Source organism: Pongo pygmaeus, chromosome 13 (genome assembly GCF_028885625.2).
Source record: "Pongo pygmaeus isolate AG05252 chromosome 13, NHGRI_mPonPyg2-v2.0_pri, whole genome shotgun sequence".
Taxonomy (NCBI): domain Eukaryota; kingdom Metazoa; phylum Chordata; class Mammalia; order Primates; family Hominidae; genus Pongo; species Pongo pygmaeus.
In genome coordinates this window covers 123,434,435-123,719,548 of record NC_072386.2, presented here as the reverse complement: position 1 = coordinate 123,719,548, position 285,114 = coordinate 123,434,435, and the positions used below count along the sequence as shown (strand labels likewise).

At 47.2% G+C, this 285,114-nt stretch overlaps 4 protein-coding genes, 1 long non-coding RNA gene and 1 other non-coding gene across 25 annotated transcripts; 2 read left to right on the top strand and 4 right to left on the bottom strand.

Annotated features, from left to right (window-relative positions):
• Positions 1-4,711: 4,711 nt before the first annotated feature.
• On the bottom strand, positions 4,712-17,777 carry GFI1B (growth factor independent 1B transcriptional repressor). 2 transcript variants are annotated; one of them, XM_054500017.1, is made up of 7 exons: positions 17,443-17,777; positions 9,572-9,691; positions 8,950-9,087; positions 7,902-8,173; positions 7,172-7,309; positions 6,463-6,628; positions 4,712-5,526 (listed from the first exon to the last, which is right to left on the bottom strand). In XM_054500017.1, the coding sequence occupies exons 2-7, from the start codon at positions 9,669-9,671 to the stop codon at positions 5,348-5,350; spliced, it is 993 nt and encodes a 330-aa protein (XP_054355992.1). In that variant the 5' UTR covers positions 9,672-9,691; positions 17,443-17,777; the 3' UTR covers positions 4,712-5,347. The 2 variants fall into 2 exon arrangements, with proteins under 2 accessions (XP_054355992.1, XP_054355993.1); XM_054500018.1 differs by lacking the exons at positions 7,172-7,309; positions 17,443-17,777 and adding an exon at positions 16,466-16,990.
• Positions 17,778-32,467: 14,690 nt separating this feature from the next.
• LOC129044779 (U7 small nuclear RNA) lies at positions 32,468-32,529 on the bottom strand. The gene has a single exon (XR_008504776.1). It is a non-coding gene; the product is annotated as a U7 small nuclear RNA (small nuclear RNA).
• Positions 32,530-44,276: 11,747 nt separating this feature from the next.
• On the bottom strand, positions 44,277-57,977 carry LOC129043398 (uncharacterized). The gene is made up of 3 exons (XR_010123381.1): positions 56,273-57,977; positions 45,790-45,887; positions 44,277-45,023 (listed from the first exon to the last, which is right to left on the bottom strand). It is a non-coding gene; the product is annotated as an uncharacterized LOC129043398 (long non-coding RNA).
• A 202-nt stretch (positions 57,978-58,179) lies between these two features.
• On the top strand, positions 58,180-112,365 carry TSC1 (TSC complex subunit 1). 12 transcript variants are annotated; one of them, XM_063650008.1, is made up of 24 exons: positions 58,189-58,322; positions 68,423-68,485; positions 72,933-73,008; positions 74,557-74,742; positions 76,193-76,296; positions 77,752-77,904; positions 79,957-80,101; positions 81,492-81,646; positions 82,029-82,102; positions 91,017-91,192; positions 91,896-92,011; positions 92,351-92,462; positions 92,772-92,893; positions 96,082-96,151; positions 96,850-96,954; positions 97,566-98,124; positions 99,254-99,297; positions 99,892-100,058; positions 100,916-101,098; positions 102,002-102,112; positions 102,864-102,986; positions 106,089-106,276; positions 106,354-106,515; positions 106,950-112,365. In XM_063650008.1, exons 4-24 carry the CDS (start codon positions 74,637-74,639, stop codon positions 107,467-107,469), a joined length of 3,495 nt encoding a protein of 1,164 aa, XP_063506078.1. In that variant the 5' UTR covers positions 58,189-58,322; positions 68,423-68,485; positions 72,933-73,008; positions 74,557-74,636; the 3' UTR covers positions 107,470-112,365. The 12 variants fall into 12 exon arrangements, with proteins under 12 accessions (XP_054355974.1, XP_063506078.1, XP_054355976.1 ...); XM_063650011.1 differs by lacking the exon at positions 58,189-58,322 and adding an exon at positions 58,751-58,970 and having other exon boundaries at positions 72,929-73,008; XM_054499996.2 differs by lacking the exons at positions 58,189-58,322; positions 72,933-73,008 and adding exons at positions 58,751-58,970; positions 59,799-60,037.
• Positions 112,366-113,694: 1,329 nt separating this feature from the next.
• SPACA9 (sperm acrosome associated 9) lies at positions 113,695-126,857 on the bottom strand. 4 transcript variants are annotated; one of them, XM_054500014.2, is made up of 5 exons: positions 126,734-126,849; positions 119,597-119,777; positions 116,148-116,350; positions 115,281-115,428; positions 113,695-113,763 (listed from the first exon to the last, which is right to left on the bottom strand). In XM_054500014.2, exons 2-5 carry the CDS (start codon positions 119,738-119,740, stop codon positions 113,752-113,754), a joined length of 507 nt encoding a protein of 168 aa, XP_054355989.1. In that variant the 5' UTR covers positions 119,741-119,777; positions 126,734-126,849; the 3' UTR covers positions 113,695-113,751. The 4 variants fall into 4 exon arrangements, with proteins under 4 accessions (XP_054355989.1, XP_054355988.1, XP_054355985.1 ...); XM_054500013.2 differs by lacking the exon at positions 126,734-126,849 and adding an exon at positions 126,156-126,330; XM_054500010.2 differs by having other exon boundaries at positions 113,695-115,428; positions 126,734-126,857.
• AK8 (adenylate kinase 8) lies at positions 126,119-282,653 on the top strand. Of its 5 annotated transcripts, XM_054500006.2 has the most exons (14): positions 126,898-126,998; positions 127,327-127,423; positions 129,955-130,039; positions 138,216-138,265; positions 141,367-141,480; positions 150,340-150,408; positions 176,341-176,422; positions 176,969-177,040; positions 177,994-178,194; positions 181,694-181,825; positions 189,980-190,069; positions 211,551-211,692; positions 280,087-280,167; positions 281,700-282,047. In XM_054500006.2, the coding sequence occupies exons 3-14, from the start codon at positions 129,958-129,960 to the stop codon at positions 281,935-281,937; spliced, it is 1,353 nt and encodes a 450-aa protein (XP_054355981.1). In that variant the 5' UTR covers positions 126,898-126,998; positions 127,327-127,423; positions 129,955-129,957; the 3' UTR covers positions 281,938-282,047. The 5 variants fall into 5 exon arrangements, with proteins under 5 accessions (XP_054355980.1, XP_054355979.1, XP_054355982.1 ...); XM_054500005.1 differs by lacking the exons at positions 126,898-126,998; positions 127,327-127,423 and adding an exon at positions 126,119-126,214; XM_054500004.1 differs by lacking the exon at positions 127,327-127,423 and having other exon boundaries at positions 126,854-126,998; positions 281,700-282,653.
• Positions 282,654-285,114: the final 2,461 nt, after the last annotated feature.

The following is a 285,114-nucleotide window of genomic DNA, read 5'->3' as shown; positions in this document are numbered from 1 at the left end:
GGAACGGCCTTCACCCACACCACACTGAGTGGGAGCCCCCACAGGGCAGGGATTGCAGAGAGGGGTTTGAAGTCAGGGGACTGGGGTCAGCCCTGAAGGCTAGGTCATGGTGAGCAGCTGGGGCTGGGGCTCAGTTCTCTAGGCAATGGGGTGGGGGATGTCTGATCTCCAGGGAATCTTCAGGACAGGTCCTGATCTTCTGGATCATACAAAACCCTGTTTACTTCCACTTCCTTATAGCCCAAGTGCCCGGTCCCTGCCTCCTTACCTTGGTCTGTCCACCCCTGCTTCCAGGCCAGCTCACTCCAGTCATGGGCAGATAGAGACAGGCTGGGGCCAACACACGTGTGCGAGTGCACACACACACAAATCTCCAGGCTCACCCTGGGAGATGCATTTCCATCCTTATCAGTGATTTCCATGGCGGGCTCACTGGGCACCTCTCAGTCTGTCCCTTGGGAGGCCCTGGCCCTGAGCCTGGTTGCCCTGTGGGATGTGGCCTGCTTGGAAGAGGGGCTTCTCCTGCATCCAGAGGGAATGCGGGATGCAGAGCCTACAGTGTAGCCTGAAGCTGTCACCACGAACAGGACATTTTATCTGAAAATTAATTCAGATGTTGCATTCCACTCCCTAATGTGGCTGGTTAGTTTTGATATTAAAATATTGGTTTTGTTAATTACCATGGAGTAAACTGATATTCTGGGTCATGTCACCAGCAGCATCCTGAGGTCTCACGAGTCCCCATTCAATCCTTGGAAGCAGGGGTTCAGTGCCACAGTCTAAGGAACCCTTCCACCCCACCCAGCCACCCACCCCACCAACACCATTTGCACTGTATTCTATGCACATGGAGCACCCTGGAGTCATGCAACCCAGAGGCCCTGCTGGGAAGGCCACTAGACTGGGGCTGGAAAACCTGGGTTCTGTCGTACTTTGCTGTTAATGGCAATGTGACCTTGGGCTAGCACCTCTTCTCTCTGGGCCTCTGTTTCCTTGTGTGGCACATGGAAGCCATGGACAGTCGCCACAGGGCTGGACAGTGCCTTCCAGGTCACATTGCAACTCCGGTGGCAGGAATTGCAGGCCAGGTAGTCAGCTGCAGGGTCCGACGGAAAGTGGAGAATTGGTGGGGGAGCTTGAACTTCCCTGAAATCACAGACTGCAGGTGGGTGGTGCCCCATAGCACCTCCTGGGCCACCTCCCCGCACCAGTGTCATGGGCATAGCCTCTGCATCCAGAAGGAGACGGAACATCCAGGGAACTCTGCTCCCACTGGGGCCCATCCAAGTCTTCTCCAGGGCTGCCTTCTCCTGGGGGCTCCCAGCTCTGCACATGAGGCCATCCTGCAGCAGCTTCTCAGGCATGAGGAAGGGTCAGCAGCACCGCCCTCTGGCTCAGAGCAACCCCCAAGCCCCAATCCACTGCCTCAGCAGGGCCAGGAAGCCCAAGCCGAGCCTTTCCAGCCAGTGCAGAATCTTCCCCTGGAAGCAGGTGTCACAGGCTTCCCCACTATCTGCCCTCTTTCTCTGCTGTATGCAAATGGGGTTCCAGCCCCCACTGCTCTGAGGCTGCTCTGGCCTCCTGCTGGCGCCACCCCACACACCCACTCACTGGAGGAGCCCGACAACCTTAATCTCGATCTCGCCAAACCTCAGTCAACGAAGAAGGAACATTGTCTGGCTTCCCCTCACAGCTCAGCTCCTCCACCTTGCCCCGCCCTGCTGCAGAAGTGGCTGAAATCCTGATACTGGTTTGGTTTTGTTTAGCAAACAGGGAGTATGCAAAGCAGCTCCCAATCCGTGTGTGTGCATGTGTGCATGTGTGTGTAAGAGATGAGTCAGGAGCCCATTCCAGGCCTGGCCCCAGAAGTGGCAAGGCCCTTCCCCTCTCTGGGCTTCTCTGTCCTCCTGGACAGGAGAAGAGATGGGAACAGGTGATTTCTAAGGCTTTGCTGTCTCTGGTGCTCTGGCCACCAGGGTCCCTCTTCTCCTGATTTCAGGAGCTGGATTTCAAGACAGGACACCCACAGGGAGCTTGCCGAGGAGGCTAGACCACCCTCCCATGCAAATCCCGAGCCCCGAGCCCACCCCGCACACCTGACAGGTTTGCTTAGAGGAATTCTGGCTAAAGGAAACAGGAAGAGCCTCTGGCAGGAAATGGATGTCAGGGTTCTGCCTAGCCAAATGCAGAGCCTGGGGGTGGGTAAGAGTCCCATTCCTCTTGGGGGCCCAAGCCCCTTGCACACCAGAGAAGAGACCTGGAAGAAACACTTCTGGGTCTCAGTGGGAGGGAGAGTACACAGGCTCCAGAAAGATAGCCTCAACTCGGAATCAGTTTCTGATCCCAGCCCTGCCTTAGCCTGCTGTGTGACTTTCGGCAAGGAGGCCAACCTCTCCCTCTCCCTCTCTGGTTCCCAAATTAACCTTAGGAAAACACTGAACACCCAAATCCTCCCTTTGGAGATGGACATATGCGTATCACACGTTATAGGCTCTAAGAAGCAGTTGCAATAGTCTGAACGTTAACCCAGAGTTCCTCCCAGTTATTTGAGCAATTTGATCTCTAGTCCGTCTAAAGCAAACGAACCCCTGGAGGCTTGTGGCGCATGCCTGGGGAGCACCAGAACGGGTCTGAGGCATATCCAGCCGGCTCTGTGGGCCTCTCTGCAACCACGAACATGAGTCTGAGGACTTGTCATTCACTCCCCTGACGATCCATGTGAACAGCTTCTAGTTTGATCTAGGTTTGAGCTGCCCACAATGGATGGGAATTGGGCGTTTGCATATGGGACATTTGCCATTTCAGGACAGGTAGAGCCTCGTAAGTTGGCATGCAATCAAATACACGTTAAACAAGTCGGTTCATGAATCCAAGGCTAAATCACACTATACACAGAAACCATCGGATGATAGCAGCATTTCTTTGGAAAGAATCCTTCTTTCTCTAGGAAAGAGGGTCTCTCTGTGGGTCCCAGCTCTGGTCTACTCTTGGCATCCCTGTCTCCCTGGGGGTATTCTAGCTTTCTGTGCTCTGCTAGAGGAAGGCACCTGAGCACACCTGGAAAGGGTAAGCCCTAGTATCTATGTTTTTTTGTTTGTTTGTTTGTTTGTTTCCGAGATGGAGTCTTGCTCTGTTGCCCAGAGCTGGAGTGCAATGACACCATCTCGGCTCACTGCAACTTCCACCTCCCAGGTTCAAGCAATTCTCCTGCCTCCGCTTCCCAAGTAGCTGGGATTACAGGCACGTGCCACCACGCCCAGCTAATTTTTGTATTTTTAGTAGAGACAGGGTTTCACCATGTTGGCCAGGCTGGTCTCGAACTCCTGACCTCAAGTGATCTGCCCGCCTCGGCCTCCCAAAGTGCTGGGATCACAGGCGTGAGCGCCTGGCCCATATCTATGTTTTTTTTTTTTATGGCTGACCTCTGGGCCTCAGCTGCCCCGTCTGTAAAATGGGAGAATGGCATTCCATTGCAGAAGGTTGTGTGGGTTAGAGACAACGTGTGGAAACCCTTGGCTTAGCTCAGTACCTGCAAGTTCATTCAGAGGTGTCCGTGGCTGTGGGCCAGGCACAGGATTGGTGTGGGATTGGGGATGGGGTGCGGCTGGAGCTCAGACAGAAGACCTCCTGAAGTTATCCACACATAACTGCATGCCACATTCAGTGGCTCCTAAGCTGTAAGCAAAGAGACTGAGTTGCTCTGTATCAGAGGAGAGAGAAGACCTTCTGGCTGGATGACCGAGGGAGGCTTCATGGAGGAGATGGCTAAGTGGGCCTTGTAGGATGGACAGGACTTCAAAAAGAAATGTTCACAACTCGGCAGCACTTACTACATGCTGGGCTGGCCCTGCATGCCGCTTTGTAAGAATGGTCTCAGCGAATCGACGGAAGGGACTGCTGTGTTTACCATTTTACAGAGGAGGAAGCTGAGCCCCAGAGAGGTTCAAGAACTCACCTGAAGTCACACAAGTGCAGCACCAGGCTTGGCTTCATCACACCTGCAAAGTCCCTTTTACCCTATAGCATCACACTCATAGGTTCCAGGATTAGGATGTGGATATCATCTTTGGGGCCATTATTCAGCCAATCACGGTGATTACGTTCAGGATCTTGAGATGGGATGATTTATACCTGAGCTCAGTGTAATCAGAAGGGCTTTATAAGAGAGGCAAGAAGATCAAAGGCAGAAGACAGAGATGGAGGCAGAAGCAGAGGTCCGAGTGATGTGCTTTGAAGGCAGAGGAAGGGGCCAAGATCAGAGGTACAGACAGCCTTGGGAAGGTGAAAGAGACAGGAGAACAGACTCTCCTGGGAGCCTCCTGTAGGAATGCAGTCCTGCTAACACCTTGATGTTAGCCCCATGAGACTCATTTGGAGTTTCTGGCCTCTAGAATTTAAGAGAATAAATGTGTGTTGTTTTAAGCCACTAAGTTTGTGGTCATTTTTCACAGCAGCCACAGGAAACGGATACCGCCCCAGCTGCACTAGCATTGCCTACCCCTGTGGTCTTGTTGCACCGGCCCCTTCTGCTTGCTCCCGCCTCGTCAGCGGGTCTGTGCACGTGGGGCTGAGTACACGTCTCCACAACTTGCCTATGAGCACCTCCACGGCTTTCTCTGCTCCTCAAGCCTCCCGCCATCACTCCCCAAAGCCTCGTGCAGTACCGTGGACCTCATAGGCACTTAATAAATGCTGGTCATATGGCAGCAAATCTGTATCTTTAATTTTATTGACAGCAGTTGAGAGAACAGGCTTTTGACAGCAATAACTGCCAGTTTCTCCAGCCTCATGGCCTGGTTGTAGAGCTGGAATCCCCAGTGGCCAGCTGAGTGCTGGTCGGAGTCAGAGTCAGCCAGCACATCTGGCCGAAGCAGAGGGGGTGCCAGGCTTCTGACTGGGGTGGGAGGCAGCTCCGACTCTGCCTGTTATAGCCAGAAAGAGGCCCGCTAAAATCCAAGGTGACCAGGTCCTAGCTCCGTGGGCAGCAGGCAGGTGGAGGTTCTGTCTGTGGGTCCCAGCTCTGGTCTACTCTTGGCATCCCTGTCTCCCTGGGGGTATTCTAGCTTTCTGTGCTCTGCTAGCGGAAGGCACCTGACCACACCTGGAAACAACTTGTGCTGAGAAAGACCCAGCCAGGCTCCCACACTTGGCAGCAGGAGAAATGTTGATCCAGACAGGGAAAGTGACTTGCCCAAGGTCACACAGCAATTTCATGAGTCTCAAAACAAGCTGGAAGACTCCTGTCCAGTCCCACCTCCACGAGACTGGAGATTTGGGCATGTGAGGCTGGCCTCCAGGTGACAGGACCGCAGGGCAGGCTGGCCAGGAGCTGGGAGCCGGCGCAGCCTCACTTGAGATTGTGCTGGCTCTCGCGGTGCCGCCGCAGGTCCACCTTGCGCTGGAAGCCTTTGGTGCACAGCTCACAGCTGAAGGGCTTGAAGCCTGTGTGCTTGCGGCTGTGGGTGATGAGGTTGGAGCTCTGGCTGAAGGCCTTTCCACACACCTGGCACTTGTGCGGCTTCTCACCTGCAGGGAGGGCAGCGCAGCACAGCAAGGGCGGGGTCAGGGCCTCCTCACCAGGCCTGCTGCTCCCCTGCCCCGCCCCCGGGTTCATTTTCCAATACCCTCCTATGTGTTCTGTCATGGCCAACTCACATTCACTTTAGAAAATAATTAGAAAAGAGAGAGAAGCAAAGATACAACTTGGACCCTCCTCCCACCCCTGCTGGATTATAGGGTGGTTAGGGGCAGCTGCCGAGTCATCGTGTTTATCAATACATCTCCAACCCTGGTATACCTGGCACAAAAGAGGCACTCAGCTAATAGCAAGGAGGGAATGAATGAGCAAGTGAATGAATGAGTGAATGAATGAATAAGCAAATGAATGAGTGAACAAATGAATGAGCAAATGAGTGAGCAAATGTGTGAATAAATGAGCAAATGAGTGAATGAGTGAACAAATGAATCAGCAAATGAATGAATGAGTGAACAAATGAATGAGCAAATGAGTGAACAAATGAATGAACAAATGAATGAATGAGTGAACAAATGAATGAGCAAATAAATGAATGAGTGAACAAATGAATGAGCAAATGAATGAATGAGTGAACAAATGAATGAGCAAATGAGTGAGTGAATGTGTGAATAAATGAGCAAATGAATGAACAAATGAATGAGCAAGTGAGTGAGTGAATGAGTGAACAAATGAATGAGCAATTCCCCTGCTAGTCTCATGTCTGCCATGAGATCACCAGTGTTGAGATTTTGCTGTTTCCTCCCTGTATTTTTTCCACGCATTAAGTGCACTTAAGTAGCACAGGTGCCCAGCCCTCCGTCAGCGGTGGCCTTTGACTTTGTAACTAGACCCCATCCCTAGCCTCATGCTGGAGGCCTCTGATGCATCTCTCAGGGAAAGGTGGGGGTGCTCTGCCCAGGGGACACAGGCAGGTGAGACTCACTCACCCGTGTGGATGTAGGTGTGCTTCTTCATGTCCGACTTCTGGTGGAAACGCTTGCCGCAGAACTGGCAGGGGTAGGGCCGCGTGTCTGAGTGGATGAGCAGGTGGGTGGACAGCGTGGACGAGCGCTTGAAGGCCTTGCCGCACGTGCGGCACTCGAAGCTGCGCTCCTGCCGGAGGAAATGAGGCCCCGGGGGGTCAGGCGCAGGCTCAGGACTGGACCCGGCCGGGATCCCCTGCGGAAGAGGACACTCCATTGGGGCGGCCTGGAGGAGCAGGACCCGGGGACCCCTCATCTCTGCCTCTGAGGTGAAACTGGGGCTTGGACCCTCATTGGCCTCCTGTGGGATTTTTCCTTGTAATCTTCACGGTATCCCGCTCAAAATAAACCTCAATAAATGTTCGTTGATTGACTGATGGATTGACTGATCTCAGAGGTTTTTTAGGGGTTCACATTTCGTGACCATTAACCCAGAGTGAGTTCCTTGAGGCAGGGATGGTTGTGGTCTGCACAGTGGTTTAGTTGAGAGTCTGAAGTCTGTTAAGGGCAGGTGTTGGAGACCCAGACCCAGGGAGGTGGGGTCTAAGGGACCCCTCCCAATCTGTGTCACCCCCAGGGGGAGGGGGAGGGACCCAGCCACAGCCCCCAGGCTCCCTGGGGAAGCACAGAGAAGGAGTAGGGCTGGGAGTCCTGTGCTGGGCCAGGTGCCCACCTGGGAGTGGACGTGCGTGTGCTGCTCCAGGCTCACAGCGTGGCCGAAGGTTTTGCCGCAGATGTCACAGGCGAAGGGCCGGGTCCCACTATGGGATCGTCGCACATGCACTTCGAGCCCGTGAGGGGTGGAGAAGACCTGGGAGCAGGGGCAGCATGTGAGGCCACTGGGGGCTGCAGAGTGGGGACAGGCTTTGGGTCCCGTGGTCTCTTCCATGCCCAGCTCTGGCCAAGACTGAGTACACAGAGGAAGGGGCACTGGATTGCCAGTTCTGCTGCTTGCTTGCTGTGTGTCCCAGGGAGGTCCGTTTGCCTCTCTGTGGCTCAGTCTCCCTTCTACAAAGTTGGGCGTGAGAGAGGGGATCTGGAGCCCCCTCCTTGCCTCATCTAGAGGCTGAATAGCCCAGTGGTTAAGAGCTGGGAGTTGGCCAAAGCTGGGTTTGAATGCTGGTTCTGATATCTACTTGCTGTCTGATCCTGGAAAAGTGACTTAACCTCTCTGAACCTTAACCTTTCATCTGCCTCCTGGCACTCATGACTGTCGATTGCTTAGCACAGGGCCAGGCACGTGGTCAGAGCTCAATGAATGGTGATGAGGATGAACGTTTTGAATTCTGAATCCCACCAGAGCCCCAACATTCACAGCACAGGGAACGCCCAGAGCTGCCAGTGCGTTGAGAGGGAGTGCAGAGAGGAGGGCCCAGGTGCCCACCACACCCCCCGCTGCCCACCTTGTTGCACTTCACGCAGTGGTACGCATCCATGCCCGGCGAGTAGCGGAGGCTGAAGTCCAAGGCGGGCTCAGTGCTGGGTACCAGAGGACTGCCGTACAGGCTGACAGAGTGCTCCAGGAAGGCTGACTGCATGGTGGAGGGGGCCTGCCGATAGCTGTGGCCATAAGTTGAGGCCAAGGTGTCCCAGGAGAAGCTGGGCTTGTAGAATGGGGGTGAGTCGGACAGTGGAGAGTCCCCATCCTGGGGTCGGGACAGCACAATGGGGCCCTCTGTGGAGATAGGGACACATGCCTGGTTACTCATTTATACACAGGGGGCTGTGCACGGTGGGTGGCTTGTGCCTGCAATTCCAGCACTTTGGGAGACCGAGGCAGGTGGATCACTTGAGGTCAGGAGTTCGAGACCGGCCGGACCAACATGGTGAAACTCTATCTCTACCAAAAAATACAAAAATTAGCCAGGCGTGGTGGCTCATGCCTATAATCCCAGCTACTAGGGAGGCTGAGGCAGGAGAATCGCTTGAACCCGGGAGGCGGAGGTTGCAGTGAGCTGAGATTGTGCCACTGCACTCCTGCCTGGGCAACAGAGTGAGACCCTGTCTCAAAAAATAAAACGAAACAAAATAAACACAGGGCTCCCACTTCCCACCACCCTCCACCACCCACCACCACCTTTATCACCTCACGTGGAGGGTTTCAGGGTGTCAACCCAAATACTTACTGCTGGGGATGTCTGTGTCCTCACTGTGGCTCCTCAGCTTTTCCAGCCCAGAAACACCCCCTGCCTCACTCCAGGGTGCCCACCTCACTCCCTGCATGGACCGGCCCAGCTGCTGCTTCTGGCCTCTTCCCCCACCTAGCCCACATCCAGGAATCAGCTCCCTGTCTGGGAGGCCCAAGCAGAAGCCACAGAGGCCGGGCTGCATCCAGTGACTTCGTGGGTCCTTCCTGACTCCAGGGCCCCAAGGGGCCCTGCTGCAAGAGTCCCTTTATCCTTCCTCCCCTTGGCACTCCTTGGGGAATGACAGCGGGTCGCAGCTGGGTACCTGGTGCCGGGGCCATCCTGGACGAGTTCTGGTCCTGCTCTAGCTCCGGCTCTCGTTTGAGGTTGGTCCAGTCCAGGCACTGGTTTGGGAATAGGGTGCTGAGGACAGGGCCGTTGCTTGGAACCTGGTCTCTGGGGACTGTGGGGAGATAGGACCATCAGCATCAACAGCCACAGTTTCTGGGAAGCCCAGAGGGAGCAAGGAGGAGGAGGCCCAGAGAGACAGCTACTAGCGGCTGCTTCTGGCGGCTCACACTCCGGGGCTCTGCCCAGAGCAGGGGGCGGCGAGAAGAGGCCGTTAGGAGACCCTGGGGAAGACTTTGGACCAGTCCGTTTTTCTGAGCAACCCAACTCCAGCCCTAGATTGGGCCTCCAGTGGGGCCCCACATGCCAGTAACTGAGTGCCGGCTCCAACCCGACACTCTCGTCTCCCCAACAGGGCAGAAGGGATGAGGGTATCACTCATTCATCTACTCCTTTCATCTGGAACCCACAGTTACTGCACTCCTGCTTCCAGACTTGGAAGAAGAGGCTGCTGCAGGAGGGAAGCTGCTGCACCCTCATCACTCAGAGCAGAGAGCCCCCTGTGGGTGCAGCAGGCGCCAGCCCGGGCTCTGACTCACCCGGGGTAAGGGCAGGAGGCCAGAGCGGTTCATCCTCCTGCACACGGGGCTGGTGGTAGGTGTGAGCCTTCTTGCTCTTCACCAGGAAGGAGCGTGGCATTTTCAGTGTGCACCCCACACCTGCAAGGGGGAGGGATGGGAGCGGTTAGGAAGGACAAGAGAACAATACCCCTCCGTATCTCACAACCTCCTCCTGAGATCAAAGACCAGCTATATTGGAGGCCACCGGAACAGTGGCCCCCAAAGTTCATGTCCAACCAGAACCTGTGAATGTGACCTTATTAGCAATAGTGTGTTTTTGCAGATGTAATCAAGTTATGATGAGGTCATTCTGGGTTAGGATGGGCCCCCAATCCAAGATGACTAGTGTCCTTATAAGAAGATGGAAATTTGGACCCAGAGACACAGACACCCACGGAGAACGCCATGTGACGACAACAGAGCAGAGAGTGATGCTCCTATCAGCCAGAGAATGCCAGGCAGTGCTGACAGCCGCCAGAACTCGGAAAGGGGCTTGAAACCCTCTCCCCTGGAGTCTGCAGAAAGAACCCACTTTGCGGACATCTCGATTTTGGATTTCTAGATCCCAGAACCATGAAAGAACAAATTTCTGTTGCTTTTAAGCCACCTGTTTGTGCTATTTTGTTACGGCAGCTACAAATCCTAACTTCCCTCACTGCTCCTTCACCAGGAAATGACTGCATCGCCCCCTAGAAAACACTCAGACAAGCCCACTCCTGTTGGCATGATCTGGGCTGCAATGGAGTAGAAAAGGAAAGGCAGGGGATGGGGTCTCCCTCTGCGACACACGGTGGACCCCAATTCTAGAAAGCTATATTTGGGTACCAGTGAGATTCACCTTCAGAGGCCATAGAAACAGGTGGTCTGAGCTTAGGTTTTGGAATCAGCGGTTCATGGGTTAGAATCTCAACTCACTTGCTGTGCAATTTGGGATAGACACTTAATCTCTCTGGGCCTATTTCCTTTGCTGTAAGGGGGGATGTCCAGGCTTGCAGCGCTGACAGGTGCATCACAGGTGCTCAGTGTCTATCACAGGGGGCTCTGGCAGAGAAGCTGCAGCAAACGAGGGGACATTGCCAATCCACGTGCTCCTGCAAGCCACTGCTGCCAGAGCACAGCTGCGCCTTGTCCACAGCCCTGGCCCAGAGTCTGTTCCCTAGAGAGACAGGGGCTTTCTCTCTCTGAGGAGTGGGGTGGGGGGACTCAAGACCTGAGAGGACCCCCCACTCCACTGCACCTGGAGGCCTAAGGTTTCGTGGACACAGGAGAAGAGGAGAACATCCCCCAGCTTCCGTGGGCAGCCCAGCATCACTACTGACCCCACCAGTCAGGGAGTGGGGGAAGAAACCAAGGACCACATCAGTCAAGGGACCATCCCAGGCAGTCAGGGAGTGACAGGGCTGGACCAACCTGACCACCCCAGGATTCCTGGCTTCCCCTGCAGAGCCCTCTGAAGCTGAGAGCCCCGCCTGGCCCCCAGAATGGTTCACATCCCTGCACTCAGCCTGTGAGGCTCCCCCGGGGACTCTGGAGAGCATCTTCTGGTGGTCCTCTATCCTTTCTGCTCCCAAGCTGCACTCAGGCCAACACCAGGCCCATGCCTGAGGCATCGGAGGAGTCCCACCCCCCCACCCCTTGGGCCAGTCGCCATGCAAGGCTGCAAGGGTGATAGGGTCCAAAGAAGGCGGGAAAGGGATCACAGCTGCTTCAGAACAGCAGTGACGGCCTGGGTGATAAGGCCTTGGCCCAGGAGCAGGGTGGGAGGTGGGAGATTAGAGAATGCAGCTTGGAAAAGGGCCAGGGACTCACCCCTCCCCCAAGGGGATGAACCACAGCCAGGCAGAAGAGGGTCCCGACTGTGCCCAGGCCTGCTTCCTCCTGGCCCAGAGCCTGGGGGCATCAAGAGTTTGGACTGGGGGCTCTGCACAGGGGGCCAAGCTCAGGCCCAGCCCTTGCCTGCTGTAAGGCTCATCACTGAGCCTCAGTGCTCATATCTGCTAAATGGGGATCCCAATCCAACCCCATGGGATGGTGGGGAGCGAGAAAGGACCTTTATCCATCAGGAGCGAGCGTGGGAGGTGCTCAGCATGTGCTCCCCCACATCCCAGCACCCAGCCCACTGCAGGTGCATTCAAAGGACGGGGTGAGCCCTGTGCCAAGGGCTGCAGCAACCCCCCAGAAGCCAGGGCCATGCTCAAGGCCCTGTACTCTCTGAGCTCTAAAATTAGGAGAAAGGACCTTGAAGGCCTCTGGGGTCCCTTCCCGTGGTCAGATTCTCGGCTCTCTGAACACAGGCTCGAGCCGGGGGCAGCCCACGGCCTTATCTCCCAGGGACACGTCTTCCTCCTCTTGCCTCCTCCCCCTCCCTCACCAGGGCTCCCCACACCCCCCTTCCTTCCCGCTTCTAACTCTTCTTTGCTTCAAGAAAGCCCACTGGGAGGCCAGACCCTAGTGGGAGAGGAGGGGACCCAGTGAGCAGGAGGAGGGCTGGGGGTGCGGGGTTCCCCTTGCACTTTGTTTTGAGGGGGCCTGTGCGTGTCATGGTTTCCCTATCAAAATATCAAAAGATGATCCTTTTTTACGCGTAATATTTATGAGGAAATCAACTAGAACCAAAGGTACTCGCCGAGGCTTCTGCAATAGAAGAGGCGCCGGCCAACCCTTCTGGCAGGGGACTGCTTAGCCTGCCTTGTTTATTACACCTTTAATCCTGATGCTTAATCCAGATGCTGAGTCCCGCTGCTGTCCCATTTTATAAAGGAGGAGCTGAGGCCTGGAGGGCTCAGGACCCTGGGGCAGAGTGAGCAGGGAAGGACTGGGGTCTGTCTGGCCCCAGGCCTCCGTGCTCTTGACTTTCAGCCCAGGAGGTGGGCAGTTACTCGGTGCAGACTGGGTACCAAGTGCTGGGCAGTGCCCGGCATGGATTTCTCTCTGCAGAGGGAGTGGAACCGATGTGCTAAGGATGAAAACAGCAGTTTGAAGCTCCCTCGTGTGCCTGTGTCAAGCAGTGTCTTCCCAGGTTGCAGGTGGGAAAACTGAGGAGTAGAGAGGAAAGTGACTCAGACCCAGGGCTCCTGGCCTGTTAGGATTTTACTCTCAAGCCACTGTGCCACCCAGCACTGTCAGAGGTCCTCACAGCACCCGGTGAACACTGCCTGCAGCACAGAGGGAAATGTGGGGTGCTGGGGCAAGAGGCGAGAAAAATCAGGCTGGGTGCAGTGGCTCACACCTGTAATCCCAACACTTTGGGAGGCCAAGGCAGGCGGATCACGAGGTCAGGATTTTGAGACCAGCCTGGCCAACACAGTGAAACCTCGTCTTTACTAAAAATACAAAAATTAGCCGGGCGCGGTGGCGTCCGCCTATAGTCCCAGCTACTCAGGAGGCTGAGGCAGGAGAATCGCTTGAACCCGGGAGGCAGAGGTTGCAGTGAGCCGAGATCGTACCACCACTGCACTTCAGCCTGGGTGACAGAGCCAGACTCCATCTCAAAAAAAAAAAAAAAGAAGGGAGAAAAATCAAACCTTCTGACCCTCAAGTCTTTTCCAGGCTCCTAAAAGACCCACATGGCTCCTGAAGAGTCTTGGTGGGGCCAGGCCAGGGACAGACTTCCCTTCAGGAAGCATTGGTCTTCCCCTGGACTCAGGGCCTAAGGAGACCTCAGGTCAACTGACTCTAACCCCGGGCCCCACAACAAAGACACTTTCTAGAGCTCATGAACCCTGGTCAAGCACTTTTCACTTAGGCGCAGGGCAAGGTGGGGCTGGCTTCTGGGGTTCTCCAGCTTCAGGAAGGTGATTCTTGTGCTTATTTCAGTGATCTCCCCTGAACCCCACACCCCCTTTCTTGCCTCCCCCCAGTGTGCTCTCCCCTGAGCTTGGCAAGTGACAGTGACACAGCCGACGCCACGGCCAAGCCCTCCGGCTCACAGAGGGGCCAAGTGCACCCGGCGAACTTCCTTTTGGCCCCTGTTAGGAGACTTTTTTTTTTTTAAAGAAAAAACAGGAACCAATCACCTATACTGTAGTTAATTAACAACCACTTGGTTTTGATTCACACGAACTCCGTTCTGAGAAAGAGCTAAGAGCAGAGATTATGAAAGAAGCTCAGGATTTCTTCATAAAACAGAGGACTTGATGGTATCGGACCTCCGGAAAGAGGCCCACTGTTAACATCACTCCATAACCCCCGATCCTGATAGAGTCTCCCCGACCCTGAGTCAGAATCTCAGTCAGTCCTTCTTGAAGACAGGCGACCCTGCACCCTGGCAGGAGCCAGCACCCTAACTTCCAGTTGGACTTGGGTCAACAGGCCTTTGATGTCCCTGTAATGAGGCCCCTTTGTTGCCCAAGGAGTCGAGTCTGATTTGGGGTCCTGGAGCTTGTGACCGCATCAGCCACCAACCTGGGGCTTGGTTTTCCTATCTCTTAAAAGGGACGGTTGGGCTAAGAGATTTCTAAACTTCCCTTTTGCTCTAAAATCCCATGTAGAATTTGTTGACCTTCAGTGAGAGATTGAACCACCTTGACTAAAAGACTTATCACTCGGGTTCCCCTTTTGGGAGGGTTGGGTAAGACTCAGCTGGTTCTCAGGGTCAGCTACAGAGAACCCTTTTGACTTCCTTTATGTTTAAAGACTCAAGGGAGGCCGGGCGCGGTGGCTCACGCCTGTAATCCCAGCACTTTGGGAGGCCAAGGCAGGCGGATCACCTGAAGTCAGGAGTTCAAGACAAGCCTGGCCAACATTGGGAAACTCCGTCTCTACTAAAAATACAAAACTTAGCTGGGTGTGGTGGTGGGCACCTGTAATCCCAGCGACTCGGGAGGCTGAGGCAGGAGAATCACTCGAACCCTGAAGGTGGAGGTTTCGGTGAGCCCAGATGGCGCCACTGCACTCCAGCCTGGGTGACAAAGCGATACTCCGTTCAAAAAAAAAAAAGATTCAAGGAGAAAACAAGACTTGTCCGTGGAGGAGTCGGGGGAAAATGAGCCCAGGTCAGGCTCAGGGGCCCCAGCAGAAAGTAATCATCATCATCATCATCACCATCATTATTATTATTATTTTGAGACGGGGTCTCACTCTGTCACCTGGGCTGGAGTGCAGTGGTTTGATCTTGGCCCACTGTAATCTCCACCTCCCAGGCCCAAGCGATCCTCTCATCTCAGCTTCTCGAGTAGCTGGGACTATAGGCATGCACCACCACACTTGGCTAATTTTTGTATTTTTTGTAGAGGCGGGGTTTTGCCATGTTGCCCAGGCTGGTCTAAATCATTATTTTTATTTGAAATTTAGAAGGAGTTCTCAAATGTCTCCTCCAAAGCTCAGAGAATGCAATGTCAAAAGTGAGTGAATCTACTTCTGGGTGTAGACCCAAAATCATTGGAAGGGGAGACTCAAAGAGATATTTGCATACTCATGTTTACAGCAGCACTATTCACAATAGACAAAATGTGGAAGCAACCCAGGTGTTCACGGCAGATGAATGTCCAAACAACGTGTGGTCTATGGCCAGACTTAGTGGCTCACGCCTGTAATCCCAGCACTTTGGGAGGCCGAGGTGGGCAGATCACCTGAGGTCAGGAGTTCCAAGACCAGCCTGGCCAAAATGGCGAAACCCCGCCTCTACTAAAAATACAAAAATCAGCCAGGCATGGTGGTGGGTGCCTGTAATCCCAGCTATCCAGGAGGCTGAGGCAGGAGAATCGCTTGAACCCGGGAGGCAGAGGTTGCAGTGAGTCAAGATCGCACCATGGCACTCCAGCCTTGTGACAGAGACTCTGTATCAAACAAACAAAATGTGGTCTAGACATATGATTGAACATTATTTGGCCTTAAAAAGGAAGGAAATGCTGGCACATGCTACAACATGGATGAACCTGAAGGATTTATGCTAAGTGAAATAAGCCAGTCACAAAAGGACAAATACTGTGTGATTCCTTATATGAGTCCCTAAAATAGGCAATTTCATAGAGACAGAAATAGATAGAGGTTGCCAGAGGTGAGGGGAAGGGAATGGAAGTTACTGTGGAATAGGTATGAAGTTTCAGCTTTACGAGATGAAACAGTTCTGTGGATGGATGGTGGTGACGGTTGCACAGCAATGTGGATGTACTTAATACTATTGAATGGTACACTTGAAAATGGCTAAAATGGTAAATTTTATGTTATATGTATTTTATCAAAATAAAAAGACAAGTGAGTGAATGAAACTCTTTCTGCATATCTCTATATTGTAGACTAAAGCAGCTCCCATTGGCTTGAATTCCTGGCAAGGAACACACGAAAAGCCTCCCTCTAGACTAAGAGTGGGTGGTGTTTGCTGTTGTTTCAACCAAGGGTCTGGATATTGTGGCACAGACAGTGAAGAATCCCATTTGATCAGGCTGTTTTCCCTGGGTGATCTGGAGCCATCTGGTCCCAGAGCCTTTGAAAATCCTCGTACTGTCCAATAAGATTCCCACCCACCCTAGCCTGCCCTCCTGAAAACTTTGGGGCAACGGTCTACACTGGTTTTGAGTGATTCCAGTAATCAAACCTAAACCAGGTATAGCTCTCCAATGTTCCCCAAGAACTCTCTTCAGGAAGACCAAAATCTGACAGAAAGAGCAAGGGGAATTACGAATTTTCTTGTCCAAACAATTCCTTCTGCAATACTTCTGAGGACAAGAAACTTGACACTTTGCTAGACTTGGAAGAAATATTCTACCTGTTGCCTACTAAGAAATATGCAGGCGCATCCAGGTGGTCAGGTGCAGCTCAGCTAGCTTCTAATATCTACCAGACTCATGCCCACAGATCGTAATTGAATTTGCTCCCTAAGAACTCATGAAAGCTCTGGACTTTCTCCCCAGAAAAATGTACACTGGCACATACCCACGGCAATTCTGCCGACCTCCTCTTCACAAGTCCTATTTTGGAGTGAACATGTCTCCCCAGATGCCTTAATACTTAAACTTGTTTTTTTTCTCCAAAAATAGGTGGAAAGGGCTAACAACAGTCACAGGGAAAGGAGAGCTGAAACAGTACCTCTCTATGGTCGGTCCTATTGTTCCTGGAGCCTGGGCAGTGTGTGGGAGAGAGCAGCCCTGTCATCTCCCCTTAATAGGCTCTGGAGGGGAGAGCGCCTGACTCTCAAAGTGTCCCGGGAATTGGCTGGGTGCAGTGGCTAATGCCTGTAATCCCAACACTTTGGGAGGCCGAGGCAGGTGGATCATTTGAGGTCAAGAGTTCGAGACCAGCCTGGCCAACATGGTGAAACCCGTCTTCACTAAAAATACAAAAATTAGCCGGGCGTGGTAACGCTCACCTGTAATCTCAGCTACTTGGGAGGCTGAGGCAGGAGAATCGCTTGAATTCGGGAGGCAGAGGTTTCAGTGAGATCGCACCACTGTGCTCCAGCCTGGGCGACAGAGTGAGACTCTGTCTCAAAAAAAAAAAAAAAAAAAGTGTCCCAGGAACTTTAGTCAAGTCCCCGAAGTCTGGGACTGTCTCCGAGGGGGAAGACAACTCAGGCACTTGGAAGTGTGTCTCCCTGAGCACTGCCCAGGTCCCCGGGACAGCTGGGTTGTGGGTATGACTTTGTGCCCGAAGGTGACGTCTGTCAGCCTAAAATCAAATTTTGAAAAGTGGTTCTGCGCAGCCGGCAAAGGCGCAATTCCTAGCACAGTGGCTCAGACGAGGCTACGTCCTCACCCTGTTTCTCCCTTGGCTCCTTGCCTTCCAGAGCTTTTCCAGCCCACCTCACCCTTCCTAGGACCGCAGGAGGAGCCAGGGAGCCTGCTGTGACGCCACCTGTGGCGCACAGACACATTTCAAAACAAAAGCGCAGAAATGCATCCTCCAGCACTCACCTGCCCGGAGCTGTCCCTCGCTTGGGTTCTGCCGGAGCTTCCCGAGGTGGGAACTGCAAAGCCTCTCTCGGGACTGGCCTCCACTCTGTCAACTGTGTGACTCTTTGCACAAATAGATACTTCTCCTTTTTTCTCTGTCTCTCTGTGTGTTTTTCCTCTTCTGTTCCCCTCCCTGATTTTCAATCTGATTATTTGTGTCAAAATCTGGCGGTGAAGAAGCAGCCAATGAAGAGAGCGCGGGAGCTCAGCCGTATTTGCTTATCAAAACTTTCCAGGACGCAAGACTTCGAATTCTCATTTCTAACCCTCGACACTTGGAGCGGCACGCTTTCTCTCTGCAGAGAAATTCAGAATTTCGCTGGAAATTTTGAATAACATCTGCACAAAAAGAAAGTGATGGCTAAATTATTAAATTTTAAAAATTAAAGTTGAAAAAAGCGCTAACTTATAAAACTCGATTTTGCATAGAGAAGTCATGGCTCTTTGGTTTTTTTCCTCTTTCTTGTCTCTTGCCTTTTTTCTTCCTTCCCTCCTTCCCTCCTTTTTTCTTCCTTCTCTTCCTCCTTTCTTTCTTCCTCCCTCCCTCCTTCCTTCCCTTCCTTATTTTCCTTCTTCCTCCCTCCTTCCTTCCCTCCCTCCCTCCCTCCCTCTCCTCCTCTCCTCTGTCTCTCTTCCCTCCTTTCCCCCCTCCTTTTTTCCCCTTTTTTCCCTGCCTCCCTTCTCTCTCCCTCCTCCCATCCCTCCCTCCCCAAGTTCAGCACCCTGAGGCTTGTGAGAGCCAGGCTTGTGCAAAGCCCCTAGTTCCCGCGCCGGCCACATGCATAGAGGCCCCTCTTGTCCTTGCACAGGTCACATTTCAGAAGAAACATCAAATTTGTATTTCCCCCAGATATGACCTTTGAGCGGGTAGAGGCACCCTGGAGGTGTGGCAGTGAGTTCGGAGGCCAGGAGACGCTCGGCCTGCTGAAGCTGCCATACAGATTGAAGGCCAAGTGCCAGAGCCCGCGTGTGCTGCCCTCTGGTGGCAGAGAAAGCGATGGGGAGGCCAGTGGGGGCCTCTGGGGTGTCCCATTAACTGCGGGGGAAGTGAGGGCGGGAAAGCTTGGCTGAGCAGGCTGGGGCATTTCTTCCCATTTGGCAGGGCGTCCCATACCCTGGCTCCCCACCTTCTCCCTCCTCCTCTGGCTCCTGCCTCCTCCCGCTTGCAAGATGACTGATTTATTTCAGGAGGTTTTGCATAAGATGAGAACACCACAAACAGAGCACTGTTAGGCTGCTTTGCCTGCTCTTCAAGCCCGGGTGCTGGAGAGATTATGTTTCCCTCATAAAGAAAACAAGTCTGGTGACAGGAAGCCCCGAGTTAAACTGCAAGTCCAAGGTTCAAAATGAAGAAAAAGGGGTGTTTCAGGCGAGGTCTTTCTGCTGGGCCAGCCCTGGAGCACCAGCCAGGAGGACACAACCCTGTGGTCACCAGGCCTCAGTAATGCTGGGGTGTCAGTCCCAGCCCCAGGCCACAGACAGCAGACCACTGCTCCCAGCCCTGTGGCCTCTCTTGGTGGAAAGAAACATCTTTTTAAAAAATTATTATTGGCCGGGCACAGTGGTTCACGCATGTAATCCCAGCACTTCGAGAGGCCGAGGCAGGCAAGGATCACTTGAGGTCGGGAGTTCAAGACCAGCCTGACCAACATGAAGAAACCCCATCTCTACAAAAAATACAAAATTAGCTGGGCGTGGTGGCACATGCCTGTAATCTCAGCTACTCAAGAGGCTGAGGCAGGATAATTGCTTGAACCCAGAAGGCAGAGGTTGCGGTGAGTCCAGATCGCACCATTGCACTTCAGCCTGGGCAACAAGAGCAAAATTCTGTCTCAAAAAATAATAATAATTATTATTATTATTATTTTCTTAGAGACAGGAGTTGGCTTTGTAGCCCAGACTGGAGTGCAGTGTTGCAATCATAGCTCACTGCAGCCTCGACCTCCCTGGCTCAAGAGATCCTCCCGCTTCAGCCTCTTGAGTAGCTGGGACTACAGGCACACCACAATGCCTGGTTAATTTTTAAATTTTTTTTAGAGTTGGAGTCTTGCTATGCTGTCCAGGCTGGTCTAAATCACTATTTTTATTTGAAATTTAGAAGTTCTCAAATGTCTCCTCTAAAGTTCAGAGAATGCAATGTCAAAAGTGAGTGAATCTACTTCTGGGTATAGACCCAAAATCACTGGAAGCAGACTCGAAGAGATATTTGCACACTTACATTTATAGTGGTACTATTCACAATAGGCTGGTCTTGAACTCCTGGCCTCAAGCGATCCTCCTGCCTCAGCCTCCCAAAGTGCTGGGATTACAGGCACGAGCTGCCACGCCCAGCCAGGGACACATCTTGAGTATTCTGTGGATGTTGTACATTGCCAACAATCAGCTAGAACTGTTTGTCATTATGCAGAAAACTTAAAACATTCTCTCCAAGTCAACAAGTCCCCAGTTTCCTCATGTTCTCACTTCCCTATACGCACATACCCACATCTTGTTACTGTAAACCAGCGTGTCATTTTCCGTGAAACATGATTTTATGGAAGTGCTTCCTAAATTCGTTTGCAGCCTTTATTGACATCTTTAATGGTTCCATATGTTTCATGGTTTATCTCACCAAACGCTTCCTCCACTTGTTTAGGGTGTTTTCTAATAGGAAGCTGCTGCATCAGGCACTTGCAGTTCAACTGCTGTTCTAAGATTGTAATCCCACTTTAGGGTCCCTACCTTCCCCCGTGAGTAACTGACGCAGGGACAGCCTTCCCAGACCCAGACCAGGGACCCAGCCTGCAGATGAATCCACCCAGGCTCCCCTTGATGGGAGAGCAGTGGCCAGGCAGCCAGTCCCCTGGCATAGCAGTTGAAGCCAGGAGTCCCCAGCCAGCCTCACCCAGGCCCATACAGCCCTGGACCTCCCATGCTCTGTGTCCCCTCCAGAGCTGCCTGAAAAGCTACCAGCACTTCCCTTAGTGAGCAGCCCTGGAGTCAACACCTTCATTTAGTCTCTCCCAAGAGCTAAATCGCTTCCGCGTTCCTGTGCCCATTCATCCGTGTATTCATTCATTTAACAGTCACCATTGGGTACCTTTCGTGTATCAGCTCTTTCCTTCCCTCCCTTATCTAACAGGTGTGTATCGAGTGCCCACAGAAAGGCACCACATGCTGGGGTTTCAAACAACAGCCGGATTTTACATGTTCCTTCCTGGTCTAGAGGGTAGGAAAGAGCAACCTGAAATTTACAATTTGGGGTGACAAGCGCTGTGATATAAACATAGTATACAAAAGAAGCCTGGGGCATTTGGAAATGGACCCAGGCTTGGGGGGTTGGTGAAGGAAGTGATATCTAAGTTGATGCCTAGGCTAAGTTAGTTGGGAGAAGGAAGGTAGGGAAAAGTGTCTCAAAGAGGAACAGCATGTGCTAGGAGCTGGAGGTCCCCTGAAGGGACCTGACAGCAGCCAAGTTCATTAGGGAAGAAACGCAGAGACTGAAGGAATGGGAGGGAAGGTTAGGACATTCGAAAGCTGAGCCTAGAGAGAGAAAAAGAACAAAGATCAGGAAGATTCTTCCCTGGTTTAAAAACCTTCGATAATTTCCCTTTACCTTTAGGACAAAAATCTCAGCTTCAGAGATCGGTACTCCATGTTTCTCACAATGTCGGCACCCTTTCAAATAACAGCACTTTTCCAGATGCGAGTTGCAGAAAGTTTCAAAAAGATGGGGTCTTGCTCTGTAGCCCAGGCTGGTCTTGAACTCCTGGTCTCAAGCAATCCTCCCAAGCTCCTGAGTAGCTGGGATTACAGGTGCATGCCACCGTGCCCAGCTCAGAAACCCAATTTAAACTCATTTAATAACAACAATGAAACAATTAATTCATGTCACAGAAAATTTTCAGATTCTGACATGGTTGGATCCAGATGCTCAAATGATACTGTCTGGAATCTCACTCATTCAGGTCATTGGCACTTCTCGTGCCCTCTGCCTGGATGGCCTAACTCTCTGATTTCCCCAAGGCTGTCTCCTTCTTGTCATCCAGGTCTTAGCGGAAATATTACTTCTGCAGAAAGACCTCCTTGACCTTCAACTAAAGTAGGACCTCCCCACCCCAGTCACTTTCTATTCCTTCACCCACCCCTTTCTTCTTAGCATTCACACTTATCTGAAAATATCTTGCTTATCTTCCTTTTTTTTTTTTTTTTTTGAGATGGATTCTGGCTCTGTCGCCTAGGCTGGAGGGCAGTGGCGCAATCTCGGCTCACTGCAATCTCCTTCGCCCAGGTTCAAGCGATTCTCCTGCCTCAGCCTCCCGAGTAGCTGGGATTACAGGTGCCCGCCACCACGCCTGGCTAATTTTTTTGTGTTTTTAGTAGAGATAGAGTTTCACCATGTTGGCCAGGCTAGTCTCAAGCTCCTAACCTCAGGTGATACTTGCCTGCCTCAGCCTCCCAAAGTGCTGGGATTACAGGCATGAGCCACCGCGCCCGGCCATCTTTCTATCTTTTAATTCATTTATTTATTGCTCTGACTTCCCACAAGGAATGTCCATGCCAGAAGAGCAGGAACTGTTTTTCCAGGCACACATCTCAGGACTTAGACTCTCCAGGGCTTAGAACAGTGTGTGGGAGACACTAATGATATCTTCACAGAGTGAATGAATGAATGAATGAATGAATGAATGAATGACTCTCTCTCCATCTCTCGGCTTTGCTTCCCTCTGTGTTGGCCTCATCCTCACGCCGTGATCTCTACCCACTTTATCCGGCTCTTATCTCTGAGCCTAGGAACCCCAGTGGAAAGAGAGATTCCTCTTCAATTGTTTCAGAAAGATTGCTAGGGTTGACTCTGATTGGTCCAGCCTGGTCACAAGCACATCCCAGCAGCAATCACTGTGGCCGGGGGAGGGATATGGGCCTCTCATTGGCCGGGGCTGGCAGACTTTCCTGCCAAAACCACGAGGACTTAAGTGTAGAGGAAGAGGTGGGTTTGAGAGGGAACAACAGCTGTCATTAAACAGAATAAGGCCAGAGAGGCGTTTGGGGCCATGGCTTCTACCTTCTACCTTCTAACTGTCCTCTCATTATCACCTGGATATGCTGTGTCCTTTCTTGCCTCACCTGTTCCCCTTGTCTGGAATGGTTCTTTCTCTTCAGCCCCCTCCTTCACAGCCCAATCCAGCTCTCAACGCCTCCAGGAAGCCCTCCCAGACGCCCCACAATCCAGGGAGTCACCTGCTGTCTACAGGATTTGGCCCACCCGTGACAACCCTTGGATTCCTGTCTTGCTCGGTTACTCATGGGGCCTCCCTTGCTTTTCGGTGAGACTGATGGCTCCTTAAGAGCAGGAACGTCATGGGGTCCTCTGTCTGTGGACAACGGGCTTGGGCCGGGCCTCAGCACACACGCTGGCCTGCAGGGACCATATCAGGGCTGAATACGTGGGAACCACCACTGCTGAGGCCGGGCCACGGGCCCTCTATAAGGACAGCTCCGGCAGGTGCAGGGGGGCTGGGGAAGCTCTGTGCGGGGGTCGTGGGAGCTTGGGGGTGAATGTTCTGTGCTGGGTGACACCGGGGCTACGACACTCCCAGGCATCAGCTGTGTGGACTTGGGCAGCTTCTGGCCTTGGCCCAGAACAGCCACAGAACGTGACGGTCATGAGCTGAACCCAACAGTCCTGGGAATGGGACAATGGACCCGGTGGTCCCCGCCCTCCAGGGGCTCCCAGAGAGTCGGCTGGGCATTGGGGCCCGTCTGCTCTATGTACATCTTGGTGCCAGAAAAGTGCCTACTGGCTCCGTCCCGCTGCGAGTGCACTGAAGGGTGGACAGCAGTGGGCAGCAGGCCAAGCAGGAAACGTCCACCTGGTCATCGACGGCTACGGACCTCTTTCCAGGTCCAGGCTCCTTGCCGGGGGCTGCAGGCAGTCGAGGTGAGGGAGCCCAGCTTGCAAACCCTACCTGTCATCGGGGCTGGCACTGCCCTCCGACTCCCCACCCTACGACCCAGGCGCTCCGCTCCACACGGGAAGCAATTCACCGTCGCACCACACGGTGGCACTCCTGCCTACCTTTCCTCGGACAAAAACCAGCCTGAAAAAAGTGAAAATAATTATCTGTGTACAGATACGTGCTGTTTAAATTACAAGAGTAATATATGATCAGAGTTGAAATAAGAAAAAGAAGAATATGTACCTCTGTCCCATCCCCAGTAACTATTTTTTCATTGAGACAGAGTCTCTGTCGCCCAGGCTGGAGTGCAGTGGCTCCATCAGGGCTCACTGCAACCTCGGCCTCCTGGGCTCAAGTGATCCTCCTGCCTCAGCCTCCCGAGCAGCTAGGACTATAAGCACATGCCACCACACCCAGCTAATTTTTGTTTGTTTGTTTTTGAGAAGGAGTCTAGCTCTGTTGCCCATGCTGGAGTGCAGTGGTGCAATCTCGGCTCACTGCAATCTCCACCTCCCAGGTTCAAGTGATTCTCCTGCCTCAGCCTCCCAAGTAGCTGGGATTACAGGTGCCCGCCACCACACCCAGCTAATTTCTGTATTTTTAGTAGAGATGGGGTTTCACTATGTTGGTCAGGCTGGTCTTGAATTCCTTACCTCAAGTGATCTGTCTGCCTTTGCTTCCAAATGTGCTGGGATTACAGGCATGAGCCACTACTCCTGGTCACCTGGCTAATTATTTTTTTAAAATTTTGTAGAGACAGGGTCTTGCTCTGTTGTCCAGGTTGGTCTCAAACTCCTAAGTCCGAGAGATCTGCCCACCTCGGCCTCCCAAAGTGCTGGGATTACAGGCGTGAGCCACCACACCCAACCCAAATTTTTTTTTTTTTTTAGACAGAGTCTTGCTTTGTCACCCAGGCTGGAGTACAGTGGCATGATCTCAGCTCACTGCAACCTCTGCCTCCCTGGTTCAAGTGATTCTTCTGCCTTAGCCTCCCTAGTAGCTGGGATTACAGGCACGTGCCACCATACCCAGCTAATTTTTATATTTTTAGTGGAGACAGGGTTTTGCCATGTTGGCCAGGCTGGTCTCGAACTCCTGACCTCAAGGAATCTGCCCGCCTCAGCCTCCCAAAGTGCTGTGATTACAGACGTGAGCCACCATGCCCGGCCAGTAGTAACATTTTTGAAGTCTATTTTTCTTGTTTCTTTCTCTCTCTCTCCTTCTGTCTCTTTTGCCCTCTTTTCCTCCCCACTTCCCTTTTCCTGTCTCTCTTTCCCACTTGTATGTGTTTATAATGTTTTCAATTCAAATTAACCCACATTGACCCTTTGCTTTTGAGTAACCACACAGGCAGATGACAACTCCCCCAGCTTGGAAGTTGAAGTCCCTTCAACCCTCCTGTCTTAGGGAACCTCAGATGGGGAAGAGCAGTATTCAGGTGGGAGGCCATGGGGTGAGGTTTGGGGTGCATCCACTCCTCGAGGTGGCTGGTGTGCCTCAGAGAAGCATGGAAGGAGTGTTGGGGGGACACAGGGAACTTGGATGGGAGTCAGGGACTCTGGGTGCAGGCGAAATACAGGAGAGCGTTCAGGCCACAGGCCTGCCTGACGCCCCCCAGAAACCCTGGCAGGGGTGTCAAACCCATGCGCCCCACTTCTAGGTTTAGGAAATAACAAGAAGATTGAGAAGTCCATCTGGTCCGGGCACAGTGGCTCACACCCATAACCCCAGCGCTTTGGGGGCTGACGTGGGAGGATTGCTTGAGCCCAGGAGTTCAAGACTGGCCTGGGCAAAATAGTGAGTTATTATTTCTCAGCAGAAATATTCAACAGCTGACTATAAAACTCTGCCATTTCTCTCTCTTTAACTGGATGGTTAAGAGCAGTCTTAGTTGCGGCAGGGTTAGGGTTAGGTGATGTTGGCTTGATTCTTATCGGGTGAGTGGTGCTAATTTACATGGCAGTTTGATTATTAATGAAACACCTGACATTTGGTTACCGCCCCATAAACTCTTGATGACTTCCGCATTGGTGTTCTCCCTAGAGACTCACAGAAATCCCATTCTGAGGCTGCAGAGATGAAGGATTAGCGAATGAAAGTTTGTTGAAGCTTACCCTGGGCCAGATAGGGTGGAGGGGCTTTATACGCCTCATCTCTTAGTCTTTTGGAGCATTTTGCCGCAGGAAATTACTGAGCATATGATGGAAAACCAAGAACCAACCCCCAGCAGGGCTGGCACCACGGTCAGCCACATAAGTAGGGGCAATCTGCCTGATCCACTAGGGCACAGACACACCCCCCGGCCAACTTTTTCTGATGAGCACCACACTGCACGTCACACATCAGGAAGCGTGGCCATGGATGCATGCAACTCTGTGCTCTTCCCAACAAGCTCTCTCTCTGTGTGCGTGCGTGTGTGTGTGTGTGTGTGTGTGTGTGTGTTCATTAGCCAGCCTTAGGAGGGTACAAATCTCCCAGTGGGTCTTCACCTCTCCAGTCAAGCCCCTTCAAGTAGCACCCCCAGCAGGTGCTGGCCTGGTGTCTGGGCAGGTTCAGCAAACAGAGGAGCTTGCTGTGGCTACTGATGGGGAGAGGCCCTGTCTCCTGTCTGGGTCAGGGAGGCTTGGACCCAGGGCATAGCTTCAGTCTCCAGACCCAGGAAGCAACACCTCAAAGGAACATATAAGGAAATGAAGAGCACTGTGGGAAGACTTCAGAGAATGTGCACCCCTTTGTAGAAGACTTGGAAATAAAAAACCCATTTGGGAAAGATCCCTCTCTTCTCCCATCGATGGGGTTCCGTCTCAACACTGATCAGCACTAAGAATGTGCTGGAAGGCGGGAGGCCGAGGTGGGGGAATCAACACCAGGGAGCCCTCCAGCAGCCAGGATTTGCATGCAATTTACATCTATTTTGCATGTACCGGCTGCCTTCGGAGATTTTAAGTGTTTCATGAAAATTCCCCTGAAGGATGAACATTGTTCTCTTCTGCTGCTTTTTAGCAACCCATGAGAGTCGGGGTGATGAAAAGAGGTTCCTTTCACCAAGGATGATGGAGATGCTGGGGAGAGTGGGCTTGTCAAAGTGGTCCATTAACACATTTCTGCAAGATGAATGGTTTGCAGTTTTAAAGGGGCACTTGTAATAAGCTCATTTGGAAAACAGGAAAGAGTCCTTTACAAATCATCTCACCCAGTTCCAGCAATCCCACGCATGGGTATAGACCCAAACACACTGAAAGGCACGCGGAGAGATCTTTGCACACCCGTGTTCACAGTAGTGTTATTTACATCAGCCAAAAGGTAGAGGCAACCCAAGTGTCCGTGACAGATGAATGCATACACGGAATGTGCTTTGTCCATACCACGGAGTATTGTTATTCAGCCTTAGAAAGGAATGAGGCTGTGACACAGGCAACAACCTGGATGAACCCTGAGGACGTTATGCTAAGTGAAATAAGCCAGTCACAAAAAGACAAATACCTAGAGTAGTCAAACTAATAGGGACAGGCCGGGCACAGTGGCTCACGCCTGTAATCCCAACACTTTGGGAGGCTGAGGCAGGCGCATCACCTGAGGTCTGGAGTTCAAGAGCTGCCTGGCCAACATGGCGAAACCCAGTCTCTACTAAAAATACACAAAAATTAGCCAGGCCTGGTGGTGCGCGCCTGTAGTCCCAGCTACTCAGGAGGCTGAGGCATGAGAAGCGCTTGAACCCGGGAGGCAGAGGTTGCAGTGAGCCGAGATTGTGCCACTGCCCTCCAGCCTGGGAGAAAGAGTGAGACTCTGTCTCAAAAAATAAAATAAAATAAATCATAGAGACAGGAAGTGGAATGGTGGTTGCCGGGGGTTGGGGGACAGGCGATTGGGGAGTTTGTATTTAACGGGAACAGAGTTTTGGTTTTGCGAGATGAAAAACTCCTGGAGATGGATGGTGGTGGTGGTGGTTGTGGAATGATATGAACGTACTTAAGCCGATGCCACTGAACTATATGCTTAAAAATAATTAGAATGATAAATCATATGTTCTGTGTACTTTATAATAATTAATTGATAAAAACCGCAAAACCTCCATGCCTCTGAGGCCTTCATTTTCACAGATGGGAAAAGCAGAGGTACAGGGGGGTGAAGTAAGATCTAGAACTGAGGGAATGTTCCTACCTTGCGATTAGGATCTCAGACTTTTCTTACCGAATATTCTAATTATATTTTGACCTTCAAATATTTTTTAACGTTTATATTATATAAAATTTCAAACAAAAAAGTGAATTAATCTTATCTAATGAACACCCCAATATCTACTACCTATATTCAACAATAGTTAGCATCTGCCAAATATGCTTTCTGTCCCCCATGCATATGTAAGTGTATACAATTATATTTTACTTTAATAAAACATTAAAAATACATATATTGCAGCCCGGGCATGGTGGCTCCCACCTGTAATCCCAGCACTTTGGGAGGCTGAAGTGGGAGGATTGCTCGAGCCCAGGAGTTCCAGACCAGCCTAGGCAATGTAGTGAGGCCTCGTCTCTACTAAAAAAAAAAAATTTTTTTAATTAGCCAGGTGTGGTGGCATGCATCTGTAGTCCCAGCTACTCAGGATGCTGAGGCAGAAGGATCATTTGATCCTGGGAGATAGAGGCTGTGGTGAGCTATGATCACCAGTGCACTCCAGCCCGGGTGACAACGCAAGATGCTGTCTCAAATTAAAAAAAAAAAAAATGGCCAGGCACCGTAGCTCACGCCTGTAATCCCAGCACTTTGGGAGGCCAAGGCAGGTGGATCATTTGAGATCAGGAGTTCAAGACCAACCTGGCCAACATGCTGAAACCCCATCTCTACTAAAAATATAAAAAATTAGCCAGGCATGGTGGCGCATGCCTGTAATCCCAGCTACTCAGGAGGCTGAGGCAGGAGAATCGCTTGAACCCGGAGGCAGAGGTTACAGTGAGCCGAGATTGCGCCACTGCACTCTAGCCTGGATAACAGGGCAAGAGTCCATCTTAGAAAAAAAGAAAAAAGAAAAATATGTATATATACACACACACTCACATATGTATATATGTGTATATATAAAATAATAGATATTATGACATTTCACCCATACTGGAGCATATATCTCCTAAACATAAGGATATTGCTTTCATACATAATCACACAACTACAATGTCATTATCGTACCTAAGAAAATTATCAATAGTTCCCAAATGTTGTCGAATATCCAGTCTATATGGACATTTTTGCAGTTTCCCCCAGTTTTCTTCGATAGTTGCTCTTTTAGAATCAGGATCCAGCCAAGTTGCAAGCATTGCATGAGTGTATTATGTCTTTAGCTTCCTTTATGATGGAACAGGACCCCCTGCCCCTTTCTTTTCATAATGATTTTTCCCCCTAAAAGAGCCCAGGCCAGTCCAGTAGAAGGTTCAGCATTTGGGGTTTTCTCATTGTTTCGTCATGGTGCCATTAAACCTCTTCCTTCACCTGCTGTGTCTTAGTCCATTTTCTGCTGCTATAACAGAATGCCACAGACTGGGTAACTTATAAAGAAAAGAGATTTATTTGGCTTACAGTTCTGGAGGCTGGGAAGATTGAGGGGCCACATCTGGTGAGGGCTTTTGTGCTGCGTTATCCCATGGAGAAAGGCAGAAGGGCAGGCAAGCACCGAAGACAGAGAGAGTACAGGTGGCGGCTGAACTTCCCTCCCCAAAGAACTAATTCTCTCTGTGGTAACAGCATTAATCTACTGATGAGGGCATGACCAAATCACCTGTCAAAGGCCCTGGCTCTTAATTCCTTCCCAATGGCAATTAAATTACAACATGAGTTTTGGAGAGGACATTCAAACCCTAGCACCCTGTGTCTTGGAACCCATATTCCCACGGCAATACTTATTCCTGAATAAACATTATTTTCAAGACCTCATTGTGTCTTGGAAGTCAGGGCCTAGGCTTGATTGGATTCAGATGAGATGTTTTAGGCACGGATACTTCACAGGTGATGCTGTGGGCTTCACTGCATCCGGAGGTGTCTAACAGTAGGTCGGCCCATCTTAGTGATGCTGAGTTTGGTTAAAGTAGAGACACCCAGTTCTCTCCATCATAACTGAATTAAGAAGCAATCTGTGGGTTAGGACTTTGTTGCCAAGCAAACATCCTGTTCTCCACAGCCTCCCCTACTGGTTTCAGCATCCATTGCGGCTCCTTGGTATAATCAATTATGTCACTGGTAGCTTCAAAACTATTATTCTTCCAATTCTATCATTCCTTCTACGTTTATTATCTGTAAAGAAGAGCTTTCTCTCATTAGCTGGAGATGAACCACAGTTCTAAAAAATGAGAGTGTAAGTGATTTGTCTTCTCTCCTTAATTGCTGATGTTCATAGAAAGGTGATGTAATTGGGTTTTTTTCTTCTTTTTTCTTGTTCTTGTTCTTTTCTTTTTGAGACAGGATCTCACTTTGTTGCCCAGGCTGAAGTGCCGTGGTGTGATCATGGCTCACTGTAGTCTCAACTCCTGGGGCTCAAGTGATTCTCCCACTTGAGAATCACTCAGGTGAGAGAGTGAGTTTCTCCCACAGTGGAACCTATAGTTCCACTGAGGAGCTGGAACTATAGGTACGTGCCACCACACCTGGCCAATTTTTTTATTTCTTGTAGAGATGGGGGTCTCACTATGTTTCCCAGGCTGGTCTCAAACTCCTGACCACCAGTGATTCTCCTGCCTTGACCTCTCAAAGTGCTGAGAAAGCAGGCGTGGGCCACTGTGCCTGGCCTATTTTTCTTGTCTGTTCTGTTTTCCCCCTTAAACTTCAGCATCGCTATGAACTCATGGATTTTTAAAATAATTTAATTTAATTTTAAGTTCTGGGATACATGTGCAGGACATGCAGTTTTGTTACACAGGTAAACATGTGCCAGAACTCATGGATTTTTATTTATTCAACATTTTACATTAAATTGCAGAAATTGTATTTTATGGCTCCTGTGGATACTATAACAATTACATGTTGGGTGGCTTAAAACAACAGAAATTTATTGCCTGTCAATTCTGGAGGCTGGAAGTCGGAAATCAAGGTGTTGGCAGGATTGGTTCCTTCTGGAGTCTCCGAGGGATGACCTGACCCAAGCCTCTCTCCCGGTGCCTGCTGGCTGCGGGCAATCTTTGGCATTCCTTGGCCTGGAGCTGCGCCACTCCAATCTCTGCCTCTGCCTTCATGGGGCCTCCCACACCATGTCTATGTCTTTCCTGCTTCTGTCTTATGTAAGGACACAGGACATTGGATTAGAACCCAGCCGGCTAATCCAAGATGGTCTCATTTTGAGATCATTAATTACATTTGCACAGACCTTTCTCCCAAATACGGTCACATTCACAGGTACTGAGGGTTAGGATTTGGACCTATCTTTTTGGGGGGCCACTATTCAACCCACTACAGTTTCCTCAAATTTTGTCACGGACAGCACATCCAGGCTGGTTTCTGTATGGGTCTGATATCTCCGCATCAATCTTTGAGTATGTCCTTGCTTTCTAACGCAAGAAGAAGGTGACCCAGTTGTACTTCCCCTGATGCATTTCTGGAAGCAGCCATTTCTTTCAGCCTAGTTCTATTTAGTGAGGGCTGGGATCTAAAGCCATGGCCAGGAGCTCTTGTTACTGGGCACCTGCCTCTAAGCTGTTTCAGTGTTCAGAACTAGGAAATTGATGCTTTTTAATTTATTTTTGTAATTATGACTTTGTCAATCTAAACAACAAACAGAGAGAAAGACTCTCTAGAAGAAAATAATGTTTATTCAGGTATAGGCATTGCAACGGGAATATGGGGGCCATAGTAAATTATTAATATGTACATATTCTGGGAGGTAAAGGAAGGCAAAAGTTTTTAAAGGAAAAATGAAGACCAGCCTGGCCAACATGGCGAAACCCCACCTCTACTAAAAATACAAAGATTAGCCGGGCATGGTGTCAAGTGCCTGTAATCCCAGCTACACGGAAGGCTGAGGCAGGAGACTCGCTTGAAACCAGGAGGCAGAAGTTGCAATGAGCCGAGATCGCGCCACTGCACTCCAGCCTGGGACTCCATCAAAAAAAAAAAAAGGAAGAAGAATTGTTTTGAGATAATCATCCTTGGCTACAAGGATCAGTAACAAGGATAGCACAGTTCAAGACTGGACAGGCAGTTGCTGGGCAGATGTCCTCACAGAAGTATTTTTGTGTGTGTAGAATTGTGACAGCCTTTGTGCAAGGTTGTGGTTTTTGCAAAATCTTTTGTGATAGTGATTGTGACCAGGCATTGATGCATGAGAACCCGCCCGTCATGGCCTTCCCTGGCTCTTTTTGTCAGGGTTTTTAATACAAGCGGCTCCATTTTGATTCAGACAATTTTCACAAGTTCCTATTGATATTCTCAGTTTGAATTTAGCATTATTGGGTTTTGTCTGTATACAGTGAACAGGTCCAAGAGCAGTTTTGTTATATGCATAGATTGCGTAGTAGTGAAGTCTGGTATTTTAGTGTATCCATCACCAGGTAGTGTATATTGTACCCATTAAGTAATTTCTCAGCATTATAGATTTTTATTTTATTTATTTACTTATTTATTTAGAGACGGAGTTTTGCTTTTGTTGCCCAGGCTGGAGTGCAATGGCGTGGTCTCGGCTCACTGCAACCTCCACCTCCCAGGTTCAAGCAATTTTCCTGCCTCAGCCTCCCAAGTAGCTGAGATTACAGGCATGCATCACTATGCCCAGCTAAATTTGTATTTTTAGTAGAGATGGGGTTTCACCATGTTGGCCAGGCTGGTCTTGAACTCCTTACCTCAGGTGATCTTCCCACCTTGGCCTCCCAAAGTGCTGGGATTACAGGTGTGAGCCACCTTGCCCAGCCTGCGTTATAGGTTTTTAAAAATACTTGATTTTATATTTGTGTCTCTTTTCTCTTACATTGGAAATCTTGGTCCTTGACAAAATTCGCATTTTTATCTCTGCATCTTACTGCGCCATAGTTTTTCCAATCGGTCCCCTATTTTTTTTCTTTTTTAAATTTTTGAGAGGCTTTTGGGCAAAAACCAGAAAGCCTGCTAGACAAATTCTAAAAGAACTGTAACACTAATCAGTCCCCTATTAATTGACATTTGGGTTGTCTCCAATATTCAACTTTTGCAGATAATGCCATAAGAAATATTTTTTTGGCCGGGTGCAGTGGCTCACACCTGTAATCCTAGCACTTTGGGAGGCTGAGGTGGCTGGATCACCTGAGATCAGGAGTTCAAGATCATGCCACTGCACTCCAGCCTGGATGACAGCAAGACTCCATCTTAAGGGAAAATAATAATAATAATAATAATAATAATAATAATAATAATAATAATTTTTTTTTTGAGACCGAATCTGTCTCTGTCACCCAGACTGGAATGCATCTGGCGTGATCTTAGCTCACTGCAACCTCTGCCTCCCAGGTTCAAGAGATTATTCTGCCTCCACCTCCTGGGTAGCTGGGACTACAGGTGCGTGCCACAACACGCCGCTAATTTTTGTATTTTTAGTAGAGATGGGGTTTCACCATGTTGGCCAGGCTGGTCTTGAACTCCTGACCTCGTGATCTGCCTGCCTCAGCCTCCCAAAGTGCTGGGATTACAGGCGTGAGCCACCACGCCCAATCAATAATATTTTTTTTGAAACGAAAGTTCTCATATATGTAATACTGAACCCAGCCTACTAGTGTACAACGTGTAAACAAAGAGAAAAAATAGATTCTTTTTTTTTTTTTTTTTTTGAGATGGAGTCTCACTCTGTTACCCAGGCTGGAGCGCAGTGGCGCCATATCAGTTCATTGCAACCTCTGTCTCCTGGGTTCAAGAGATTCTCCTGCCTCAGCCTCCCAAGTAGCTGGGACTACAGGCTGGTGCCACCATGCCTGGCTATTTTTTTTTTTTTTTTTGTATTTTTAGTAGAGATGGGTTTTCACCACATTGGCTAGGCTGGCCTCAAACTCCAGACCTCAAGTGATCCACCCGCCTTGGCCTCCCAAAGTAGTGGGATTACAGGCGTGAGCCATTGTGCCTTGTCAAAAATGTATTCCTAATAAAACATGTCTAACTGTCCAGATATGGTGACATTTTCAGCTTGATATGGTGATGATGGTGACCTTGATACAACATAACATGTGTGTCATCTCATGTGTAATTCCTTATAGACCCAGCTTGGTTCTTCTTCAATATCTCCTTTTGGAGTTGTACCTAATTTGATTACCAGTTTTCCTCTGATTCCACTGGGAAATGGGATGATTTTGCTTTTGTTTCTTGGCCAGGAATCACTTAATCCTCAAAGTCTTGTGAGAAGACATGGCGAGAAGCAGAGTCAAACACACACCACGATAGCAGAGAAGGGAAGAGAGACAGAAGAAAGAATCTTTTATGGGCTGGGAGAGGAGGCTCACACTTGTAATCCCGCACTCTGGAAGACTGAGGTGAGCGGATCACCTGAGGTCAGGAGTTTGAGACCAGCCTGGCTGACATGGTGAAACCCTGTCTCTACCAAAAACACAAAAAATTAGCCAGGCATGGTGGCTCACATCTGTGGCCCCAGCTACTTGGGAGGCTTAGCCACGAGAACTGCTTGAACTCGGGAGGTGGAGGTTGCAGTAACCTGAGATGTACCACTGTACTCCAGCTTGTGTGACAGAGTGAGATTCTGTCTCAAGAAAAAAAAAACCAATTCTGTATGCACACGTGTGTGTGTAGGGTTGTGTGTGTGTGTGTGTGTTTGTGTGTGTGTAGAGTATAGGTGTGTAGGGAAGATGCATAGCAAAGAAAGAATGTACACATTATGGCCTTAGATATGGCCAAATTCCTGTCTAGAGAGGGTGTGTTGTTCTGTCCTCCCACTCCCAGAAGTATAGATTTGTTCCCACAGCCTTGCCAGCAAGGTGGGTTGTCAAATTTGGGGAATTTCGGCTGGGTGCAGTGGCTCACACCTGTAATCCCAGCACTTTGGGAGGCTGAGGAAGGCAGATCACGAGGTCAGGAGATCGAGACCATTCTGGCTAACATGGTGAAACCCCGTCTCTATTAAAAATACAAAAAATTGGCCAGGTGTGGTGGCGGGCACCTGTAGGAGGCTGAGGAAGGAGAATGGCGTGAACCCGGGAGGCAGAGCTTGCAGTAAGCCGAGATTGAACCACTGCACTCCAGCCTGGGCGACAGAGTGAGACTCCGTCTCAAAAAAAAAAAAAAAAAAAAAAGGGAGAGGTATTTTGCCAATCCGATAGGACAGGAAGAAGGGCATCCCGGGGTAGTTTTAATTTGTGTTTCCTTTATGTTGAGTGAGGCTGTTTTTTCATACGTCTTAGGATCACTTACATTTTTCTGAAAACTTTCCATTCATGCCTTTTGTCTGCTTTTTTTTTTGTCAAATAATTGACTTTTCACAATTAAGATTGTGATATAATAGTTCTCTATATATTAGAGAGGCCGTTTGTGATATAAGTTGCAAAAGTTTTCTCTCCGTCTATCTTCTGACTTTGCTTTGCTTGCTTTCTTCTTACCATGCAAAAGGTTTTTGGTTTGTTTTGTTTTGCTTTGGTTTTTTGAGGTCGCCTAACTTATTGGTCTTCTATTGTTTCTGACTGTTCAGCCATTTTTAGAAAGGTTTTCTTCACTCCTGATTACACAGAATTCACCCATGTTTTCTTCTAGCACTTGTATGATTTCACTTTTGACACTTAAAGTTTATTCTGGTGTAGGGTGTGGAGAGGGATCTAACTTTATCTTTTTCCAAATGGTCACTGCATATGCTTCAGGGGAGGCGCAGCTAAAATAAAACCTCTAGTTGTGAATGCCGCTGCTTGGGGGAGTGAGAAATGGTCTCACGGTGACCATGAAACTCTTTAACATCCAACACGCTGCGGAGTGTGGCCCTGCACAATTTATTGCTGGGGGTGTGTAGAGACATGATCAGGGATTTGAGAGAGGAGATGGCCTACCCAAGAAGACAAAACACCCAGAATTTTAAATTTTAATTGAGCCAGGCTCGGTGGCTCATGCTTGTAACTCCAACGTTTTGGGAGGCTGAGGTGGGAGGATCTCTTGAGACTAGGGCTTCGAAACCAGCCTGGGAAACATAGTTAGGCCCAACCTCTAAAACAAATAAAAATAAAAAAAGTATCCAGGTGTAGTGGTACATGCCCATATTCCCAGCTCTTTGGGAGGCTGAGTTGGGAGGACCACTTGAGCCCAGGAGCTCGAGGCTGTAGTGAGCTATGATTGCACCACTGCACTCCAACCAGGGACAGAGCAAGATCCTGTCTCAATAAAGAAATAAATGAAATAAAATTGGCAGGCATCAATGTCAAGATGAAGCCTTTGACAACATTCAACAGACAGCTCTTTCCTTCTTTCCTGAACTCACAAACTTCCAGGGGTTCTGCGTTGCTTACAGATATAGCCCAGGCTGCTTATTTAGCCCAGGGTCCTTCATACATGACTTTTCTTGCCTCCTGTTCCCTACACCTGATCATTTATGAAGCAAGCAAGCCTTCTGTGGTCTTGCTTCCCTGCTTCAGCTCGAGCTGGGTCCTACTGTCGCAAAGCCCATCTGCTCCATCACTGTTGATCAAATTCTTGATGAAACCAGAAGCAAAGTTCAAGTCTCACCCTCACCAGTAAGTTGCCCTCATCACTCTGACTTTGACATCTTTCTCCTGCAGCACTTTGTAGGGTGGTTCTGGGCTGGACCCGGCCTTGAGCAGAGTAGGATCGGTCCTTCCCACGTCATCTGCTGGGTCCATGCTCCTTGACAGCAGGTATAGGGGACTGAATTATCTCCTCATCCCAATTCATGTCTACCTGGAACCCCAGAATGTGACTTTATTTGGAAAGGGAGTCTTTGAAGATGTAGTTCGGTTCAGCTGAATTCACACTGGGTTGAGGTGGGCTTTAAATCCAATGCCTGGGGTCCTCATAAGAAGAGGAGCAAACACAGAGGGACACAGAGGAGAAGCCTGCATGAAGATGGAGGCAGAGACTGGGCTGATGCAGCCACAGCCAAGGAACACCAAGTATGGCCGGTGACCACCAGAAACTCGGAAAGAGCCAGGGAACAGCTGCTCCTTCGGAACCTTCAGAGGGAATCAACCCTGCTGACTGATACCTTGGGTTTGGGACTTTTGGCCTCGAGAATTGTGAGAGAATAATCTTCTGTTGTTTTAAGCCACCCAGTTTGCAGTAACTTTTTATGGCAGCCCTGGGAAATGAATATAGCAGGCATCAGCAATAACAATATTTACCCAGTGCTCACACTGCGTGAGCACTCTGCTAGGTATTCACACGTGTCTCTCACTGGACTGTCCGTATTAATCTGTTCTCACGCTGCTGTGAAGAAATCCTGAAACTGGGTAATTTATCAAGGAAAGCAGTTTAATTGACTCACAGTTCCTCAGGGCTGGAAGGGCCTCAGGAAACTTACAATCATGGCAGGAGGGGAAGCAAACATGTCCTTCAAGTGGCGGCAGGAAGGAGAAGTGCCGAGCAAAGTGGGGAAAAGCCCCTTATAAAACCATCAGGTCTCGTGAGAACTCACTCGCTATCCCGAGAACAGCATGGGAGAACCACCTCCATGATTCAATTACCTCCCCCAGTTTCCCTCCCATGACACATGGGGATTATGGGAACTACCGTTCAAGATGAGATTTGGGTGGGGACACAGCCAAACCATGTCACTGTCCTGGGAACTTTCTGAGCTGGGAATTTAAGGTATTGGTGTCATCTCCATTTTACAGATGGAGAAACTGAGGCTTGGAGACTCACCCAGGACCACACAGCTTGTTTGCAGAGCCAGGATCCCAATAGGCCAGCCCTCTCTGTCCTCACCAGAGGGCCCGGCTCACACACTGCACACACTCAGCTGCCATGGCCAGTTCTCCTGGTCTCTCATTTACCCTCTGAATGCCAGCACTTCCCAAATCTTGGCCTCTGCCTTCAAGTCTAAACTCCAAATCCATGTCCACTGGGCCTGTCTCTCTGGCATCTCAATTGAGCTGGTTCCAAAGTGACATCAGCCCACGTTCTCCAGCCCAGTTCCTACCTCATGTCTCAGGGAATAGCACCACCCACACCCCAGCCAAAATCCCGAGTTCACCTTCTGATATAGTTTGGATGTATGTCCCTGCCTAAATCTCATGTTGACATGTAATCTCTAATATTGGAGGTGGGGTCTGGCAGGAGGTGATTAGATCATGGGGGCAGATTTTTCATGGATGGTTTAGTACCATCCTCTTGGTACTGTCCTCTTGATAGTGAATGACTTCTCATGAAAGCTGGTCATTTAAAAGTGTGTGGCACCTCTTCGCTGTCTCTTTCTTGCTCATGCTTTCTCTATGTGACGTGTCTGCTTTCCATTTGCCTTCCGCCATGATTGGAAGCTTCTTGAAGCCTTCTTAGAAGTAGATGCCACTATGGTTCCTGTACAACCTGCAGAACTGTGAGCCAATTAAACCTCTTTTCTTTATAAATTACCCAGTCTCAGATATTTCTTTGTAGCAACACAAGAACGGCCTAACACATCGTCTTTCTCCTCTATCTCCCGTCTTGCCACCTTAATCCAGGCTGTCATCACCATTCCCCTGGAGTACTGCATCCTGTTTCTAAATGGCCCCTCCCTGCCTCCTGGCCTGGCCCCATTCTCCACACCCCAGCAGATGTCGACCCAATTAAAATCCTTCAAGACTCCTCACTGAGCTCAGGATCAAGGTCAAACACCTTCACATGACCTCTCGTGATCTGCCCCTGCTGTGTCTCCAGTGGTTATGACTCAGACGTTCATTATCTGGTGACTGGGGCAAGTCTCTCTGACTCAGTTTCCTTACCTGTAAAATTACACCTACTGCATAGGATTATTCTGAAGGTAAATATATGCACACAAAACCATAGGAAACTGCTCGGTACTCAATACACATTGCCTGTTGGCTGACATTAGTATTTCTTGCTTCTCTTTCCCCAGCATGCTTGGTTACAGCCATGCTAGTTGCTTCTCAGCTGCTCCTGGCTTTCTCATTCTTGTTATTATTACACATGTTCCTGCTTTCTAACTTTCTTTCTCTTTTCCTGGCTAATTGCCACTTATTCTTCATATCTGAACTGAAATGCTACCACCGACAAAAATGGTCTGGGTGTCTGCTACTAAAGTGTCTTTTACTTATGCTATGACAACATGTTCTGGGTTGTATTATAATTGTGCTTACATTTCTCTATCTCCCATCCTGGTCTTCATAAGGTTCTTGAGTCTGGGGACTCTCTCTTGTTCACTACTGGGTTCCCCCATGCCCAGCAAAGAAATGCAGAGGAGATGCTAGTATGTCATTGTTGAATGAATGAGTGCTTCTCTGCATAGACACATAAACGACTACATACTCTTCACTTAATACATGCAGAGTGCTTAGAACAATATGGTCTCATAGCAACTCCTCATAGCTGCTACATTGTTACTGTGATGACTAGGACGGCAGATGTATGAACAGAAGAGTACTATGGGACCAGAGAAGGATCTGCTATTTTGTCTGAAGGTGTCAGCGCAGCCGTTAGAGAAAGGTGTTTTCCACGCCATGCACGTTTGTGTGCTAAGCATTGGAAGCAAATCACCCCCAAAGATGCCTGAATCCTGAAATTTACAACCTGTGTGGTCCCCTCTCATTGGGAGTGAGCAGTAACTTCCTTAGGCACTCACTGAGACTACCTAGTGACTTCCTTCTAAAGAATAGGATAGAAAACGTGATGGGATAGCACATTTGCAGGCTTAGGTTATGACAAACTCTGTCTTCCATCTTATTTGCACTCTCTTTTTTGTTCTCTCTGATGGAAGCCAGCTGCCATATTGTGAGCTGTCCTATGGAAAAGCCCACATGACAAGGAACTGAATCTTGTCGACAACTGTGTGTGAGCTTGGGAGTGCATCCTTCCCCTGTCAAGCCTTGGGATGACTGTAGCCCCAGCTGACATCTAGACTGTAGTCTTGTGAGGGGCCCTGAGCCACAGCACCCAGCTAAACTACACCCATATCCCTGATCCACAGAAAGTGTGAGATAATAGGTGGTGTTGTTCCAATTCTACGTTTCTAATAACTCTACATTTCAGAATTAATTGCTCCACAGCAATAGACAACTAATGCATTCTTTGGTCAAAATTCTTCCCAAAAAGGGAAGGCCTGAAATATATGTATTATTTTGAATGAATCCAGCAACAGGTGGTACATTTTAAAGGGTACACTTGGAGAAGTCAGACTGCTGTACTTTGGCAGGGAAGGATGGAAGAGCATCCATGGGTTCCTGGAATCTCTGTCTGGGACTGGCACCTTTAGGATATTTCCTGGGATTTTTTGAGCAGCCTGTCACTTTTGCCAACATTCATATCCTATGCTGACACACGATTTTTAAATTTTCTGGTTTACCTGCTAAGCAAGGCTTTTTAGAAGATGATTCATGGAAATGACAGTTCTCTAATCTACATCAATGCTTTTCTTTGCCAAAAAAAAAATAATAATAAAAGGAGGTGGGGGAAAAGGGTATGATAGTAGCTTTTCTTTGGAAGCAGAAAGTTTTACCTTAGAATGGTTTAAAAAGCAACAAGAAAATCATAGTTTAAGAGGCCAAGAAACTTGCTTTCCTAGACACTCAGTATAATGGCTAATTTTATGTCTCAATTTGTCTGGGCCATAGTGGCCACATGTGTGGTCAAATGTGTTTTTGGATGAGATGAGCATTTAAATAAGTGGACTTTGAGTAAAGCAGATTGCCTTCCACTATGTGGGTGGGCCTCATCCAATCAATTCGAGGCTTGAGTAGATCAAAAGACTGACCTCCCACAAGCAAGAGGGAATTCTGCCAACAGACAGCCTTTGGATTTGGACTGCAACAGTGGTTCTTCTCTGTTCCTGGCAACCCAACCTGCAGATTTTGGACACGCCAGACTCAAAAATCATGTGCATCAATTCCTTAAACGCACACACACACACACACACATCGTGTTGGTTCTGCTTCTCTGGAGAACTCTTACTAATACACTCAGGATGATTTCAAATCAATCAACCAATCAGTTTATGTTAAGAATTTAAATTACCTTCAGAAAAAAAGGAACAAAGGTAAGAATTACCATAAATTTCTCCTCAGAAATTTTGTCAATTAAGAGACAATGGAATGACTTATTTAAAACGCTGAAAGAGGCTGGGCACAGTAGCTAATGCCTGTAATCCCAATCCTTTGGGAGACCAAGGCGGGAGGATCACTTAAGGCCAGGACTTCGAGACCAGCCTGGGAAACATAGGAGAATTCATCTCTAATAAAAATGTTTTAAAAAGTAGCTGGTCATGATGACATGCACCCATAGTCCCAGCTACTTGAGAGGCTGAGATGGGAGGACTGCTTGAACCCAGGACTTTGAGGTTGCAGTGAGCTACTAACACACCACTGCCCTCCATCCCGGGTGACAGAGTAAGACCCTGTCTCAAAAAAAAAGAAAAAACGCTGAAAGAAAGAAACTGTCAACCTAGAATTCTATACCCAGCAAAAATATCTTTCAAAAATGAAGGTAAAATACTCTTTCAGACAAAGGTCAAGAGAATTTATTGCATGCTCATTTTATAAAAAATGTTAAAGGAAGTTCTTTAAGTAGAAGGAAAATAATACCAGATGCAAACTTGGATCTACACAAATAAATGAAGAATGCTAGCAATGGTAAATATGTGGGCAAATATAAAATATTTTTTCTCGGTTTTTTGTTTCTTTAAAAAATATTTGGCTGGGTGCAGTGGCTGATGCCTATAATCTCAGCAATTTGGGAGGCCAAGGTGGGTGGATCACGAGGTCAAGAGATCGAGACCATCCTGGCCAACATAGTGAAACTCCGTCTCTACTAAAAATAAAAAAATTAGCTGGGCATGGTGGCATGCACCTGTAGTCCCAGCTAGTCGGGAGGCTGAGTCAGAAGAATCACTTGAACCTGGGAGGAGGAGGTTGCAGTAAGTCGAGATTGCGCCACTGTACTCCAGCCTGGGCAACAGAGCGAGACTCCATCTCAAAAAAAAAAAAAATTGACCAGATGTGGTTGCTCACACCTGTAATCCTAGCACTTTGCAAGGCCAAGGCAGGAGGATTGCTTGAGCCCAGGCGTTTGAGACCACCCTGGACAACATAGCAAAACACTGTTTCTCTTCTTTTTTTTTTTTTTTTTTTTTTTTTTTTTGAGACAGAGTCTTACTCTGTTATCCAGGCTGGAGTGCAGTGGCATGATCTCAGCCGACTGAAACTTCTGCCTCCTGGGTTCAAGTGATTCTCTTGCCTCAGCCTCCTGAGTAGCTGGGATTACAGTCATGCACTACCACATGTGGCTAATTTTTGTATTTTTAGTAGAGATGGGGTTTTACCATTTTGGTCAGGCTGGTCTCCAACTCCTGACCTCAAGCAATCCACGCACCTCAGCCTCCCAAAGTGCTGGGATTACAGGAGTGAGCCACTGCACCCCGCCGGTAAAACCTTGTTTCTACAAAAAATGCAAATATTATCTGGGTGTGGTGGTGCACGTGCCTGTAGTCCCAGCTACCTGGGAGGCTGAGGCAGGAGGATCGCTTGAGCCCTGGGAGGTGGAGGTTGCAGTGGGCTGAGATCACACCACTGCATTCTAGCCTTGGTGACAGACCAATACACACACAAAAAATTGACTCTTTAAAGCAAAAATAATAACAATATTTTTATAATATAGACCCCTAGCTAGGGTTTTATAACCTATGTAGAAGTAAAATTTATGACAACAATAGCACAAAAAACAGGTGGCACTTCTATAAGTGTATAGTTTATTTTATTTTATTTATTTATTTATTTTTGAGACGGAGTCTCACTCTGTCGCCCAGGCTGGAGTTAGGGTGGCATGATCTTGGCTCACTGCAGCCTCCGCCTCCCGGGTTCAAGTGTCAGCCTCCCAAGTAGCTGAGACTACAGGTGTGTGCCACCATACCCGGCTAATTTTTTGTATTTTTAGTAGAGACAGGGTTTCACCACGTTGGCCAGGATGGTCTCAATCTCCTGACCTCATGATCTGCCTGCCTCAGCCTCCCAAAGTGCTGGGATTACAGGCATGAGCCACCGTGCCCGGCCTATTTTATTTTTGAGATGGGATCTCGTTCCGTCACCCAGGCTGGAGTACAGTGGTGCCATGTCAGCTCACTGCAACCTCCGCCTCCCGGGCTCAAGCAATCCTCCTGCCTCAGCCTCCCAAGTACCTGGGACTACAGGTACTTGCCACCATGCCCAGCTAATTTTTGTATTTTCAGTAGAGACACTGTTTTCCATGTTGCCCAGGCTGGTCTCGAACTCCTGGACTCAAGTGATCCGCCTGCCTTGGCCTCCCAAAGTGCTGGGATTACAGGCATGGAGCCACCACGCCTGGTCAGAAGTATATTGTTATAAAGCTCTTAAATTATATCTGAAATGGCATAGTAGCCACTGAATATAGATGGTGATAAGTTAAAGATTCATATTTTAAATCCTAGAACAATCACTAAAAGCATAAAATGAAGAGGTACAGCAAAGAAGCCAATAGTGGTGGTAAAATGGAATTCTAAAAAATGCTAAATTAATCCAAAAGGAGGCTGAAAAAGACAAAAGAAAGGAACAAAGAACAGATGGAAAAATAGAAAGCAAATATCAAGAAGGTAAACTTAAGCCCAACTACACTGATAATTACATTAAATGTAAATGGTCTATACATTCCAATTAAAAGAACCATAAATGCATAAAACAAATGCAAAAATCCTTAATAAAACACGAATCCACAAGTATTTTTAAAAATACATCATGATCAAGTTGTGCTTGTCCTAGGAGTGCAAGGATAAATGACCATCCAAAAAATGTATCTGTGTACTTCACCACATGGATAGGCTAAAATAAAATAAAATAGTCAGAAATAAAATTTCTGACTATTCAATGAATGCAGAAAAAGCATTGGATAAAGCCCACATCTATTCTTTAATTTGGTAAAAGTCATAGACAAAAGTCTTAGAGCAAACATTATACCTACTGTAGAAAATTTATATGCATTTCCTTGAAGATTGGGAATAATGAACAGATGCCTAATATCACCACTACTGGTTGACATAGTACTGGAGGTCCCAGCCAACACTATAAAAAGGGAAAGACAAATGAGGAGAGTTCTAATTTAAAAAGAAGAGACAGGCCGAGTGTGATGACTCATGACTGTAATCCCAGTACTTTGGGAGGCCAAGGCGGGAATTTCACTTGAGTCCAGGAGTTCAAGACCAGCCTGGGCAGCATAGGGAGACCTCACCTCTATAAAATATTTGAAAATTAACCAGGCATGTCTATAGTCTCAGCTACCCAGGTTGAGGTGGGAGGATCACTTGAGCCTGGGAATTCGAGGCTGCAGTGAGCCATGATCATGCCACTATACTCCAGCCTGGACAACAGAGCAAGAGTTCATCTCAGAAAAAAAAAAAAAAAAAAAGAGATAAAACTGTTTTATTTTCAGGTGATGTGATAATATACCTAGAAAACGCAACATAAATAAAAATAAAATGACAAACTAGTAAAATTAGAGAGTTCAACTAGGTGCAAGATATAAGATCAACCTACAAAAATCAATAGAATTTCTCTACTTCAATAACAACCAAGTTGAAAATTAAAAAAAAACACAAAATTATATTAAAAACTATAAAATACCTAACAATAAATCAATAATACACTACAGGTCAGGCATCGTGGCTCATGCCTGTAATCTCAGCACTTTGGGAGGCTGAGGTGGGAGATTTGCTTGAGTCCAGGAGTTCAAGACCAGCCTGGGCAACATGGTGAAAGCCCACCTCTACAAAAAATTTTAAAAATTATCCCAGTGTGGTGGTGTGTGCCTGTAGTCCCAGCTACTAGGGAGGCTGAGGCAGGAGGATGTCTTGAACCTAGGTGTTCCAGGTTGCAGTGAGCTATGATCAGGCCACTGTACTCTAGTCTGGACTGGAGTGAGACACTGTCTCAAAAATAAATAATAAAATAATACTAAAGTCAACTTTTGGGAAGGACATTTTAAAACTCAGATAAATGTCCCACACAGAGGAGGAGCTGGACAGCAGAGAGAGCCTTCAGCTATGATATGAATCTGAAACCTGTGAGGAGAGGGGGACTGCGTGTGACTAAGGGTTGGAAGCAGCATTGCTAAACAAAATCTCAAAAACCCAAAGTGCAAGTCAAAAAGAAAAAGAAGTGAATTTGATAATCAAAATTAATGACTCTTTTCCAATGAGCTACAATATAGATAGTTAATAGGGAGACAATAGACTGGGAGAAGAGTCTTAGACTGCTTTGCAGTTCCAAGAGAGGTTTGATCAGGTCGATGAAGAGTTCTCGGACCAATGTCCTCCACTGTCAAGAGTCCCACACTCCTCAGAGCTATCCTGCATTAGGGCCCCTGCTGTGCCCAGTCACGGGCTGGGAGTCGCTCACGAGATGTGTGGCTTCATTGCAAATGGGGTGTAGATCCAGAGCGGCGGCAGCTGGGCCTTCAACAATTAGCAGAAAAGCTGAGTGGCACATTTTTCATGGCCTCTGCAGAGACCTAAAAGTGAAATGTAAAACATAAATATATTTTTTAATGTAACTATATAAGTATATGAAACATACAAATGGCCAGGCATAGTGGCTCACACCTGTAACCCCAGCACTTTGGGAGGTCAAGGCAAGGGGATCGCTTAAGCCCAGAAGTTCAAGACCAGCCTGGGCAACAAAGTGAGACCCTATCTCTAATAAAATAAAATAAAATAATTAGCTGGGTGTGATGCCACACTCCTGTGGTCCCAACTACATGGGAGGCTAAGGCAGGAGGATGGTCTGAGCCCGGGAGGTCAAGGCTGCAGTGAGCCATGTTTGCACCACTGCACTCAATCCTGGGTGACAGAGTAAGACCCTGTCTCAAAAACAAACACACAAACAACAACAACAAAAAATCCCATACAAACAGAGAAAGCTTAAGCATTTCTTCTGTGTGTGATTAAGGGTTGGAAAAGGCATTGTTAAACAAAATCTCAAAAACCCAAAGTGTAAGTCAAAAAGAAAAAGAAGTGAAATTGATAACACCCAAGTTAATGACCTTTTCCAATGGGGCATAATATAGATAGTTAATAGGTAGATAACAGATTCGGAGAAGACGCTTGAAATATCTATAACCAGTCGGGCGTGGTGGCTCACGTCTGTAATCCCAGCACTTTGGGAGGCTGAGGCAGGCAGATTACCTGAGGTCAGGAGTTCGAGACCAGCCTGGCCAACATGGTGACACCCATCTCTACTTAAAATACAAAAAATTAGCCAGGCGTGGTGGTACGCACCTGTAATCCCAGCTACTCGGGAGGCTGAGGCAGGAGAGTCGCTTGAACCCAGGAGGTGGAGGTTGCAGTGAGCGGAGATCGTGCCATTGCACTCCAGCCTGGGGGAGAAGAGCAAGACTTCATCTCAAAAAAAAAAAAAAAAAAAAAGTCTAAAAAACCAAACACCACATGTTCTCACTTATAAGTGGGAGCTGAACAATGAGAATACATGGACACAGGGAGGGGAACAACACACACTGGGGCCTGCTGGGGGGCAGGGAGAGGGAGAGCATCAGGAAAAGCTAATGCATGCTGGGCTTAATACCTAGATGATGGGTTGATAGGTGCAGCAAGCCACCATGGCACACGTTTACCTACGGAACAAACCTGCACATCCTGCACAGGTATCCTAGAACTAAAAAAAAAAAAGAGTAAGTCTATAGTCTGAGCAACATGGCAAGATCCATCTCTACAAAAAAAAAAAAAAACAAAAAAAATCCAGGCAAGGTGGCATAAGCCTGTGATCCTGTTACTCGGGGGGTTAGAGGAGAGAATCCCTTGAGCCCAGGAGGTAGAGGCTGCAGTAAGCCGTGTTCAAGTCACTGTACTCCAGCCTGGGCAACAGAGCAAGACCTGTCTGAAAAAGAAAAAAAAAGGTAAGTCCACACACCCTATGACCCATCAGTTTTACTCCCAGTTGTGTATCCCAAATAAATTCTGAGCTGGATCCATAAGGGAACAGTATAATGTACCATGTATGGGGTGTAGTGTATAGTGTATAGTGTGTAGTATATAGCGTATAGTGTGTAGTGTATAGTGTGCAGTGTGTAGTGCGTAATGTACAGTGTGTAGTGTATAGTGTATAGTGCGTATAGTGTGCAGTGTGTAGTGCATAGTGTATAGTGTATAGTGTAGTGTGTAGTGTGTACTGTATAGTGTGTAGTGTATAGTGTATAGTGTGTAGTGTATAGTGTGTAGTGCGTAGTGTATAGTGTGTAGTGTAGTGTGTAGTGTATAGTGTGTAGTGTGTAGTGTATAGTGCATAGTGTATACTGTAGTGTGTATAGTTTATAGTGTATAGTGAGCAGTGCTTAGTGTATAGTGTAGTGTATAGTGTATAGTGTGTAGTGCATAGTGTATAGTGTATAGTGTGTAGTGTATAGTGTATAGTGTAGTGTATAGTGAATAGTGTATAGTGTGTAGTGCATAGTGTATAGTGTGTAGTGTGTAGTGTATAGTGTATAGTGTAGTGTATAGTGAATAGTGTATAGTGTGTAGTGCATAGTGTATAGTGTGTAGTGTGTAGTGTATAGTGTATAGTGCGTAGTGTACTGTAGTGTGTAGTGTATAGTCTATAGTGTGTAGTGTATAGTGCATAGTGTATAGTGTAGTGTGTATAGTTTATAGTGTATAGTGAGTAGTGTGTAGTGTATAGTGCATAGTGTGTAGTGTATAGTGCATAGTGTGTAGTGTGCAGAGTGTAGTGTATAGTGTGTAGTGTGTAGTGTGTAGTGTATAGTGTATAGTGTGTATAGTGCACAGTGCATAGTGTATAGTGTATATAGTGTGTAGTGTATAGCGTGTAGTGTATAGTGTGTAGTGTATAGTGTAGTCTGTAGTGTATAGTGTATACTGTGTAGTGTCTAGTGCATAGTGCGTAGTGTATAGTGTATAGTGTGTAGTGTGTATAGTGTGTAGTGTATAGTGTATAGTGTATAGTGTGTAGTGTGTAGTGCATAGTATATAGTGCGTAGTGTATAGTGTGTAGTGTATAGTGTATAGTGTGTAGTGTATAGTGTGTAGTGTATAGTGTGTACTGTATAGAGTATAGTGCGTAGTGTATAGTGTGTAGTGTATAGTGTATAGTGCATAGTGTATAGTGTATAGTGTGTAGTGTGTAGTGTATAGTGTATAGTGTATAGTGCATAGTGTGTAGTGTATAGTGCATAGTGTGTAGTGTGTAGTGTATAGTGTGTAGTGTGTAGTGTATAGTGTATAGTGTGTACTGTATAGTGCATAGTGTGTAGTGTACAGTGTATATAGTGTGTAGTGTATAGTGTGTAGTGTATAGTGTAGTCTGTAGTGTATAGTGTATAGTGTGTAGTGTATAGTGCATAGTGCGTAGTGTATAGTGTGTAGTGTATAGTGTGTAGTGTATAGTGTGCAGTGTATAGTGTATAGTGTATAGTCTGTAGTGTATAGTGCATAGTGTATAGTGCATACTGTATAGTGTATAGTGTGTAGTGTATAGTGTGTAGTGTATAGTGTGTACTGTATAGAGTATAGTGCGTAGTGTATAGTGTGTAGTGTATAGTGTATAGTGTATAGTGCATAGTGTATAGTGTATAGTGTGTAGTGTGTAGTGTATATAGTGTGTAGTGTGTAGTGTATAGTGTGTAGTGTATAGTGCATAGTGTAGTGTGTACAGTTTATAGTGTATAGAAGAGTAGTGCGTAGTGTATAATGCGTAGTGTACAGTGTAGTGTATAGTGTATAGTGTGTAGTGTATAGTGTGTAGTGTATAGTGTATAGTGTGTAGTGTATAGTGTAGTGTGTAGTGTATAGTGTATAGTGTGTAGTGTATAGTGCATAGTGCGTAGTGTATAGTCTAGTGTGTAGTGTATAGTGTGTAGTGTATAGTGCATAGTGCATAGTGTATAGTGTGTAGTGTGTAGTGTATAGTGTATAGTGTATAGTGTGTAGTGTGCAGTGCGTAGTGAATAGTGTATAGCGTATAGTGTATAGTGTGTAGTGTGTAGTGTATAGTGTGTAGTGTGTAGTGTATAGTGTATAGTGCGTAGTGTATAGTGTATAGTGTATAGTGTGCCGTGTGTAGTGTGTAGTGTATAGTGTGTAGTGCGTAGTGTGTAGTGTGTAGTGTGTAGTGTGTAGTGTCTAGTGTGTAGTGTAGTGTGTAGTGTGTAGTGCATAGTGTGTAGTGTGTAGTGTATAGTGTGTACTGTGTAGTGTATAGTGTGTAGTGTATAGTGTGTAGTGTGTAGTGCATAGTGTATAGTGCGTAGTGTATAGTGTATAGTGCGTAGTGTGTAGTGCATAGTGTATAGTGTATAGTGTGTAGTGTGTAGTGTGTAGTGTAGTGTGTATAGTGTGTAGTGTATAGTGTAGTGTGTAGTGTATAGTGTATAGTGTGTATAGTGTAGTGTAGTGTATAGTGTGTAGTGTAGTGTATAGTGTGTAATGTATAGTGTGTAGTGTGTAGTGTATAGTGTGTAGTGTGTAGTGTGTAGTGTATAGTGAGTAGCGTATAGTGCATAGTGCGTAGTGTATAGTGTATATAGTGTGTAGTGTATAGTGTGTAGTGTATAGTGTGTAGTGTATAGTGTAGTGTGTAGTGTATAGTGTATAGTGCGTAGTGCATAGTGCATAGTGTATAGTGTGTAGTGTGTAGTGTATAGTGCATAGTGTGTAGTGCGTAGTGTATAGTGTGTAGTGTACAGTGTGTAGTGTATAGTGTATAGTGCGTAGTGTATAGTGTGTAGTGTATAGTGTATAGTGCGTATAGTGCGTAGTGTATAGTGTATAGTGCATAGCGTGTAGTGTATAGTGTGTAGTGTGTAGTTTGTAGTGCGTAGTGTGTAATGTGTAGTGTATAGTGTGTAGTGTATAGTGTGTAGTGCATAGTGTGTAGTGTGTAGTGTATAGTGTGTAGTGTATAGTGCGTAGTGTATAGTGTATAGTGTGTAGTGTGTAGTGCATAGCGTACAGTGCATAGTGTATAGTATAGTGCGTAGTGCGTAGTGTATAGTGTATAGTGTGTAGTGTATAGTGTAGTGTGTAGTGTATAGTGTGTAGTGTATAGTGTGTAGTGTATAGTGTATAGTGTGTAGTGTATAGTGTAGTGTAGTGTATAGTGTGTAGTGTGTAGTGTACAGTGCATAGTGTATAGTGTGTAGTGTGTAGTGTATAGTGTGTAGTGTGTAGTGTATAGTTATAGTGCATAGTGTATAGTGTAGTGTGTATAGTTTACAGTGTATAGTGAGTAGTGCATAGTGTATAGTGCGTATAGTGTGTAGTGTATAGTGTATAGTGTATAGTGAGTAGTGTATAGTGCATAGTGTATAGTGTAGTGTATAGTGTGTAGTGTATAGTGTGTAGTGTATAGTGTGTAGTGCGTAGTGTATAGTGTGTAGTGTATAGTGTATAGTGCATAGTGTATAGTGTGTAGTGTGTAGTGTATAGTGCATAGTGTATGGTGTATAGTGTATAGTATAGTGTATAGTGTATAGTATGTAGTGTATAGCGTATAATGTGTAGTGTATAGTGCATAGTGTATAGTGTAGTGTGTAGTGTATAGTGTATAGTGTGTAGTGTATAGTGCATAGTGCATAGTGCATAGTGTGTAGTGTATACTGTATAGTGCATAGTGTATAGTGCGTAGTGTGTAGTGCATAGTGTATAGTGCGTAGTGTAGTGTATAGTGTGTAGTGTATAGTGTATAGTGTGTAGTTTATAGTGTATAGTGTGTAGTGTATAGTGTATAGTGCGTAGCGCGTAGTGTGTAGTGTATAGTGCGTAGTGTATAGTGTATAGTGTATAGTGCGTAGTGTATAGTGTGTAGTGTATAGTGTATAGTGCGTATAGTGTGTAGTGTGTAGTGTATAGTGTGTAGTGTATAGTGTATAGTGTGTAGTGTGTAGTGTATAGTGTGTAGTGTATAGTGTATAGTGCATAGTGTGTAGTGCATAGTGTATAGTGTGTAGTGTATATTGCATAGTGTGTAGTGTATAGTGCATAGTGTATAGTGTGTAGTGTATAGTGTGGTGTGTAGTGTATAGTGTGTAGTGTATAGTGTGTAGTGTGTAGTGCGTAGTGTATAGTGTGTAGTGTATAGTGTGTAGTGTATAGTGTAGTGTAGTGTGTAGTGCGTAGTGTATAGTGCATACTGCGTAGTGTGTAGTGCATAGTGTGTAGTGTGTAGTGCATAGTGTATAGTGTGTAGTGTATAGTGTGTAGTGTGTAGTGCATAGTGTATAGTGTGTAGTGTATAGTGTGTAGTGCGTAGTGTACAGTGTGTAGTGTGTAGTGCATAGTGTGTAGTGTATAGTGTGTAGTGCATAGTGTATAGTGTATAGTGTGTAGTGCGTAGTGTATAGTGTATAGTGTGTAGTGTGTAGTGCATAGTGTATAGTGTGTAGTGTGTAGTGTATAGTGTATAGTGTGTAGTGCATAGTGTATAGTGTGTATTGTGTTGTGTGTAGTGTATAGTGTATAGTGCGTAGTGTATAGTGTATAGTGTGTAGTGTGTAGTGTGTAGTGTGTAGTGCATAGTGCATAGTGTATAGTGTAGTGTGTATAGTTTATAGTGTATAGTGAGTAGTGCGTAGTGCGTAGTGCATAGTGTATAACGTATAGTGTATAGTGATGTTTATCACAATGTTACTTCTGGTGCTACTGCCGGTGTCGATCCCTGAGAGAGTGGAAAGCAGATTAGACTAGGTTCACATCACGGAATAATTCTCAGCAGCTAGATGGAGCTTCATAATGATGCTGAATGGGGGAAAAAGTAAGAAACAGATTGCCACCTATAACATAATTCCACTTACATAAATTAAAAATACACACACACACACATTTTGCAAGGATACATATATACAGACAAAAGAATACACATGATATACATGACAATGGTTGCTTATGTGCAAGGAGGAAACTGGATGTGAGGAATGAAGATAAAAGGGAACAAACAGGGCCGGGCGCAGTGGCTCATGCCTGTAATTCCAGCACTCTGGGAGGCCGAGGCAGGTGGATCACTTGAGGTCAGGAGGTCGAGACCAGCCTGGCCAACATGGTGAAACTCATCTCTACTAAAAAGACAAAAACTAGCCAGGTGTGGTGGCTCGTGCCTGTAATCCCAGCTACTTGGGAGGCTGAGGCAGGAGAATAGCTTGAACCTGGAGGCAGAGGTTGCAGTGAGCTGAGATGGTGCCATTGCACTCCAGCCTGGGTGACAAGGCAAGACTCCATCTCAAGAAAAAAATAATAATTAAAAATTAAGAAAAGGGAACAAACAAATGCAAGTATAAAAATTAGAGAGGGCCCCTTCACAAACCATGGATAATAATGTGAATAACTCAGCCCTTGGTACCTGTTATGGGCTAAATTCATTCTCTCAAACATTGACATGTTGACTTCCTAACTTGCATTTTCTCAGAATGTGACTATGCGTAAGGTCGCTGCAGATGTAATTAGTTAACATGAGGTCATGCTGGAATAGGATGGGCTCCCAACTCAATGTTACTGGGGTAGTTATAATAAGGGGAAATTTTGGACACAGAGACAAGCTCACAGGGAGAATGTTGTGTGAACGTGAAGGCAGAGAACAGTGAGATGCACCTCAAGCCAAGGAACGAAGCAGGAGGATGGGTTGAGCCTCAGGATGGCCAGCCAAACTCCAGAAGCTGGGGGAGAGGCAGGGACCAGATCTCCCTCCAATCCTGCTGACGCCTTGATCTTGGACTTCTAGCCTCTAGAACTGTGAGACAATAAGTTTTGCTCCATTTGTTGGAATAACAGCAAACCAAGATGGCGGCCAGCCCTGTGGAGCCTTGAGCTACCATGGACACCGAGCCATGCGGCAAGAGTAGCTCTTGGCCCCTGACACTGCCCCTACTTAACCTTAGTCTTAGCCTAAGTCTTGAAAGATTTATTCTCAGCTTTTTCCTTTTTTTTTTTTTTTTTTTGAGACAGGGTCTCACTCTGTTGCCCAGGCTGGAGTGCAGTGGCAGGATCATGGCTCACTGCAGCTTCCAACTCCTGGGCTCAAGCGATCCTCCTGCCTCAGCCTCCCAAGTTGCTGGAACTACAGGTGCGCACCACTATGCCTGGCTAATTTTTAAAATTTTTTGTAGAGATGGGTATCTCATTATGATGCTCAGGCTGGTCTTGAACTCCTGGTTTCCACGGGGCCACTTGCCTCGGCCTCTCAAAGTGCTGGGATTGGCCAGGTGCGGTGGCTCACGCCTGTAATCCCAACACTTTGGGAGGCTGAGGGGGGTGGATCACGAGGTCAGGAGATCAAGACCATCCTGGCCAACACGGTGAAACCCCTTCTCTACTAAAAATACAAAAAAAATTAGCCAGGCATGGTGGTAGGAGCCTGTAGTCCCAGCTACTTGGGAGGCTGAGGCAGGAGAATGGTGCGAACCCGGGAGGCAGAGCTTGCAGTGAGCCGAGATCGCGTCACTGCACTCCAGCCTGGGCGACAGAGTAAGACTCATCTCAAAAAAAAAAAAAAAAAAGTGCTGGTATTGGGATTACAGGTGTGAGCCACTGAGCCTGGCCTGTTCCTGTCTTTTGACCTTGAAGTAGAGGTTTCAAGGGCCCTCTTATCCATCTCACCTCCTGGGGACAGCAGAGTTCTTGAGAACTTGGGAGACAGGCCCATAAGCACAACCTGAGTAAGCAGGAGGTGTGGTGGAAGGAATGGAGGTATGCACTTGGTAGGGGTAGTGGTTTCAGGGCAGGGGCCTTTTTGCCATCCTGGGGGTCCCAAGAAGACTTCCTGGTGGAGATCACATTGGAGTGGAGTCTTGGAGGAAGAACAGGTGTGATGTGGGTGAAGAAGAAAGGAAAGCATTCTTGGCCATCTCCAGCCTTGACGGTGGTGTTGGTTGTCAGGAACAGAAGCGATCATCTTCTAGCTCAGGTAAAAGTGGAATTTTTGTGTGTGGTTATTTTTATTTTTTAGAGACAGGGTCTTACTCTGTCACTCAGGCTGGAGTGCAGTGGCACGATATGGCTCACTGCAGGTTCAACATTCTGGGGTCAAGTGATCCTCCTGCCTCAGCCACTCAAGTAGCTGGTACTTCAGCTGCATGCCACCGTGTCTGGCTAATTTTTATTTTTTGTAGAGATGGGGTCTTGCTATGCTGCCCAGGCTGGTCTCGAACTCCTGGCCCCAAGCAATCTTCCTGCCTCAGCCTCCCAAAGTGTGGGGATTACAGGCATGAAAAAGTGGAATTTATTGAAAAGATACAGGGGCATCTTCCAGACCTAAGCAGGCCTCCTGGGCAATGGGCTGGTCCTGCAGCTCTCCTTCCTCTCCGTTGCCACAGCGGCTCCTTGCTGGTTTGGGCATGCCGGCTTCCTCAGCAAGGCTCCTAGTAGCTCTTCCTGCTTAACCTCTGCTGTCCAGAGTGGTGCTGACGGCCATGGCTGGGTCCAACTCCATATGACCCCCCCCAGGGACCAGCACAGTCCCGTCTTATTGCATAACTCTCGGGGGCACCTGTTTGAGGTGTTTTCTAAGTGATCTGCCTCTTCTGGAGCACAGCAGTTTGAATGGTCTCCCTGCAGTTGTGTAAAGTTGCAATCCTCCACCAACACCACGTATCTCAGTCTTAGGGTCTCTCGGTTCAAATTCTCAAGAAAGGAGAATCTGGCTGGTTCAGTGTGAGGAAGGTTTTCAGCCCTGATCCAGGTCCAATCAGGGGGTTTTGTGTGTGTGTGTGTGTGTGTGTGTGTATGTATCTGTGGGTTTGGCTTGATTCACAGTGAGTAGCCCGGGCTGAAGGCAGATTCTCTAAGAAGGGGCTGTAGCAGTTGGGATCCTGGCGGGAAACAGTAACACCCTCCAAGGGATAATTAAAAAGACAGGTGTGAGCAGCTTCAGAGAAAAAAGAGGTGCTGAAGCACCTAAGGACTAGTGAGCTGTGGGGATCCGTGATCACCTCTGGGTGTGAAGAGTGAGGGGGGGAACCATTACTAACATCACGGGTGAGACAGGCCACGCAGCAGGAGCTGTGCATCACGGCCAGGCCAGGCCAGGTGGGAAGGCTCTTCCTCGCTCACCTGACCCTGCCGCACTTTGGTCAAATCCAAGAGGAGGGAGAGGACATGCTTAGCAGGTGTGGCTTAGAGGGGAGCCCAGACAGAGAGGGCAAATGGAGAATGACCAGCACAGGCTGCAGAGGCCATCTGGTGCGGAGGGAGAGGAGACGGCCTGAGCCAAGACAGGGCGGTGTGAAGCCTCTGGGTGTTCCTTGGTACTGGAGGAGACGGTGCTAGACAGCAAGGGGAAACTGATGCACTAAAGAGGCCAGGGCCACAGAGGGCCTTGGGGGCTGCCAGTAGCAGAAGCTCAGACCCCATCCTGCGGGGGTTGCCCACCAATGGCAGGGCACCTGGCCAGGAGGCTGCCGCACAGACAGCTGAAAGCTAAAGCCAAAAAGCAATTCAAGTGGATGAACTTCGGGCACAGAGTGGGAAATATTTTTGGCTGGTGGTGTCCTTCCAAAGGCCTCTGAATCCCACTACATCCAGAAGGCCTTTTGTTGATGAGGGACAGAAATCCAATGAAACTAGCATTGGCCAAAATAGTTATTGCTTCATGGAACTTGGTAGGCCAGGGCAAAGCTGGTTTCAGGGACTCTGGAAATGCAGGAGATAGCAGCATGAATTTCTCTTTCCATCTCTGTCTCTTTCACTCTTTTAACTCGACTTGTCACACACGTTGCTGTAGGACAGGGGAAGGGAGATGCCACAGCTTCCTTATCGCAGTTTAGTGACCCCAAAGGAAGGAGAAAAATTGCTTTTTTTTTTAAACACCCATCTATAAAGACCCAGAGGAGCACTCTAGTCCAGCTCAAGTCACAGGTCCACTGTAGACCAACCATTTCAGCTTGTTAAAGCAAATGAAATATGGCCTGAGAAGGACTCCGTACTTTTATATTTGAGTCCTTGTGGACGAACCGTAACCTAGCTTAATAGACATGCAAAATTGAAAACCTAACTTAGTAGTATGTACTTGTAACAACAGCTGAGTGTTGGCCAATCCCAGCGGCCATACTTCAACCACTCATAGACTGCTGAGTGTTCAAACTATGTTCAAATAGGGCAAACGCTGAGCTGCAACCAATTTCCCTGTTTCTGTACCTCACTTCTGATTCCTGTACATCACTTTAGTTTAGTTTTTTTTTTTTTTTGAGACCAAGTCTCACTTTGTTACCCAGGCTGGAGTGCAGCGGCACAATCTCAGCTCACTACAACCTCCGCCTCCCAGGTTCAAGAGATTCTCCTGCCTCAGCCTCCTGAGTAGCTTGGATTACAGGTGCCCACCACCACGCCTGGCTAATTTTTGTATTTTTAGTAGAGACAGGGTTTCATCATGTTGGCCAGGCTGGTCTCGAACTCCTGACCTCAAGCCATCTACCTGCCTTGGCCTCCCAAAGTGCTGGGATTACAGAAGTGAGCTACTGCGCCAGGCCACTTTACTTTGTCTATAAATTTGTTCTGACCCCTGGAGTCTCTCTGAATCTGCTGTGATTCTGGAGGCTGTCTGATTCATGAATTCTCTCTTTTTTTTTTTTTTTTTTTTTTGCTCGATTAAATTTAATCTAATTGAACTTGTCTTAAGTTTTCTTTTAACAAGCTCCATGATGGGCATCTCAGATTGGCCAGGCCTGGTCCACCTGCTGTGGCCTGGGGCTGGTACTGTGATTGTGAGGACCATCAGCACTGAAAGAATCGAGGAAGGGCGGTTCACCTGTTCAGAAGGCGAGGGGGAGATGTCACACAGCCAAATGCAGCAGATGTCCTCCACCACATGCATCCCGTCGGCACGCCCGCCTACGGAGGGCTCAGCCCTTTCATGCTCAGACAGGCCGGTCAGGAAGTCCCGTCACAGGGAGGCTCCAGGGTGGTGTATGGAAGGTAGTGGTCTGAATAGTGTCTGTTAAGCAAACGACAAAAATCAACCCCAGAGAAGCAGAAAACATCTAGGTGGCCCAGCCTGGTAAGTGGCGGGAGATGGTGGTAGAGCTGTCTCTGCCTGTCATCTTCAGCCTCTTCTTGCAAGCCCCTGGTGGTCCACATTGAGGTAACAATGCCCATTCTTCTTCCAGACAGTGTAGAAACAGTGACAATGTGGTTATGGCCCCCTGGAGAGCGAGCAGTTGATGAGCTCTGCTTACGGCTGCTCTCCTCCATGGCAGAACGCATTCCTGCAGGATGAGGTCATGGAGCCAAGGAAGGTCAGGGTGTGGTGGGGCTTCCTGGGTCAGAGCTCTAGAGCAGTGCTGCTCCCCCTGCCCTCCTCCTTAGGTCTCCCATCACTGGTGGTCTCAGAAATCTCTGAAGACATTTGAATCCCTGCCCTGGTGTGAATGCAAAGGGAAGAGTCTGTTCCTGTAAAGTAGTTTGCAGATTGGTGGAACTGAGAGAACCCAGACCCTTCCCCGTTTCCCTCGACCTTTCCATCTCTGGACCCCATGCAGACTATGCTTGGGTGGTGACACAGAAGAATTTAGTGTTTGGTGGACCTGTTTCTGGAAGTGATGGATGCTGACAGCTGGCACTTAACAGTTACCAAAATTAACATTAACTGGAGTAGACTCTGTGCCACTTAGAGCTTAATGACTCACTGAATTCACCCCAAATCCCCATGAACTAGCATTATTATTAGCCCTACGTTGCAGGTGGGGAGACTAAGGCTCATCCAGTTAGAACATTATGGCTGAAACCTACATTCAAACTCTGGTCTATTTGAATCTAGAACTCTCAGCTTCCCCCCAACGACTGTGTTAGAACAGAGGAATCATCAGTTCAATTTTCACCTCCCTCCTAAGCCTTCGTGGCTCTAGACGTATGGTTATAAAGGTTGTTCACTGCTCAAGGGCCCAGGAGGGTTTGGGGCTGGTGGATAGGGGCCAAAATACAGCCCAGGGGTGCCATTTTTCTAATTCTCACCAAGGCCCTATACTGACTAGCAGCGGCCCTACCCGGTGCCATCCAGGGCCTTTTCAGAATTCTGACAGCACCCACGGTGCTGGCTACTCATACACCTGGCCCTGCTTAACCATGGCTGCCTTGCACTGTAACCCAATTGGTTCCCATGACAAAACCTGTTATTCCCATAACTCACCCAACACTTTTTTGCCCCTAGGCTCTTGCTCCTTTGGTTCCCTCTGCCTGGAATGGCCTTCTCTCCCCAGCCGCCTCGCCTGGTTCTATTAGGTTGATGCAAAAGTCATCGCGGTTTTAATGGCAAAAACCGTGATGGCTTTTGCACCCTAGTATTTCACAAAACCTACATTTCCTTTAAAACCCAGCCTGATGCCTACTCCTTCAAAATGCCTTTCATATCCTACAATTCGATTTCATCTTACTCTGCCTCCTCTCACAGGGCTTTGTGTTCGTGCTGGATGGAGCCCATCATACTCAGCCTCGCAATAAAGGCCACCTACCTAGTGAGTGAGCATTTATTAGGCGCAGGACTCTGGGCTAAATGCTGTCCATACTTCATCTCCTTGATTCTTCACGTCACAGATGTCATTATGCCCATTTCACAGAGGAAGAAATTGAAGCTTGGAAGACTTAAAGCCTTGTTTCAGCAGGAAACGCAATAAGGCGTTCTGATTTTCAAGCTGTCTCCTATTAGGGCTGGTTTTCCCTAGATGTCATGACTAGGTGTGAAGTGTGAGCTACTTGAAGGCAGAAGCCAGGGGGGTCCCCCGCAATCCCGGAGGCGGGCTTCTGAAAATGTTTAGCCCAGGAAGGAGGGCTGCCCTGGCCCCCAGCTTTGCGCCCCTTCCCAGGTGAGCTGCAACTCCAAGGCTCCCAAGCAGGCCCTTCACCCACGCGGGCCCCAGCAGCTCCTTGGGAAACAGGATCGCTGCTCTGTGGCTGCCCACAGAGAGACCCTCGGGGGGCGCCAGGCAAACGAAGGGCAGAAACGACTCGGGGGACAAGGGGTAGGGCGCTCCAACCACACCCAGCCGCCACCAGCTTGTTTACGCCTCTCCGCCGTGTCCCCCACGCCCGCCAGTCACGTGACCTCCCGCCCCACCCCCTCGGGCTCTCGCGTGGCTCCTCCCGCCGCGCCGGCCCTTCTTTTTGCCTCCTTCGCGGAGTCACAAGATCTCCTAGCAGCCTGCTTTCGGATCCTTCCGCCCGGCCCCGCCCCCCTATAAAAACCCTCCTTGCTTTTTTTTCTTGTCCAACTCGCATCGTCAGTTGTGAGTGGAAGAGCCTCTTCCTTCCGGCGGGGCTGCCGAGCGCGGCCGTCTGTCCTTCCTTTCGAGAAGGAGGGGAGGTCCGGTGGTTGGGGGGAGGGACTCTTTTTCGTGGCGGAGGCCGCCGTCGGCCTTGGCCCTTTCACGACGGGGGAGGTGCTGTACGTCCAAGATGGCGGCGCCCTGTAGGCTGGAGGGACTGTGAGGTAAACAGCTGAGGGGGAGGAGACGGTAGGTGAGTATGGGGGTGTCTCCCCCTCCTTTTTATGGGGGCTTCCTGGGGCAGCCCCGGCACCATGACTCCAGTCGGGGAGGCTCGGAAGGGCTGGAGCAAGAGGTTCACTTGCTTGGTAGGGATCCCGGGGAAGGGGGGTTCGGAGAGCTCTCCCCTACCTCTTATTACACGCTATCTCCGGCTGGCCCGGCCGGGACTGGCGGGTCCCTGGGGAGGAGAGGCGAGCCGGACCGAGCACTTCGCCCCTCCTTGGCCCCCGAGGGGACGGCTGCACCCCGGGCCTCGGTCCCTCGGGCAGGGGTGAGGAGGGCCCCTTCGTCAGCCCCTCACTTGGTGGGGTGACAGGTTCACGCTAGGTGCAGAGGGCGGGGTAGAGACGCTTGGCGGGAGGGGAAGGGTCGCGAGGGTGGGGCTAGTCCCAGATCTTAAAGAGAGGGGTCGGGGTAGAGGGGCGTGGAGAATGAATGGAGGTTGCCTGTGGGGATCAAGGACTCGCCTGGACTCGGTGTCTCCGCTGAAATTTGCATGACTCGCTCTGGGTGTACTTGTGGGTGTTTAATTGATGGTGAAAGACAGTTACCTTAAAGTCGGCAAAGGGGATTCCTAAGAGACAGCTATTTGCAGAGCCCCTCCTAGGCGTTCATTCATTCATTTGAGGAACTGGAGGATGAAGAGCCTGCAGTCGGAGGGACCTTGTAGAATTAAAGCTCTTTCTTTGTGTTTCCTGTTGGAGTTTTGCTTTGTGTGTTTTGGATGTGTGGTGGGGACTTGGGAGGGGACGCGGTCCAACAGCTAACGTTAATGGAGTGCTCTCTGTGTGCCAGGCACTGTGGAAGTGCTTGGCAGTCATTATCTCCTTTGGTCCTCACGACAAAGAGAAGAGGCAGCCACTGTTAACACCTCCAATCTTCTCAAATGAAGAAACTGAGGCCCGGAGAGAACAGGGTACTTTGCCTAAGATCACACCCCAATTGTATCTGAGCCAGGACTGGAACTGCTGGGATCTGACTGACTCCAAAGATATGACTCTTAAATTTATCTGTTATTTGATCAAAGCTGGCCTGTAAGTGATTAAAATTTATCATTTAGCCAAGGTTAATGCACGTGTGTCTGTTTAATGTTGAAGTGGGGGGATGCACTTGGCTTATCCGCCTTAGCTTTTGTTTGGGATGGTAGTGTTGTGCATGTAAACTTGTTAGTCTAAATTAGGCTAAAAAGTATTTGATAGTTTAATAAAACTGATGAGTTTACTGCAGAAAGAAGTCCTGATAAAATCCTTGCTGGCTTTTTTTTCTAATAGAAAGCATACAAATAGCACTTCACGTTGCATAGAGTAAGCTATAAAAGTGCTAAAATAGAATAATACTCTTCTGAGATACTTTGATTTGTAATTTTGGGATCAACTTGGAGTCATCTGAATTCAAACAGGCTGGCAAAGTGGAGCTGTAAATTTCAGGAAGCATTATAAAACCTAATCTTTGGGGAGCCTTTGATTTACCGAGCAACCACCTGTGATTCTTAAATTGAGCATTCCTGAGTAAACCTGGAATATGCAAATGTGAAAACTGATTTAGGGTTGTGTAGGGAAATGCACCTTTAACAGTCATGCATCAGGCAAATGAGGCTCCTCAGAAACACTGAGACATTCTTTGCTATTGCCCTAGGGAGCTGCAGAATCTTCCTCTAACCACCTGGTGTAAACTTAAGGAGTATTTATAGAAGACGTAAACGGAAAATATCCTCTTACTAAAGTTAATATCTTATCCAAAACACTCTTACATCATGTGCCTAGAAGGGCAGATGATGTAAACTTTCTCTGCTGCATGCATTTCCTGGTGTCATAAACACTTGGTATGTTCCTTAATTCCTGGTTAGAAAGCAGGTGGCTACCAGCCTTCTTTTTTCCATAAAATTAGAGTGCTTCAGGTCCTGTGACTCAGTTGTCCTCTTCCTCACTGGGTTAAGAGTAAAAACTGATACTGCTACTGTTGTGGTGTAGTATGGTGCCTTCTGTGCATGCCTGGTTTCATGGGTGAGATGAAACTTAACAGTTTTACTAGGGCAAATCTAATATAGACCTCTATATGTAATGTTTGCAGAATAATGAACTTGCTGGAAACAAGAGATCTGAAACCCTAGTGCTCATGAGAACCTTGATGTACAGATATTTGGCACTATACTAGGTAGACCTACATATTCGGACACCTTGTGTATATATTTTGGAAGAAGACTGATTCTTATGTGCACCAGAGGTTGAGGACCACTGGCTTCAAGTATCAATCTGGCTATTTTCATTTATTATTTGTCGCAGAGGTATTTCTTAAAATAGCTTGTAGCCTTTTATTTGTGTAGTGTTGGGTGAATTTTGGGCTTTGAATTAGAGCTGACTTGTTCTTATAGCTCTGTCTTCATTTGAAGTTTGTTAGGCTGCAGGTATGTTTATTTCTGGGTTCCAGGGCCATAGTGAACTAAAATTAGCTTTTCCTGGAATTAATTGGATATTCTTGAATGCTGATGAGCCAAATACAGCAATATCTCAACCATTTCAGGCTTTTCTAAAGAGTCAGATAGCTTTTGACCTTCAGTGGGTCACTAAAGTTCTGTGAGCCTCAGTGTCTTCATCTGTGAAGTAAAAGTTGGAATGTAATTTAATGAGTATTTCTAGGCCTACATTTCTGTGATTTAAAGTCCTTTGGGGTGTCATTTAAACATTCTGACTAAATCGATTGAGTCAACATGTTAATGGTTTTATAAAAACCAAGCAAATTGGTGACTTTGAGCCTACCTTGTTGGATGAAGATCTGTTTATCATTTATCCTTTCCTTTACATCAATACTTTTTAAAAAGGTAATTCCCTATAAGTTTCCCATATTATAAATCTCTGAAAGGTTAGTCTGCATTGGTTTTGTCATTTAAGTAGCTGAAGGCATGAAAGAAAAGTGTACTTAATAGCATTAAAATCTGTGGCTGTTTGCTTGAAATGTGTATATGTAGTATACACTCAAACACTGTTTTTTTTAACCTCAGATCATGAATTGGTAACTAATATAATTTGGGTAGCATGAAATACTCATTCTCCATTTAAATTCATCTGAAAGAGGTAAACTGTCAGCAGTTTGAGATTATTCTTTTCTCTGGTTTACTTTTTAAGCTTGTAGTTGCTAGAAATTATGTCTGTTTTCATGGGAGAGAATAAAAATGCAAATTTTACATACTGTGTATAAAATACACTGTCTCAGGACCTTGTCAGTTTCTTCTTGTCCTTTCTTTCATTCAGTGCTAACTTTTATTATGAACAGGGAATCAGCAAAAGATAACAATACTTTTTATGGTTGATTGAATTCAGATTTACATCTAATAAGTAAAATGTCTTAAAAACCATGCTTTAGTCCAAAATAAAGCATAGTAGTTACTGCCCTACAACTCACAGGTCACTCTCTTAAGTAAATATAATGGCAGTAGAGGCCCAGAAGTGTTGGAGTAACAAAGGACAGTTTTGCCCTTCTGTTGGTGATGTGATGGAAGACACAGAGGGGAGCTGTAGGAAGAACAGAGGCAGTGACCTTAATGTCTGCAATCATTAAGACTCTGCTACTTTGAGTAGTTCACAGAATGTAGTAACAAACTTGAACTGTATCCATTTTAAGTTATACAATGGTTTTATCAATGTTTCAAATACCAGTTGTTAAATGGATAGACTGCTAAGCATTATGTACCCAGCAGTCCATTTTTGTGAAGTAGTAATATTGTTATAATAAAGTTTATATTTTTTGAGTACTCATGTGCCAAACACTGTGGTATTTTACATGTCTGATACCCCATTAACTTCTTACAGCCTTAAGAGGCAGGATAGGAAGAGGAAACAGGCTTAGAGTAAGTTGCCTAAAGTCACTTATTCAGTGGCTGAGCTGGGATATGAACCTTTTTGGTTGACTCCACAGCCCAAACATTTAGTCTTCCACTGTGATAGACTGCTTCATCTGCTGACCTCATAAATTAACTCACTGGTCAGGTCAGTGGTTCTTAACTTTGGTGGTGGTAGGAAGGTGTGTGGACTCAGTTGCCCTCTGAAAATCTGTGGGAAGCTATGGACCAAATTTCTCTTCTACCCTTTATGTCCCATCATCACCAAAAAAATTCATACAGACATGGGATTTTGGATATGGCTTCAGGTACTTTGTGGACCCAGCTTGAAACCCAGCTGATCATTTTAGATAGATTACTGCTCTAAAAATGGACTTAGGCTTTATTAAAAACATTTTTTTTTTTTTAACTGGTAGTCAGGAAAGGCCCAAGTCAGAAGGTGGCGTTATGTACTGTCTGGGTTATAAATTACTTTGTTAAATTTCTGTGGTGTACGCAGGTATGTAACCTGCTAAGTGCTTGTCAGGCTTGGCATTTGGTCTGTGCTGGTACCTTTAGCACCTGGCAGAATTCCACTGGGCCTTTTTCCCAAGGTTTATGCACTATATATATTTTTTTCCTTTTGAACCTCAAAGGAGGTATATTAATGAATGAATGTTTTTTACCTTCATCCTTCTTTTTCCTAGACCAGTGGTTCTGAACCTTTAGTGGACATCAGAATTACCTAGAAGACCCCACCCCCAAAGTATCTAATTCAGAGATCTGGGGAAAGGCCTGAGAATTTACATTTCTAACAAATACCCAGGCTCCTGCTCGTGGTGCCAGGACCACATTTTGAGAACCACTGCCCTAGACTATCAAACTATACCCTTCTTCCCTAGAATACTTCTATTTTGGTCCTATAAACCTGAAACCTAAAGATATCTCACAGTTTGCTTATATTTCTCTTAGGAGAAGCTCTGCATAGTGTCTTTTTGAAATATACATGGTATCTGTTTGGCCTGTATTATCTTAGTAAATAATGTTGTTCATGTTAATAGAAAGTCAAAACATAAGCATTATTTATTGAAGAGATACGCCTTACCAAAATCAAGCTCTGGCCTTACACTCAAGTTACTAGAAGGTTCTTCACCTTTCGGATAGGCTATAAGCTTTAGCAAACCATCCATCAAGGCCCCTAATGGCAGAAATTCTGAATGAAGAATCTGGCAAGTTGGAGCTCTCCTGCCCCAGTTTGTCCTTGAGGGGGACTCCAACTACTAAGACCTTTTCAATCACACGTGACTATACATGTTGGCAGGTTTTACCATCAGCTGTTTTACACTCACATAGTAAGTAGTTATTTCCTACCCTTTTTTCCTTCCTTCTAGGCACTGATAGGAAGAGAGAATGGGAGCAAGTATCTTACCCTTTTTAGATGCATTTGTGCTGAAGGCATCTTGGTTCACTTGATAGAATATTACCCTAAGAAGTCACCTGAGAGTTCCTGAGCCAGAGCAGAACATTAACCTAACAGTGCAACATTTCTGCTCTATCTAACTGTACCTGATAATAAAATAGTCTATCCATGCCTGGACCTGTGTCTGAATTGTCCTTGAATTTTTATGGATAAAAAATTGAATATAGAAAACAAGTTATAGTGAAGAGACATCTGCCTTCATTTACACATGCAGTACATTTTTACATCATAGACAAATGTGTACAAAATTATCTTAGGCAAATTGATATGCGGTCACCTATTTTATGTTACATACAGTCCTGAGGAGTCGTAGAGGGTAGTGTCTAGGCCACATATCACAGCACTTGTTTTTGAAAAATTCGAATATTCACCTGTAATTTCAGATAAATCCATTCTAAAGACATCTTGGGTATCTGCCACTAGTATTTTCAGAAGGTATGTATGTACTCTTGGCTCTCTCACAGCTCATAATGCATCTTGGCTAGGGCAGAGATAATGTGAAAAAAAAGGCATACGGGTCCTGCTAATGACAGCTGTCCATGGCTGTTAGGCTAGAGTTCATGTGTAATCCTAGGCATATAAGCCATCTGTCTGTAAACACCTAAAGAATGATATTAGTTAAGATGAACAGTGAAAACAGATTGACCTATGTGCCTTCTGTTTCATCTCAAAATACTTAAACACAGAGCCCGTATCTTCTTCCTCAAACCTACATTTTATTCAGAAAGATTGCTTATAGAAGTGAAGTTATAATGATGAACATAAGTGAGAACACAACTTTTGGGTCAAATATGAAAGGGAAAAAAGTCTAGATCTGGAGGCAGGTTTCTTTTTAAATTTGGCTTTCGAAGATAAGGACGTGGATTGACACTGGTGTTCTGCTCTGCCAGGTGTTTCCATCTGCATTCCTCCCTTCCCCTCAGGAGGTTCACAGATCACATCTGACTTTACTGACCAGAGTGATTATGCCTTGTAGTACCCCCATAGGGCAGGATTGAAATACAAATGAATAAGTCAATAAACACTTAAAAATATAAATAAAAGTAGAATAGTAGGTAGCCTTTGACATACCAACATAAAATTGCTACCAATTTAGTACCATTATCATTTTTAGTGCAGTAATAAAGAAGTTAAAAGTCTTAACATTGAGCATTGGACAAAAACACTCTGCTTGGCAGGGGGTGGGGGCTCACGCCTGTAACCTCAGCACTATGGGAGGCCAAGGTGGGTGGATCACTTGAGTCCAGGAGTTCTAGACCAGTCTGGGCGACTTAGGGAGACCCGGTCTCTACAAAAAAATACAAAAATTAGCTGGGCATGGTGGTGCGTGCCTGTATTCCCAGCTACTTGGGAGGTTGAGGTGGGATGATTGCTTGAGCCTGGGAGGCGAAGGTCGCAGTGAACCGTGAGTCATGATTAGGCCACTGAACTCCAGCCTGAGCGACAGAGCAGGGCACTATCTCAAAAAAACAAAACAAAAAAACCAACCACCAACAACAAAACCACTCTGCTTTCCTAGAATAGGGCCTTTATGTAGGACGGGTTGTGGCTGGGCAGTCTACAGGATCTCATCTGGTGTAGATCCTAATTTTACCCTTGCCTTAGATATTTCTTTTCAGGTAAAATGTCCAACCCGGATTAGTCGCAAGAGGAAGTCTATATGACTCACTGGACTAACTGCTCATTTTAAGATTCTGATTTTAAGATTAGAGGCTCTTGCACTTTATTTATTTATCTATTTATTTTGAGACGGAGTTTTGCTCTTGTTGCCCAGGCTGGAGTGCAGTGGCACGATCTCGACTCATTGCACCCTCCACCTCCTGGGTTCAAGCAATTCTTCTGCCTTAGCCTCCCGAGTAGCTGGGATTACAGGCATGTGCCACCACGCCCGGCTAGTTTTGTATTTTCAGTAGAGACGGGGTTTCTCCATGTTGGTTAGGTTGGTCTCAAACTCCCGACCCCAGGTGATCCTCCCACCTTGGCCTCCCAAAGTGCTGGGATTACAGGCGTGAGCCACCACACCTGGCCTGGGCTCCTGCACTTTAATTCAAACCCTGTGACTTGCAGTGAGTGTGGCCAGGCAAGCACTCCCTGTCAGAATGGTATGATCCGTCTTTTCTGGAGGGCCAGCCTGCCTGCAGCACTGTTCACAGGCTTGCAGGTGCCACTGAAGAGACCAGTGGAGTTTAATGTCTGGAATGTGTTCCACGTGGAAATATAATTACCCTGTCATCTGGAAAAAGCGATTTTAATTGTTAGAGAGTTCCTCAGTCCACTAGTTTGACTTTGGCCATGGCTGTACATTTAAGAACTTGGTTCAAGTTTTTTTCCATGTTTAGGGTAATTAGGTGTCCATAGTATATGAGGCTCAGCTTTCATACTCTATTCAACTCTGGAATGGCTGCCAAAGAAGCTGATTAAATCTTACCTGATCTGAGCAGGGTGTGTTTGCCTCTTGTGTGCCAGGTGCCAGGATAGGCCCTAGGTGTCCCAGATGGTTCCTGTCCTCATGGAGTTTACAATCTAGTGATCAGATTGTACCTAAATATAGTTTGAAGAACCCATATTTTAAAAGCAAATGAAAATGTATTTATATATACTCATTTAACATGGATATTTAATACACGTTAATTTGGACAGAAAGTAGGGTAAAAGGGGGAAGAAAATAGAAAAATGATAGCTGTTCACAAATATTTTATGTCTCTTTTGTAGTAGACTTAAGTCATGCTGCCTGAAGGCAGAATTAGGCTTTGCAGGTTTATTTAAGAAATACTGGCCAGGTGCAGTGGCTCATGTCTGTAGTACTAGCACCTTGGGAAGCCTTGGTGGGAGGATTGCGTGAGGCTAGGAGTTTGGGAACAGCCTGGGCAACATAGTGAGATCCCATCTTTAAAACTGAAAAAAAACAATTAGTTGGGCCTGGTGGTGTGTGTCTGTATTCCTAGCTACTCGGGAGGCTGAGGTGGGAGGATCACTTGAGCCTAGGAGTTTGAGGTTGCAGTGAGCTATGATGGCTCCACTGTACTCTAGCCTAAGAGTGAGACCCTGTCTCTAAAAAAGAAAGAGAGAAAGAGAGAGAGAAAGAAAAGAAAGAAAGAAAAAGAAAATAAAAGAAAGATTTTAACTTCTAGTCATTCAATCAAGAAGTGCCAGACACCATGGTAGCTGCTTGAAATACGGTACTAAGTAAGCTGCAGTCTCTCCCTGGATATAACGTCTAGTGAAGGAGACATGTTCAGTAATTAATCAAGCTTATTTAATTGGGTTGTGGTAAGTGACACAAGAAATATAGGCTGCAAGAGTATAACAGGGGACCTAACCTAGTCTGGAAGGTGGAAGTGGGAGGCAAGTAGAGGCCTAGGAGGGCTTCTCTGAGGAAGTGAGCATTTAAGCTGAGATTTTAAGGATGAAGAGTGAGTTTAGGAGGAGCCAAAGGTAGACTCTCTTAGGCTCAGGAATGGGGAGCATGTGGCTTGGCCAAGGAACTGAAAGGCCAGTGAGTCAAGGTGGTGGGGAGGGTTGGGGAGGGGTGAGGACTGTGGGGACTTTGGCAGGCGGTGAGGCCCTGCAGGCCCACTCAGTGCTTTGTGCCTCTCGCTGTCCTGGACCTGCCTCACATGGCTCCTCCAGTAACTTCGGTGTGCCCCGTGCTGTGCCGAGGGCAATAGGATGCATCATCTCGTGTAATCCCCACAAGCCTTGTGAGCTTGATGCCATCATTATTCTAACTTTACAGACGAGGTAACTTACAGTTAGACATTGGAGACTTAAGATAAATAGCTAAATGTTACACAGCTAGTAAGTTGCAGAGCTTGGATTTTAACCCAGAACTCTCTAATTCTAGGGCCTATCCTGCCCATTCATTTATACCTCTAACAGACATTAACAAAAGACAGAGATTACAAGTTCAGCACAATATAAAGAATTTTCCAGCAACCAGCTGTTCAGAAATGTAGACGGGGAGAGGCACGTGCTTCCAATGATTATGAGTGTTCATTCCAGTGGAAATGTAGTGGCCACCTGTCAGGGACAGAGGAGGAAGAAGTTTGTGCCAGATGAACCCCTAACTCGCTTCTGATTACATCTGGGATTTTGCTTCATTGTACATATGTTTTCTTCCTTCAGTGACCATGAAAGACACCAGGTTGACAGCACTGGAAACTGAAGTACCAGTTGTCCCTAGAACAGGTAAGCTATAACCAGGCCAGTGGTTAGAGGAAGATGGGAGGGAATTATCTTGCCCATGGTTGTGCATTCAGGGATTTAACATTTACAGTTTTAGCTACTTGCCAGGAACTGGACCATCTATGGCATGAAGTAATTAGTCACATTACTGATGATTATTAGTTGCTTATTCAGTGCCTGACACTGTGCAAAGTGCATTACATGCATTACTTTTCTTCTTCACAGCCACACTTTTGGTGTTTCACCATTTTACAGGTGAGGATTCGGGTTCGAAGATGTCATGTAATTTTCCTAAAGACGTATAGCTGGTACTTGGTGGACTCAATTCAGCTCTGTTCAGCAGCAAAGTTTGGTTGTGACCACTTCATTAAATTAAAGCCTGTGTGCTGGCACAAGTCATTTAACTAGTGCAGACATTCTTAACCCTGGCTGCACCTTAGAAATCTGCATAGATTTATAAAAACAAACCAAATGTGATGTCTGGATTCCACCCCTTAGTTAACCTGCTCCAGAGTTTCTGTAAGCTCTCCAGGTGATTCTATTGTACATCCTGGGCTGAGAACCCTTGAGCTGGTGAGTGACCATTTGCATCTTAACATGGCTATATCTGTTGCTTTAAATTAATTTTGGGGGATAAATTATATGCTATAGTAGTTTTTAGGAATTGGAGGATGCTGTCTCAGAATATATCCTTCATTAATGTTGAGGCACCGGCATTTCCATGGATGGAATTTCCTCTTAGTGACTTAACTGATCACTGAACTGTAATTTTGGTTTAGCAGTAATAGTGCCAAGCGCAACACAGTTGTGTATAGGAAGGGTGTAGGGAAGATGGGAGGTGCTTGGTCTGCTGTCTTTGTACATGGACAGCTCTGTGACTCATGCCAAGGCTCAGTGGTTGCTGTTTAGTGTATTCTGTCACTGTCTGCCTCACCTCTGTCATAGGAATTGTAAAATAAGGTAGGGATTTTTGTCTTACAGCTCTACACTGGTTCATAAGTAGGGTCTTGATACAAATTGTAGACTGTCAAAAGTTAAGTATTGTTCTCAAGTAGGGAAAGTTTTCTGAGTTTGATTTTTCATTTTCAGTGTTTTTGTGTGTACTTCACACTGTCCCTTTTTTAGAAGTCCACTGTATATGAATTTGAACCCAAAGTCAAATGGTTAAGTGTTCAAATCATTGAGGTCCCCAAGCTAAATATCACCATCACAAAATGTAAATTCTGGGATACAGAAGTAAATCTCAAATTTTATTAAACATTTTTCATGATAGTAATTGTATTGCATTTTAGAAGTCAGATTTTAGAAGTTCGAAATTTTAATATAGGAAAAATACTTTGTGGGCACTACTGGCTGCTAGGTTACTCCTGTGGTCACTGTGTCACATGTGTAATATCTCAACTGGCACACAGCGTCATTGGGAACATTTTTGGACAAAGCAGAATTCAGGAAAGTTTCTGGTAGATGGTTTTCTGGAAGGAACTTTGTACCTGGGATTCATAGCTTGGCAAGCCTCAAAGATCCTTACTCTTCAATTACTAAAAATTGTTGGCCACCTTTAGCAATTATTCTTATTTTGAAACAAAAAACCCCAGCTTTTAATAGCATTTTTCTTTTTTCATGGGGTACTGTTGTTTATACTTTTGTCCTCATTATTAAGACATTTTTGACCAGGTGTGGTGGCTCACACCTGTAATCCCAGCACTTTGGGAGGCCAAGGTGGGAGGATCACCTGAGGTCAGGAGTTCGAGACCAGCCTGGCCAACATGGTAAAACCCCATCTCTATGAAAAATACAAAAATTAGCCAGCCATGGTGGTGCGCACCTATAATCTCAGCTACTCGGGAGGCTGAGGCAGGAGAATCGCTTGAACCCAGGAGATGGAGGTTGCAGTGGGCCAAGATTGTGCCATTGCACTCCAGCCTGAGTGACAGAGTGAGACTCTGTCTCAATTAAAAACAAACAAAAAAACACCAAAGCCAGACAGCCACCAGATTTTGGCTGAGTATATAGAGACTGAAACTGAACTTTGGCAGATCCCTGCTTTCCATGTTTTTTGAGATCATAAGTATTGTTGGATCAAATCTGGTTACTAGTTGTATAGTTTAAACTTAGTTCAAGGTTTCTCATGAATTACAAAGTATCTTTTATTGAAAAGTGATGACTAAGAACCTCCCTGCTGCTTTAGATTGGGTGGTCAGGGGGAGGCCCATCAGATACCTGCGAGACAGTCAGCTATGCAAGGATGTGGGAGAAGAGTGTTTCATGCATAGAGGGAACAGCAGGTGCAAAGGCCTTGAGCAAGAAAGAACCAGTATTCCTGTGTTTGGGAAGACTGGGACTAGAGCAGAGGAATGAAGAGGCAGAGAGGGGTTTGGAGGTTAATAACTGGCTGGATCTTATGAGGCCTTGTAGGCTACTCATGAGTTTCATAAGTTCCATAATGTTATTGGCTCTTATTAATTCCATGGGAAGCCATTGGATGATTTTAAACAGAGGAGTGAGATTCTGAAGTTTATATCTCAGTGCCTCTTGTGGTTATTTGGTGGCAAATGAATTTTGTAGGGTAGCATGAATACAAGCAAGGAGTGTAGTGAGGGGGGCTGCTGCTCCCTTGTCTCTGAGAGATGATGGGGGCTTCGACTGAGGTGATAGCAAAGGGTTTGCTGATGGATTAGATATGGTGGTGGGGGTGGTGAAAGAGTCAAGGAGTCACCTGGGTGTTTGCTTTAGACTGATGGTAGTGCCTTTTACTGAGATCCAGAAGATGGCAGAGTGATGGATTTTGGAGTGGAGATTGGCCTTGAAGGTCATGCCTTCTGAATATGACTAGCATCATCTACAGCACTGTACTGTGTACTGTATGTGGCCACTAAAGATAATATTAAACTAAATGGAATGTTGCTTTAGCATATAGGATACAGAAATTCATTCACCCAGTTGCTGTCTTTTAACTTCTCCTGTATGGCTATTTTCTATGGTGAGTTACTTCCAAAATGGAAAAGAGACTTATGGCTAGAGACTTTAGTGGCTAACACACTGATGCTTCATTGTGTCTGTGGTGCTAATCTTTAATTGACTTTTCTCAGCCAGTCTTCTATAGGCTGTAAAGTGTGTTTAACATGTGTACATTTCATCCACCACTACCACCACCCCTGACTGAGTCCCAGTTGGGCTGGTTTCTTCCCCTTTTTTGTGCACATATTGAACCATGTCTTTTTTTCTGCTATAAAACATATAATTCTTCATTGCACTGGCTAAATCTGTTTTACCTACTTAACACCTTGCACTTACTGCAGACCCTCAAATGTTTGAATGCGCTTAAAAAGGAGATATTCTAGTTGTGGGACTGATTCCAAAAGCTATGATTTAACTCTTAGGAGGGCTTTTTAGAATGTCAAAAATGCTTGAACTTGAGCCACTTATGCAAAGAATCTCACATAAAACCCAATGTTTATATTTTTCCTGGAGATTAAAAACTATGGTAAACAGTAGAATTTTGGAAGGCAGCTATGCTCACCACTATACCACCAACGCGGCCGACAGTAGGATTTTGGAACCAGAGAGAAAAACTTGTTGCCAAAATGTGTTTCTAATGTGTTTTAGAATAAAACCTTACTTTGCAAATGGAAAAACAAGCTAGGTAGCCCAAGCTGATTAGCCCACATTGTCGCCAAGTTGACTGGATGGGCGCCATCTTTGTTTAAAATTGAGCTCATGTCACTCCGGGCTCTGGGGCTGCCTGCATTTGGAGGACCAGATCTGACATTATCGTCTTCTGACTACACAGAAGGCAAACTCAGAGTCTCCCTAGACAGATAGTAGGTAAGTAACAATTTTATTGAAACAAAACCAAACTTAGGAACAAGATACTTTTAAATTTATGAACAACATTCTTTGTCACTAATTGAGAATCATTTGTGATTTACCTGAAGCAGAAATCAACGTGGGGGTTAGCTAGACAAGTGTGCCATTAAAAAGTCATCTTGAAAGTGGTGGCCCAAAGATTTTTACTGGTATTTTTTATGATAATATACAGGTACTATGCAGTGAGTGTTTATATGTACCTGATACCATACTAATCGCTTTTTGGTTTTGAACTTTTATGGTAGAATCTTACCAACGGTGGTCTCACATTTTGGAGCCCTTTGAAATTAACTTCCTATGTGATTTACTTGTAAGATTTTTATTTATAGATATGAGTCAGCAACTTCCTATATCATGGTATCAAAAAGGCATTTAGACATTTTAATTGATTTTTCTGATAAATGAACTTCTAACTTACTAAGAGCCAAAATCAGTGAATGTCACAAGATTGTAATTAAATAAGAATATAGATGATAGCAAGTTAATACCTGGCAGTTTTTGGGGTCATTGCTAATTTAAATTTGGCATTCTTGCAGAAGGAACTTATCTCTTTCTTTTCTTTCTTTTCTTTTTTTTGAGGCAGAGTCTTGCTTTGTTGCCCAGGCTGGAGTGCAGTGGCATGACCTTGACTCACTGCAACCTTCGTCTCCCAGGCTCAGGTGATTCTCCTGTCTCAGCCTCCTGAGTAGGTGGGACTACAGGCGCACGCCACCACACCAGCTAATTTTTGTATTTTTAGTAGAGATGGGGCTTCACCATGTTGGCCAGGTTGGTCTCGAACTCCTGACCTTAGGTGATCCGCCTGCCTTGGCCTCCCACTGTGCTGGGATTACAAGCGTGAGCCACCATGCCTGGCCTCAGCCACTACATCCGGCCTCAGCTTAACTCTTTAGTTGGATTTTTCTTTATCATAGTGTTTCTCAAAAATAATTTGTGTCTCACTTTAAGAATTACCTGGAGTGCTTATTAAAATATAGATTCCTGAGCCCAAAATACAGTTTTGGAAGGGGCCCAGGTATTGCATTTCTAGCAAATATCCCAGGTGGTTTCGATGCACATTGAAGCTTAAGAACTGCTACTTACATTTACTGAAAGAAAAGGAAGTTTTATCCTTTTTGGGCATGCGTATCCCCATGTGTAAAATAAGGATGGTACCTGCTCACATCATATCACATCACATCACATCACAGAGTTGCTGTGATGATCAAAACCGCAGGTTAGCTTAGTGTGACACTTAAGGGCTTGGGGCTTTGGAGTCAGGCATATCTAGGTTCCAGTATCAGTTTTTCTCCTCTGGTTTTGCCTCTTGCTAGCTTTGTGACACAGAACAAATGGCTTGATCTCCATTCTGCTCCCTGTACAATGGGGACAAAAGTGCCAATTACATGGTGGTCATATTAGGAGTATATACAATGATGTTTGTAAAAGGTGTACAGTGCTTATGAATGATAACTGTTGTTACTTGTTTTAACAAATACAGCCTCAAAGTGGGGGAGAAATCATAAATGTGTATAGTTACACTTGGGGAATGAGCTGCTTTTTGTATATCAAGATAAAGCAGCTGCTCTACTACCATAGAGAGCTTGGGTTTTGAAGGGTGAGTTTTTGAAGGTTTGCCCTGATGATCCCATCTATGGATACCTCCCTATAGCCAATGGTATTTGGGTGTGCAATTAGATGTCTCAGATGAGAGGTATATGCTAAAACAGAGAAGTGATCCCCAGTTTATGCTAGATGTTGGACTTAACAGACTTGTGACCTAACCAGCTGTACTAACTCTTAGCCATTGATGAGACTGTCAAGAAGGAAATAGTATGTATTTAGTTCTTCTGCTGAAAAAAGACTGTCTGCTTTTTAGATCAATAATTTGAAATATAAATGTGGTCTTAGCCAAAACCCAAGGTAGAATCAGAAGTAGGAATAAAACTTAGATTTGATCCTATCATTAAGTTGCTGTGACTGGTATCAGTTTTTAAGGTTTCTTTCTGGTTGTTATATTTTGTAGAAACCCTCTTCATAAACTCACCAAAGAATTATTCATACACTTTATCTTCTTTTATCAGCTAAATGTACTCACTGTTTGAATCAGTGAATTCTGGCCAAACTTTCCATTACATTGAACACATGCATTGGTTTGTCTTGCAGGTATATTTTTTTACGGAGAAAAATGGGGCCATTTAGTGACTGTTCATCTTCCTTTTTCTCAGTTTGTTAGTGGCCCCAATGAAGAACCTTCAGAACCTGTAGCACACGTCCTTGAGCCGGCACAGCGCCTTCGAGTGAGAGAATGGCCCAACAAGCGAATGTCGGGGAGCTTCTTGCCATGCTGGACTCCCCCATGCTGGGTGTGCGGGACGACGTGACAGCTGTCTTTAAAGAGAACCTCAATTCTGGTTAGCAAAATAATATCCTTTTTAGCTTATCTGCTAGAAAGAAGAGATTGACTTAGAGCCACTAGAATCCTGCTGATACATTTTAGTTTTCATCTTCTGAAGAGTTTTTTAGACACCCAAAGAGAGTATCTATATGTGTTTTAAACTTTCAATTATGGAAATACTCAAGTATGCACACACATGAAGTAAGAATCATGCAGTGAACCCCATGAATCCAGTTTCAAATTCTTTCCTCCCTGACTCTCCCACCCTCCAAATATTTTAAAGCAAATTCCAGATGTCGCTTTAACTGTAAATCATATATGTGGTTTTTAATATGAAAAGTGCTTAACCTCTTTTTAATATGAGAAATACAAATTTAAATAGTACCCTTTTTTGCTTACCAGGTTGGCAAAATTAAATATTGAATATAGAAATGGGCACTGTTAGCAGGAATATAAATTGATGTTCAGCCTTTTGGAGTATCAGTCATCAATTTTAAAACACATACCATTTGGGCCATTTATAAGAATCTGTATCTTATTACAGCTTTGAGTGAAATATAGTGAAAAATTGGAAAAACCCAAGTATCCTTCAGTAGGTGAATGGTTAAATTAGTTATGTAGAGCCATGCAGTGGAACACTAGGAGGACGGAAAGAAATGAAATAGGCCATAGATGCTGACATGGGAAGGTGGTTATAACACACTGTTCAGTGGAAAAAACACACACATGCACAAACTGTGTCTGTGTCTGTGGACATGAGGGCTGTGTGCGTGTGGTTATACAAGTAGAAAAGGGTTTGAAGAGACACACTCTAAACTTAAGGGTGTTTATCTGTGAAGAGTGAGTTGGGAGGCAGGTGGTGAGGAGCACTTTCATTTTTATTTTATGTACTTTTACATAGCCTTAATGTTTAACAGTAGATATGGATTATTTTTTGTAATTAAAAAAGCAATAAAGGGCCAGGTGCGGCGGCTCATGCCTGTAATCCCGGCACTTGGGGAGGCCGAGGCGGGTGGATCACAAGGTCAGGAGATTGAGACCATGTTGGCCAATGTGGTGAAACCCCATCTCTAGTAAAAATGCAAAAATTAGCTGGGCGTGGTGGCAGGTGCCTGTAATCCCAGCTAGCTACTTGGGAGGCTGAGGCACAAGAATTGCTTGAAGCCAGGAGGCAGAGGTTGCAGTGAGCTGATATTGTGCCACTGCACTCCAGCCTGGCAACAGAGTGAGACTCCATCTCAAAAAAAAAAAAAGCAATAAAAATGACTTTGTATGTTTTTATGCATATTTAGGCAAATAAGCTTGGAATATCCTATTAAATTAAGAAGGCAGAAATGTAATGCTGCATAAAACTTAGAATAGCATATAAAGAAACATTTTCTGGATTTTGTGACAGGAAGCTGTGTAAGGTAAATTTAGGATGTTAAGGGGAATAAGTATCATCCATTGCCCTTTTCTTGATTTAGACCGTGGTCCTATGCTTGTAAACACCTTGGTGGATTATTACCTGGAAACCAACTCTCAGCCAGCATTGCACATCCTGACCACCTTGCAAGAGCCACATGACAAGGTAATGGCTGAAATATCATAGGCATTTCATATGTTCTTCATGAGTACAACAGCTTCTGTGCACGGCCACTGTGCAACTTGTCCTGAGCTTATTCTTTTGATTTCTGTGTGCCACTGATGACATTGTTCACAGTTTATATATAAAAATTACTTTGTAGGACCCATGATTCTTGAAAAGTTTACAAAATAAAACATATTTCAGAGACTGTTAAAGATCTTGTTTGGGCCGGGTGTGGTGGCTCACGCCTGTAATCCCCTTAGGAGGCCGAGGCGGGTGGATTGCCTGAGGTCACGAGTTTGAGACCAGCCTGGCCAACACAGTGAAACCCCGTCTCTACTAAAAAATAAAAAAAATTAGCTGGGCGTGGTGGTGGGCACCTATAATCTCAGCTACTCAGGAAGCTGAGGCAGGAGAATCGCTTGAACCTGGGAGGCGGAGGTTGCAGTGACCTGAGATTGCAACATTACACTCCAGGGCAACAAGAGCGAAACTCTGTCTCAAAAAAAAAAGATCTTGTTTAAAGAAATCTTACATTTCCAGTACTATAATTGTATAGTGATGATTTGGCCCATAGATACCCATCTTTCAACCCATACTTTGAATAGAATTTTTAGACTTTTATCAATATGGAAAAGCTTCAAGTACAAAGGACTAACATGGCAAATTAATGAGTCTTGTTTCCTAGCACCAGGCACTTGGAGGGCTCCTTCATGTTTTCCTTTTGTTTTTAGTAAGTAGCTAATAAAGCATTGTTATTGCAGACTTTGGTAAGTCTTAAGTGTATATATGAGAGCAACTTCCCCAGGATTTGAAGACCTTGTATTGCATGCCTTTTACAGTACATCTTGTTTTGTTTTGTTTTCTAAAGAGGTGGGGTCTCATTCTGTTCCCTAGACTGGAGCGTGGTGGCACAATCATAGCTCACTGTAACCTTGAACTCCTGGCCTCAAGCTGTCCTCCTGCCTCAGCCTCCCAAAGTGCAGGGATTGCAGGCATGAGCCACTGCGCCTGGCCCATCTTGTTTTTTTATTTACTCTGGTCTGAATTGTAACTTCTACTACCTAATTGATACTTGAGGCCAAACCATGTAGGTTGGGTTGCTCTAGCAATAACTGGCTGCTTCCAGCAGGATCCCCTCGTGGCTTCAATAACCTATCACAGTTTGGGACTATTGGTTATTGAGGGACTGTGAACAAGTCTCCCCCTTTTTGCATACTTGTATTGTAGGATCCTTTTTCATGAATTGCAAACTGGCTGCCTTTTATCAGGCCAAATGCAGCAGTGTTTTGTTTGCTAACGTGGTTTTTAAAATCTTGAATTTGATCTTTTATCTGCATGACCCTTGCTTTACATTAGAGACAAGACTTGAGAGATTGGAGCACATCATTGCTGTCTTTATTTGTGTTAACTTCATACATTCATGTGAGGATTTCCCTTGTTCTTTTACATTTTCAGCACCTCTTGGACAGGATTAACGAATATGTGGGCAAAGCTGCCACTCGTTTATCCATCCTCTCGTTACTGGGTCATGTCATAAGACTGCAGCCATCTTGGAAGCATAAACTCTCTCAAGCACCTCTTTTGCCTTCTTTACTAAAATGTCTCAAGGTAGGATGTTTGTAAGGATTTGAATGAAATGGATTTATGAGTATAGTTTCTGAAATTTTAAGTAACTTAAAGCAAGGAAGCTAGATTTTAACTTTTAGAGTTTAAAACCTTCTGGGCATTTGGCTTTTCTCAAATAGAACGTTGTCCAGAGTTGGTACTTGGTAAGTTCTCAAATATATCACTATGACTATTGAATACCTTGTCCACGCAAATATGGAAAAATTTCGATCAGATGGGTTCAATGTTACATTATCCCAAACCTCTTGATTTCATCATCATTTAGCCTTCTCTCATTTAAAAATATCCTGGATTATCTTTTGGGAATCCCTGTTTCTAAATTATCTTTTAGCTAATAGAAAAATGGCTTAAAGTTTCTGTTAACTATTTAGGAGTATGGTCTGGTTGCAGCTATAATTAAGACTTTGTTGATGTAAGTTCTACTAAGTTGCATTCTATTTTTTTTGCACTAAATTTAGTGCATTTTTCTATACAGGGAGTCAAAATCTAAATAGAACTTCATGGTTTTAGTTTTAACAGTGGCGTGCAGCCATACTCAGGGTTATTTGTTTAATGTGTTTTAGTTCCTGGACTTGTTTTCTATCTATAAAATAAGAAAATGTGGTTAATATTAACTGCCTATACCTCACAGAGACATGAAAATATCCAATAGTATTTGTTCCAGGATGGCAGTACCATTGGATTCATCTGATACAGCACCATGCAAATTGATTTTTGTGTCTGCCAAGAAGGGTAACTCTTTTATTATCCCTAGTGGTGGGTCCCAAGGAGTCACATCGGCAGGGTATTATAAAAACATGCATTTAATTCAGAAAAAATAGAACAGTTTTAACAACTTAATGTTTTTTAAGCAAATGGATTGATGAGAATGTAATCTAGTTAATGGATTGGTGAGAATATAATCTAAATGGATTGATGAGAATATAATCTAATTTTGAGGCACATCATTTAGTTCAGATTGCAAAACACTTATCTTTTCCAAAAGAATAAGTTTTGAATATTAATCATGGATAAGTCTTCAGTTAGACTGTTAGGATAAATGAAATCAGGGCTAGTTCTTTTTGCTGAGAATCATTATATAGTCTCATATATTCTCAATTCTCCTACCAATATGTTATTCTTACTGGGTATCTTCCATAGTGAAAGGCTTGATGCTTGATGTAAAAATCAAAATCTATTTAAAACTTTATTCCCAGACTCATAGATTCCTATTCTAATAGGAATAATGGACGTCTTAACCTACATAGTAGTCTTTTGATTAATATCTTGTTTCATAAATCTGAATTTCATCTACCTGGCGAACATTCATGATTTAATTATGGGTCAGGGGAGCTGCTGTAGCTAGCTAGTCAGAGTTGATTGAGTATCCATTGGGTGTTCGGTGTCTTCAGTTAGCCTGAAGTTATTTATTTGACTTAATATTTAAACTATAGGCGTGCTGAAAGGTTTCCATATATATATTTTTTAATTTACTGGTCTCTAAATACTGCTTTGAAGTGAGCCTTTAAGTTGACTTGTTAGTGCTATATGAATTTCTCCTTCAATTATACTTCTCTTTTAGTTCTTTAAAAAATAGTTAAGTTACTTGTCAATGTGTAGTGTTTTTTTTTTTAATCAACAAAAAGTAAATATCTTAGGATTTGGTTGAATGAATGAAAACAGAGCAGTGCTCCTGTGTTTTGTTGAAAAGCGGCTCCTTTTGTTTTCATCCAAGTGCTATCAACAGGGCACCCTAAGGCTTTAGGACTTAGGTGTCCCCAAGTCAAGTTTGAACTCATCTCCCGGATGCCTTTGCATAGGTGTGTTGTAAATGGTCCTCACTGACTCATTACAGTAGAGTTGGGGCTCAGTGTTCCTGTTGAGTCTGTTTGAATGTTATCCCCTCAGTAATCCTTAGGGATAGGGAAATGAGTATGTGAGTCAACTTGTGATTTGTGATTCTCTCAGTGTTTAGAGCCTCTTCATGTACTGTACAATGCCGATCCTGGTGCCAGTGCCTGACAGACGTTTCCTGTTTGACCTTTTCTCCTGCAGATGGACACTGATGTCGTTGTCCTCACAACAGGCGTCTTGGTGTTGATAACCATGCTACCAATGATTCCACAGTCTGGGAAACAGCATCTTCTTGATTTCTTTGACATTTTTGGCCGTCTATCATCATGGTGCCTGAAGAAACCAGGTACAGATCTCCTCATATACCTATTGGGCCCTGTGAGGTGAATGCTTTCATTATTGATTAATTGCTCATATGCCTTAAGGAATGGACATGTAGACTTTTATAGCTGAAATGAATGGTTTTCACCAGACAGATGAAGAAATACCTTGGGTGCATCCACTACAGGCACATAGAAGAAACATGACTGTTAAGATAACTTTTTTTATTTTGTTGGCTTAAAAGGATTGGTTGTCAGAGAAATTGAGCGGTAGGATGTAAAACTTTATGATTGTTGATAAACTGAAAAACAGCCTCCGTCTGTATTGCAGCAGTACAGGACTAAGCTTGTGGGACATTTCTGTCTTCCTTGGCTGCTCTGTTGTGACAAAACGCAAATGCCAGGTTCTGAGAACCCGCTCGTTGTACCTGTAGGAGTCAGAGGGAAATGCGGTGTGTCCTGATTAGCACTCCAGCTTCAAATGCAGTGGTTTTTGTTTTGTTTTTTTGTTTTTTTCCCCTATCGGCAGGTAGCAGAGCTCTATCAAAGGGATCAGAAGCTGTAAGCATGTGAAATTTGGCATCTTTGGGTTATTCCAGTGTGAGGTATTTCTTTCAAAAGGATGAAGTATGTCAGACCTGTGAGACAGAACACCATGGCTTCCTGTATAGGATTAAATTACAAGCATAGGCCCACGTGGTGCCTGCTTGTTTAGTAGGATCTTTGGGAAAAAGGAATGGTCCGTCCATTATTGTGGAGGACCTTTATGTATACTGTGGCCGTGGGTTTCCACAGGGTCTAGGTAAGGCTAAATTAAGATATTCAATTTCTTTCACTCTTAGTTCTTTAAGCTAATTTCTAGATGATAGTTTTTTTTCACTCTGTAGTTATGAATCTGCATAGCTAAGACTACATACTGATTTAAAAGAGTCTCACACATTCATTCTGTAAATATTGAGTGCTTGTTAAATATCAGGTCCAGTGCAAAGCACCGAGAGATGAGTAAGACAGTTTTTTTCTCAAGAAGCTCATAGTGAATTCAGCAATGGAAAAGTATAAATTTTACAGAGAGCTATCATCACAAAGTTAGTTCAGTATTGTGAGAATGTTTGGGATCCTTTTTGGGCAGTGGCTGAAGAGGAGGGTAGAAGTTAGATCAGGAAGAGCCTTCATGGATCACAGTAGTAGATTGGAGTTTATCCAAAGCTTATAGGGAGCCACTGATTGATTTGAAATAAGGGTGTCTGGTGTGTTCAGATTTGTTTGCATTTTAGAAAACCACTCTTCCTGTCTTTGGAGTGAGGTGGGAATATGCATAGATAAAAAGTCATGCTGGCAGCCACTTGTTTATATCTGTCTTGCACTCCTCAATCTGTGTCCAACTAAGAGGCTCTTCTCAACGGGTTCCTTTTCTAGGTCACGTGGCGGAAGTCTATCTCGTCCATCTCCATGCCAGTGTGTACGCACTCTTTCATCGCCTTTATGGAATGTACCCTTGCAACTTCGTCTCCTTTTTGCGTTCTCATTACAGTATGAAAGAAAACCTGGAGACTTTTGAAGAAGTGGTCAAGGTAAATTAAAACTGCTTGTTTGTTTGCTACTTAGCATACTGTTTAGATAGGCTGCACTTATACCTTTTGTATTTAATGGCAGACAGGGAAATTTTGAAAAGAAATTCAGTTTTCTTCCTCCCCACTCTAATCCCTAGGCAGCCACCAATCTGTTTTCTGTCTTAATAGATTTGCCTATTCTGGACTTTTTTTATAAATGGGATCATATAATATGTGGTCTTTTGTGACTGGCTTCTTTCACTCAGTATAATGTTTTCAAGGTTCCATCCGTGTTGTAACATGTATCAGTACTTCATTCCTTTTTATTGTCAACTAATATTCCATCATTTGGATGTTCCACAAACATTCAGCCCTTTATAATTTGTCAACCCAACTCTTCTAGCCAATGATGGAGCATGTGCGAATTCATCCGGAATTAGTGACTGGATCCAAGGACCATGAACTGGACCCTCGAAGGTATAGAAACTAGTGTCAAAATTTTAAAGAATCTTTTGAGAGATTGAAAATGTGATCTAGGAGGTAATCCCTGTTGAGGTATATTTGGGAACATAGATATGCTATTTACAGAATCAGTCCACTTGGAAGCACTCGTACAGCTAAAATTTGTGTGAGTTTAAAACATACTCTTCACAGGCGGAGGACTAATAACATTTAGCAGAGTGGAGAAAGTTGCAGCACAAGTGCCTGTCCCCCAGAAAGGCTTACACCTCAGTAGTGCCAGTGATGGGGCGATGCAGGAGGTGAAGCATATGGCTAAAAACAAGGGGACTGCAGAAAAACAATTTAGCATATATATAAATCTGACTTTGCAGAATGGAGAAAGGACTTAAGGGAGTCCTATATTAAGTATTTGGAGTCCCTGAGGTCCTTTCTCCATTCTGCAAAGCCAGTTGACTACCATCCTCCCCAGGGCCCTACAGAGGCCCCCAGGTATGTTCTCTGGAAAAACTGAACTCTTGAGTCCCTTGATTGAAGGATTCCAGGCACAGTGGTGACTGGAACTGAGGGTAAGACTGAGCAAGGGAGATAAAGGAAATTTACAGACTGAGCTGTGGGAGGCCCACCTCCTTCCCTCTGCTGGTCTCTGCCTGGTAGCCAGGCTTATTATGCTCCCCACTTAGGGGACCCGGCCCTTTTTGGGGAAACTGACCCATGGATATTGACACTTGGGGATCTCCTGCTGAAAAAGCTGGCTCACTGCCTGATCCTCCAACAGCGAATCTCACTTCTCCACAGACACTGCCTCTACCACACAGAGCCTCAGCCAGCTTAAAGCAGTTTATTGTGAGATCTATGTAGAGAAGTATAGAAAATGTGTATGTAAAGTTTAATAATAACACAAAAACACATGTAGCTGGCACCTAGCTTAAAAAAAAACAGAACATTACCCAGTACCTCAGAGGCTCCCCGTGGAGAACCTCTCTTTGCTCCCTACTACCTCAGAGACAACTACCATTGTTGCTTTTAATCATTCTCTTGCTTTTCTTTATAGTTTTACTGTAGGTATTGCTTTGTTTTGAAAAGCTAGTTGACTAGGAAGTAAAGCCTGGTTAAGAGAAGGGCAGTCTTGTCACTAGTAGTTGAAGGTTTCCAGGAGATGAGAGGAGGAGCAGCGCATCTGAGTTTTGGTGTGGTTTCACCGTCCCTGAGGTTTCACAGCCCCTTCTGGGAAGTCAGTGCACAAGGTCATGAGTGAGTCTGGGAAACACAAGGCTTACCCTCATCAGAGCGTCTGGCAGGGCTTCTAGCAAGGGCAAGGCACTGGACATGCATGAAATACGGCAGGCGGGGAAGCTGCTCTCTGTGCCTGCTTTCAGCTCTCAGGAATAGGTCAGACAGAATCCTTCTGTAGGATAAAATGAATGTCCTCTGCTGATCAGGCAGAGGAGGGAGAGTAGAATTTCATCAGTATGTAGTTAAGACAAGCTAAGTACAGACAAGTTATACAGGCCAGGGTCACCTGGCTCTGTCCCTCATTAAAAAGATAGTGCAGGACAGCAGGAACTTTGAGACATGCCTGTCTCTTGGCAGGTGCTGTTCTGATCCAAACTGGTTCTCGTCTGTGCCTAGTACCCAGCTGTCATCCTAGTCTCCTGGGGCTGTCGTTCGCCTCTCTCGTGTGCAGGATCTCCCATTTCCTGTATCTTGTCTTCTTTCTTGGTTTACTCTTGTTTAATAGGACATATCCTCTAGGAGCTTTTTGAGGAAGGATGCAGTGTTTTGGCTGGTGTAGACTTACAGGTTGAGAGTCAGTAATTTGAAGTCATTCAGTAATTTGAAGGCATTATTCCATTGCCACCCTGCTTCCAATGTTGCTCTTAGAATTTCTGATCATCTGTATTTGCTGTGTTTTTCTCTAGGGGAGCCGGTAGGGAGTTCTCTTTGTTGTCATAATATTCTGAAATTTCCAGTGATGTACGTTGGTATGAATCTATTCTCATTGTTCAAGCTGGAAGCTCTTCAAGTTCTATGATATTTTCTTTAGTTGTTTTGTGCTTGATTTCCTGTTTTCTCTGCCTTTCCTTCTAGAAATCCAGTTCATCCTGCACCACGTAATGACATTTCAGTCAATGATGGGTTCCATAGATGATAGTGGTTCCGTGAGATTATACCACCACATCTTTACTGTACCTTTCCTAGGTTCAGATATGTCTAGATACACAAATACCTACTGTTGTTACAGTTACTACAGTCTTTAGTACAGTACCATGCTGTACAGGTTTGTAGCCTAGGAGCCTATAACATCTAGTTTTGTATGAGTACACTCTGATGTTCACATAACAAAGACATTGCCTAATGATGCATTTCTCAGAACATGTCACTGTCATTAAGTGACACATGACTGTATACATATATAAGGAGTTTTCTTTTCCCTGCATAATCTGTTTCTTCTAAGCTTCCTTCTTTTCGGTTTTGTGTTATTCTTTTTAAATCTTTGAGGCCTTCTGCCAGGATCTAGTAAACTGTTTATATATGGGGAGACAAAACAGCTTTGTTCACAGTGGTGGAACTTGTTGACTTTGAGCTTTGTTGTATGTTGAACTGAGCATCTGTTGGAAATAGTGGTGTTGGTATTGTTTTCTTCTTGAGCTGGTCACATTTTTTAGAAAATAGTCTTCTGATTTTCAGGCTGGTAGGGGTCTGACTGCCTCTGGGGGGAAAGAGGCTGGTGGTGAGGAAGGGTTGGTGGTCTGGGCATTCAGAATGTATATGCTTCACTTAATCCCCTCATTTGGAATGGCACTCATGCCCTCAACTATTTCTGGAATACCTTATCCAGGTACTCCTTGTTTTATTCTCTATAGAGAATAATCCAGATTTCTGGTGAGAAAAGAGCTGTTGCTTGGGAGTGTAGAGTTGGGGCAGGACCCAGGGGTTGTGACTGCTGCTTCAGTGGTTTTCACCCTGTCTTCAGTATTTTAGCTCCCCTTGTCTACCTGCTGCTCATCTCCTTTTCCAGAAGTACCAGATGCTGTAAGTTCCTCATGATTTTAAGGATTCTGTAGTATAATCAGTTGACTCTTCACTTTGAGACAGTGGCAGCTTAGGATTCTGCTTTTGTGGATTTGCAGTGTCAGTTACCACCTGCCTGTCTGTTTTTTAGTTTCAAAAACTTATGGTTCTATTTTCTCTCTCCTGTTCTCCTCCTTGTGGGTTTATATTTAAAAACAAAGAAGTCTTTACTGTAGACAGTGGGATTCCAGGAGGTTGTACAGTTAGGTGCATATGTTCAACCAACTATATTACCTTGGAAGGCTCCTCAGTCAACTTATAGAGAGCCTCACTCACCTTGGCTAGGCAGGTTGCTTGGCTTTGGAAGAAGGTTTTAACACTAAAGACAGACACCAACGTGAAGAGGAGAAAAGAGAGCTAGAACAAAACCGTAATGATAGAGCAGAAGAAAATATCTACCATAGCCACAGAGATAAGATGTTTGTGCATATGTAAGCATCAGGATGCCACAGAAAACAGACCATTTTGAGACTAAAAGAACTCTTCAAAATTAAAAATGATAGCCAAAATAAACATTTCAGTAAAAGAATTGGGAGATAAAGTTGATATCTCAGATATCAGCTTTTCCAAGATATAGGTAAATATCTCAGAAAGCAGAACCAAAGGATAGAGCTTGGTAATATGAGCAGAATAGAGATTTAGAATGATCAGTTCAGGAAGTCCCAGCATCCAATTAAAAAAAATTTTTTTTAAAGAAGAGCCAGGTGTGGTGGCTCACGCCTGTAATCCTAGCACTTTGGGAGGCTGAGGCGGGCGGATCTCTTGAGGTCAGGAGTTCGAGATCAGCCTGGCCCCAACATGGTGAAACCTCATTTCTACTAAAACTGCAAAAAATTAGTCGAGCATGGTGGTGGGTGCCTGTAATCCCAGCTACTTGGGAGGCTGAGGCAGGAGAATCGTTTGAACCCAGGAGGCAGAGGTTGCAGTGAGCCAAGATCATGCCACTGCACTCCAGCCTGGGTGACAGAGCGAGACTCCATCTCAGAAAAAGAGAAAGAAGAAAACTTTGGTGGAGGAAGACATTGTGAAAGAAATAATACAACAACAACAAAAAATCCTAGGATTGAAGGATGTGAGTTTCCAGATTAAAGGGGCTTACCTGGTGCCCAGCTAAATCAATAAAAAAGAATGCCACCAGGTCTCACTATTGTAAAAGTTTAAAGTACCAGGGATTAACCTTTCAGAGAAAGAAAAAAATGAAATCACATTAATAAGGATCAGAAATCAGAATGCTGTTAGCTTCTGAAATACTTTCAAAATTGAGAGAAAAAGGTTTTCAACTAGAATTATATAGCCAGCCAACTAGTCTGTCAAATATGAGACACTTTTAGATATGCATGGACTCAAATTTCCTTCCCATATATCCTTCCTCAGTTAATCACTGGAGCATGTATTCCACCAAAATAAGAGTAAAATCATGAAGGAGGAAGACAGAATCCACGACCCTTTTACAGGACCATGTCCAGGGAAAGTCTCAGGATAACAGGCAGTGCTGAGAGCAGCCAGTCCAATCTGAAGCCGGGGAGAGAGTGCTCCAGAAGGGAACTCTTCTGGAAGATGAGGAATAATGCTGGTGGATTCTTTGCATTTCATTAGTAAAAGTTATATTAGGCATTGTTTTAGAGCTGTTAGAATACGTTTAGGAAGAATTAGCAATAGACACACAAAAAAGTGAGGAAGAGAAACAGAACAATTAAAACTTACAAGAAAGGAAATATTATCATAGTATACTCTGTGGCTCAGCCATGAGTAGTACTTAGGTAGTCATAATGTTGAAATCAATTTTGAAAACAACAAAAACAGTTACATATTTATTTTGAGAGCATTGAGGAGGAAGGAAATGATACATGGAAGAGACCTCAATCCTCACTTCCCATAATAGTAAGTTAATAGATGGTGTCTATAATTTATAAATCAAGAAATTAAAAGCACAGGCCATATTCTTTAGAACTATAGAGGCAGGATAACAATTCAGCTAACAGAATTGGAAGCAGCTGCCAGAGTGGTTGCAGGGGGGAGGGATGGGAGGAACCTTTAGTACCGTATTGACTTTTTAAATTACCATATTTCATTGGATTTCAGATGCCATTAGATGTGTTGTGTACTTCTATTTTATATACATCTGAGAAAGAAAAAAATGCCAAGTAAACTAACATGCATTTGATTAGACGATGGTTCCCAGTTTTAGATATTAAAATATGAAAAGTCCTTTTAAGAATCAGGGAAATATTGTAAGTGCATAAATTACTTTGATTAAAATAAAGCATTTAAATGTATTCCTCTTTTATTATGATTCTCATTTTCTCCTCTAAAATCAATCTTCTTATGTGTACACATGTGTCCTAACGCCTGCTCTCAATCACTTTCTAGTCATGCTGAGAATGCATAAATAGGAGCCTATCCCCATTAACAGGATCCCACAGGCAGTGAGAACCCAGGTAGTGAATGAAGAGGCAGCCGTGAAATCGAAAGACTCGCTCTTTAGGGAAGCTGCCTTACATTCTCCCCACGCCCTGGACACTTTCTTTTCTGTAGTTAATACCATGTTTTCAGCATCTAAGATGTGATGAGCTTTCTCCAACAGTTGTGTAGGATCACATGCTTTGTTAAGGTAAACCTATGGAGTGCCCTTAGTGTTGCTGTGCTGTTTTCTGTAAACTTGAAAAAAAATGCAAATCTCTGATGGAGTTACTAACCACCTTAGAAACACAGAGCAAAGTTATGTTGTCTAAAAGAAAATAGTTTATGCTTGACTAGGCGTTTAATTTTAAATATTCTGTTAATTATTAGGGCCTTTATAGAATGTTTGGCAAATACTGAAGACTTGAATAAATGAAGAATAAATGAACATTGTTTGTAACTTCAGTTCTTTTAATTTGAATGCTTACTACAGTCAGATATATTTGCGGGTGTGTCTCTGAATAGCTTTGTATCTTTTTTCTTTTAAGATCATATTGTAAGTGTTTTATGTCATTTCATGTTTGAAAGCATTATTATTATTATTATTTTGCAGCAGGGTCTTGCTATGTTGCCCAGGCTGATCTCGAACTCCTGGGCTCAAGTGATCCTCCTGCTTCAGCCTCCCCGGTGGCTGAGAGTACAGGCAGGCACGTGGGAAGCATGATTTTTTTTTTCTTCCTGAGACAGGGTCTTGCTCTGTTGCCTAGGCTGGAGTGCAGTGGCACAACATGGCTCATGGCAGCCTCAACCTCCCAGGGTCAAGCTGTCCTCCCGCGTCAGCCTCCTGAGTGGCTAGACCATGAGCACATGCCACCACGCCCAGCTATTTGTTGTTGTTGTTGTTGTAGAGATGGGGCGTGTTCTCACTTTGTTGCCCAGGCTGGTCTTGAACCCCTGGCCTCAAGTGATCCTCCTGCCTTGGCCTCCCATAGTGCTGGGATTACAGGTGTGAGCCACCATGCCCAGCTGAAAGCATGATTTTTGTTTTTTTCTTTTTTTCAGAGTCTAGCCCTGTTGCTTAGGCTGGAGTGCAGTGGCGCTTTCCTGGTTCTCTGCAACCTCTGCCTCCCAGGTTCAAGTGATTCTTGAGTCTTAGCCACCCAAGTAGCTGGGATTACAGGTGCATGCCACCATGCCTGGCTAATTTTTTTTGTTTTGTTTTGTTTTTTAAAGATGGGGTTTCTCCACGTTGTCCAGGCTGGTCTTGAACTTGGCCTCAAGTAATCCGCCTGCCTTGGCCTCCCAAAATGCTGAGATTACAGGTACAAGCCACTGCACCCAGCCTTAAGCATGATTTTTTAAATCAACTTTGGTATGGTATAATTTGCTTACAATAAAATTAATCAATTTTGCTAAGTTTTGACAAAAGTCATAATAAAGAACACTTCCATCATCCCAAAAGTTCCTTTGTGTCCTTTGTGGTGCGTCTCTTCCCCCACTTGTGGCAACCATCGATCTGCTAAAAGCATGCTTTTTCAGGGGGTGTAATAATAGTTATTCTACAGAATCTGTCCCTTTGGTTGAACTTTGGGTTATTTCCTTTCTTCTTTCCATTACAAGCTGTGCTGTGCTGAACATTGTTGTATGTCTGTTTCTATAGGATAAATTCTTAGAAGTGAAACCACGGATCACATAACAGGAATCTTTAGACAGTTTTAAAAATATTCTTGGCCGGGTACAGTGGCTCACGCCTGTAATCCCAGCACTTTGGGAGGCTAAGGCAGGTGGATCACCTGAGGTCAGGAGTTCAAGACCAGCCTGGCAAACATGGTGAAACCCCATCTCTACTAAAAATACAAAAAATTAGCGGGGGATGGTGGCGGGCACCTGGAATCCCAGCTACTTGGGAGACTGAGGCAGGAGAATTGCTTGAATCCAGAAGTTGGAGGTTGCAGTGAGTCGAGATTGTGCCACTGAACTCCAGCCTGGGTGACAGAGCGAGACTCTGTCTCAAAAAAAAAAAAAAAAAAAAATCCTCATGGGAGGCTGGCACGGTGGCTCACTTTTTTTTTTTTTTTTTTGAGATGGAGTCTCGCTCTATCGCCCAGGCTGGAGTGCAGTGGCGCGATCTCGGCTCACTGCAGACTCTGCCTCCCGGGTTTACACCATTCTCCTGCCTCAGCCTCCTGAGTAGCTGGGACTACAGGTGCCCGCCACCGCGCCCAGCTAATTTTTTGTATTTTTAGTAGAGATGGGGATTCACCGTGTTAGCTAGGATGGTCTCGATCTCCTGACCTTGTGATCTGCCCTCCTCGGCCTCCCAAAGTGCTGGGATTACAGGCTCACTTCTGTATGTATGTCAAGACATACAACAGTGTTCAGCACAGCACAGCTTGTAATGGAAAGAAGAAATAACCCAAAGTTCAACCAAAGGGTTATATTCTATAGAATAATTATTATTACACCCCCTGAAAAAGCATGCTTTTAGCAGATCGATGGTTGCCACAAGTGGGGGAGGAGACTCACCACAAAGGACACAAAGAAACTTTTGGGGTCATGGAAATGTTCTTTATTATGATCGGGACTTTTGTCAAAACTTAGCAAGATTGATTAATTTTATTGTAAGCAAATTATGCCATACTAACACGTTGGTTTAAAAAATCATGCCTTCAGCCGGGCATGGTGGCTTATGCCTGTAATCCCAGCACTTTGGGAGGCCAAGGTGGGAGGATCATTTGAGGCCAGTAGTTCGAGACCTGCATGAGCAACAAAGTGAGACCCCATTTCTGTAAGAGTATTAGCCAGGCACGGTGGCGTGTGCCTGTAGTCCCAGCTATTTGGGAGGCTGTGGCAGGAGGATCCCTGAGCCTAGGAGTTGGAGGTAGCAGTGAGCCATGATCATGCCACCGTACTCCAGCCTGGGTGACAGAGTGAGACCCCATCTCAAAAAAAAAAAAGAAGAAAAAGAAAAAAAAGAAAAAAATTCTCATGGACTTTCTTTAGTTTGTCTTTTATACTCTGTTTCTGGTCTAGGGATGGATTTGACACCTGAGGCCTTGATAGGCGACCTTAAGTCAGCCTCAGCTGCTTGGCAGTTTCCAGGTCACCCTATTTTTTGATGACCTTTGTTCCAAAGGACATTTTTCCCTGCCTGCTGCTCTGCTGCATAGCTTATGTTCCATTTTTCCATTTTGAGGCTATACCTAGTCTTTGTTGAGGAAATATTTGTTTCAGATTAGCTTGTTAACTTGATATAACCATTTTAAACAGGGAATGTATAGGATTGTAAAATGAATGGCTATTTCTTTATGTACTAGAATTGTTTCAGACTTGGGCTGGCATGGTCCTGCTTGTTCTTTGCTATCAGAGTTCCGTGGCTGGCACTGAGTTGACACTCTGAAGTATTTAATTCAGTTGATTACAGTTTGCATTTCTTGACTTTCATTGCGTTTTACAGGTGGAAGAGATTAGAAACTCATGATGTTGTGATCGAGTGTGCCAAAATCTCTCTGGATCCCACAGAAGCCTCATATGAAGATGGCTATTCTGTGTCTCACCAAATCTCAGCCCGCTTTCCTCATCGTTCAGCCGATGTCACCACCAGCCCTTATGCTGACACACAGAATAGCTATGGTAAAAAGTGTCTTTGGTACTTATCTGTTTTGCAACTTTGTCTCTGGAAAACATTATTTGTCTTTGTTGATTTTCTTTTCTGGAGTAAGACTTAGTTCAGTTCCTAGGGATTTTTCCCAAAATATTTTAAATTTGCAGGCCCCTCCATTTTCTTCTAATTAATTTCTCCTTCAAGTTTAATTTAGATGTCCTTGGTCTCCTACCTGATTGTATGCCAACAGAGTTGGTGATGTGTCTCCAACACTTAACAAAGAAAATGGGTTTAAGTATTTGACTTCCAGACTCTACCTCATAAGGGAATCTTTCTGATTTTCAGACATTTAGAGTGAGGCTCTTGTGGCTGTAGCACTGACACAGTTTGAATGAGTCGGAACAATTTAGAATTGGATTCATGTAAAAAGCTAGGCTTTATTTGTGGGTTGCACCCACTGAAGTTGTCATCTGTATTGTGCTTTTTTAAGTTATCTTGAGGCTTAATGAGACATCAAACCTTATTGAACTTTATTTCAAAGGAGCATTTAAAGAAACTCTGAAGTGTTACTTTGTCCCCAAGGATGTCAGTTAAGTCCCTCAGATTTTTTAGGTACAGAGAATTGAATATTATCAAATGGTCTAGAGGACCATCTTTTTTTTTTTTTTTTTTTTTTATCAGAATAACCTAAAACCACACACTAACCCCCTGTGTTCTTCCCTTCCATTTTAGGGTGTGCTACTTCTACCCCTTACTCCACGTCTCGGCTGACGTTGTTAAATACGCCAGGGCAGCTACCTCAGACTCTGAGTTCCCCATCGACACGGCTGATAACTGAACCACCACAAGTATGCTGTCAACTAGTGTGCCTGCTCTCTCCTCTGCTTTCTGGTGAAGCTGACCTTTTGGGTCAGATTTAGTATGTGGTTGGGAAAATTTCACACTGCTTATTTCAGGAGTCACTTTTAAGGATCCATGATATTAGCAAAGAAAGTTACTGTTGCCTCTTAGGTTCATCTTAAAGTCTTGATTTAAAAAATGCAACTTGTTTCTTGATACGCTTTTAATAAGATGCCTTTTTCTAGTTGAAAAAGCTAAATTTAAGCTGAACGCTGGCCATGGATATAAACCTTGTGGATGACTTAGCATTCCTTTGCCACTGCTGATGTACTTTATTAACTTCCCAGGCTACTTTTTGGAGCCCATCTATGGTTTGTGGTATGACCACTCCTCCAACTTCTCCTGGAAATGTCCCACCTGATCTGTCACACCCTTACAGTAAAGTCTTTGGTACAACTGGTATGTATGTCTTAGGTTGGATTTGATTGGTTGGTTTTGGCCTGCCGTTAATGGCAGGAGGAGCTCTCTTTTAGACCTAAGGGACCACTTGCTGTTGTAAACTTGTTTTTGACACTTATTGCAAATCCCTGGGGCTTTCAGAATGTGTAAAGTGAACCTAAAAACAAAAAAGAGAGAGACTGATCTAGATCCCCAGAAAGTTAACTCTAGCAGCTTTATTTATAGTAATAGTTATAGGCTGAAAAAGAATTGGCAGTTTTTCTAATAGTTGGGCTCAGTGTTCATATATGTTCTGCCCTTGTCTCTAAGCAGGTGGAAAAGGAACTCCTCTGGGAACCCCAGCAACCTCTCCTCCTCCAGCCCCACTCTGTCATTCGGATGACTACGTGCACATTTCACTCCCCCAGGCCACAGTCACGCCCCCCAGGAAGGTGCGATCCAGCTCGTCTGCTATCCCTCTGCCCAGGCACAGTGACTCACTTGCAAGCCACACTTTGAGAAGCCTAATTATGCCAGAAAGAATTCTGACCTAAAATGCAATGGGTTTAATCAGAATAATTGAAAATGGACTAACAAGCTGCTCTCAAGGTGTGATCTGCCCACCCCTGGGTGGTTCCAAAACTCTGCTTTGGAAGAACTCTTGTAGGGAATCCAGCAGGTCAAACCTACTTTCTTGAATTTTTTTTTTTTTTTTTTTTTTTTTGAGACGGTCTTGCTCTGTCGCCCAGGGTGGAGTGCAGTGGCACGATCATGGCTCACTGCAGCCTTGCCCTCCCAGACTCATGCAATCCTCTTGCATCAGCCTCCCAAGTAGCTGGGACTACAGGCATGTGCCATGATGCCTGGCTAACTTTTTTTTTTTTTTTTGGTGGAGATGAGGTCTCACTATGTTGCCCAGGCTAGTCTTAAACTCCTGGACTCAAACGATCCTCCTACCTGGGCCTCCCAAAATCCTGGGATTACAGGTTTGAGCCACTACACCTGACCAAACCCACTTTCATAGTAACACTAAGCTGTCATTTGCCCTTCCCACTGCAATGGCATCTACACTGATGGCACAAATACGATTTGGGGTGAAATGGTGGCAACATAGCCTGAATCAAGGCAGGCATTGAAGTGTCCTATCCTAGGAGGCCTTGCATTCTTCCCTGACATCTCTTCTCTCCATTAAAAACAATAAAAACAAAAAAATTTAAAAAGTTGAGTGTTCTGTATTAAGCAGTAACCATTATTAATTTTATTAAATCTTAGCCCTTGAGAACATGTATGTGTAATATTCTTCATGGCAAAATAGAAAATATGCATAAGGCACATGTACTGCATACCAGGGTATGATGGTGACCTCTGGCCCTCATGCAGTTATTTGAATTGAGAGGTGAACTAGCTGCCTTTTTTCATGGAATGCCAGTTTTATTTGAAAGAACAGCTGTCTTACAAACTGGTTATTCAGACTTGGGTATTTGGCAGGCAGTTTCTCAAATGATGAGCTGAGTCTGTCACTTCAAGATAAACAACTGACAGTATTTGTTGCCAACAATAAAAGTCAACTCTCAGGTGGAAATTAGGATATTAAAAAACGTGTATATACCACCATGAAGTTGATAGCTGCCCCAAGACTTTTATGATGAGATTGAAAAGTCTTTGGAAGCTTAGTTAGTAATTTGAGTTTTTGATATTGTGTAATGAAGTGTTTCAACATTTGGAATATTTGAATAACTTGATGAGCCAATATTTTCAGAATGTCCAATGTATGATGTTGCAGAATCATGCATAGGTAAAAAGTATATTCAAATTACAAAGCAGGCGGGGCACAGTGGCTTACACCTGTAACCCAGCACTTTGGGAGGCTGAAGCAGGTGGATCACTTGAGGTCAGCAGTTCAAGACCAGCCTGGCCTACATGTTGAAACACCATCTCTACTAAATACAGACATTAGCCGGGTATGGTGGCAGGCACCTGTAATCCCAGCTACTTGGGAGGCTGAGGCAGGAGAATCGCTTGAACCCAGGAGGCTGAGGTTGCAGTGAGTCGAGATCACACCACTGCACTCCAGCCCCAGACTGGGCAACAGGGTAAGACTCCGTCACAAAAAAAAAAAAAAAAAAAGGACAAGGTAGACTAATGGGTTTTAACACAGGAAAAGCTCATTGATGTGGTTTCAAGTTTCCCTTTGTAAATTTAAGAAACTACCACTTGTCAAATTTTGGTGTAATAACAAAGACAGTTATTTGAAAAGTCTGTCAACATATGTTTACTTTTTGCGGCTGGGCGTGGTGGCTCACTCCTGTATCCAGCACTTCGGGAGTCCAAGGGAGGTAGATTGAGGAGTTCAAGACCAGCCTGGGCAACATGCAAAACCCCATCTCAACTAAAAAAAAAAAAGCCAGGTGTGGTGGTATGCATCTGTAGTCCCAGCTACTCGGGGAGCTGATGGAGGATGGCTTGAGCCCAGGAGGCAGAGATTGCAGTGAGCCATGATCATGCCACTGCGTTCCAGCCTAGGTGACAGAGCCAGACCCTGTCTCAAAAAGAAAAACAACAACACATATGTTTACTTTTGCAGTTACATATCTGTGGGTCCCCAGATTTTCTTTATACACTTCAGTCAAAATAACATATTGCAACAGATTGAACGTAGAGGTAGATATGAGAATCCAGCTGTCTTTCACAAAGCCATATATTAAAGAGATAGCAAAAATGTTCCATTCTTCTCACTAAATTTATTTTTATTTCGGGAAATATAGTTTTTTAATAAGAATATGTAATTTACATTAACTTGTAATGGGCTTGTTATTTTTAAGGGAATTAATATTTTTAAAATTTCCTAGTTTTCTAATATAATAATTATGCCTCATAAACAAAAGCTCTTGGGATTCTCCAACCTTCTTCTTATTATTTTGTGTGTTTGAGACAGGGTCTCATTCTGTCGCCCAGGGCAGTGGCATAATTGCAGCTCACTGCAGCCTTGACCACCTGGCTCAGGTGGTCCTCCCACCTCAGCCTCCTGGGTAGTTGGGACTACAAGCACCAGTCACCATGCCCGGCTACTTTTTAAATTTTTTGTAGAGCTGGGGTTTTGCAATGTTCCCCAGGCTAGCCTCAAACTCCTGAGCTCAAGGGATCCACTGGCCTTGGCCTCCCAAAGTGCTGGGACTACAGGCATGGGCCACCACGCCCTGTCTGCAGTCATTTTTTAAGACTATAAAGAAAGCTGCCGGGCGTGGTCCCAGCACTTTGGGAGGCCGAGGCAGGCAGATCACCTGAGGTTGGGAGTTCCAGACCAGCCTGATCAATGTGGAGAAACCTCGTCTCTACTAAAAATACAAAAATTAGCCAGGCGTGGGGGCGCATGCCTGTAATCCCAGCTACTCGGGAGGCTGAGGCAGGAGAATCGCTTGAACCCAGGAGGCGGAGGTTGCAGTGAGCCAAGATTGCGCCATTGCACCCCAGCCTGGGCAACAAGAGCGAAACTCCACCTCAAAAAAAAAAAAAAAAAAAGAAAACATCCAAACAATTTGAGAATCACTGCACTGGGCTGACCTTTAAACTACTTTACAATATGCTTGAGAACATGTACAACATTTTTCGTCTCGTGATATAAATGATACTTATGTTTCAGGAAGAGAGAATGGATTCTGCAAGACCATGTCTACACAGACAACACCATCTTCTGAATGACAGAGGATCAGGTAACATTTCTGCGTCACTACACGCCTTGCTTGCCTCTTCTTATTGGGTTATATGTGTTTAAGAAAAGAAAGTTAAATGGAAACAAGGAAATTCTGGGATATCCAAAATACTGAGGCCTAAAGATAATGAAACAAGTAGTGAATTCTAAACGCCAACCTAATAATATCAAAAACAGTTTTTAAGCTATTGCAGTGAAGTACCTGTATTCTGACTTGACTAAACGATATCTCTTTTCAGAGACATTAAGAACTGAGAATTTTATTTGCTATGGGATTATTTTTGGTACTTTAAGCAGATATTAAAAATAATATAACTAAAAGTACCAAAAATAATAATCCCATAGCAAATAAAATTCTCAGTTCTTAATGTCTCTGAAAAGAGATATCGTTTAGTCAAGTCAGAATACAGGTACTTCACTGCAATAGCTTAAAAACTGTTTTTGATATTATTAGGTTGGTGTTTAGAATACACTACTTGTTTCATTGTCTTTAGGCCTCAGTATTTTGGATATCCCAGAATTTCCTTGTTTCCATTTAACTTTCTTTTGTAGTAGTATCCCCAGGACAGAGCCATGTCCAGCCTTCTCTGTTCAGCAGGAAGAGTTATTACAGACATATTCTATACAGTGTAAGCAGTTTTACACTTACAGGGATTACATTGTATTTCTTTGACATCAGTTGTCTTTGTTTCTCTTCAGAAGAGCCACCTGGCAGCAAAGGTTCTGTCACTCTAAGTGATCTTCCAGGGTTTTTAGGTGATCTGGCCTCTGAAGAAGATAGTATAGAAAAAGATAAAGAAGAAGGTAATGTATGTGGGATTGCTATGAGTTGATAAAACCTGACCCTCACTCTGCTATAAATCTGGGATTTTGTGCCAAATCTGGGATTTTGTGCCAATGCTCACAGGCTTGCTTGATTTTTCTTCTCTTGAGGCAACAAGATGGGTGGTTTAGTCTGGGACCTATGCCAGGTAAAGTGATGCCACTTTTTTTTTTTTTTTTTTTTGAGACAGGGTCTTGCTCTGTCGCCCTGGCTGGAGTGCAGTGGTACGATCGTGGCTCACTGCAGCCTTGACCTCCCAGGCTCAAGCAATCCGCCCACCTCAGCCTCCTGAGTAGCTGGGACCACAGGCATGCACCACAATGCTCAGTTGATTTTTATTGTATTTTTTGTAGAGATGGGATCTCCCTATGTTGTCCAGGCTGGTCTCTAACTCCTGGGCTCAAGTGATCCTCCCTCCTCAGTCTCACAAAATTCTGGCATAACAGGCGTGAGCCACCGTGCCCAGCCGGATGCCACTTTTTCTCCTCCCTCTGAGTGACACTGGCATGTGGCAGCATGCAACCCAAACTGCCTAGCCTTTCCCAGGTGAAATACCGACTGCCATTTCTTTTGTTTCCTCTCTTCCTCTCAGCTGCAATATCTAGAGAACTTTCTGAGATCACCACAGCAGAGGCAGAGCCTGTGGTTCCTCGAGGAGGCTTTGACTCTCCCTTTTACCGAGACAGTCTCCCAGGTTCTCAGCGGAAGACCCACTCGGCAGCCTCCAGTTCTCAGGGCGCCAGCGTGAACCCTGAGCCTTTACACTCCTCCCTGGACAAGCTTGGGCCTGACACACCAAAGCAAGCCTTTACTCCCATAGACCTGCCCTGCGGCAGTGCTGATGAAAGCCCTGCGGGAGACAGGGAATGCCAGACTTCTTTGGAGACCAGTATCCTCACTCCCAGTCCTTGTAAAATTCCACCTCCAACGAGAGTGGGCTTTGGAAGCGGGCAGCCTCCCCCGTATGATCATCTTTTTGAGGTGGCATTGCCAAAGACAGCCCATCATTTTATCATCAGGAAGACTGAGGAGCTGTTAAAGAAAGCAAAAGGAAACACAGAGGAAGATGGTGTGCCCTCTACCTCCCCAATGGAAGTGCTGGACAGACTGATACAGCAGGGAGCAGACGCGCACAGCAAGGAGCTGAACAAGTAAGGGACTGGGGCACTCTCTTCTCTGTTAAATGGTCCATTTTATCGTGAAGTACAGAAAGCGTAAGAGAGGAACAAGAATCATTCTTCACACTCCTACCTTGAGGCAGCTGGTTCTCTGCTGTTTGTCAGATGTCCTTCTAGGCTGTTGCGTCTTCATATATGTGACCATGTGTGACCTCTGTGCACCTAAATTGGGATGATTCCTTAGCAGTCCATTTCAAAATGAGTCTTTTTATATAGGCCGTTTTGTGCTTCTGTTCTATGAGGACACTCAGATGCTTTCATATGTGCCCTCTGCAAGCTATAGGCTGAAAATGAGGTTATAGTATTTCAAAGAATATAAGAATATTTGTCACAGTGTTTCCCTCTCTAGCTACAGATTATTATTATTATTTTCTATTTTAGTATCATAGTTCATTAGGTGGAGATAAAATCATCAGCATTTTATGCTAGTTCAGATGACCTGACATCCCCTCCAGACCCCCCGAGGCACCCACGTTTTCATAGAAAGACTAGCTGAGAAACGGTTTCCCATCCTTCTTTTATTAGCTACTTTAGAGGTGCTTGAGGGATATTTTTATTTTTCTTCTTAGATACTATGCTATGGTGGAATTTGACAGGGATTATAGTATTTAAGCTCCCTCTTTTTAAACGAGATTTGGTATGATAGGCTCAGGTAAATTACCTACTTTTTCCTTAAAATCTGAGTGACAGTAGCTTCACAACAGAGTGTCCTCCCTGTATATTTCAACAGACAGGGTTGAAAACGGCTCTCAGTGTGTTTGACTATTGAGTTTCTCTGGAGAGCTGGCCCCAGAAACAGAGGCCACAGTGTATGCAGTGCAGCTCAGCCTGAAACCCTCTCCGCTCTGGATTTGTTTTTTAAAGAATTGTGTTTGTTAAGCTAACAACACAGGTCCTAGGCAGTGGGGCGAGGGCCGCCTCCCATCGTGTCCACTGTAGGCTTCTCCTCTAACTCTCTGTGGACCTGGAGTTTGAAACATTCTTATGCCATTGCAGATTTTGACCACAAGGAAGTGATCTAACTTTGCTGCAAATAAAAGTCCAGATAAGTTTTTTTCTTGGTAAAATCGGTAACTTTGTTACTCAAAAACTTTCTTCCTAGGTTGCCTTTACCCAGCAAGTCTGTCGACTGGACCCACTTTGGAGGTAAAGTTGTTACTTTAGCTCCAAATCCAGCCCACATGGTTCCTGCTTGCTTGTTGCCCTTTCTGTCCTTGAAGGAGGTGCCCTCTGGGAAACATATCTCCCCTTGGCTATTGCTCCGGCCAGGCTATCTGCTTGGCTAAAGGATCTCAAGTGTTGCCAAGTCAGCATTTCTTATTTTTGAAAAGTGGCAAGTACTATGCACTTGAGAGTATAAGTGCAAAATACAGACTTCCTGCCAGGCTTCCCTAGAGAAGACCAGAGTGAAGTGTCTTCCTGGGGGAGAACACACAGTGAAGGAAGGGTCTTGAGAAACAGGGCATCTGAAATGTGTGATCTAGATTTGTGGGGAAAGGAAAGCAGGCTCTCAAAGAGTCATCCGACATGATACGACCCTTTGCATTCCTTCACAAGGGAGACACATAGTCCATACTTTCCCCCCTGCTGTTGCTGAGAGCCAAGTGGTCATTTGCAAAGACAGTGGTGATGTGTTTTTTAAAGAATTGTGTTTGTTAAGCTAACAACACGTGGGAAGGGGGCTTGATTGAACGATCTGTAAAAGGCATTTCTGCCACCCTCCCTCTGCTTTAAAATCAGGCTCTCCTCCTTCAGATGAGATCCGCACCCTCCGAGACCAGTTGCTTTTACTGCACAACCAGTTACTCTATGAGCGTTTTAAGAGGCAGCAGCATGCCCTCCGGAACAGGCGGCTCCTCCGCAAGGTGATCAAAGCAGCAGCTCTGGAGGAACATAATGCCGCCATGGTGAGGACTGGGGAGGGGACAGGTGGAGCTTGCTTTTTGTTTTGTTTTGGGTCAGCATGATAGCTTATAAAGCACAGCAGCCGAGGAGGTCAGAGTTCCCAGTCCTTCCCACTCCTTCGGGCAGGTCGCTTGAGACTAAGACATGAATGGTGACACCTCGGAATTCCCTCATAATTCTCAGAAACCGTGGGGACAAGTGATTTTGGGTGTGTGTTTGCATGTAATTGTCCATGATGATGAAGGGTCAGAAGATGATTTTATTTTTCCAAATATAAAACCAACTCTTGTAAAGCTATTTCATGGCACAAAACTGAAGCATGTATTGTACAGTGGGTGTGAAGCCAGTCAGACCTGGAGTTTGAATATTGGCTCTATCAGTGTTACCTTAGAAAAGTAACTTGGCCTCTTGAAGCCTCTGTTAGCCGTGCTATAAAATGGAAATAACAATAGCAGCACCTGCTCTTTAAGTTGTGATGGTTAAAAGAAATTATGTCGGTAAGCCCTTGCTGAGCGCCCAGCACACTGCAAGCATTCAGTAAATGCTCATTGTTTTAGTGAACTTAGTACCATGTTTGAGAGATTTTATTCCAGTGTTGGTAGTCAGACTTGTGAAGTATTGGAAGCAAATTGATGCCTGAGAAGATTTATTTAAGCAACTTAAGATCCATTTGCTTAATGTAAAATTTGGGAAACCTTGACCTAAGACCAAGTAAGACAGTAGTGAGCTCTAAGAGTTTTGGTCTGTAGTTAACATTTTCAAGGTAGCTTATGACTATTCAGATGAAATGTTTGCAGTGTGTGTTAAATTTCCTGTGTTGGAAGACAGCTGAAATGATGACATTTCTGATCTCTGCTAGAAAGATCAGTTGAAGTTACAAGAGAAGGACATCCAGATGTGGAAGGTTAGTCTGCAGAAAGAACAAGCTAGATACAGTCAGCTTCAGGAGCAGCGTGACACTATGGTAACCAAGCTCCACAGCCAGATCAGACAGCTGCAGCATGACCGAGAGGAATTCTACAACCAGAGCCAGGAATTACAGGTATAAACTGCAGCACCAGGCAAAGCCAACTGCGAGAATGCCGGAGAGCAGTGGGGAGGGAAGCAGTCAGTTTCCTTGGGTGTCCTTGACTTGTTCAGCTTCACTAAGCTGAATGCTTTTCTCTCTGAAATCACGGCAGAGATTCTTCATGGCAGGTGAATCTTACTTAGGGCAGAGGTTCCCCAACTTTGTTGGTTCATATAGTAGCTCCCTTAGTGTCTCAGTCATTTTTTTTTCTGCAGCCAAAAGGAAACAGTTAACAGTTCTGCTCATTAAGTAGATCTGAATAACTTAGTGAGTATGAATCTCCTAAGAACTTAGTAGCTGTTCAGAGATAATACACGTAAATTAATGTTTTAAAAAAATAATTGCAATTACTAATGCCTCGTGTGCACCTATTGGGCACTGCATGGTATCTCAGACCTTGAAATCAGAGTGGACAGTGACACCCTCATTTCCTGTTTCACACTGGTTTTCCTTGTGGTGCTTTGTATCACTGCACCCAAAAAAGCCCGGCTTCACAAAGACGTCATCCACAGACGCATCATTTCCTGCCAGTTAGTAATTCACAGGGTGTCCAACAGATGGCGCTGCGTCTCCCTCGAAAATTCAAAATCTTTCTGCAGCATCCCTGTGAGTTTGCTGTGTAGCCTCAGGGCTCTTTGGTGCGCAGTTTGGGAACTGAGGATCTAAGGTCTCTTTTTTTCTTTTGTTAAACAGTAAGGAACTCAGAAATCAACCATAACTTACTTTTTAAAACTAAGACATCAAATTCTGAGGGCCCAAGAAAGTAGAGCCGTTGAGCTAAGGCATTCCCAGTCCTCTGTGGGCTGGTGGCTAGGTAGGCTTGTGATCTGGCCTGTCGGTGCCCCTCAAACTTCATGTCCACGTCTCTTTGGGCAGACGAAGCTGGAGGACTGCAGGAACATGATTGCAGAGCTGCGGATAGAATTGAAGAAGGCCAACAACAAGGTGTGTCACACTGAGCTGCTGCTCAGTCAGGTTTCCCAAAAGGTAAGAAGAAATGAGGCAGACCTGAATCTGTTGAAACACCATTTGCTAACGTTCTTCCTTCAGACAGGTTAAAGAAATAGATTACTTGAGTGTCTGTGTCATGGGTTCCCAACAGGAAGTGGTTCTGCTGTCCCCATAGTCCCTGACATTTGGCAATGTCTGGAGACATTTTAGGTTCATGTTTTTGGGGCTGCTGGCATCCAGTGGGTAGGAGCCAGGGTGCTGCCAAATATCCTACAATGCACAGGCAGCCCCCTGCAACAAAGAAGCATCCATCCTAAACCCTGCTCTATGTGTATCCCATGGAACTCTTTCTTCATACCTTGTTTACATAAATGTCAAAAGTTTGTTCAGGTTTTTGAGCATGATTCCTCCTTCTTTGGGAATCACTGCACTTCATACATCATTTTGTCAAGAACGGTGAGTTTTCCCTAGGGCTTTATGCCACTGGGCCTTGGAGGTATACCTGTCCACCTTCTCCAGGTGTTCTGTGGGTGGTCAGTTTGATGGACTGCATTCGTGCCGTCCCCTTTGCAAAGCACAGTTCTGAAGTGCGTTTCTGTCTATTTTTGTTGTCCTTGGGTACCATCCTCCCCACCTGCCATTATGTCAGGGACTGTGAACCCATGGGACTTGTTTATTTTGCCTTAACATTGAAATAGTGTGCTCCTAGCTGATTCCCTGTTTAATGATGTCTATGTGCTAGTTTTATGTCGTCGGATTTTTCACTTTGCTTATGTTTTTTGGTTAGCTCTCAAACAGTGAGTCGGTCCAGCAGCAGATGGAGTTCTTGAACAGGCAGCTGTTGGTTCTTGGGGAGGTCAACGAGCTATATTTGGAACAACTGCAGAACAAGCACTCAGATACCACAAAGGTATGCCAGGGCTCAGGGAGCCAGACCTTAGTGGGGAAAGCATTTCAGACCCAGACAGACAGTATGTCTCCCGCATGTCATAGAGAATGGCTTGATGACTTGTTTCCTAAAAGACGGAGCGGCAGTCCCACTACTCCCTGGTCCAGCTATACAAGCACTTTCCAGCCACCATGTGAGCTTGTTTCTCCTATTGGGTTGCTTTAAAGTTAACTCACACTGAAAGGACCTAATGGTAGTTGGTAGAGAGTAGGTGTAAAGTGTTTCCTTTCTCTTCCCTAGGCCCCCTTTCAAAGAGGCAGAGAGAAAAAGAAAGATGGGGGACCAATTCTGTTTAACATACCTCTCAGGACCGTGGATATACAGTGCTGTACATACCATTTTTTTTTTCCTTTTAATGTTGGATTTCTGCAGATGGTAGTTCAGTCCTGGCAACAAGGCCAGCATTGGGATAATCTTACGTTAATTAGTGCCTCACCAGTGGTGTCGAGGCAGAAATTTTAAGTCACTTTATAAATAGCCTCAGGTAATGTTAGTGAATGAGGTGGGAATTGAATTTTAACAGTAGCTGTTCAGATGCTTCCTGTCACTAACTTCTCCATCACGCATGGGCCTTCTTTTTAGGTTTCTTGGGCATGTGCTTTGTAAAGAGTCTTTTTCGGCCAGATGTAGAGAGGAGTCTTAGAAGTGGAGACAGTAATTTTCCTAACAGAGTTACTCTTTACTTCTTGGCTCCTGTCAACTCTCAGATTCAGACTCCCTTTTTTAGAAGGATGTTAGATGTGGGACTTTCTCTAGAAAGCAGCTATCACTTATTTTGGAGGTGTAATGACTGGGAACAGAAAGGGGGAGAAACAGATCCGAGGCACAAGAGAGCTCCTGAAAAAGCTGCTGAAACGCGCCTGTGCCATCTCCTGAGAGAAGCCTAGATGCGCGGCCTCCAAGGAGCCCTTGTGCTGTTTGGGACCTTGAGTAGCCGCCTCTCCGTGGGGCTGTTTCCCAGTTCATAAAACAGGGGTGATGCAGCTGAGTTGTGATAGTCAGGATGCCTTCAGTTGTAGACAACAAAAACCAAACTAGGGCTGGGCACAGTGACACATGCCTACAGTGCCAACTATTTGGGAGGCTGAAATAGGAGGATTGCTTGAGCTCAGAAGTTCTAGACAAGCCTAACAATGTCCAAAAAAACAACAAAAACAAAAAACACTCAACTGGCTTAACAGTGAAGAACTGTATTGTTTCACTTGACAAGAGGTCGTGAGGCAGGTGAGTTCCAGGTTGGTCAAGTTGGCCATTTAGGGACAGCACTGAGAAGCCAGGCTCTTTCCACTCTTCTGCACTGCCTTGCTTATCCCGCAGGCCTTGTCTTCCAGCTAGCTGCACTCATGCTTGCCAGGTGTGTGCCACAAGCACAAATATCACAGGCAGACACAGTGATGTCCCCACAGAAGAGGAGAGCATCTCTTCCTATTCCTCAGCAAGAAAATCTTTCCCAGGCTGGACATGGTGGCTCATGCTTGTAATCCCAGCACTTTGGGAGGCCGAGGCGGGTGGATCACGAGGTTAGGAGATCGAGACCATCCTGGCGAACATGGTGAAACCCTGTCTCTACTAAAAATACAAAAAATTAGCCAGGTGTGGTGGCACACACTTGTAGTCCCAGCTACTTGTGAGGCTGAGGCAGGGGAATCACTTGAACCCCGGAGGCAGAGGTTTCAGTGGGCTGAGATCATGCCACTGCACTCCAGCCTGGTCAACAGAGCAAGACTCTGTCTCCAAAAAAAAGGAAAAGAAAACCTTTCCCAGATGATCCCACCATACTTCTTAGTTGGCCAGGCCTGTCCTGTGCCCATCCCTAGCCTAGTCATTGCCTCAACCCAGTCAGGATTTGCTCCTGAACCTGGAGCTAGGGTTGCTCTTGTTCCATCCAGAGGAGGAGGAAGAGTGAGTGGTGGGGAATCAGGTGGGAACAGTTGGTAGGGGTAGCTGTAAGGATTAATGAGAGTGCATGGATGTTCCTGGCGGATGTTCCTGGTTCAATGCTTTGCATGATTATCCATGAATAAGTCCTGTTGTTTATGACAAAGGCCAGATAGATGCATTCATCTACCCTGTGCTAAAGTCTGGAGCCATTTAGCACAGCTGGAACAGCCACATTATCTGAGAGCCAGTTCTGAGTTTAAATCAGTTGCATTCTATAACAAGGACGCATTGGGCTTACCAGGCAGCATCAAGGCAGGGGCGCCTTCGTGAAAGCTCATCTCCTTGCTGTTTATGGTTTATTATCTTTTTTAAAAAACAAATATATGGCAAATTTTGTGTTTTGTACATTTTACCACAGTAAACGTACACACACAAATGTAACACAGGCTTAAAAAAATATCCTTTCTGCTTTCTTTCTGAGCATTAGTGTGTACTTGCTCTGGGTTTCAAGCTGTTCCAATCTGTCGGCAGCAGGCCATCTGCCTTAGCATGATCAACAAACCTTGTCAGGGCACCCAGTCTGCAAAGGCTGCTTTGCTTGAGCAGACCTGCTCCATTGGCATTCCATTCTGTAGCCTCACCTGCGCTATTGTCAGGAGGGGGGAGAAAAGGAGAAAAGAAAGCAAGTGACCTGCGGTACCACTGGACTGAAATGGTAACTGGATAGTGGCGTATTTTCGCTTGGTGTTTTGTATATGTATATGTTCGCATAGTTGATTGTACTATTCACACAGTCTTGTAGTCTGCTTTTTAATCTTTTTACTGACACCATATCATTTTTTAAAAAGACTTAGAAATATAGGATGTATTGTAATTAACTTACTTCCCCTGACATTAGACTTAAACGATGTTTCCAGGTTTTTTCTCTTATAAATGTGCTGTGATGATTATTTTTGTGCAAAATCTCTATTTATGTTTCACATGATTTCCTTGGGGATAGATTTCAAGGAAGGGTTACTAGGATAATACTACCAGTTCACTTTCCAGAAAGTTGTACTAGTTTATATTTCTACTATCAGTATACTAAAGTGCCTTCTCAGTCCTTCTTACATTGTCTTTTCAAAATGGATACAGCATGTTTATTTTTTGTAAGTACTAATTCCAGTCTTTTTTTTTTTTTAGGAAGTAGAAATGATGAAAGCTGCCTATCGGAAAGAGCTAGAAAAAAACAGAAGCCATGTTCTCCAGCAGACTCAGAGGCTTGATACCTCCCAAAAACGGATTTTGGAACTGGAATCTCACCTGGCCAAGAAAGACCACCTTCTTTTGGAACAGAAGAAATATCTAGAGGATGTCAAACTCCAGGCAAGGTAACTTTCATCAGGAAAGGCTTTTGTGTTTTTATTAAGTGGAACTTCCTATATTCTGGCTGGTCTGTATCTTTCAGAGGACAGCTGCAGGCCGCAGAGAGCAGGTATGAGGCTCAGAAAAGGATAACCCAGGTGTTTGAATTGGAGATCTTAGATTTATATGGCAGGTTGGAGAAAGATGGCCTCCTGAAAAAACTTGAAGAAGAAAAAGCAGAAGCAGCTGAAGCAGCAGAAGAAAGGTAGGAACAAAGAACTGATTCATGACCTTGGGGTTAAGCTGCCAATTCCAGCATAAGGACTGTGTCACATGGTGTGGGAAGCAGTTATAGCTGATTAGACAGGGCTGCAACGCTCAGCTCACTCCATTTCAGAGACCCACTCTGACGTTCCTTTCCTCAAAACGCCCAGTGATCTCTTCGTGTTCGTTTTCCTGGCCTTGAGTCCCTCCATATGGCCACAGGAAGTGTTCACACTTAAGATTGCCACCTAGTATCCCTAGTTGTGACTTAGGTTTCTCTTGATGAGATCTCTTGCTTGAGTCCAGTATTATAAAACAGAGAGTGGGCTAGCGAAGTTCATTGTCAGTGTGAGTGAGTGTCAGTGTAATTCCACATCTTCCGAATGTGGACACTCCAATCACCAGCTCCTTTTTTCCTCCCCGGCTTTCTTACAGGCTTGACTGTTGTAACGACGGGTGCTCAGATTCCATGGTAGGGCACAATGAAGAGGCATCTGGCCACAACGGTGAGACCAAGACCCCCAGGCCCAGCAGCACCCGGGGCAGTAGTGGAAGCAGAGGAGGTGGAGGCAGCAGCAGCAGCAGCAGCGAGCTTTCTACCCCAGAGAAACCCCCACACCAGAGGGCAGGCCCATTCAGCAGTCGGTGGGAGACGACTATGGGAGAAGCCTCTGCCAGCATCCCCACCACTGTGGGCTCACTTCCCAGTTCAAAAAGCTTCCTGGGTATGAAGGCTCGAGAGTTATTTCGTAATAAGAGCGAGAGCCAGTGTGATGAGGACGGCATGACCAGTAGCCTTTCTGAGAGCCTAAAGACAGAACTGGGCAAAGACTTGGGTGTGGAAGCCAAGATTCCCCTGAATCTAGATGGCCCGCACACATCTCCCCCGAACCCGGACAGTGTTGGACAGCTACATATCATGGACTACAATGAGACTCATCATGAACACAGCTAAGGATAATGGTCAATCAGTGTTAACTTGCATATTGTTGGCACAGAACAGGAGGTGTGAATGCACGTTTCAAAGCTTTCCTGTTTCCAGGGTCTGAGTGCAAGTTCATGTGTGGAAATGGGACGGAGGTCCTTTGGACAGCTGACTGAATGCAGAACGGTTTTTGGATCTGGCATTGAAATGCCTCTTGACCTTCCCCTCCACCCGCCCTAACCCCCTCTCATTTACCTCGCAGTGTGTTCTAATCCAAGGGCCAGTTGGTGTTCCTCAGTAGCTTTAGTTTCTTCCTTTCCCCCCAAAATGGTTGCGTCCTTTGAACCTGTGCAATATGAGGCCAAATTTAATCTTTGAGTCTAACACACCACTTTCTGCTTTCCTGAAGTTCAGATAACTGGGTTGGCTCTCAATTAGACCAGGTAGTTTGTTGCATTGCAGGTAAGTCTGGTTTTGTCCCTTTCAGGAAGACATAGCCTGCAAAGCTGGTTGTCTTTACATGAAAGCTTTTACATGAGACTTTTCGACTGCTTTTTTGATTCTGAAGTTCAGCATCTAAAGCAGCAGGTCTAGAAAAACAATGGTTTATTCACACTTCCATTCTTTTGGCAGTTCTGATAAGCTTCCTAGAAAGTTCTGTGTAAACAGAAGCCTGTTTCAGAAATCTAGAGCTGGCACTGTGGAGACCATACACCCTTTGGGAAAGCTCTTGTCTCTTCTTCCCCCACTACCTCTTATTTATTTGGTGTTTGCTTGAATGCTGGTATTATTGTGACCACAGGCTGGTGTGTAGGTGGTAAAACCTGTTCTCCATAGGAGGCAAGGAGCAGTCACTGGGAGAGGTTACCCGAGAAGCACTTGAGCATGAGGAACTGCACCTTTAGGCCACCTCAGCTTGCTGGGCCTTTTGTTAAACACTTCTGTCTGCTGGCCTCCCTTTGTGTGCATACGCCTCTTGTTCACGTCAGCTTATTTGTGACACTGCAGCAGAAACGCTCTGAAGGTCCAAAGAGTTTCTGCAAAGTGTATGTGACCATCATTTCCCAGGCCTTTAGGGTTGCCTCACTGTAGCAGGTTCTAGGCCCCCAGAAGGGGGGCAGCTTTTTCATACCAATTCCAGCTTTCAGGGGCTGACTCTCCAGGGAACTGATATCATCATACTCTCCACGTTAGTAATGGCAGAGCAGTCTAAACAGAGTCCGGGAGAATGCTGGTAAAGGCTGGCTGTGTATACCCACTAGGCTGCCCTACATGTTCACGGGAGATGACACTAGTCAGAAAAGTGGCAGTGGCAGAGAATCCAAACTCAACAAGTGCTCCTGAAAGAAATGCTAGAAGCCTAAGAACTGTGGTCTGGTGTTCCAGCTGAGGCAGGGGGAGTTGGTAGGAAGGAGCCAGTGAACTTGGCTTTCCTGTGTCTATCTTTCATTAAAAAGAATAGAAGGATTCAGTCATAAAGAGGTAAAAAACTGTCATGGTACGAAATCTTAGTGCACACAGAGGCCTCGAGCACGAAAGAATGAAAGTCTTTTTTTTTTTTTTTTTTTTTTTAGCATGGCAATAAATATTCTAGCATCCCTAACTAAAGGGGACTAGACAGTTAGAGACTCTATGTCACCCTAGCTATACCAGCAGAAAACCTGTTCAGGCAGGCTTTCTGGGTGTGACTGATTCCCATCCTGTGGCAGGGCGTGGTCCCAACTACTCAGCCTAGCACAGGCTGGCAGTTGGTACTGAATTGTCAGATGTGGAGTATTAGTGACACCACACATTTAATTCAGCTTTGTCCAAAGGAAAGCTTAAAATCCAATACAGTCTAGTTTCCTGGTTCAGTTTTAGAAAAGGAAAACGTGAACAAATTTAGAAAGGGAAGGAAATCCCATCAGTGAATCCTGAAACTGGTTTTAAGTGCTTTCCTTCTCCTCATGCCCAAGAGATCTGCGCCACAGAACAAGATACCAGGCACTTAAAGCCTTTTCCTTAATTGGCAAAGGAAAAGAGGCCCAAGTGCAAAAGAAAAAACATTTTAGAAACGGACAGCTTGTAAAAATAAAGGGAAGAAAGGAGGCACCATGGACAGAGGCCTGGGCTAGACGCTCCATGGACGTGTCTGCGCAGAGTCCTCAGCTCGTCCATCCGGCCTGGGTGTCCCTTTACTCAGCTTTATAACAAACGTGGCTCCAAGCTCAGGTGCCTTTGAATTCTAGGACACTGTGGGTTTTATTCAACTATGGTTGGGAGAATGAGACCTGGAGTCATGTTGAAGGTGCCGAACCTAAAAATGTAGGCTTTCATGTTGCAAAGAACTCCAGAGTCGGTAGTTAGGTTTGGTTTGGTTTTGGACGTGATAAACCTGCCAAGAGTCAACAGGTCACTTGATCATGCTGCAGTGAGTAGTTTTAAAGATGGAAAGGTGATAGTAGGACTCTCGAGAGGCAATTCAGTCCTGGGCAAAGGTATTAGTACAATAAGCGTTAAGGGCAGAGTCTACCTTGAAACCAATTAAGCAGCTTGATATTCATAAATATTGGGATTGGATGGCCTCCATCCAGAAATCACTATGGGTGAGCATACCTGTCTCAGCTGTTTGGCCAATGTGCATAACCTACTCGGATCCCCACCTGACACTAACCAGAGTCAGCACAGGCCCCGAGGAGCCCGAAGTCTGCTGCTGTGCAGCATGGAATTCCTTTAAAAAGGTGCACTACAGTTTTAGCGGGGAGGGGGATAGGAAGACGCAGAGCAAATGAGCTCCCGAGTCCCTGCAGGTGAATAAACACGCAGATCTACATCTGATAGAACTTTTATGGATTTTCAAAAAGCCATTGACAAGGCTCTGCTATAAAGTCTATAAAAATTGTTATTATGGGATTGGAAGAAACACGTCATCATGAATATAAAAAAAAACAAACCCAAAGGTAGGAAGGTCAAGGTCATATCTTAGATGGAGACGTTGTGAAAGATGTCCTTGGAGATGAGTTTTAGGACCAGCATTACTAAGGCAGGTGGGCAGACAGTGACCTCTCTAGGTGTATCCACAGAGTTTTTCAGGAGAGAAAACTGCCTGACCTTTGGGACTAAGCTGCAGAATCTTCTTACTAAGCTTGATGAGTGGAGAGGCGAGAGGTGAGCTACTTTGTGAGCCAAAGCTTATGTGACATGGTTGGGGAAACAGTCCAAAATGTTCTGAGAAGGTGAACTGTTACAACCCAGGACAATTAGAAGAATTCACCCACCATGCTGCACATTACTGGGTAAAAGCAGGGCAGCAGGGAACAAAACTCCAGACTCTTGGGCCGTCCCCATTTGCAACAGCACACGTAGTTTCTGGTATATTTGTTGAGAAAGATAAAACTCTAGCAGTTGTTCAGGGGAGGATGTATAAAATGGTCGGGGGGATGAAAGGATCTCTGAGACCACAGAGGCTCAGACTCGCTGTTAAGAATAGAAAACTGGGTATATGTTTCATGTAGCCAGCAGAACCGAAGTGTGCTGTGACAAGCCAATGTGAATTTCTACCAAATAGTACAGCATACATACCACTTGAAGAAAGAAAGAACTGAAGAGCAAACAAAAGTTCTGCGTAACGAGACTCACCTTTTCTCACTGAAAGCACTAAGAGGTGGGAGGAGGCCTGTACAGGCTGGAGGAGGGTTTGGGCAGAGCAAAGGCCCGGCCAAGACCTTGGTGAGATGGAGTGCCGCCCGCCTCCTGCGGATACTCTTGGAGAGTGGTTCCCCCGGGTGGCTCTGTCCCACCTGGAGAAAGAAGCTGCCTTGTGTGGAGTGACTCAAATCAGTATACCTATCTGCTGCACCTTCACTCTCCAGGGTACATGCTTCAAAACCGACCTGCAACAAGCATTGGAAAAACGTATCCAGTCTGAAGATGTTTGTGTATCTGTTTACATCCAGAGTTCTGTGACACATGCCCCCCAGATTGCTGCAAAGATCCCAAGGCATTGATTGCACTTGATTAAGCTTTTGTCTGTAGGTGAAAGAACAAGTTTAGGTCGAGGACTGGCCCCTAGGCTGCTGCTGTGACCCTTGGCCCATGTGGCTTGTTTGCCTGTCCGGGACTCTTCAATGTGCCCAGGGGAGCGTGCTCGTGTCTGTTCCATGCCGTCCTGCAGTCCGTATCTGCTCGCCTGAGGGAAGAGGAGCTGTAGCTACAAGGGAAGCCTGCCTGGAAGAGCCGAGCACCTGTACCCACGGCTTCTGGTCATGAAACAAATGAATGATGGCAGAGGAGCTTCCTCCCCGCTTCCCAGCGCCACATTATCTATCCTCTGAGATAAGTAGGCTGGTTTAACCATTGGAATGGACCTTTCAGTGGAGACGTGAAAGTCTGAGAACCCCCAGACCAACCCTTCCCTCCCTTTCCCCACCTCTTACAGTGTTTGGACAGGAGGGTATGGTGCTGCTCTGTGTAGCAAGTACTTTGGCTTATGAAAGAGGCAGCCATGCATTTTGCACTAGGAAGAATCAGTAATCACTTTTCAGAAGACTTCTATGGACCACAAATATATTACAGAGGAACAGATTTTGCTAAGACATAATCTAGTTTTATAACTCAATCATGGATGAACCATGTGTGGCAAACTTGCAGTTTAAAGGGGTCCCATCAGTGAAAAGAAACTGATTTTTTTTTAACGGACTGCTTTTAGTTAAATTGAAGAAAGTCAGCTCTTGTCAAAAGGTCTAAACTTTCCCGCCTCAATCCTAAAAGCATGTCAACAATCCGCATCAGATGCCATAAATATGAACTGCAAGATTAAATGGTACAATCTTAGTGAATGGGAATTGGAATCAAAAGGGTTTGCTGTCCTTCTTAGAATGTTCTAAAATGTCAAGGCAGTTGCTTGTGTTTAACTGTGAACAAATAAAAATTTATTGTTTTGCACTACTCTGCTGTGTGGACATGTTGTGGCTTACACTGGCCTTGGCAAGCTTCTAGGTCAAGCAGGGGACTGGTCCAAAGATACAAAGCCTTAGGGTCTGGTCTGGCTACCTTGGATGACTGGAAGAGGAGCCTGACAAATAATGGATTTGGGCTTTTGTCTCTAAGAAGACCCTTTTTATTCTGGCAAATTATCTGGTGCACAGCCACAAATCCTACCTGTATCTGCCTCAAATTCATGCTCTTCCTCAAAGAGTGGCCAAGTGGCATAGTGTGGGAGGGGGTGACTTGAATCCTGTCTACAGAAAAACTCCCAGAGCCAGGCTGCCTGCAGGGGTGTGTTGCTCCTTCGTGCTGGCATGTTGGGTGTCGCATGTTTTGGTGGCACCACACTGACACTTCAGTGCTCCAGAGCTTGCCCTCTTGAGCCTTGCTGGTTGTGTTAATGTGAGTGTGCCAAGGAGACAGTGCAGCTCCCAACACTCCCTTCTCCGTGCCCTTCATGGGCTTTAGAAGAAGGCCGGAAACTGCCTTTACACAATTTTGACATCTACTCTGGCTTATGATCTCTTGGCCTGGGACTTCCACATAAGGACCAGGAAAGAGTTTCATTTGCGATGTGGCTTTCAATTGCTTGCCTCTGCCTGGCTGTGTCTGGAAATCAGCATTGCTCTGCCCATTTTATTTTTATTTGTTTTATTTATTTGAGACAGAGTCTCACTCTGTCGTCCAGGCTGGAGTGCAGTGGCCCGGTCTCGACTCACTGCAACCTCCGCCTCCCAGGTTCAAGTGATTCTCCTGTCTCAGCCTCCCAAGTAGCTGGAATTACAGGCGCCTGCCACCATATCTGGCTAGTTTTTTTGTATTTTTAGTAGAGACGGGTTTTCACCATGTTGGCCAGGCTGGTCTCGAACTCCTGGCCTCAAGTGATTCACCCGCCTTGGCCTCCCAAAGTGCTGGGATTACGGGCGTAAGCCACTGCGCCCACCCTGCTCTGCCCATTTTAATAGTTGAAGCAACTCCTTTGAGACTAAGACTAGGAGGCAGCAGTTTTTAATTTCTCTGGAAAATTCAGGTTTTCTTATCTGACTAGGTCTCTAACTAGACTTCCCATCCTTGGAGGAAGATCTGAATGCTGGCCCTCTGGAGCTTGGGCATGAGCCTCTTAGAAGCCGACTCGGGACAGGCACGCCCCCTTGCCTAGGGTGGCCTCTCTCTCTGCTGTCTCCTGAGGCTTTGCGTGCGTGGCTACTGCCCAATGTCCTTTGATGTCTTAGGGGAAATGTAGGTTTTCTTTCAGGGATAAATCCCAGGAAACCAAGTCAGGCAGAGAGGTGGCAGAATACTTTTTATTCTTGACTGTCTGCCCCTGAGGAAGCAACAATACAGAAGCTAAGTCGTCCCCTGTGAAGGGAAAAACCAACAGTCAGACATTACTTTGGGCAAGCTCAGAAGCCAGGGCACATTTTACAATGTTTGGGGTTCAACTATGCTGTGAAAACCAGGTCATTGCCCTTGCTCAGGAGCCACAAAATCAGAATTCTGGCTTCTGTCATGGTCTCCCTCTCCCAAGTAAAGGAGAAGGAAAGGTGAGTTTATTCCCCTTTGGCTGTGATCCGCAGAACTAAACACACTACTGAGTTCTGGCTGGGTGCCGTGGCTCACACCTGTAATCCCAGCACTTTGGGAGGCCGAGGCGGGTGGACCAGTTGAGGTCAGGAGTTCAAGACCAGCCTGGCCAACATGGTGAAGCCCCGTCTCTACTAAAAAAAATATATAAAAATTAGCCAGGTGGGGGTGGTGGGCGCCTGTAATTCCAGCTACTCAGGAGGCTGAGGCAGGAGAATCGCTTGAACCTGGAGGTGGAGGTTGCAGTGAGCCGAGATCGTGCCACTGCACTCCAGCCTGGGAGACAGAGTGAAACTCCACCTCAAAAAATAAAAAAATAAACACACTTGAGTTCCACATGCTGACCCCCACTCCATCCTGGAGGGGAGCATCCCTGGCTCGCAAACAGCATGTGCCTTGCCTACAGTTGGGGCTGGTGGTGGGGCAAGGAGCAGATGGTCTCCAGCTTGATCGCTCTCTGCAAAACTGCAGCCCGCACCAGGGACAGGCCTGGCACTGGAGCCAGATGTGGCTCAAAGAGGACCTAGGTGACAGTTCAGTGCCCTCCTGGGACCCTCTACCACACCATCCTGTTTGGGCAACTCCTGTATGTGGGTTTCCTCTTCATCAGCACAGAGCCTGATGCTTAGAAGTGGAAACGTTAGAAGTTAAAGCAAGAGGGCCGGGCGCTGTGGCTCATGCCTGTAATCCCAGCACTTTTGGGAGGCCGATCACGAGGGCAGATCACGAGGTCAGGAGATTGCGACCATCCTGGCTAACATGGTGAAACCCTGTCTCTACTAAAAATACAAAAAATTAGCCAGGCGAGGTGGTGGGCGCCTGTAGTCCCAGCTACTTGGGAAGCTGAGGCAGGAGAATGGCGTGAACCTGGGAGGCGGAGGTTGCAGTGAGCCGAGATTGCGCCACTGCACTCCAGCCTGGGCAACAGAGCGAGACTCCGTCTCAAAAAAAAAAGAAGTTAAAGCAAGAAGAGAGAGAAGAAGTCTCAGTAATATATTGGCTGATTCCCTTGGGATTAGTAAGTGACAGGGACCATGGGTACCAATGAAAAAAGGACCAACCAGTAAAATCCAAATTAAACAGCAAAGCTCTCTACCGACGGAGCTCCTGGCTCTGAGTTACAGTTTCCCACCAGGAGGCCTCCAGGGTGGTTTTGAACATCCCCTGGGTTTGAGGCTGCCTTTTGTGAGCTGTCTACACTTGTGTTTAGTGGCCCCGGGCTGGGCGCCTATGGCCTGGGCAGGACGAGCGGCTCCCCTGGTGCTCTCCTGGCGCGCCTGGGGCTCACTCACATGCTGCAGCACCTTGCGTGGCAACTTCTCGGAGTGGGCGATCCATTCTTTCATTAAGTCTAGGATGAGGGGGATGAGGCTGACCACGCCTCCGTAGTGGTTCCGGGCCTCGTCACAGCTGAGGTGGTTCACCACATCATGAGGGTATCTGCAGGACGGCAGGGGGCTGGGTTAGCCCATGCTCCCGGGACTTGCCATGCCGTGGCAAGCAGCTGCCAGACCTCAGGCACAGCAGAGTCACCTGGGGAGGCTTTAGAACTGGACACACAGCATGCTGAGGTGCTCTGTCCCCAGAGATTCTGGCAGACCAGGCCTGGGGTGCCACAAGCCCCAGGTAATTCTGGTGTGAAAGACAGGAGATGCAAACCATTGCCCCATGGTCCGTAGAAACCTGGGTTAGGGGTGAAGAACTGGTTGGCTCATCCCTCTGGCTCTTCTCACCCTGGTATCTACAGAGCTTCCCCAGGCTCTGGCCCACTGTGCTGCGGGCTCCCGGGCTGTCAGGATGAGGAGCCCTCAGTGGCAGTGCTGCTGCCCCTGGGAGGCGGCTCTGGTGTCCACTTCTTTGCATGTCAGTGAGGATCTCTGTGGGCTTCTGGGGGCAACTGCTCTGGGCTCTACACCCCCTTCTCCACCTGCCTGGTGCTAACACCCGTGAGGCACTTGGGTGTCCTGCCATGTCTATGATGGTTGTAAAGAAAAGGTTTCGTTGAATCCGAGTCATTCCAGTAAATGAGTGGAGACTGGGATTTCCTGCCCAGGGTGGTCTAATAGGAGCCACATGATCCAGGCAACAGGAAAGAAGCAGGACAGAGGCCTCCCCACAGGCACACACGGGGCCTGAAGAGCAGCATCAGAGGGACTTACTTTGCTCTGAGGCTGCTTAAGTCATTGCTTTGGCTAACGAGGGTTTTGCATTTCTCGAGGAGGTTGTTGGTGACTGGGGTGCCAGAGTGCACGGCCTCAAAGTGCTGGCAGAGCTTATTCAGCTCTGAACAGATGTCCAGGAACATGAGCAGAATCCGCCGGTCTGTGGAGTTATTGCAGTAGTGTTCCATGTAGCTCTGCACCTGCAAAGGCCACCGCCACATGAGCTGGGGACATGCCAACCCGGGTCCTGGCTGGCTTATGGTGCAAATGTCCAGAAGCCCCCACACTACTCTCTCCCACCCTCCATGATTCATGGGGGAGACACAAGTAACACTTAAGCATTTTAAGGTACAGACCACTTTATATAGTGGTATCTCTCTCTATAGATGGATGGATGGATGGATGGATAGGTAGACAGATGATATGAAATTAATGGATCGGCTGGGCACAGTGGCTCACACGTGTAATCCCAGCACTTTGGGAGGCTGAGGTGGGCGGGGATCACTTGAGATCATGAGTTCGGGACCAGCCTGGTCAACACGGTGAAACCCCATCTCTACTAGGAAAAAAAAAAAATTAGCCAGGTGTGGTGGCACATGCCTGTAATCCCAGCTACTTGGGACACTGAGGCAGGAAAACCACTCGAACTCGGGAGGCGGAGGCTGCAGTGACTCGAGATCATGCCACTGCACTCCAGCCTGGGTAACAGAGCAAGACGCCATCTCAAAAAAAAAAAAAATTAATTTAATTAAATGGATGGATGGATGGGTAGATAGATAGATATAAAATCAAGTGTTCCAGGCACCATGCAAAATGCTTTACAGGCCTGCTCTCACTTGTCTTCATCTAAACCCTACACACTGAGTAGGTACCTTTTAAAATTCTCATTTTACAGATGAGTACCATGACATGAGCACTGGAGGTTTGGAGAGGTGAAATAACCCGCCCAGGGCACCAGTGGCTTAGTTGGATGTTGTCTCCGGCTCAGTGGCTCCGTGCCCTACCCCTCACCTGTCCCCGTGCCACCGGAACCAACCACCGCCTAAAGCAAAAGGGGGCTGCCCCCTGACTTAATGCCACAGTGCCTGTCATCCCACTTATAGAGGGTTCATTGTGAGAAATGCCAGCGTGGGCCACCCATACTGAGGAGGAAACAGCAGGGACTGGAATCCTTTGGGCTTCAGCCGTACTGTGTTCACAAGGTGGAGAAAGAGGGGCAGGCCAGTAAGTGGAGCTTATGGAGTTACCCAGTGACTGCATCCAAGGCTGGGCCAGAGCGGGAGGTCTGATCTTGTGCTAGGGAGGAACTGGTTGTGGTCCAGGCCAGAAGAACAGACCCATTTCATAGTCAGATGGTTCTACTCTCCACAATCTGATGACAGATGCAGGTATCACCTCCTCCAGCACCCACAAAGGTCTACATCTAAATCAGGGTTTTCTTGCTGTAACTGTTTGTCTTTTTGTTGCTAAGGGATGTTTCCCCAAACAATCTGAAGTGGTTTCTTCCCAAGGATTGCCAGGCACAAGCAGCTTTGTAAGGGGGAGAGGCTTTTGACACACATACCCACAAAGGCACCTGTGGGGGTCGAGGAGGAGGAACCTGCCCCACGGTGTAACTACAACAGAGCAGTGTAGGGGTGGGGGGCGGTGTGCAGGGAACCTCTGGACACTTCTGGTTCAGGGAGGACATGGGAGGGGTGAGAGGCAACTCAGAACACAAGGCCACTGTTTACCAAGAGCCTTCGGTTGAACCTAAGGCAAGAAGGCCACTCCCTTACGCATTGATGTAGATTCTGGGAAGGGACACTTGTTGACTTTTGAAACTTCTGGAGGATGGACTAAAAAGGATGTAGGCAGTTTCTTTTCTTTTTTCCCCCGAAGTCCAGGTTTACAGAAGAGGAAGTTTATTTTCCAATAGCTCAGGGGCTGCATGCATGGGCAAATATGGCTAAATTGGCTAAATGTCACAAGTTGGTGAATCTGGGTGAGGGTTATATGGGTGCTCCTTTTCTGTACATTTAACTTTTTTTTTTTTTTTTTTTTTGAGACAGGGTCTTGCTGTGTCACCCAGGCTGGAGTGCAGTGGTGCGATCTCGGCTCACTGCAGCCTCTGCCTCCCAGATTCAAGCGATTCTCCTGCCTCAGCCTCCTGAGTCACTGGGACTACAGGTGCGTACCACCACACCTGGCTAATTTTTGTATTTTTAGTAAAGATGGGGTTTCACCATGTTGGCCAGGCTGGTCTCCACTCCTGGCCTCAAGTGATCCACCCACCTCGGCCTCCCAAAGTGCTGGGATTAGCGGCATGAGCTGCTGCGTCCGGCCTCTACATTTAACATTTTTTGAGTTAAAAAATCGAGGAAACATTTTACCAAAAGTAGAAAAAAAGTTTTTCTTTTTTTTGTTTTTGTTTTTGTTTTTTTTTTGAGACGGAGTCGCACTCTGTTGCCCAGGCTGGAGTGCAGTGGTGCAATATCGGCTCACTGCAACCTCCACCTCCCAGATTCGAGCAATTCTCCTGCCTCAGCCTCCTGAGTAGCTGGGATTACAGGCGCACGCCACCACGCCCAGCTAATTTTTGTATTTTTAGTAGAGGTGGGGTTTCACCATGTTGGTCAGGCTGTTCTCAAACTCCTGACCTCGTGATCCACCTGCCTCGGCCTCCCAAAGTGCTGGGATTACAGGCATGAGCCACCGCGACTGGCCAGAAAAAAAGTTTTTAAAGGATGCTGCCAGCGAGGGTTGCTTGTTCCTCCCAAGCCTGTTTCTCCTCTGCAGTTCTGAGCCCTGCGCCTGTTCCTACCTATCTTGGGGCAGTTACCCTTCCACAAGCTGACTCCCTCCAAGCTGTGAAGGGCTGTCCTGTGTGTGTTCCTAACTGCACTGCAGCTCCAGCCCCTAACTTCCTAGAAGGCTCATTTGGTCTTGAGGCCTCCAAGTCCTGCAGAGCAAACCTGGACAGTAGCTAACCCTGGAGGAGATGCAGGTTAAATAAAAACATCTGCGAAAGCACCTGGCAGTGTGCTTGGCATCCCACAGTTCCTCAACCCCCAGCGGAATCTGATGAGAGGGACAGGATCCCTCTGGTCACCAGTAAATCCCCAGTTTTCTATGGGTGACCACTGAACCTGCATCACAGATGAGGACACTGAGGCACAGAAAGGTGAAGTCACTGGCCTGAGATCACAGCAGTGGCACATGGTAGAGCTAGGACTTAAGCCCTGGCCGGCTGAGTCTTAAACCCGCCTCTTTAACTGCTGTTGTTATTCACTTACATATTTGGTAGAGAAACGAATGAAGGACTCATTCCATCATTTAGGTTCTGGGTCCGGGTCCTGATTCTGGCACAAATGTCCTTCCCCTCTCTGGGCCCCAGTGGTTTCATCTTTCATGAGAGGGGACTGGGCTTGTTGCCCCTCGGCCGGGGTGGGGGTCGGGAGCCCCACCTGTCCAATGCTGGAGATGGGCCGGATCTTGTCGTGGGCGTTCTCCCTGCAGTGCTCCAGAGCGGCGGTGAAGGTGAGCTGCTGCTGCTGGAAGAGCTTGTACTTCTGCTCGATGCTGCGAAGGGATTCTTTCACCTCATTCATTGTCTTCCTCTGTGGTCATTTACAGGATAGGAGGAATCTGTGGGGAGAAAGAGGATAGTGATGAGGTCCTGGGACCCAATGCTCGGATCCAGCTCCGGAGGGAAGGACTGTCAGGGGAGAGGCATACCCATGGCCCCTCTCACTGGAGCGCCTTGTGAGCGCCTCCCCACAGAAAAAGTGAGGCCCTGGGAGGCTGCACACTTGTGCAGACCCCCCAGGCTGTCCATGACACAGCTGAGCCTGACCTCGAAATTTACCCTCCATGAACACATTCTTTGCCATGAAATGTGACTTCTTCCCTCAGCTGTGGACAGTTTCTCTGGTTCTGTTTCTCCAGATGTGGGTATCTACACACATGCACGCACACACACACACACACACGCACGCACACACACACACACGCACACACATGCATGTGCATACACACATACAGGCACATGCATACATACACACACATGCACGCATGTACACACACAGCCTCCAATCCCTCGCTGTGGCAAGAGCAAAACCTCGGATCAAGGGATATGCCACAGGATATAAAACCAGGAGATTATCAGTTTGGATTAAATTATTTTAAAGCATCTGCCGCTCTGCAACTGGTGGGAAAGTCTGGGAATTCCTTCCCATGGATTAAGCGGGGAGAAGAATCAATACTAGACTGTCTGGTTTGAGAAGATGTGAGTCTGCCTGCTCTGGGCTGGGGGCAGGAGCCTTGGTGTCAGGTTTGTGCATTCTCAGGGCAGGGCTGGTAGCTAGTGGACTGCTCCCTGACCCTGTTAACTGCTGGAATGCCATGATCAGTAACATGGAGGCTGTGGGGAGGGCTCTCTCTTGGCGCCTCACAGACTGTCCCTGCTGTGATTTGGGTGGTCCATAGGGCATCTACAATCCTCCTGTGAGCAGAAAAGTCTGTGGGTGTGTGCTCCATGACATCATAATTTTGTTGAGTGAGTGCAAAATGCTCCAGACCACAGATTTCTATCACGTTAGAGCTGGAAGGGACTTAGAAAACCAATTCCCTTGAGCTGCTACGGGGAAAGTGAGGCTCAGAGGGAAAGGTTTTGCCCAGGGTGTCACAGCAAATTTGTGCCCAAGATAGCCTGGGTCCTAGGCTTCCTTACGTCTAACCAGCATCGTCAGTGCTGCCACACTCGGCTGCCCCTCCACTGCCTCCAGAACAAAGGCCAGGCTCAAACGTGTCCCCACATGAGCAGGGGTCAGAGAAGGCTGTGCTGAGGTCAGGTCCAGTCCAAGGGAGATGTTGGAGATGGAAGGGGCCAGAACATTTAGCATGGACTGGGGCAGGGAAGGCACATTCCAAGCTTCCAAGCAGGTCCCAGGTGGATGGGAATAACAAGACGGGGCTGGGAAATATTTCTTTCTGCTGCTCCAGCAGGGCTGGAGCTGGGGGTCCAGCTTGAATCCAGGAGGTCAAGGCTGCAGGGAGCCATGATTGCAGTACTGCACTCCAGCCTGGGGGACACAGTGAGACCCTGACTCAAAAAAAAAAAAAAAAAAAAAGAAGAGGCGGGGTAGGGGGAGCATCCCAGTTGATGCAAGAGGAGATGGCATCAGAGGAATGAAAGGAAACACAAGAACAGACCAGGAGATGGCCTCCGCAAGATGATGGGTGTGGTAAATCAGAGAACTTGGAGGAGGCTGGGGAAGAGGCCCTTTAGCAAGATGGAGCCCAGCCATGGAGCCTCTATCCCTGGAGCCAAAAGCCAGCAAGGCTGCCTTAGAGGAGCCACCTTAAGAGCCACTGAGTGGGTCTCCTGGAAAGACAAGAGAGTATGCTTCTGTAGCAGAGCCACAGCACTGTGACTGTCAACAGACACAGGGACAGTTGCAGCTCCCCTGGGGGTGGGCCTGGGCCAGGGCAGGCAGGGCAGGGGCCTCTTTCCAGCTCAGCCTCCTATGGAAAGGAGAGCTGAAGGTGGGGAATGAGATGGGGGGGGTCCATGGTTTATTGACACCTGCCATATCCTTGGCTGGTCCCTGCCCCTTGGAGCAGACATGCTGACTCATGCACAGTGGTTTCCTGGTGCGCCTCCCATGGTGTCCGGCTCACCCAGGCCCAACTAGGGTGAGGTGAGGGAGGCACTTGCCTCCATGCAAAACTTAAGGAGGCGCCAAAAAACTTGGCAATCAAGATGAAAATAGGCCAGGTGCAGTGGCTCACACCTGTAATGTCAGCACTTTGGGAGGCTGAGGCAGGAGGAGCGCTTGACCTCAGGAGGTCAAGGCTGCAGTGAGCCATGATTGCAGTACTGCACTCCAACCTGGGTGACACAGTGAGACCCTGTCTCAAAGAAAAAAAAAAAAAGCATCTTGAGTAGCTGGGATTACAGGTGTGTGCCACGTGTACACCTGGCTATTTTTTGTATTTTTAGTAGAGATGGAATTTCACTACATCAGCTAGGCTGGTCTTCAACTCCTGGCCTCAAGTGATCCGCCTTTCTCAGCCTCCGAAAGTGCTGGGATGATAGGCATGAGCCACTGTACCCAGCCCCAAAAACGTTTTTTAAAGAATGGGTCTTGCTCTTTCACCCAGGCTGGAGTGTGGTGGTGTGATCACGACTCACTGAAACCTTGACCTCCTGGGCTCAAGTGATCCTCCCGCCTCAGCCTCTTGAGTAGCTGGGACCTCAGGTACGTGCCACCATGCCTGACTACTTTTTTTCTTTTTTTTTTTTTTTGTAGAGATGGGGTCTTCCTATGTTGCTCAGGCTGGTCTCGAACTCCTGGGCTCCAGCGATCCTCCCACCTCAGCCTTCCAATGTGCTAGGATTAGGAGCATGAGCTGGCAACATCAGAATTTGTAAAGAAAAGATTGCTGGCCGGGCACGGTGGCTCACGCCTGTAATCCCAGCACTTTGGGAGGCCAAGGTGGATGGATCACGAGGTCAGGAGATCGGGACCATCCTGGCCTACACGGTGAAACCCCGTCTCTACTAAAAATACAAAAAATTAGCCAGGCGTGGTGGCAGGCACCTGTAGTCCCAGCTACTCAGGAGGCTGAGGCAGGAGAATGGCGTGAACCCAGGAGGCGGAGCTTGCAGTGAGCCAAGATAGTGCCACTGCGCTCCAGCCTGGGCGACAGGGCGAGACTCCGTCTCAAAAAAAAAAAAAAAAAAAAAAAAGATTGCTGCACCTTGCCATATTGAGGCCTGAGGCAAAAGGAGAAATCAATAACACTGAGCCTACCTTTACTTAAATTTTTGACATGTTATTCTAAATGGATTTTAGGCATTATTTTTGATTTTTAAAATATATTGCATTAAAACGTGAAAAACATCCACCTCAATGATTGAATTGTTGGCATTCCCTTAAGTTTTGTGCTGAGGGTGCATCACTTGCCTTGCCCTAATCTTGGCCCAGGGCTTACAAATGACTCAAAGGTGAAGCTCCAGAAAAGTGAGAGAGAGCACATAGGTGGAGTTCCAGGGAGAAGGGGCGGTGCCCTTTTGGCCTGGCTTTTCCCTCATCATGGTGGGAGCTGTGGTTGGTAGTGGTTGACAGGAACTGACTCTGTTCTTGATCCTAGCAACTTGTGACATGCACACCAGGAATGTCATGAAAGGAGCTGGAGCCCCGGAGTCACAGAGGCCTGGATTCAAATCCTGGTTCCACCTCTTCTTGCTGACCTTGGGCAAGCTGCCTATCCTCCCTAAGCCTCAGTGTGCAGCAGCCTCCCAGCCTGGGGTGGGCTGACATGAGACCAGGGGTGTACGGCGTGGACCATGGGGCCCGGAATGTGGTGGTGCCATCATCAGAATCATCAACGCTACTGTGGCTGAAGCATGTGTGTGCAATGGCAGGGGACACCATCACAGGCATGGTGTGTACCTCAAAAGCAGCAGGAACTGCTAAGGGCTTGACCTCCTGGAGGAGGGGATGTTTGAACCCGGACTTGAGAAGAAGGAGGCTGTGGAGAGGTGAGGCAGGCGTGCAGTGGGGGTGGGACCCTGGGCTAGAGGTCAGTATGTGGGGACGTGGGACTGTTGTAAGCAGGTGCAGAAGAGGACAGTGGACAGAGTCAGGCTGAGGGACCCCAGTGTCAGGTGAAGCATTTGAAAGAACAGCAGAAGGCTTCTAAGCCAAGGGGGTGAAAAGCACTTCATGCATTCATTCACCTGTGTGTTCATACTGTGTGCCAGGCACTATTCAGGTGCTGGGGTGTCCAACAAGACTCCCTGCCCTGGAGGAGTTCATCTTTCACAGGGGAAGGCAGACCATGCAGAAGAGTGAAATGAACAGCATTTTAGATAAGGAGGAAATAAAGCAGGGAAGCAGGTGGGAACCTGGAGAACAAAGGGCCACCGTCTGCAGCAGGGGCCTTTGCAGGAGGAGGGTGGGTATGGTGCTGGAACAGCTGGGGCTGTGCTCCAGCCCTCAAGGAGATCCTGGCCTGAAGAAGGGTGGCTCACTCCAGTCCTTCTAAGAACAGCACGGGTCACGTGATGGGGCTCTAGGATATGTGTTAGCTCAAGTCCTCACCATGGCCCTAGAGCCAGGTACCATGGTTATCCTGATTAGGAAGCCGAGGCTAGATAAGGAATGGGCAAGTCAGGACTTCTTGCTCAGCTCTGCCTGGCTTTATAAAGTCTGGGCTCTTAACTTGGATCCCTCCCTTCCTCCTCCTTCCCTCCTTCCTCCTCCCTTTCTCCTTGGTTGTACTTAGAGACAAACACAACAGACATCAGACTGACTGTGGAGGTGAGGATAGGGAAAGCCAAGGGCCTGAAGAGCTGCCTGACCTCTCTAGGGTTCAGCCACTGGCTAGAGCCCTAGCCCTAGGCCTCACTTCCATGACCACTAGACTTTCCCTTTTCCTTGACCCAAAGCAAGGAGGACTAAACATTCAGGGGGCTGCCCTTTGTGTGCCCAGCTCCCTGTCACCCTCTTGGGGCTTCCTGGGGCTGTCAAATCCTCCAGGGATACAGCACTACCTTGGCTGGTGGCCCCAAGAACCGCTGAGAGCAAAACTGACTCCGTTCTTGATCCTAGCAACTTGTGACATGCACGCCAGGAATGTCATGAGAGGAGCTGTAATAAGTTATCCGAAGTGATCGTCCCTTGAACGAGAGCCACTGCGGCCAAATTAGTGTGGATGAAAGGCACAGGGGATGGGCACTTCTCGATCTGGGGGAGGGGGGAGGAAAAAAGTGATTACCCATAGGTTTTAGGCTTTAATTGATTTGTATTTTTCCAGGCTGCTAAAGAAGATTAAATCATGGTAGGAAAAGTGCCTAGGGCTTAAAATAAATGAGGAGAAAGGCAAGTCATTTCAGAAATGTCCAGGAAGCAAACCAAACCTCTCCAGTGCAAATGGCAGGCATGGCTGTTGTGTTCTTTGCTCAGGGGGAGGCAGCTTCCTTTTCTTCCCCAGCTATCTTTACAGTTGGGTTTGACAAGCCTACCAAGGTGTACACACTTTGAGGAAGCGGTTTGGAGGGGAAGAGGCAACAGTGCTGGCTTTTACGTTGGGAGGGCATGTCTCTGGACTGGTGGCTGGTAGAAAAGGGCTTTAGCTGGAACCTGGATGCAGAGTTCATGCCCTGGCTCTGCCCGATTTAACCAGTGGCCCTAGCCAGGATTTCTCCCTTTTCTGGGCCTCAGTTTATCCATCTGTCAAATGAGAGAGTTTGGATTACCCTCTTCTTCAAGAGGCCTTCTGGTTCTAAGGCTGGATGATCAACAACTGATGAGGAAAGAAGCCCAGAAAGGGGAAGTGACTCACCCAAAGTTACCCAGCCAACCACTCCTCATTGTTCTAATCCTCCAACTTCTCATCCGTAAAATGGGAATGAAGGTGCCTATTTCACAGGGTTGTTGGAACGATTAAATGAGATACTACTACTAATAGTAGCCCCATATATTGTGTGCTTACTGCATGCCAGTTACTCTCCAATACATTAGCTCCTGAAATCCTTCAGCAGTTCCCTCTTCACAGGGGAGGAAAGTGAGGCACGGAGCAAGCAGAGAGTTTGCCAAGCTCACACAGTAAGAAGTGGAGCCAGGACTTGAATCTGGGGCTGTCTGCATTGCCCGTGCCATTTTCCCTCTCCATAAGGTACAGAGACAACAGAGTTTTGCCGAGAGCACAAAGTTAAGGGTTCAACAAACTCTTATAGCTCCTACTATTAACGGCAACAGACAAGAGCTAGAGCTCCCAATTCAGTGTTGCGACTAATAAAATATCAAGCTGCCCCGTACCACTGGGAATTCACACGACTCGAAAAGCTCCGTCTCCAGCGCAAACCTTCCCCTCGCCCCCACCCCGAGACAGCTGTGCAGGCCCCTCCATCCTCCGGACCTCTCCATCTTTCCTTCCTCCACCCCAGCTTCCAGTTTCTGACCCAGAGGCCGGGGTGGGCTCCGAGTGGGCCCACCCACACTCATTCCTGTTTACCCTTGCTTGTCCTAGAGCGCTCTTCGCTCCACGGAGCACCCAGAAGCTGGAGTGACTCCGTGAGTGTCGGTGCCCCGGAGGGTGGGGAGGCCCGTCCCAGGACTCGGGAGGCGAGGGTGGGTGGGGAGGTCGGGCGAGAAGGGGCGGGGCCGCGGGCCTGATTGTTACCGCCGGTGCCATAGCAATCGGGTCACTTGGCGGCTTGGCCAGAGCCGGGGAGCCGGGAGGGGTCTACCGGGGCTCGACGCTAGGAATTAGGCTGAGGATTTCCACCCGATCCTCGAACCTCCGGCCCATCTCATAGACGCCCCTCCCCCTTCAAACACCCTCCCCCACATTTATTCCCGCGTCTCTATTTTAAAGATGGGTAAACTGAGGCACAGGGAGCCGGGCCGGGGAGCACTGACAGAACCAGAAGCAGGGTCTGCCTCCCGTCCCTTCGGAGGGCCTACTTGCCCCTTCTGGGTTTCGTCGGGGGTCTCAGATACGAGCAGGCCCAGCTGGAAGCCACCTGAGGGTGTCCCCCGCTAAGATGCGCAAATGGGAAAAGCGAGGCCGGGGTTGGGGAAAGAACTTGCCCGAGCCGCAGAGCGCGTCAGCCGGGCAGGTCCGTGGGGGAGCGACTCGCGCGACCAAGGCTCGGGTATCTGGGCCCGGCGCGGAGCCTGCAGGGCGGGGCCGCGGCGCGTGCTGATGACGCAGTGGGCGCGGCGGCCCTAGCGACGCAGTTACTAGGGAGCGGCGAGCCGAGACGGCTATATGGACGCGACTACCGCCCCGCACCGTATCCCCCCCGAGATGCCCCAGTACGGGGAGGAGAACCACATCTTCGAGTTGATGCAGGTGACCGGACACCCCTGCCCGTCGCGACGCTGGCGGCGGCTCGGGAGCCTCCACTGCGACGTCGGGTGCGCGGCCAGGACCCGCAGCTGGGGCCGAGTCGCGCGCCCACGAAGCAGCCCACCTCGGGATGTCCGATTCGTGTGTCGCCGTGACCCCGAGGGGGCCCTCGAACTGGGGACGCCCCTAGCCCTGCCCGGGTTTGCCTCAGGCGGACCCAGGGGGAGGAAGGGGGCCACTCGAGCCGGGATTTTGTCCTGGCTGTGCCGCCAGCGGGCCTTATGGTCTGGAACCACGTCCTTTCCTTTTCTCGGTTTCCCCACCTGTGAAGTGCCAGGTTGCAAGAGGTGGTCTCCCAGGGGCTCTCCCGGCGCTGACAATCACCATCTGTCGAATTTGTGGGGAGCCTCTCAGCCCAGGTTTCTGAGGTGGGCATTGTCCGAGTTCAAGCTGGCATCTCCATCCTCGGAGAGGGCCGCCTCCCATGTCCCACCTTGGTCCCTCCTCCTCAGGGCCAGACGTCCCCGGCAGCTCCGAAGCTCTCATCCTGGCTCCAGGCCTGACTGGGCCCCCGGCTCACCGTGTGACTTTGGGCGAGGCCCCATCCCCGCCGGGGCCCCAGTTTTCCCTTCTGCACTTGGTGGAGGTCAAGGCTTTCCGGAGCTGGAGGGGAAGAACTCTCAGCCACTCAAAGGTTCTGAGAGGCAAGGGGAAGCTGGAGCTCAGTTTCCAGATCATTTGTCTGCTTCCCAGGGTACACGCCATCCCCAGGGGCATGGCATGGAGGGCATAGTGGTGTCTGTGGTCATTTGAGGTTCTGCCCTGCACACTAGACAGCTGAGCCCAGACAAAGAAACCCGTGTCTGCACCTCCATCAAACACATTTCCCTCGGAAAGTGTTAACTGATAGAGGGAGAGCAAGAGATTCCTAGAACTGCTTGAGTGGCCAATCACAAATAAAATAGCTAGCTGGGTCAGAAGTCAGCAGGTCAGGGCAGAATGGGGGAGCATCTGGAGCCCTGTTGTCTGCTCTAGAGAACCTGGTGTGTTTTCCACAGTGATTGTTGGAGGAATTGCCCAGAAAAGCTTTTATTGATTTTGAAACAGGGTCTTGCACTGTTGCCCAGGCTGGAGTGCAGTGATACAATCATGGCTCACTGCAGCCTTGAACTCCTGGGCTCAAGCAATCCTTCTGCCTTAGTCCCTCCAGAGTAGCTGAGACTACAGGTGCAGGCCACCATACCTGGCTAATCTTTTTTTTTTTAATTTTAGAACAGACGAGGTCTTGCTATGTTGCCCGGACTGGTCTTGAACTCCTGGGCTCAAACAGTCCTGCCTCGGCCTCCCAACAAGAAAGCTTTCAGTCCAGTATTTCCAGTCCTTAGTCATCTGTGTATTCCCTCCATGTTTTTGACCATTTCCATTTTTTATACTTTTGATTTTAAAATAATGTTAGATTCACAGGAAGTTAAAAAATAGTATGGATTTCTGGTCTCCCCTCCCACATTGCCCCCGTGATAACATCTAACATAACTGTAGCACATTGTCAAAACCAGGAAACTGGCATTGGTACAATAGGATTACCTGGACTGTAGGCCTTGTTTGGATTTCCTCCATTTTTACCTGCATTGATGTTTTTGTTGTGCATACAGTTCTGTGCAGTTGTGTCACATGTACAGATTTGCATAACCACTACTGCACCTCCATTTAAACTAATCACTTGTTTAAATCAACTCCCCTTTTAAAAAATTAAATAGCCGCTTTTGCCTTGTCCTAAGTGATATCCTTGAAATTATTGATTTGATGTACTTATTTTTCTAATACACATTAAATACACAATGATTTAAACATGAAATGTAAAATATTTATGTGTGAACCATCTAAAATCATCTCATTCCGTCGCACCAGTGATATACAAACATGAATTCACTCCAGCTGTGCTACTGAACAGGCAGAGAAGCTGAGGACTAGAGAAGGGAAGGGACTTGCTGATGAGATACAGTGGGGCTGAAACCAAGACTTCTCACGGCTGGGTGCTCTTTTCCCTGCCCTACACGCCCTTCACTCCAAGAGGGCTACAGCCCCTCCCTCCTTGTCCCTGGGGCTGAAGGATGCCCCTTATTGCAGCAGCACAGCTGCTATGAGCTCCTCCTCATTTCTCTGCCTAGGGTTCTGCAACCCCAGAAGCTGCTTTCTCTTGATATGTTTGCCTGATTGGACGAAATGGCCAGAATATCCCAGGACTATTTAGAAATCTGGCTGGTAACATTCTCTTCCGTTCTGGAGAGACACAGTTAGTGGTGACGGTCATGTTCCCCAGCAAACATCTGCGCTGGGCATCTGCTATGACTGCCAGGCATTGGGGTGCCAAGGCTCTAGGCAGACAAGGAGGCCCACAGAACCCATGGCCTGCCGGGGGGATGGTGGCCTGGTGAGTAGGGACAGGGTAAGGCATGGAACAGGGCAATGCCCGCAGGCAGGTGCAGGAGCATCTGACATATTTACGTAGTGCACATACTCAAGAAGGTGTGTTCCCATTGACATCTGAGACAGCAGAAGTTAGCCAGGATGAGGCCAAGGAAGAAGCTTCCAAGCTGAGGGAACAGTATCTGCTAAGGCTCTGAGGGGAATGGTGATGCTTGAGAACTTGGAGAAGGCTCATCTGGGAAGCTCAAAGGGCCCCAGGGGAGAGAGCCCTGGACTGCCTGCTCTGAATCAGGGGCGAGACTCCTCTACTTCTGCCTCCCCATAGGTGCCTCTGCAGCAGCACCACGTGGCCCCCCTCATGCCTCTGCTCATGGGGACCCAAGCAGATGCCAGCTGGGGCGGTGGCTGGGTCCCAGGTTGAAGGCATGTTTGGTGGGGTGCAGTGGAGACAGCAGGCCCCATACCTGGTATCTATGGTGACCAGGTGCCCCTGCAGATATTAACCACCTGGGTGTCTGCCCTGCACCCACAGAACATGCTGGAGCAACTCCTGATCCACCAGCCCGAGGATCCCATCCCCTTCATGATCCAGCACTTGCATAGAGACAACGACAATGGTGAGCACTGGCTGGGGCTCTTCCCCTCCCCTCCCCCTTCCCCTTCTTCCCTGACTGCTCTGCCTCCTCCTCCTCCTCCTCTCCAGGGACCCTGCCCCATCCCGAGAAGAGCTGAGCACCATTCTGTCCTACCTGTGTCTGAAGGGAGGTCAGAAGAGAGGGATTTCATCAACTTGAGGTGGTGGTTCATTGAAAAATGCTTTGATTTCTTTTGGAGCACAACTTACAAAAATTCTCTTGCCAAGTTATTAAAATGAAAACTCCAGAATGACCCATGGAATCAATTATTAATGTTTTCGCCTGCCCTATCTGATGTCGCCTGTTGGGTTTCAGCTCTCTGATCACTCCACTTGTCAGGTGTAAGTTTGGTTTCTGGTCTACCTAGACAGGCAAGCTCTTGGACTTTTCCGATGGTCTCATTATCGGAGCCTGTTAATGAGTTTCCGAGCTCCCCAAACCTTTGCAGTTGGCCGGTGCAGGTCAGCCTGACCCAAGGCTGGAGCATAGAACCGGGGAGGAGGGAGGCGCTCACTCAAGGAAGGCCCCTCACTCTACTCCGTGGTCCATTTGCCAAGTGGAGGATCAGTCCTGTCCCTTGTGAGCTGTTGGGGAGGACTGATGTCTTGGAGCTTTTATGTTTCTTTCATTGGAGCATTAGCTGCTTTGAAGGAGCTACCAGCACACCAGTGAAATTAGCGCTTGGTACAGCTGAGGCCAGAGGCCAGAGATGCCCTGTGTGGAGGTTCAGAAGGCCCAAGGTGAGAAATGACACTAGGTAGTTAAAAACAAGAAAGAGAGGAGGTTCCAAGCCTTTTCCTTGTGCCCCGCATGCAGGTCCTGACGCATCCAGGCCTGGCTGCGGAGCAGCAGAGTAAGGGAATCTTGGGTCCCGATGCCACTGCATGGACTTAGGCAGGCAGGTACAGAGAGAGACCCCACAAAGGGCCAACAAAAAGGCCCTTTTCTGAGCCTCTGGTTAGGTGCAAATGGCTGATTCACTAGACATTTCCCTTGTTCAGCGGATGTTGACTGAGTGTCCTATATGCCCAGGCAGGGGTGGTGCGGTGCTGGGATGGCCTTGGGACCCCCTTCCCCGTGTCCGATTTGCCTTCTCCCCAACCCCACCTTCCTGGTGCAGTTTACTCTGCCCTGCAGTGACTCTTAGAGACCTCCTTTCTCTGGCTGGCTGTTTATTACATGGTACAGGTGGGAGGTTCTGTCTCCCCAGATTCATCACCTGCTCTTAGGGTGGGTGTTAAGCCTACCCTGCGCTCCTGAGTAGTCCTTACTGCTGCAGACCTAGGCTCGCCCCCAGGCCTCCCTGACTCCCATTTGCGAGAGGAGGAAGTTCCTGCATTCCCCCCTGCCCTCACCCTGAGGCTAAGTGGGTGCTGGGAGCTTGAGTGCTGCTGAGCTCTGTTATTCCAGGGCTGCGGAGAGCATCTCTGCCCCCACGCAGCTATCTCATACCGCCACCAGAGAAAGAATGGACAGCAAAGGGAAAGCAAAGCAAAAGGAAACAAAGTAAAAGTGAGATAAGAGCCGAGTAAAAGCTAAAGTAAAAGTAAAGTAAAAACAAAGTAAGACTAAAAGTCAACCAAGAGCGAGTGGAAAGTGCAGTGCAGCACAGTCCTCTGTCCTGCCATCCCCCCACCTCCCTCCCCACTGTCAGGGACCCTGCAGCTCACTCATCTTAAAATGTAGAGACGTGAGAGATCGTGGCTCTCTTTGGCCTCACTTTCCTCGTTTGTGAAATGGACGTGTTTGGTTAACCCAGATGGAAGCTGTGAAACTCTGGTCTGGTCAGTAGTGGCTGAAGGAATGGGAAATCCCTGATGCACCATGGGTAGCAGCTTCCAGGAATATGATGTCGAGTTTCCACTAGTAAAAAGCTTAATATATTTTTCTAAATTAAAAATTGTGCTTGCCAGCCTGGCCAACATGGCAAAACCCCATCTCTACTAAAAATACAAAAATTGGCTGGGTGCGGTGGCTCACGCCTGTAATCCCAGCACTTTGGGAGGCCAAGGTGGGCAGATCATGAGGTCAGGAGATCGAGACCATCCTGGCTAACATGGTGAAATCCCATCTCTACTAAAAATAAAAAAAAAAATTAGCTGGGCGTGGTGGCGGGCGCCTGTAGTCCCAGCTACTGGGGAGGCTGAGGTGGGAGAATGGCGTGAACCCAGGAGGCGGAGCTTGCAGTGAGCAGAGATCACGCCACTGCACTCCAGCCTGGGCGACAGAGCGAGACTCCGTCTCAAAAAAAAAAACAAAACAAAAATACAAAAATTAACCAGGCTTGGCGGCACACACCTGTAATCCCAGCTGCTCAGGAGGCTGAGGCAGGAGAATCGCTTGAACCCAGGGGGTGGAGGTTGCAGTGAGCCAAGATCGCACCACTGCACTCCAGCCTGGGCAACAGAGTGAGACCCTCTCTCAAAAAAAAAAATGTGCTTGAAAGCTGGGTGTGGTGGTGCACCTGTAGCTCCAGCTACTTGGGAGGCTGAGACAGGAGGATCACTTGAGGCTAGGAGTTAGAGACCATGGTGCCACGACTGCATCTTGAATACCCACTGCATTCCAGCTTGGGCAACATAGTAAGACTCTATCTAAAAAAAAATGTGCTTGATAATAATGTAACCACTTGAACTCTCATAAATTAGGTTGCACTGACATTTCTACTGTTAGTTTGAAAATCCTGCATGCCCTGTGTTCTTCTCTTTTTTTCTTTTCTCCCTCTTATTTTTCTTTTTAGAGACAGGGTCTCTGTTGCTCAGGCTGGAGTACAGTGGGGAGATTACAGCCCACTACAGCCTTGACCTCCTAGGCTCAAGTGATTCTCCTGCCTCAGCCTCCTGAGTAGTTGGGACTACAGGTGCACGCTACTGCGCCTGACTAATTTTTAAAAATTTTTTGTAGAGATGGGGTTTCATTATGTTGCCCAGGCTGGTCCCTGCTCCTAGGCTCAAGCGATCCTCTTGCCTTGGCCTCCCAAAGCACTGAGATTACAGGCATGGACCACTGTGCCTGGCCCTCTGTGTTCTTAAACTGCTACTTCAAGGCTTACCTAGTTCCCCAGCCTAAAAGCTCAAGAACCTTGAATTTCAAGAAATTTGAGGCAGATTCAATCATCTCTTTATGTTTTGATCTTGCTCCTCTGTGTGCAGCTTTAATTTTCAATGTCAAACTATCCACTTCATCAGAATTTTAAACATCATCTTTCTGGTTTGGATGGAGTGCAGTTGATGTTGGCTGTACAGCCACCTCTGCTGCCGCCTCTCTCCCTTTGTCTCCTCCTCCCATCCTCCTTAGCGCCCCTTTCCCTTCATCCGAAAGTCTGGGGCTTTCCCGAAGCTCCCTCCACGGAGCCCTTGCTCCTTTCTCTGCACTGCACCTGCTCCGTTGTTCTCGAGCAGAGGCTTAGGATCCAGACCTGCCTCGTGCCGTCTCTAGCTGGGGGCCAGCCTCCAGCTGGGGGGTCTGTCCTCCTGAACAGCTGAGTCCAGCTTTTTGCCCAGATGCTCTCAGGGAGTCGAGTCACTGGGTCCCAGGAACCACTGTTTTGGAGAGTTCATTTGTTTCCCACAGCCCTGCACTCCACCGCAGGCCCTCAGCTGGTGGCTTTTATGGATGTTGGAACATTTTGTCCTTTGGCTCAAGCCCCAACCACTGAAATGGAAAGAAGAGAGTGACACCCATGGGTTTCCCTCTCTTTGCCCATGCCTCTGCGGACAAGTGAAGCAAAAATGGGAAGGAGGAAGGGAGACAGGGGAGACTACCCTGCTTGGTGACTTTTCTTTTCTTTTTCTGTTTTTTTTTGTTTTTGTTTTTGTTTTTGTTTTTTTTTGAAATGGAGTGCAATGGCGCAATCTCAGCTCACTGCAAGCTCCGCCTCCCAGGTTCAAGTGATTCTCCTGCCTCAGCCTCCTGACTAGCTTGGATTACAGGCACCCGCCACCACGCCCAGCTAACTTTTGTATTTTTAGTAGAGACGGGATTTCACCATGTTGGCCAGGCTGGTCTCAAACACCTGACCTCAGATGATCCACCCACCTCGGCCTCCCAAAGTGCTGGGATTACAGGCATGAGCCACCACACCTGGCCGCCCAGGTGACTTTTCTAGGAGTGGGAGAAGCCTCGAATCAGCTAAGCCCAATCCTCATGTGTCCTAGAAGAGTACGGGAGGCTTGGAGAGGCCCATGACATCCAGTGTATGTTTTTGTTCCCCTGGGCTGGTGTGTCAGATCATTGTGCCCCCTTCCAGCCATGCAGCAGCCTGGGGTAACTATAGCTAGGACCTCAACCCTTCCTCTTACTGGGCCTGGGGTTAACCGCCACACACAGTGACATGCCTGGTGACTGGTGTAGAGGAAAAGAAGGCCCCAGACTCATCCCGGTGAGCGAGCACACGAGGGAGCAGAGGGAGCCCCGGCACATGGGCTGGCAGCCCCTTCGCCGCCAGAAAGGCAGATTTAGTACAAAGTGAGCATTTACAGTAGCCCTGGGCAATATTAAAGCAGGCGATGGTGTATATAATGGTATGTTTCGTTTTTTATCAAACGTTTGTCCAAGAAAGCTGTGTATTAGAGCTCCAATACCTAAGGGTTTTCTTGTGAATTTTAAATCATGCTCCTAGTTAAACCTCAAAAGGATCTGTGGATGGAAAGGTTTTTTGATTTCCTTTGAAGTGGTTGGAAGAAGTTGATTACTCTTGGCAGTCAAGCAGCCTTTTATGACACTGTTTATAAATAATTACTCATGAGCAGGGCTGGAGTTTCAAGGTGTTAGATTTTAAGAAACTGAAATTAATCACATAAATGTGTGGGAGAAATTAGGTGAGGAGAAAGACCGTGGATGTTCCCCTTTTAAAGTCTGTTCATAGACGTGTACCATTTGGGTGCCACTTACAGGAACCTGGAAGGGGAGGGTTTCCCCTGCAGCCCTCAGCCCGGGAACTCTCAGGCGAATGTGTGACTCAGGAGTCAGGTTCGCTCCCCAAAGGCCCTTGCCAAGCTGCATCTCCCCTTTCCTTGGGCTCTGGGCGCCCTGAGCCCTGTTGGGCCTCATCTGTGTTTGGAGGAGCTTCAGCAGGGCCTGTGGTCAGAGCCCTGGACAGGCAGCAGGCGATGGTGCAAGAGTGGACCCAGGTTCCCCACTGCTCCCTCATCAGACTTTGGTCAAGCGGGCGCTCTCTCCATGGTCCAAATGAGCCCTCTGCCTCATGGCCCAAGGCTCCTCCACCCTTGACCACTCTCCCTGCCACTCCTCCCCACAAACCTCCCATGGCACTCTGGCTCCCGTGTCACCTCGTCCTCTCACCTGACCATGTGTCCTCAATGCCACCTGGTTTCCACACTTGTCCTGCAAGCAGTGTTTCCCACACTGTTTCCTGTAGTGGCTTCTCTCACGCACAGGGAGGGCCCTGGGAGGCCGTGCCCCAGGCCACAGGCCTAGAACAGAGAAAGGGCCGCTGAACGCCTGCCCTGGCTCCCACCCCAGGAGCTGAAAACACCTTCCTAGCTTCCATGACAGTCAGGGCTGGGCCCGCCACCAGCGCTTCACCTGCCAGGCCAGTCCAGAATCAGAGTCACAGGCAGGACCCGGAGCACTTTCTGGCAGCTCCGCAGGGCCTACTTCCTGGGTGGAAGGGCAGCATGGTTGATGGCGGCACTGTGCCCACATGTGACAGCAGCATCATGGGCACGGGCTGCAATGTCTGGTGTCTCCCCAGCCCATTTGGTGGCCTTGCTTGGGGTGTTGTTCCTGTGGGGTAGCCCTGAAGGCCTGGCTCCCCAGCCTGTGCAGGACTCTGTGAGCCACGCTGGGATGGATGGATGGATGGATGGATGGATGGATAGATGGATGGATAGATGGATGGATAGATAGATAGATAGATGGATAGATAGATGGATAGATAGATAGACATAGATATAAATATAGATATTTTGAGACGAAGTCTTGCTCTGTTGCCCAGGCTGGAGTGCAGTGGCGCAGTCTCAGCTCACTGCAACCTCCACCTCCCAGGTTCAAGTGATTCTCCTGTGTCAGTCTCCCGAGTAGCTGGGATTACAGGTGTGTGCCACCACACCTGTCTAAGTTTTTGTATTTTCAGTAGAGACGGGGTTTCACCATGTTGGCCAGGCTGGTCTCGAACTCCTGACCTCAAGTGATCCGCCCATCTCGGCCTCCCAAAATGCTGGGATTACAGGTGTGAGCAATCAATCCCCTTTTCTTCTTGACTCAGCTGCATTCAGTTTCTGCACTTGTACCCAAACATGCTGACTGGCAGAGGGGGCCCTCTGTAAGGCAGTAGTAATGGTGGTGACAAAGGTGACAAACAGTGACCACAGGACGAGATGGGGATGGCCAAGGAGGTGGCCCCGAAGGTCACTGTGTGTGGCTCCTCACAGTTCTGGCCGCCATGGGGGTGATCCAGGAGGATAAGACTCGGTCTCTGCCCTTGGGAGCTTCTCTTCCTGTGGGGACAGCAACTCTACCTGTTTCTCAGTAGCGGGCTGACATTCACCAACGTGGAAGGCTGCAGCAGTCCGTCACTTGATCACAGGCCTCCACAGGGAGCGAGAACAAGGATCTCGGAGAGGGAGAAGGAGTGGGAGGCTGGGGGTGCTGGGTGCTGGGAAGGGAGGACATTCCTGATGGGAAATGACAGGTGGCAAGGCAGGAACGTGGAGGGAACAGCCATAAGGAGAAAAAGAAGGTCCACAGCTTCTGAGGTTAAAGGAAAGGATCATTCAGTGAGTTACCTTGACTTCCTCCAAAAATGAGAAGGTGCCATGATTTTGGGCAAAGATCTATTTAAACCCAAGCAGCCAGCTGGGTGTAGATGTGCTAACCACTACATTGCTGGCCAAAAGGATGATGTCTAGTTCCTTTTCTGTGTCTGCCTCCAAACTAGAAGATACAGCACCTCTCTCCTCTGCTGAGATGAGATTCCCTCCTGGAAGCCCAGCCAGAATAGGCTCTCATGCAGACGTTAGAGGCTCATGTGAGTTGCAGTGGACATCTGTTCATCTGTCACCTTGGGTCAGGGGCCAGGCCAAGGTTACCGGCTTCCCACAAGGAGAGGGACAGCTGGCCCAATCAAGATGGTGTTGAGCAGGCAGGCAGTGTGGATGCATCTGTCCAGACCCCACTGCTGTTCCCTTCATTTCAACCCAGTGTGATGCCTTCCTGCACCCTTCTCACCATGCTGGTCAGCTCTTTTCCCATCGCCAGCAGCCACTCTAGCTCTGTCTCACCTCATCCTCTCACCTGACCACTTGTCCTCAAAGCCGCCTTGTTTCCAGAGTTGTCCTGCAAGCAGTTTTTCCACCGGCAGTGGCTTCTCTCCCCACGGGGAGGGCCCTGGGAGGCCTTGCCCCAGGTTACAGGCCTAGAACAGAGAAAGGGCCACGGAATCTCTGCCCTGGCTCCCACCCCAGAAGCTGAAAATGCTTCCCAGCTTCCACGATGGCCAGGGCCTGGGCCTGCCACCGGAGCTTCACCTGCCGGGTGAGGCCAGACTCTCGGTCACAGGTTCAGGAGCCTGTGGTTCATATCACACTCTTGTCAGTAGCCTGGGTTAGGAATTCTGTGGGATCAAAACCAGCCAGGACTAAAATGAAACAAGCTGCCAGTGTTTTTCATTTGCATAGAAATGCCCATCTTTGAAAACAGACTTTCCTTTCTCGAGTTTTATAAATCTGGCCCATACGCTCCAGGCTTTTCCCATTACTTCCCTCTGTAAAAACATGGGGAACACAGTTCGCTAAATAAAAAGGCATAAACATAAAGAAAAGCTTCTAATGTCAATTTGCATAAATTACAGCCTTATTGGAGAGAGCGTTCCTGAGACAAAGTCCCTGTTTAAAATGCTTTATGGTGTTTGAAATCCCAATTGTTCTGGATATTTATGAGTTTGGTAAACAAGTTACCATGTCTGTGTCCCCTTGGAGGTAGAAGAATAAACCATCTCGGTGATCACTTACCTCTCTAAACACAGAGAATGCGTTCCATGGCAAGAGTGTCTCTGAGCTGCTGGGTTACAAATGGCCGTGTCACTGGCAGAAAATGAAATCTAGGGAGGAAAGAAATAAGTACACCCCGAGTACCGCAGGCGTGGGAGGCTGCTTGTCATGTTGAGTGGTGACATTCAAATCTTTTTGTTCCACAGTGCCCAGGATTATAATATTAGGTCCACCTGCCTCGGGGAAAACAACGATAGTAAGTGTATCATATTAAGTGTTGTGATGCTGTAATATCTCGTTTATCCTCCAGAGCTGGAATGAGACTGCACCTTTGTGAATTTGTAGCGTAACTGAGCTTTTCTTCTTTTCCTTCTCCTCCTTCTTATTACAAAAGGTAGTGTGTATTCGTAGCAGAAAACCTAGAAACTACAAAAGACCAAAAATAGAATTCCCTGACCATCCAGAGATGAGCATTCCTTTAACATGCTTCAAGACACCTTCCTGGGCTTTTTCTGGCCTGCATACACGCTCTCCTTGCTCACCCTTCGTTATATCCTCAGGGTACGTTTCCAGCAGTACACGTGCTGGGTCCAACAGTACATGCATTTCATAGACTTTGACTTGGAATCTTAAGATTTACTCTGAGCATTTTAATTGTGAAATACTTAAAAGAATCAGAAAAGCACAGCAAACTGTACCATCGATATTCACGTACCCAACTCCCAGATTTTATGCAAATTTAACATGTTGCTGTATTTGCTTTGTTTGTTCTCTCCCCATTTTAAAGAAAATACATCTTTGAAGATACAGCAAATGCCTGGGCCCACCTCGCCCACACTTTTTCACACACCACCAGTCTCTGGACAGTGAATGTCCAGAGACTGGTGGTGTGTGCTTCATTTATCTGTGGCTTCGATCTTTAAGGTCCTTTTTTGTTTTTTCAGACAGAGTCTCACTGTGTCACACAGGCTGGAATGCAGTGGTGCAATCTGGGCTCACTGCAACCTCTGCCTCCCAGGTTCAAGTGATTCCCATGCCTCAGCCTCCCGAGTAGCTGGGACTACAGGCATGCACCACCACGCGCAGCTAATTTATGTATTTTTAGTAGAGATGGGGCTTCACTGTGTTGTCCAGGCTGGTATTGAACTCCTGACCTCAGGTGATCCGCCTACCTCAGCCTCCCAAAGAGCTGGGATTACAGACATGAGCTACCACGCCCAGCCTAAGGTCCATTTTTAATGCCAAAAATCTGTTAAAATTTCATTCATCTGAGATGGTACCCTTTTTACCTTTTATTTTTATTTTTTAATTTTAATTTTTATTTTTTGAGACAGAGTCTCCCTCTGTTGCTAGGCTGGAGTGCAGTGGTGCGATCTCGGCTCACTGTGATCTCCCGCCTCCTGGGTTCAAGCAGTTCTCCTGCCTCAGCCTCCCGACTAGCTGGGACTACAGGCCCCCGCCACCATGCCCAGCTAATTTTTGCATTTTTAGTAGAAACGGGGTTTCACCATGTTGGCCAGGATGATCTTGATCTCTTGACCTCGTGATCCTCGGCCTCCCAAAGTGTTGGGATTACAGGCGTGAGCCACTGTGCCCAGCCTAAGGTCCATTTTTAAGTGCCAAAAATGTTAAAATTTCATTCATCCAAGATGGGACCCTTTTTACCTTTTAAAAGCCTGGTTGGTGAACATCAGCAAACCCTTCCTCCGTGACCATATCATCGCTGTGAGCATGTGTCATGGACGGGATGGGGCAGGCTGTTCCCCGGTTTAACTGGCACCTTGCTTTCTTCTGAAAAGGAGTTAAAATGACTGATCCTTGCACAAACTAACCTGCATCTGCTATGCTTTTGGAGTTAGCATAGCTGTTCAACTCATCTGTCCATCTGCTCATCCTTCTGTCGGTCTATAGTTTTTCTATTAGATTCCTCCATATCAGGTCGTAGGGTTCCAAGCCTTTCTGCAGGACCCACCTGAGTCCAACCATTTTGCTGTTTCACAATTAGAAGCCAGGGATTCCCAGACCTGCTGATCATTAGCATTTCCAGGGTGCTATGAAAAATGCAGGTTCCTGGAGTCCCCTGCAGACCAACCTCATCAGAATCTCCTGGAGCAGAGCCCCAAAAAGGTAGTACTTAGAACACACTCCCCAGGTAATTCTGACATTGGGAGTGAGGATGACAGATCCTGCATTTAGACAGACAAGCTTGTTGAACTCGTTTTTCTGGAAGAGTCTGGTTGCTCAGTGGGAGGCTTTCCTTTTGTCTTTGACATTTGAATTCGGGGCCATCTGTGCTTTGTCCTGTCCTAGCTCTTCTCTGGTCACTGGTAGGAATCTGCTGGGCAGAGCAGATTCAGAGCGCAGAGACCTGCTTTCGGCAAGTCCCAGCATGGCTGAAGTGATCGAGTTTGTCTTCTCTGTCGAGATCAGGCCCTGGCAGCTGGTGTTTCAGCAACAAGCCTTTTGGTGAATTGCTGTCCCCACTCCTGAGTGCCCTTTGGAGACACACAGATCTGATGATATGATGTACAGTCAAAAAGGGCTTCTTCCCAATGCTGTCATTGAGGTTTCTCACCACCCACAAAGGCAGCTTCAAAGACAAATCCTCAGAAAGAGGGATCTGCCCGGGCTAGCTATTCGGGTGTCCCAGGCACAGTCATCTCTGTTGAGAGGTGTGCAGTGAGGGCTCAGTGAGGCCACAGAGCTCAGACGTGGCCATGAAGACTCCTGGTTGGCGGGGGATGAATGAAGGAACAGGAAGAATGAAGGTTCACACCAGCCCCGGGCCCTGGAAGGGCCTTCAGAACCATCTTGAGGCTGAAATAGTCATCAGCACAATTTTGGTGTCAAGAATGTTTTAGATCATTATTCTTCCTTAAAATTTAGGCTTCCCTTATAGACTACAGAGTAATTATCAAAGAACTAAACATCCCATTGACCAGCACATGCCAGCTCCCAATCTTTAAGAAAAAAAAAGAACACCGAGTGTGGGCTGTTACCCATCCTCAGGTTCTGTCCTCAAAGTTCCTGTTCTGAGTCTTCCTTGAGATGAAACTCATGGTCCACAGAGCTTGGAAAGCATGTCAAGGGCAGCTAAAATGTAGCCTGCCTGTAGGTCTTTCCACTTCATTTAAGTCCATGCTGGTAGAAGAAGAGATGCTATGAGCAGGGCTCTTAGGCCAGCAGGTACTTTATGGGTGGGTCTCCCTTGGTGGCCGTCCTCCAGCTGGAAATAATTGTGCTTCCCCATGGCCAACCTTTTCCCGTAGGAGAGGGAAGGACCAGGGCATTTTAATGGAGTCATTTGTGTATTTATTGTTTTTATGAAAATGCTCTTTTCTTCTTTCCTTTCTTCAGGCAATGTGGCTCTGCAAACATCTGAACAGCAGTCTCCTCACTGTGGAGAACCTGATCTTAAACGAGTTTTCCTATACGGCCACCGAAGCCAGAAGGCTTTATCTGCAAAGGAAGGTAGGACTGGCCCTGGGGACAGGGGTAGGCACACAGCAGCAGTGCCCACTGCCACACCCACTGCCACCCAACCACTGCTTGGCTTGTTCCCATTTCATTTTTGATTGAGTACAAGAAAATGCTGGGGTAAAATGAGATACAGGCAGGATATGAAGGAAGGAAGAAGATAATTCTTTACTGGGCTCACGTCCCGTTGGGTACCGAGGTGAGTTTTTGCAGTGGGAAAGGATCACGGGTCGAATGAAGGAGGCTGTTTTGTCCAAGCCCTTGGTGGGATGATCCAGGCTTGCTCCTTTTCTTCTTAGGCTCAGCCGAGTAAAGGCATGGAGGCAAGTGCTGAACCCGGCGGCCCGTGCCAGGAGATACAGGGCTGGGCTGCACCAGGAGATGCAGGGCTGGGCTGCACCAGGAGATGCAGGGCTGGGCTGCACCAGGAGATGCAGGGCTGGGCTGCGCCAGCAGTTGAAAGGGCAGCTATCCAGCTGTCCCCAGAGTGGAAAGCCCCCATGTTCTGTACCTGAGAGGCGTCTCCCTCCCATAGCCCTGGGCACCCTGCTGCACAGCCCACCCTCTGGTCCAGGCAGTGCCCATTCACCCTGTCCCTCCCACACACGTTGGGGAGCATTGCAGGAGGTGTGGGTGTTCTGTTTCTAAAAGACCACCAGCTCAATATTTGAAAAACATCTTCTAAAGGGAAATATAAGGCTTGATCACATTATTTCTCTTTAATACAAATAGAAACTCAAAATATTTCTTCAAAATTTCCTCTGGCTGGGCATGGTGGCACGTGCCTGTAGTCCCTGCTACTTGAGAGGCTGAGGTGGGGACTCTTCCTCCTCTCTTCTGTCTTTCTTGTCATGCTCCCAGCCACTTGTGACCACTACTCCATTCTTGTCTCCTGTGTTCTCGGTTCAGACCACCCACAAAGGCAGCTTCAAAGCCAGATCCTCAGGAGGGGGGATCTGCCATGGCTAGCTGGTCACGTGTCCCAGGCACAGTCAGCTCTGTTGAGGGGTGTTCAGTGAGGGCTCAGTGAGGCCATAGAGCTCAGATGTGGCTATGAAGACTCCTGGTTGGTGGGGGATGGCAGTTCTCGGAGATGAGAGGTATGGGGTGGGCACAATGGCTCACGCCTATGATCCCAGCCCTTTGGGAGGCCAAGGCGGGCAGATCACTTGAAGTCAGGAGTTCGAGACCAGCCTGGCCAACATGGTGAAACCCTATCTCTACAAAAATACAAAAAAATTAGGTGCACGTGGTGGTGGGTGCCTATATTCCCAGCTACCCGGGAGACTGAGGCAGGAGAATTGCTCAAACCCAGGAGGCTGAGGTTGCAGTGAGTCAAGATCATGCCACTGCACTCCAGCTTGAGTGACAGAACAAGACTCTGTGTTAACAAAAAAAAAAAAAAAGAGAGAGAGAGAAGGATGTGACTTTGACAGACCCCCAGCCCCAAGTCTGCCTATGACAACAGCTTGATAGAGAAGGAAAGCCTGGCTCAGCAAGCGACCACCCCCACAGCAAGTCAGTCCCCCAGCCGCCCCTGCAGTCTTACAGGAGTTGGACTGTGTGGCTTCAGCTTGCGGGACACCAGCCTTTCAGGCTGGGAATATGGTTTTAGAAAGAAAGTGGTTATCTCATTTTCTGCAGAAGATAAGCTTTTTTGGGGAAGGCTTTTTTTGTAGGATAAAAATGTTTTTTATTAGCTTTATAAAATTCAACAGAAAGGAGGGAGTTTAAGGAAATTCCTCCTGGGTTTCATGTTGCTAATTGTCAACATATTTCAAACCACATTGAAGTGCTTTCAAGGGTGTCTTGTTGGGGTCCTTGGCTCAGAAACTTGGGTGGAGGGAAGATGAAAGGCCTGGATGTCAGGCCTCATGAAGGCGTAAAATGTTCTGAAGAGCGAGTGGGCACATGGCAGGCTCGGCCATGCATAGCCTTGTCTGCAGACAGTGCCTGCCAGTCAAGGCCTCTCATTAAATGTCCTCTTTAAATTGTCTGCTGATTTGGAATCTTTATGGCTCTTTTTGCAAGTAGTAATGATACCTTCAAATACCTGATTTTCTCCTGCTAGTCTTAGCTTTGCCCTCCTAAGCAGAATTCTCTTACGTTGCCACTGTTAACCAAGACATCTCCATCTTAGGCATTTCCCAGTTGTTTCCGAAATACTTCCTAACTGCCTTTTTGCCCAGCACTATTCTGCAGTGCTGTGGGAGAGTCCAAGATGAGTTTCTTCTCCTTACCCCAAAAGCTTCCAGCCAGTGAGGAGACCGATGGTCCCATAAAACTAAGCACAAGCCAGGGTATGGGAGCCAGGGAACCTTCATTAAAGCAATTAATCAGTGGCTTGTTTGACTCAATTCATTTACTAATTCACTTACATTAGTCCTGAGCACCTACTAAGTCCTAGGCACTGGCTCTGGGCTGGGAAGGTACAGGCTGCAAGATTTAGGGACTCCCTAGAGCCATAACCACAGTTACACTAAGCAAAGCCTTCCCAAAGGGCACACTGTAATGTTCCAAGGCATGGAACGGTCTGGAATCGGGCAGTGTCACAAAGCCCACGGGGATGGTGCCCCAGGATGCTGGGGGTTCACAGTGGCCAGGGATTTTTGTTTGTTTTTAACTGTTTGTTGTGAAATCTCATAAAAATATCCAGAAGCAGTGAGGATAGTCTGAGAGCCCCCACGGATCCATCCAGTGAGGATAGTCTGAGAACCCCCATGGATCCATCCCCTGCTTCGACAGATGTCAGCTCATGGCGGTCGAGGCTCAGGTTACACCCTCACCTGCTCCCCCTGCCCTGGGTTATTTTAAAGCAAACCCAGACAGCATTTGACCTTCCCCATGGATGTTTTAGTCCGGATCTACTGAGATTGACTATTCAGTGTAGACAATGGCGAGACCTCCTGTAAACATAAGACTCTGCCCCACAGTCTACAGCAGCCTGCCCAGGAGACCAACCCATGACCTGCAAGAGCCCACCCGGGAAGCCGCCTGCTGCGCCGGGCTTGCAGGAAGCCAGGCTGCTCTCTCCTCCAATAGTCCAGGAAGCTGAACTAAGTCATCCCTGTGGCCACCTATCCGAAATGGCCAGGGGGCCAGGGCATGATTAATAACTGGCAGTGTCTCTAGTTTTTGTTCCTACTTCCAAACTAGGACCAGCCAGAGAAAGCCAAACATGCTCCCCTGTCCAGTCCTGTAGAACGCCCGCCTCTAGAGACACCTCCAGCTCCCCAGCAGCAGCCTCCATCAGGCATGCCTGGAGCCTTCCCTTTTCCTCTAGAACTCTCCCTGTCCTCTACCTGTGTTCGAGTCCGCCAGATGTGGACGATGCTGGCCGACTCCCTTGCCCAGCAAGCTCTGAGTAAACAGCCTTGGCTTGTCTCGTTTGGGTGGTCTTAATTTATTTCCACAACCCAAAGATAAGGGCCCTTTTTCAGTAAACGCATAGGGACACATTATCACACCTAGAAGTCTCACTGAGGATTCCACCAGGGCCCAGCCAGGGTTATAAATCTCCCCGAGGAGATGGTGTTCTCATGGCTCCTGGGCCCTCTCCCGCTCGGGCCCCTCCCTCACTGGACCATCAGGGACATGTGATGCTTCTGGGTCCAGGCCGGGCTGGAAGAGACGTTTGATGCCCTGAAGATGCTGGCTGTCCCTGGGCACCAGCCAAGGTCATTGGCTGGCGACTGGCTCCCCTGAGTGATTTTGTCTAGATGCTGACCCCACAGCTCTTCCTGGAGGGGATCAGGGACCCAAGGACATGGTCAGAACCATCGAAATGAATGTCAAAATGGCCCCATCCTCTCGCCCAACACCGTGAAAGGGACATGGCTTCCAGTAATACTGCAGAAACCCCCACCTTTTCTTCCCACAGTAGTGGCCCTAACACCTTCTCCACAGGCCCGTTCCCCTGAAACGCTGCTCCTGGAATCCCAGCCCAAGGCCACCTTTGCCTCCCGTTCTTTCTATTTATCAAGTTAATTGAATTCATCTTTTTGGCCAAGTCTTTTTTCCTTCATCTGTTTTCTCTGGCCCTGTCTCTAAGCCCACAGTCTGACTCAATGTCATAAACACCACAAAAAGGCTCAGGTGAGGAAGACCCAGGGCGAGGAGGGGAAGGAGAGGGGGAAGGAGGGGAGCGGGGTGGGGGAGGAGAAGGGGGGCAGTGGGGGAAGGCCACTGAGAAGCCACTCTCAGGTGCTGATCCTGTACTTATGAGCCTTAAATTTCTACTGTTTAAAAAAAAAATCTGCCTGGGTGCAGTGGCTCACACCCGTAATCCCAGCACTTTGGGAGGCTGAGGCGGGAGGATCGCCACCTTTCTTTTTTTTCTCTGTCTCTACAAAAAAGAAAAAAATATTAGCTGGGCATGGTGGTGGGCGCCTGTAGTCCCCGCTGCCTGGGAGGCTGAGCCTGGGAGGTCAAGGCTGCAGTGAGCCATGATGGATTCACTGCACTCCAGCCTGGATGACAGAGTGAGACCCTGTCTCAAAGAAGAAAAACAACGTGAGCCCTCATCCTACCTCTGTCTGTACACGAGAAACATAGTCCCCTCCAAGTAGTTCTGAGGATTTCTAAGAAATAGCCCACAGATGTTGCTTCTCAGTCCTGCTGGGTGTCTCCCTCACTTCTGGCCACTCCATCTCCAGCTGGCCTTGCTGCTCCCATTTCTGGAGGCTGAACTGAGACACAGTGGGGACACCCTCAGTCTCTCCCTCCCTTTCCTGAGTCAACAGCTCCAGGCAGCAGCTTCGAGCAGGCCTTTTTGGAAAGCTTGGGGTAGAGGAGGTGACTGCAGCCCAGGGAAACCGGAGCACCAGGCTCCATCGCTCCTTTGAAAATTCCCTGGCCTTTGTCCAGTCCAGGGTTTCTCTTGCTGCCACCTCCTTCCATGCACCTGTCTGGGTGCCACGCTATGAGGTCTGCTCTCTTCCTTTGAAGCCTCTTCTCCTCTCCCCTCCCTCCTCTTGTCTCTGGTCCCTCAACCCTCCCGTCTCCCCCTCCCAAACTCTAGGAGGCAGTTCCTGCTGTCTCCTAACCTGCTCTGACAGCTCCGAGCAGCAGTAACTTTGGAATGGGAGTTGTCTCTAAAGGATGTTCTGTCAGTTCTGAAGGGACCTCAAGTCCGACTACTGGGTTTCCCTCCTCTACCAGGAGGAGCCCCTTTGTGGAGAAGGGGGGTTTGGGGGTCAGATCAGGGCATCTCACCTGTTCCCCTCCCTGCTCTACTTCCCAAGCTCACACTGTAGCTCAAAATGCCCACAACTTCTGAGCAGGCATCACTCACCGTGGTGACACAGGGACATTAGGGTCCCTGAGAGTGGGGCCTGGAGATGGGACAGGAAGATGTAGGCTCATGCCATCCCAGTGTGAGAAAGCCCACTGGGGAGAAGTCAAGTGACGCCCCAGGGGAGAGCCAGGGTTGGCACCTGCACACTTGGCTGCCTCAGAATAGCAAAACAGCGGGCGGCACCTTGGAGGGCTAGGAGGTCAGCGAGTCTGCCCCCAGGCCTGGAAAGACACCAAAGCCGCACTGGGTGCTGAAAGGGAAGAGAAAAATCCAAATTGCAGCAAACACAGCCTGCCCTGCCCTTAAGTGCACAGAAGCAGCACAGGAGCAACTGGGTGCTGCGGTGCCACCGAGCAGGGAGAGCGGGGGCCAGGGGCCTGAGTCAGGGCTGAGCCTTCTCTGTAGCCAGGAGCGGCCTCACTGCACTCTGTCAGCTTCTCCCTGATTCTCCCCAAATGCCAGGCTTTGGGGGCTGGGGTGGGAGAGCATCACAGTGCTCTGCAAGGAGGGAGGCTGATTCCTGCTAAGACAGTTTGGCAGGGCTTCTAGAAGCGGCCTCTGAAAGCCCCGCTGCTGACGTGACACATCAAAGCTGGCATGGAGACAGCACAGTGGCGGGGAGCAGCGGGGGGCGCTCGGGAGTAGCTGCGCTCAAAGCCGCCGGCCTGTCCCCTGCTGTGCAGGCTGCAGGGGGCGCTGTGCCCCACCGGGGCTGGCTGCCTTTCAGCCGGTGCTCTTTGAGTGGCTGGCACCCCCTGCGTCCTGGTTGGCACCCTTCTCTGTGTCCTGTACCTGTTTGAACGCTGCCTCCTGAATGGGTGTTGTCAGGGAGGGCAGAGAAATCTGGGAAAAACAGCCCCAGAATGGAAATTGGCTGTGCCTGGGGTCGGGAGAGGACCTGAGGGGCTGGGAAAGGATGAAAGGGGATGGGAGGGGAGAGGATGAGATGGAGGGGGGATGCAGAGGGAAGGGACAGGGCTGCTTCCTGCCCACCCCCTTCCTTGCCAGCCTGGGGAAGCTCCTCTGGAGACCTGGGGGAAACAGACACTGGTGGAAAGACACCCTCCCTCTCTAGCAGCTTCCCCCAGACCCCGGGGGCCCTGTGTGGGTGGGCTTATGCCAGTGGTTCTCCAGGTGTGATGCCCTGACCAGCAGCATCCACATCCCTTGAAAACTTGCTAGAAATGCACATTCTCAGCTCTATCCCAGAGCTACTGAATCAGAGCTCCCGGGCTGGGGCCCAGCAGTTTGTGTTTCCAGAAGCTCTGCCAGCATTCTGTTGCACAATCAAATTGAGAACCACTGGCTTAGGGAAGAAAGATGGGGGTAGGGGGTGATAGGATAAGGACACAGGGTATCTCAGCAGATGTTGGAGCCAGGGACTGGATGCTGGCTCACCTCCTTCTTGCCTCTCTGGTCTCCTTTTTTCTCTGTGTATCATCCATCCATTCATTCATTCATTCTCTCTCTGCCTCTTGCTCTCGGTCTTGACTTTGGCTGTCTACCTCGTAGAAACATGGTGACCCCATAACTTTCAAGTGAACATATTCATCCAGTTCCCAGCAGAGGTGCCCCCTCCCTCATTCTCTCGCTATCTGCCCTTTTTCTTCCCATTCCACATCCCTGGAAAAGCCATTCTGCGGCTAGGTCTGGTTTCTCTCTTTCCCTTTGTGCTGGTTTCATTCTGTTCCACACCCATCACGCCCATGAAGTGGCTGCTGCAGCTCCCGCTCTTACATTTTCTCAGCTTCTGATCTGGTGGAAAGCAGGGATTCATGCCCCTAATGATTGCACTGATGTCCTGGGCCTAACTTTCATTGGCTGGGACTGGGTCCCAGGCAGCCTCTGAATCAATCACAGTGGCCAGGAGTGGGGTGTGCAGATTGGCGTGGACCAGTCAGGGCCCTCCCCTGGATCTGAGGATGGACTTGAGCACACCCAGACCATACAGGCAGAAGGGCAGGAGAGCGACTCCTCAAAGGAACTTTGGGAGCCCATGTTACTGTAAGTGGAGTGTATTTAAAATTAAAATAAAAGCCACATTTGCAGTCTCATTACTGATTTCTACTGGTTAGGTGTGTGAGGCCTAAAGAGGTCGAGGCTTTGCCCAGGGTCACCCAGCTGGCTGGATCGCAGCCGCCAGGAGCAGAGAGCCTGCCCTGGGCAGAGGTGGGAGGTGAGCCCTGATGCCAAGTCTGAGTCTCTGCTCTGCATAAGAAAGGCTGCGCCAGGAAGCCCCTGCCCCCAGCAAGGAGCCTTTCTGATTGGAATGTATTTGTACTTCCCATGTCCTTTTTCAGAAATGTGGGTGGGCGTAGAGGAGATTTTTAGCCCCTGTTGTGCACTACAAGGAAAGGCACAGGCCAGGCCTCAGCAACTCCCCTGAGAAGAGCTGCTTCCTCTCCAGTCCTCTGCAGAGAAGGGAGCGTGCGGAGCACCCTGGGGAAGCAGCTTCACCTCTCCGAGGCTCAGCTTCCTCCTCTATGGAAAGGGCCAACACTCTGAATCAATCACAGTGGTCAGGAGTAGGGTGGGCGGATTGGCTTGGACCAGTCAGGGCCCTCCTCCGGATCTGAAGGTGGAGTTGAGTACACCCAGACCATACAGGCAGAAGGGCAAGAGGGCGACTCCTCTTTGGGACTCCTCTTTGGGGGCCCGTGTTACTGTAAGTGGAGTGTAGATGGCACAGAGTTGTTACAAAAAGTGAAGAATGGAATGCTTGGCCCAGTGCCTGGCACATAGCATGTGCTCAACAAACGCTAGCCGTCATGATTGCTACTTATTGAATGAATCAAGGAATTTGAAGTTTCATTATGGTCGACAAGGCTTCCTATATCCTTGATACCATTTGGTGCTGGGGCAGTGGTCTGCTGGTCAATATTCAACAACCAGCACTGGGGGCAGGGTGGGGAGTCCTTATTGTAGCCTTTGTCATTTCTGTGATGTAGACACTCCCACCGTGGCCAATTTTGTTACCAACATGAGGTCACAGACCGTGTACTTGGGAAGAGATGGACACACTCACCTCTGCTGAGTCTTGGAGCCAATCCCCTCCCACCTGCCACTGTAGAGTCCAGAGTCAGTAGGACACTGTCCCTTTCCTTGAAGAGCTTTACAACTTCCTGGGGACACAGCCACGTGGGCAGGCCATTAGCATGTGCGGTGGTTAGCACAGTGACAGAGTTCTCCATCCAGGACGATGGAGCACGGGAAGTAGCACCAGCCTGGCCTGGGAGGATCCGGCAGGGCTTCCTGCAGGCTGGCATTTGGGGCTGAGGCTCTGAGGGAGCCCTGGAGTTATTCAGGTGGAGGTGGGCAAGGGCATGTTGGGGCTTGGGCACAGGATAAGGTGAGTACACGTGTGAGGGAGGCCCTCAAAGATGCTGGGGGGAGAAGAGAGTTTAAGGAAAGAGGTGCGCCAGGTGGAGGAAGGGCGGGGCCCGATGGTGGTTGGTGCTTTCCAGAGGCCAGGGCATTGGTGAGGGCTGTGTGCTGGTCTGTGTCCTGAGCTGCAGGAAGCAGGTTCAGGCCATCATTCTGTGTCCTTTTTCCTTCAGACAGTTCCCAGCGCGCTGCTTGTCCAGCTGATTCAGGAACGCCTGGCTGAAGAGGATTGCATCAAGCGGGTAAGACTCACTCCAGTGAGCTGGGGGTTTCCGTGCCAAGATAAAGGGGAGGGTGAAGGGCGTGTGTTCATCTCCAAGACCAGAGATGACCAGAGGCATAAGAGAAGGTAAGGCAGGCAAACGGGAACTCCGTGAAGGTTAGTCTGCAGACACGGATTTTGCTTTTGTCAAAGGAAAAGTAACAGTGTGGAATTCGTTGTATTGGTCAGGGTTCCTGTAGGAAATAGCTGGCCCACCCAGAGGGGTCACAAGACAGCATTTAATGACAGGACAATCGCAGAAGCATGGGAGGGTAAGGCAACCAACAAGTGATGGTGAGGCGCCAGGCAGCAGGAGGCAGAATTAGATGTACCCCAGACTCTCGCCTCCTATCCTTTGATCTCCTGCCAAACCCAGTGAAGTCAAAGGGCGGGAGTCCAGGTGAGCAGTCCAGTGAGGCTGGCCTCCTGGGGCACAAGGAGGGTGGAGAGGACAGGGAAGGGCTCAGGAGGACAGCAGCATAGCACCTGTCTACTGGACACTGATGGGCGCCACAGGAAGGCTTTGCACACCAACTCATGTGTCCTCACAGGAACCCTATTGGGTCATGTCATTACTTTTCTCTTTTTATTTTATTTTATGTACATAGGTATGTATGTATGTATATATATATGTTTGAGACAGGGTCTTGCTCTGTCACCCAGGCTGGACCCCAGTGGCATGATCACAGCTCACTGTAGCCTCAACTTCCCAGGCTGAAGTGATCCTCCTGTCTCAGCCTCCTGAGTAGCTGGGACTACAGGCATGCATCATCACACCCACCTAATTTTTGTACTTTTTGTAGAGATAGAGTTTCACTATGTTGCCCAGGCTGGTTATCGAACTCCTAGGCTCCTATATTTTTTTCTGAATTTAGAATTCTAGGTTAACAGTTTTTTTCTTTGAGCACTTTACAAATGTTTCACTTATAATTTTTCTTTTTTTTGTAATTTTTAAGGAGCCATGCTAATATTCTCTGTATTCTAATTTTAGTATATGTGCTTGCCAAAGCTAGCACTCCGCTCTTACTTTGTTTTGTTTTTTTTTTTTGAGGCAGAGTCTTGCTCTGTTGCCCAGGCTGGAGTGCAGTGGCAATCACTGCTCACTGCAACCTTGACCTTCTGGGCTCAAGAGATCCTCTCGCCTCAACCTCCCCAGTAGCTGGAACCACAGGTGTGTGCCACCACGCCCAGCTAATTTTTTGTAGACTGGATCTCCCTCTATTACTCAGGCTGGTCTCCAACTTCTGGTCTCAAGCAGTCCTCCTGCCTTGGCCTCCCAATGTGTTGAGATTACAGGCGTGAGCCACCACACCCAGCCTCCACTTACTTCTGACCACTGTAGTTTCTATGAAAAATCCAGAGTCATTCAAATTCTTTTATAAATAATGCATCATTTTTTTTCTCTGACTACTTTCAAGATTTTTTCTTTGTTTTTAGTTTTCTTTTTTTCTTTTCTTTTCTTTTTTTTTTTTTTTGAGGCAGAGTCTCGTTCTGTCGCCCAGGTTGGAGTACAGTGGCATAATCTCGGCTCACTGCAACCTCCACCTCCCAGGTTTGAGCGATTCTCCTGCCTCAGCCTCCCGAGTAGCTGGGATTACAGGCATGCATCACCACGCCCGGCTTATTTTTATATTTTTAGTAGAGACAGGGTTTCCCCATGTTGGCCAGGCTGATCTTGAACTCCTGACCTCGGGTGATCCACCCGCCTCGGCCTCCCAAAGTGCTGGGATTACAGGCGTGAGCCACCGCACCCGGCCTGTTTTTAGTTTTCACTATAATTATGACATGACTACTATAATTATGACATGTCTGGGATGAATTTCTTTGGGCTTATTCTTTTTGGTGTTTGCTGAGCTCCTGAATTTATAGGTTTGTGTTTTCCTCCAAACTTGCAAAGTTTTTAGCCTTTATTTCTTCACATAACTTCCTGCACCCTACTCTCTCTCCTCTCCTTCTGCAACTCCAATAACACAAAGCATTCGCCCTTTTGCTGTTGTCCCACAGGTCCCTGAGGCTCCAGTCTTTTTTTTTCTTATCATTTTTTCTTTCTTTCTTTCTTTTTTTTTTTTTGAGACGTAATCTCACTCTGTTGCCCAGGCCAGAGTGCAGTGGCACAATCTCTGCTCACTGCAACCTCTGCCTCCCAAGTTCAAGCAGTTCACATGCCTCAGCCTCCCCATTAGCTGGAATTACAGGCCTACACCACCGTGCCTAATTTTTTTTTTTTTTTGAGATGGAGTCTCGCTCTGTCACCCAGGCTGGAGTGCAGTGGTGCGATCTCAGCTCACTGCAACCTCCGCTTCCCAGGTTCAAGCTATTCTCCTGCCTCATCCTCCCGAGTAGCTGGGATTACAGGCACGTGCCACCACACCTGGCTAATTTTTTGTATTTTTTAGTAGAGGTTTCACCGTGTTAGCCAGGATGGTCTCAATCTCCTGACCTCATGATCCACCTGCCTCGACCTCCCAAAGTGCCGGGATTACTGGCGTGAGCCACCGCGCCCGGCCCAATTTTTGTATTTTTAATAGAGTCAGGGTTTCACCATGTTGGCCAGGCTGGTCTGGGAATTCCTGACTTCAAGTGATCCGCCTGCCTCGGCCTCCCAAAGTGCTGAGATTACAGGCATGAGCCACCATGCCCGGCCCCTGTTGTTTTTACTGTCTGTCAGTCAGATGTGATAATTTGTATTGAACTATATCAGGGTCACTGAATCTTCCCTTGTTTTTTTATTCCACTATTGAGCTTGTCCTGTGAGTTTCTTATCGCATCGGTTCTTTCTGCCTTCTGTGTCTTTGCTGAGACTGTATCTTTCCATGTTTTTACCAGTTGGAACTTTCTTGTAATAGCTGCTTTCGAGTTTTCATCTGCTAATTCCAACATCTGAGTTATCTGGTGGTAACATCTGTATCTGCTCTCATGTGAGTAGAGATGTTCCTGGTTCTCCCTGCGCTAAGTAATTTTGTATCCTGGACATTTTAAATATTGTTATGAGGCTCTGGGTCTTGTTTAAATCCTATGGCAAATGTCATTATTTTTGTCTTAGCAGATAACTGATTCAGTTGGGTTCAGGTTGCATGTTCCAACCAGGCTTCTCAGAGTGTGGTTTCCATGTCAGTCCTGTGCTCAGCAACTTTGCAGTGCTGTGCAGTGACCGACCGTGCAGCTCTGTGCTGTGCGCACATCACCCAGGGGCACCTGGGGACTTGGCAGTGAGCTGGCCACAGTTCATGTCTCAGTGTCTCTGAAATGCCGTTTAGGGTCAGGCCCACACGTGCACAGCTTGGGAGTGAGCCTTTGATCTCATCAAACGCTGTGTTTAGTTACTTGCCTGAGCTCCCCTCTCTGGCATCTCCTGATAACTCCTAGTTCCCTGGTGCTCCTGTTTTTGGTATTTTGGCCAGAAAACTGAGGTTATTTATCCTGTCTGCCACTCACTTCCTGGGACTGCACCCATGACCAGGGTCAAGTGGTGGGAGGACAGAGAAAGGAAGGATTGACAGGGCTTTGCCCTGTTCTCTTGGGACTGGAGAAGGGTCCCCTCTTTCAGTGTTTCAGGCACCTGCAGGCTTGACACAGCCCTGCCACCAGGGTCACCGCAGGACTGCCTGGAGGCAGGAGTGTGAGGAAACAGAGTAAAGAAAAGCCCCACAGAGGTATCTCCCCTCCTAGCTCGCTCTTCTCCCATCTGCTGCCCACTTTCAGCCTTCAGGTTGCCTTAAGACCAGGCCAGGAGATACTGGTTTGGTGGTATTGAGGATTCTAGTCTTTTCCCCCAACTTGCCTACTACTGGGTAACTTTCTGAGTCCTTGAATAGCTGCCCCGTGTGTTTTATGCATGTATTACAGCTACTTTCACTGGGGTTGACAAGGCGGGTGGCGCACATTTCCTGTCTCCCAGAATCAGAACTTGTGTCCTTTTTTTAAAAAAAAAAAAAAAAAAAAAATGCACCTACAGATTCTGTCTCTTTCTCCATCTGTCTCTCACTTGAAAATGTATTAGGGCCAGGCTGGGCATGGTGGCTCACGCCTGTAATCCCAGCACTTTGGGAGGCCAAGGCAGGAGGATTGCTTGAGTCCAGGAGTTCTAGACTAGCCTGGCCAACATGGCAAAACCCTGTCTCTACTAAAAACACAAAAAATTGGCTGGGTGTGGTGGCCCACGCCTGTAATCCCAGTACTTTGGGAAGGCGAGGCGGGCGGATCACCTGAGGTCAGGAGTTCGAGACCAGCCTGGCCAACATGGCAAAACCCTGTCTTTACTAAAAATATAAAGATTAGCTGGGCGTGGTAGTGGGTGCCTGTAATCCCAGCTACTTGGGAGGCTGAGACAGGGACAATCACTTGAACCCAGTAGGCAGCGGTTGCAGTGAGCCGACATCACGCCACTGCACTCCAGCCTTGGTGACAGAGTGAGACCCTGTCTCAAAAAAAAAAAAAAATGTATTAGGGTTGAATGCAGTGGCTCATGCCTGTAATCCCAGCACTTTGGGAGGCTGAGGCAGGAGGATTGCTTAAGTCTAGGAGTTCAAGACCAGCCTGGCCAGCATGGCAAAACCCTGTATCTACTAAACATACAAAAAATCTGCCCAGCATGGTGGCGTGCACCTGTAATCGCAGCTACTCGGGAGGCTGAGGCAGGAGAATTGCTTGAACCTGGAGGAGGAGGTTGCAGTGAGCCGACATGCACCACGGCACTCCAGCCTGAGTGACAGAGCAAGACCCTGTCTCAAAAAAATATATATATTGATTGGGAAGCCCCAAATCTGAAGCAGTACCCAGGAATCTTTCCAGCATGCTGGCGAGGGAGTAGCAGTTCTCGTGAGCTTGTTCTGCATGGCCCTCAGCCGTGGGATCTACACACAAACACCCTGCAGGCCGGGCTGCAACGCTGGCTCTGAACAGTGTGTTCACGTCTGAATTGTCTCAAATTGTTCACTGTGAGTGGATGGTCTTCTGCCCAGGTGTAGGCAGATATCCAGAGCCCAGAGGCTGTTCTAAATCGGAGGTGGACACATGTTTTCTGAAAAGGCTGGAGAGACACTCGTTGAGGCTTTGCAGGCTATATGGCTTCTATCACAACGACTCAGCTGTGATGTAATACAAAGGCAGCCGTACACAACACAGACACGAAAGGGCATGGCTGTGCTCTAGAAAGACTTTTATCTTAGAAGCAGGCAGCAGGCCAGATTTGGCCCGCGGGCTGTGGCTTGCCAACCCCTGTTCTAAGTAACACTTTCACATCGATCATGAAAACATTTCTGCCTTTTCTCTTGAGCTCTCAATAAAAAGCCACTACTTCTGGCCGGGCGTAGTGGCTCACACCTGTAATCCCAGCACTTTGGTTGGCTGAGACAGGTAGATCATGAGATCCAGAGATTGAGACCATCCTGGCTAACATGGTGAAACCTCGTCTCTACTAAAAATACAAAAAATTAGCCGGGCGTGGTGGCACGCGCCTGTAGTCCCAGCTACTCAGGAGGCTGAGGTAGGAGAATCGCTTGAACCCAGGAGGCAGAGGTTGCAGTGAGCCGAGATCGCGCCACTGCACTCCAGCCTGGGCGACAGAGTGAGTCTCCGTCTCAAAAAAAAAAAAAAAAGCAAACAGGAGTGTTAGAAGAAAGGCCAGCTTCACCATAGACTTTCATTTTAACTAAGTTCCCTCCCAGTCACCTGACTTCCAAGCCCCGCGACTTGATTCTGCATCTCCAGTTGAGTGCCCCCTGCAGGCCCTGCGTGGTTTTCACTGCCAGGACCCTTCCCCACACCCGGGACCTTCCTCCTCAGCACCCCCCACTTCTAGCAAGATGGTCTTGCCTGCCTCGGGCTCACCATCTGCAGTTGGAGGCAGAGTCAAACATGACCAAGGCAAGGCAGATGGTGAGAAGGGTTGTGATGGAAAAACCACGGCCAGGAGAGTCAAGTTATTCCTGAAGCCTCTAGTGAAGGGGACTGGAGTGGACTGTGGAGGGGCCGTCTTAGGCTGGAGGGACTGGCAGCCAGAAGTGAGGCAGGGACCAGAAAACCCAGCCCTTTACCCCAACTTCACACTCTTAACTCAGAGTGTCAAACCAACCTCACGGGAACTTTTCCTAAAATTGACCCATCAGTGGTCCCTATTTTTAAGGTTTTACCTAGGAAGTGCCAAACAATCTTTTGGCAGAGCATTAAAGGGGAGGGAAAGATGGCCCGAGTGACTGGAAATGGGCCAGCATTTTCCCATACAAAATGCTGTGTGCCTTAATCCATTATTTCTTATGCGTTTGCCAAGTTGGATTAGACTCTTGCATAGCAGATCACCAGGCTGGAAGCATTCAAGGGAGTCTTCCTTTCTTCTCTTCAATCTTTTTTTTTTTTTGAAACAGGGTGTTGCTCTGTCGCCCAGGCCGGAGTGCAATGGCACAGTCATGGCTCACTGCAGCCTCAACCTCCTGGGCTCAAGCAGTCCTCCCACTTCAGCTTCCTGAGTAGCTGGGACTACAGGCACATGCCACCATGCCCATCTGTTTTTCATTTTTATTGTTTGTAGAGATGTGGACTCCCAATGTTGCCCAGGCTGATCTTAAACTGGGCTGAAGCGATCCTCCTGCCTCAGCTTCTTGAGTAGCTGGGACCACAGGCGCGCACCACCATGCCCGGCTAATTTTTGTATTTTTTGTAGAGACAGGGTCTCACCATGTTGCCCAGGCTGGTCTCAAACTCCTGGGCTCAAGTGATCCACATGTCTTGGCCTCCCGAAGTGCTGGGATTATAGGCATGAGCCACCGTGCCTGGCTCTCTTTGATCTTTAAAGCTAAGCTGTTTTCTCTTTTTCATTATGATACCTACTCATCAAATTTGGTCAAATATAGGGGGGTGGTACTCCTTTGGCTTAAGTGTACCTGAGTTGCCCAGGACTGGACCCCCTCAGCAGGGGTGGGGGCTGTCTGTGAAAGCACAGCTGGATACGGTCTTGCCCATCAGGCAGTGTTTCAAATTCAATACGTCAAGAGCTCCTGGAACCAAGACTCTCAGTGTGATGAGTGGTCGTTCTAAGCACACAGGAAGGGAGAAATTGTGTAGTTCATATCCTCAGGAATAACACGCACCTAAAAAATGTGGCCTACTCATGAGCCACCATCACCGCCCCTGCCAGACGAAAGGCCCGGTGGAGATGGTGCCACAGTCTGTCTCAGTCAGCAAATGCAGCAGGACTTCCCCACGCCTGGTTGTAGAAGACCTGCCTTTCCCTTTTCAGATTTCCTTTGAAGATGCTATGATCCCCAAACCACCTGTGACCCAGGAACTTGAGCAGGAACTGCTGTGTCCGGGCCGCTCTCCCCCCGGCCCGCTCTCCCAACTCAGCCCGCTCTCCCCCACCGGCCCGCTCTCCCCCCCCAGCCCGCTCTCCCCCCCGGCCCGCTCTCCCCCCGGCCCGCTCTCCTGGTCAAGAGTGTTTGCTTCAACCAGCTGCCTTGGTGCAGCAGAAGCCGGGAGCTGACCTGCTGACCCCTGGAAGGCAGAAGTCTCTGGGGTCCAGGCAGGAGGAGAGCAGACAGGCCCAGAGCCTCTGCTCCAGCTCTCCGTCTCACCCTGGGAGAAGCTAGAGACCTGAACGTAGCATGCATCTGAGCCTGGCATCAGGCACTATGCCCAGCAGCTTCTCCAGCTTCACGGGACCCTACATGGTCAGTGTTAATATTATTGTGCCCATTTTGTAGCTGCAGGGCCTGAGGCACGCCCAGAGCCACACGGGGAAGTGGCAGGGCTGGCCAGGGTGGACCAGGCACGTGGTGCACAGGGCCAGCGCTCTGACCCAGGGGCTCCAGGGCTATGCCGTGCAGCCCAGGACAGAAGCTCAAAGGCTGGGCAAAGCCTATCTACTCCCTGTCGTGTTTTGTGCCATTCACAGGCCCCCACGTGTCCCCATGCCACCTGATATGTTCCTCCGCTAGAGTCATGACCAAAAGTCTTGTCATGGTTTGTTGGCCTACCCGGCTCCCCAGTCAGTGTTTCCTAAAAGTACTCATTCATTTATTCATTCATTCATTCATGTGTTCTCTCATGCAACAAATCACTTTGCTAAGCACAGGGACCAAAGCAGTGAACAAGAGAGTTAAACGTCTTGCTCTCAAGGAACAGAAGTTCTAGTCATGGAGAGACAGACAAGAAACCAGATAAATAAGCAAAGGTGTCACATCAGTTAGAGGTGGATCTGAACTTCCTAGCAGGAAGAGAGGCTTGGCATGGGGACAAGGCATCTGTGGGCCCCTCTGCCCCATCCACCCCACACATCCATTGTGGAAGGCCCAGGGTGGGTGTCTGGATACCACTGAGCAACCCTCAAAGTCGCTCTCCTTTCCAACCTCAAAACATTTGAAACAGTACTATTTCGTGTAAGTAATTTTTACAAGTTACAGCATTCCAATGGAAATGTTTCTGGTGGGTAAGCATTCTGGATTCTAGGTGGAAATCTAGAATCCAGAGATGCAGGGCCTCAGGGTGGGCTGCCAATGATCATCTGTGTGTCCCACTGGCTACATACACCCCCTTGAAGCCGCACTGCCCTTCTTTCCCCATTCCAGAATCTAACAAGGCTGCACAGTTTTCATACAGGATCCAGCTGGCCTGGACAGGTTTGTTTCTGTGATTTTTAAAAAAATCTCTACCTCACCGAGTGATAGTTTCTGGGGAAAATATGGTGATTCTCTCTGTGATTGCAACTGGATATCCCAAACGTGCCCTCAGTGATCTAGAATAGTCTTTCTTTTTTTGTTTTTTTCTTTTTTTTGAGACGGAGTCTCATTCTGGCCCAGGCTGGAGTGCAGTGGCACGATCTCTGCTCACTGCAACCTCTGCCTCCCAGGTTCAAGCAATTCTCCTGTTTCAGCCTCCTGAGTAGCTGGAATTACAGGCACATGCCACCATGCCCGGCTAATTTTTATACTTTTAGTAGAGATGGGGTTTCACCATGTTGGCCAGGCTGGTCTCAAACTCCTGACTTCCAAGTGATCCCCTTGCCTTGGCCTCCCAAAGTGTTGGGATTACAGGCATGAGCCACTGCACCCGGCCTAGAATAGTCTTTCAAGTATGCATTTAACTTCTGTGAATTCTTCCTGAGCTTATTTAAAAGCTTGGTCTGCATAACCTCTTTGCATAGTGCACCTGCAGTGTGCACAGAGTACAGGACCATGCATCCCAAGTCACCATCGTAAAAATGATGATGATCTCTATTGTTAGTATTAGAAATTAAAATCTCAATTATAATTGACATCGTTAGTAGTTACATTACACTATATGTGATTATATTGTATTATAAATAATATATTGACTGTATGAGTATTTATAATGTATGTTATTATTGTGATTATTTTGATGATGGTGGTAGCTATCGTCTATGCGCCTGGTCTGGCATGTTATCTGCTACGTGACATTGCAGGTGTACCTTGCACTATACAAGAGGCTGTAATTATATTCTGGGTGACTCCCCTTGATTGGGAGTGTAGCATCGGCAGCAGGAGCATGTGCTGTGGAGTCCTTACAGCAACCCTGCGGAGGTAGCACTGCTGTCTACCCTATTTCACAGATGCAGAATCCAGGCCTTGAAGAGGTTGTGTATCTTGCTGAAGATCCCACAATTAAGTCCCAGAACTGAGATGCAAACACAGTGTTGCACTATTGGCCACTGTTCTTGTTTCAAAGGTTGCATCTCAGGAAGGCACAGGGAGTGTTACTCTGGTGAGAGCTTCACTTCCTTAGGCCTCAGTTTTCCCATCTATAAAACCATGGGGTTGGACTTGAGCATGGAAATCCCTTCTAGTCTTATAGTTCTGTGATTCTGATCATGTCCACACTGTTGTTACCTGCAGAGTAAAGAAATATCTCCTTCAATTTGTTTTAAACTTTCTTCTAACCTTTAAGGGGCATCCATTGCCTTTTCATCTCTTCCCGCTGGAGACAGGATTTCAAGAGTAAGAGGTTAGGCTTCTAATTATGTGCTTTGGTTGTTCAAAAACAAAACAAACCCTCATCCAAAATAAACAGGCTTTCTTGCTTTTAGGGAGAAAAATGACACATATGCATATTCATTTATATGGTAATTATTATTATTTAGCTACACAGGGACTAGAATTGGTAATTTAGAACACAAAAAGAATGCAGGGAATAGTGTTCAGGGAAAAATAACGCAATCATAACCCATCAGGATTCTGTAGTTAATGCAGGGGGGGTCGTTTCTTTTTCTTTTTTTTTTCTTTTTTCTTTTTTGGTCTAATGCAGTCTCTTTGAAGAATTTTTTTTTGAAGTGACCATCAAATGCATTAGAGAAAGAAAAATTAGCACTCTGTATTGGAACAATCAAAAGGAGTTGGCTCTACCTGTTGGATACCCATTAGCCATTTGTTAGGGACAATCAAGAGAATGTGCCTGAATCTTCAGACTACCCCTGTAGGGCAAAGAAAAGCCAAGACATAAGGCAGTAAGTTCTGGAAACTTGGGGGGAAAGGCTCAGTACCAAAGAGATTCTCAATTTTACCTTGACTGTAGTCACCATTTGTGCTCCATTTTATTTAAATTGCTAAGAATCCCTTTCCTTTATTTGGAACCTGATCCATCTCCCCGCAGCTACCCTGGTTTCTTCCCAATCCTTTCTTCACATTGCTGCTGGAAGGATGGCTTTTTAAAGAATGAATGAATTTATTTCATAACCACGATATATTCATTCCTATGGTTGCAAAGGCACCAAAGTCCCCCCTCACTCCTGTTCCTTAGCCACCCAGTTTCCTTCCCTGGAGGCAACTGATGTTCACACTTTCTTGAAAGTGCACCCTTCTGAGGATGATTTTAAACATAGAGAAACATTTGTTATTTTAAAATAAATGTGATTGTGACCCTCCACTGCTTCCAGGAGCCCTGTGTGTCCTGGGCCTGCCTGCAGCTCAGCTTCATCCCTGGACTTCTCTCATCTACCCGCTCAGTACCCGCCACCTTTCCCCAGCTCAACCTGCGCCCACCCTGCTCAGGCCTTTGTGTGCAGCTGCCAGACCCTAATTGCATTAGGCCGTTCTTGCAATGCCATACAGAAATACCTGAGACTGAGTAATTTATAAAGAAATGAAGTTTAATTGGCTCACGGTTCCGCAGGCTGTACGAGAAGCATGGTGCTGGCATCTGCTCTGCTTCTGGGGAGGCCTTAGGAGGTTTACCATCATGGCAGAAGGTGAAGGGGGAGCAGGCACATAACGTGGCCAGAGCAGGAGCAAGAGAGAGACAGTGGGAGGGGGAGGCGCCACACACTTTTAACCAGATCTCATGAAAACTCGCTATTGTGAAGACAGCACCAAACCATGAGGGACCCGCCCCCATGAGCCAAACACCTCCCACCAGGCTCCACCTCTAGCAATGGGGGTTACATTTTAATGTGAGATTTGGGTGGGGACACATGTCCTAACTATATCACTAAGCAGCTCTCAGTGATTTCCCACCCCTTGTGTCCATGCCTATGTAATCACCTCCCCTTGAGTGGGGGCAGGACCAGATGAATATGGCAAAGGTGAGGGGATGTCACTTCTGTGCTACATTACGTTATGTAAGAATGTGCCTTAGCAGACCAGAGAGAGATCTTCCTTGCTGGCATGATGAAGTATGCAGCTGTGTTGGAGAAGCCCACACGGCTGGTCTCTAGGAACTGCAGGGGCCTCCAGCCCCCAGCAAGCGAGAAACCAGAGCCCTCAGTCATACAGCAGCAAGGAAATGGATCCTGTCAACAATCCAGATGAGGTGGGAAGAGGGTTCTCCCTCAGTCAAGCCTCCAGATGAGAACACAGCCCAGTCAACCCCTTGACTGCAGACTTTGAGACTGAGCAGAGGACCCAGCTGAGCTGTGCTCAGACTCCTGCCCCTTGGAAACCATGTGATAATAATTGTATTGTCTAAAGTCACTCAGATTGTTATGCAGCAATAGAAAAGGAATACATAGTGCTCTTAACCCCACCCCTTAGCTAGAAAACTGCTCTCATTCCACAGCCTCAGCTTCAAGTCTGTTCTTCAGGGAGGCCTCCCCTGGCCTTGCCCAGCCCCAGATGAGGCCAACCTGCCTGTTACACATGCTCGCAGCATTCTGCTCTCCAACTCTGCACTGTCATAGTTAGGAGTAGGAATGCAAGATCTTTCATGTGGTACCTGGCATAGACTCCATGCTGGGTAAATATTTATAGGATGGATGAATGAATGAATGAATGAATGAATGAATGAATGAACCAATCAATCAATGAATCAATGAGTGCCATTTGGATAACTCCCCAGTTCTGTACCACCATGGCAGTGAAGTCTTATCCCAACATGCACATGGCCCAGGGAAGGAAAGGTGTTTAAAATCCAGCAGTCCTATCCAGTCACATCCGGATGCCCTAATAATGATTTCAACACTAGGAACACACTTGTCTTCCGGCTTCTTTGGGGAGATTGTTTTGGCCAGTGTGCTAGCTTTGTTTTCTGTGAATTTTGGATCTGTTTAGTGACTTCTTCCTTGTATTCTAAAATTATTCCCATCATTAGTGCTTTCAAGTTTCCCATTTGGCCTTGGACTCCTACACCTTGAGAAAGTTCAAGCACTGCACCCTAAGGGTGGAGGTGCCCCCGTGGGACCGCAGGTTCGGGTTTTTGAGAACCAGTCTTCCAATCTGATCTCCTATGCCAGGAGATTTTCCTGTCTCCTCCTCCTTTATTCCTCTAATCAACTGTAACAAGAATCAAGCACCAGGGTGCTTGATTTTAAAACATTAAATAAATGTGTAACATAAAAGTGATCACACCTGGTGGATGAATCCCAGTTTGTCTTATCAATGTCTTTTAAAAAGCCATCTACAGAAATCATCCCACAAAAACCTCTTATGAAAAGGGAAAGTGAGGCCCAGACAGAGAAAGGAATTTGGTTGACGTCCCACAGGCCAGGTCAGTGTGGCATTTTACAGGCCACCACGCAGAGGCTCCTGGCTGCCTGACTGGCAGGTCAGGCTTCAGCTGGACTCGGCAAGTTTGTGCCAGGCCTTCTGACAAAGGCATTTTTATGTCACCAGCACCAGACATTTGGAATATCACAGACAGGAAAATATCTGGCAAAGAAAAAAAGAAATGTTTTCACGTATGGATGCCACCCCAATGCCGCTGCAGGGGGCAAAGGAAAGACTTGTGCCCAATTATGACGGCTCATCATGTGTGGAGAATTTTGTTATTCGTCAAAAGGCAGAGGCCTTCACGCACCGGGAATGTGATTTTTATGGGCTCCACACGTGGCTTGGGTTCACATCTTCTGACCTGAGCCGTCCCTTTAATATCTGGGCTGGCAGACAGCAGCGAGGGACACTCAGACAGGGACTGGTGTGGACAGCCTGCTTGGGCTGCAGTGCTTTTCTATGTAGAGCGCCCTGTAATTCACAGACAGGCAGCATGGCCTTAGGTGCTGCGGCACATGCTCTGAAATAACAGCTGTCTCGCTGTCTCTGATTAAATGTGACTGACGATCCAAGCATAGCGCTTAGCACTGTGCCTGGCCCGGAGGTCCACTTAGAGTTGATGCTTTTTACATGCTAGATGACCTGGGTGAAGGCCATTTGAGGATCCCTTATGAGTAGAAGTCTGCTACTTCTTCATACCTGGGCTTTGTGTTAGAAAACAGTCCTGGACACTTTCTAGGTGGGTTTATGGTCTACCAGCAACATCATGGTGTACTTTTTTTTTGGCGCAATCTCGGCTCACTGCAACCTCCACCTCCTGGGTTCAAGTGATTCTCCCACCTCAGCCTCCCAAGTAGCTAGGATTGCAGGCGTGTGCCACCACAACTGGCTAATTTTTGTATTTTTAGTAGAGACAGGGTTTCACCATGTTAGCCAGGCTGGTCTCGATCTCCTGACTTCAGGTGATCCACCTGCCTCAGCCTCCCAGATTCCTGGGATTACAGACGTGAGCCACTGTGCCTGGCCTGTGGTGCACTTTTGAAACCACCACTCAAGTGAGTTCTATTATATCCCCATACCTGGATGGATGAGAGTGAGCAGTCTTTTCAGTGTAGTGCCTGAGGAAAAAAATCAGTGAAATTTCCGAGCCAGCTGCAGCCTGCCTTCCTCATGCCTGTTCACTTACCTTGTTTGTGTGTGTGTGTGTGTGTGTGTGTGTGTGTGTGTGTGAGTTTCCACTTGGGATTGAGTCCCACCACTCTGGAGGTTAGGAATGGTTCAAAAGGTTGCCAAGCGCAAGCGTAATGCAAGAAGCCAAGCACGTGGGATGCTCGGTTCACTCAGTTCACTCCTTTGGAGATGGAGCTGGGCTGTGAGGGAAGGACCTTCAGTGTGACTGCAGCAGGAATTTGCTTTCTTTATGCTTGCTTTGGTTTGAATGTTTGTCCCCTCCAAAACTCATGTTGAACTTTAATCTCCAATGTGGCAGCATTGAGAGCCACAGTACTGCCTTTAACAGGTGACTGGGGCCGGGTGCAGTAGCTCACACCTGTAATCCCAGCTCTGTGGGAGGCCAAGGCGGGTGGATCACCTGAGGTCAGGAGTTCGAGAACAGCCTGGGCAACATGGTGAAACCCTGTCTCTACTAAAAACACAAAAATTAGCCGGGTGTGGTGGCGGGCGCCTGTAGTCCCAGCTACTCAGGAGGCTGAGGCAAGAGAATCGCTTGAACCCGGGAGGCAGAGGTTGCGGTAAGCCGAGATCGCGCCACTGCACTCTAGCCCGGGTGACAGAGCAAGGCTCCGTCCCTCTCCCCCCGCCCCGGCAAAAAAAAAGTTTTCTTTACAATTTACACAGTTTCAGGTATTCTGTCATAAGCCACAAAAACGGACTAAGACAGTGCTCAACTGGTAGGAGGTACCTCCTCAGTCTGCATTCTGTTCACAATGTCTCCTCTTTCTTCTTCCTTAACTGTGAGGCTCAGAGCCCCTGCCGGAGTCAAAGCCACACTGTGACTAACAAAAGCTAGGCCCGCTGCATCCTCCCCGGTGCTACTGAGCAGGAGCCTGCGGAGGGATGCTGTCCCCATCTGCATCCCGGCTAATGCATTCTAGACATCGCCTCTTATTCCCCAGCACCTCTTCAAGAAGTCTTCCTATTCTCCCATCAAAAGCATAGGAAGGAAACAGAGCCTGTCCACCAGGACCCATGATCAGTTAAATGGAATATGAACGAGTCTCTGCTTCAGTGTGTTAAAAGAATGTTACTTTGCCCCATGACTCATTGAGCCTGTGATCATGTTACATTAAAGACAGGGAAGAAGGAAAGTGAAGGCCAGAACTAAGCCCAGACACAGCTGGTGAAGAGCAAAATTGGTCCATCAAGATAAGGGTACACATCAGCTGGGCGTGGTGGTCCACGGCTATAATCCCAGCACTGTGGGAGGCCTAGGAGGGTGGATCTTTTGAGGTCAGGAGTTCGAGACCAGCCTGGCCAACATAGTGAAACCCCATCTGTAGTAAAAATACAAAAATTAGCCAGGTGTGGTGGTGGGCGCCTGTAATCCTAGCTACTCAGGAGGCTGAGGCAGGAGAATCGCTTGAACCCGGGAGGTGGAGGTTGCAATGAGCCGAGATCATACCACTGCACTCTCCATCTGGGCGACAGTTGGAGACTCAGTCTCAACAAAAAGAATAAAAAATATTAAGGTACAAAGAATGCTCAGCTAGCATTTACTGGCACCTGATATGTGCCGAACACCACGTTACACTGTGATGCATTTTCCCATTGAACCTGCACGACTGTCCTATGATGTTTTCAACAGCTAAGACTTCTGGGGCACCTGCTGTGCACCAGCAAATGTTCTAGGTGGCTCAGAACAGAGGGCTGACAGGAGCAGGCAGGTTCTAAGAGCTGCTGTCATTCTACGGATGAGGCCATAGCACAGGAGCCCCACCCACTGACCCAAAGGAGGGATAAATACATTACCTAAAAGAAAAACTGACCTTCTAGAAATGCATCAGGTTCAAAATGTCTACTTCTGCATAATCTTCCTCCTGGAGCTAAAGTAAGAATGCCATCATCAAATGCAAAACTTGGACCATTCTGAACCTTGACCACGTCCGCAGATCCCTGGAGTCAGGTCTCTGATGCACTTGGGAAGCAAGGTCAGGCCCCCAGCCCCAGAAGTGACTGTACCGGCCGGGGGTGTTTCCTTTACTGAACATGAAATGCAAAATTCTATTTTGTGTTCCCAGGTTGACTCCTCTTAGATCTCATGTAATATCATGGAAACTTGGTTCTTTCACTGTAAAGGGGGAGAGGATGTAGCATACTTTTGACTGTGGAACCAAAAGTTTAGAATTTACATGGTGGGTTTCTATAGTCTTTTTTTCCTCCTCTTTGGTCATAGATTTATGCTTCCCTGCCCATAACACGAGTCAGTATTTTATAGTGGAAACAGTAACGGAGTGGAGGAGCTAGATGCTGGTCCACAGAACCACCAGCTGTTTGTTTTATTTCTCCTGTGGTGTCATTGGGCTGCCATTAATTACACCACTTTCATCCCACTGACAGTAGGAACACAGGATTTTCTTGCCATTGTTTTGACACTCACGGGTTTATAGATGTCACTTGCCTCCTCCAAGGAGTGCGGTTTTATTGATCTACAGCTCTGCTGAGGCCCTGGCTATGTGTTCCTCAAATACAGATGCAGTTAGGTTTGCAGGGGATTGGAAGGGGAGGTCTGAGTTCCACTCAGGAAACTTACGGCCTGCATCACGGCGAGGTAGGACTTCTGAGGGCTTGGTGAGGTGCTGGGCAGAGCACAGTGAGCACACCCCCCGTGCCCCCTTATTTGTGGGTGTTTCTGTAAGACACCCTGATGCTGAGGCGTGGTTGGTTGGTTTGGTGTGATATGGGCTTGTTAAGGGCACATGTGGACCACGTGTCTGCATACAGAGCCGCAGCACTCCATGTGGACAGGAACGCGTGTTCCGATATGCCTGTGGATGTGTGATGCCTCAGATGATCCCTCTCACTGCAGTAGAAGAGGAAAAAGAGATGATCAAATGCAGGACAGGGCCTGAGGTTTGGGCAGACGCAAGCAGACCTTGGAGCAGGAGAGTGTATTGGAGAGGCATGGAGATGATGGGAACGGGACTGGACCCAGAAGTACTGACCACATCACTCTTCTCTTCGCCGGCTGAGCAGAGAGTCAGAGGTGCCAGGTCTGCTCCCGGAGAGCTAGCAGCGCACCCACAGCAGAAGGGCAGAGCAGAAGGGGGCCAACTCCTCATTCTCCCATTCTTTTTTTTTTTTTTTTTTTTTGTGATGGAGTCTTGCTTTGTCGCGCAGGCTTGAGTGCAGTGGCGCAATCTCAGCTCACTGCAACCTCTGCCTCCCGGATTCAAGCGATTCTCCTGCCTCAGTCTCTCAGGTAGCAGGGATTACAGGCATGCATCACCACACCCAGCTAATTTTTGTATTTTTAGTAGAGATGGAGTTTCACGATGTTGGCCAGGATGGTCTCGATCTCTTGACCTCATGATCTGCCTGCCTCGGCCTCCCAAAGTGCTGGGATCATAGGCGTGAACCACCGTGCCTGGCCCATTCTCCCATTCTTAGGCTGAGTTTGGTCTGTTTTTCAAATGAGTTGTCAACTATGAAAAGCCTGTGTATGCCAAGAGACATTTATTAAGCACCTGCTATCTGCCAGACGTTGTGCCACCACTTTAGGTACATTGTTGCCTGTAACCCTAAACGCTGTGAAGTGTAGGTACCAGTAGCATCATTCCTGTTATACAGATAAGGAAACAGTCATGTGGGCTTCCAGAGGACGAGCAAACTCCCCTCAGGGAGGGCAGCTGGCCAAGTGATGGCAAATGGCGTGAGCCCACCTTGGGGCGAATCCACAGTAGCTGTCAACTCACTAAACCCCCACATTCTAATTAAAATGTGTCTGTCCCAGCTGGGTGTGGTGGCGCACCTGTAATCCCAGCACTCTGGGAGGCCAAAGCAGGAGGATGACTTGAGGCCAGAAGTTTGAGAGCAGCCTGGGCAATATAGCGAGACCCTAGTTTCAAAAAAAGAGAAATGTGTCTGCCCCAAGTCCTCCTTAATTAAAGATCTTCCCTCAGTTCATATCTGGAATGCCAGTTGCTCCTGTATCCCAGAGATTTGCCTTTTCAAACAATTTTTTTTATATTAAGTTCTACAAACTTAAGTGGGACTCCTTGGAAGTAGGTAGAGAAAAAGAAGATCGTTCACTTTTCTCAAAATTGTAGTGATAAAACTAGTTAACTTTGGGTCATTTCTTTGTTGCTAGACACTACACTTGTTTTGTTGTTTGTTTTTTCAGAGATGGGTCCCACTCTGTCACCCAGGCTGGAGTGCAGTGGCACAATTATAGCTCCCTGCAGCCTCGAACTCCCGGACTCAAGTGATCCTTCCACCTCAGCCTCCCGAGAAGCTGGGACTACAGGTGCATGTCACCATGCCTGGCTAACTTTTTTTTTTTTTTTTGAGATGGAGTTTTGCTCTTGTTGCCCAGGCTGGAGTGCAATGGTGCGATCTCGGCTCACTGCAACCTCCACCTCCCAGGTTCAAGTGAGTCTCCTGCCTCAGCCTCCCGAGTAGCTGGGATTACAGGCATGCGCCACCATGCCCGGCTAATTTTGTATTTTTAGTAGAGACGGGGTTTCTCCATGTTGATCAGGCTGGTCTCGAACTCTCAACCTCAGGTGATCCACCCACCTCGGCCTCCCAAAGTGCTGGGATTACAGGTGTGAGCCACCGCACCTGGCCTAATTTTTTATTTTTTTGTAGAAGCAGGGTCTCGCTGTGTTGTCCAGGCTAGTCTAGAACTCCTGGCCTCAAGCAGTCCTCCCACCTTGGCCTCCTAAAGTGCTGGGATTATGGGCATGAGCCACGGTGCCAGGCCTGTTTGTTTATAATCCTCGTTTAATTATTTCATCAACCGTGAGCTAGATTTTGATTATTCACATTGTGCAGAGGAGATTGAGGCCAGAGGGGATGAAGTGACTGGTGTGAAAGTCACACACTGGCTGTGGCACAGGTCATCTGGTTCCAAAGCCACTGCTTTCCGCTGTCACAATAAACTGATACTTTCCAGGGCTGATCTTGTTTCTAGAGAGGTGGATCTACACCACAGACATGGTCTAAAGTGTTTGAGGGGAATGGGCCCTGGATGCTGGGTTATCCGTGTCTGTCACTTTCATCTAAAGCACATTATGTCTGACTTGGAGAACTAAATGTGAACCTCCAAAGTGAGTTATCTCTGTAGGGGGCTATCTTGGGGCCAACCTCAGAGCTGGGGTAGACTGGTCCATCTGGGGACAGAACAATTTGTTTTTCAAACTGTGTCTCCTTCCATGGAGTGGCTTCAGGGGCACCATAGACATTTGATATGAATTTGATTTAAAATTTTTTAAACTATTTAGGAACTAATAAAAACCCTCTTGAGGCCAGGCGCAGTGGCTCATGCCTGTAATCCCAGCACTTTGGGCAGCTGAGGCGGGTGGATCATGAGGTCAGGAGATCGAGACCATCCTGGCTAACACGGTGAAACCCCATCTCTACTAAAAAATATAAAACATTAGCTGGGTGTAGTGGCAGGCACCTGTAGTCCCAGCTACTTGGGAGGCTGAGGCAGGAGAATCACTTGAACCCGGGAGGTGAAGGTCGCAGTGAGCCGAGATCATGCCGTTGCACTCCAGCAGCCTGGGCGACAGAGTGGGACTCCGTCTCAAAAAAAAAAAAGAAAAGGTGCCTCTTGAATGCCTGCATTTGGACTTTACCAGGTTTTCATACCCTAGAGATCATTGGCCTGTAGGCTGCACATCTAGGAGTAGTGATATCCCTGCATCTGCACGTTTGTATAAAAATACCACGCATGTATCATTGATTATCAAGGGTGGAATTCAACTCTGTTTGTTTAGAAAAATCACTCCTGCATATTTCGGCGTTGTAAGAGCATAATCACTGTTAGGCTGCCCAGAAAAAGGTCAGGCAAAGCCCTGGGCACACCTCACCTTTATCAGGTGGAGGAATCAGAGCAAGTGAAGGGGTAACGGGTTCCTGCTACAGTCATACATGTGGAATGTGGAATACTAACGTTCTGTGTTCAATGCATTTCATGTTCAGTGCTAACAGGGGTTGCATATTGTTTGGGATTCAGCTTTGAGATAAAAATTCTTGCTAGTCATCTTTCAGGTGAGTTGAATATGGAAGGCATCCTGGGGTTCTGTGGCAGGCTAAGGTTTTTGTGTTTTTGTATAAACCAAAGTAACTGCTCCTGGGACAGTGTGATGTCAACTTTTTTTATGTTCATCAAAGTAGTCTCATTGTTCTCACCGATTGGCTTTAGAACGTATCACTGTCCCAAACTGGATCTTTTAAGATGCATTTCCTTCCTGGCTGACAGAATCTCTCTTCTCTATGTTGGGAAACCACATAGTATTTCATTAGGCAACGTTGGGCCTGCGGTGCCTCTTGTGAGGCTTGCCCTGGTTCAGACTTGGAGCTGAGCGAAACTGATTTATCGAGTCCAAGTCTTCAGCCTCAGCTTGCCTCCTTGGGACTGCAGAGATTGAGCATGCAGCTCCAGGGAATGCCTCCAGTGGAGTCTGCAGTCGGAGCTGGGAGCCAGATCAGGGGCAGGACTGGGGAAAACACCGAGGGAGCCCCACGCTCTGGTCCTGGGAGGAGAGGGGAGGAGCGGAAAGGCAATGCATCAAAAAGGCAGAGGCCCAGAGGGCAACAGAGCCTTCCCATGTGAAGTTGCTAATTGTGCTTTAATAATAGTCAGGAGGGCAAAAGAGGCCAGTGTTCGCACAAAGCCGGACGGCTCGTACCGCATCAGGCCGCACTCTGCTGGGCCTCGCCAAGTTCCCCAGGCTGGCTGGCTTCTTTTCTTTGCTTTTTTTTCATCTGTGACATCTGCTCAGTGCTTGTCCCTCCTGTGATACCATACCCCTCGCAGCTGTGCAGACCTCCAGCTCTGCACTGGTGCCTGGAGTGCCCTGAGCATACGGCCTTTTTGATGTGTGATAAAACAGAACCAAGCCACGGGAGTACGGTGAGCGAAGGCATCAGAATATCAATTAACCTGCTCTGAACAAAGCTGCAGCTCAGAGTGGAATAGACATTTCACTGAAGTGTCAGGAAGATGGATAATGTATTCTAATTAGGGATTGACTGATACCTCCATATCCAGCCACTCCTGGACGTGAGACCCGCGAACCTCACAACACAGGCTTGTTGGAAACGTCTTAATGTCCCATCATGGCAGTTGTCGGGTGCTATTTACTGATTTATGACTTCTTGCTTTGCCAGAATTTGTAGCCATTAAAGCCCTCCCAGCCAAAATTGCGGCTTCCCTGTGAACGTGCAGCCCATTTTGCAGCTAGGCAAATAACCTCTTTAAACGCAAGAGCTCTGGGAAAGAAGATCTTTTCTGAGCACCAAGCCTGCAGCTTTCATCTTGAGGATGCCGTAGGACAGACCCACCTTCAACAGAGGTTTGGTCAAGGCGCCCTCCCTTCCAGGTGGACCAGTGTGGACCAGCGTGGGCTGGCGCAGGGAGGAAGAGCCTCCATGGCTGCCTTCTTCGTACAGTGGGGGGCGGCTCTAATGGGGCCTGGGTGCTGCTCGAGGGCTTCCTCGGGGACCTTGTTTCTTAGTCCCCAGGTGATCGTACCATTTCCGCAACTCAGAGCAGACCTGGAGAGCTGGTGGCCTAGGGCTCACTCCAGAGCCCCCCACCTTCTTCCTTTTGGATTTTCACATCTGCACCAGAATGACATTCCAGTGAGGCCAGGCTAATTAGGGAGATGTTCCTCATTTTGCTGCACTTTTCCTGTGTAATTGGAAGTCCCGCTTTCTCCAGTGAAAAGTCAGTGAGAGCTGTTCCCCTGAATAGTTCTAAAAGCTTTGGACCACATACTGATATCTGCTGCAAATTTATGGGTGAGATTATAATGATTGCTCAGTAATGCAATATTAAAAGCAGAGGCCTTTCTCAGTGCTGAGCAAAGACGGAGTTCCAACCTTCCAGCTTCAAAAAGGGACTCAAAACAGAATTACCAGCCCTTGTACTAGAAGCAGCAATCAATGGGCTCACAATTCCTCCCTGTCCAAATAAAGGAAAAATAAGGGGGTATGAATTTAGCTAAAGTTCAGAAAATATTGGTTCGGCTTCCAGAACTGTGAGGGAGCTCTCAGATGCTGCGACTCCTGATTCTGCTGGTGTTGCTCACGTCTGTAGATGTTTGCTCTTTCTAAGAGCTGCAGCCCGGCGCTTGGCTGGCTATAACAAGGACTTGAGGGAGCAAAAGACTGTTAAAAATTGTTTTTGCACTTTTGCTTCATTAGTTCTAGAAACCAGGGGTTCCGTGGCTGTGAGTCTTCCTGTATAATTCAAGAAATTAATGAAAGCTTGCTGGATTTTTCCAACAGTCTTTAGGCTGTAAATTTGTTTAGCTTTTTTTTTTTTTTTTTTTTTTTTTTTTTAACTGTCAGTGGAGGCTACTGGAACCTAAATATTTTAATATTGAAGAAATGCAGGCTTTTTTTTTTTTTTTTTTTTTTTTCCCCAGAGACAAGGTCTCACTGTGTCACCCAGGCTGGAGTGCAATAGCACGATCATAGCTCACTGCAGCCTCAAATTCCTGGGCTAAGGGGCTCTTTCTGCCTCAGCCTCCCAAGTAGCTGGGACTACAGGTGTGCACCAACGCACCTGGCTAATTTTTAAAAATCTTTTTTGGTAGAGTGGGAGGGTCTCACTATGTTGCCCAGGCTGGTTTGAAATTCCTGGCCTCCAGCGATCCTCCTGCCTTGGCCTCCTAAAGTGCTGGGATTTCAGGCATGAGCCACTGCACCCAGACCACCTTTTGGTTTGTTTTTAAAGAAAGACATCTCTTACCATCGCCCACACTGTGTCTGTCGATCAGATGGTGTGGACGTGAGTGACCTGGAGGCTGAGTCCGTCCATGTCAGTCCATCCTGTGACCTTAGAGCAACTGAGTCTCACAGTGGCTGAGAGGGAGGGCTCTACAGCAAGCGGGGGCTCCCAGCGTTGACTCCCAGTTGCCTGACCCTGCTTCCTACAAAATGGAGACTTGAAGCAATTCGCTGTTTTCTTTCAGTCTCTTCCAAAGCTCCCTTTACTAATTTACCTGGACATCAAGTCTAAAGCATTACATTGTGTGTGTGTGTGTGTGTGTGTGTGTGTGTGTAACTCTAGACTCACGGGACTTGAAAGGACTTTAGAAATTCTTTAATGTGAACATTGCTGAGGGACATAAAAAAACAACTTAAGCACATGAGATGATAATGCATTGACTTGACAGTGTAAAAATGTCAATTTGTCGTGAATTGATCTACACATTTAATGTTGTTCCAAAATCCTAGTGGAATTTCTGTTTGGGAACTTGACAAAATATTTTTAATGTTTACCTGAAAGATCTTGCTTTGAAAAAAAAAAAGAAGGGAAAACGTATTTTACTAGACATTATGATAACTTATAAAACAACAATTTAAACAGTTAAATAAAAAGAATTTAACAATCTACAGGCAGAAAGAGGCCAGAGCCAATGTCGTATCAGCATTTAGACTGTGATAAAAGTGTCCTCCGAGGGGAAAAGATAGGCTGTATTGTGGGTGAGTTTGGAACAGGTGGTGAGCTACAAGGAAACGGAGTAGATCACAGCCCTATATCACTTGCACACTGGAATGCAGCCCTATTACACGAATCGTTACTATGTACATGTAAAGAGTAAAAACGCAAGAACACAATTTAAAGGCAAGTGAATATGTATCAGCTTTTGCAGGGGGGAGGGTGTTTTATGCATCCGCACAATGCCAGAATCTAAAGACGAAAGCAGCGATTGATTTGGCCACAAACTGGTGTGTTAAAAGCAACACCACACACAAAATGAAAAGGCTGCAAGACAAACTGCTGAAAATATTGGCAACATAGTTTGCCTCAAAGGGTTTGTGGTAGTGTTTGCCAAAATGAGTTAACGTTCTTAATATGTAAAGAGCTGTTGTCAATAAATAAAAGGATGAAACCCCAAGGGGAAAGTAGATAGATGACACAAATGGACATTTTGGAAAAGAAAAAAAAATCCAAATAGCTAACAAACATATGGAAAAAAATACTGAACCTCATTAATGATCAAAGAAATGTAAATTAAAGCAGCAGTGGTATACTGTATTTTGCTGGACAGATTTTTTTCCCCTAGATGATGCCCAGCATTGGCAGAGATGCAAGGAAACAGATGCTTTGCCATTGGATTCAAAAACTGGTGGGCCATTTTGTAGAGCGGTGTGGCAAAATGTATCAAAAGTCATAAAAGAAGGTATCAACTTTTAGAAATTTATCCGAGGATGTTTGATAGGCATTGAGATGCATATACAACATTGTTTATAATGGTGGAAAACTGGAATCAAACTGAGCAATATGAGCAACAATATGGGATCAGTTAACATCAGGTCAATTCATACAATACCAGGCAGCTGTGAAAACTTCTATGCAAGGAGCACTTTGTGACATGGGAAAACGTTCATGAAATATTTTTGCTAGAAAAGAACGATTACCAAACAGTGTGTACAGTGTGATTCCCCTCCCCACAACCCCCAGCCGCCAGGAAAAAAGGTATCTGCACTTGCTGCTTGGAAGGAGATATACCAGAACGTTGACAGTGGCTTGTTTGGGTCTGAGGTGTTACCAGTGACTCATTATTATTTCAGCTTTTCAATATTTTCCACACAGTGTAAAATACAATGATTGTATATTACTTTCACAATTGGATTTAAAGAGTTAGTAAAGGCCGGGCACAGTGGTTCACGCCAGTAATCCCAGCACTAGGGAGGCTGAGGCAGGAGGATTGCTTGAGCCCAGGAGTTCAAGACCAGCCTAGGCAATGTAGCAAGACTCTATCTCTATAAATAAATAGTAAAAATAAACCTCTAAACCAGTTCCCTAACTGTACCAAGAGGGGGCTGATGGGTGAGGAATTTCAATCCTATAACAAGTTAGCCGCAGAGCAGAAACCGGAATCATCGTCCAGGGTTTGTTTTTAAGAAAAGTGGGGTGTTCCTGCAGCTATATGGGGCAGAAAATAAAAACAAAAGCGGGGTTTTGTTTTCACCCTGGTCTCAGGAATCTCTCAGAAACTCTCTTTAGGAAATTATCCAAAATGTGGAAAGCACTAGATGCACAAAGATGTTCATCGAGGTATTATTTATGATAGTGAACACTGCTCGCAGTTGAAATGTTCATTTGTGGGCATAGTTAAGTGGCCGTGTACATTCTCTTGGTGGGACATTGCACAGCTGTTGATAATGTGGACAATGAGGAGCCGTGCAGATATGAAGAGATGCTTGTGGTCGCTATTGTGTGGTAGAAAAAATCCAGATGTAGGCCGGGCGCAGTGGCTCACGCCTGTAATCCCAGCACTTTGGGAGGCCAAGGTGGACAGATCACCTGAGGTCAAGAGTTTGAGACCAGCCTGGCTAACATGGTGAAACTCTGTGTCTACTAAAAATACAAAAAATTAGCCAGGCGTGGTGGCATGGTGGCACACGCCTGTAATCCCAGCTACTTGGGAGGCTGAGGCAGGAGAATTGCTTGAACCCAGGAGGCGGAGGTTGCAGTGAGCCGAGATTGTGCCATTGCACTCCAGCTTGGGCAACAAGAGTGAAACTCCATCTCAAAAAAAAAAAAAAATCAAGATGTAAAATATATATGTTATGATTATAATCACCAAGATATGATTTGGAAGGGAATATAATAATATATTACAAAGCAGTTTTTAAAGAAGGGTGAGGTAGCTATCAGAAACATTTTTTTTGTCTTAAAAGTTCTAGTCTTTCTATAAAGCTATTATATTCCTTTTAAAATAATTCCAAAAAATCTAAAACTCAAAACAGATGAGCATCTCTCTGAATCTTCTGTCTAGGGCTGGATTCTGGATGGCATCCCCGAGACGCGTGAGCAGGCTCTGAGGATCCAGACCCTGGGGATCGCCCCCAGACACGTCAGTGAGTAGCTCCCAAGGGTCCCCCCACCCACCAGAGCTGCAGCCCCAAGGGGTGGCCAGTGAGCGCCCCGCTCATACCGCCTGCTGCCGACCTCAGCCCAGGCACCGTCCGAGACTCAGCAAGGAAGAGGACAGCACAGTTGAATCTTTCACAGAGCTACATATATTCAGGGCTGGTTCTTAAGAAAAGTGGGGTTTTGCTTTCAGCCTGGCGATTCCTTGTATCAGGAAGGAAATCAACTAGAATGCTATGCAAGCGTTCAGTGCGCGCAGAGATGCCCATCGTGGCGTTATCTGTGACGAGGGAAATTGTTAACAGGCAGAACTTTCCATCATGGGCCGTGCTCTGTCCCGATGTTATGCTCTTTGTGTTTGGGTGCGAGAAGACCTTTCTCTTAGGAATTCATGGGGATGGGAGATGATTGTTGTTTTAATGTCATTATACAGAAAAGCAAAAAACCTAAAGCAAGTATTGGTCTGTGATATTCAAATGTGTGGCACCTGCTGCCCGACATGCCTAGTTTTGCTCCTTTTCTTCTCTGCCCAGTCATGCTGAGTGCTCCAGACATGGTCCTGATCGAGAGAAACTTGGGGAAGAGAATCGACCCTCAAACTGGAGGTATGGCTACAGCCACCCCCACCCAGCCCCATGGGGTTTCAGAGTCCATGGTGATGACAGCCGTCTACCATTTCCTGAGCTTGCATTCTGCTCTGGGCACCCACAGAGGGGCACGAGGAAGGCTGCTACAGGCTGGGCTCTGAGCTGGAAGACACTGGCAAGGGTACATTCTGGTAGATGAGGAAAGGGAGGCCTGTTCAGGCTAAAGGAGGAGACTTTCTTGTGGCAGAACCAGAACAGAGTGTGGGGGGTCATGCCGGGCACCTGGGCTTGGCACCCACACAGGACCCAGGAGACATGTCTGCCTCTCCCTGGGACAAATTATGTGCCCCCCCTGACACCCCTCATTCTTTGGTATGTATACAGGAGAGAGAGGCATGAGCATTACCTGGGAGAATTGGCAGGTGTTGCAGGGGACGGGACCCTTGAACTGGGCCTTGAAGACCAGGCAGTTCAGCAAGGGGCTGGCGGGAGGATGGGGGGAGACGGGACTGCCCTTGATCATCCGGGCCTCAGGCTGTGGTGGCAGATAGACCTGGGTTTGTGGATCCCTAACTCTGCCCCTTTCTGGCTGTAGACATGGGATACCTGAGACTCAGTTTTCTTATCTGTACTTGGGGATGAAAATACCAACCTAATGGGTGATGGGATGGCTGTGAGGATGAAATGGGAGTCTGCAGGTGCCTGTCAGAGTGCCTGGCACAGAGTAAGTGCTCAGAAGTTCACGGCAGCCCTTGCCCTGGGTCCTGTTCTTGTAACAAGAATACTAGTTAAGAGCAGGCTCAGAGTAGCTGGAAGTGCTGGTGTTGAGCAACGGTGTCCTGCCGTGGTCAGCCACACCCCAGGAATTTGTAGGGCCTGGCCTCCAGGACAGCAAGCACCCCAGCCAGGCATAGCAGTGCCCACAGGGCCCCTGCATGGCCATTTCTAACTGTGCACCTCTCTCCTTGCAGAGATTTATCACACCACCTTTGACTGGCCACCCGAATCTGAAATCCAGAACCGTCTCATGGCGCCAGAGGACATCTCAGAGCTGGAGACGGCTCAGAAACTGCTGGAGTATCATAGGAACATCGTCAGGGTCATTCCCTCCTACCCCAAAATCCTCAAAGTCATCAGTGCTGACCAGCCATGTGTGGACGTCTTCTACCAGGGTAAACACAAGCAGGCAGCCCCATCCTGGACAGGCGGCTAAGGGCTGGGCTCGCTGTGCCTTCTACCACTTTGTCCCTTATTCTGGTAGTGGCCAGTGTCTGGGACATGCCTGGGACCCTGGGAGTCAAGACATAGATGACCTGGGTTCCCTGCCCAGAAATGCATGTGTGCAGAGCCCCCGGGGGCACCCCACTTGGAGACCCTGGGCTAATGTCCCACACTCAGACGTGGTCACATCTCTGGCCCACAGCAGATTTGGTGGTGGTGGGGGTTGGGAGGAGGAGAGGCAAGGGATGGGGTGGGAGGGACATGGTAGCAAGAAGTTTGAGCCTGACCTTGAGGGAGAGGAAAGAAAAAATATATAAAGATAAGACAAAAACAAAACCACCACCACCACATACAACACAACAAAACACACACACACACAACACAGGTGGTATGCTTCATTTAGGATGGAGATACATGGCCCCGTGCCCGGCACTGCGTTGCTGTCCACAGCAATGGCCGATGTTCACAGCAGCTCAGGAGCCACTGCGGGCAGCCTGTGCGAGGTGGGGGGACGGCTGAGCTGAGCAACGTGTTCAAATCTCAGCCCCGACGCAGCCCAGCTGTGCAGCCTTTGGCAATTCCCCTAACTCCTCGGAGCCCTAGTTTTGGCATCCCTGAAATAGGAACAAAACTTGTGCCCTCCTCCCAGGCGTAGGTGAGGATTAAATGGGATTCTCCAAATCATGTGTCCACAGCCACAAGCCCAGTTCTGGTGCAGAGAAAAGCCTCAATAAACATCAGACGTCATAGCTCCTATCATTGTTCAACACCCTGCCCAAAAAGGCAAGGGCAAGGCAGAGTAATTCTATCCCCCAAACAGCTGTATTCGCCTTTTCAAAAGTCTTGCTGAACTTCAGTCATCTCAAAATCCAGTTATCCCCTTCCACACAGTGTTGGGTAAATGAAGCGTTTACAATGGGAACATCACAGATATTTGAGACACTTGACAGTTTACAAAGTCCTTTTTTTGGTATATTCTCTTGAATCTCTCCAAGAAAAGTTCTGTTTTGCTGGGGAGGTGGTTTTGAGCTCCCTCAAGCCCTTCCCTGCTGACTCTCCCAGCACTTTCTCCTGCTGGTAGACTCGATGCATAAACCTCATTGCTACACTGAGCTCGGAGATGTGGTGTTTGCCGGCATGGATTGAACAGCCTCGCCCTCTGAAGGGGGCAATCAGCCAACGGGTGGGTTAGTAGAAAATGTCGCTACTTAAAGAAGAAATGCCAGGCTTATGATGGCTTATAATTTTCCAGTGATTTTGCATCTCGGAAGGGTCTTTAGTAACAAACACTGCACTCTTAAGATAAACAACCACAACATTTATCTTATGCCATGATTCTGAATTTACACATTAATTACTTCCAAATTACTTAATTAAATTTAAAAGTTCATATGATCGTTCATAAAGAATTCATGCCTGGAATTGTAAATAAAAATGTGAGTGTCTGAATATTAATTATTATTAATTAATAATGCAGAGAGATAAATTGAAAATTGGAACGCAGAATTCTCTCTGTGTTGTTTTTTTAATCTCTCTGCAGTGCATCCAGCAACCACATATTTTTAAAAAGAATAATTAGATGTTGAGACTGTCTGGGGAATCATTACTTCTAATTAACTTAGTTATTTACTGTAAATTAAGCATCATTTGTAAGCAGGCTGCTTTGCCTGTAGTATTCGTGCTTTTCAGATGCACGGGATTATGGAAGGTCTGAGAATAAAGAGAGCCTTGCCTGAGTAGCTTCCTTTGGGCTTCTCTCAGTGGAGGAATGGTGCCCATGGCGGGAGGTTTGGGAGAGTTGCCCCAGCTCTGCCAAGTCTCAGCCTAATTGGCTCATCTGTAAAATGTGACATGAATAACGCAACCCTCATGGGATTGTTGGGCCAAACAAAAGAGATGGTGCCTATAGAGTATTTGTCGTAGCAATTAGTACATGCCATTGATGATGCTGATCACAACCTGGAAAAAAGTCCATTCTAACTCATCTGTGCCTTCTAAAAAGAGGGGACTGTGCATCTCTAATGACCCTTCCAATTTAAAAGTCCTGCAAAGATTTGAGAGTTCAGGATTTTCACAATGAACATGTCCCAGTGGTTCACAATCAGGGGCAGTTTTGCCCCCACCGCACCCCCGGGGACATTTGGCAATGTCTGTAAAGGTTTTTCGGTTGTCATACCTTGCGGTTGTGCTACTGGCACCTAGTGGGTAGAGGCCAGGGATGCTTCTCAACATCCTGCAGTGCCCAGAACAGCCCCGCAACAAAGAATCTTCTGGCCCCAAATGTCAGTAGTGCTGAGGATGAGGAACCTGCCTGGTTCCTGGGTGGCATGTTCCTGAAGGAGGCACGATGGCCTGGCCCCTCATCCAGCACAGCATCTACTGCAAGGCACATTGGCAAAGGCAGACTGGCAGGAAGGTGTAACGGGGCCACCCCTGGCTGACTTTGCACAGGACAGTCTGGGGCCTTGGCAGGAGGGGGAAGGTCTCCCTGGGGAAGGATACCCTGTTTTGAATGCTGGGGTGGGGGCTGGCACAGGTCCGTGCCTCATCTGTGGGCATCTCCCCTGCCTCCGGTGCCCGAAATGCTGTCTTTACAGCCTCATTAGCCTTTTCTCACTGCTCCCTGCTTCTGAACTCCAGCGGGAGGTGACCTGGTTTGATGTTCAGTAGCTTTGCCCTGTGGCTTCTTGGCATCCAGTGCCGCCCATGGTGCAGGTGGCCTCATTGTTGGAGACACTCCCCCCATCTCCTCACTTCTTTGTTCACCAAATGCCAGGGGCACACCACAGGCCAGGGCCGTGCAGCTACATCTGGCCACTCCTGTGACCTATTTGATCACTACCTCTTTGGAGAGTCACAACAAAGTTGGTGTCACCAGAGTGCAGCTGCACAAATTACTCTCCACCAATTCGAGTCCTTTATAAGTCCCTGGGCACTGGGCCCCCGTGTGGCTGGATGCGTTTATCAAAGCCTGTGTCTGACATTCAGGTGCACCTAGCAGAAAGCCAGCGTGCACTTCTAGGAGACCAGCCTAGTTCTGGGGCTTCCGGTTGGGAGGCTCAGCCTGATTCAGTAGGAAAAGCCACCAGCCCTATAGAGAGTGCTATCATGTCCTGGGACCAGCCTCCCAACTGCAACACAGCCAGCCCTAGTTCAGCCTGGAAGGAAATGCAGACACCTGCACGTGTTTAGATGCCTGTGTTGAGAGGAATCCAGGGCGGTGCTCCAGGGTGGCTTCTGTGGACTTCACTACTCGTTCCCTGCCTTGGTGCCCAGGCCTGCCACGTAATTCTTTTCCCTGCCTCTTCGCCAGAGGCACAGAGGGCTTCCATGGTGCTGTGAAAGAGAAAAAGAGTTACTGTCGTTAAAAGAGTCAAAGCAGAGGAGCTGCAAGCGGGTTTCCTGTTCTCTAGGACCTGGGTTTATTATCCTCATATCCTCTCTTTCCAGCTCTGACCTATGTCCAAAGCAACCATCGTACTAATGCCCCGTTCACCCCGAGGGTGCTGCTGCTCGGGCCTGTGGGCAGTGGGAAAAGTCTGCAGGCCGCCCTCCTGGCCCAGAAATACAGGCTTGTCAACGGTGAGTGCCCCAGGCACTGGGCTGCTCAGCTTCGAGGAGGCCTTTCCCTGCCTCTTGCCGCTGCTACCCAGCTCTCATTTCATCGGGGGTGGCATGGCGGGGAAGAGTCAGTATCACTTCTCTTTCTGGCTGTTTGTTCTTAACCATTTTCTGTTAGTCAACCTTTGCAGGAATTTTTTTCCTCCCGAAGAATATTGCTGTAAAAACATTAACCACTAAAAACATGTCCACAGCCCAAAGAGACAGTCATCGTTTTATATATCCTTTGGAGCGGGGGGTTTGTCTGTGCTGTACACCAGGCGTGGCTCCCATCTCACCCCTGCCATCTCCCCTGAAGCCTCGGCTCCTGCATAATAGGAATGTGCTGTTTATTTATTTTCTCCGGTTTCGTTTGGCGCCCCCAACCCAGGTCAGTGTGTTTACGGGCAGACAATTTCTGAACCAGAGGAAGACTTCTCGCTCTGCACAGTTTCAATAAATATTTTACCAGGAAGAGAGAAAATATTGAAATCAGCTCTCCAGGTCTTTCCCGGGGTGGTCCCAGGTGGTCTTGGATGCCAGCTTCTGTTCAGGAGGATAAAGGGGTGGGAATGAGGAAGAAACTGTAGCAGAGACACACTGCCAGGTTGAAGGGAGTTAAAAGCACTGCCCCCACGCACACCATGCTCCGCAAGCCTAAGTAGCCTCTACTGTATTTACTAAGGAAACGAGACCTGCACCCCCAAATATATGCATATGCATACAACCCCCCCAAATTATACAGGCATATCATATGAATATAGAGAGGGAATACAAACAAATATATGGACACACACAAATATATGTACAAATATATGTACATTTTTGTACATTTGTACGTATATTTGTGTATACATACACATATACGTATATATATTTGTATATACATACAAATATACGTATATATATGTATGTACATACAAATATACGTATATATATGTACATACAAATATACGTATATATGTATATATGTTTGTACACACATACAAATATATGTATATATGTATATATGTATATACATACAAATATACGTATATATGTATATATGTATATACATACAAATATACGTATATATGTATATATGTATATACATACAAATATACGTATATATGTATATATGTATATACATACAAATATACGTATATATGTGTATATGTATATACATACAAATATACGTATATATGTATATATGTATATACATACAAATATACGTATATACCACCTCAGAAGGATCAAGTTTTGAATAAAAATGCTTCTCAGTTAGGCCTCCTCCAGCTTACAATTCTAAAGCCACTGAGACCAGCAAGGAATCCATGACAAAAGTCACACCCCTAAAATGAAGATAGAGACCTGAAAAATTATTCTGCAAATTTGATTACTATGGAAAATTAACCAGGACATTTAGAATAAAAAATGCTTTTCCTTGAGTCCATTTTTAAAAATAAATTATTTCAATAATTCCTTCTCCTTTTGATTGTTCCTCTTAAGAGGATTATAAGACAAAATTTCCAGCAGTTTTAGGGATGGCTTCTTTGTTCCGATGACCAGCAGTCTACCTGTGGCGGCACCACTTGCTTACGTAAGCGTGTGCCCACATCGTTACGGGAAGGGACAGAGTGAGCGTGGAGGGGCACTTGCGGTGGAGGGAGGGTCTGAAAACACAGCAGCAATACTTTAATGCAGTGCAGGGCTTTATGGAAATAATTGTCTCGGTGCTCTGTTTTATGATGCAGACACTCTCATTCAATAAAAGGTTTTTTTTTTATTTAAATTGCGTTCAACACACCAATCATGAAGAGATGAAATTACCCGCCTAGACTTTTCCAAAAATGAAAATAGAAAAGCTCATCATGGTTTTTGCTTGTTACCTAAGAGCCATGATGGGGCTTTTTTAGGTAATTAAGCATTTGGAGACTACCTCAGAAAGTTCACATTTCTCAAAGGTGTTCTTGATAAATACAAGATGTCATGAGCTTTAAGTAAACCCATTTAAGGGACCTAAGGCAGGTAGCCTTGAGATTTCTCTGCAAATGCCTGTCTGAACCGAGAGCTCCAGGCGCTGTCTGCTAGTCTGTGGCCATCCATTCGCCTGGTTCTAATCTTCACATCTGTGAATCTCTCAGCCAAAGGAAAATATCTCCAAACCAACAAAAACAGACACACAAACAGCCCCACACTCACTCCCACAAAGTTCATCAGAAGACCCCACTTAGGATGGTGGGAGTATATATGGACACGACTTTCTGAAAGGCGAAAGCCACTGTTGGTTAAAGCACTAACTGCGCAAACCCTGTGACCCTGGGATTTAACTCCTAGGAGTTTATTCTGCTCCAGCACTCAGATATGCAGCGAGAGATGTGGCAGAAGCATAATAAGAAACAGAGGCAACCTCTAACTCTGTTAATAAGCAGGTTTGTGAAATAAGTTTTGATAAACCCATGTAATGGATTGCGAGGCAGCTGTTAAAAATAAACCTGTAAAGTGATTTGATGTCGGTGATACATGGCTAAATAAGGGAGGGGCAGAAAACAATTTGCTCAGCAGTATCCAGGGGGTGACCTCATTTTTGTTCAAAAAAGCGTGTTAGTTTATGCTCAGAAAAAACGTGAAGAAATATCCATACACCAAACTGCTTATCTCAGCAGAGCTGTGTATTATACAATTCAGATCTTTTTTTTTTTTTTTTACAGTGAGCATGAATTCTTTCCTTCCTTCCTTCCTTTTTTTTTTTTTTTTTGGGTCTTGCTCTGTCACCCAGGCTGGAATGCAGTGGTGCAGTCATGGCTCACTGCAGCCTCCAACTCAAGTGATCCTCCCGCCTCAGCCTCCCAAGTAGCTGGGACTACAGGTGTATGCCGCCATGCTCAGCTAATTTTTTTTTGTAAAGACGGGAATCTCTCTATGTTGCCCAGTCTGGTCTCAAATTCTTGGCCTGAAGCAATCCTCCCACCTCAGCCTCTGGTTTCTTTTTTGACTTGTGTACTATTTAGAATACACTTTGCTTAATTCCCACATATTTGGGGATTTTCCTGATTGCTTTATATTCTTGATTTCTAATTTAATTCTATTGTGGTAAAAGAACATACCCTATGTGATTTTGATCCTTTGAAATTTGCATATATGGTCTATACTGGTGAATTCCAAGTGTACTTAAAAAATAGGTATTCTGCATTGTTGGATATAGTGTTCTATAATGTCGATTAGGATAAGATGTTTGAAATTTTTAATCAAATTTTGAAATTCATCTATGTCCTTAATGATTCTCACTCTACTTATTATGTCAGTTATTGAGAGAGGTGTGTTAAACTCTCCCAACTCTTTTATTTTTAATTTTTTACAATCATCCGGCCCAACACTTAAAAAATCTCCCAACTCTGAATTGTGGATTTGTCTGTTCTCTGCAAGTTTTTGCTTCATGTAATTTGTTATTAAGTGCATACTGTCACACCTCAGTATCCATGGGGGATTGGTTCCAGGACCTCCCTTGGATACCGAAATCCGAGGATGTTCAAGTCTCTGATACAAAATGGCATAGTATTTGCATATAACCTACGTACATTCTCCTATACACTTTAAATCATCTCTAGATTACTTATAATACCTAATATAATGTAAATGCTATGCAACAGTTGTTATACTGTATTGTTTAGGGAATACTGACAAGGAAAAAAGACTACATGTTCAGTGCAGATGTAATTTTTACCCCAAATATTTTCAATCTGTGGTTGATTGAATCCATGAGTGTAGAAACTATGGATACGGAGGGCTGACTGTATACAGTAAGGATAGTTATATTGTATTGGTGAAATGACCCTTTTATTGCTAGGAAATGTTGCTTTTCCTCTCTAGCAATACTCATTTTCTTGAAGTCTACTTTGTCTGATGTTAATGAAGTTTCTCTGACTTTCTTATGATTCGTGTCTGTATAATATACCTTCTATTCTTTTTCTTTTAAACTATCTGTGTCTTATAGTCTAAATATGTGTCTTGTAAACAGCATATAGTTGGGTCTCACTTTTTTTTTTTTTTAAGAGACGGGGTCTTGCTCTGTTGCCCTGGCTGGAGTACAGTGGTGCAATCATAGCTCATTGCACCTTCAAACTCCTGGGCTCAAGTGAACCTCCCACCTCGGCCTCCCACTGAAGTTACAGGCATGAGCCCTCACGCCTGGCCTGTTTTTTTGTTTTGTTTTGTTTGCTACTTGTGTCATCTGTTCTTTGTTCCTCCTTTCCTGCCATCTTTTGGATTAACCAAATATTTTTTAGTAATCCATTTTCTTTCTTCTATTTCCTTTTTAGCCATATCTCTTTGCTTTATTTTGTTAGTGGTTGCTCTAGGGATTAAATATGCATCTTTTGCTTGTCACAGCCTATTTTGAGTGAATATTACACCTCACCATGTATGATATCAGAGCCTTGCGCAGTAGATTTTTCCATTTACCTTACTTCTTTACAGTTGACATACATTTTACTTCTGCGTATGTTATAAACCCTACAATATATTGTAATTATTTTTGTTTTAAATAGTCATTCATCTTTTAAAGAAGTGAAGATATAAGGGGGGAAAGACTTTTATATGTACCCACCTATCAGTACTCTTCACTCCTTGGTTTAGATCCAGATTTCCATCTGGTATCATTTTCTCTCAGCCTGAAGAACTTCCTTTAACATCTCTTGTAGTGAAAGTGTGCTGGTGACAAATTTTCTCAGCTTTCATACGCCTGAAAATGACATGATTTCATCTTCATTTTTGAAGGATGTTTTGGCTGCATATAGAAATCTATGTTGACAGTTTCTTTCTCTTAACACTTTAAAGATGTCATTCTATTGTCTTCTGGCTTGCACTTCTTCTGATGAGATCTCAGAGGTTATTTTTACCATTGTTGCCCTACATATGAAGCACTCCCCCTGCCCTCAGCTGCTGTTAATATTTTCTCTTTAGCTTTCAGCAATTTGACTATGATGTATCGAGGTGTGACTTACTTTGTGTTTGTTCTGCTTGGATCTCAGAGATTCTTGGGTGTGTGGGTTGAAATTTTTAATCAAATTTTGAAATTCTCCTGTCATTATCTTCTGAAATCTTTTTTCTGCCTGCCTCTCTTCTTTCTGGAACTACAGTTCCACATATGTTAGACTGTCTGGTATTGTCCTCCATGTCTCCTAGATTTGGTTCTTTTCTTCCAGTCCTTTCCCATCCCCCTCTTTGCTGCAGTTTGGCTACTTCCTATTGCCTCTGTTCCTGTCTTTAAATTCACTGATAGCGGCACACCTAGTGATTTGTTTCATTTAAGATACTGTATTTTCCAGGTCCAGAATTTCCATCTGGTTCTTTTTCACAGTTTTCCTTTCTCTGCTGAGATTCTCCATCTGTTCACTCATTTTAACTATCTTTTCCTTTAAGGTTTTAAGTATACTCATAATAGCTGTTTTAAAGTCCTGGTGTGCTGATTCTGACATCTGTGTCATCCCCTGATCTGATTCTGTGGCCTGTTTTCTCTCCTCATAGGAGTCACATTTTCCTGCTTTTTTGCATGTCAAGGAGCTTTTGATTAAATGCTAGACATTGTGTTTCTCACATTTTTGAAGGTCTGGATTGTGTCATCATTCTGCTTTAAGAGTATTGAGTTTGGAGGATTAACTCCATCCCATTGAAGCTTATTTTCAGGCTTTGTTAAGTGGGACTAGAGTGTTCTTATTCTAGGGCTAGAGTATCCCTGCAGCTAAGGTCTGCCCTTTCTGGAATCTCAGCTGAATGTCCGGGGTGTTCAGCAAGGTCTCTCACTTTGGTTGTCAGAATGCCAGCATATCCTAGCCCTGTGTGAATTTCCATTCAGTTCACAGCTTCCCAGTAGCTTTTCTCTGCCAGGCCTCTGGAGTCTCACCCTGCACATGTGCGGCTTCATATTGGCCAAAGGCTCAGTGAACCCCTATGAGATTTCTGGAACTCCTTCTGTGCACAGCTGCCTCCTCTGCCTTACCCTGTTCTACAAATTCTGGCTGTCTCAGAGCTCCAGGCTTTGTTGCTTCCACCCAGTGAGACTGCTGATCTGTTTGGGCTCCACTTCTCGTGTGCCATGATTTGAGAAGTGCCCATAGGTAGAAATCCAGGATGAATATGGGACTCATCTTGTGTGTTTCCTGCCTCTCAAGGATTACATACCTGTCCCTCTGTTGTCCAATGACTCTAAAGAATTGCTTCATAGATTTTGTTCAGTTTCACAGCTTTCTCTAAGAGAAGTTAAAGATGATACCTGTTACTCCTTCGTGGCTGGAACTGGAAGCTAAGCATGGGTTTGATGTCACACAGGCCTGGGTTTGGACCCCAGCTCTGCCCCTTAATGGCTCTGTGACCTAACACAGGTTATTTCATCTCTTTGAGCCTCAGTGTCTTTACCTAAGAAACAACAGGTTATTGTGAGGACCAAATAAAACAAAGCACACTTAGCACAGTGCTTGGCACATAGAATTGTCTCAGTTCTCAGCAGCTTTTTTTTCTTTTTTTTTTTTTTTGATACAAAGTCTCGCTCTGTCACCCAGGCTGGAGTGTAGTGGTGCAATCTCTGCTCACTACAACCTCCGCCTCCTGGGCTCAAGCGATTCTCCTGCCTCAGTCTCCCAAGTAGCTGGGATTATAGGCTTCCACCACCACGCTGGGCTAATTTTTGTATTTTTAGTAGAGACGGGGTTTCACCATATTGGCCAGGCTGGTTTCGAGCTCCTGACCTCAAATGATCCTCCCGCCTTGGCCTCCCAAAGTGCTGGGATTACAGGCATGAGCCACTGCGCCCAGCTCCCAGTAGCCTTTATTCTCACTTATATGTCCTTTGCTGGTGAGGCTGCCAACCACATTGGATTAAATGACAACTGTCATTTACATAGTGAATTAAGCATATCATTATTGAGGAATAAATCCTTGGTGATGGTAATTTTGTTAAACATTCATGCTATCCAGTTAACTGTAGGATGTTTTTTGGTCTCCTTAGTATAGGCGGAAAACTTCTTGGCCCTAAAGGTAAGAAAGCCAAAAGCGTGCAATGAACAATTCATGAAAATATAGCTTAAATCTTCTGGCTTTGGCTAGGAAGGGCTTTCACAGCCAAGGAGAAGGTAGCCTGTGTTTATTCATTCACGCTTGTTGCCTAGCACCTCCTATGTGCCAACCCTGGCTCAGGGCTGGAGACACAGTGGGGCCAGAGGGAGGTTCCTGCCCAAGGCGAGCAGGTGTCCAGAGGGGCGCAGCTGCCACTGGCCAGGTGACTGCAGCGTGGTACCTTTTTTTCCTTTTTCTTTTTCTTTTTCTTTTTGTTTTTGAGATGGAGTCTTTTTCTGTCGCCCAGACTGGAGTGCAGTGACGCGATCTTGGCTCGCTGCAACCTCCGCCTCCCAGGTTCAAGCGATTATCCTGCCTCAGCCTCCCCAGTAGCTGGGATGACAGGTATACACCACCACACCTGGCTAATTTTTACATTTTTAGTAGAGACAGATTTTTACCATGTTGGCCAGGCTGGTCTTAATCTCCTGATCTTAAGTGATCCTCCCGCCTCAGCCAAAGTGCTGGGATTACAGCCACGTGGTGCCTTTTAATGATGAGTCAGCCCACTTGGAATATGAATCCATCCTATTGTGTGGCCCCACCATCCCATGGAGATGCCCTGCCAGCTGGAAGGGCTGTGGAAGCAACACGCTGCACCCCCTCTGCGTGTAACAAGGGTGCAAATGTGGACGCACACTTGAGGCACATCACCCAGAGATGAGCAGCCCCCAACCAGAACGCTGATCCTCCGCAGCGACCCGGAGGGTGCCGAGTTCTGCGCAGCAATTCCAGGTGCAGCGAGGCCCTGCAGGGCTCCTCCGTGGGCAACATCCTCGTTAGTGTCTTCCCCGCGCCGTCCATTTTTAATGTGTTCTTTGCCAAATGCATTCCTTTTCATTCCACCTCTCCCTCTTCTTTATTTCCCGGCTCCTTTTTGATATTTACTTTTACTTGGACACATACCCACACACAGAAAAACCCTTTTATGCTTTTTTCAGTGACCTTTTTTTTTTCCCACAGCAGGCAGCACTGGGGGTTCTTTTTTTCTCATCCTTCCTCCTATTTAAAATTTAATGGGTGCCTTTCTGTTCCCCTCTCCTTCAGTCTGCTGTGGGCAACTGCTGAAAGAGGCTGTGGCAGACAGGACCACGTTTGGCGAGCGCATTCAGCCCTTCTTTGAAAAGGAGATGGCAGGTAGGCCACGTTCCCACTAACTGTCACGACCTTACAGGCTCCGGAGAGAACTTTCCCTTTGTGTGGCTCTCTGAACATTCAGGGGCTCAAAATTGGGGAGAACAGCCGGGAAATGGAAATTGGGTTTTCTTGTAAGCAAAGGCTCTGTTGCCTGTTTCCGGTAAGGCCTCTTGGTGTCCGAGCCTGATCCCCAGTGAGGTAAGTTTGTGGATGTGGGGGGGTTATCCCTGATGGTTTAGGATGTTCCTATTTCTCAAGACTGTTGGCTTTTCATAACTGGTACCACTTAAAATTGAGAGCCAGGAGAGGCCACAGACCTCCCCACATCCTTTTCTTTTTTTTTTTGAGACAGGGTATCAATCTGTCACTCAGACTGGAGTGCAGTGGTGCAGTCTCAGCTCACTACAGCCTCAACCTCCTGGGCTCAGGTGATCCTCCCACCTCAGCCTCCCAAGTAGCTGGGACTACAGGTGCATGCCACCATGCCTGGCTAATTTTTTGTATTCTTTGTAGAGATGGGATTTCTCCATGTTGCCCAGGCTGATCTTGAACTCCTGGGCTCAAGTGATCCTCCTGTTTCAGCCTCCCAAAATGCTGGGATTACAGGCGTGAGCCACCCCTTCCTGCCCCCACATCCTTTATTATTTGGTATATAAAAATACTGTGGGCAAATATTCCAATTTAATAAGCACTCAGAAGCCAGAAGGTTCAGACAGCTTTGCAGATGTGAGTGTTGACCAGCATTGGTCCTCAGCAGTTGGATGCTCACCTGTTTGACAGGCGAAGCAGGACCAGATCCTCTTTCCAGGTGCCCTCTGTGATCCACAGTCTGAAAGCATTCCTAGGATCTGACCCCCGGTAAAGGAATTTGGGAGCATTCTAGTCAGGCTTCCTGAGTCCACGAAGGAGCCACAGAGAAGGGACTGAGCTGCTGAGGTCACACAGCCAGCTGGCGGCTGGGCTCCTGGGGATCCTGCGTCTGTGTCTTCCCTGGGGCCGTGAATTTCCCACTCATGCACCCACACCTTCCTCCCCTGCACGTGCTGCAGCTCCTCCCAGCAGTCAGTGCACATCCACTTGTCAAGTCTGTTGTGAACACGGGCTTATTGTGAAGAAAATGAATTCCAGAAGCAGCTGCCATTATAGTAAGCAGTGCGGGCATTGGCTAGGAATCTCCTGGTGGAAGCTTGTGGCCTTCTCCTACCACTTTCTAGATGGAGCAGGTTGATGAGGAGGAAGCATATGAAAACAGGCTCTGTCCTCCCAGCCATCCTCTGCTTGGGCCTCCCGGGGAGATGTCCTGGCCAGCCCTCCCCAGTCCCTCCTTAAGATGTCCTAGTCCGCGGGGTGGAGTTCAAGTGTGTGGAGTAGGAGCCATCAGACGCAATGATCTGTGTAGGTGCAGGGCAGTGAGTGGGTCTGGTCCTGGGTGTCTGCGCTGGTCCACAGAATGAGGTGGAGGTAGGAGGCACCAGGGAGGGTGAAAACCAGCACGAGCTCTTATGCTTCCCAGTCTGGTTCAGATTCCAGCACTGCCCCCACCAGCCATGTGGCACCAATAAACCACCCTGACCTTCTCGAAGCCCCAGGCTTCCCAGTGACAGGATGGAGGTAGAGGTCCCTTCCTGCAAGGTTGTCCTGAGGAGCAGCCCTCATCTGCATGCACAGGGTCTGGGAGGCTACAGGGCAGCTGCTGCTCTTCAACTCCACCTAGCGGCCGGGTGCGGTGGCTCACCCCTGTCATCCCAGCACTTTGGAAGGCCGAGGCGGGTGGATGTTTTCAGCTCAAGAGTTCGAGACCAGCCTGGCCAACATGGCAAAACCCCATCTCTACTAAAAATACAAAAAAAAAAAAAAATTAGCCGGGTGTGGCGGTGGGCGCCTGTAGTCCCAGCTACTCAGGAGGTTGAAGCAGGAGAATCACTTGAACCCAGGAGGCAGAGGTTGCCGTGAGCCAAGATTGCACCACTACACTCTAGCCTGAGTGACAGAGTGAGACTCAGTCTCAAAAAAAAAAAAGCCACAGCAGCAAGCAGCAGCAATGGCGAAGTACCTGTTGCATTCTCAAGCATAATTTCTCTCCAAATTCCCATTTACTGGGGTGGGGATTAGCACCCTAAAGATTTGTTTTAAAAAAATGAGTGAATGTGATACCAAATTAACCTAATGTATATAGTTTCAAGTGTTGCTGGTAGTATTCCATAGTATGTCTGGAAGATAATTTAATTCCCCACTAACAAGCACAGTGGTTCAGAAACAGAGACAATGGCCAAGCAGATGAGGTAGTGCCTATCGGCCAACACCAGGGAAGGGTCTGCAAGAATTCTTTGACTCTTCTTGCAGCTTCCTTGTCCATTTGAATTTTTTTCAAAATATAAAATTACAAAAATAAATATTTAGGTGGTTTCCAGATTTGCAGTCCTTCAATAATACTAAAATGCACACTCTTGTATGGAGAAACATCCCTGGTGATCTTATTAGGATACACTGAGGCCTGAGTCAGCAGTGATGCCCATGAACAGTGGCAGTGGTGGTGCTGTACTGCCATACGCTCCCACCATCAGTGTGCGAATGCTCATTCCCTGCCTGTCTTTGCCATCTCTGGGTACTGCCAGTGTATTTGTCTTCTGCTGCTTCGTAACAAATGTCATGGTTTAGAACAACACAGATTTATCTTGCAGTTCTGTAGGTCAGAAGTCCTGAAATCCAGGTGTTAGTAGGGCTGTGCTCCTTCCTGGGGCACTTGGGAGGATTTACTTCCCTGCCTTTTCCAGCTTCTGGGGGCCATCCCCATGCCTTGGCTCATGGCCCCTTCCTCTGTCTTCAAAGCCAGCAGAGTAGCATTTTCCAATCTGTCTCTCTGTCTGACCTCTGCTTCTGCTATCACACCTCCCTCTCTGACTCTGACCCTCTTACCTCCTTCTTATAAGGACCCTTGGGATGACCCAGAACAATCCAGGATCATCTCTTCATCTCCAGATCCTTAATTTAGTCCCATTTGCAGAGCCCTTTTTGCCATATCAGGGAACATATTCACAGATGCCAGTGATGAGGATGTGGACATCTTTTTGGGAGGTATTATTCTGCCTACCATGGCCAGCCATTTGAATCTGTGCCACTTTGTTATGTGACAGAAGATGTATTTATTTTTAATTGTGGTCTTTTGATTGTCGGTAAGGTTGGTAAAGTTGAACATATTTTCATAAGATAATTGGTCACGTGCGTTTTATCTTTGTGAACCACCTCTCTATAGCCCTGGCCTATTAACTGTTTTTCCCTTTGCCCATTTTCCAATTAAGCTATTTTTTGTCCTAATTGGTTTGTCAGTGCTCTTTGCATATTAAGGTTGTTTACGTTTTTCCATTAATTTTTCTTTATACTTACATTCTATATTTTATCTCTGTTTCAAGTCACGTTATAATTTTGTAGTTTTAGCAATTGCTTGGAAAGAGAGCAGTGACTCATCGCAGCCCTTTAGTTCTCAGGCATTGTGGGATGTCACGGTCGCTGAGAAGGTCATATGAGGATGTTGGTTTTTTATGGGGTCATGGAGCACTCGGCCTTCTGGTTTCCTCACCTCCTGTCTCCTCACCATTTGACAGCACAGTCTTATCTTCTTCGTCTTATAGGGAATTGGGCATGTACAGATCCTTAATTAATCATCAGATATGGGCACCATTTTACTGACTTATTCAAACTGTATCTTTTGAGTAAATGGGACCTATTGTTACTTCCTCTTCGAGAGACAGAAATGAATTTGCTTGAATCAAAACACATCAACTTTGTACAGAGCCGGCTTAATTCATCCACCACTAAAAGCAAACCCAAGAGTCCTTTCAAAGGTGGTCCAGGCACAGAGTCGTTTTTGTGTTTGTTTTTTGTATTTGGGGGATGCAAAGGAGGCTGATGGCACAATTCCCAATTTTCTATAAAGTTAGTGAGACCCGGATCACTTCGATCTTCAATGTTTCATGCTAAATTTTTTCTTCCACAGCTTTTTGTTTATTTAGACTATGTACCTCTATACTTTCACTCTTCCTACAAAATTAAAGACACAACAACAACCAATATCATATCTCCCGAACGGAAGCAATAAATTCTGTCATTTCACTAATCCTGATCTCACAGGGATAACAAAGAATGCATTTACATTCATAACCACTAACAGGGTCTCATTAGTGGGCTGCGGAGAAGCTGCCGAGAAAACCAAAGCGCTCGGCTCGCAGAGCAGGAGTGCTGGAACCACCCAGGTCTGGCAGGGGCCCACTTCACCGCCAGCTGAAATAGGAAGAAAATTTAAATGATTCTCGACAGAATTTGGTTTTGAAGGGAAGGTCAGCCTGAACAGGAAAACTCTGCCTAGCCGACCACAGCCTGCTTATTTATGAATAAGCCCAGCTGGCTGAGGCCCCCTCCTTCCTGAATTGAGCATTGGTGACATCTGTGACTCAGGGGTCCCCTAGCCTGCAGGTATACCCCACTGTTTGGGCTTGAGGGGTGGTGATTAACCACATCCCTTCCCCACACCCTGAGTTCTGAACCCGATAGGAGACAGACCTCAGAGTTTGCTGAGAGCGTAGAATGGATAATGTGGCTGAGAACCCAGGTCACAGTTGGGCTTAACATGCCCCTCTGAGGCCAGGCCTGGAGGCAAGCCACCCATTGTATGGCCATACCCCAGTGGTGGGGACAGGGAGACGGGCCCCCACACTTGCCCCAGGAAGAGCCCTGACTGAGTGGAGGCAGACGTGGAAGGAAATTCCTCTGCACTGTGGGCCAGGGCCAGCCAGCGGGAGGCTGGGAGAGCCGGAGGGACTCGGCCTGTCTTGGAGAGACTCCCCGCTCTGGAGAAGAGGGAGGCCACAGGGTGAAGGGGAACAGTGGAATTCAGCTTCCCAACACTGCCCTGCAACAAGAAGGGCCCTCCTGAAACTGGAGGACATGCTGCTGTATCCCCTGAGGCTTTCAGAACTTCCAGAAGAGGAGCCGCTGGTTGGTTGCTCCCCCATATACCTTTGGGGAGTCCTTGGAGACATCCCAGATTCCCCTCTTCAATCCTAGGTCTGTTTCAGATATCTCTGTCCTGGGTGCCAGTAGCATTCCTGGGAACATAGGAAATCACCCAGTCACTCCCCTGCCTGTTAGGAGTTTTCATCTGTAAGGTTCAGGAGCTCAGCAAGTGAGATTACTGTAAAGACATGGAGACCTCATCGCCATGGGGCAGAGGCCCCTAGCATCTCTGAGCTTGCAGGTGTCACTGCCAGAACACCCTACCATCTAGCCACCCAGTGCAGAAAGCCCATCCCCACCACTCCCCAAGCCAGGCACTATAGACTCTTCCTGGGTACCCCCTCATTGCCCTTGTGGGTACTGGACCTCCTTCCCTGGGGACTCCGCCCTGCCTGTGCTCCCGGCTGCTGGCCTTCTGCTGGTCTTTCACTGGGACCCGTGCCATTGCAGACTTGTGCTTTCTCTCCACTCACCTTGGAGCTGTGTGCCCCAGAGGTGTGCACTTTTGTTATTGTGCATCCCTGCCACCCTCACAGTCACCGTCACCACCATCACCAGCTCAGCCAAATAGATCCAGATGTCATCTTTTTCCCGTGGAGCCTCTTGCTCTTATCCCCACTCCAGGCCTCATGATGTTATGTCCCAGCCATGACCTCTGCAGACTTAGTTATGTTCTTTTTTTGTCCTCACAGGTGCTGCCAACACCTCCTTCTTTCGAATCAGCAGCAAAATTAATAACTGTGCTGTTTTCCCATCTTTCCACATTTACTGGGCAAAGGACCCCAGGGCCCCATCTTAGCGCATCTTCAGTCCCTTGATCCCAGGCTCTTGGTGATGGCACTGTGGACAGAGGACTGGAGAGATGCTTATTCTGTGCCTGGACTTTGAAATATATAGGTCTGACCTCCTAAACTCGTTCCGACTTGAGCTGCAGTGAACAGAACAAATTTATTCCCCAGGGCTCCGCACATGGCGTTCTTTATGCAGGCAACCTCCATTAAAGTCACCAGGAGTTTGCTCTGCATACGATAAACAGGGTCGAGCTTAAATCATGCAGCCTTAGTTGCCAGGGAGCTCCTGTCACTTTTACACTAGTACAAAACAAGTAAAAACGATTCTGGGCTTTTGGAAAAATGAGTTCTCAGCTGTTTCTGTATCATTTAAAATGAGATGGTTGCCGCTGACGGACTCTATTGCCACCGTGTGCTACGGCATGTGTACAGATGTCCTCTTTCCTCTCTGAACTCAAGCAAAGGCGCTGCTAGATCTCAGTTCTCTGCTTAAATCAGCGGTAGCTCACAGTGGCCACCACCGCCAAATGATGTCCTCAGCTCCTTCCCCATAGCTCCATTCCTACCAAAGGGTGTTTGAAATTTCTGAATTCTGGAGGCCCAGAGCTTCCTAAGGAAATTGGCCATAATTCTGTCTTTGTCTCTTGGAATGTCGCTTCCCGATTTTCACTTAATATAAAATGAGCCCTGCTCATGGGCCTCACTCTGTTGTTCCAACTCACCCAACATAAAGAAGTCTGAAGTCTGCACTGCTTTATTTTTAGCCTTTCTCATGAGAATTTTAGCCATAAATTAGGGTCCAGGGACTGTTGATGGTGGATATAACCTACTTCCAGGTTGCCGGGCCTAATTAATGATACAACGCCGGCTCTTCAGCCAGAAGGCTTGGCTTCTGCCCTGGCCCAGGGAACTGTTCTCGTTCTCATGTGTTGCTTGGACTTCCTCTGGAGGGTGGTTATCCAGGGAGGAGATGAAAGACAGCCAAAGGCGGATCTTGTCCTTGCTGGTTTATGTCTTTGCTCTAAATGCATGAGATGCTCATCTCAGCCTGTCCACGGCGCACTCGGAACGTGCTGGAACTGCATGGTCAGGAGCCCGCCAGCCATGCCATGTCCCCAGCAGTGGGGCTTCTGAGCTAGACTCTAGCTTTTCACATCTCCTGTCTCTGCATACACTCTGCGACACCTGCCCAACTGGCTCGTCGGCCCAGTTACAATGAGCTCCTGACTGGCAGCTGCCCCTGTGGCCCCGCCCCACCAGCATCTCCCAACAGCTAAAACAGTTCAGTTGTAGGAAGGCCCACATTCCTTGGCACATAACAGACATACTCCTATCTTATTGTCGGGAGAGAAGACAGCTATTTAATTGGTAATGACTTTCCACTAAAAGCGGAAGTCCTGGTATGTAGAAAAGGTGATGTGGAAGACAGATCATTATCGAGTTGTTACCTGTGCCCCTCCCACACATCCCTACATTTCCTAAACATTTCTGTCTGGGAAAGGTCCCTCATGGCCTAATAGAACCCAAGAAAAGGCGGGAGATTTGAGAGAGTCAAGAAGCTAATTTGCACCCTTTCTGGTAATGAGACCTCACCCTAGCAAATGCAGCCATCGTAATACAAACAAGCCAAACCAGCCCCCAATTGGGATGATGATGTGTTTTCAAGAGCCTTCCGTGAGTCCAGATCCCAGGAGGTGTGGATCAGAGCTCAGCCAAAGTGCTGCATTTTTAAGGGGGAATTAATATTCTCATCACTAAATGCACACTAAAGATCGACAATAGACCAGTTTTTCTCTTTTGTTAAAAACTTGCAGAGTTGCTGAGTTGAAAGACAAAGTAAATCTCCCCATCTGAGGAGGTAAGCGGAATGCTATTTCTTGTTTTTAGCAGAGCAGCCGCGGCAAGCTGCAAGCTGTCTTCCCGTGGAGGGGAGACCCTGAGGGACCCTCTGCCCGTTTCCAGCAAGCCTTTGCATGCGATGTGTTTGTACTCGCTGAAGACAGCGCATGACTCTCTAAATAATTTACAAGTTGATTAATAGACTCACAGGGGTATAATTAGAAGAGGGAGAGACAGTGGGTACAGTAACCGGTACAGTGCTTGGGGGAACAGGAGCCTTTATTTTTTTAAAGAAACTTTCTAGGGTGCTGGGCGTTTGAAGATAAGTTGGGAAGAGCTCAGTGCCTCTTCTCTTTTGAAGTGGAAATAGGACAGTTTGAATCCGTCGAGTTTAATTTTTCACAAGCTTTAGGGGCCCCGCAGTGCAACTCCCTTTTTATTATTGAAAAAACTCTACATTTTTCTTTCATTTTTCTACACACACACACACACACACACACACACACACACACACACGCCAAGCAGTAAGTAATAAACACATTAATTTACTCTTATTCTATGTGGATTTCCTTCGTGTTGCCTCCCCCAGGTGTGTCGGCCTCTGTCCCTTTGGTACCCCCAACCCAGAGCCCCCACTGTAGGGTGGCCTAGAGGTTGATTAATGGATGCCCCCTGTAATTTATGTATTTTAAAGGAACCCTCACCTCAGTCTGACAATGCTTTTGAAGTAGCTCCTTTTTTCAAGTCAAACTTTTGACTTTTCCGCTGGGACTGCTACAAAGATTTCCTCATGGAAACTAGGTAGGAGTCTTTTTCAGCCCGAGAGAAAGCTGTGGCCAAGATAGCCAAGCAGAGTGGCAGGGTAAAAGTGCTGTTTGCATTGTGGGGGCTGGAGGGCCTGGGAATGAGGACAGTTCAAGGAAGCGGGTGAGCACCTTTGCTTATCAACAGGTTTGTGCCCCCAAGGGTCCTTCTCTTTGATTTTCTTACACTAGACTTTGATTTTGAAAGTGTGCCTTGTCTTTCTCCAGTATGAAAATGATGCTTTGCCAGGAGGCAGCCCCGTCACCAAAAGGTCAAAAAGCCTTTGCTCAATGCTAGTCCAGTGGGGAAACTGAGGCAGTAAGTGATGCCAGATTCATTCATGCATCCATTCGACGACATTGTCTCCCCAAGAAGAATGGGCGCTGCCGGAGGGGGGTAGGTCTGGCCTGCTTAACACTGTTCCTTGTCACTGGCTGCAGCCAGCATGGGGGCACAGCCAGGTTTTCCTGTTGGGCTGAATGTCGAGTGTCGCTGTGTATCAGGCATCCAGATTAAAAAAGAAACCAAACCCAACCCAGACACTTCTGGGAAGTCCAAGGAGAGCTGGAGTGCACAGAGTCATCCTTGCTCTGACCAGAGCTTCTAGAAACGTTTCCCTCTCCGTGGGCAGCCCCAGCGGCTTCAGAGAAAAGCAAACCTCCCGTGTGCTCAGCTGTGAAATTGTCTCTGACAGGCCTGACCCTGGAGGCCCCGAGCCTTCTTCTCCGGTCGGGAGGTCTCTCAGTGTAGCTGTCTGGGCAGCCCCTGGCATGGCTAGAGCTGTGCTCCTGCCCCTCACAGACCCCCCAACGGCAGGTGCAGCTTGAAGCCTCTTTCCCTCTGGGAACGTCCTCGCCTGACGGGAGCTGACACGGGTTCTTTCTCATTGGGCTGTGAGCGGGGCCTGCAGAGGCAGGGGCAGGACGTGAGGGGTGAGGAAGAGGTGGCCCCAGTGACTCTCTGCAGCCTCTACACTTATGATCAGGGACGTGGGACTTGCTGGGGTTTGTCAACCAGAAGCTGGCTCTGAGGTTTCCTGTGCAAGGGAACTTGGCACAGCCTCATCGGACATTGAGGGAGGGAAGCGGGGACCACGCCCTGCAGCTTCACACCTGTCACTGCTGCTCTGGGTGACAAGGGCACACCCGACAGAAGAAGCAAGATGGGAGCAGAGGGACACGGGAAAGGGAGAGATGAGGGAAGAGACTTCCCGACATACAGAGGGATGTACCTGCTCCCACCCCCCTCCCTGGGAAGAGCCTGTGGACACCAGGGGATGCGGGAGGCAGGGGAAGGGGAACTCCTCCTCCTCACCCCTCACTGCAGACCTCTGATTTACCCCATCCATGATCTTGATTGCAGGACTCTGACCCCCCCCCAGCCTTTGGTTGGTTTTTACTGGGAGATGAGATGGCCACATCTGGGACCTCCCTACCCCAGGATCCCCCTGTTTCTGCTCATGCTGTCTGCTCGGCTGGCTGCTTCAAGGGCTGAGGAGTCAGCTCCCGCAGGGCTCATGGTAGGAGCTCAGCTAGTTTAGTGGAAGAGCGAGCCTGTGGCAGTTGACCTGGGTCCCTGTGGTGTGGACAATCCCAGGGCCCAGATGCTGCCCTCTGCTGCCTGCATTTCTATTCGGGTGAGGCCCCTCTCCATGGGCAGCCCCAGTGGCTTCAGAGAATGTCTTTTTTTTTTTTTTTTTTTTTTTTTTTTTTGAGATGGAGTCTCACTCTGTCCCCAGGCTGGATCGCAGTGGCGCGATCTCAGCTCACTACAACCTTTGCCTCCTGGGTTCAAGTGATTCTCCTGCCTCAGCCTCCTGAGTAACTGGGACTACAGGCGCCCGCCACCACACCGGCTAATATTTGTGTTTTTAGTAGAGATGGGGTTTCACCATGTTGGCCAGGTCTCCATCTCTTGACCTCGTGATCCACCAGCCTCGGTCTCCCAAAGTGCTGGGATTACTGGCGTGAACCACCATGCCCAGCCCAGAGAATTAGTCTTGAAGGAACAAAGAGGAGACAGGTCACAGGGGGCAGCATGCAGCCTGAAGGATTTCTAGAAGGGAGGCAAGTGACTGTCACTCCCAGATGGGAGGGGCCATAGCTACAGGTCAGGGCTCAGAATCACACAGACTTGGTTCCCATTCAGACTCTGCTTCCTCCCAGCTGTGCTACTGGGCAAGCCATGCGCCCCCTCAGAGCTCCCTTCAGTTTTCCCATCTGTAAGGCGAGCTTTCCTAGGATCCCATTTGTTGGCTTGCTCTATATAAAGGGAATTGTGTCTGTAATTCACTAATTACTTACTATGGTCACTGGTTATAATCACTGATTACGCACCATGATTATTAACAAGAATGGAGTTGTCATCGTCATCATCTTACTGGTAGTAATGGTACTCACAGCAAGTCCGGTCGGGTGTGAATATATTTTATATATGGGGGATTTTTTATATTTTTTTATTTCCTGTGACTGCTACCAGCTTTGGGGACCCAGTCCCTGCGGTAACTGGGAACTGACAAAGCTCCAGTTTGCATTACTCTGATGCTCTGTGATATGGTTTGGCTGTGTCCCCACCCAAATCTCATTTTGAACTGTAGTTCCCATAATCCTCACGTGTCATGGGAGGGACCCAGTGGGAGGTAATTGAATCATGGGGGTGGTTACCTCCATGCTGTTCTCGTGATAGTGAGTTCTCACAAGATCTGATGGTTTTATAAAGGGCTTTCCCCCGCTCTGCCCCTTCGCTTTGCCCTTCTCCTGGCTGCCGCTATCTGAAGAAGGACATGTTTGCTTCCCCTTCTGCCCTGATTGTCAGTTTCCCAAGGCCTCCCCAGCCTTGCAGAACTGTGAGTCCATTAAACCTCTTTCCTTTATAAATTACCCAGTCTTGGGTATGTCCCCCAATTATCTCCTGTAGCCTAACAAGCTACCCCCCAATTTAATGGCATAAAATGACGCTGAGTTTATTATGCTCCTGATTTAGTGGGTCAGGGTTTGGGGCAGGACATGGCAAGGAGGCCTCGACTCTGCTCTATACTGACTTGGGCTTAGGTGGGATGCCTTGAACTGCCTAAGAGAGCTGGGCTGGCTCACCCGGGGATTTATATCTGGATCTCAGTTCTGGCATCAGCTTGGTTCCTTGATTTTTCTCCACGTTGCATCTGCAGAGATAGTGTGTCCAAGACGGATTCTTCATCGCCATGCCTGGTGCCTAGGAGGGCACGCTCGGAATGGCTGGGGCTGGCCAGGCATCTTCCCTCCTCACAGCTTCTCCATGTGGCTGGCTTCATCTGCCTTCTTACGTGGTAGCTGGCTGCTCCTAGCACAAGCACTCCAGAGAGTTCAAGGGCGGCAGTGGTTGGGGTGGAAGGTGGGGCCAGCGGCCAGGCATCCCGTGACCTCACCACAGACACCCCAGGATACACTTCTGTCTGATTCTATTCACAGAGCTTGTCACTGGGGCCAGCCCAGGTTCCAGGGAGGGGATTGAGACACCGCCCCCCTCCCACCCCCTGCCCTGGGAAGAGTAGCAAAGAAGGCGTGGCCATCTTTAATCTCCCACACCGGGAAAGGCTTGATATGAACATTTCAGTTTTGTTCAGGATGGGCTGCACCACGTGCCTGGGAGGCAGCCACAGCCTAAGCAGCCCTCAGGAGCTGGATCCCCAGGTGACATCGGGCGCCACACAGGGGCCTACCAATACCTCCATGGCTTTGGAGCCCAATGCTGTCCTCATGAAGATGAGGAAGCCTTGGCTAGGAGGTAAAATGAGTCGCCCAAAGGTAGGCTGCAGGTGGAATGCAGAGTGCAGGGCAGAGTTTGGGCCTCTAGTCCTCATCATCACAGTGCTCCTCCTCCTAAAAGTCAGGTGGCAGCAAGCAGCCCCAGAGCTGGATTGGCTGGATGCAAATCCAAGCTCCACTACCTGTGAGCTGTATGGCCGTGGGCAAGTCACTTCCTCTTCCTGTGCCTTAGTTTTCTAATCTGTAAAATGGGATACTGTAACTACTTCTTTCATAGGGAGAAAACTACATGAATTAATATTTGTATTAGAACAAAGACATGCTTAGAACAGGGCCAGGCTCATCATATGCACTGTAGCATATGTGCCTGGTGAGTCAATATACTATCATATCTTTTCTCTCCCAGAAAACTGGGCTCATGGTTCTGTTTGCTGCTGACTTTCTTCTCACAGACTGCGTGGGCTATGGCATCCTTGCTGCCCTTGAGATGTGGGAGAAAAAACTGGTTCTAAGCCCTGAATTCATTAAAATGGAAGGAAAATCATGTTCCTTAAACGCTTTGATCTGCAGTGTACACTTAGTGAATACATCACTCTTTAAAACAATCCAGTTCACATGCAGACTGGGTGACCTCTGCTCTTTTTCCCAGATACTTTCATATTCCATTGAAAAATGTAAAAATGTACTTTAAAATAAGAATTGTCAAATCATTCTGCACAGTGTGGCTAGCTGAGCGTTTCCAATAAAGAAGTTTTACTAATTTGCTAAGTGATGTACCAGTTGTTTATAGAAGAATGTCTATTTTTGAATGGTCTCTTTTGTCACCTAAACTTCATTTGAAAGGGACAAACTGGCCAGGCGTGGTGACTCACGCCTATAATCCCAGCACTTTGGGAGGCCAAGTCAGGCAGATCACCTGAAGTCAGGAACTCAAGACCAGCCTAGCCAACATGGTGAAACCCCATTTCTACTAAAAATACAAAAAAAATTAGCCGGGCCTGGTGGCGCACTTCTGTAATCCCAGTCACTCATGAGGCTGAGGCAGGAGAATCTCTTGAACCCAGGAGGTAGAGGTTGTAGGATGCGAAATTGCGCCACTACACTCCAGCCTGGGCGACAGAGCGAGACTACTCCGTCTCAAAAAAAAAAAAAAAAAAAAAAGGGACAAACTGAAATATTCACTGTTGGGCATCTCTGCCCCTCAGGTAGATGTGTCAGTGCCGTGTGGGCACCTCAGTCTTGTCTGTGCCTTTTGCCCGAGTAGACATGGTAAAGAAGGGAGTGACAGAAAGTGGGTGGCCCTCTCCGAGGGAGGAGGGACACAACAGGACCTCCTAGTCTGCAGGGCACCCAGGGCTGATGTACTTACTTCTCCGGACTTGAAAGAAAATCCAATATTAAAACATTGTTATTTCCTGGCGCCATTGTCTGCCAGGCAATTTTAAACGTTGTTAAGCAGCAGAGATATTAGAGTAGAAATGTTGGCGTCTAAGAAAACCATGGAAGGCATCTGTTTCATCTCCTACTTAGGGAACCAAGGCCCGGCCAGATGGGGGTTTGTCTGGGAAGTCGACTTGAGTTTACCAAAGAGCAAGCTAGATCCAGTGGCGTTACCCTCCCTTAGTAATTGCAGGGTGCGGCCGATGGAACAATCCCGGTTTCTCCTCATTCTCTTCTCCAGGGCTTGGAAATGTTCTGTGCGTTGCTGGTAACGTTCACTTGGAGGGTGCAGAACCCATGTTTCACCAGCAGGTGGTAGTAAATAACAAACAAACGGCATCACCAACGGAAACACCTGGCGCCAGGTCCTGGCACTGGGGCGCTGCAGGGCCTTCAGGGCACGCAGGATTTCTGGTGACAGCAGCGAGACGGGCTTGCAGGCCCAGCTGCCGAGAATCAGTGCCATCCCGAGAGTGATGGCCTCCAGAGATGGGAGGCGTTCGGCTTTCCTTGAATTAAGTCAGGGCCTGGGCAAACCTCCCAGCAGCCTGGAGTAGGGCCCCTGGCGGGATGCAAGCCCCGCTTCTTTCAGGCACCAAGTTGTGTGAAATGGAAATTAAAAAACCAAAAGCAACCCCTTTTCCTCCTCCACAGTCCTGTTCCTTTTGTAAGACTCCCTGGACCTCCTGGATCCTATTGGGATCCTTCAGGAGGGGCGGGACGGAGGGACCCAGGGACCACAGGAGAAAGAGAAGCAAATGCCAGCCTCCCCCATGAACACTGATGCTCATCTTGACGTCAGTTTCAAGGAGGGCTTGAAGAAGGAAAGAAGTTACACAGGGCAGTTTGAAGCGAATGTGAGGGATGAGGAGAGGGAGTGTGGGTGCGGTGTAGGTATGTAGGTGTGTTTGCTAGATGTGTTTGTGTAATGAGGGTGTGTGCTTCGTGTACTGTGTGTGGATAGGTGGGTATACAGTATGTGTTGTGCACGTGGGGGGGTGTAGGGGTGTGGGGGTGTGTGATTTGTGTGTGTGTGTTTGTAGCTGAGTGCATGCATGAGCACATATGCATGTGTGCGTGCCTGTGTGTGTTGTAGTGTGTCAGGTGTCGTGTGTGTAGACATGTATGTAGTGTGTGGGGGAGTTTATGAGTGTGCATGGAGGGGTGACGTGTGCAAGGCATGTGCAAGGGTGTGTGGGGAGGTACTCAGCTCTTTCCTGTTTGCCCTAGGGTGCCAAGGAGGGTCACTCGGCTTATTGTGGGTCTAGCAATCAACCCTGGCATGTTTTTTACCTTTAAGCCACTGGCTGAAGGAGCTATTTCCTTCTCTCCATGTTTTGTTCTATCTTTATATGCGACCCCCAGCAACCTTAGTGTCCCTCATATCTTCTCCCTCAACAATAACTGATGGGCAGAAAGCCAAGGTCCCTGCAGGGCTGGCTCTGCAGTGCGGACAGCAGGCGGCGGCGTGGCACAGCAGGAGGGGCCTCCGTTGCCTGCTGGAAAACTGCAAGCTGGCCTGGGTGCTCTCTCCGAGCCCTTTCCTACTCACACCCATCAGCTCTGGAGCTGGATGTGACCAAGGGTGACTGAAGCCAGACCTGCAGCCCGGGAGGAGTCAGTGCCACCCAGTTGCATCTCATGGGTGTTGGGACTCCTGTCCAGAGCCATGGAACTGCTGTGCAGGAGGAGCCTGATGGGATCCTGGGCCTTTAGACAGGACTCCTTCCCCTTCGAGACAGGAGGGTGGGACACGGGCCCGCGGTGGGGGGTGGAGGCCTGGGAGCATCCCACTTGCCACCATGGATCCCCATCTACCCCCATGCCAAGCGCCAAGCACACCCAGCCCCGCAGGGAATAAATGGATTGAGATTTTAATAACCTGGAGGTCAACTCGAGGACTGCCATCTTTTATGGAAGATCTTGAGAAAAAAAAAAAAAAAAACAAACGAAACCATGTGGTGTGGCCTTATGAAATAATGGGATACTCATATCTTGCACTTGGCTAAATTTAGGGCTGACAGAACACTCCAGAGAGGTAACCCTTGGCGGTAGCTTTGTGTGAAGGGTGAGATGTTAACTGTCAAACCCAGAAATCAAGCCTGAGGCATCTGACTTAATGGTGAAAGACTTTAGACCGCACTGAAAAATCTCTGTCTGAGAGGAGGAGAAAGGGTAAATGGACAGCATTATCAAGGGGACTCGAAACTTCTGGCAGAGCACAGTGAACCAAGGAGCAGCTTGTTCTCAGCTTTGTGCTGAGCTGGCCGGTCAGACCATGTGGGGCTGGAAACGTGAGTCGGTAGCTGGCAGGAAAAACCAAACAAGCCGCAGCAAAACAGACACTGAGCCTCAGAGAGGCTGGGACAGGAGACATGGGTGGGTTTGGGGAAATTACACTAAAGGCGGGGTCTTCAGGGTTCACCCCTCACCCCTCAACCCTGCGTGCTTCCGCTGAGGAGAGATGCTGACTGGGAAAGGTCGGTAGCCTCAGAGCAGCACCCAGTGGGGTCTGTTGCTTGTCTTGACCCAGATGGGAGAGGCCTACCAGGATCCAGGGTCCCTGTGTGCTGGGAGAGGACCAGTGCAGCTCCTTAGCCACGCAGCCCCAGTGAGGAACTGTGAGCCAAAATGTGTTGCTGTTCCATATAAAAGGTTAAAGGACTCGAACGAGGAGCTTTTGCAGGACTACTAACACAGGCAGATGTGGGCAAGTGCCCGTGATGCCAGGCTTCTGGGCAGAGCTTCCGGAACTGGTGGGGTTACAGGATGGCCGGAGGCCACCCACACTGCAGGTCCCCCAAAAGGGACAGCCGCCCATGGCCTTCGGGGGAGATTGTGTCCTTTGTCACTTTAGGAACGGTCTCTCACAGGGGCCATTTCAATCTGTTTTAAGCATTAAATGGTTTCCTTTAAAAAAACACATCACATTTTTAGTGGAAAACTTTAAACACATCTAAAAAGCAGAGAGAATAGAATAATGAACCTGTGGGACCCATCGCTAGTACAAGGAACCTCACGTGCTTGTGGCCACCTTTGTTGCATCTAGAACCACCCTCTCCTACCCCAGAGACCCCTCCCAACAAACCCCACGTGCTAGTGTTCATTCTTTTGGCTGCATATTTAATTCACTAGTGGATGATCACGTAAAGATGAATGGAACGACTGAGAGGAAGGGTGTCCCTTGGTTATTTTCTGTTGCCGCAGGACCTGATTCAGTGCTCGGTGAGAAAAGTCCTTAAGTTCTCTGGTCCATGAACACTTGAGGAACTAAAGAACTTCCTGGTTTTTGGAAATGGTTCCCTTTTTTCCTTCCCTCCCTTCCTTCCTTCGTGTTTATTAGGTGCTTTCCATGGGCCCACTACTGTGCCAGGTGCTGGGGTATAGCAATGAGCCTGACCTTACTGGGGGGATCCCTGCTTTCATGGGGTGAGCGTTGGGGTGGGAATACAGGTATTAAGTGGATACTACATCAGTTGTTACTGATGTGCGCTTGTGATGAGGCCTTCCAGGAAGTGCTGACTGCAGAGCCTGTGTTTCCTGATTCCTGCAGAGAGGGGTTTGTTTGGGTTTTGGCTCAAAGTGGGAACCAGCGTGAGCATTCCCTTTCTTCCTCAATCTTTTGGAAATTTGGCCCTCCCTGCCTCCGACATCCCCAGCACTTCCTGCTTCTGTGACCTCTGCTTTCCTGCCAGGTTTGTGTTGCATTACATCCAGGTCCCCTCTCACCTCCACCACCCTGGGCTCCGTGAGCGAGGGATTGGGTCCGATTCATGGAGCATGAAGTGGCGGCCACCCTTCTCCCTCCCTCTCTCTGTGTGTGTGTGTGTGTATGTAGCATGTATGTATGTATATATATATTAATATAGTCACATATGAATATATGTTTAAATTAGACCATGTATACCAGCCATTTATTTACCTGCTTTTTTCTCATTCTGTCATAGACTTCTGCCTCGACCTGTCATAGATCTCTTTGCAAGTTAATATAGAGATTGTTTCTAAAAGTTTGTCTAATATTCTATTGCAGAGATACACCTTCTTTGATTTAATCTGTCCTCTATTGATGGACATTCTAGATCATTTCCAATGGTCACTATTGTAAACAACACTGAAATGGACATCTTTGTATACACATCTTTTTCCCCTCCGTGCTATTATCTCTTAGGTTCAAGTTCTTAGAAAGAGGATTGCTGGGTGAAAAGACACGTACATTTTACATTTTCATGCCAGCTGGGAAATTCTCACTAGAAATCTTTGTCAACTACCAGAAAAAAACAAAAACAAAAACAAAAACCTCATTGTATTTCTATCTGGCCTTCCATTTTTCCCTCGAGTCAGATTTCTCCTCAGTTGAGAAACTTTGCCCGTATTGGTTCGTAAGTGGCCCGTGTGAGGGACTCAGGGGCTCCAGGCCATTGGGTAATGAGGCAGCAGAACAGTTGGGGGTGTTATGGGCCGGGGATCAGGGTCCTATCCCAGCCTGCTCACCAGCTGGCTAGATGACCTTGGGCGGGTCACTTAAACCACAACCTCTTTGGGCCTCAGTTTCCTGACTTTCAAACAAGAGGTCAATGGGATGACCTTCCAGGCCCTCAGAAAGCTATGGCTCCAAAGGTCAGAACACCTGCAGTGCAGCTGGGTTTCCAAGCCATACCTGCTTATTGGAGATGACACTCAGAAAATATTTGGTCCAAATAATTCTCACCCCTAAACAACGGAGGCCTTAGTGTCCTGGATTATTAGCGGGATCCACCATTTTGATCTCAGCCAAATGTGGCCTCCTTAGAAGCCGTCCTAGGCCCAGTCAAACCATCAGCCTCCCATCATTTGGTTGATTTTCTTCACAGTACCCATGACTCTCAGAAATGGTTATGTGTTACCTGGGTAATGTTTGTCTCCCCAAGACAGCGTGAACTTCAGGAGCCCGGGGGCCTTGGCAGTCAGGCTTGCGGTGTAGCCCGTCTCCCATGTCCAGCACAGTGCCTGGCACAGCCCAGATGGTCAGCAACTACTCACTGGGTGAATCGTGGGGTGAGGATTATTTCTGTATTGGTTTCTTCTTTCCGTGAAAATATCTGTAAATATTAAGGGTAGACCTGGACTGGAAGGCTCCATGGCAGATTCTTACCCCACATTGTTTTAAATCGGTATTTATTCATCCTGGCAAGAAAACACAAGGTCTCTGGATCAGAGAACAGACCAAATTCATTCACACAGTAATCTCAGAGCTGGCTCCCCACGCCCCAGTTCCTCACAGGCAATGTGGAAAGAGCCAAGTGCACCCCGAGTGTACAGGGGGTCTATCGCAGGAGGGGAGCCCCAACATTGTGACTCTTGGAGCTTATGCAGGACAACATGCCAGCTCCCTCCCGAGCTTTACTCTGGAAGGAACCGACTCCCACTCCTTCGGGGGAGAGGAGGAGGAGGTCACTAGGTTTACAGCCCTTTGAATGTAAACAAATGTCTCAAGGCAGAGGCCCCTAAGTCTCTCTGGAGGTCTCTGTCTTTAACTTCCAAGGCTGTTGTTAATCTGTCATCCTTTATCCCAGGTGCCAACAGTCTTTGCTGACACGCCCTGACCATGGGCAACCATGAAAATATTCATGAAGCATCACTTCCCCACACACATCTCCTGAATTGAAAAGTAATAGCCACCACCTTTGAGTGTCAGCTGTGTGCCAGAATCGTAAATGCGGTGTGAGCCGGTCAGGATGGGTCCTGTTATCCTTTCAGCAGATAGGAAGCTGACGCTCAGAGAGTGAGAGACTGCCTGGAGGTGAGGCAGCAAGGAAGGGAAGAGCTGAGATGAGACCTGGATTTGTGAATGCCCCAAGCCCATGTTCTCTCTACAACCTGGCTTCCCCAAAGTCTGGTCAAGTTGGTTTTAACAGAGTTTATTGCTTTTGAAGCATTTGAAAAAGAGAAGCCTTCTATTTATTCAACACCTACTATGTGCCAGACATCGTTCTAGGCAGGGAAAAATCGGAGAGACACGGTCCTTTGTTCTTACGGGACCCACCCATGAGAGAGACGCAGACATTAAAGAAAGAATCACGCAGAGAGAAGTATCCTTGTGATAACAAGGGTGGCAAGTGAGGGAGGATGAGAAGTGCAGGCTGGGGGCTGTCCTCAGAGACTTCCCTGAGGAGGGAACATCCCACCGGGGCCCTGAGGCTGAGTATGAAGGCTGGCCCAGGCAAGATGTGGGAGAAGGGTGTTCCGGATGGAGGAGGTGGCACGTGCGAAGGGAGGTGCAAGCTGGGAAGATTCACCTGGGAGGAAGGCAGGGCGCAGACCTTGCCCTGGAAGGGAGACCGCTCTTTATCCTCGGAGCACCGGGGAGCCACTGCAGGTTTGAAGCAGGGGAAGGGATGGGATTCACTGAAGTGACTTCTCATTCATGCTAGATAGCCAGATGTTCTCGTTAAAGCAAAAACCCTTTTCTACTCTTTCCTAGGGACTGGGGAAGAAAGGTTGAAGGACGTGAGAGAGAACACATTCAGGGAAATGCAGATTGCTTAGAATTAGGTTTCTGGTTTTTTGGTGACAAGGGCATTAACCCAGCAAGTCACGGCCACAGGGGAAAATGGCTGGCAGTGATTTTTCTGCATCTCTTGCTTCCAGGTTCACCTGGCTGGCAGCCTGGGGGGTCCTTTGGAAGGTTTCGAATGTGTGCTTCAGGCCCGCTTGCCAGACCCCTGGGCAGTCGGTAGGAGGGTAACCAGGCAGCTTCCAGAGAAACTGCCAAACTCACTGCCACCACACCCCTAGGAACCAGTTCCAATCGGGGCCACAGTCCTAGCAAACAATGGTAATATTTACCAAGTATTTCTGGAAAAATGAGTGCAAAGTGCAGGAAACGCAGTGCAAATTGCTAGAATGCAGTACATTAGCAACATAGGACATTTAATGAGTCTGGGAAGAGACGTATGAATTTCAGGAAAATGTCAATTGCCGCAGTGTAAACAAGAGGCTTCTCAATATCTCATTCTCCATAGGACTTTATTTCAGTCTTTGGTTATAACTAGTTCTGTGATTCTTGGGAGAGACTTCGTTCTAAGCATCAACGAGGGGAGAATTGGAGAATTTTGGGAAAGAGGGGAGTGGGGGTTGCTAGAGCATCACAGACTAGCAGAGAGCTTTGGGGGCACTGACACAGTCCCATTTGAGGAAAACTGAAACTGCAGCTGGGGCTGGTGCGCGTCCAGGAAAAGCGTTTGCTGCAAAAACTGGGCCCATAGTGGGTGCTATGGTCTGAATGTGTCCTCCCAAAATTCATATGTTAAAATCTAATCCCCAAGACAATGGTATTAGGTGGGACCTTTGGGAGGTGATGAGGTCACAAGGCGGGGGCCCTTGTGGATGGGATTAGTGCCCGTATAAGGGAGACCCCAGAGAGACTCCTCACCCCTTCCACCAGGTGAGGATGAAGCAAGAAGGCACCATCTGTGAACCAGAAAATAGGCCCTTTCCAGGCGCTGAATCTGACTTGATCTTAGACTCCCAAGGCACCCAGTTTATGGGACTTTGCTGTAGCAGCCCAAATGGACTAAGACAGGGGGACAACTGCTCACATCTCACTGGGTTGCAGGTGGGGATGGTATCTTGTCCAGGAAAGGGAAAGACTGAGGTCAAGGTCAGCCAGTGCATTTCCCATCTCACGCAGCCCTGTTGCTGGGACTGAGGAGGGACCTGGGAAATAGGCACCGACAGCCTTGTCCAAGTGGTTCCAAGTGGCTCCACCTAGACCCACTTCTTCAGCAGCTCAATCTATGGCTAAGTAAGGTTAGGAAGCCCAGGACCCATGGGCTGCCGGCCAGCAGGGTGCTCACTTGTCCCCCTTCTCTGCAGTTCCTGACAGCCTCCTCATGAAGGTGCTGAGCCAGCGCCTGGACCAGCAGGACTGCATCCAGAAAGGCTGGGTGCTGCACGGCGTCCCGCGGGACCTGGACCAGGCACACCTGCTGAACAGCCTGGGCTACAATCCCAACAGGTGAGCTGCCCCAGCCAAGCCCGCAGCCCTGGCCAAGCCCCTGGGCACCCCCTCTCCAGGGCTCAGCTGAAGGGGTCCAGGTTACACAAGCCTTCACATGTTCCTGAAGTGGAATGTCTCCTGGTCACCCCCATTCCCACCCATCCCAGCTGCCCGGTGGACTAGGAGTCAGGCTTGGGTTCAAATCCTGGCTTTCACTCTCCTTGCTGGACCCTCATCTGTAAAACAGTAATAAATACCAGTCTTGCCTTCCTTGGGAGATTGTTATACAAACCAACGGATGTTTTCTCCTACTATTTTTACAGTTTCGTTTTTATATTTAAATCTTTGATGCAGCTGATATTTATTTTGATGTGAGTAGGCAGTATGAGTCCCCCTTTTATTTTTTCCCCAAATGGTTAACCATTTGTTCAGAGTGTTGAATATCACTGGATGTTCTGTCTTCCCTCTACTAGTTTGAACTTGAGAGCTCATCACAACTGTATATATCGTGGAGAGCAATGTAGCCCACCCAAGTGAAAGCAAGCAAAGGCTGTTTAGTCTGAGCTTGCAATAGCAAGGGGTCAGCCACCATTGCTTGGTGTTTTGGCAGAGACTCACAGGCAGGCAGCGGAGGTGACAGCATTCTAGTGGAAGGTGGGAAAGGCTTCGGTTCTACCGTGCCCCAGTTGGAGACTGTTGGCTTGGGGAAGCTGGGTGGGTTAACTAGAGGCGGGGCCTCCTATGTGACTGGTTAAGGGAACATATTTGGCTTTCTCTGATTGGTCCTACCTTGCAAATGGTGGCAAAAATGAGGGAAGCCGCCAATTCCTGATCAAGTCCTGGCCCTTTGGGGCTGATTGCTGCAGATTGTGGTCTGACTCCCTGGGCAGGTTGCTGCAGGTTGTGGGTTCCAGTTCTGTTTTTATATATGGTCTGACCATCATCAAACTGTGTGTTTAGTCTCTCAATATACTGGGCCTGTTTCTGAACTTTCTCTTTTCTGAGTGTCTATTTCTACAGTAGTACCTCTCTGTTTAACTACTTTACTTTTGTCATATCTGTATTTCAATAGTCAATGCAGGACAAGGCCCTCTCATTAATCTTCTTTATTGTCTATTTTATGTATTTATTATTCCAAACGAGCACTATAATGATTTTATCATGTACAAAAAGAAACTACCATTGAAATTTTAGCTGGAATTGCCTTAGATTTTCAAATTGATCTGTGATATGGTTTGGCTCTGTGTTCCCACCCAAATCTCATCTTGAACTATAATCCCTACATATTAGGGAGGGACCTGGTGGGAGGTAATTGGATGATGGGGGCAGTTTCCCCCATGCTGTTCTCATGATAGTGAATGAGTTCTCACGAGATCTGATGGTTTTAAAGTGTGGCACCTCCCACTTTGCTCTCTCTCTCTCTCTCTCCTGCTGCTATGTAAGATGTGCCTTGCTTCCCCTTTACCTTTTGCCATGACTGTAAGTTTCCTGAGGCCTCCCCAGCCATGTGGAACTGTGAATCAATTAAACCTCTTTCCTTTATAAATTACCTAGTGTCAAGTAGCTCTTTACAGCAGTGTGAAACGGACTAATACAATCCATTAGAGTTTGACATGGCTATATCCTGTCTTTGCTTCTAGTGAAAATATCAACACTTCCTTGGGTCTCGCATTTTTTATTTTATTTCTAGGTATATTATCTCTTGTTCTTCTTACTGATATTATAATAAGATATTTTCTTTCCATATTTTCTAAGGGGGTTTTTCAAGAGTATAGAAAAGACATTGATTTTGGCCTACTTATTTTATACCCCAGCCACCTTCTCAAACCCTCTTACAGTTTTGGATAGTTTTTCAGTTGATTCTCTTGGGTTTTTCAGGTAGATGATCATGTCATCTACAAATACTCATCCTTTTGCCTCTTCCTTTTCGATATTTATACTTTTCATTTTACTCTTGTTGGGCGGTACTTTCAGAACAGGGTGTCATGATCGACACGGTGGTTTTTCCTGACCATGAGGGCTGTCCTCGTACTGCTGACATTAAGGTGCTACTGGCTTTTGGTTTGAAGTGCATACAATTTGTATGAAGTTAAAGAAGTTGGCCGGGCACGGTGGCTCACACCTGTAATCCCAGCACTTTGGGAGGCCGAGGTGGGCGTATCATGAGGTCAGGAGATTGAGACCATCCTGGCCAACATGGTGAAACCCGTCTCTACTAAAAAATACAAAAAATTAGCTGGACGTGGTGGCAGCCGCCTGTAGTCCCAGCTACTTGGGAGGCTGAGGCAGGAGAATGGCGTGAACCCAGGAGGTGGAGTTTGCAGTGAGCCAAGATCGCGCCACTGCACTCCAGCCTGAGCGACAGAGTGAGACTCCGTCTCAAAAAAAAAAAAAAGGAAGTATAGCGCCGTGATTTAAAATCTTTTGTTAATGTTTATCAAGAGCTTTTCAGCATCCTTTAAAATTGTTTTTTCCTTTTTTGATATATTAATATTATAAATTACGTTAATAATAGTAAGCCAGTCTTTTGTTCCTATAATAACTGGTTTGGTCATGGCATATTGTTCTTTCATGGTATATTATTCTACTGCTTGTGGCAGATAGAATTTTGACCCTTATGACCTTTGCCCTCCTGCTGTCATGCCTCTGAATATTACATTACATGACAAAAGGGACTTCGCAGATATACTTAAGATTACTAATCAGTTCACCTTAAAATAGAAAGGTCATCCTGGACTATCTGGGTGGGCCCAGAATAATCACACAAACCCTTCCGCCCTGACTGAGGGCAGAAGAGGAAGTCAGAGAGATTTCTAAGCATGACACAGCATTGGTGGCTCAAAGATGGGGCAGTGGAAAATGTGAGAAGAAATGAATTGAACCAACAGTGAGCCCCAGGTGAGAACTACAGCTCTGGCTGATACCTTGACCTAAGCCCAGTTAGACTCATACCAGATTTCTGACCTACAGAAACTGTGAGAGAATAAATTTGAGTATCTTTTTTTCTTTTCTTTCTTTCTTTTTTTTTTTTTTGAGACGAGTATCACTCTGTTGCCCAGGCTGGAGTGCAGTGGCATGATCTCTGTTCACTGCAACCTCTGCCTCCCAGGTTCAAGCGATTCTCCTGCCTCCTGCTCCTGAGTAGCTGGGATTACAAGTGTGTGCCACCATGTATGGCTAATTTTTGTATTTTTATTAGAGACGGGTTTCACCATGTTGGCCAGGTTGGTCTCGAACTCCTGACCTCAGGTGATCCACCCACCTCGGCCTCCCAAAGTGCTGGGATTACAGGTGTGAGCCACCGCACCTAGCCAAATTTGAATATCTTTTTTTTTGAGACAGAGTCTCACTCTGTCTCCCAGGCTGGAGTGCAGTGGCACGATCTTGGCTCACTGCAAGCTCCACCTCCTGGGTTCACGCCATTCTCCTGCCTCAGCCTCCCAAGTATCTGGGACTACAGGTGCCCGCCACCACGCCTGGCTAATTTTTTGTATTTTTAGTAGAGACAGGGTTTCATCGTGTTAGCCAGGATGGTCTTGATCTCCTGACCTTGTGATCCACCCACCTCGGCCTCCCAAAGTGCTGGGATTACAGGTGTGAGCCACCACACCCAGTCCAAATTTGAGTATCTTTAAGCGGCTAAGTTTGTCATAATATGATAATAGCAGCACAAGGAAATTAACATGCTGTTGGATTGTATTGGCTACATTTTTTTTTGCATTAATATGCATATATAATATGGATTAGAATTTTTCCACATTCTTGTGCTTTGTTAGGCTTTAGTATCAGTGATGTGAAAATTTCATAGATTTTCTTTCTTTCTCCATATCTGAGAGAGTTTTTAAAACTCCAGCAGTAACTATTTTTTGGATCTGGCACTTTGGGGCAGAGGTAGCTTGTTAACAATTTGATTTATTTTGTTCATGGTGTTTGGTCAATTCGAATTTCTCTCTTTGCTTGTGCAATTGGTCTCTTCCTAGAAAATCATCCCTTTCCCCTGTCTTTAAATATATTAACATAATTTGAATGTCTTGTGCCATTAATTTTTATTGTGTTTCCTACAGTTTTGGCTTTATGTGTTTTGGTGCTACGTTATTTAGTGCATAAAGGTTTCTGTCAGCTGTGTGTTCATTGTGAAATGTATTCTTGATGAAAGTGACCATCAGTGACAGACAGCTAATTATCTACCCCAACATTTGTTCTAATTTTCCTCCTCAATAACAAAAGATCAATTTTCAGAGGAGTACATTGGTGTCTGAAAATAAAAGATCCCATTTTCCAGTCTTCTTTACAGCTATATGGAGCCACAACACTAAGTTCTGGCTAATGAGATATAAGCATACAGTTGTGTGGTTTTTCCAGGAAACCTGCTTTGAGGAATCTAACTCAGCTGGAAGGTGTTAGCTTTTTTTTGTTTTGCCTTTCCTTTCTTTTTGATTTTCCTGAAGTTAGTAAACATCTTGCTTTTTCACTTGTCTAGTTTTCTTTGTACCTATTAGTTAATTATTTCCACGTCTCATAATAGCCTTTCAGAACAATTTCCCACAAAGTCCATCATATTGTGTAATCTATCAGTTTCAGGTTGTTGTTTTTTTTTCTTGGTCACTCCCGTTCCTCTCCTGTTTGGACTGGTTTTTTTCTAGACTTACTGCATAGTTGATCGTCAAGGGCTTTTCTTTACTATAATCAGAGGAATTCCCCTTGGCTTTCTTTTGAGTTGGAGTCTCTGCTTCCTGAGTCACACATCTTCCTTTTATATACCCCCTTGATTTGACAAAGCATAACCTCTAGTTGCTTCCCAAGTTAAAAAGATGATTTAAAAGCAGTAGGCTGTTACACCGGAAACACATGTGTTCTGAATTGAAGAAGTCACCCTTTATGCCTGTATACAACAATCATTTTGGGATTGCCATTCACTACTACACTGAAGATTCCCTTTACCCCTCTCCCATATTAGATATTTTATTTCTATATCACATGGCTTCCTTTTTCTTGGTTTACTACCTTGTTTTGGTTGAACACATCTATCAGTAACTTCCTGAGAAACGGTGTATGGGAGGTAAACTTTGGGGGCCCTACTATTCTATCTGAAAGTGTCTATTCTATCTTCATACTTGTTGGATAGATTGGCTGGGTGAGACACTATAGGCTGGAAATGATTTTCCCGTAGAATTTTGAATTTCCAGTGTTGCTAAGAAGTCCAATGCCAATCTGATTCTGATCCTTCATACGTGACTTTTTTCTTTCTGTGGAAGTTTGTAGGCTCTTCCCTTTGTCTCCAGGGTTCTGAAATTTCACAATGAAATTTCATTATATCCTTGGTATAGGTCAGATTTACTCCACTGTACCAGAAATTAATCTTGAAACCTGTGTCCTTCAGTCCTGGGACATTTTCTTGAATTATTTTGTTAATGATTTTTTCCCCTTTTTTCTATTCTCTCTGTAACTCCTGTTATTTGGGTATTGGATCTTCAGGACTGGGCTTCTAAATGTTGTAAAAATATCTTTTTTCCCTTGTATTTTGTGTGTATGTGTGTGTGTAGTCAGTTGCTGCTTTTTGTTTTGTTTGGCTCTACTTTCTGGGAGATTTCCTCAACTTTCTCTTCCAACATTTTTATTGAATTCTGATTTCTGCTCTTAGGTTTGTTTATTTCTGTAATATTCAAGAGCTTTTTGTTTTCTGAATATTCCTTTTATAGTTTCCTGATCTTATTTCATGTTTTTTTAAATCTCTTGAAAATGTTAATGACATATTTGATTTTGTTAGGAGGATGGGGAGATAGGCTTTTTTCCTTTTCCTTTCTGCATAACCAGTTTCTATTGAATTTTTGTTTGTCTTGGTCTTATTCTTTCTCAGCAGAGTCTTTTTTTACCCTTAGATGTTGAATTACCCTTGGTTGTTTGCTCATGTCTAAGAATGGGAGACTAAAAAGCGATTTGGAAGCTCTGAGCGCATGGAAAGTGCCCACAGGCTTAGTCTTCACTGTAGGGTGGTATCATTGGGGTGATAAAATTGGGCCATTTGTGCAGAACCCTCCCACCAAGTGTCAACATCTTTAGATCTTTTCCTCTGGGCTGCTCAGATTCCCCAGAGAGGACTCATGCAGTCTCCTGCTGGAGGGTAAAGGCCTTGCTGCCAGGACCCCCTCTCTGGGAAGGGCAGGGGAGAGGTCTCACATACTGCATGCAGTTTGCATACTTTTACCTAATTCCCCTGTGTTTGCCGTAGACTCAGGCTCTCAACTGTGCTTGGCATTCTTCAGCCCAAAGAGCCTGTATTTTATCCTCTCTAGAGAATAAATGTTTAATTTCTTCCCAAGTGGAGGAGAGACATTCACTCAGCTGGGTGGAGTGAGGAAGGGATCTAGGACTCACTCTCTTCTCAAGCAAGCCCCCTTATTTTAGCCACCAGTTCCCAGGTGGCACCTGTGCCTGAGCCTTTTGAGGATTTTCTGGGGAAGATGAGGTTGATTCTCAGCTTTCCTACTACTGATTTAGGATTTGGCTTTCTGAGGCTGCCTCAGCTTGTTGCCTCTGGTTCAAGTCTGCTTTCCAGCATCGAAACCTTTGTCTGATTGCCTTCCTCTTCCCTGTTCTTTCTGTCTTTGTAGGTTAGGTTTTCAAAGTGCCTTTCCTGTCCTTTTTATGTGGGATTTTGGGAATAAACAAAACCTGGTGTGGGTTTCAAGAAGCCATTTTTATCTGGAATTCAAACTCTGATTTCTTTGTTACATTTGCATGTTCCTAAGTTTTACTTTCAACTATTTTGCTTCTCTTATTTTTTGTTGATGACACAACTAAAAAGCTATATGGAAGCTCTGGATGCATGGGTGGAGCCCACGGACGCTGTCTTCACTGTGGACAGAGTGAAATTGCGTTTGATATTTTTTCTTCAATCTGAATGTCTTCTTCCTTGAATAGTTGAGTCTATCCCACCTATTTTTGCTTTTCTTACTTTATTTTGTGCTTCATTATGGTTTCCTTTGTTTTCCATCTTTTCTTTATGGGATGTGTTTTGAGTTTTGTTCTTGTTATTGTTAGCTTCTTACCTGCCTCACTTCCATTAATTTAGAAGATAATCTGTTTGTAGTTCTAATAGTCTCTTCAACATGGCTTGATTGAACCTTATTTCTCGGTTTGTTGATTTTGAAATGCAGCAGAATATCTTGACCCCTTCATATGAAAGACATCAGCTGGGCGCGGTGGCTCACGCCTGTAATCCCAGCACTTTGGGAGGCCGAGGCAGGTGGATCACGAGGTCCAGAGTTCAAGACCAGCCTGGACAATATGGTGAAACCCTGTCTCTACTAAAAATACAAAAATTAGCCGGGCATGGTGGCGGACACCTGTAGTCCCAGCTACTCGGGAGGCTGAGGCAGGGAACTGCTTGAACCTGGGAGGCAGAGGTTGCAGTGAGCCGAGATCATGCCACTGCACTCCAGCCTGGGTGACAGAGCAAGACTCCATCTTAAAAAAAAAAAAAAAAAAAAGGATCCCACATGTACTGCCTCCTCATCCCCCTTCTCCAGCCATTCTCCATTTTGGGGGAGCCAGGGACAGACATATCCTGAAATTTTTCTGTGCCAGTCTATTATACACAGATTATTGTTTTTAATCAGTATTGATTAAGCTTTTCTTTCTAGAAATATAACAATTATATTGTTTGTAACTGTAATTACTATACTTATAAAGTTTTTATTCTCTTTAAAACTGGATTAAGATTTCAACACCAGTTGTTTATATATTTCAACCTCTTCATTTATTAATTTTGATTTTATCTTTCATTTGAATGGGTTATGTCTTTGAGTCATTTTCAGCAAGGGTACATAGATACTAAACTTCCTGAATTCTTGCATACTTGAGAATGTCTCTCTGTTATTTTTACTTGTAAACAACATCTGGCAAAAAATTCTTCGATCGTGTTTCTTTCTTTCTTCCCCCAAGCTCCTCCCCCACCCTCAGTGTTCCATATCCCTTCTGCACAGCCTCTGACATCTTGCCAGATGTGTTTCTTTCTTTTTCTTTCTTTCTTTCTTCCTTCCTTCCTTCCTTCCTTTCTTCCTTCCTTCCTTTCTTCCTTTCTTTTCTTTCTTTCTTTCTTGATGGAGTCTCACTCTGTCATCCAGGCTGGAATGGCGCAATCTCAGCTCCCTGCAACCTTCCCCTCCTGGCTTCAAGCGATTCTCCTGCCTCAGCCTCCTGAGTAGCTGGGATTACAGGTGTGTGCCACCATGCAAAGCTACTTTTTGTATTTTTAGTAGAGACAGGGTTTCACCATGTTGGCCAGGCTGGTCTTGAACTCCTGACCTCAGGTGATCCACCCGCCTCGACCTCCCAAAGTGCTGGGATTACAGGCATGAGCCACCGTGCCCGGCCTGTAGATGTGTTTCTTTCGCCTGGGTGTTCATGAGATCTCTCTGTCTCTCTGCCTCTGTCTGTGTCCCCTACCCCCTTCTCTTTTTCTTTAAGTTCATTTACAATCACCAGGCCATGGCTCAGTCTTGGTTCTCCTTATTACTTTTCTCTGGACATTAGGAACCCTTTCGCTTACAGTATTTCAGGATAATTTTCTTCCAGTAGATATATTAATATTTTTCTGGTTCATTTGCTTGGTTTTCTTCTTCGGTAAGACCAATTATGTGTGTGTTAGATATTTGTCATCAGCTTTTCATAATTCGGATTTTCTGCTGGTCGCTTTTATCTTACTCTTTTTGGTATTATTTTCTCGACTCTGACCTTCATGGTAACTGACTGTTTTCTGCTGTGTTTATTTTTTGCTGCTTTTCATTTGTTTTTTTGTTTCTGTAATGCTTTTACTTTCCCCTTAGGTATTTTTCCTTCATTTTGTCAGCTTTCTTTGCATCTCCTTTTAAAAAATCTCATCATCTTTTCTTCCATTTCCTATATCATGGAGCCCATTCTCTTTAAATTATTTAGAACATTCTGGTAAGGTTTTATCTAAAATGTTCTTATGTTTCCTGGAGTAATTCATTTTCTAACGGGTATTCATTGTCTCTCTTTTTCTTTTTCTTTCTTTTTTTCTTTTTTTTATTTTTTTATTTTTATGCCCCCTTCCTTTCATTTTTTGGCAGCACCTATAACTGGGTGCCAAGATGGATATATTTTGTAAATCCTTTACCTTTGAATAGGCCGGTTGTTTGTCTAAGAATAGTGTGAGTTGGCATATTAGTTACCTATATTGCCTATTGGCAATTGGCATATTAGTTACCTATATTGGTACCTATACAGGTAATTAGTTAGGTACCGGTATAGGTAATTAGTTACCTATATTGGTAATATAGTACCTATATTACCTATATAGGTATATATACCTATATTACCTATAGTAATATAGTACCTATATTAGTTACCTATAAATTACCTATATTAGGTAATTTATTACCTAATATATTACCACTGACTTGGTGGCTTAAAACAACACAAATTTATTGTCTTCAAATTCTGTAGTGCTAAAAATCACGACACTGCCGGGGCTGCATTCCTTCCTGGAGGCTCTAGGGCAGAATCCGTTTCCTTGCCTCTTCCACCTTCTAGAGGCTGCCCACATTCCTTCGCTCACGGCCCCTCCCACCATCTTCAGAGGACGTGGTGCAACTCCCACCCTTCCTCTGTACTCATGTCTCCCTGAGACCAGAGCCGGGAAAGGGGCTCAGATTTTAAGGAGCTATGCGATTAGATTGGGCCTACCCAGATAACCTGAGATAATCTTACCATATCAACACAGTCCTTAACTTAATCCAATCTGCAGAGTTCCTTGTTCCTGGTAAGATAACCTGTTCACAGAATCTGGGAATTAGGAGGTGAACATCTTGGAGTTGGGGGCAGGCATTATTCTGCCTTTCCCACAGTTAGAATCTCCACAACTCTGAATTATATCCCTTGAGTTTGGGCTACAGAGCTTCCCATTGGAAGACTGAAACCTCTGTTTAGGCCCAGGGCAGCAGGGATCTGACAGTCTTAACCTGAGCATCCTGTTTTACTACCGTTATTCCTGTGAAACTGCAGGGACAAAAGTACCCGAAGGCTAAGTGTCCACCCTCTGTTCTTCCTAACATAGTTAATGCCACAGACATGGTTAATGTCACAGCATCAGCTGCGTAGCTTCTGTTTTTTGTTTTTTTTTTGTTTTTTGAGACGGAATTTCGCTCTTGTTGCCCAGGCTGGAGTTCAATGGCATGATCTTGGCTCACTACAACCTCCACCTTCTGGATTCAAGTGATTTTCCTGCCTCAGCCTCCCAAGTAGCTGGGATTACAGGCGCGTGCCACCACGCCCAGCTAATTTTGTATTTTTAGTACAGACGTGGTTTCACCATGTTGGTCAGGCTGGTGTCGAACTCCTGACCTCAAGTGATCCACCCACCCTGGGCTCCCGAAGTGTTGGGATTACAGGCGTGAGCCACTGCTCCCAGCCTGCATAGCTTCTTTGTGAGCTCATCAGCTACATGAAGATGAAAGGCACTGGGGAAAATGCAGAACAATCACTTTAAAGAACGCAGGGGCAAGGTGTCATTAACAGGTCAGGGGAGAGAATCTTGTGCTGGTTTTCTGAAGCCTGAGGGGAAAAATGACTGTTTTACTTACCGAGCCCAAGCACCAGTACTACAGGACCAACACAGGGAGGAAAAGCACACAGGGACGAATATTCAAGAACCGATTTGATTTAGGGCAGGGTTGCAAGGAAACACTCCTCCGTTCACCACGGAGTGAAAATCACGTTCTAAAGACTTAGTAAATAATGCCAATTTAATTTATTCGACCCTAGGGTGAAGGACAGGCAGGAACAAAAAATCTTTATTTACAATGTAGATTTAATCATATGCTGCTGTTAATCATCCTTTTGTAGTCATTGAAGGTGTATTTTCCTTTCTCCTTTCTCATCTCTGTCTCTTCCATCTCCAGCACCTTAGCTTTCAATTAAACATTTTTATGATTAACTCAGAAAGTTATCTTAGCCATAAACCTTCAAGTTCAGATACAGGCTAAGAAAGAGAAATATTATAAAATGAATCCACCTAGCACCGGGATGACTATCAGGACTGTAATTCTGGTTCGGTTGTGATGCCAGTTATAAAACACTCTAGCTGTGGTGTTGCTGTTTTTGACACCAGGAGGAAATCTTGACAGAATTATAGCCTAGAAATCAATCTGGGAATACGATACAGAAATCTATAATTCAGATATGAAAACAATCTACAAAGGCTCTTTTTTTAAGGAAGGTTCAATGAAATTAGATTAAAATAAATTTACATATGTATCAATTTTATTATTAAAATATATTCACACTAGTAAATAGAGTTATCGGGGAAGGGTAAGCTACTCCGTGTATTGGACACAAAAATAGACCTCTTTGGCTTATCAGAAAACAAAGTTATTGTCTCCTTGTCAAATATAAATCTCTTCTTAGAGCTAATAAATGGATAGTGTTCAAAGGCAATGTTTTGTCTGACTCCTACCTCATAAACCCGTGGCACATAATACTAAATTATATTCCACTGAGCAGTATCAATCTCTTGATTCCAACATCATACAGTAAGGGAAACAAACCAAGTAATTGATCTGTCGAAAAGAAGGAGAAAAAGTTATTTGAGAACAAATAAAATGGGCTATAAAGTTTGTTAAAAACGTAATAATAATAGTAAAAAAAAAAAAAAAAAGAAGAAAGAAACAAAGAAATAACTATGTTCACGGCTGCATCCAGAAACCTGCCCTCTGCCTGGCTGTAAAATAATTCATTTCATGCTGCAAGTTTGCAGCACAGTATTTTATTTTAAAATTAATGCTTGCTACAGAGAAAGAGTATAGGATTCTGATTGATGTTGGGAAGTTTGCCGTGTATGAGACCCACTGTTTTTTTGCATCCTCCTTTCCCTCCATGCTGCAAGGAGGGAGGGGGCAGGGCAAGCTGTGACCTTAACCCTCCGCCACAAGGTCTTGGTCATGCTATCTCAGAAATCCCCGGAAAAGGGTGTAAAAGGAGGGTCCTAGGTGAGTCAGTGGCAATGAAATTCAGCAAAATGGTAGCAGGGAGTTTTAATCTTGGTGTTGTTTTCTGGAGTATCTTTTTCCCTCTTCATTGGACTCCAATTTAGAACTCTCAGGAAACCACCCAAGAATGAGATTTCTGATTAGCTCATTTGGGTGCCAGGTCATTTTGTGCAAACTGGAAACTGCTATGTAGGTTCCTTTGAGGATGTGGTGGTTTCTGAATTTTTATGTATTATTGTTGTTTAAATAAGATGGCTATGTGTGTCCCACATCCAGAGGAGCCCAGAGGGGTTCAGTTGTCCCTGGAAAGGCAGTGACAGGTTTCTTCTCATTGCATATGGCTCCCCGTTGGTGCTGGGTTTGTAGTTGTCATTGTTGGCTTTTGCTAAACAGACCTTCCACACACAGACATTTCCTCCAGAAAGCCGGAGAGAACAGAGCTGCCGAGGAGAGGGAGGCTGGCAGACACCCACCCCCAGGCACAAGGGGCTGGCACTTCCGCACCCAGCGCAGCCTGCCTGGGCCAAGCGTGTCCCCTCGGGTCTGGAAGCTTTCTTTCTCGATTTCCGAGGACAAAACTGCCATGGCTTTGCACAGGGCATGTCTGCTCTGCCTTTCTCCACTTCGTCTCTGCTTTTCTCTTTCTCCTTCTTCATCTTTCAGTTCATTCTCCTTTTATTCTCTGACTGCCATGAAGCAGCCCTTCCCACTTTGTTCCCAGATCACGTCCATTGAGGACACTTCTTCCCTTTCTCTCCTCCTTCTCTCCCCTGCCGCCTCCTCCTTCATAATCAGCATTATCTTGACAAAAAGAGTAATAATGATGATATCTGGTTTTTACTGAGTGCTAATTATGCAGTTGTTTCGTATGTGATTCCATCCATTCAACAGCCCAGTAAAGGAGGTTTGCTCAGGTAAAAGGCAGCCAGCGTTAGAGAAGCCATGTCCTTGCCCCAGGCCACATAGCCAGGTAAGATCCATGGAAGGGGCCAGCCCTGAACCCAACTCTTTGCTCTGAACTGTTAAATTCTGTCCTTTATGCAATGGGATTGCATTTATCCCTCTCTGTTGGCTAGCTGGTTTGAAGAAGACACATTTAACCTCAATTTTCTTATCTGTTAAATGGGGCAATAATCTCTACTCTTTTAACCTCACAGCACTCCTGCTCTGGAGAGTAGATGGAGGATGTGTGCATGTGGTTGATAGCTTGAAAGAGCTGTATGGATACTGTGGATGGCTGTGACCTGCTCTGCACATGAGTGCCCAGAGTACCTCCTGTCAGGGCCGACTCTCATTCAAATGTGTAGGGGAGAGTTTGTCTTCTCGCCTGTTCTCACATAACAAGTTACACGCTAAGCCACGCATGGTGGTGCACACCTGTAGTTCCAGCTACTTGGGAGGCTGAGGTAGGAGGATTGCTTAAGCCCAGGAATCAGAGGCTGCAGTGAGCTATGATCGTGCCCCTGCACTCCAGCCTGGGTGACAGAAGGAGACCTTATCTCTCTGAAAATAGATAAATACATAAATAAATAAGGCACACACGGCCCCCAAATAGGATGCTACAGATTTGTCTATATGTTAAGAAGTGTAAACACATTTACTATGACACTTCCCCATGTGATGCTGAATTCCTGCTCAATATAAAGCGGCTAAGATGGCAAATATTGAAGGGATGACCCTCAAAGAGTATTTGCTGCATCTACTCACTATGGGTTGCTACAAATAATTTTAAAAATATTTTTTCTCTAATGGTGACCTGCTTGCTTTCCTTATCTATGGAAGACATTTTAAAGATGCCCATTGGCTTGGAAGTGGGGGAGGTAGCCTGTTCTTCTCATTGGCTTGGAAGTGGGGAAGGTAGCCTGTTCTTCTCACTGGCTTGAAAGTGGGGAAGGTAGCCTGTTCTTCTCACTGGTTTGGAAGTGGGGAAGGTAGCCCGTTCTTCTCACTGGCTTGAAAGTGGGGAAGGTAGCCCGTTCTTCTCACTGGCTTGAAAGTGGGGAAGGTAGCCCGTTCTTCTCACTGGCTTGGAAGTGGGGAAGGTAGCCCGTTCTTCTCACTGGCTTGGAAGTGGGGAAGGTAGCCCGTTCTTCTCACTGGCTTGGAAGTGGGGAAGGTAGCCCGTTCTTCTCACTGGCTTGGAAGTGGGGAAGGTAGCCCGTTCTTCTCACTGGCTTGGAAGTGGGGAAGGTAGCCCGTTCTTCTCACTGGCTTGGAAGTGGGGAAGGTAGCCCGTTCTTCTCACTGGCTTGGAAGTGGGGAAGGTAGCCCGTTCTTCTCACTGGTTTGGAAGTGGGGAAGGTAGCCCGTTCTTCTCACTGGCTTGGAAGTGGGGAAGGTAGCCCGTTCTTCTCACTGGCTTGGAAGTGGGGAAGGTAGCCCGTTCTTCTCATTGGCTTGGAAGTGGGGAAGGTAGCCTGTTCTTCTCATTGGTTTGGAAGTGGGGAAGGTAGCCTGTTCTTCTCATTGGTTTGGAAGTGGGGAAGGTAGCCTGTTCTTCTGGTAACACATGGGGCAAATGACCCCAAAATAGTCAAAGACAAAATTGCCCTTTTTTTCAGGACCCCATCGAGCCAAGAAAACTGGGATTTTTTTTTTTTTTCAATTCAAACTGAAGCAAACTGGAAATTTTTAATCAGGGCATTTAACAATGTTGATAAAATTATTCTGCTAAATGCAGTTTTGATTTTTTTGTTTCAATTATGTCCAACTGTAAACGATGGAATATGGTGGTACATTATGAAATTAAAAACCAGATTGGCATATAGTTTGTAGGCCAGAGCTCCCTAATTTGATGTAATTTATCTCCGTGTGACAATTTCTTTTGGGGGACAAGACATTGAAACCCTTGGATAATGACTTTGTCATGTCTAACATGGTCCAAAGTGAGAAGGATGCTATAATTTCTTAAGAGGACAGCAGTAGGACCAAAGAAAAATTAAAATGCAAAGTAGAGAGGGTTTCTTGCCCACCCCGCTCTCTCTCTCTTTCATTATCACGGGTCCTTCCAGGAAGCACTCATATTTCTGCAGCTGATCCTTATGCGGACTATGGATAATAAACAGCCCATTAATGGAGGCCTGAACTAGGAAATGGAGTTGGAATCAGCAGCAAAATCCAGTGGCTGACGAAGGTTAATAACTCCATTACTGCAGCTCTGGGCCTGAGCCGCCCGACGAGCAGGGTGTTAGCCTTATCTTACTCCTCATTAATTGAGCTAATAGAACCCGGGTGACCCTGCCTTGCTGCCATCATCCAAGAGTTTACCAGACATGGGCTGGAATACATATCATTGACTGTGTGCGCCATGGTGCCTTTTCTTTTTGGAAGAAAGCCCTTTCTTAAAGACAGGTTTGCTGCGAGCCTCCTCCTAACAGAAGGCCCGTCCTAACGGAAGCCCCCATGTGGCTGACTGCAACAGGACCTGACATCATTCTGATTTTGTCGCATGGGCAGTGATGCAGCAAAGGCCTGCCGTGCTCCTTCGCACCTCGAGACAGAGGTCCACTTGGGGATTGAGGTTTTTGCCTCAAATTGGGCAGCTTTGGTGGAAGTGGCCATTGTTTCCACAGTGTCTGTGGACAAGGGTGAAAAAGAAAGTGGGGCGTGTGTTGGGGGTGGGACCCACAGCCTTGCCTCTTCTGGGCTCTTCTCTTTCTTTAAACATTCGGCAGCCATCTCTCTTGCACCCCAAGTTTCCTTCCTTGCTCCCAGAGCTTCCTGATAGTTCACAACTGTTTCTCTTAGCCCTGCTTGACTGCTGTACTGGCCAAGTGGTCTACAGGCGGCTACTTACCCTTTCTAAGCCTCAAGTCTCCTTAACCATCAAATGGAGTAGTAGCCCCACCCACCATTTGCTGGGCTAATGGACATATTTGCTGGGAAAATATGTATGGGTGGGAATGATGAATTGTAAAATACTCTATACAACTGAGATAATGTTGTCAACAGATTCAAAGTTGAAATCTGAGTTTGCTAGAGAGCCAGGCTCAGTCTGTAGCAGGGAGGCAGCAGGGGCAAGGAACACCGGTGTGGAGTCAGAGCAGCTCATCTCTGATCTACTTCTACTTGGGCAAGTTCTTAGCTTCTCTGCACCTCAGTTTCCTCAACTAAAAACCAGGGACAGTGGGATTTGGGACATCAGGTGAGAGGATTCAATGAGATGATGCGGGGAGGCACTGGGCACAGCTGGCACCAATAGGGGCTCCACCCGTGTGACCATATTTATTCCTAATATATTGGGGGCTCTGTGCCTTTCTGTGGAGATTAGAGCTTCTGAGAAGTACGGTCAACCCAATTCCTCACCAAAATACCAGTCGCAAGATTTTGTGGCTGTGGCTGGCCCCTCTGAGCAGCCTGCTTCCCTGGGCTGGCTTTGTAGGCCAGAGTTGGAGAAAGGCAGTTCCTTATCCACCAGGTGACACGCGGGGCAGGAGGATGATCTTGCAAGGAGACAAGGATGAAATCACACTCATATCTGAGACCCCATGGAGCCAGGGGTCTAATGTGGCTAATTTAAATAATTTTGGAGACTCCAGAGCACAGAGGCTGTCCCAGGTTGTCTAGAACTTGGCCCCAAGTGAGGCCTGTGGAAGCCGGATAAGGGAAGTGGTTGGTGGGGGCTTAGTAAATTGCCTGTGAAAGGGAATCAAGAGTTTTTAGCCATGACTTCAAAGCTGGGGGAAGAGAGCCCTGTGAATCGTCTTCCCCTGTCCTGGGGTGGGATGAGAAGGCACTGGCCTGTCCTAACTCTGAGCTCTTCACCTTTTGGGGTCGAGACATACTCATGGAGGTGGCCTTGAAGAGATTAAAGCTCAAGCGAAGGCCCTCCATCCTCCAGCCCTTCCATCCTGCAGTGTGGCAGCCCCACAGCACTCTCAGAGCTCTACTGGCACAGCTGTTTGAGGGACGGCCTCATCCATGCTTTTGGATCCACCGCCCCCACAGCAGGCTGCCTTCCTGTGCCGCCAGCTTGGTCACCACCACCCTTCTCACTGCCACTTGCACTCAGCATCAGCACCCTGACCGACAGGACTCTCGGGACTCTCAGAGCAGGCCTCGTGCTTTGTTGTAGCAAAAGCAAGTGCTACCCTGTGGGCAGAATTTGGCCCAGGCCTGCAGGGCGCTCCCTGAGCCTCCTTTGAGGTCAGAAGGGAGGCGGTGGCTGGGTCATCCAGCCTGCAGTTAAGAAGAAGGTGCACCCCTGGGCTCAAGCCCAAGGTTGTGGCCAGTAATGGTGGTGATAGGCCAGCAGCCCATCACCCCTGGAGTTGTAGCATTTTAATCTCTCAGTAAATAAACTCAGAACTGGAGTGGAAAAAGGAAAGTTCTCCCATTATTTTCCTGCCTGGGGATCACTGACATTTTACCACTTATTTCCAATGTTTGTGTAAGAGGCAGTCCGGTGAGGATGATGTGGGCAAATGCAGGAGAGGCCGGTGCTGCTGCTTTCTCGGGTTAAAACTTAGTTTATGACAGCCTGTTACTAGGTGTGTTGTCTGTGTTTGAGAGCATAAGAGCAATTACTTTTGAAGCAGTGACATCAAAAAATGTACATAACCTTTGAACTCTGCCTGCAGCTTCATGGATTTTTCTGAGTATAAACATACAGTGAATTTCTGCAGAGAGAGTCCCTAGGCAACCGCAGGCACGGCTCTGCTGTCCCCAAGAGGCAGCCGAGGATTGGGAGGGAGCATTGCATGGTACCTGGGGTAGGTGGGAAGAAGCTTCCGGGGAGCCATGGAGAGATGGCCTGTTCTATCAGGGAGCTTAATCTTGAGGAAGAGATGGGGTCATGCCATATAGCAAAGGCACTGTGTGGTCTTTTCTTGGTGAGTAATTTTGCTAGTTTAAAACAGACATGAGGCCAGGCACAGTGGCTGACGCCTGTAATCCCAGCACTTTGGGAGGCAGAGGCTGAGGCGGGCAGATCACTCGAGGTCAGTAGTTCGAGACCAGCCTGGCCAACATGGCAAAACCCCATCTGTACTAAAAATACAAAAATTAGCCGGGCATGGTGGTGCATGCCTGTAATTCCAGCTACTTGGGAGGCTGAGGCAGGAGAATCGCTTGAATCCAGGAGGTGGAAATTGCAGTGAGCCGAGGTTGCGCCACTGCACTCCAGCGTGGGTGATAATGAGACTCCGTCTCAAAAAAATAAAAAAGTAAATAAAAATAAAATAAACAGACACAAACAGTCTCACTGCAGTATACTGAAACTCAGTTTATTTACCACTTAACATTTTTTCCTAAGAGCTTTCTAAGAGCCCCCCAGTCCAGCCTGCATTGCTGGTTCAACTTTCCTGCTGACTCTTGGAGGTCAGGGAGAGGTTTCCAGGGTCCCTTTGCCATCCCCTGCGCTCAGCACAGCATTCTGGGTAAACATGTCCTTTGGAGAGAAAGGGATGACTGTTCTCCATTTCCTGCTGTAGTGTCTGAGAACCTTCACAGGCAGGAAATTTCCCCTCCTGAAAAGACTTCTCTTTGCCTACCTTTAAGGTTTACAATTCTTCATTGACAAAGCGCATCTCAATTTCTTTCCCTCCTGTGGATTCCAAGCTCTTATTAGCGGCCCAGCGGGTTGTACTCAACCGGTAACAGTTCGGCCTAAGCCAGCAGTGAATAAGACGTTGGAGAAGATAAACATGCCTTCCCCGCCATGGAAATCAGAGCTCCAAAGCAATCTCCATGCCTCGGGTGGAGAATGACAGGTGACCTTTAACAGAACAGAGCCCGGGGTAGTTGGCATTTGAATCGAGCTCTGATGGAGACGCCCCCATTTTTGGCAGGCGCGATGCTCGACCGTTCACTTAAATTTATTTCCCAGAGAAAGGCAAGAGGACAGAGACACCAAGATGACTTGGAGAAATCATATTTGTTTTTCTTTACCCATAGGGGACTTTGGGAGACATCAGAGTGTACTTCAATTTTCCATCTTCCTTAGAGGCATAACTAAAGTGCTGAACTGCTGAACCCGGCACTGTGCTTTAAAAGCTTGAGCCTCTGCCAGATTCAGGTGGCAGATGTCTAAAAGCTTGAAGCTCTTCTTCCTAAATATCACAGAAATTATTTAATATATAAAAAAACTTTTAAGAAAAGTCTTCCACAAATAGAAGTGCAGCCTTACTTTTTATGAGATTGTAAGACTCCAGGCATCACCTCCTTGTTGGCTTTGAGATTTCTGCAGATTCCAGACCACCCCCAACCCCCCATGAGCAGGAGGGTCAGAGCCACCCCCACCCCATGCTGCCCACCAGACAGTGTCCGTTCAGGGGCGCTGGCATTGTGCCTCCTTTTCTCTCCTGGGCCTGTCTGAGGAGCGTGGATTCTAGGTCATAGGGAAAGGCTTCATGCATCCCAATAAGATCTGCCAGGCCAGGAGCTCCTCCCAGAGTAGAAGGTGGAGTGGGGAGCAGGAGAAATGGGGAGCATCCAGAAGCCAAGGGAAGAGGGGGGGCCCCATGCTTCCTCTCTTTCCTATCTACCACTCCCTTCTCCCCCCCTCCCCACTCCTTAGCACACCTACCCACTTCCTGTTTCCTAAACACGGAGTTTTTACTCATGGTGTTTCTTCTTTCAGGACATCATGGAATTTCATACAAATCTTATCCTTTTACAAGTCTTAGCTCAAATGCCACCTGCTCCAGGAGGCCTCCCCTGATGCCTCTCCTTGCCCTGCACCTCCATAAGACTTTACATATTTTTCTCATGATGGGAAGCAGCATAATACGACAGTGGTTAAGAAAGAGGTTCTGAAGTTGGCAACTGGGTTGGAATCCCGGCTTTGCCATTTATGGGCTGTGTGATGCTGGTCAGGGTATTTGTCACTCTGAACCATGGTTTCCTCCCATGTAACATGGCAATGACTTATTCAGTTAGGCAACAAATATTTATGGAACATCTATTGCATGCAGGCACTACTTGAGTTCTTGGGACTCAAAAGGAAACAAAACCTAAGACGTTTCAGGTGTCTTACATTCTGGTTGGAGTGAGAAAGTCTATAAACACCAGATGCATAATATGTTGTGTGCTATGGAGAATAAAACAGGATAAAGGGGAATAGGGAAGACGGGCAGCTGGAAGGGAGAGGACAGAGTGGTGTGTTTATAGAGGGCCATCAGGGAAGGCCTTTCTGATGATGCTTGAGCAGAGGCTTAAATGGAGTGAGGGAATGAGCCGTGGACAGATGTAGGGAAGAGTGGTCCAGGCCTGGAACCACAGTGCAAAGGCCCTGAGGTAGGAATGTGTCTGGCAATTCTGAGCAACATCCAGGAGGCTATTGGCCATACAGCAGGGAGAGACTCGCGGGTGAGGTGTCAGAGGTCACAGGAGACCATACACCCTGAAGGAATTGGGCTTTTCCTTGGAGTCTTGTGGGAGCCACTGTGTGGGGCTTGAGCAAATGACAGATGGGAGCCAGCTGATGTTGTAAAAGGATACCTAGTGGGTGGAGAATGGGCTCTAGGCAGGGGGACAAGGTAGCAGCTAGGAGGCCAGGTATAGGGCTGTTGGCAGTGATCCAGGTGAGAGGTGCCAGAGGCCTGGACCAGGGTGGTAGCTGTGGAGGTGGTGAGAAGTCTTTTGAAGGTAGTGTTGGTACGACTGATTTGCTATCACACTGGATGTAGGACATGTGAGAAAGAGAGGCGTTGCACAGAGCTCCGGTGCTTGCTGGGGCAGCAGGAAGAATGGGCTGGCCTTGTGCTGACCAGAGGAGGAGGCTGGAGGAATGGGGTTGGGGAGGGACCACTTTTTGGTCATGATAAGCTTGAGATGCCTCTTAGAAATCTACTGGTTTGCTGGGGCTGCCACAGCAATGTACCACAGATGAGGTATCTTAACAGAAGTTTATTTCTTCAGAGTCCTGGAGGCTGGAAGCCCAAGATCAAGGTGCCAGCAGGTTTGGTTTCTTCTGAGGCCTCTCACTGCATCCTCACATGGTTGTCTCTGTGCACGTGTGCCCTGGGTGCCTCTCTGCATGTCCACATTTCCTCCTCTTATAAGGACTCCAGTCAGATTGGATTGGGGCCCACCTTTTAGGGCCCTTTTAACTTAACCACCTCTTTAAAGGCCCTGTGTTCAAATACAGTCACCTTCTGAGGTTCTGGGGGTTAGGGTTTCACAGATGAATTTTGCGGAACACAATTCAACCCTAACAACATCTGCACAGGATATCAAGTAGGCAGCGGGCTCTGAGTCTGGTAGTTCAGGAATAAAAATTTGGGAATCACCAGAGTCTAACACCCAGCGAGCTCTCAAAGAGCAACTCCTCTCATTGATGGTGGTGGCAGGAGCATTCTGGGGTGATATGGTTTGGCTGTGTCCCCACCCAAATCTCATCTTGAATTCCCACGTGTTGTGGGAGGGACCTGGTGGGAGGTAATTGAATCATGGGGGCAGGTCTTTCCCATGCTGCTCTTGTGATAGTGAATAAGTCTCATGAGATCTGATGGTTTTTTTAAGGGGGAGTTCCCATGCACAAGTTCTCTCTCTTTGCCTGCTGCCATCCATATAAGATGTGACTTGCTCCTCCTTGCCTTACGCCATGATTGTGAGGCCTCCCCAGCCATGTGGAACTGTCAGTCCATTAATCCTCTTTCCTGTATAAATTACCCAGTCTCAGGTGTGTTTTTATTAGCAGCGTGAAAACAGACTGATACGCAGGCTCTGAAAGGAAGCTCCGTCCTAGCCTTTCCCCTCTGGTGACCTCCCACCACATGATGCTGCTTGTCAATGGCCCTGGCCATTCATAATGGAGCCACCCTGCCATAACAAGGTGGGAGCCTTGAGCCTTTTGAAGGGAATTGCAGTCAGAACATTCTAGATAAATGGAGACCCAGTACTCTCCAGCTTACCTTCATTCTGCCTTCACATTTCAATCAAGTGATACCTTGGGGTTTGTTTCTTTACAAGAGGCTCCCTTTCAGTCCATCAAGGACCCCTTAATGGCCTTATTGAGAGCCTGTGGTAGGGGCTTAAGCATATAAAGATGGAGGATTGTATGCTCCAGGGAAGGCGACACATTTTCATAAACAGAATCTGGTAAAAACATCCAGAGAAGGCTGCCATGTGCATGATTCCTGGCCCGTTCTGTTGACAGGGACATAATTCTCAGAGTGTAAGCCTGACCACCATCTGCCATAGCACCTTCCTCCATAGTCTCTTGTCTCCTGTGGGCAGGAGGGCCAGGCCCTGGGCTGTGCACCTGGCCTACCTCTTCCCTCCTGGTCCTTCCAGCAAGACCAGGAAAGGGTGCATCACTGAACCTTTCAGCTGGGGAAACTGAGGCTCCAAGAGGCTGAGTGTCTTGCCCTCATCACACAGCACATCATGGCAGTGGAGACGGACTCGGACTGAGACGGAGTCCCTGGACTCCTGTGCTCTGAGCCGCTGAGCACAGAGTCTTCAGGACACCCTGGCACTAAGTCCACACCTGCCCTGCTGGCTTCCCAGAGGCCTCCTGCGGCCCCTGCTCAGCCAGACCCTCCCCTCTCCTGTGCTGCGTTTGCCGAGGCCACCAGCTGCTCCCTCCCCACTGAGATGAGATGGGGGAAGCGTCTCCCTGATTGGGGAGGCCCACCCCGCTGGACCTGAGAGAAGGTGTAACCCCATGCCAGGGGTCCGCCGTGCACTCAGCACCTGCTTCCAGAGCCCACTGGGTTCCCGGATCCAGGAGAGGGGGGCTGGGGGTCAACAGGGAGCAAGAGCGCCCCACACTGAGCCCCAGGGCTCCCCTTGAAGGGGCCGACCCATCCCGCTCTTCCCGGCCTTGTCCCGGTCTCGATCTCGCCCCAGCCCGCTGCCCACCGCGCTGCCCCAGGTCTCTGTTGAAATGGGACCCGCTTCCCAGCCGATTCAGTCCCGGAAGTCACCACTGACCCTCACGCGGGCTGCTCAGGTTACAGCCGGGACAGGGCGCGTGTGCAGGGCGAGGGGCATCCCCCGCGCTCCCAGCCCGCTCCTCCGCAGGGCGTCCCCTCGCCCCCGCCCCAACCCCTACCCCAGCCAGCGTTCTGGGCTCTTTATTCATCCTGAGATTCATAGCCATGAAAGTCAAACCCAGAGGCCCCTGGACGCCATCGAGCGCGGTCTTCATGGCACTGAGGAAGCGGCAGAGACCAGGGAAGCTGAGCGCGCCGAGGGGTGGCCCTTGGCGCGGGGCTGGGCCTCCGGGCCCGGGCTGGCGGGGCTGCTATTTGTTTCCGCTTTCACTTTTAAATGCCACGTTGTCTGCATCCCAGGACCCAGGCAAGGGGCACGAGTGTGACCCCCCCCCCAGGCCTTCCCCTGGTTCCGTTTCCCTCCCTAGCCAGGTCCCCGCGATGGATGGGGACAGTGGGCTGTGACAATGGATCGCAACTGCTGTTTTTACCTGGCGGACGATGCGCCCGAATTCGCTTTAACCAGATGCCCCTCTTCGCCTGGAGCCCTGGGAGCAGTCCCCCTCTCCGCTCAACAATAATTAGCCTTGTAAGACTAATGGAGGAAATCGTGTCTAATTACCCTGTTGAAGGTCCAATTATGCGATTAACATTCGTGGCTATAAGCTAATGATGAGAAGAGCCTCTCATTTGCATAGCATTAAGTTAATTGCTGGCAAGCGGAGGGGCGGACAAGGCGGTGATGGCAGGATTCTCTTTCTGAAAGGATACTAATGACCAGAGAGGACGAGCCACCTGACAGCTTTATTAATTAACGGCGATCTGATTACCTACCAGGAATGGCAAGTGGCCTCGCTGAAAGGCTCGGCTTTTTGAGAAATCAGAGATGGGAGCCCTCACTGCCGATGTTTCTTCCACACGCTTTGCTAGGTTAGAGGCAAGCTCATGACCGCCTTGAAAAGCCATTTTAGACAAATCTTCCTTTGCATTCTTGCTGGAGCCCTTCTCTTATGCTCTTCCTTGGGCATTTGCTCATTCATTCCCTCTCCCATGCACTCACCCCACCCATAGTGACTGCGCTCCTCCTGCCTGCGACGCTGGCAACAGGCAGCACAATCTAAGGTCCCTCCCGGGAAAGTGTTCAGAGAGGGTTCCATTCTGGGAGAGGCCCCCACTTTCCCCAGAGATTTCAGACTCGAGTCAACCTTGCTGCTGGCAAATGTCAGCAGAGAATTTAAGAGCTTGAAGAATCCTTAGAGAGCATCAGTTCGAGTCTCTTACCCGGAAAAAACTGGGGGCCCAGAGAGGCTAAGGGTCTGGAGCTCAAGATGCCCGCCAGGCAGTGGCAGGGCAGGATGGTGCCTGGACTCAGCAGGACGGCTCTGTCTCTTCAGTCTCTCTTTTATCCCCGTCCGGCCAACTGTATTTGGAGAGTTTGACGTTGCCTTGGGAACCCCTGTCCCTCCCCACAGTGCCTGCCCAGCCCCCTCCCATTTCCCCTCCTAGCACTTACTTGCCCCTGGCCCTCCTCCCAACCTGTTTCCCCCCATGCGGGCAGGAACTGTATTGCACTCACTCTAATAAGATGATTGGACCAATTAAGGAACCCTTAGAGTGGTGTGGCTGGGACTCATTTTCCAGTGGGCTTTAAAACATGGAGATTTTTAACGACTAATAAAATCTTGCATATATCCTTCTGTAACTTGCTTTTTCACTTAATAAAATATTATGGACATCTTTCCCTATCACTGCATAAAGATATAGCTCACTAGGTGTTTGCATAGCATGAGACTGTCCAGATGTATTATAATGTATTTAAATACCCTCTGTTAGCAGACATGTGTTTCCTATTTTTTCTATTACAATGCAACAACTAGCATTCATATATATACACACACATATGCATTTGTATTTGTTTTTGTGTATATTTTGATCATTTCCTTAGGGAAAATTCATAGAAATGGAATTGCTGATCCAAAAGGCATAAACAATTAAAAAGTTGGCCGGCACGGTGGCTCACGCCTGTAATCCCAGCACTTTGGGAGGCTGAGGCGGGCGGATCACCTGAGGTCGGGAGTTTGAGATCAGCCTGACAAACATGGAGGAACCCTGTCTCTACTAAAAATACAGAATTAGCCGGGCATGGTGGCACATGCCTGTAATCCCAGCTACTTGGGAGACTGAGGCAGGAGAATCACTTGAACCCAGGAGGCAGAGGTTGCAGTGAGCTGAGATGGCGCCATTGCACTTCAGCCTGGGCAGCAAGAGTGAAACTCCGTCTCAAAAAAAAAAAATAATTAAAAAGTTAATGATTTTGATTTTTTATTGGTAGATAATGTGCATATTTATGAGGGTACATGTGATATTTTGGTACATGCATATAACGTGTAATGATCACATTGGGATATTTAAGATGTCCATCACCTTAAACATCTATCATTTCTTTATTTTGGGAACATTTCAAATCTCTTCTGGCTATTTTGAAATATGCAATAAATTATTGTTAACCATAGTCCCCCTACTGTGCTATCAAACACTGGAACTTATTCCTTCTATTTAACTGTATTTTCTTACCCAGTAACCAACCTCTCTTCACCTCCCCTGGCCCCTCCCAGCCTCTGGTAACCATCATTGCACTCTCTACCTCCATGAGATCAACTTTTTTTAGCTCCCACATATGAGTGAGAACGTGCCATATTTGTCTTTCTGTGCCTGGCTTATTTCACTTACCATAATGACCTCCAGTTTCATCCATGTTACTGTAAATGACGGAATTTCATTCTTTTTATGGCTGAATAGTACTTCATTGTGTATATATACCACATTTTCTTTATCCATTAATTCGTGGATGGACACTTAGGTTGATTCCATATCTTGGCTAATATGAGTAGTGCTGCAATAAACACGGGCATGCAGATATCTCTTAGATACACTAAGTTTCTTTCTTTTTGATACACATCCCACAGTGGGATTATGGGATCACATGACAGATCTATTTTTAGTTTTTGCAGAACCTCCATACTGTTTTCCAAAGTAGCTGTACTAATTTACAGCCCTGCTAGCAAAGTACTAGCATCCACTTTCTCCACATCTTCACCAGCATCTTTTTTTTTTAATTTTTGCTAATAGCTATTTTAACTGGGGTGAGATGATATCTAATTGTGGTTTTAATGTGCATTTCCATGATATTTGTGATGTTGAACATTTATTTTCATACGCCTGTTGGCCTTTCGTATATCTTCTTTTGAGAAATGTTTATTCAGATCATTTGCCCATTTTTTAATTGGCTTTGCTGTTGAGTTCCTGTGTATTCTGACTGCTAATCTCTGTCTGGATGGATAGTTTACAAATATTTCCTTTGATTCCATAGGTTTTCTCTTCACTCTGTTGTTTCCTTCGCTATGCAGAAGCTTTTTAGCTTGATGTAAGCCCCATTTGTCTATTTTTGTTTTTGTTGCCTGTCCTTTGAGCTCTTACCAAAAAAATATTTGCCCAGACCAATGTCCTGAAGTGTTTCCTCATGTTTTATTTTAGTAGTTTTATAGGTTTGGGCCTTTTAAGTCTTCAATCTATTTTGATTTGATTTTTGTCTATGAGGAGAGATAGAGATCTAGTTTCATTTTTCTGCATGCAGATATATCCAGTTTTCCCCGCTCCATTTATTGAAGAGACTGCCCCTTCTCCACTGAATGTTCTTAGCACCTTTGTCAAAAGTCAGTGGCTATAAATACATGGACTTATTTAGGGATTTCTATTCTGTTCCACTGGTCTATGTGTCTGTTTTTATGACAGTACCATACTATTTTGGTTACTATAGCTTTGTAGTATATTTGATGCCTCCGGCTTTGTTCTTTTTGCTCAGAATTGTTTTGGCTATTTGGAGTGTTCCATAGTTCATATAAATTTTAAGGTGTTTTTTTTTCTATTTCTACAAAGAATTTCATTGGTATTTTGACAGGGATTATGTAGAATCTGTAGATTGCTTTTGGTAGTATGGTCACTTTCACAATATTAATTCTTCCAATCCATGAACATGGAATGTCTTTCCAATTTTTGTGTGTATGACCTCTTTAATTTCTTTCATCAGTGTTTTATAGTTTTCCTTGTAGAGACCTTTTACTTCCTTGGTTAAATTTATTCTTAGGAGGCCAGGCACAGTGTATCGCACCTGTAATTCCAACACTTTGGGAGGCCAAGGCAGGAGGATTGCTTGAGCCCAGGAGTTTGAGACCAGTCTGGGCAACATAGAGAGACCTCATCTCCACTAAAAACAAAAATAAATTAGCCAGGCATGTTGGAGCACGTTTGTTGTTCCAGCTACTCAGGAGGCTGAGGTGGGAGGATTGCGTGAACCTGGGAGGTTAAGACTGCAGTTAGCCATGATCACACCACTGCACTCCAGCTTGGGTGACAGAGCAAGATCCTGTCTCAAAAAGAAAATTTATTCTTAGGTATTTTTTTGTACCAATGGTAATTGGGATTGCTTTCTTGATTTCTTTTTCCACCAGTTTATTGTTGGTGTATAGAAATGCTACTAATGTTTTGTATGTTAATTTTGTCTTTTGCAACTTTGTTAAATGTGTTTATCAGTTCAAAGAGTGTTTTGGTAGAGCATTTTAGGGTTTCCTATGCAAAATCATGCTATCTGCAAAGAGGGATAATTTGACTTCCTCCTTTCCAATTTGGATAACCTTTACTTCTTTTTTGTGTCTAATTGCTCTGGCAAGGACTTACAGTAATGTATTGAATAAGAGCGATGAGAGTGGGCATACTTGTTTTATTCCAGTTATTAGAGGAAAAGCTTTCAACTTTTTCCTATTCAGTATAAAGTTAGATATCGGTTTGCCATATATATGACCTTTATTGTGTTAAGGTATATACTCCTTCTATACATCGTTTGTTGAGGGTTTTGTTGTTGTTGTTTTGTTTGTTTATTTTAGAGACAGGGTCTCATCTTGCTATGTTGCCCATGCTGGTCTTGAACTCCAGGGCTCAAGTGATCTTCCCACCTCAGCCTCCCAAGTAGCTGGGACTACAGGTGTGCACCACTGTCCCCAGCTTGTTAAGGGTTTTTATCAAGAAGGGATGTTGAATTTTATCAAATGATTTTTCTGCATCTATTAAGATGATCATATGGTTTTTGTCTTTCATTCTGTTGGTGTGATCTGTTGCATTTATTGATTTGCATATATTGAACCATCTTTGCATCCCTGAGATGCACACATGATTATGGTGAATGATCTTTTTTTTTTTTGAAATGGAGTCTTGCTCTGTTGCCCAGGCTGGAATGCAGTGGCACGATCTCGGCTCACTACAACCTCTGCCTCCCGGGTTCAAACAATTCTCCTGCCTCAGCCTCCCAAGTAGCTGGGACTACAAGTGCATGCCACCATGCCCAACTAATTTTTTTGTATTTTAGTAGAGATGGGGTTTCACCGTGTTGCCCAGGCTAGTCTCAAACTCCTGAACTCAGGCAATCCACCCGCCTTGGCCTCCCAAAGTGCTGGGATTACAGACGTGAGCCACCACGCCCAGCCGGTGAATGATCTTTTTAATGTGCTGCTGGATTCAGTTTGTTAGTATTTTGTTGAGGATTTTTGCTTCTGTGTTTATGAAGGATGTTGGCCTATAGTTTTCTTTTTTTGCTGTATCTTTGTCTGGCTTTGGTATTAGAGTAACGCTGGCCTCATAGAATGCATTTGGATGAATTACCTCCTCTTCTATTTTGTAGAAAAGTTTGAGAAGAAATGGTATTAGGTTGGTGCAAAAGGAATTGTGGTTTTGGCCATTACTTTCAGTTAGCTCTTCTTTAAATGTCTGGTAGAATTCAGCAGTGAAACAAGCCATCAAGTCCTGGGCTTTTCTGTGATGGGAGACTTTTTATTACTGATTCAATCTTGTCACTCGTAATTGGTTTGTTCAGTTTTATTATTTCTTCTGGTTCAATCTTGGTAGGTTGTATGTGTCCAGGAATTTATTCATTTCTGTTAGATTTTCCAATTTGTTGGTGCATAGTTGCTCATAATAGTCTCTAATGAGCCTTTGTGGTACCAGTTGTAATGTGTCCTTTTTCGTTGCTTATTTATTTGGGTCTTTTCTCTTTTTTTCTTGTTAATCAAGCTAATTGATTTTGTTAAAAACTGACTTAATTTTGTTGATCTTTGTATTTTTCTTTTAGTTTTAATTTATTTCTGCCCTGATCTTCTTTTTTTTGTTTTTGTTTTTGTGTTTTTGAGACAGTCTTGCTCTGTTGCCCAGGCTGGAGTGCAGTGGTGTGATCTCAGCTCACTGCAACTGCTACCTCCCAGGCTCAAGTGATCCTCCCACCACAGCCTCCTGAGTAGCTAGGACTATAGGTGCCCAACAACACACCCAGATAATTTTTTAAATTATTTTTTAGTAGAGACAGTGTTTCACCATGTTGCCTAAGCTGGTCTTGAACTTCTGGGCTCAAGCAATCCACCCAGCTTGGCCTCCCAAAATGCTAGGATAGGATTGCAGGCATGAGCCATTGTGCCTAGCCTGCTCTGATCTTTATTATTTATTTTCTTGTACTAATGTGGGGTTGAGTTAGTTTTTACTTTTCTAGTTCCTTGAAATGCATCACTAGGTTATTTGAAATCTTCCTACTTTTTTTCGATGTTGGTGTTTATTACCATAAACTTCCGTTTTAATACTGCATTTGCTGTAACCCGTAGGCTTTGGGATTGTTAAAAGAAAAACTTTAGACAAATTAAATTTAGCAGACTTTAATTAAGCAAAGAACAATTCATGAATTGGGCAGCCCCCCAAACCAGAATAGGCTTAGAATGACACCAGCGCTGCCAAGTGGGTGGAGTGGATTTGTAGACAGAAAAAGGAAAATGATGTGACATACAGAAAATGGAAACGAGGTACAAAAACAACTGGATTGAGTATAGCTTGGCATTTGCCTTATTTGAATACGGTTTGAACAGTTGGCTGCCTTAGTTGGTCAAAACTTGGTGATAGGTACAAAAATAAGTTACAGTCTGTTTACACATCTAGTTAGATTACAGCTTACTGTGTATAAAGCAACCTTTAGGTCAAACTTAAAATATGTAAGGTGGCAGCTTTAGGCTAAACTTAATTGAAGAGTATGTGTTTCTATTTTCCTTTGTTTCAAGAAATTTTTTAATTTCCTCCTTAATTTCTTCATTGACCCATTGGTCATTCAGGAGCATATTGTTTAATCTCCATGTATTTGTACAGTTTCAAAAGTTCCTCTCGTTATTGATTTCTAGTTTTATGCCATTGTGGTCAGAAAAGGTACTTGATATGATATCAATTCTTTAAAATTTGTTGTGACTTTCCCCTGAAAGCAAGGCACACTCCAGCAGTAGCTCCAGCTTCAAGATGGTGTCATACAGCAGCCGGCTGGCCACAGTGGCAGGGTACCGTGTCACCTCCTTCTCTAGGGGAGCACAGCTGTGTAGACACTAGGCAGTTCTCTGCATGGGCATAGGGCCTGTGAGGACCCCAGTGGCGAGTAGGTGTCCAGAGGGTGGTGGGAGCCACTGGAATCCTCTTTTCTACCTTTTCGCTGTAGGAAGACGTTCCTTCTGGTTCCTGGCTGACTCTGGCTGGAGAATGTGCAGTGGAGTCCTGTTGTTTCCTTCCTTTTTCTTTTTCTTTTTTTTTTCTTTTGAGACAGAGTCTCGCTCTGTCACCCAGCCTGTAGTGTGGTGGCACAATCTCAGCTCACACAAACTTCACCTCCTGGGTGCAAGTGATTCTTCTGCCTCAGCCTCCCAAGTAGCTGGGATTACAGGCATGTGCCACCACACCTGACTAATTTTGTATTTTTAGTAGAGACAGGGTTTCTCCATATTGGCCAGGCTGGTCTGGAACTCCTGACCTCAGGTGATCTGCCCACCTCGGCCTCCCAAAGTGCTGGTATTGTTTCCTTCTGTTTTCTATGTGGCTATTCAGAGTTTCTGTGCTCACCAGGGCTTCTGTTACTCCTTTGATGAACTCCAGGGCTCACTCCTGTATTTATTTTCATTAAAACATAGTTGTTTATTCACTGTTTGGCCGTCTTTGTGGAAGGGAGAGCTGACTAGAGGCCTCTAGCCAGTCATCTTCCTGGGGTCACTCCAACATCATCTACTTTGATTTTTTAATTGAAAGGAGTCACACATTGAACGAACATAAATGGTATTCAGTGAAAAATAAATCTGAAAAGAAGAACAGTTGGAAAGTAATGATCTAAGCCTCTGACCTAGGTTAAAAAATTACTAAACTCAAAGAGTAGCTGGAGAGAGAACAGAAACCAATGGAATAGGAAACAGAGCTTGAGTAGAGAAAAAGTGGGTTCCTTGGTAAAATTAATAAACTGACAAATGTCTAGCAATATTGATCAATTAAAAAAAAAAAAAGGTCAGGTGCAGTGGCTCATTCCTGTAATCCTAGCACTTTGGGAGGCGGAGGTGGGCAGATCACTTACGGCCAGGAGTTTGAGACCAGCCTGGCCAACATGGTAAAACCCCATTTCTACTAAAAATACAAAAATTAGTCAGATATGGTGGCATGCAGCTGTAGTCTCAGCTACTCGGGAGGCTGAGACACAAGAATCGCTTGAACTGGGGAGGTGAAGGTTGCAGTGAGCCGAGATTGCACCACTGCACTCCAGCCTGGGTGACAGAACAAGACTCTGTCTCTAAAGAAAATGAAAGCAAGAGAGAAAGAGAGAGGAAGAAAAGAAGAAAGAAAGAGAGAGAGAGAAGGAGGGAGGGAGGGAAGAAGAGAAAGAGGGAGGAAGAAAGAAAGGAAAGAAAAAACAGATTGACATACTTGAAATGAAAATGAGGACAAAACTCATTTTAATAATAAATATAACAGATTACAAGGATAGGAAAAATATTACAAACAACTTTATGGCAATACATTTGGAAACATAGACAAAACAGATACATTAATAGGAAAAAAAATCTTATGAATAGTGACATAAGAAGAAATAGAGGCCAGGTGCAGCGGCTCACACCTATAATCCCAGCACTTTGGGAGGCTGAGGTGGGCAGATACATGAGGCCAGGAGTTTGAGACCAGACTTACCAACATGGTGAAACCCTGTCTCTACTAAAAATGCCAAAATTAGCCAAGCGTGGTGGCACATGCCTCTAATCCCAGCTACTCGAGTGGCTGAGGCATGAGAATTGCTTGAACCCGGGAGGCGGAGGTGGCAGCCAAGATTGTGCCACTGCACTCCAGCCTGGGCAACCGAGTGAGACCCTGTCTCAAAAAAAAAGAAAAAAAAAAGAAAAGAAAAAAGAAATAGAAAATCCAAAGTCCCATAACTATTAAATAAATTGAATAATAAAAGTGAATTGTTCCCCTCCCTTAAACACTAGGCCCAGATGCCTTTTACGGGTGAAATCTACCACAATGTTCAAGGAATTGATTATTCCCATTGTGAACAAACTCTTTTCAGAAAACAGAAAAAGAAAAAGAGGGAACACATCACAATACATTTCATAAGGTTGATAAAGTCTTAATGTGAAACCCAAAGATAATATAAATAAGAAAAATTATAGGCCAATGTTATTCATAAATATAGTTGCCACAGTCCTAAACAAAATATTAGCAAATCCAATCCAATTGTGTATTAGGGCATTCAATGATGATTCAACTTTAGAAAATCTATTACTTGAATTCACCATAATAAGAAAGAAAAAGAGATATGGCTATTTCAATAGATGAAGACAAAGCATTGGATAAAATTAAATATCTATTCATGATTTTAAAATTCTTAGCTATAAACTGAAGGGAATTTCCTTAACCTGATAAAAGATACCTTCCCAAACTATAGCAAACTTAGGTCTTATGGTGAAATGTTAGAAGCATGCCCTTTAAAATCAAGCATAAGACAAGGATTCCCCCATCATCATTTGTGTGAAACATTATTAAACAGTGCAGTAAAGACAAGAAAAGTAAATAAAACTTCTAGGACTTGGGATGGAAGGACCAAAAGTCATTATTGGCAGGTGTACGTGTTATGATTATCCACATTAAGAAAGCCGCAAAGAATCTATGGAGTACTTACTAGTTTTAATAAGAGTTTAGCAAGGTTACCAACTAAAAGATCAATAATTAAAGATCCAAAAATTATTTACACTTTCTTTGGCAACAGAGAGTTGGAAAATGTAAAATTAAGATAATAATCAACAACAATGGCCAGGCACAGCAGCTTGACCCTGTAGTCTCAGCCACTGGAAGGCTGAGGCGGGAGGATCACTTAAGCCGAGAAGTCAGGGCTGCAGTGAGCTATAATCATTCCACTGCACTCCAGCCTGGGCAACACAGCAAGATCCCATCTCCAAAAAAAAAAAAAAAAATTAACGACGTATAGCAGAAGAAAAGCATACACTGAAATAAACACAATGAAAGATGCACAAGCCCTTTATTGGAAAAACTGTGTAAGTTTATTAAAAGGCATGTAAGAATCCCTAAGAGGGAGGGAATGTCTCGTTCATGGTTAGGGACGCTAATATTATAAAGATGTCACCCCTTCCCAAATTGATCATAGATCCAGTGGAATCACAATTAAAATTTCCAAATTGGTGGTGGTGGTTATTTTTGATGCAATTTGCTGTGCTCATTCTGCATTTTACATAGAAGAGCAAAGAGTTAAAAATGTATCAAGTTATTCCCGAAGAAAGACAAAGTAGGAGGGCTTGCCCTCTCAAATATCTATTTATTTTAAAACCATTAGGACATTGAGGTGTTAGCACTAAATTACATCTACTAACCAATGAAACAGAACACAGAGCCCAGAAACACTCACACTTGTACGGACACTTGATAATGACAGAGGTGGCACCACAGATCAGTGGGAAAAGATGGATTTTCCAATAAATGATGCTGTGCAATTGGGTACCCATGTGGGAAAAAATTACCTTAGACAGCTACTTGCCCCATATATGTAACAATCAATTCCAGGTAGTTTAAAAGCTTAAATGTGAAGGACAAAACTTTAAAACCTTGTAGAAGAACATACACGAAACTATCTTATGATCTTGGGATACAGAAGTCTTCCTAAAATAAGACCCAAAGAGCATAAACAACAAAAGAAAATAAACAAATTTGACTACATTAAAATTGAGAACTTTTATTCAGCAAAAGGCATTCATCTGAAGAATGAAAAGACTCAGTCTGGGGTAGGCTAGTTGCAACCAAAACTGAGTTAGTATCCAAAATTTATAGAGCTCCTATAAATGAATGAGATAAAGCATGCTTAATATAAAAATGGGCAGAAAAAGCAGGAACAGACCATAGAATTCTGGGAGTATGCTAAAACCTGTGGAATCGTACATTTCTTTTTTCTTTTTTTTGAGACCAGGTCTCACTGTGTCCCTCAGGCTGCAGTGCAGTGGCATGATCACAGCTCATTGCAGCCTTGACTTCCCAGGTTCAAGCAATCCTCTCACCTTGGCTTCCATAATAGCTGGGACTACAACACGCCACCACACCAGGCTAATTTTTGTATTTTTTTGTAGAGACAGGGTTTTGCCATTTTGCCCAGCCCGGTCTTGAACTCTGGGGCTCAAGCAGTCCTCCCACCTCGGCCTCCCAAAGTGCTGGGATTACAGGCGTGCGCTGTCATGCCCGGCTGGAACTGTACACTGTAAATAAGTGAATTTTATGGTGTGTGAATTATATCTCAGTAAGGCTGTTTTGTTTTATTTTTTTAAGACATGAACATAGATTTCACACAAGAAAAACCACAAGGGCCAAAAAACATAAAAAGTTGCTAAACCTCATTAGAAAATGGAAAATGCGGTGGCTCATGGCTGTAATCCCCGCACTTTGGGAGGCTGAGGCAGTGGATCACTTGATCTCAGGAGTTAGAGGTCAGACTAGGCAACATGGCGAAAAACCGTCTCTACTAAAAATGCAGAAAAAAAAAAATTAGCCAGGCGTGGTGGCACAGGCCTGTAATCCCAGCTACCTGGGCAGCTGAGGCAAGAGAATCATTTGAACCTGGGAAGCAGAGGTTGCAGTGAGCCGAGATCGCACCATTGCACTCCAGCCTGGGCGACAGAGCCAGACCCTGTCTCAAAAAAATAAACAAACAAACAAACAAACAAAAGAAAATGGAAAATACGAGTTTAAATCATAATGGTACATTGTTTTGTTCCTACCAGCTTATCAAACATTAAGTCTGTCCAAACCAAGTACTGATGAGGATATGGATGAGTAGGAAGCCCTGCTGAAGAGCATTTAGACTTTTTTCTTTCTTTCCCTTTGCAAATGGTGCTGTAATAAACATGCCGTATGTGTGGCTCCGCGTATTCATGTGACTGTTTCTCTAGATTAAAACCCTGGAAGGGAACTGTAGTTGCACTTCTGTTTTCAATGGGTGCCACCAAAGTGCTCAAGAGCTCATAATTCTACTGGTGGCAATAAAGAATTGGATGACTGAAAGTGATGGATGCTTTGGAAATGACTGAAACGTCCAAGAAACAAAGGCTTCATCTAAGTTGGGTGATGCCACATGGCAGGCCATGAGGACATCAGGACAGCGATGTGAGGGATGGCCCCCAGAGCCATCAAAACTGCAGCCCTGTCCAAGTTAGTGGCCCAGTTCAGTGGAATTGCCCTCCTCGTGCTCAAGCTGTGGAAATGTTTATCATCATGAAACTTAAGGTTTAGGGAGCTTTTTTTTTCCCCCTTAGGATCAATGATGGATTTAAAATATCCCTAAATGTTTTCTTTCAAGAATGGCTATATTACCCACGGCAGTTCTATTTTGATAGACAGATAGAGTATTTCAGTAATGACAGTTATTTCCATTTTTAGTGTTTCGAGGGGCTGGCCACAAGAGGGAACAGAAAGGGCAAAGGCCTGGAAACAGGAACCACATCCACCTCTGCAGTTGCCACCTTTCGGAGCCTCAGTTTCTTCACTTGCGAAGTGGAATTAGCAGTCCACATTGTGTGAAGTTGCTGTGAGGGTCAGTGAGGTAGTGCATACAGGTAAATGTGAGGGAATAATAAATTGTAGCAGTTTTGTTCCAGGCTCGATGTTCTTTCTGTATTTCCCATACAGGATGGGATTAACCAGCAGGCCCCCAGGCATAGCCCGGATTGTTCTGTAAGAGAGTGGGTACTGCTCATCAGAGGAAAAAAGTGGCCTCTTTTTCTCCTTGTCTTCTTCACCTGCCGTGAGATGGCGGGCCCTCCTTCCCCACAGGCCAGCGGGTTGGAAACGGCCTCGTTGGTGCAGTGAGGGTGAGGGGGGAGCCCGTCCTAGCCTGGTCCTGCTCCGGAACCCTCTGACCATCCCAGTGAGCTGTGGAAGCTTCTCTCCTGCTAACAGTGGGAATCACCAGGTCCCCGTGGCAGCTTCTGGATTGAAATGTCAGTCACTCTGGCTGCCCCTGGACACACGCATTCCGTTGTCATCTGTCGGGTGCCCACGGCAACCGCTGCAGTGTAATAGAGACAAATGTAGCAACAAACTGGAATGCGATGATTCTGAAATTATGTATTTAATTCCCAGCTGGTATAGAGTGCTCATAAAATCTTGATCATGATAGAGAGGCAGTAAACATTTGAGAACATAAATATTTGGGGGGGAAATGGCCTTGTGAAACATTTAGTTGTGGAGTAGTTAGAAGAACAGAGAAAATCAGCCAGGCAGAACTCTCTAGACACCAGTCCATGAGTTATAGATGTAGGGTTGATAATGATCTTGAGTGAGTCGTTTTATGGGTGTGCGGAATTCACCTATCTCTAAAGGGGGGATGATGATAATGGTACCTACTCACAGGGAGTGATGAGAAATAAATTAGGTGATATGCGTTCAGTGCTTACAGAAGCCCATTTTGAGCTCCAAAGAGTGGGACAATCCAGTGCGCTCTTGCTTGGTCAGAGTCAGGTCAGTGAGATGCCGGCATTTTCGGTGAGAGGGTGGTTCAGATTCTGTTCACACTTTGGAGTGTGGCACCTGGCAGCTGATCGCCTCTCCCCTCACCTTGGCAAAACATAGATTTGTTATCGGTGCAGAAGGTGTTTTAAAAAGAATTTGTTACCATGAACAGTGAATTTTTAGGTATGCAAATGATCACTTAAGAAACGGCTTCGCAGGTTGCAGGCGCCCTCCCTCTGGCTCCCTGCCTGGCTTTCGGAGCCAAGCTCCACACCTCAAGGTGCCTCTAGGAGAGAGCTGAGCCCGACAGCAGCTTCCCCCAGACACTGCAGAAGGCAGAATGGCTTAAACTGAGGGCCTCAAAGCTTTCTGTCTAGAACCTGGGAGCTTCTTTTTTGGGAGGAGAATTCTTTTCTATACAAGAATGAGCTGCTGTTTTCGCACTTCCTATGAGAGGAAAACAAAGGGAAGTGGAATTTATGTAGACCAGGAAGAGTCTGCACAAAAGAACTCTTTAGTATCTGCGAAGATGGCAATGGGAGGAAAGCTAAGGGCAGCTGAGGAATACACCTCCTTTTCAAAAAATCTGTGAGGCCAGGTGTGGTGGCTCACGCCTGTAATCCCAGCACTTTGAGAGGCCAAGGCGGGAGGTCAGGAGTTCGAGACCAGCCTGGCCAACATGGTGAAACTCCATCTCTACTAAAAATACAAAATTAGCCAGGCATGGTGGTGCATGCCTGTGATCCCAGCTACTTGGGAGGCTGAGGCAGGAGAATCACTTGAACCCAGGAGGCAAAGGTTGCAGTGAGCAGAGATCGCGCACCATTGCACTCCAGCCTGGGAAACAAGAGCGAAACTCCGTCTCAAAAAAAAAAAAATCTGAGAGTTGGAGCCAGTCATTGGCCTGAGGCAACTCTGCCTGTAAAATTAAGGGTCTTCTGGTGTTCTCTTTGGCCCTGGGATGCTATAATGCAATGGCTACTGGGGCCGCCACTTCTATAGCTGGTGATTTATGGCTCTCAGCAAATAGGAAGATCACGTATTCATTCAGCAAACTGATTAAGCCCTGTGATGAGGGCTATGTGCACATGGTGCAGGCTCTGAAGATGCAAAGGTGGGAGTGAGGCGCAGTCCTGTCCTCCATGGTCCCTCTCCCAGGAGCCTCCCTCTAGCAGAACAGACAGATTTGGACACAGCTAACTACTGTCCTTCACAGTGAGCGCATTCTTTGAGGTTTGTCTTAGAGCCGGTGCAATCAGGTGGGACAGGTCGAGGTGCTCAGGTGCTTGGCCGGCAGCACTCTCTCCCGGCGTGGCTCTTGGGGTGCAGGGTAGGGGGCACCTGGCACCTGGGAGATACCATAGGCAAGAAAGCAGCTGAGGGGGTGCCAGGACACAGTAGTGTTCCAGGTCCCTGACACATGGAAAATATGAAAACCTGCCAAATCTTTGAGACAACCAAGTTGTAATCCAAATATTCTGGCATGACAGCAAGTGCTTGCTCCTGTCAGCTAAAAGAAGGGAAGATGCCGATAAAAATATCAGCAAGGTGGGGCACAGTGGGTCATGCCTGTAATACCGTCACTTTAGGAGGCCGAGGCGGGCAGATTACCTGAGGTCGGGAGTTCGAGACCAGCCTGGCCAACATGGTGAAACCCTGTCTCTCCTAAAAATACACAATTAGCCGGGCGTGGTGGCACATGCCTGTAATTCCAGCTACTTGGGAGGCTGAGGCAGGAAAAGTGCTTGAATCCGGGAGGCAGAGGTTGCAATGAGCCAAGATTGCACCTTGTACTCCAGCCTGGGCAACAAGAGCAAAACTCTGTCTCAAAAAAAAAAAAAAAAAAAAAAATCAGTGGTAATGTTTTGGCCATAAGGCCTTTTTCTTTAAGTGGTTGGAGAAAAATGGAATCAAATTGGAAACTGTTGGTTCCTTATGTGCGATAGGCATGGCTGGGGGAGGGAGAGGAGGAGAAGCTGCCCTTGGCTCAAGTGTCCTCCCGGGAACAGCGGCAGGAGGAAGCGCCAGCATCACCGAGAGGGCAGTGGCAAGAGGAATGGGCATTGAAAGTTTCACTCTTCACAATGGAAACTTGATATGAAAGGGTGAGCGGCCTGATATGTTTCCAATCAGGTAGGGATGGGGGCTGATCCTGTTCTCTCATCTGCATGCTTACTGATCCACAAACATTCAGAGTCACTGGTGATTAATGCCAGTGTTACACGCTGGGTGCCCACACCTCTCAAAGGCCTGCTGGTATCACCTTGGGCTCACACTGCAATACGCTGATTTGGTTCCATCATGGGTCCCATTTATGTCTGCAGTCCTGCTCAAAGATGATGAAATGCAAATAGCCATTTCTATCCCAAACTGAAATACATCTCTGTGCTTGCTTGTGGCCGAGGTACTTCAGAAACATCAAAGAGTATCCTCTGCTTCCCCTCTCCTTACCTTGCGTGTTCTGCCATCTCCTGGTAGCATGTTGTTGCACAGATCCTAGGGGGCCATGTGCCTCTTCTTCTTTCCCTGGAGTTTCTGCTGACCTGAGTGGGTTCTCAGCCATTAACCAAGTCACCCTGCAGTGGGTCCTTTAGAGACAGGCAGCGTGGTGTGAGGGCAAAGAGCTGCCTTCTGGAACCGCACTCCAGGCTCCAGTGCCCTTTGTGAGTTGCGCTGTCTGAATGACTTATCCCACCTGGAGGGCTCCTTCTCCATCATAAAATGGAGGCGATGATGGGACCTAATTCAGATGGCAGTGGAGAGACTGGATGAGTAAATACGAAGAGGAGGCCTTTGTGCATGCTCCCTGAGGTCCCCATTGTCACCTGAGTGCCACTCCAGGAGGCTGCAGGGATGGGGCGTGAGAGCACTTGTCTCCTGCCCACTTGTCTCCTTCTGTAGAGAACATGGAGGGGCTTCATGCTCTCCACAGCGGGGATCCCCTCACTGCGAGGGTGCCCTTCCGCCCCAGCTGGGCCACCCTGGGGATGACCCATACCCTCCAGCAAGGAAACTGGCTTAAAGCCACGAGCCTGAGCCTGTGCCAGGGGCCCTTCCCTACCAGGACGTGAGTACCTGGGGATTAGTCCAGGGATGGCTTCAGCCCCCGCACTCATGAGCTCTCTCTGCCCCAGCCACCCCAAATAAACCCATCTTCTCAGTAAACAGTGTGTGCAGCTTTGTGGACATGTCCCATGAGCAGTTCTAACTTGGCTGCTGCCCCTAAGCCCTTCCCAGATAGGAGTTGTGGGGACCCTGCCACTGGAGCCAGGCAGAGGGGCAGGGCTGCCTGCCTGCCAGGCCCACATCCTGCAGGGCCAGGCTCAGCCACTGGCAGGGGATGGAGGTTGTTCTTGGCAATGGAGCGGCAAGATGAGAGAGGCCAGAACCAGCCGGCTTACTAGGAGGGTGATAGGGAGGTTACTTTATGTCTCTGATCCTCAGGTTCCCCAGGACAAAAGGAGGTCAACGGTGGCCTGGCTCCTTCCTCATGGGAATGTGGTATGATTCCCCAATGTAGAATGCTCAGCTCGGAGCCCAGTTGTGGCAGCTGCTATTCCTAGTAGTAAGGGAAGGACTTACACTTCAATTTGTTCACTCCACAAGTATTTATTGTAGGCTTCTCTTTGCCGTTCCAGACGCTGGGGCCACAGAAACAAGCAAAACATTCCCATGGGAGGAGGCGGACGTTAGACAAATAAACAGAGAAGAAATACCTGCTAGGACCAAGTGCTTTATGTGGGATTAAAATGCCAGGGCATGATCAAGTAGGGGCAAGGTGACTGGTTTGGATGCGCTGGTGGGGAAGGTGCCTCTGAGGAGGGCTGGTTGAAGCTCAGACTTGAACGGAAGGAAGGCGCCAGCAGCAGGAGGAGGGAGGAAGAGTTCTGCAGGCGGGGTGGGCAGGGGGCAGCCAGTGCCCATGTCCTGGGCCAGGGACAGCCAGGCCCATTCCGGGAGAGCTGGGGGAAGGGAAGCCACTGGAGGAACAAGGTGGGGGCAGGGTGTGGCGATGGTGGTTATTTCAAACATTTGATTACACAGGGCATCTACTTATTGTAGAAAAGTTAGAAAATGTAGGCCGGGCGCAGTGGCTCACGCCTGTAATCCCAGCACTTTGGGAGGCCGAGGCGGGCGGATCACAAGGTCAGGAGATCGAGACCATCCTGGCTAACATGGTGAAACCCTGTCTCTACTAAAAATACAAAAAATTAGCCGAGCATGGTGGCAGGTGCCTATAGTTCCAGCTGCTCGGGAGGCTGAGGCAGGAGAATGGCGTGAACCCGGCGGGCGGAGCCTGCAGTGAGCAGAGATTGCACCACTGCACTCCAGCCTGGGCAACAGCGAGACTCCATCTCAAAAAAAAAAAAAAAAGTTAGAAAATGTAGCTAAGTAAAAATATTTCCAATATCCAAAGATAACTAATGTTGACATTTGGGTGTATGTCTATTCCAATATTTTAAAAACTACTCTATAAAAACAGGTCTTGGCTGGGCACAGTGGCTCACACCTATAATGTCAGCGCTTTGGGAGGTCGAGGCGGGTGGATCATTTGAGGTCAGGAGTTCGGGACCAGCCTGACCAACATGATGAAACCCCATCTCTACTAAAAATACAAAAAAAATTAGTCGGGCGTGGTGCTGCATGCCTGTAGTCCCAGCTACTCAGGAGGCTGAGGCAGGAAAACCGCTTGAACCCAGGAGGCAGAGGTTGCAGAGCCCAGATCACGCCACTGCACTCCAGCCTGTGCGACAGAGCGAGACTCTTTCTCAAAAATAAAAAAATAAGAAAATAAATAATAAAAATGAAAACAGGATCTTAATTGCACACATTATATCACAGCCCTTTCCTCTATGGAATATACCATGAACCTGTGTTCACAAACACTGTCCCCAGCCTCACCGTCAGTGGCTGCACAGTACTTTGAGAGCATTTGTGCTCGTCAGCCGTCACACATAGACCAGGATTATCACAAGCTGATGGCCCTGGGAGGAGATGCCACCAGGATGTCGCAGCCTTCTTGGCTGGAATCATAGACTTAACTTAATTCACAGACAACTAGCAAAACCCAGAAGTTGTTTTTTTTTTTTTTGGAGTCTCACTGTGTCATCCTGGCTGGAGTGCAGTGGCATGATCTCGGCTCACTGCAACCTCTGCCTCCCGGGTTCAAGCGATTCTCCTGCCTCAGCCTCCTGAGTAGCTGGGATTACAGGCGTGCACCACCACGCCCGGCTAATTTTTGTATTTTTAGTAGACACGGGGTTTCACCATGTTGGCCGGGCTGGTCTTGAACTCCTGACCTCAAATGATCTGCCCGCCTTGGCCTCTCAAAGTGCTGGGATTACAGGCACGAGCCACAGCACCTGGCATAAGACCCAGAAGTTTTAAATTGCAGTTCTGTGTACCTGGCCAAAGACGTGGAAAAGCTTTATCTAGAAATTCAGGTTTCACCTCCTTGGGTCAGTTCACTTAAGAAATTTAACCTGGGAGCATAACCCAGATAAACAGTTTAACCCCGGGTTCTTTTCCATAGGCAATTAGGGGAGGCTTCTCTTGGCCTGGCCAAGCCACAGGGCTGGACTTTGGGTTAGGCCTTCCAGGCGGTGACCTTTACCCCCACAAATCGAGGTTCCTTCCAATTGCAAAGTCAAGTCCAGGGTACAATTTGTACCTAATTTCCACTGGTATCTCTGGATGCAGCCTGAAGTTAGGTGCAGATTTGGGAGGGCAAGGAGCCTAAGGGAACTCCTCTCTGAAGTTGCTGTCGTGGGGGAGCTAGCGTCCTGGTGGGATTCACCAGATGGAGTCCTATTTGAAGCGCCAGAATCTGAACCCTTGTCTTTGCTAGTCCACAAGTAAGAGCTTCCAATCCTATTTAGAAATTTGAGAAGAAAGCATGGTTTTCCTGGAATGAAAGCTCAGAGGGGATGTCCCAGAGTTGCAGTATTCAGGGAAGTCCTCGGAATTGTGCTGGGAAGGCCACAGAGGTGTGTCTCCTGTTGGCTACTGCTGCGTCTACGCTGGACAGAAAGATGTGTGGAAGAAATGAAGAGGGGCCGGGCGCGGGGGCTCACGCCTGTAATCCCAGCACTTTGAGAGGCCAAGGCGGGTGGCTCACTTGAGGTCGGGATTTCGAGACCAGCCTGGCCAACATGGTGAAAGCCCGTCTCTACTAAAAGTACAAAAATTAGCCGGGTGTGGTGGCGCATGCCTGTAATCTCAGCTACTCGGGAGGCTGAGGCAGGAGAATCGCTTGAACCCAGGAGGCGGAGGTTGCAGTGAGCTGAGATTGCACCACTGCACTCCAGCCTGCGTGACACAGCCACGAGAAGAGGTGAAGGAAGAGAGGCTGGTTCAGGGGCGGGTACAGACAGGCCAAGAAGCCTGATGCATCAGGGCCTCCCAGGCCTCCCCAAGATGCGTACACATGGCAGAAACTCAATATAAGTGTGCTGTCAGTATCTCGAGGAAAGGAAGACAGAGGAAGTAGGTTGGGGAAGAAATAAAAGGATGGCAAGTGCACGCCCACCCCAACACCAGCCCCATGGCCTCCTGCAGCAGAGTCTGTTCTCCGTGCCGGTTCTGGTGGCTCCTGGCTGTGGGCTTTCCCACTCACCCCTTCAACTGCCCTCAGCTCCAGTCCACCCCTGCAAGAGGATTTTCACATCGATTTAAAAAAATAAAAATTATCGATGAACAAATCTGTCTCAAGAAAAAAAAAAAACAGAGTAAATATGAAGCACTTAAGAGACTTCCTGCATTTGGGAAACAGCAGCACAGCCCAGTGGCTCCCACCCTGGATGTTAAGAGTCCAGCAGCTGTGGGTCTCGAGTTCTTCTGGGTCACTCACCAGCCGATATCGGGGCAAGCTGCCTCATCCATAAGATGGGGGTGACAGTTACACCTATGTCCCAGGCTTGCCATGAAGATGCAGTGAGAGGTATCCTGTGCATCCTCACAGAGTGCTGGGCACGGGGCTCCTGAAGAGCCAGCGTGCCTTACGAGGTGCCTCGCACAAGACCATCCAAGGAGGCGGTAGTGCCCAGTGGTTATGGCAGGCCAGGGTGTCCAGCACCTGAACCCAGAATCTGCCTTTACTAGGGATAGGACCTTGAGAAGCTGCATAACTTCCCTGAGACCCAGTTCCCTCACCTATCAAATAGGGGATGGTGATTGTGCCTAACTCCTACAAAGAGAAGATTGTGTGAAATTGTTATGTAGCATGCTTAGCTCATGAAAAACATTGTAAATATTAGCTGTTTAACAACTTAGCCACTTCTGGCTGGGCGCGGGGGCTCACATCTGTAATCCCAGCACATTGGGAGGCCAAGATGGGTGGATCGCCTGAGGTCAGGAGTTCGAGACCAGCCTGGCCAACATGGTGAAACCCCGTCTCTACTAAAAATACAAAAATTAGCCGGGCGTGGTGGCAGGCACCTGTAATCCCAGCTACTTGGGAGGCTGAGGCAAGAGAATCGCTTGAACCCGGGAGGCGGAGGTTGCAGAGAGCCGAGATCGCGCCATTGCACTCCAGCCTGGGGTCAAGAGCGAGACTTAGTCTCAAAACAATCAAACAAACAAACACAACTTAGCCACTTCATCAGAAAAATTATCCATCCAAGAAATTAGTGTGTACTTCACCCTCCTTGTCCAAACCATATTTACCAAACAACTTGTGGATCTCATCCCTTTGCCAGTTGCAAACTGGTCTTTTCATAGTACATATTTGCATCTTTTAATATCGAGATCAACCCCAAGTACCACAGGCAGATAGTGTCTGTGTGTATCTGAACACACGTGGTAAAAGCTGTGGGAGGCCAGGAATGTGCCTGGCTCATTCGCCACTAGATCTGTAGTTCCTAGGGCAGCCAGCAACTAGCATCTAGGAAGCACTGGGTAAATATTTGTTGAATGAATGAATGAACATCATTTGATTTTCTTAAACCAGAGGCATTGATTTGCACTGAGCTATTCACACTTCCTCACCTGAGCCCTCTCGCACCTGAGCACCTGGGAGGCTGGCACCTGGGTGAAAGGTCATCCCACTGTTTGTCCTTCTCAGTGGCCAGCATCTGCTATGTCCTTGTCCCCATTCTGCCCACTCTTATTGAAATGAAGTTCTGATTCCACAGTGATATGGGGGGTTTGATAAGAGACTGAGACCACTGCTCAGACACATGAAGCTTTAAATCTGTATGTTGTATGATCTGCACATAAGAACTTCTGGTCCAATCTTACGTGTTATCACCATTATGTTGGTCCTGTAGCTGAAAATGCACACTTTTCCATTTTTAACAATAAACCTTTTCTTGTGATTTTATTTATTTATTTATTTATTTCTGAGACAGAGTTTCACTCTTGTTGCCCAGGCTGGAGTGCAATGGCACCGTCTCACCTCACTGCAACCTCCACCTCTTGGGTTCAAGCAATTCTCCTGCCTCAGCCTCCCAAGTAGCTGAAACTACAGGCACCCATCACCATGCCCAGCTAATTTTTGTATTTTTAGTAGAGACAGGGTTTCATTACGTTGGCCAGGCTGGTCTCGAACTCCTGACCTCAGGTGATCCACCTGCCTCGGCCTCTCAAAGTGCTGGGATTACAGGTGTAAGCCACCACACCCAGCCTGTGATTTTATAATTAGTGTTTTTCTTAATTGTAGAAATAGTACAGTCTCATTGTAAAAAAAAAATTAAAATTAAAATTAAAAAATTAAAACCAGACATATAAAGTAAGGCCAGGCGTGGTGGCTCACACCTATAATCCCAGCATTTTGGGAGGCCAAGGCAGGCAGATCACTGGAGGTCAGGAGTTCAAGACCAGCCAGGCCAACATGATGAAACCCCCTCTCTACAAAATACAAAAAATTAGCCAGGCATGGTGTAATCCCAGCTACAGGTTGACATATGAGAATCGCTTGAACCTGGGATGCGGAGGTTGCAGTGAGCCAAGATTGCACCCCTGCACTCCACCCTGTGTGACAGAACCAGACTCCATCTCAAAAAAGAAAAAAAAAGCCGGGTGCAGTGGCTCACGCCTGTAATCCCAGCAATTTGGGAGGCCAAGGTGGGCAGATCATGAAGTCAAGAGATTGAGACCATCGTGGCCAACATGGTGAAACCCCGTCTCTACTAAAAATACAAAAATTAGCTGGGTGTGGTGGCACACGCCTGTAGTCCCAGCTACTCAGGAGGCTGAGGCAGGAGAATCGCTTGAACCCAGGAGGTGGAGGTTGCAGTGAACCGAGATTGCACCACTGCACTCCAGCCTGGCAACAGAGTGAGACTCTGTCTCAAAAAAGTAATTCAGCAATGAGAAATCTTGTCCATATATCTTTACACTTGCACAAATATTTGCTTAAAATAAATTTCTGAACCAAGATACTTGGCTACTCTGAGCCTCAGTTGCCGCATGTATGCATTGAGAATACTGTTTACTTTGTAAGATGATATAAGGTAACAGCTGTAAAATATTTAAGGCAGTTGTATTTGATGAATGATAGTTTGGTTTTATTTTAAACCAGAATGCATTAAACCCAGCTTGACTACTAATTGATACTTCATTTTCAATTAGGCCCCAATGAAATATTTTAGACCAAGTGAACTTACTTTCTTTTAATGTGCAGTTGGCCCTTCTTTCTTCCTCAAAGTGGAGACTTTTTGAGTGCTCTCCTCACATGTGGCCCTGGGGTTCCTGCAACCTTTTCCACCTGGATCTATTTTGCTGCCTCCATAAGGCATTCTTGTAGACCTCATTGGTTGCTTCATTTGACAGCACAGTGTCCACTGCGCAATTAAGGGGTGGAAGCCAACCCCTACTGTCACGTGCGTTTGTGGAAGAGGAAAGTGATGGATAGAGCCTCCCTGTTGCACAAGTCGGAATCTCTATTAGCATGTGATAATAGTATTGGCTAACTAAATTGGGTAATTATCACATACCAGCCTCGATACTAAGGCCACGGGTTAGTGCCTTTAATCCTCCTCACCTGTTGCCATCCCTGTCCTCTTAGATGGGGAACCTGGGGCTGCCCTTGGCCACACAGCCCTGGTGTCTGCAGAAGGGTATGAGCCTTGATCCTGAGAGTGCAGACCCCAGAGCCCCAGCTCTGGCTGCTGCCCAGGCCCTACTCACAAAAGTGGGAGTAAAATACATTCTTTCGTAGGGATCCACGGGAGGATTGAAGGTGGTAACCACAGGGCTTTTGTTTCGTGTGTGTGTCTGTGTGTGTGTGCGCCTGTGTGTGTGTGCGCATGCATGTGCTTGGCTCAGGTGAATGCCACACTTTGGCTTGGAAGTGAGAGGAGAGAATAGAACCATCTCAGAGGACTGACTGGTTGGCTGTGCGGCTCCGATGGTCTCACCCTGCTCCCCGCAGAGTGCACTGGGATTGCTGGATGAAGGCAGCATCTGCCTAAACTCGACATCCCCGTTGCTCCAGCTGCGAAGTCAGCCACCTTCGTCTCCTCTGTCCTTCGGCTCACAGAATTCTGGAAGCATCCTCTCTCTTCCTGAGCACCAGGATCATTTTACTCCTTCTTGGGGAGGGTGCATTTGCTCTTCTCTGCTGATTTCTTTCCAAACATACTTCAAGGAGCTGATGACAGCTTCAAGTTTGGGTCCAAGTTTAGACCGCATTTAAAGAAGCTCCTAGTGGCCACCTTACACGGATGGACAAAGTCAGGCCTGAGGGAAACCCTTAGCTTGGGGATTGTCTCAGGTGGACTGTCCTGAGGGACCCCTGCACTGGGGACATTAGGCTTCGAGGGTACACAGGGTGTGAACAATACAGGGGGCTGTGGACCTCCCCTCCCCTCCCCGGAAAGAAAGGGATCAGGGCCCCAGCGTCACCACAGTCATGAAGTCGGCGTCCGGAATTAGTGTCTCGAAGAGAACATAGTAAAACAAAAGGCGATCGCATGCTGAGCCTTTTTAATCACCTAATGGCCCAGACACCCGACTCTGGAGCTCAGGTTTCTGCCGGGGCCCAGCTCGGGCACTGTAACTACACCCAAGTTTGGCCGGCCTTCTCCACATTACAGCCACGACACAGACGCACACAATTGAAGTATTTGAGAACAATGAAATATGCATGGCTATCTGTGACAGCCCCGTAAAGTCAAGCAATTAGCCGTGTAATCCGAGAGAGGGAGCCGGCCCTGGGCAGCCTGCGGTTCCCCATTAGTTAAATGCATTTTGTACGTCCTCATCCCATCAAATCAACTAACACTTCCTTTAATTGGTTCATGAATTATACAGCCGCCCCGCATTATAATTTAATCGCCTGTAAACATTCATAGGGCCCCACCGTAAAGCGTATCGCGCTCATTAATTCGTTAATTTCAGCAGATGGAAGGGGAGATCGGATGAACGGTGGCAGAACAGAGCGCCTTGGGCAATGGAAGAAGGGGAAAAAGGTGGGGGGCCGTTTAGGTTTTTTAAGGGCTGTCAGAAACTCAATCTGTGAGCTGTCAGCACCCCGGACCCGTCTCCACCCCCTCCACTCCGCAGACTGCGGGAAGTGACTGGCGGATTCATATGGAGGCTTGTCAACCGTCTTTAAACATCAAGCCAGCGGGTAAACCGAGCCCAATGTAAATTAATTCTTGTCTTACGGCCCCCCTTTCTCTGTCCCCATGAATATTTCATGGCGGGCAGCATAAATATTAATTCTAATAGCTCTGCACAGTGGTTATTATTTCTGTTTTATGACAAATATTCATAAAATATTCAGGACCCTTTTTTAGAACATTTACACACTTGATTGTGAATTTTCCCAGTTTCCTGGGGACACTGTAAACATATTGGGGTTCTCTTGATGGACTTTCCCCCTTAATTAATACCACTGGTTATTAATATTTAATCAGATTTAGGTTTTTCTAGAAGTGAATCCTATTAGATTAGAGGGCTAAAGGGTATGTTTTTCCCCTTCGGTCTGTAAAATGGAAGACTTCTGCTATCATGAGACCGTTTCTCTTTGACACCTGTGTGATCTGACAGAGGATGACCTCCTTGCCTTTTTATTTTGAAAACAGTATCTATCCTTTTTTTTTTTTTTTTTTTTGGCACGTGTCTATTCTCCTCTTACTTTTTAGTGGAGAGCTCTGGCAGCAACCCAACTTACTGTAATGAAATTCTTCAGAAGATGCCACTGCAATATTTATGCAAGGATTTAACATAATTTTGGAGTAATTAAAGTGTGGGTTTAACAACCACGGTGGCGGATTCTTTAGGCAAGGCAGCTGTGATTGGGGACGAAGGGTCTTTTGGAATCTGTGGAATTTATCTTTAGTCCTGAGAGGCAGCTGTGCCCTGTGTCCTTAGTGAGGCACACTGGAGGGTGGGAGCCAGCACACCCCCTACATAACGGGGGACACAAGGGAGTCTGAGGTGGGGTCTAGCATGCTGGGAGAGTGGGGGCACGTAAGCAGGGTCAACCCCTCTCCCGCCCGCTAGCTGGCTTGAGTTCCGGCAGGTTCGCCGTCCCTTTCCTGATCCTCACTGGAGATTTCAGGAAGGCTCCGCCAACTTCAGGGAACAAAGCACAGTTATTTTACTTCTGAGAACTTAGCAGAGCCACAACGGAGCGTCCTAGATTCAGATGGCCCTGGAGTCCAGCCTGGAGGCAACACTTCACCTCTCAGAGCCCAAGTCTTTGCACCCTCAAAATGGGCACGATCACAGTACCGGGGTCGTGTACTTCTCACAAGGATTAAATAAGACAGCACGTGCATGTAACGTGCTTACTACCAGTGCCTGGCAGGTAGGAAATATCAATGAAACAGTTTTGGTGCTGATTAATGGAAGGCAAAGGATTACAATTAAAACCAAGGAGTAAAACACTTGTAGACAGAGGGATTCATGGAAAAGCTCCAGCTGCAGAAAAGGTTAAAACACAGGTTTCTCTGCAGCACGTGTATATAGATAGATATATATATAGCAGAGAAGTCAAGGCTGGGGAATCTGGCGGTGGGTAGCGACGGTGCTGTGGCAGAGGAACATTGGAATGTGCTTATGTAACTTTTCACCAGAGACAGATTTTAAAGCAGCAGTTGTCACTGATGGAGACTGACTCTGAGAAAGGAAACCTCAAAATTAGCACACCTACCCGTGTCTCTGCTGTCCTGTTTCCAGTGACCAGTGACGAGGGGATGTACTTGTCCCCCAGGTGACCCAAGGATCCCGGATCTGCACACCCTGCTCTCAGACCCGTGCCTGTGGGGCCGCCCGACGGCAGGTCAGGTCGCGAGCAGAGGCACATGGGTGGGCCTCCATGGCAGAGCATCTGCTGTGTTTCCTGCCTTGAATCTCTTCCAGCTGATCTGTTGCAGGTGGAGAAAGATGACATTGACTCCAGCTGGCTCTGAACCTGGGCCTCACAGCACAGCCCCGGGAAGCTAAAGCTACACACGCAGCCAGGGCTTGTGGCTTGAGCTGAGCAGTGGGAGGCCAGGGCCCCCCTCCTCCCCTTGTTTCTTCAGCGGAATCACAATGGAGTGCTGTGACCAAGGGCACTGACACTGGAGAATTCACCTGGGTTTTGAGTCGTGGCTCCATCACTTCTGGCCGGGGAACTTGGATTGGTTGCTGAACTCCTCTGTCCCTCAGTTCCCTCATCTGTTCTAATGACACCCCCTGCCTCTCAAGCCTATGATGAGGATGAAATGGCCTCACGGAGGCTAATAGAAGAGCGCTGGTGTGTGGGCCCACGTGGGTTCTGTGTTGTTATGACACACTAAGTGTCTTGTCAGGATGCGAGCTCGGGAAGCAGGTGCTGAGACAGGGTCAGGAGTGAAGAGGAGTTAATGGGGAAGGCACACCTGTACCAGGAAAAGAGCCCAAAGTAAGGTGGGTGAGGAGTCATGGATCATGATGCAGACCTGGTGCAGCCCCTGACAGCCCCTCAGAGGGCTGCGAGGGGCAGAAATGCCAGGTGCTGGTACCCCTGTCATGCTTAGTATTTGGCCAAAGGTCACCCCAGAGTGTGACCTTGGTTCAAAAGCTTGGGTTAAAAATCCATCGGTTGGCCAGCACAGTGGCTCACGCCTGTAATCCCAGTATTTTGGGAGGCCACAGTGAGTGGATTGCTTGAGCCCAGAAGACCAACCTGGGCAATATGGTGAGACCCTGTCTCTACAAAAAAATGTTTTTAAAAATTAGCTGGGAGTAGTGGCATGTGCTGTAGTCCTAGCTGTTAGGGAGGCTGAAGTGGGAGGATCGCTTGAGCCGGGAAGATCGAAGCTGCAGTGAGCTGTGATTATGTCATTACACTCCAGCCTGGGCAACAGAATGAGACTCTGTCTCTCAAAAAAAAAAAAAAAAAAAAAAAAGTCCAAGTCCATCAACTGGTGGATGCATAAACAAAATGTGATAGATCCAAAGAATGGAGCACTGTTTGGCTGCACGAGGAATGAAGTTCTGATCCATGCGACAGTCTGGATGAACCTTGAAAACATCAGGCTAAGTGAAAGCAGCCTGGCACATTGGCCCTCGTGGACATTCTATGTAATTATGTGTTAAGTGCTTTCTGTGGGTCATCTTATTTAATCCTTAAGACAATCTTGTGAAGTCCTCTTTTTATCCTAGATGGAGACTTGGAGAGCCACGTCTTGTGAAATGTGCAGAATAGGAAAATCCGTAGAGACAGAAAGTCCATCAGTGCTTGCTTAGGGCTGGGAGCTGGGGAAGGGGAAGTGACTGTTCGTGGGTACAGGGTTTCCTTTTGGAGTGATGAAAATGTTCCATGCTTAGATGGTGTTGATGATGGCACAACTCTGAATACACTAAATCCATTGAATTAGACTCATTACGGGGGTGAATTATAGCTCAGTAAAGATGTCAAAACAAAAACAAAAACTAGGGCTCAAGACCCTCAAGATGCTTCAGCTGGAGGGTGCGGTGACCGCACTCCTTACAGCTGAGCCTCAGGCTCTTTCTGGAAGGGGGATCTGAGTGGGGCCTCTTGGCATCGGCGACACCTCAGGACACGGAGGAAATATTCACCAACCCAGCTGTTTTTTGGGGGTTGTTGCTGACCAATGGATCTTGACTGGCGTCCAAACAGAGCCACTTCAGTGTTGATCAGTGTTGATCAGTGTTCCCACTGTCAAGCTAAGTGGTTGTTAGAGCTCGGAGTACCAGGTAGAAGGCGTGGTGCAGTGCCTAGCGAAGATGGTGGGTTTCCAGGAGCATGCAGGAACTGTGCACTGACTGCTAACTCCCAAGTGTGCACAGGCGTGAAGGAGCAATGTCGAGGGGGAATTCGGACACAGGCCCTGCCTGGAACCAGGAAAAAGACCCCGCCAGAGTTTTTAAAGTGTGCTCCTGTGCCCCATACCTGCACCTGAGAGCTGCTGGTGCAGATGGTGCCGTGACCTGGCACAGACTGGCTGGTCTTGCCGTGGGTGATTCAACTTGCCCAGGGTACCCCCAGGAAATGAGGGAAAAAGGCACTCCCACCCGTGTGGCAGGAAGGCTGGGTGGCCAGGTGCCACTTGGGAACAGGCAAATGATAGTGAGGGTCCTCAGACTGGGGATAGGACCCCCAGGCCCACCATCTTCTGAGAATAGGACAAACACCAGATGCCACCTCAAAGAAGTCTTCTGGACACTAGGATTGGTCAACGCTTCTGCATCCCCATCCATCAGTGAAGGAGCCAAATGCATCTGATGAGGAGTGCAGCCCTGGAGATGAAAATGACCGTTCATCAACCGCACTTTCCAAGGCCTGGGTGGGTTCCTCGCCTGGGCCCACCGTGCAGGTGAGGGATGCAGCCCCAGAGTGGGACGGGGGGTGCTCAGCTCTAAGACTGGAGGAGGCCAGAGGTGCACAGGTCTCTGTTCATCATCCCCAAATCCAAACGGGGAGCCGACCAGAGCCGAGTCCCACCCATCCCAGCTGCTCATTCCACTACGTAGTCGGGAACCTTACTTCTTCCCTCTCACCTCCCTAGAAATGTCTGTTCCACGTCTCGCACCTCTAGAGAAGGCTCAAAGCAAGTAACTCAGCCCACCACACACGGCCACTAAGTGCAAGATGAGCTCCGTGATGGAGAGAAATGGTACCCCCACGTGGTTATGGGCATGAACTTGGGAGCAGACAGTCCTGGGTTCAAGTCTCTGCCCCTTTTTAGCCAAATAACCTTGTGCAGGCATGTGATCTTTCTGGGCCTCATTTGTTTGCTCATGTGAAAAGTAAGCATAATCCAGTACCCAGATCTCATTTGGGTGTTGTGAGGATGACATAAAACCGGACATTTACAGCACCTGGCTTCAAACACAGTGCCTGATAAAAAGTGGCTGTCTGACCAGTACCCTTGTTGGTAAAATGGGAACAGTAATCCCTGCTCCCCCTTAGAGGGCTGCTGTGGCAGGGGCATGCTAGAACTGGCCTGCACCAGCTGCTGAGCTCTGAATGTGCACTTCTCTTCCGCATTTAAGGATGCCATGTTGGCAGCTTGAAATTTACTAGATGGGGATATTGGCAAATGCTACAAATCAGGGGTCATCCCTCCTCACTGCCAAAAGCTGGTTTACCAGCATGCCACTGTGTGGGAACTGAACAAGAATGTGTGCTTTGCCCTGCAAGGTAAGGGCCTTGTTCTGCCACTACTTTATAACACCCCCGCCCCCAATCAACCTGCTCTTCCTCCCCCTTGGGGCCTGGACCTGGTTTACGGAAGGCAGGGCTGTTGCTGTTGGTACACGGAGCATTCCTCTTTTCTTCCTGACTTCCATGTTAGTATAAGTTGACTTTTTTATTTTATTTTAATTGTTTTTAGTGAGAGGGTCTCACTGTGTGCTCAGGCTGGTCTTAAACTTCTGGCCTCAAGCAGTCCTCCTGCCTCAGCCTCCCAAGGGCTGGGATTATAGGCATGAGCCACTGTGCCTGGCTTGAAGTTGACTTAAAAAATGAAACAAAACAAAAACAACTCTGGCTTGTTTCTCTTTACAAAAATCATATGTATTGTAAAAAGTTTTTAAAATATATGGCGCTAAAACGAGAAAGTAAAGATAAGCAGGAACAATCTTTTTTTTTTTTTTTTTTTTGAGACAGAGTCACTCTCTGTTGCCCAGGCTGGAATGCAGTGACATGATCTCAGCTCACTGCAACCTCTGCTTCCCAGGTTCAAGTGATTCTCCTACCTCAGCCTCCCAAGTAGCTGGGATTACAGGCATCCGCCATCACACCTGGCTTATTTTTAGTAGAGATGGGGTCTCACCGTCTTGGCCAGGCTGGTCTCAAACTCCTAACCTCAGGTGATCCATCTGCCTCGGCCTCCCAGGGTGCTGGGATGATAGGTATGAGCCACCGTGCCCAGCCCAGAAAGAATCATTCTTAATGTTGCAATCTTTTTCTTTTCTATATATTTTTTTTAGTGGGATCAAACAGTATTGCCTGATATATAACCTGATTTTTTAAATTAACAATATGTCAGGCCAGGCATGGTGGCTCATGCCTATAATCCCAGCACTTTGGGAGGCTGAGGCTGGAGGGTCGCTTCAGCCCAGGAATTCAAGACCAGCCTGGGCAACATAAGAAGAGTCTCTACAAAATTAAAAATTAAAAAATTAGCTGGGTGTGGTGCGCACACCTGTGATCCCAGCTACTTGGGGGACTGAAATGGAAGGATCACTTGAGCCCAGGAGATAGAGGCTGCAGCCAGCCATGATGGCTCCACTGCACTCCAGCCTGGGGGTGCAGAGTGAGACCCTGTCTCAAAAAAAAAAAAAGTCATGAACATATTTCTGCATTGTTTGTTGTAGTAGCGTTCACCAATGACCAAGTGTGTCTCCTGGATTACTTCCTTTGGAAACTATCCTTGCCTCAAATGAGACGTTGCCCAAGGGAAACATCCCTGAACTTCCCCTCCCATCCCAGTCTAGCTAGAAATGGACAATAGTTTCGTTAGAGTAGCAAACTATGGTCTGAACAAAGTATTATTTGCATTCTTATGAATGTTTGAATTTACCCTGAGCTATAAAGGACATATTTATTGTGATCAAATTGTACCGATCAACAGAAAAGGAGGCACTTGGTTTTAAAACTTTTTTAAATTAAAAAAAAAGAAGAGTTGAACAGTCATTGGGAATAGACTTGAGGATGTGAAAACTGCCCATGTTAAGATACTTAGGCTGGGCACGGTGGCTCAAATCTGTAATCCCAGCACTTTGGGAGGCCAAGGCCAGCGGATCACGAGGTCAGGAGATCAAGACCATCCTGGCTAACACGGTAAAACCTCGTCTCTACTAAAAATACAAAAAATTAGCCGGGCGTGGTGGCACATGCCTGTAGTCACAGCTACTCGGGAGGCTGAGGCAGGAGAATCGCTTGAACCCGGGAGGCAGAGGTTGCAGTGAGCCGAGATTGTGCCACTGCACTCCAGCCTGGGCGACAGAGTGAGACTCTGTCTCAAAAAAAAAAAAAGTAATTCAGCAATGGGAAATCTTGTGCTAAATGTTTATTTAGCACTTAGCACATGCCAGGAATGAAGGACTTAGCGCCCACAAGGCTGTCCCAGCGCCTGTGCTCAGACTGCCCACACCCAGGGTACTCAGAGGCTGACTCCTCCTGCAGTGGGGCTCATTTTGGTTTTCTGTTTGTTGGTGGTCTCTGCATGACTCACTTGCACTTTCTGCCCCTCTGCCCAGTTTTTCCCAAGGCTGCTTTCTTCCTCTCATTCTCTGCTCATCCTCATCTTCCATTTCAGTTTGCACTCTGTACCAGCCTGTTGCTCACAGCTGCCCCTAGGCACGGATGCGGCCTCTCTCTGCCTTTAGACTAGACAGAGACCTTGTCCTGACAAATCCATACAAAATGTCCACTCCTGCTCTGTGTTATGTGAATGGCCCACAGGTTGCCATTGCTTGAAGACTAATTTGGCAGCAGCTTGTGTGTTACATCTCCACTCTGATGTGTCACAGGCATGCATTTAATTAAAGAGAAGCAGACCATTCTAAGTGGCAATCCACTGTGTCATTTTGCACTTTTCTGGATGGTTCTCCTTTCTTTCTGGTTCCCTTCTCTGTGGTGGCCACTGCGAAGCTCCCCTTGAGAGGAAACCCCACGATTATTCCACAGCCAGAGTCTGCTGCAGCCTGCCTGAGAAGGGTGCACCCTGGATGTGTGTTTCAGCCCCAAGAAGAGGCTCTGTGTGACAGAAGCCGAGACTTCATTTAAAACCCAAACAGCGTCATTGCCGTGGAAGGAGGAGGCAGTTTAAGCCTTTTTCAGGAAACTCTTTTTCTAGGCCAGATCTTCCCAGTTTGAGTGTCAAATTTGCAAATACTAAGGTAGTAAGGGATCTGTCTGTGCCTCCTTGTATATATCATGTGTTGTGCATGTAGTTCACATTTTTATATATCCTGGATACAAACCCTTTGTCAGATATGTGTTTTGCAAATATTTTCTCACAGTCTGTGGCTTACCTTTCATTTTCTTAATGTCTCTTGAAGAGCAGATATTTTTAATTATTAGGTTTTTAATAAAGTCTAACATCAATTATTTATTTTATAGATCATTATTTTAGTGTCATATCTTGGAAAATCTTCAACCCAAAGTCATAAAGATTTTCTTCTACAAGTTTAATAAGTTTTAGGTTTTACATTTAGGTATGTGATCCATTTTGAGTTGAATTTTGTATATGCTGTGAGGTTTGGGTCAAGATTATTATTTGCATGTGGAGGTCCCATTGTTCCAGCATCACTGGGTGAAAAGACCATTCTTTTTCCATTGAATTGCCTTCAAACCTTGTTGAAAAGTAATTGATGACATTTGTTGGAGTCTATTTCTGTACTCTGTATTCTGTTCCTTTGATCTATGTGTCCATCCTCTCACTAATACCCCCACACTGTCTTGATTACTGTAGCTTTGTAGTCAGTCTTAAAATCAATTTGCTCTTCTTTTTAAATGTTGTTTTAATAATTCTAATTCCTCTTTTCCATATAAATTTTAGAATTAACTTGTATAGAATATTCAAAAAACCTTGTTGTCTGGGCATGGTGGCTCATGCCTTCCAAGCTACTCAGGAGGCTGAGGTGGGAGGATCACTTGAACCCAGGAGTTTGAGGCTGCAGTGAGTTATGATTTACCGCTGCACACCACTCCACTCCAGCCTGTGTAACAGAGTGAGACCCTGTCTCTCAAAAACAAACAAACAAAATGTTGGAATGTTTTGATTCAAATTGCATTGAATCTGTAGATCTATTAGGAGAGGATGATGGACAGTTTACAATATCGAGTCTCTGCATCCATGAACATGGTATAGCTTACCCATTTATTTGTCTTATTGATTTCTTTCATTTGTGTTTTGTAGTTTTTAGTACACAGACCTAGTATTAGTTAAATTGACACCTAAATATTTTATTTTTATACTATTGTAAATGGTACTTCAAAATTTCAATTTCTGTTTATTGCCAGTATCTAGAAAGTCCATTTTTTTTTTTTTTTTTTTTTGTATATTGATCTTGTATCCTGCGAATTCACTAAACTTACCTATTCTAGTAGCTTTTTTGAAAATTCTTTGGGACTTTCTATCTGGACAATCATGTCATCTACAAATAGATGACAAATAGAGACAGTGATGGGATATGTTTGTTTTCGATTTATTTGCTTGTTATATCCTTTTCTTGTCTTATTGTACAATCCAGGACTCACAGTTTGATGATGAATAGTAGAAGTGAGAGTGGACATTCTTGCCTTGTTCTCAATTTTAGAGAGAAAGTGTTTAGTCTTTGGGCATTAAGTGTGATCTTAACTATAGTTTTTAAGTAAATGCCCTTTATTGGTTTGAGGACTTTCCCTTCTATTTCTAGTTTGCTGAGAGTTTTTATCAGGAATTGGTGTAAAATTTTGTCAAATCTTTTTCCACATCTGTTGAGGTGATTATAAACTTTTTCTTCTAATGATACAGTAAATTACATTGATTGACTTTTGAATGTTAGCTTTCCATTCACAGGCTAAATCCCACTTGGTTGTAATGTATTATTCTTTTTATGTAATGCTAGATTAATTAAATTTCCTAATATCCTGCTAAGGATTTTTGCATTTGTGTTTATGAAGGATGTTGGTCTGTAGTTTTAATATCTTTGTCTGGTTTTTGGTATCAAGGAAAAGCTGACTAATAAAATCAGTATTCCTTCCTCCTCTATTTTCTGAAAGAGTCTATGTAGCATTTGCATTATAATTTGTGTAGAATTAATACTATCATATGGTTCATTGTTTTGTCCATCTGTTTATATGTATACATGCATGTATTCAGAACCTCATTAAATTGTAAGTTTATTCAAGGTCAGAGAACTTCTCTCCCCCAGCTGCCTTCATTATAATGTCTACTAACTACTTGTGTTTGTGTGTGCGTGTGTTAAATATATATAACATAAAGTTTACTATTTTGACCATCTTTAAGTGTAAGTTTAGTAGCATTAAGTACCTTCACATTGTTGTACAAACATCACCACCGCTCATCTCCAGAACTTTTTTTATCATCCCAAACTGAAACTCTAGACTCATTAAAACATTAATTCCCAATTTCCCCTTCCCCCTGCCCCTGGAAGCCCCATTCTACTTTCTGTCTGTATGAATTTGACTACCCTAGGGACCTCAGAAAGTGGAGTCATACAATGTTTGTCCTTTTGTATCTGTCTTATTTTACTTAGCATAATGTCTTCAAGGTTCATCCAGGTTTTAGCATGTGTCAGAATTTTATTCCTTTTTTTTTTTTTTTTTTGAGACGGATTCTCGCTCTGTCGCCCAGGCTGGAGTACAGTGATGCAATCTCTGCTCACTGCAAGCCTCCCAGGTTCATGCCATTCTCCTGCCTCAGCCTCCAGAGTAGCTGGGACTACAGGCACCCACCACCACACCCTGCTAATTTTTTTGTATTTTTATTAGAGACGGGGTTTCACAGTGGTCTCGGTCTCCTGAGCTTGTGATCCGCCCACCTCGGCCTCCCAAAGTGCTGGGATTACAGGTGTGAGCCACCGCACCCGGCCCAAATTTTATTCCTTTTTAAGACTGATTGGCCAGGCTCAGTGGCTCACGCCTGTAACCCCAACACTTTGGGAGGCCGAGGCGGGCGGATCACCTGAGGTCAGGAGTTTGAGACCAGCCTGGCCAACATGGTGAAACCCCGTCTCTACTTAAAATACAAAAAAATTAGCTGGGCACGGTGGTACCCACCTGTAATCCCAGCTACTCGGGAGGCTGAGGCAGGAGAATTGCTTGAACCCAGGAGGCGGAGGTTGCAGTGAGCCAAGATCACACCATTGCATTCCAGACTGGGGGACAACAGCGAGACTTCGTCTCAAAAAAAAAAAAAAAAAAGACTGAATAGTATTTCATTGTATGTACAGTCATGCACTACATAACAACATTTTGGTCAATGACAGACCACACGTACAATGGTGGTCCCATAAGATTCTGATACCATATTTTTACTGTGCCTTTTCTATGTTTAGATATGTGTGGATACACAAGTACTTACCATTGCATTGTAATTGCCTATAGTATTCAGTACGGTAACATGCTGTACAGGACTGCAGCCTAGTTGTGTGGTAGGCTATACCAACTAGGTATGAGTAAGTGTACTCCATGGTGTTCACAAAACAACACATTTATCAGAATGTGTCCCTGTTATTAAGCAACGCATGACTGTATAGACCACATTTTGTTTATCCATTCATCTATTGATGAACAGTTGGGTTGTTTTCACCTTTTGGCTATTGTGAATCATACTGCTAAGAACATTGGTGTACAAATATCTGTTCAAGTCCCTGCTTTCGGTTCTTTTGGTTATATCCTCAGAAGTGGAACTGCTGGATCTATGTTTAATTTTTCGAGGAGCCAGCATACCATCTTCCACAGGAGCTGCACCATGCTATATTTCCAGCAGCAATGTGCAAGAGCTCCACTCTCTCTAAAGTCTAGCCAACACTTATTTTATGGTTTTATTTTTTTAATGTGTAATAGTCATTCTACTGAGTGTGAAGTAGTATCTCCCTGTGGTTATATCATATTGCTTTGTGTAGGATTTTGCAATAATGGAGGCTTATTGGTTAAGATCAAGAAGCCAACACAGTCAGGCCCCTGCCTCTGGGCAGAACTGGGCATCATATTTGCAGTCAGTTATTGTACGTCGTATATCTCAACTTACCCAATCCATCCATGGATCTAGAGTAAATTTCACCCTCAGTTTCTAGTGATGAAAGCAGGGGATGAGCTTCAAGATCATTGAGGAAGGAGGCTTCCTGTGTTCTTCAAACAGAGTCTCAGGCAGTGTGGCTAGAGGGGGTGTTACCAGGGTGGGTCAGGGGATCCCAGTTGTCATTGGATATCTTACACCAATGCTCAGAGTGACAGAGTATGAATCCCTCAGCTCTCTGGGACCCAGTAGACTAAGTAGATTGAATCAGGGCAGTGGTGCTCAACCCTGGCTGCACATTACAGCCACCCAAGGAGCTTTTATTTAGTTATTTATTTAGAGATGGAGTCTTGCTTTGTCGCCCAGGCTGGAGTGCAGTGGTGCGATCTCCTCTCACTGCAACCTCCACCTCTCAGGTTCAAGCGATTCTCGTGCTTCAGTCTCCTGAGTAGCTGGGACTACAGGCACACGCCACCATGCCTAGCTAATTTTTGTATTTTTTAGTAGAGATGGGGTTTCACCATGCTGGCCAGTCTGGTCTCAAACTCCTGACCTCAGGTGATCCGTCCATCTCAGCCTCCCAAACTACTGGGATTACAGGTGTGAGCCACCGTGCCCAACGTATTTATTTATTTAGACAGGGTCTTTCTCTGTCACCCAGGCTGGAGTCCAGTGGTGTGATTGTAGCTCACTGCAGCCTCAAACTCCTAGGCTCAAGCGACCCTCCCACCTCAGCCTCCCAAGTAGCCGGAACTATCGGTGCACCACCACACTGGGCTAATTTTTAAAAACTTTTTGTAGAGATGGGGTCTCACTATGTTGCCCAGGTTGGTCTTGAACTCCTGAGCTCAAGTGATCCTCCTGTGTCAGCCTTCCAAAGTGCCAGGGTTACAGGCGTGAACCACCACACCCAGTGAGGAGCTTTTAAAGATCTCATTTTCAGGCCTCACCCTGGACCAATTATACCAGAATCTCCGGGAGTGGTGCCCAGGCCTCAGTACGCTCAAAGCTCTTGTTGGTTTCAGGGTGCGGCCAAGGATGAGACCATGGATTAGAGCCATGGCTCCCATACCTGCCTGGGCATGAAAATCACCCGAGCTTCTGACTTACGAATGCAGGTCTCCCAGCCCCTCCCCTGGAGGTTTTGGTTCAGTAGCTCTTGGGGGAAGGGGTGCCTGCAATCTGTATTTTAGGCAAGTCTTCCAGATAATTCTCAACACCAGACAAATCTTGGAAACACGGATCAGAGTGGCCCTTCTCCAACCTTAATGTGCCTACAAATCACTGAGGATCTTATTAAAACATGGACTCCAGTGGGTGGGCAGTGGGACTTGAGATCTGCATCATTAATAAGCTCTGGGGAGGTGCTGAGGCAGCTGATCCAGGGTGCCCACCTGGAGCAGGGATTAGAGCCTCCCAAAGCACCTTCCACCTCCCTTCCTGAAGCATCCACCAGCCTGAAGTTCTGCAATCCCAGGGGCAGGTAGAGTGCCCGCCCCTGGCCAATCCAGGCACCCACTACCCTCACCCACACCAGGAGGGTCTGCCCAGCACACCCTGTTTTGAATATTCTTTGCTTTCACCATTCTCCCTTTCCTGGCTCTGTAATAAACAGCAGAAAACAAAAAAACAGTGGCTGGGGGCATGCACAGAGCAGGAGCTCTCAGCAGAGTGGCCTGGGCTGCCCCTGCACCCCGCCACCTGGCCCTCACGTTGGGCGCAATGAGCCAGGATAATCAGAAGCTTCCAGCATGGAGCAGGGCCCTCCGCAGCGAGGCTGTCCCCAGCATCGTGCTTCAAGCACCCATTTGGTGTCCTTGTGCATCTCATCTTGCCAGCCTTTCACAAGCCATTCCCTTGAATGAGGACAAGCAGTCTTGATACGCTGGGTTAAAAATCTTTCAAATGGGGCTTGTTTATGAAGCAGCTTCAATTATCAGGGATTTCCAAACCGGCTTCCTTTCTACTGGCGTCGGCATCCAGAGCCGCCAGTCACGGTGACAGCCGTGTTTTGGGGTTGCTGTTGGGCCTTGCAGTACTGGGGGTGTGAGGGGGGCTGCGTGTTCACAGCGTCAGGGATGAAAGCCTCTGCGACACCTGCACTCCCTGTGTTTACACACTCCCCAATCTCGCTTTTTTTTTTTTTCAATGGCTGTTATTTTGCAGCACGTTGTGAATGGAAGTCATTATCAAGCACATGTGCAAGGAGGACGTGGCTTTTCATGGCTCCCGGCTGCTCCAGGCTGCTGGGGAAACAGTTGGGCTCGCTTCCTGGGGGGGCAGCTGCAGTTTTCTTCAGGCACCAGTGAGGGGCTTCCTGGCGACTGGGCAGAAGCAAAGCTCAGCGAACAGCATGGGCAAAGTGAGAGAGAGAGAAGCAAGGCCACGGGAGAAGCCGGCCTCGAAGGAGAAAGAGATTGTGGCTCAGGGACTCACAGTTGTTTTAAGTTCACACATTTTCTAGAAGCAAATGGCACTGGAAAAACTGGATGTATGAAGTGTCCTTTGGGTGACAGTTGCAGGAAACCCAGCTTAGGCAAGAGAAGAGATGTATACATTCATGTCAGTGAAGTGCTGAGGCTGGCTACAGGCACAGCTTGATCCAGGGCCCCAAACAATGTCTCTCATCATCTTTCTGCTCTCCTGGCGTGAACTTCATTCTCAGTTACGCTCTCTTTGGGTGCAGGCCCCAGGGAATCCTGGGCTTCCACTTCATTGCCTTTTCAGCTTCATCAGAAATGAGGCTCATTTCTCTCCAGCAAGCCCTGGGGTGGCTTCTCATAGACCTGGCTTGGATCAGCCTTGCATTCTAAACAAATTCCTGTGGCCAGAGGAGCCAGCACGCAGATTGGTGACCCCTGGGCCTCCCTCAGGCCCAGCCCTGCAGCCCTGGGGCAAACTAGTTCAGGAACCAATCATAATCCTGAAAGATATAATCCTGAATGCCATAATCCCAAATGTTAAAATCCTGAAAGGTCAGAAATCCCTAATGTCTAAAATTCTGAAAATCACAATGCTGAAAGATCAAAATCCCAAAAATATAATTCTGGAGAAAACATTGTTTAATTATTTAAAAGATGTTTACTTACATATGGAAAAGGGGATATTTTTGAGATATTAAAAACACCACAGAGCACTTTGTAGGCCAATTTACACAATAAAATTGGCCATAATAACTCAGGTACACTGAGCATAAACACTCAGGTACACTAATAACAGTCACACGGGTATTACAGTTTTGAGCAGATGAACCATCTTCATAAAGAAATAGGTTAAAAATGAAATGTATAAATGCATATTACTATGGTTGGTCATTGTGGGAACCCAGCTTTATAACTGTGGTCATCTGAAATACCATGACAGATATCTACCTTTGTTTTTTGTTTTGTTTTTCAGAGACGAGGTCTCGCAATGTTGCCCAGGCTGGCCTTGAACTCCTGGGCTCAAGGGATCCTCCCACCTCAGCACAATCTAAGTCTTTTGACAGGATTGACCAAAAACCCAGATGGGTCACCACCACATATGTAGTCATCCAGAGAGCTGAGCTCTCAAGAAACTTTATCCTTCTCAAATGCAGATGCATAAATAGGACATCTCGTCATTTACTGAGGAAGTTTTAGACTTTCCATGTCCAGGTGCAGTGCTCACACACACTCAGCCTTGTGATAAGCCCTTTCATGAAATCAAATTTCTGATGTCCACAGCAGCAGAAGCACAGCCTATCCAGCCCTCAGAGAGAGACCAGTTTGCCTTCTGTATTGGTTCTCTCCAGAACCCTGGCTGATTACACAGGGTGCACCAACACTGAGGGCAGGGCAGGGCAGGGCTTCCCCACCCACCCTCTCAGACTCACAGACCTCTCCTCTGGAGACACCTGCATAGACACGCCCAAAAGAATCCTTTACCACGTCGCTAGGTACTCCTTCATCCAGTCACGGTGACACATAAAATTAAGTCCACAAGTCCACCTATTGTCAACTTGGCACCCATAGGCACCTCCTGAAACCATATTTAGTTTCCAAGATGATGCAGCTAGCCTGGGCACCGCTGAAAACACAGAAATCACTCAGAATTCGGCTTTCAGGATTTCCACATTTGAGATTTTAATCTTTTGAAATTGTGATTTTCAGGATTTTAGACATTAGAATTTAGACTTTAGGGATTTTGAGCTTTCAGGATTTCAGCATTTGGGATTGTGACATTTGGGATTGGTCTTTCAGGATTATGATCCATACCTGGTAGGTCCAGCCAAGCCACAGGGAGGCGAGGGGGCCAGGGTGGCTCCCAGAGGGAATCAGGAGAATGAAAAGGCGTCTACAAGCCAAGGAGAACAGTGAGTGTGAGGACAGCGTGCGGGATCGGGGGCAGCCCCGGCTTTGCCGAGGCCAGGTCCCTCATCTCCCTGTAAAACATGAGGTTTTGTCTCAGATTCATAACCACATTTAAGGACCAGCACCCCTCTGAGAATCTGATGAGCCCATCCAACACCCAGTAGGGCACGCATTCTCCATGTAGTCAGCAGTTTGGATCTCATTTCCGGGGCTCACAGGACCTGTGGGGTGCCTGGCTCAGAATCCCTGGCCCAGGTGTTTTCCAAGGCAGTGGATTCCAGTGACCAGGGCCACACTGGGCTCCCTCCAATGCCGCTGACTCAGCAGTTCTGGGCGAGGCGCATAGGCATCCACCGTCAAAGGCTCCTGACGGGATTCTGATGCAACTGGTCCCTGGGAATTACAAGTCTAAGATCCCGCCCAACCCTAGGATTTTAGATCACTCTCAGTTCTACCAGTTAGATGAGTTTTTTTTTGGCAGGGATGGAAAAAGAAAAAAAAAGGCAGTGGGCAGAGACTTTAAAAAGAATGCTAGGCCTGGGTACCGTGGGTTCATTTCTTCATTCCTTCACAGCCATTTCCTGAGCACGTGCTGCTATTGCTCTGGACAGAGCAGGTGACACCTGTGCCCCCAAGGCTGGTCTGGGCCCCATGGGAACCAGCGTCCCATTGGACCTACCAAAGCGTGGCCTCTTGGCAGCCCGCTCAGCACATCTGGAGAATTCCAAGGATGTCAGTGAGGGGCTGCTTTTGTTCACTGACTTGGAGGAGGCAGTCTGAAAAGAACAGAAAAGCCTCCCACCGTGTTGTCAACTTGGCACCCATAGGCACCTCCTGAAACCATGTTTAGTTTCCAAGACAATAACAAGGTAATAGTCCCGCCTAACATGATGCAGCTAGCCTGGGCACCGCTGAAAACACACGACTCTCAGAATTCGGCTTTCAGGATCTCCACATTTGGGATTTTAATCTTTCGATTAATCTTTTGATTTAATCTTTTGATTATGCTAGGAGGGAAGGAGAGAAGTCTCATTTGTGTGTGTTTTCTCTGCATGTAGAGGTGCTTCTGGCCTGAGTTTACTTTCTTGAAAATGAAATGAATACAAGGCTTTGGGTGCACAGGGAGTGTTTGTTGTCACCGATGTTTTCTTGTTGTCGCTGATGTTGTCACCAACTTTGGCCCCAGTGGAAAGTGCACATGCCCGTCACAGGACCCTGTCAGTGTTGTCAAGGAGGAGATTTACATGTAGTGCCTAAATTCCATACGGTGAGCTGGCAAACACCGGAGCTTCCTACTATGCCCGACACACAGCCAGCACTTGATAAATATATTTATAAATGAATTAAAGGACAAACGAGCAAATAGTGAGCAATGGAATGTTCTAGAAGTTATTTTTAAAAAATGAACCAAGATGGTTTAGTGCTAGAAGACCTAGCTTAGCTGTGTGGGTGGGAGCTGCTGGGTCTTGGCTCATCCCCAGCCCCACCTCTCCCAGCCGGAGCAGCCACACCTCTTCTCATTCTGTTTGTTTACACACTGTCCCAGGCAGGGCTCCTCAGCCATGCACTTGACATTTGGGGCCAGATCATTATTTGAGATGGGTGCTGTCCTGTACATTATAAGGTGCTTTCCAGCATCACTGTCCAGCTGGGAAAACAAAACACGTCTCCAGACATTTTGCCAGATGGTTTCTGGGGAACAAAATCATCCCTGGTGGAGAACCACTCTCCTAAGGTCTTATATAGGCCAGATATGGTGGCTCATGTCTGTAATCCCAGCGCTTTGAGAGGCTGAAGGGGGCAGATTTCTTGAGCCCAGGAGTTTGAGACCAGCTGGGCAACATAGTGAGACCCCATCTCTGAAAAAAAGATACAAAACTTATCTGGGTGGGGTGGTATGCACCTGTAGTCCCAGCTACTCAGGATGCTGAGATGGGCAGATCTATTGAGCCTGGGAGGTCAAGGCTGTAGTAGGCTGTGATTGCACCACTGCACTCCAGCCTGAGCAACAACGTGAGATCCTGCCTCTAAAAGAAAAAAAAAAAAAAACGTCAGGAAACAGGTGCTGGAGAGGATGTGGAGAAATAGGAACACTTTTACACTGTTGGTGGGACTGTAAACTAGTTCAACCATTGTGGAAGTCGGTGTGGCGATTCCTCAGGGATCTAGAACTAGAAATACCATTTGACCCAGCCATCCCATTACTGGGTATATACCCAAAGGATTATAAATCATGCTGCTGTAAAGACACATGCACACATATGTTTATTGCGGCACTATTCACAATAGCAAAGACTTGGAACCAACCCAAATGTCCAACAATGATAGACTGGATTAAGAAAATGTGGCACATATACACCATGGAATACTATGCAGCCATAAAAAATGATGAGTTCATGTCCTTTGTAGGGACATGGATGAAATTGGAAATCATCATTCTCAGTAAACTATCACAAGGACAAAAAACCAAACACCGCATGTTCTTACTCATAGGTGGGAATTGAACAGTGAGAACACGTGGACACAGGAAGGGGAACATCACACACCGGGGACTGTTGTGGGGTGGGGGGAGTGGGGAGGGATAGCATTAGGAGATATACCTAATGCTAAATGACGAGTTAATGGGTGCAGCACACCAACATGGCACATGTATACATATGTAACAAACCTGCACGTTGTGCACATGTACCCTAAAACTTAAAGTATAATAATAATTTTTAAAAAAAGAAAAAAAAGGTTTTATATAAAGTAAGTGTTCCATTGCCCTAAAAAGGGGGGTGGGGATTAAACCATTGGAACTAGGAGTTTGAGAGATGAATTCCCTGGTGCTCCCAGTCTGAGAATCATGAGAAGTGAGCCCTTCATCTCTTCTGCTGGGTTCTGATTTGGGCTTATTGGCAGGAGTGTCCTGCTCCTTTGGGTCCAGGGCTCCTTTGAGAAAGAGAAAGCGAGAAAGCTGAGAACAACCAACCCCACCTCTCCAAGGAGGACAGGGGCAGTCAGGGAGCCTGAACTCCCAGAAAGGGTACCCAGGAATGATGATTAAATTATAACAGCTGCCACGCTGGGGCACCGAGTCTGTGCAGACCTCGCACTGAGCTTGTCACCACTTTATCTCGTTAAATCTTTCTTCGACACTAGGGAACTATAATTAGCCCGATTTTATAGTTGGGGTAACTGAGTCTGACAGAGGCTGGGTCAGTGGCCCAAGCTCACACAGCAAGTCCATAGTGGAGGTGAGAGTCTAGCCCAAGTCTGTGTGGCTCTAGAGAACAAGAAGTTCCCCCAAAGCTCACCCAAACAATGACCCCCATCCCCGGGAGTCCCACCCCCAGGAGTGATGGGGGCTGAAAGCTATCCCTGAACCAGGGGAGCTGAGAGCATCCTTGGCAGGGAGCCCTCCTGTGCCGCATCAGAGCTGTCCCTGAACCAGGAGAGCCTAGCGCATCCTTGCAGGGAGCCCTCCTGTCCCACATCTGTCCCTGGTGACCTCCAAGTGTGGTATCCCGGAGCCCTGAGCAGTGGCTCCAGTGGCTCCACCCACATGCGGGAAATGATGCCCACCCTCGTCTGGGGTGACGAGAGTCAGCCTGGGTTTGCTCCCCATGACCATCTGCTTGTTCTTGTCGTAATTGCACCCAAAATCTAATGTATAGAGGTAACCAGGTGATGATACAGAGAGGTCAATCCCATTGAAGGAAGAGTTTGTTACTCACAGCTCCCAGGAAAAGGGGGGCACACCACACCATGCAGGACCACCTGGGGAGGCACCAGGGTCGGTCAGGAGGCAGCAGGAGTGAGGGGAGAGTGTGCCCCAGAATGCAGACAAGTCACAGTGAGTGTAGGACTGGGCAGTGAATAATTGTGGCAGGCTCTGGTCTAGAGGGATGGTCTCTAGTTGCCTGGCACCCAGCCCTGGGGTGATTTAGGGCAGGAAAAATATTGGTTTGGGGTGTGAGAGTCAGATGAAGGAAGCGGCTGGGGACACAGGCTCTGGAGTGGTTGGGTTGTACATGAAAGGCAGGTTTGCAGGCACATTGCTTGCTGGCTGTAGGAATTAGCCAGCCCTGGGAGGAGAAGTCTCTCCAGGATTCTCAAGACCCCAGGATGTCAAAGTATCATAAAATACACGAAATAAAAACCATTATTAATATGGTTTATTTCCTTATAGGGTGTTTTTCCTGAATGTGCCATTTGATTCCATCATGGAGCGGCTGACTCTGAGAAGAATTGATCCAGTCACTGGGGAAAGGTTTGTGCTGTGTTCCTGGTGGTTGGCAATCTGGGGGCTGCCGGGGGCCAGACCCAACTGACTGACCAGTGCCATGGTGGAACCATTACAGGGATAACACTGGTGACCACTGAAGGACGATTATCAAAATGGACTTTATCCAACTGGCTGTTCTGTGCAATATCTGTTGACCCTCCTTGCCTGGAAGAATAACCAGGAAATTTATGTCTAAAGCAACACAATGGTGAAATGTTCACCCACTCTATCCTGGGGTCAGCAGCTTAATCCCAGCATGTGAAACAGCAGCCTTGGGTGGGTGTCACCTGTACGTTTCCTCACTGGCCTTTCCTCGAGCCATGATGCATCCCAGCGGTGGTTGATGTACAAACACATGCCCATGGGCATAAGTTGCCTTTGAGGCTTCCCATAGTTACAGGAGGTAGATTCCGAGTTTGATTCTGCAGAATCTGACCAAGTACAATCACTGCATTCATGTTGAAATGCAATGGAAACCCCACAATCACTAAGAGCCGGATGTTGCCATCTCTCCTGACACTCAGGGTCACATTTCTTGGTAGGGAAGCAGGAGTGGGGTGGGGCGGGGCAGGAAGGAAGTGCAGGGATTTTTCTAAAATGTAGACCTGATTTGTCATGGGAGTTTCTAGCTTTCCCATCTCAAGTACTGTGGCCTTCATGTCACCCTGTCCCTGGGGTCTCTCCCAACAGTGAATGGCTGTGGTACTTCCTTCCAACTCCACAGTTGCTGTAATGTCCCACTCCCTCATCTGACTGTGAGCTCCACAGGCACAGAGCCAGCTCCTGTCCTGCTTACCATGGCACTGTCAGCGGCAGATTTAACGCCGGACTCAGTGCAGATAAACATTGAATGGAAGGGAGGAAAAAGGAAGAAGAGGCCGGGCACGGTGGCTCACGCCTGTAATCCCAGCACTTTGGGAGGCCAAGGCGGGTGGATCACCTGAGGTCAGGAGTTTGAGACCAGCTTGGCCAACATGGTGAAACCCCTTCTCTACTAAAAATACAAAAATTAGCTGGGCAGTAGTGGTGCACACCTGGGAGGCGGAGGTTGTGGTGAGCCAAGATCATGCCACTGCACTCCAGCCTGGGCGAGAGAGTGAGACCCTGTCTCAAAAAAGAAAAGAAAAAGGAAGAAGAAGAGAAAGGGAGGAAGGGAGGGAGGGAGGGAAGAGAGGGAGGATAGGGGAGGGAGGGGAGATAGGAAGAAGGAGGGAAGGAAGGAAGGAGGGAAGGAGGGAGGGAGGAAGGAAAGAATTTGCCCATATATGATTGTATTCTGTCCTGCTGTCACTGATATCTCTCCCTTTCCCTTGAGTGGGGAGCACATCTTATATCTCTCTGTAGCTCCAGGGCCCATCAGTGAAAGGTGTGCACACAGCGGTACCCAGTAGTAAGTGTTTGGAGATGTTGGTGGTGGCCAGGACACCCCAAATTGGTCCACAATAGAGGAGAGGGTCCCTTTCTCCCCTGCTTCTGGGCCAGGCCATGGGTCACCTGCTTTCCTTCCTCCGTTGCAGGTACCACCTCATGTACAAGCCACCTCCCACCATGGAGATCCAGGCTCGCCTCCTGCAGAACCCGAAGGATGCTGAAGAGCAGGTCAAGCTGAAAATGGACCTGTTCTACAGGAACTCGGCTGACTTGGAGCAGTTGTATGGGTCGGCCATCACCCTCAATGGGGACCAGGACCCATACACAGTCTTCGAATACATCGAGAGCGGGATCATTAATCCCCTGCCCAAGAAAATCCCCTGATGGGTTCACAGCCAGGAGTGCCACCCCAGGGAAAGAGTTAATCCCCTGTCCCCAGCCCCCCAGCCTTGGCACAGCTCCCCTAAAAAGCCAATAAAGCCTGCTGGATACAGTCTTGTGCATCCTGAAGGTGAGGTGGCTGGAAGCTGGCCTCATGTAGGGGTCTGGGGACACAGGACAGGTGAAGCCCACAGTGGTGATAAAGTGGAGTGCAGGCCGGGTCTCTGGAGCCGGACCTGGGACAAGTAGTGGCTCCAGCACCAATGCATGGTGTGTCCTTGGAGTCCCACCCCACAGAGCCTCTCTTCTCACAACCAACTTGAGGCTAAAAACCATAGCGGCCTCACAGGGTTGCTGTGGGATAAGGAGTGGTGATGCCGATAAAGATCTTAGCACAGTGCCTGGCTCTGGAAGCACTCAACAAACGCAGCTTTTAAAACACTCACCTTGGCTGGGCGCAGTGGCTCATGCCTATAATCCCAGCACTTTGGGAGGCCAAGGCGGGTGGATCACAAGGTCAGGAGTTTGAGACCAGCCTGGCCAATATGGTGCAACCCCGTCTCTCCTAAAAATACAAAAATTAGTTGGGCGTGATGGTTCAAGCCTGTAGTCCCAGTTAGGAGGTTGAGGCAGGAGAATCGCTTGAACGCGGGAGGCGGGGGTTGCAGCGAGCCAAGATTGCACCACTGCACTCCAGCCTGGGTGACAGAGCGAGACTCCGTCTCAAAAAACAAAACAAAAAAACCAAAAAACACCCATCTCTCAGGCGGCACCATCCAGCACAGCTCTTGGTAATGAAGAGCATGATCTCCATCTGCCTGTCCAATATGGCAGCCACTAGCCATGGGTGGCTATTGGGCGCTTGAAAGTGACGAGTGCAACTGAGGGGATGGTTTCAAAATTGTATTTAATTTTCACAAATTTAAATAGCCACTTGTGGCTCCAGACAACAGGCATAGCTGTCTACATCTAGAGAGATCTAATGCAGTTTTTGATGGATGTAGCACAGTTCTTGACAGATGTAGCTGTTTCTTTAGACTTGCTTCTTCAGGTCCCACGGAGTGAAAAGAAATGGTCCCTCTAGGGTCTGCAAAGCCCGCAGGGCCCAGGAGCAGACACCAGAGGGACAGTGACATCTTAGGCTGATGGAGCAATCGATCCTCTTCTCCCATTATTTCCTTTGACCTTCCAAATGGTCTTCATTAGGTAGGTGCTTGGGGGTTCCCCCAGCGACACGAGGACGCTGAGACCACAGAGGGTAAGTGCCATGCCTGAGGTCACCTGGATCCAAGGCTAGACCTGAACCCAGTGCTCTGGGCAACACCTGTGCTCTGCCTACCTGGCCTCAGCACCCCAGGCCAGCCTGGGTTCTAGCCTCTGGGGCTGTGGGAAGCTTGGGGAGTCTGGGCCTGATGGCTAAAGCCCCTTCTAATCTAGGGTAGCCTAGAGCCCTTCCAGCAAAGATCTAACTCTTGCACCAACCATGGTAGCCAGGGACCAGGCCAGCCAGCAGCTCCCATGGGCTGAGCCAAGCTTCCTGGGCCCGCCTCCTTTGCTTCTGTCCTGGTTGCAGGCAGGCTGAACGCTAGGCCAGCCCAGGCCCTCTCTGAGGAGCCTTCTCCAGAGGTCCTGCCTCCTGCACCTTCCCCTCTACCTGGCGGGTCAGTCCCCACCCCACCTCCCTGCCCTGCTCAGTCACTGGGTACCACCTCCTGAAACTCCATCAGAGGCCTCCCCTGCCCAGGGCTCAGTTCTTTCCGAAGCCCCCCGGGGGAAGAGGGTGTGTACCCCGAACTTTCTCTGACAATGTGCCCCGGCCCAGGAAGCCTCCATCCAGCCTCAGGAGGCCCCCGTTACAGGCTGCACGTCCAGGTTGTAAATGCCCCATGCTGGGTGATGAAGCTCTGCCCCTTGGACCAGCCCCCAGGCTGGAGGAGACAGCGGCCCTCAAAGCTGGCCAGCACAGGCCTGGCTCTGGTCACCTCCCTCTGTGGTTCTCCCCTTCTGCCTGGCATTCCCGGTCCCTGGAAGGGATCTCAAATGAAATGCCATTTGGATGTAAATCCTTAGTGATTACATCATTTATTCAGTGATAATAAATGCTTTAGTCCAGGCAGAGGCCTGTGTGGACAGCCTATTCTCAGGGGTTGCCCACACCATTACTCCTCTTCCTCCTCCACCAGCCACCTCTCCTCAGGGCAGGTGCAACCGCTTTGTGCTGAGCCAGGTGAGTGCAGCCCCTTGAAGCAGGGGCCTCCCTGCCAGAGCATGGGAGGTGCAGCCCAGCAGCCTGGCTCCGCATGCTGCTGTGTGACCTTGGGCAATTTACTTAACCTCTCTGAGTCCTTGTAAAGTGAGACAAAGCCTCCTAGGGTTGCTGTGAGATGAAATGAGTTAATGCCTACAAAAGCTGTGCATAGGGAGAGGCACCTACAAAATGCGCCCTAAGTGTCATTACCAATCTCTTCCAACTCGCTGCCCGCTGTGAGGTCAGCACTGTTCTTTTTGTTGTTGTTGTTTTGTTTTGTTTTGACGGAGTTTTGCTCTTGTTGCCCAGACTGGAGTGCAGTGGCCCGATCTCGGCTCACTGCAACCTCCGCCTCCTGGGTTCAAGCGATTCTCTTGCCTTGGCCTCCAGAGTAGCTGGGATTACAGGCGCAGGCCACCACGGCCAGCTAATCTTTTGTATATTTTTAGTAGAGACGGGTTTTCGCCATGTTGGGTAGGCTGGTCTGAACTCCTGACCTCAGGTGCCTCCCAAAGTGCTGGGATTGTACAGTCGTGAGCCGCCGTGCCTGGCCGTCAGTTCTGTTTTTAATCCTTAGATGAGGAAATGGCTCAGGGAAGTCAAATAACTTGTCCATGGCTGCACGTGATGCGCGGGAAGAGGGAGGACAGGAGAAGGCCCTGACCACGGTCCCCGCACTCCGCGTGCTCATGGGTGCGGGCAGATGCTTCCGCTGTCGCCCTCGGGGTTGCGGTGGGGACGGGGGGCGTCAAGGCTTGCGGGGTCCCTGCTTTCCACCCCGGGGCCCGCCGCAGGACGCCTGCACCTGGGGGAGCGCCGCTGGGACCACTGTCGCCAGCGCTTGTCCCCGCCGCCTCCCGCGGGCGCCCGGGGTTAGCTCTGCCGCAGACGGCACCGCAGAGACGGCGCGGGCTTGGTTGAGAGGCGTCCAG

Coding starts and splice junctions, on each gene's coding strand:
- GFI1B (XM_054500017.1), bottom strand. CDS start 9,671: ATGCCACGCTCCTTCCTGGTGAAGAGCAAGAAGGCTCACACCTACCAC. Junction 7,310..7,901: donor ACTGCGTGAAGTGCAACAAG/GTGGGCAGCGGG, acceptor CCCTGCTCCCAG/GTCTTCTCCACCCCTCACGG. Junction 5,527..6,462: donor GCACACCTACATCCACACGG/GTGAGTGAGTCT, acceptor CCCTCCCTGCAG/GTGAGAAGCCGCACAAGTGC.
- TSC1 (XM_063650008.1), top strand. CDS start 74,637: ATGGCCCAACAAGCGAATGTCGGGGAGCTTCTTGCCATGCTGGACTCC. Junction 82,103..91,016: donor CATGAACTGGACCCTCGAAG/GTATAGAAACTA, acceptor TGCGTTTTACAG/GTGGAAGAGATTAGAAACTC. Junction 100,059..100,915: donor AGGAACATAATGCCGCCATG/GTGAGGACTGGG, acceptor GATCTCTGCTAG/AAAGATCAGTTGAAGTTACA.
- SPACA9 (XM_054500010.2), bottom strand. CDS start 119,740: ATGAATGAGGTGAAAGAATCCCTTCGCAGCATCGAGCAGAAGTACAAG. Junction 116,351..119,596: donor CCATCTCCAGCATTGGACAG/GTGGGGCTCCCG, acceptor TGGCCTTTGCAG/GTGCAGAGCTACATGGAACA. Junction 115,429..116,147: donor TTAAGCAGCCTCAGAGCAAA/GTAAGTCCCTCT, acceptor GCCGTCCTGCAG/ATACCCTCATGATGTGGTGA.
- AK8 (XM_054500004.1), top strand. CDS start 126,915: ATGGACGCGACTACCGCCCCGCACCGTATCCCCCCCGAGATGCCCCAG. Junction 130,040..138,215: donor GCATAGAGACAACGACAATG/GTGAGCACTGGC, acceptor TTTGTTCCACAG/TGCCCAGGATTATAATATTA. Junction 150,409..176,340: donor AAGAGGATTGCATCAAGCGG/GTAAGACTCACT, acceptor TCTTCTGTCTAG/GGCTGGATTCTGGATGGCAT.